At 43.8% G+C, this 266,044-nt stretch overlaps 5 protein-coding genes and 1 pseudogene across 11 annotated transcripts; 4 read left to right on the top strand and 2 right to left on the bottom strand.

Moving 5' to 3' along the window:
- Window positions 1-53,232: 53,232 nt before the first annotated feature.
- Window positions 53,233-133,329, top strand: LOC146191253 (uncharacterized). Of its 2 annotated transcripts, none has more exons than XM_084599899.1 (5): window positions 53,233-53,293; window positions 85,048-85,190; window positions 120,992-121,078; window positions 131,171-131,290; window positions 132,996-133,329. In XM_084599899.1, exons 2-5 carry the CDS (start codon window positions 85,096-85,098, stop codon window positions 133,084-133,086), a joined length of 393 nt encoding a protein of 130 aa, XP_084456025.1. In that variant the 5' UTR covers window positions 53,233-53,293; window positions 85,048-85,095; the 3' UTR covers window positions 133,087-133,329. The 2 variants fall into 2 exon arrangements, with proteins under 2 accessions (XP_084456025.1, XP_084456026.1); XM_084599900.1 differs by lacking the exons at window positions 131,171-131,290; window positions 132,996-133,329 and adding exons at window positions 124,792-124,913; window positions 127,167-127,295.
- Window positions 133,330-138,762: 5,433 nt separating this feature from the next.
- LOC146191252 (uncharacterized) lies at window positions 138,763-139,855 on the top strand (annotated as a pseudogene).
- Window positions 139,856-141,857: 2,002 nt separating this feature from the next.
- Window positions 141,858-150,138, top strand: LOC146191251 (meiotic recombination protein REC114-like). The gene is made up of 5 exons (XM_084599898.1): window positions 141,858-142,052; window positions 142,113-142,199; window positions 142,957-143,040; window positions 143,114-143,239; window positions 149,863-150,138. Exons 1-5 carry the CDS (start codon window positions 141,915-141,917, stop codon window positions 150,028-150,030), a joined length of 603 nt encoding a protein of 200 aa, XP_084456024.1. The 5' UTR covers window positions 141,858-141,914; the 3' UTR covers window positions 150,031-150,138.
- A 95-nt stretch (window positions 150,139-150,233) lies between these two features.
- LOC146191250 (uncharacterized) lies at window positions 150,234-188,753 on the bottom strand. 5 transcript variants are annotated; one of them, XM_084601740.1, is made up of 16 exons: window positions 188,506-188,748; window positions 188,327-188,413; window positions 188,086-188,163; window positions 187,902-187,981; window positions 186,414-186,570; window positions 180,884-181,331; window positions 178,946-179,930; window positions 175,281-175,769; window positions 173,727-173,889; window positions 173,054-173,163; window positions 169,687-169,791; window positions 166,443-166,621; window positions 159,049-159,236; window positions 157,003-157,262; window positions 153,747-153,867; window positions 150,234-150,346 (listed from the first exon to the last, which is right to left on the bottom strand). In XM_084601740.1, exons 2-15 carry the CDS (start codon window positions 188,400-188,402, stop codon window positions 153,763-153,765), a joined length of 3,423 nt encoding a protein of 1,140 aa, XP_084457866.1. In that variant the 5' UTR covers window positions 188,403-188,413; window positions 188,506-188,748; the 3' UTR covers window positions 150,234-150,346; window positions 153,747-153,762. The 5 variants fall into 5 exon arrangements, 1 of the variants encoding a protein (XP_084457866.1); XR_014706623.1 differs by lacking the exons at window positions 150,234-150,346; window positions 153,747-153,867; window positions 157,003-157,262 and adding exons at window positions 161,403-161,523; window positions 163,115-163,173; window positions 165,836-166,174 and having other exon boundaries at window positions 159,113-159,236; window positions 188,506-188,753; XR_014706625.1 differs by lacking the exons at window positions 150,234-150,346; window positions 153,747-153,867; window positions 157,003-157,262 and adding exons at window positions 161,403-161,523; window positions 163,119-163,173; window positions 165,836-166,174 and having other exon boundaries at window positions 159,113-159,236; window positions 188,506-188,753.
- A 3,627-nt stretch (window positions 188,754-192,380) lies between these two features.
- LOC146191249 (MFS-type transporter SLC18B1-like) lies at window positions 192,381-216,582 on the top strand. Its single transcript, XM_084601737.1, has 14 exons — window positions 192,381-192,636; window positions 204,291-205,181; window positions 208,192-208,283; window positions 208,603-208,676; window positions 209,111-209,258; window positions 209,689-209,757; window positions 209,998-210,088; window positions 211,160-211,299; window positions 211,519-211,620; window positions 213,370-213,461; window positions 214,174-214,269; window positions 214,808-214,882; window positions 215,406-215,499; window positions 216,192-216,582. The coding sequence occupies exons 2-14, from the start codon at window positions 204,326-204,328 to the stop codon at window positions 216,375-216,377; spliced, it is 2,115 nt and encodes a 704-aa protein (XP_084457863.1). The 5' UTR covers window positions 192,381-192,636; window positions 204,291-204,325; the 3' UTR covers window positions 216,378-216,582.
- Window positions 216,583-222,730: 6,148 nt separating this feature from the next.
- Snx17 (sorting nexin 17) lies at window positions 222,731-262,951 on the bottom strand. Of its 2 annotated transcripts, XM_084601738.1 has the most exons (13): window positions 262,746-262,951; window positions 261,064-261,138; window positions 253,066-253,183; window positions 251,815-251,990; window positions 249,629-249,716; window positions 246,696-246,780; window positions 245,835-245,997; window positions 243,126-243,266; window positions 240,634-240,696; window positions 239,525-239,659; window positions 236,078-236,284; window positions 232,563-232,610; window positions 222,731-231,077 (listed from the first exon to the last, which is right to left on the bottom strand). In XM_084601738.1, exons 1-13 carry the CDS (start codon window positions 262,803-262,805, stop codon window positions 230,991-230,993), a joined length of 1,446 nt encoding a protein of 481 aa, XP_084457864.1. In that variant the 5' UTR covers window positions 262,806-262,951; the 3' UTR covers window positions 222,731-230,990. The 2 variants fall into 2 exon arrangements, with proteins under 2 accessions (XP_084457864.1, XP_084457865.1); XM_084601739.1 differs by lacking the exon at window positions 232,563-232,610 and having other exon boundaries at window positions 262,746-262,949.
- Between the last annotated feature and the right edge of the window lie 3,093 nt (window positions 262,952-266,044).

Raw genomic sequence — 266,044 nt, 5'->3', positions numbered from 1 at the left:
ACGCCGCGGATAGCTTTCGCGTCAAATGAGAGGCGAACAAAGCGAGAAAGACTGAGGCGAACCAAACTAACTTTGGCGGCATATTTCTTCTTCCCTTGGTGCCTAAGCGATTCATTGAGCACGGAGCTGCGCATGCGTCAACAGCGTCTTTCCAGCCTCGTAGAGGAAAGTGGGCGTCGTTTAAATGAGCCAACGCTCAGTCCTCAAGTCCCGGCGGTACACGAACTGCCCTCGGGACGAATGAACAGAGCGGGAGAGCAGCGCGTGTTGCGTAATTCCCGCGCCCGCGGGAAACCTGGCACGAATAGAGACCTAGCGCCATCCGTTGGCCATGAAAGGTAGGGGTCCCGGACGTTGCAGTCGATCTGCTGCCCGAAAGACGGTGCGGACGCCAGGTACCGATTAGCCGAAATGAACCTGATTTCTAACAGGTGACTACAGAAAAGACTACTCTGACAATGAAATACGTCGCAAGCTTATATGTTTCTCAACAACGGAGAGTGCATTTTCCGCGATGACGTAAGGAGCTCGTTCTGTAAACAGCTGGCGCCACCGATGTTTTGCGGCGTAAGGAGAATTCCCAGAAAATTCAAATAAGCCTAAAAAATTGGACGACGGTTCAAATGAATGCAAAATTTGCAAGCAGATTGCTCTGATGAGACAATTTCAGGAAATAGAAACAATTCGAATAAACTGGTTGTCATTGGGATTTGAACCCAAGCCATCTGCATGCCAGGAGCAACGCATAGACCTCTGAAGGGTCTACGGCTAAATGTGAAAGGCCAAGTGTGTTATAGGCACATCTAGTGAACGCGTTGTGGTGTGTATGGCTTCCTAACACGTGTTTGGGATCTGTACTGATATTACAGTAATATTAATGTTAAAAATGGAAATAACTGAAATTTAACAAATAAAAAAATCAATGAATTGTTGGTGGTGTTAAAGGCGCTGTTGCGTCTACTATTGAGGCAAAGGTTAAACGTCTTCCTAAATTTTTTTCTTTGTCTACACTGAGTTCAGTCCGTGCAGCATGAGTAAACTGATGTTGGAAGTAAGCACTTGCTATGTTTATAGTTGCAAATAATATTAGTTTAATGGCACTCATACGCTCACCACCGCCAAACAAGAAACTTGTCCGATCTTGCTTTTACGTCACTCTGATAGCATAAGCTGCTTTGGGAGGCCACAACCACGTGGCGCTACCCCGGTAATTCAAACTAAGTTCGGGATAGCGGCTCCAACGGGAGAGTCTCCCCGAGGGGACCTTCAAGTACGCAAGCCAAGAGAGAGAGGAACGGAGCATGTGACTGACAAATGACTGGCCACCATGACTCATTGTAGTGTTCTTTCAGCTAAAAAACAATCGCAGCGGATTCGCGCCGGTTGGACTCGATCCGGGTACTCGGGTTCAGTAGCTGAGCGTCTTAACCACCGAGCCTCAACAGCGGGTGATTTCTCCTAAGTAAGGCAAAAGCATGGCCTCCGAGATCGCCCCCGCTCGCGCGTTTCGTGGTGGTAATCTCGGAGACCATGTCTAAAGATCCGCCGTTTAGCGCGCGGCTCCTAGATGGCGTCACATGTACAGCTAATATAAAGTTCTCTAAGCTAAAACTGCAACACATCAGGCCCTTATGCAGAGAACGTTTGTATCAGGTAAACATCGTGTAAAAAAACAGCAATTACAGATATTTAAATCAAGGAAGATAAAAAAGCTCGTTTTTCGCAATGTAACCGGTTTAACACAGATAACGCCTACGATCATTTTTAGTTCCTGCTCTATTTTACTTTTCCTTATTTTTTTTTTCTTTTGTTACGCAGACATTACCTTAAATACCTCACATTGTTTTCAGCACGCCCAAGGCGTTTCTAACTGAATCGAGTAAATGGAGTTCCCCCAGGAAATATCCTATAATAGCAACGTCAGGAACTTGCACAGCTCCTCCATGTTTCCCGTCTAATGGAGAGGCTTGTATCCACGTGCACTGCTGGGGCCACAAATATGTTGTTGTTGTTTTTTTCACTGTTATAGAGAAAAAACGCGCTGGTGTTCCGAGTGCGATGAATGATAACCAAGACGTCCGTTTTTTTTCTTCGCAGTACAGCTTTATTTATTGTCACGCGAACAGAATTCGCTATGAAAAAGCGCGAGAAGAACTGAAAACATAGCCGCAAGCCGCTGCCATGCCCTGTGGCGGAGCCCTGAAAAGCAATTCCTCGCGCGAATCGCTCCGAGCGTATGCTTTCCGAAATGGACTGGCAAAGCTGCGCATATGGCACTGAATGCAGCCTCCTCACCTCCCTAGCGTCCCGAAAAGAGAACTCCGCTACGGTGCAACTGCAGTGGCAGGCGCCACTTTCTTTCCCTGCGCTCGCCATGACAAATTGTTCTACTCTCACTTACTCGGCAAGCAATTCTTATTTGGCATGCACCCACAGCTGACAGCTGGCTCATTTCCCTCCTATGTATCCATGGTATTCTTCCGCCTTACCACTCTTCAAGCCCACTCTAAAAGGTCCTCTCAACACCCCGTCAATGTGTTCAAATTAAACTTATGGAGTATTTAGAGAACGCATTGGATTTCAGATATGTATATTTATATGCTTCATTTTCAGTATATATTTTGCACTGAAGCAGCAACTCGTCGCTTTATTTCTGCTACAAATAGGGGTGGGCAAACATTCGCAAATTCTAAATGGCAAATTGAATTTCCTTCCATTCTTCCAACGAATCAATATATGCGTGTAAAATATCTAAGACACGAATCGATTAGGGAGCCGTATTTTCAGTACCTTTCGAATAAATGACTCGAAGTTCGAATGAGCCCATATTTTTCTTCCACAACTGCTCCAAAAAAACTTCGAGACTCTAAAGGCCACCTAGTTGCGTGAAGGTGAAAGCTCGCTCGCGCTTTGACGCCCGATTAGAAAACGCGCGCTACGCTAGGTGACGTGATGCAGTGAGCTAATTAGGGCATACAGTTGGAGGCACATAAGTACCGACATTCTAGTAGAAATTAAGAAGAAGAAATGGACATGGGCAGGACATGTAGTGCGAAGAGAGGATAATCGATGGTCGCTGAGGGTAACAAACTGGATTCCAAGGGAAGGAAAGCGTAGCAGGGGGCGGCAGAAAGTTAGGTGGGCGGATGAGATTAAGAAGTTCGCAGGGGTCAAGTGGATGCAGCTAGCACAGAACCGGGTTAAGTGGAGAAATATGGGAGAGGCCTTCGCCCTGCAGTGGGTATAATCAGGCTGATGATGATGATGATGATGATGATGTGATGATGATGATGATGATGATGATGATGATGATGATGATGATGATGATGATGATGATGATGAAGTCGGTTAGAACGCCAACCGCTTAGATAGACTGGCAGGTGCATGCCAGTCAGGCGGCTAGCAGGTATTACCCTACCTGCAACGCTGCATGAAGAACGGTTGCCTAACAATTTTGATACTGAAGAGGACCCGTCTGGCGCCACAAGGAGGTCCGTTAGTGATGCCTCGAGAGCAAATGGCGCGTCAGAGACGATAAGGGGTATGTTAAGGAGTTTATGACCCGTGTTGTTAACCGTATACGTTTCCCGTTTTGTTCACTCGTCTTCACACATGTCAATGTATAATTTCTAAGTAAACATTTTTCTAAACACACGGCTCATCTACCCACCAGCATAGATATGCTGGGCGACCAGAGATCCAAAACAGCATTGCTAAATGCGCACTAGCACCTCTTCCGAAAGCAGATGGCCTCCAAGTTTCACCATCCCTTTCTCATCATTATCATCAGCCGCACTATACCCACTGCAGGACGAAGGCCTCTCCCATATTCCTCCAATAAACTCAGTCCTCTGCTAGTTGAATACACTTGACCCCTGCGGACTTCTTAACCTCATCCGCCCATCTATTTTCTGCAGCCTCCTGCTACGCTTTCCTTCTTTTGGAATCCAATTTGTTAACCTAAGCGACCATCGATTATCCCCTCTTCGCATTACATGGCCTGCATACCCCCATTTCTTCTTCTTGACTTTCCCTAGAATATCATTAACTCTATTTATTTCACTGGCCCACTCTGCACGCTTCCTACCTCTTAACTTTACACCTACCATTTTTCGTTCCATAGCCCTCTGCTTTGTCCACAACTTAAGTAGAACCTCCATGTTTCAGCCCCATAGGTGATTACCGGTATGACGTTGTTATAAACTTTCCTCTTGAACGACACCGGTAAACTGCAACTCATAATGAACGAGTACTTTCCAAGTGCACTCCATCTCAATCTTATTCTTCTAGTTATTTTCCTTTCGTGGTCCGGATCTGCGGTTACTACCTGTCCTAAAAAAACATATTCGTCTACCCCTTCCAGCACTCCGCTACCTATTATAAACTGCTGTTCCTTTGTCAGGCTGTTCGACATAACCTCATTCTTCTACATAATGATCTTTAGGCCTACTTTTCTGATTTCCTCTCTAGCTGAATATTAATTTGTTTCAGCTGTTCCCCTGAGTTACTTGGCAAGGCAATGTCATCAGTGAATCACAGGTCACTGAGATATTCTTCATCAACCATGATCCCTAAAAGCTCCCATTCCATGTCGCTGAATACATCCTCTAAGCAAGCTGTAAATAGCACTGATGAGATTGTGTATTTGATGAGATTGTGTAATGAGATTGTGTGTAACTGGAATTTTATTACTTTCTTTATGCAGAGCTCTGGTTGTTGTACAGCCACTATAGATATCTTCCAGTACTTTCCCATTTGACTCATCTACACGCTGATTTCGCAATGCCTGCATAACTGCTGAGGTTTCGACTGAGTCAAATGCTTTCTTCCGTTCCATTCCTTTCTTCATGTGTGGAAATCACCTTTTCAGCGCTGTTTTCAACTTCAAATGCTGAGGATATCAAATACCGATGTAGCACTTCATAACTCACTTAGCACAACCACATTGCTTTCTGTAGCACTGGCGAGTAGCTAATTGTAGTCGCTTCATAGCTTTTTGCCTTGATAAATTCTCTCGAAACTGTTAAGCATGCCGTTGTCCCCGGGCGCTTCAGGGGCTCGGTAATGGCTGGCGTCACAGCTGCTATGACAAGTGTGACGCGAACGATGGACTCGACCCCATGACCACCATGGGGCCCGAGCCCTCGTCGTCATGGAACAGTAATATGACACATAGTCATACACTGTTAGCCTTGGAGGTGTGTGTTTGGTTTGACTTTGACCGAGTTTGAAAGTCACGCCCCAGTCGAAAAAAACTACAGAAAATTTTCTGACGTTACGACACAATTTCTGTGCGGTTTTTGACGGGAAACCTGTTGTGACAACAGAACATTCTGTAGTAACATCAGAAATGTCTGTAGTTACAACAGAAAAGTGCTACAGAACTACAGACAACAGAAATATACTACAGAAGAACTACAGAACTACAGAAAAATCTGATGGTTACGACAGAACTACAGGATATTTTGTCGTATTTTTGACACAGTTCTGTAGTTTTTTTCGACTGGGGCGTGCAAAACGAGACAAAACTCTGAGTTGTACCTCGAGTAGTAGAGCTTTCGCTCCAAAATACAGGGAACATATCGCTGCTGCTTGCCACCTGTCTTATCTGCACTTATCTGCAATTTTATAGACAGAATAAAAGGTTCATTGCTGCGCCGCATTCCATTGGCCTACCGGCGTTCATAAGGATCATGCAGTCCCTCTGAAATTAATCGGCGCGACAGGGTCCATCTATGTTCGGCAAGCCCTGCCTTGATGGGCCCACAGTCGAAGATCATGACTCACACGTAGCCATTGTGGTGTTTCCTACACTTATAACTTGAGTGTAGAATTGGTATACTAAATCAGCGTTGCGATTCCGGAGTTAAGAAGAATTGCACTTTAACAGCCATAGTTTTAACTCTGTAAGTAACACCGTAGTACTCCAGCGCCGGCTCTAGAAATTCGCTTTGTTTTTCTTGATTGCTAGTTATGAAGGAATAACCACGTAAAAATCGAATATTCTAAGACATATATTGATTCGTATACCATTCGACATCAAAGCTACACTATTCGCCCTCTATTGGGTTTGAAAAGAAAATATTAGTTATTTATTTCTAGTATTTCTCTTGGCAACCGTACTGTGAGAACCTATCAGCACACGTTATCAGTGTTTACCTGAAGGAAACTAAGACTGCGTTTCAATTTAAGGTAAACTTCCCTTGACACATATTTATAGTCAACAGAGAACTAACGTTGGCCCATCCAACCCGTGAGGGAGACGCTAACAAAAATTATATCAATCTATCAAGTAACAATATACTCTTCAGCAATGTTTGAGACCAGTGACGCATTTTCAGCAGCAAAATACGCCTTTATTTTGGGGGGAAAAAATGCCCCTCAAAATTTTTGCCTACCCAGTGTAAAGTTCTTACGGGGAAGCAGTCTCTGATCACTGCTACCGATGTGTAGTTTCAGGAATCCGTGTGGCCAAAACGTCTTGATATACCACACTTCCCTCACGAAAACAGCTGGAGATGGTGCCATCTGTATTTGAATCACGATTCCTGGACGATGATCACTATGTTTCACGTGTTAAGTGGTTACGCTTAGTTCGTGCTGCCCAGTATAAAAGCATTATTTCAAATTGCTGATTGCCACAAGTTAAAAAAGGAATATCCCCTATGCTTTACTTACTTTCAATGACAGTTGGCTGCCTTCATATGCAAAACCTTAAAATATTTTAAATGTGTCATTAAAATTACTTACAGGACGAAATATGCGCCTCTACGTCATCTCGAGGTCTATGTTGCACGAAGGTTTTTAGATATGTGATTCTGTTAAGGTTTTTTATCCTAACTCGTAGTCTCCTACCTTAAATACTATTACCGGGCTAACGTCTCTAGCGCTCACAAAAAAAAAGTGTCTCATACCCGTGCACTGTGATGTTTTTGGAATGTAGGCTTAAATGAACGTTGCGGTGCTATTTTGCACATTCTAATTTCTCACTTTCTACCATCTACAGTTATCAGTCCGCGATGTGTGTCTCATTGTTGTTCCTGCGTCCTGCACGATAATGCGTAATCATCGTGCAGGATATTCAAGCTTGAACTGTTGCTTTTCCAATCGACGGGTGGAAATATCACAACCGTCAACTGGCTCGCCATTTTTTTATTTAGATGAATTCAACACGACATCGTCTTTTCAACACCGCTAACATTTATTTTGGCGTGTGTGAAAAAACAGCCAGTCCTACGCCGCCCTCTGTCCGATGCTTAATAAAACTGCATGTAAGCAATCGATAATCAAACTGGCCTCACTGGAGCTAGAGGCCGCCACTTGCTCGCCACTTAGGAGTGATATCGAAAGAACAAAAAATAAATACGACCAAAATTTTACCGCCACGTGATAGATTTATTCGTTTTTTTTTTTTTTTCTTTTAGTGTGTGTTGCAGTATGTATATTCCTTCCGGTAAATATGAATACGTTCCAGTTATAAGAGCGTTTTTATGCCAATTTCTTCAAAATTCATTTGCAATGCAGTAAGCAATACAAACAGTAAGAAATGTAAACTCATGGATTAAGATCACAACTTTCCGTGCCCATCCTTTCGCGGAGAAAGTTCTAGGCTACTTTTGGCGGTACAGTATGCCTAGTACAAGAAGTGTATCTGAATCCTACGCTTGTACCGTTTCGATAACAGGTTAATCTAATAACGGCATTAAAACACCTGCATTTAAGGCCGTTAGGATAATTTTGTGACTGAAAACGTTGTAGCTTCTGTTTTCCTGAATCTACTGAAAGCGTGGCGTCAGAAAAAAAAAAGAAAAAAAATCGTCTTAGTATCTGCCACACATTCCTTCCCGATGAGATAATTAGATAAACGTTTTCTATCCAAAACACAGGATGAGCATGCTCGGATAAAGGTAGCGTCGAAAGCCATTTCTATAGCTATGGAAAATTCATATATTTCATTTGCATGAAACAGGATCGGCAGGTAGGCATACTTCAAGGCCTTATTATATGATTTGTTGAGAAGAAAAATAAACAGAAGAAAGGATGAAATATTGCCACCAGCCCTGCTTAAGTGTGCGTTTTTACATAGCACAGTCTTACTCACTACGTTGGCTTCTTTAGACACTTTTGGGGGTTTCGCTTACGATTAGGCATTAAGCTATCTACAAGTAGAGTAGCCCACCTAGTTATACATTGAAGAAAGTTTGAAAAGCTCCTCTGTGCTGCGTCAATTATGCCCCAACAACGCTTCTTGAAATATCGCAGTAATATATATGCGATAGCCCTTGTGTCTTGCCTGATTGCACATTCAGCCTAAACTTTTCACGTTTTATGCTTTCCCAAGAGTGGGCTTCTTAGTTCATGCGTGAAGCACATTTTAAAATATCGTTCAGCTGCTCACATTATTTTTCAGTCTTACTATATCTTTTTTTTCTCTCGAACATGCAATAATTTGCAGCACAAGAAGTTCATAACATTGTTCAAAGTATGCATTAGGTTAAAAATAGGCAGGCAGACGCGGTATCTAATTCAGTATTCCTATTCTTAAAGGTCAATAGTACAAACGTTAATCACTGAAGCGCGGCATGTATGGGAGAATAAAAGGCCACTTCAACTACATACAATAAATATCACTAAATTCCGCACTGCTTTAACACAATTACGTGAAGATATAAGAAAATGTCTAAAATGACGTAGTACTGCAGGGTTCACCCCTAAACCTCAGCGAAACTGAATTGAGCAGATAAACTTTATTGAACACTAGTGTCGAAACAGGCGCCGCACTAACGGTGACCAACGCTTTCACTAGTCGCAAAAATGTGCTTATGAACTTCGCCTTGTGCTCGCAATGTTCAAGACCGCCATAGAAACCCACTGGGGGTGTTTTCGAAAATTAATAGCGATAAACTAGAAGCCAGCCGAGAGAGAATCTGCAGAGAGACTGGCTGTTATTGTGAAGTCATACAGTAAGTGAAAAGGTTGCGTGTAAAGCTTTCCCCAAAATATATTCCAAATTTTTGGGTATACGCACAACACGCACTTTTTATACTATCCGATCCTACTATGCTCGCAATCTGGCATAATAAATCTCTCCTTCCCTTGAACAAATGCGAGTCCACGTAGTTCGCGAGAAAATTAAATGTGAACCTGCACCAGTACAGTACTTGCTCACTTTCCATGACGCCGCATTATCCTGAAGATATTTTGGCCTGTATTTAACACAGCGCATCAGCATCGCTATCATGGGACGCTCATGACCACGGAGTTTGGGCTGACTGTTCAAAGAGAGAGAAACATAAGAACAGAAAGACTGAGGTTAACAAGGCGATTCCCATTAGGCTCTCTACAGATGAGAAGTGGAACAAATGAGAATAAAAAAATAAAAGAAAGAGCGGCAATGAAATGTGTTTTTCACGTGTCCATGGACCGCTATGACAGGAGGGCGCACACTTGAAGTTTACAGTCAGCAGCTCTACCCCGAGTCCTTTAAGAACTTCGGGAGAGCCTTCACCGCTTTCCTTTCGATGATGGTTTTGTCCTAGTCCACAGAATCTTTGCTTCTGTAAGTGGACGAGAGTACAAGCGGCGCAGTGCAGTTGCCAGGTAGGTACGTTCTCGCTCAAGCCGAGGAGTCACCAAGTATGTGCCCAGTGGTTTCATCCCGCACTCCTCCAACGTTGGTTAGTCTTCCATTGTGACTAGAAAGAAATAGGTGTTTGCAAACGCTACTCCCAACAACAGGCGACAGGACAACGTAGCATAACAGCGGGGGAGGCGAAATGGTATTTGCAGACAGAGTAAGGGGTCAAAGTGGTGCGAACGGAATGTCCAGCCTCCATGCAGTGGTAGACCACAACTACACAGTCACCTTACAGGCGAGCGATCGAAGGTAGCTTGCTATGTCGACAATGTTGGTTATATTGTGAGCCGATCGAGCATGTCAGCTAAGTCGTCGCCAACAAATCGGCTATGGCCTGGTAGTCACTGGAAGATGAATTCGTGACCCTCTTCTATTGCCTGGTGGTGCAGATTTCGTACCTCTGTTGCAAATTGCTCATGGTCGCCATGGCTCATGGTAGATTGAAGACACCGTTGGGCAGCTCTACAATCACAGAACACAACCCATTTTTTGTGGTGCTTGTTGAGAGATTCACTTTACAGCCGCATCAAGGGCATGACTGCATAAGGCTAGCCAGCCTGACTTGGGATAGAAGAGACCCAAGTTTGATAACCATTTTAACTTCTCATCTCGAATCTTCTTGAATCCGTCCAGAATAAAGCAGCAAGATTCATTGCATCATCCTACTCAAGATTTCAGAGCGTATCATCAATTAAAGAAGTTTTAAACCTAACATCGCTCGCTTTAGAAGGAAGTTTGCGCGATTATCATTTCTTCACACATTATACTATAGCAATTCGAAATTTGCTCTCTCCCATCTTCTTCCTGCTCCTCACGTCTCATCCTGGCTTGACCATGCGAACAAAATCTTCCCACTTTTCGCACGAACAAAAAAATACCAATATTCACCACTTTCTTTAGCAATAAATGAATGGAATCAGTTGGCGTCAAATATCGCTGTTTTGACTGATTTATCAGAGTTTCAAGCAGCATTGCTAGCTTCTTCAGACGCATCGTAGTCAATTTGCGCGGTTTTGTCGTTCCCTGTATAGAGCTTCCTTTCCTTGATTCTTTCGGTGTAATCTATGTTTCTGAGTCGGTGAGATCTCAAATGCTTCATTCATTATCTTTTTTCTGGTTTTAGTTTTTGTATTCATGGTCAGCTTTGTAGTGTCTGTCATGCGCGATGTGCATGTTTTTCCCTTTTGCTGAAATCGCTGCACATTTTTATCTTTCTACAGTTCTCTTATTATGTTAAAATATTGCTTGCCCGACTATGTTTCCTAGTTTTGTATAAAGATTACTATGACTAGTTATATACTTCCCTCACATACCACCATAATATCATCTGTTATCCTGTTTTTGTTCTACCCTGATTTGCTTCCACATCCCCCCCCCCCCCCCCCCCTATGTAATGCACTATTGAGTGGTCTTTTGACGTCACACAACGCGCCGATCGATCAGGACCTACCCGTCTTCCCTACCTCGTCAGTTTTTGCTCACAACACCAACACCGAAGCGCATTTTCTACAGAACTGGGCAGTTGACGTTTTCGTGTTAAAATTGGCATACATAACAGTTCTTCATCTCCAACTCGGATGCACGTCACTCATATTGCGCCTAACAAAATCATATCCTTCATCAACCTTAATGCTGTACAAAAAAGCGCTATCCATTTATAACCTCCAGATATTTAAGAAACACCAGCTTGACGGTGCTGAAACAAAGTCATTTTCTTCATGAGACACGCAAACGTGCAACGAGCGCACAAAATATTTAGTCGTTTGAACTATGGTCATGTCCTTGCGCGCATGCACAACATCACCACAGTACTAAATTCGACCTTTTTTGCGCAGACCGAAGCACTGCGGAGTCTCTTGTTAATAGTTCTTGTATAACTCTGTGACCGCAGATCGTTCCAAAACAAACCTGGACAGCCTTTCTTATTCTTTTTTGTTACGATGCTTTTCCACAATATACATCTTAAGCAATCGAACAGCCGACCTAATAACTTTTACTTTTTAATTCTGTGCCCTTCTTACCTTTTTTCGTATTGCACTGCTGCTCTATATATTGTTTTCTCGCTCTAATACTGTGTCTTTCACTTAGCTCTATTTATTTCATCCAGTATCTTGCAGATACTATGGATTGTTTTATCTGCTGCTGTAATTCACATCATGATTATGTGTCGATGTTTTATTTGGCTGTGAAATCTTGCTTTTGCCCGCCCCCCATGCAATTCTCACAGCCTTTTGGAGAAAAAACGAACAAAATTTAATTAAAAGTTGACTCATTTTTTACTAGTTGCTTACTTTGGAGATCAAAAAAAGTGCACTACAGGCTTGGTCACATGACTTAGTCCTTAGCTTTTAGTCGGGCTCTCATGACTAGGACACGCCGTATTTTCCAAACGATTGGCTACCTTTAGTTGAGGCGCCTAGTAAATTATATAAAAAGTGTTTGATATAACAAGCAAAATTTGTCTTGTAAGTGGTGAATCACAGCTGGGTGATATCATTGATATTCGTGTCCCGAAATATGGCTCACCTCACAGTATTTAGAGTACCATTTAATTTGTTCGCAAAAACCAATTATGTAAAGTCTTTTAATCGCGTTAGAATCAAGTGCACTTCGCTGACCAGTAGAAAGGGCTAATAATCAACCGATTCGATTTTTCTACCAGTGTACCTTCTACGTGGTCCCTTTCTTTAGAATTTAAGAAGAGTGATAAAATATCAAACAAGAAAGAACACTGATTACACTCCTGCGCTGCGCCCCGCCGCGGTGGTGCAGTGGTTGGTGCGCTCGACTTTCTTTTATTCCCAAGGATGCGGGATCGAATCCCAGCCTTGGCGGCCGCTTTTCGGTGGAGGCGAAAGCAAGGCGTCCGTGTGATATACGATATCAGTGCACGCTGAACAACACCAGGTAATCAAAATTTTCGAAGCCCTCCACAACGGCGTCTTTCATAGCCTGAGTTATATTTGGACGTGTAAACCCCGGCAACCAAACCAATTACCTGCACTGCAGTATTGTAGCGCCAATTGTAGCAAGCAAAGCGTGCGTCTTCATCGTTCAGAAGCGATTGGCTAACGCCAGTGTCAGCATATTTTTGAGAATGAGGCAGGACATTCGCAAGCGCTGTGTTCGGCGATAAGTGATCGAGAGGATATCGGCAGTCAAATAAGAATGAACTTTCAATGAGGGCTTGTATAGACAACACAAAAATGAAAGGAATGAAAGGAATGCAATGAAGTCATTGGGCTCAAAGAACCCGTTTACATTATTTGTATGAAATGTGCAGGCCACTCTCATGGTTACGGGCAAAGCGGTTTTTTTTTTTTTTTTTGTAATTTAAACGTTATTCGTAGCGCTGCAATATATTTTAACATCAATGGCGCAGCCATGTGGCATTTTTCTCGTATTAAATTATATTTCGTTCGGAACCTGAAAAAAAAAGATGAATGCCGGAGAAAGGCCCGTTCATTTCCTGTCCGTAGACCTATTTATGTGTATGCGCCTGCTTCTGTCGAAGTAAAATTCGCAGGCATAGAAATTCTGCTCAATACTCGTGTAAGGCTGCTAGCGTTTGCCATACCATCATTATAACCACTCCACCTCTCGCGCCGAAAGCGAATGAAAATAAATGCATCTGAAGCGACGTGTTTGTGCCAGTGCAGCCTGTCATCGCTTTTGTTTGTGCCAGTCCAGCCTGTCGTCGCTTTTGTGGTTAAATTGGGTGCTCGATACAATTTATTATAGGTAAACACCAAATTGTACCTATGGCTGAAGTTAAAACTAGTGAAACACAAAATCTTGACGAACATTTTGTTCACTTTGCCCCGGTAGAAGAAGCGCGAGCGTTGCCACTGACGTCAATGTTAAGTACTCCACATGTCTTATAATTTGCCTCTTTTTAAACCTCATTCAAAACTAATGAAATCATTGAGCTATTCATAAGTATGACATTTTGTGAATCCCGCTGTGAAAAAAAAAAAAAAAAAAAAAAAGAAACGAGACCTTGAACTATGCATTAAGAAATGGCTTAATTTTGACTGAGACAATCAAAAAGTACTAGCGTAGTCCGGCTCTTGTTAACTTTCTTCATATTTCGTCACCCAACGTTTAATAATGAAAACAGCTTTAATCTAATTATTGGCATTGGCGTCCGGCATAAAGGGCAGTTCTGCGCAATTATGATTATCTTAAACTATTTTCTTCTTGTTTATTAAATCTGTCTTGTTTCTCTTTACACAGATCTTGTTTGGCTGAAAAATAAAAGGTAAAGATGGATCTTACAGCAGGAACTGGATATGTTTCTTCAGTCTGAGAGGCTTTTCTTTCGGCTGGAGTTGTTTATGTTCAGATTTTTGTTCCCTGTTTCATTTTCAGCTTCTGTGCACGCGAAAGCCGCAGTATGTAGATCTCGCACTTGAAACCGTTGACGCAATATTTTAAACAAGTAGCCGCGCTTCGCGTGTAGGTTGACCGACGCAGCAGGCGAGTTGGTTTTCTCGGCTGCCTGACAAAACAGCTCACGCTAAAGTGGAGGTACAACTGGAAAGGGGTGAGGGGAGGGCTGGAAACAGGAATGGAGGTTGGATAGAGCAGAGAGAGCAGAGAGATGGAGCATAACGTCGTGGAGAGGGCGCGAGTGAGCCGCTGTAATCGTACCCCGAGGGCTCGCTAACGCATGAAGCCGAGACCAAACGTGGTTCGAAGTTTGCCCGCAGCTAGCTACCACGTCTCTGCGTCACAGCGTGGGCTGTGGGCGTTGGCTAAGAACTCGCAGCTCCTATGGGAGAAAAGGCAGCGGTTTTCGAACACTCCTCTGCGCTAGAGGAAGTGGGCTAAACCGCACCGCCTCTCGAATGGCGGCGGAAAGAGGGGTAGGGGTGGAGAGGGGAAAAGAACGCGACGGTAGAAGCGTGGCTGCATGTGGTTGCAATCAACCTGACTGTATGTACCTTTGCAACTACAAACTATTTCTGAGCGCTCGCATCACAGGATTACGTGGAAGCATGAATGTAGCTAGTCCGAGTCGCAGACAGGTTCCCTCTTGCCAGATTTTAAACCCTCACCATTTCTCCCCACCCCCACCAATTAAATCCTTTCTTCTCTCCTCTCGCGGTAAATAAGACTTCGGCTTAGCCGGCCAGCGCTCTGAACACATCGATTTGCGCAGGTGCCCGTCACGTATTAAAAGGAGACCGGCTTGCCGCAACAGACGCTGAATTACTCGACACCGCAGTGCTGTTAGGTCATTGCGACGCGAGCCTGGCAGCTCTGGAAGCCACAGTATGGACGTAGCATCCACCACGACACTAGGTTACTGTTACTTTATTGAAGGTTCTAGCCATTTATTTAATCTGAACGCTGAGCACGCATCTTCTAACGGCTACTGGGATACTATTCATTAAAGGCATGTTTCTTTGCCGAACGACATAAAATATCAACATTTGGGAATAGTGAAGAAGGTGTACGCTCGTGTTCGGGATTTCATCAGTAAGGGATTCCGAGAATTCCTAGCGTTACTTCAAAAATTCGAGCTTCTTCCTTACATGAGTGTATAGCTGCGCTCCGGTGTACGCGTGTTGCAAGATCAAATGGCGTCAAGCACGTAGAAGAAGTGCGAAGGCGCTACAGTACGCATTTGAATGAAACTGAAGATTTTCATTTACGCCTTTGTATTCAAAAGTTCACATAGCGTATCACCACCGTAGAATCTACTGATCTCGACGCTCATAACGAGTCTTTCTGACGTAATGGGCAATTCATACTTAATCTGAGATTGGAGTTAGTATTCCCTTAAGCCGTGAAAAGCATTGCGTTGCATTGCCCACACTTAAGCCGGCACTTTATTCACAAACTTCTTGGAGACTCTTCCGCCGCCAGCTGAAAGTGCTAATTCACCACCCTCCCTCATTATTTATTTCATTTTGACAAGGGGAAGGGATAGGGTTCCTCACAGAAAACGCTTAGTGAAGTAAACATTTCTTATCTAGACTGATTTTGCATAGATTTTAAGACAAAAAGCTTTGTTCTGTTTTTTTTTTTTGTTTGTTTGTTTGTTTTTTTTTTGTTTTTTTTTTTGTTTTTTTTGTTTTTTTGTAGTAAACGATATCACCAGGGGGGGTGTTATTGTCTAGATCTGCTGCCACTGCATTATTCAAGCATGAGAGCATGACCGCCTTCTCCGGATTTGATATCGATTTGGTAAAGTTAGTTAATTTATGGGGTTTAACGTCCCAAACCGACTCGGGCTATGAGAGATGCCGTAGTAGAGGACTCCGGAAATTGCGACCACCTGGGGTTCTTTAACGTGCACTGGCATCGCACAGCACACAGGCGCCTTGCTTTTCGCCTCTAACCAAAAGCGGCCCCCGAGGCCAGGATTCGATCCCGCATCCTTGGGAACAGAAGTCGAGCGCCGTAACCAAAGTGTTAGGCCATGTCAGGTAGGCTGCTGCAACTTGAATCAGTGGAGGCTGCGCTCAGTGCAGCTAGTTTCATGTTAGAAGCCGTTGTCATGTGGATGAGAGAACACCCCGATAGCTGTTAACTGAGAGACAACAGAAGTTTGACGTAAAGAACATGCTGAGTGAGACTTTAAGCTCAGCCAAGGCGACTGTATCAGCAGAGCCACGGCCACCAAGATGGGACTGTGCCATAGACCGCTTCTCGGCTACCTTAATAACTCCACCATGAAGAGTGCTCCGCATTCACCTTCAGTGCGACTACACCAAAAGTGAATGCGCACAGAGGTTTTCATTGACAGCCCAGTTGTAACTGGTGTAATATTCCCAGCAAGCGACCGCAGCGAAAGCTTTAATGAACATGAACTATGTCTCATTAGACTTTTCACAAATTGTGACACTGTGTCTATGGTAACTGTGGGATCACCATATCTTGTAAAGGTGTGTGCGGGCAGTGCACGATTGCTATTCGTAGCGAATATCTCGGTCAGACTATTCCAAACGCGTTAATACATGCTGTTACAATGAAATACTGAAAAATATATAATTACCGAGCTCAAAAGGAATAAGACATCAACAGCTAAAAACCTCGAAGCAAGTAGCTATACACCAATCATCGCTTCATTTCCACTTAAACTACAAAGAGGACGACCGTCATTGTTTGAGAAAATACATAGTCCCATAATGAGCAGTTATGAAAAGAATGTCTAGGAATATCATAAAGGAATATCACGAGCTGAAAACAGCAATGCATGCCTGCGCCACGACCTTACGAAGTTGCAGAGCCCTAGCATTCAGACCTGAAAAAGTTTGGTCCTGGGCTATGTTGCATGGTTAGTTACGTACCGACAACATTCCAAATTTAGTACTTCCACGAACAGATTCTAGAGGAGCCAAATTATATAGCTTACATGTAGTCCGTTTGGCTTTTTAATTTTTAACCGTTACATGAAGCAAGCGGTCGCAGCAATGCTTCCGTCTCAGGAGCAATCACGGGAGTTTGTTTCTTCTCCTCTTTCCATGTGCTACTAGTTCTCTTATATACGCTGCTCCGTCCCAAAGCAACTTGTATGGATGAGGAAAAGGTAGACAGAAGACAGGACGGATATGAAAATTAATCCACACAGCATAATTATTACTAGGCGGTCTTGGAAACAGGCAGCTCCTGGCATACGGCGAAAAAGTGCAGTTTCCCAATCTGTGGCCACGAGACAGCGGACTTGTTATCGGGGACATCCGATGACGCGGCAACGCTAATGCCTAATCTCGTAGGAGAAAGCGTTCACAGTGACCGCAGATTCTGCTCTAATTGCTTTTGCTCGGTCGCCTCATCTTCCTCCGCTATAATTGCACCTCTGCATTTCTAGGCTGCCTTACGCTTTCCTCGGTCTGGTCCCGTCCTCCGTGGGGTTCGTAAGGGTGGCATCTCGTTGAGACAACTCAATAAAGGAAGGCACTTCGAAAAACAATTTATTCGGCAATATTACATTTTTTGTTGGCGATGGCGCAGCTTAACTTTTTTTGTTGTAAAGATGGCCCTCAATGGCGCAGAGAAGCGTGAATTAAAGAAGTTGTTTTCGAGGTAATATTTATTTTTAGTTTTGGTAGATAAATGTTCAAGAAATAAAAGAGGATAGAGTGTTAAGAAGAGCATGGGCTTACGATCAAGCCGCATGGCCATCGCTTTGGGCTCGCGGCTGGTAGCTCTCGCGGATCTCGCCTGCTTGTACGCCCTTTTCAATTCCCAAGCCTTTACAAATAAACCCCGTTCTAGGTCTCGAAATATCACAAAAATTTCTAGGTGCTAACAGCGAACGAAGAATCACGAGAAGCAGGAGGCAAGAATTGTTTCAGGCGTTGCTGCATTCATAATAACCACAAAATGGGAAGAATTTTTGAGCTAGTGGCTGAGCATCCCTGCGATAGCACCTGTGTTTATTACCCAAAAGAACTGGGGAGCCTATGTATGTGCGCTAAAACAAAACAACAAGAACTTAAGGAGAATCACGAAATACAAAACAGGTGTGGAGAGGAAAAAGAAAAAACAGTCAATATAGACTGCATTGATATGTAATGCAGCTCGGATGAAATATTTCATTCCTTCATTCGAGATAGATGAATTAGCTGGAAACGGAATGTGCACACACATAATAAGCTTGCAACAAAGGTCCCCTTAGTAACCACTACGAAAAGGGTCTCATAGACGAACTCTAGGTAAAGATGGTATGAGTGCTGGTTAAGGACGGTGGTAAACAGTAAAATCTAATGTAAGGGAAACTTGTGGGTGCAGTGTAACATTGCAGGCAACGTACTGTAGAAGCAATATGTTCGAGGACGGTCAGCAATCACAAAAGAAAAATAAAGTGCGCATTTATAGTTTAGACAACAATATCAAAAAAATTCAAGGCCAAGGAAATCTCTTTATATATTATAATATGAAAGCTCAATTGAGAAACTTATGTTACTACTGGACAATGCATAAGAGACGAGGCTGAATATGTATGAAGCGTGTAACCTGATCACAGTAAAAGGAAAAGTGAAACCTTTAATACTCACTTTGGAGGGGTAGACTTAGGTATATGGCATGGGCTACTCCAGAATGTTGTAAATTTAACTAAGGATACAGGACTTAAGATGAAAAGACACAGAAGGGATAAAAACTTTTGTCAATTATATAAACAGGTTAACAGTTATGTTTGCGTACAACAACAAAAAAATGAATCCAAGACGTATACGCACAGCCTTTGATTTGACGTCATTCTAGTGACAGTCATTCATATGACCTTTTTAAAGCACTAAAAAACTACACACAAAAAGCTTCGAATGATTATCAGAGATTTAATCAACACTTAAAGGGCGTCTCTCATAGCCTGAGTTGTTTTGAGAACGTTGAACCATAAACATAAACAACACCTAAAGCTCCAGAGAAGCTGCGGCTTCAATAAGACATTTAAAAGCATTGGAGATGTACTGATTATATTTACTGGTGGAAAATAGATGTAAACAAAGCAATTTCCATGACAACAAAGTTTTTCTGGGTTCTAGAGAACTGTGTATCTTTATTTATGCAAAGCATTAAAAAACTAAACAAATAAAAAAAGCAGATCAGATGGTCGCGTTCAGGCAACACCAAAAGGACGAACAAGAGCGCAATAGAAGATGGATGAACCACAACCAGGTCGCTGCGACTTGTAAGGTGAAGCGGGGGACGCAACAAGGAGATGTTACACAAGTCAGAGCGGGAAACCGATGTCAAGATGAAGCTCGGAAGGCTTTGACTCCTGACACCGGATATTGTAGGTCTGCGCACCCCTTGACATTCACCAAAATCACATTGCAAAGCACGAGCAAGTGCGAAGCGCAACCGCCATTAGGATCATTAGCAGTGATACTGTGTTAATGTGACACCTTCAGTCACCCGGAAACAACGAATTAGCTAATTATCCCTGCGTCTTTTCCAGGAGAGGCTATGGTATCATGCCAAATGCTTATATGGCAGACCTATGGTGCACCTATCGACCTGGAACGATCACTGCACTGTGATTTATGTAAGTAGTGGAAAAATGATGCACGATGGGAGGGGGAGGGGAGGGAATTTGGGCAGCTAATCAAGTACTGATAAAAAATAATGTGGTATCTGTACAGAGGCTTGTAGCAAGGTATTGGGGCCAGAACTGCTCTTACGAGTCAAATTCACTTATGTTAGCTTCTCTAGCTGCATATTGTTCAAGTTGGGTGCCCTGCGAACCGTTGGCTGCCGGTTATTATCATTAGCAGTCGCAGCAGCAGAAGTAGTACCTGTAGAAGAAGAATATAAAGAAGTTTCGTTCATGGCAACAATGATGACATGGTACTATTGCTGAAAGTTGTAGACGCACAGGTGACATGATGTATTGAAAACAAAATTTATGATTAGAGGACAAAATATATCCTGGTACTAAAGGCAGAGAAGAGTACATATATGTTGGTATAGTAACATGAATATTTCCTTACAGTGGCAGTAAGGGTACAGGACTCATGGTTTTTGCAAGAAAATATATTTGAATCATCAAGAAGAGTCCGGGAAGAGACGACAATGGCGTCGCGTTGCGTTCAAAATTCGGCCACCAGCAGTAACAGCGTGCGGTCAAGCTATACACGGCATAAATCACGATCAATGTTATATCCAACCAACAACAATGCGCCATCCACTTACGTTAAAGTTGGTTAAACACAATTTGTTGTCCGATCCTTTAAAATACCCAGGAATGATTATCTTAGAAATTATCTTGCTTCAAGTGCTGAACATAACTTTAGCGACCACAGTGACGGCCATGAAGCCCTTACGTGCTCATTCTTGGTATGAAAACGCTTTCGAATAACAAGCGTTGCGTAGAAATGGCAGATCTATAACATTTGGTATGGGCAAGCGAAAACACACAAAATCGTCTTTTTTTTACCGCGGTTTTTACCGCAGTCGTCAGTAGTAGCGGGTGGAGAATAACGGAGTTGCGGAAAGATCTAGTGGAATCTAGAAATAGGGATTCCAATCAAACGCGCTTGAAGATAACAAGTCCTCTCTCTTTATCTATCTATCTATCTATCTATCTATCTATCTATCTATCTATCTATCTATCTATCTATCTATCTATCTATCTATCTATCTATCTATCTATCTATCTATCTATCTATCTATCTATCTATCTATCTATCTATCTATCTATCTATCTATCTATCTATCTATCTATCTATCTATCTATCTATCTATCTATCTATCTATCTATCTATCTATCTATCTATCTATCTATCTATCTATCTATCTATCTATCTATCTATCTATCTATCTATCTATCTATCTATCTATCTATCTATCTATCTATCTATCTATCTATCTATCTATCTATCTATCTATCTATCTATCTATCTATCTATCTATCTATCTATCTATCTATCATTCTCTCTCTCTCTCTCTCTCTCTCTCTCTCTCTCTCTCTCTCTCTCTCTCTCTCTCTCTCTCTCTCTATCTATCTATCTATCTATCTATCTATCTATCTATCTATCTATCTATCTCTCTCTGTCTCTCTGTCTGTCTGGCATGTCCCTTTGCCACACTTTCTTGCGGTAAATGGGTAGAGGTAGTCCACTGGCATAAAATTTAGGCGCTGCGTGTTTCCTCTCGTCTTATTTAAACGATAGATGAACGCAAAAATTTACGTACTCAGGGACATTTCCCGTCAATGCTTGTTTGATAAATTAAAGATATATGCGCTTCCACTCATCTCGTTTTTTTTTTTTCTTTTACTTTTATCTCTGCCTTTATCAGGTAGCCAATACGAATTGATGACCGTCTAGAAACGTATTTATTTTTATTGTCTTTAGTGGGCGAAATTTATTAACATCCATTCACCAATAAGGATCTAGGAGACGTTTTACTCCGCGTTTAGAGTTGTGATCAGACAGCGTTTATGGCTTTCGTGTGCGGCTTCCCTTTCGGATCCTCGTTCCATGCATGAATTTGCAACTCACCGCACCGGTACTTTCTTTGTGTCTGAGTTATCTTATGCTTCCTAATATATAGACCTAATATATAGACCTAATATAATATATAGAATATATATAGAATATATAATATATAGACTCGACATATAGACCATTTTACGACCTTTGGGGAAACCGGTTTGACTGGGCTGTTAAGGGGGGGTGTCGTCAACTCTTTCCTTTGCTACGGAAGCAGCAGCGCCCAATATGGCAACATCCTTCACCCTTCCGTAAAATCGTCTATCTTCATGCTTCGCTTTAACCCAGTCATGTAAACGCATGTAAACATTCGATTCCCCGCACGCCTCTAATCTCAAAGGAGCTTGCCGAGCTGGCCGCTCCTCCCACCTGGGCTGTCATGGGGTCTCCTGACGTCCCACAACACATCAACCAATCATCGCGCTGCTATATTACCTCGTAGCTATTACATGCCAAAAGCATGTTTGGGATTGCGTGCTCACAGCGCAGATTATTACGCCAGAATTTCTGCAGAACAAAGCATACAAAACGGCTGCGTTAAGAAGTTGGCTTCTTCAAGTACATTAGTGCTCTACAGGCAATACACGCTTTACAGGCAGAACAAGAAAAGTTTGCTTGCTTCTTTTTTGTGCCTTTTTTTCTTGTAACGCATTCAGCGCCTTTGTTTCTCTAAGGTACAGTCATACGACTTACAATAGCCACCATTACAGTGGCCACCATACCACCACTAAGGTCGCGATGATGGTGACCACCGCTGTCATCTTTGACGTCGCCACTGTCACCTGCAACCAGCTGCCTGTAGGCACCCCCAAAACTCGCCTACTATGCCCTGTGTTGCGCTTCGAGTAAGGAACGCCAGTAAAATACACCTAAGACAGCTTGGAAGTGCTAAGGACTTTCATCTGTGGGGAAAATTAGGCCTTCTATTTAGCTGCCAGAGATATCAGACCCCTTGTCAAAATCCTGCGCAAAAGGAAGCGTCAAGTGGAACAGCATCGAAAGCAGGGATTCTGTGCGCCTGCCTAGGGGTACAGTCCCTTTTCCCCCTAAACTGCATCTCTCCACCTTCGAAGCACACTCCTGACATCATTCCTATTGAAGCTGCTGCCATGATAGTCCGAGTGTTAACACGTCTCCCTTCCGGTCTTCCTAAAGACTACAAAATTGGTTATAAGATCTTAATTAGGCTTTAAAAGCAATAAAGAAAACCATATATAATTAAAATACCTGAAATGCTCACTAAGCAGGGCTGAGCATGCAAGTTTAAAGGTCTGGGAGGTCGGGTGTAGATTTGTATGCTTTAGGTGAACATACGGTCGTTACCTCCCCATATTTAAATCAAGTAACTTCAACATCCTTTAAGTCATTTCGCTATGGTCGGTGTTGATTTTCGTGGACACAAGAATTCAAGAATCAGACAACAGCATTTTTATTTCCACGCGTAAATCCGCGACCTCATTCATGCTTGCTGCATACATTCCGTTTAGACACTAGCTTAACATAAACCTACTTATGTTTAATTCGACAAGCGGACTCAGCAGTACATTCCACTTCTAGCGTTAAAGAGACTGCAGGACATGTATAGTGGCGTGTCTAGTATATGCGTTCGAAAGACCAACTTTGGGCGGTTTCTTGAAGAGTTTCGACAGCACGTCACTCTTCGAGAACTTTTCGCTGCTAAGAGCTTGACCTGGTGGATGCAGTGCTGCCCAGCATTTTTCGTTTTTAAGTGGTACAAACCCGGCTCGCGGTTGGAAAGAGAATTGATGTGCTTTGTATATTTTGATACCTCTTCTCACCACTTCATCACCCATCCTTATCCCCTTCCCATTCCTGAACGCAGAGTTCCAGGCCAGATCTCCATCTTTCCGACCGATATGTATCTGCATTTCCACTCAATAAATCCATTTATCTAGCTCGTAAACACATTGAATACTCGTATACACGCAGTGTACATACCTTTAGGAAAACATTTGCTGGGGTTTAGTATTAGTTAAACACGGTAGGTTGCGTAAGCAAAGCTGACGTAGCTTCTTCTTTTGCGGCGGTGCGGCGTAGCTACCGACCGGGTTTACCCGACGGCTTGAAAAGGGGCCTCATCTGCGGTTCCTCTTGTTGCTATGATAACGACGCGACATCTGTGGCGTGGCATGGCTGCCGACCGGGTTTGCCCGACTATACTTGAAGAGGGGCCCCTTCTGCGGTCGCTCTTGTTGCTACGGCAACGACGCGATATCTGCGGCGCGGCGTGGCTACCAACCGGGTTTACCCGACGGCTTCAAGAGCGGGCCCATCTGCGGTCACTCTGAAGGTCAAACGTGGCTACCGGCCGGGTTTACGCGACGGGCTGAAACCTGGCGTAGTATTGCTTACGCAATCAAAAATTTCGGATCTTTATACCGGTTAAGCCAAGATATATACTGGCATAAGGTCCGTTAAGCATGGCTAAACAGTCGCATTGCTGCTATAAAATCTTTATTTCTCAACCCTGTATTCGTCCGTGCCTATGCGCCGCTGAATATACTCACAGACTATTGGTTCTATATCACCAACAGGCGAACCCGTCCTCCAAGGCGAGGTCGAATCAACGGCAACATCCGCTGCTAACTGCCTAGCCTTTCTACCTCGACCATACTTGAGCGGTTTAGTCAATCGATCATCTCGCTGTTGTTCGATTTCGACTGACAATTAAGCCCACTTCCTCTTCAGCGCTTCTTAACGGCGAGCTATATTGTCTCGATTATCAGAAGCAGCTTGACGCCTACGCCAGAGAGTAGACGCACGCTGTCCGGCGCGCCTCGGGTGTGACGTGACTGACGAGAATGCGCCGGCACATAAAATGGTATGCCTCTCTCCTTGGCACGTGGTATCACGGCCAAAAAGCATGACAAGCGAAATTGGTGAGTGGCCTCTGAGTTCTCGTACACCCATAAAGCGACATAATCACCGAATCAGCTTATTTTCTATTGCGCTAGCTACGAGATGCAGAAGTCACGGGCTAAGTTTTTTCCTCTAATATATGGTTTATATCGAATATTTTCTAAAATTTGCATTTAAAAAAAAAATAGCACAGCTACCTCTCATTGTTGGCTTTTTTTCGAGAAGTGTCCAGAAATACCTGGTAGGAGCGGCTCACGATGTCGTTGGGCGCATACCTGTCAGCAATTCATGTAAAATAATCATAAAAACAAAAGTATAAACCTATATACTTCTTAAGTAATGGCGCACTGAGTTTAAGGTTGCTACTATAGACCGCTACAATCCTGTCTTCTTACCTTTTTTCTTTCTTGCCTGTCAATTGTATTCATATGCTGCCTTGTAACCAACGCGGGTGACAGCCACGTGTTCGAGAACTGTCGCAATCCAGTGTCGTGTCCATTCCACGTAACTACTGTGGGCCTTTAAGTATGCGGGACTTAAATAAATGCTCCATTCTCTTATGAAAGCAGTAAACCTAAGCAAGGTAGACCGCAGCAGCGAGGAGAGAGCATTTAAAATTGGTAAGGGCTTTCGCTTTTATAAACATATTTCTTGGCAGCTCGCCGACAGCAGTGCAGAAAAAATAACTAGACAATGTGAAGCTCCCTCGGTTAAAGCCATTAAGGCGATGTTCAATTTTTTTCGTGAAATCTCACACGATAATCATCTAATCCTCTTTGTTGCTCGTCATTGTTTAGTGCACTTTGCGATTAAAAAAGCCGAGCAGTGCATTGCCTTCAGAGGACGCGGAACGTGAGACACGTCAGACTGCAAGCTCAAGTGCCTTGTTCAGATTCTGATGATCATTCACTCGATAATACTCGAAATTTATCGTACCTAAATCCAATTGGCGCGCTCACTCCTTCTCGTATGAGGGCTGCAAGATAGAGGATTGGGAATAGCTCAGACGGCAGACTGGGATTTATCATGTCAACGCTGAGCTCGCCGCAATCAATCAAACGTTATTTACCTCAGTGAAAACATAGCGAATAAGTTCATTCATCTAAACACAAACAGCGAAATAACGCGATATCTGTTAGTGCTGTAATAGAAAAATAAATGCACAATACAATATTCATAGATTAGATCAGAATGCGAATTTCGGCACGTATGCTCGCTCAACACGCAGTTCATGTGGGAAGTAGGGTCAATTTCCAGTATAGTGGACGTTTCTTGGTGCACGTATAGTTTGTATTCGACAACAACTTTAAAGTCAGAGTTTCGTCATGCTGATGCCTCTTCTTTTCACGTCTTGTTTGTCAAAGCAGAATATGCGGCTAATAGTTCAGGGCCGATACTCTCGCTTATAAGCAGTCGGTTTACTTCGGCGTCCAATTTCGTGGATATATACTTTTTTCGGCTGCAATAAAACCCATGGAATAGACTACAACTGTAAATGTAGTAATGTTAATGAATGAAGCTTATTACAGGGTGTTGGGTAACACCTAACTTGTTTGTTTGTTGTTGTTTTTTTGTTTTTTTAATACGAAGTTTCAAAATAAATATCCTCGAAAATACGCTATGAGGCGTGGCGACGTTAACTGCCATAAAACTTTACCCTACTTATGCGTATAATTATCTAACATTCACTCATTAAATTTTTGAATAACAAAGTTTGTGCTTAGCGGAAATGGTTGTTTTGAAGCCAGGTACATTATTATGTTATATCAGTTTTTGAAACGAAGAAAAAAATCATTTTCTATAGGGATTGCCTCCAAAGACGTGGTCCTCTGACATTCAAGCGGTGCTAATACTGGCAGGCAGTCAGAGAGTATGATTACGTGAGTAATATTACAGAGAACTTTACGAATAGCCCCCCCCCCCCCCCCCCCCAGTTGCAAGCAATTCAGCGGTAAATATGAGTGCGTAATATGGGATCCCTGCAAAAAAACTCCAGTCTTGCGCAGGGTTATAAATACATGTTGCTGCTTTTTCATCGCTTTGGGAGGCATCTGTGAAAACAGCTGCGTGTCGCGGGCACCGTAACAGGTAACCTTCCATGTGGCCGTTTATTACATTGGTTGTCAGATGCTTTGCGTTATATAGTAAATAATGGTCAAAGAACAGTACAGAAGTAGCTTGAACATTACCAAAAGCACGTTGTACTAAACTAAGCGAAACTGTAATTTCGGACGGTAAGAACTGAGTAAATACAAATTGTGATTGCTTGTACTGCGGCCAAGGGAGTATCAAGAAACAGAGCTTAGTGTATCATAAAAATGAAAGACACCACTTCAGCAGAAGCTCAAGTGCTCGTAAAAATGTTCGTGCAGTGAGAAGCTCAAATCGAGAGTCTTGCCCATGGGCCTCTAAATAAGGATTACATTTGCAGCTGATTTTGGTAAACCCAGACATAGCCATAAAGGGCGCCTCTCCAAAAGCAACAAAGGTCGTAGTATGTATCTAGGACTGCCAGAGAAAAGTACCCAGCCGAAATCCAGAATTGGTCTCACATAAATTTTATAGAGAAACAAAAGAGTATCTCTGCGCATACCGAATGTTTTATGGCTAATTCTAATCAGGCGGCTAAAGGTTCACTCGCCTTTCAGGTAATTTCTTTTGATATGAGGTCGCCAGTCTAATTAGGAATGGCTTATTACACCCGGTACTTTAAGGAATCAACCTGTGGGATACGTAAACCGCAATGCATAAGGGAGGTATAAAGAGGGTATGCCGTTGGGAAAACGAGTATAAGATTTGTTCACGTTAAGAGTTCATTTTACCTTTTCCAGCCAAACATCAAGGGTATTTAGGTAGGCTTCCAATGCCGAGCATAATGAATGAAAATCTTTCGCAGATGCGAAAAAGGCAATGTCATCCGTATGCACACGCACTTTTATACCAAGATGAGCAATAATATCCCGCATTAATATATTGAAAAGTAATGGAGAAAGGACCGATTCCTCAGGCACATCTCTGATTAGATAATAAATTTCAGAAGTTAAAGAACCTCTAGTACAGAAACTTTTTTATATTCCTTCAAAATTCTTTTACCATACAAAAACAAAAAGGGGCCTAATTTAGTCTATTTTATTCAATAGCTGTGTTCTACACTGTCATATGCTTTGTCGATATCCAGAGTGGTCAATGCAGCGACATCATGCTTCTTCATTTTCACCCTAATTCTGCTCTCCAGGTCTATGTGGGTTGTAGGGGCTGCAGGTTTCAGATCAACCGCTATAAAATGTAACTCCGATGCCTCAACTGCAATGAAGTCAGCATGTGGCCTATTTCTAAGTAACAGAACCGTCGTTTTGCGCTTGAAAGCGAACAGCAAAGCCTTCCGCTATCTGATGAAATTTATTTTATTTTATTTTTTCATGGGGCGGTAACACTTCTGACTCTCTTACATGGGATGAAGATGAACTTTGCGTTCCATGAACCTATACAATGCCTTCCAATTGGAGAGATTAATGTTCATGTTAGCATTATACTCGTCTTTAGCTTTATCAACAGTTCTTTTAAATGAAGCCGCAAAAATTTGGAAATTATCCACTATCGAGGACTCTGGTTATAGGAAAGTCTCCCTTCGCTACACTTTAAATTCTTCGTTCCAACATCGGCACTACATTTTGTTACCGACCAGTGATTTCACCGTGAACACTGAACACCAAGTGCCGTCTAACAAAAAAAGAGAGTATTTGGTATTTGTTGGCACGTCGGAATTTTCAGTTGATGCTATGGAGAAGAAAGAGGAATCCACAATATTATTGAAGAGATCATGGTTGACGAATTGCTGTTCAGAAATTGTTACTCTAAGGGTAATGGACACTATACTAAACGTAACTGGGAAGTGTTCGCCAGATGTACCGCAATCCACTGTAGCCCATCATGAGACCATCACTGCCTTCGCTGCTGGCGTTAAATAAATTACTTACCAAGAAGCTGCTCGCATGGGGTTATGCCTGGCCTGTTACAGCAACGCGCATCACTTACAGATATCTAAAACCAAAAACGCTGCCCACATACATCTGAACGGTAGCCCCAAATAACACGGTGAGAATTAAAATAGCCAGCAATGATCACTCTGTTGTTAGAACTCTATAAATCACTTAAATAATATATTGTGCGGACGCCTGCAGGGAACTAGACATTTGATATAGTGAGGGGAGCACACTGCGCAGTTTCGGTATCAAGCGCAAGCAGTTTGCAGTCTGGTCGTAGAATTTTGTGTGACAGCTTCGCTGATGAAATGTTTTTGAAGAAATTAACGTTAGAAAGCTGTCAATCCCGCCGCTAACCTGCGATTGCATCTTAAAGTTTGGGAATATTTGAGACAAGATGGCCTACTTGGCGACAGAAAACTTTTTTCAAGTAAAATTATATCTGGGCTGAATTTAGAAATAAGATTCTGTAAATCGTGAAACGAAGATGGAATTGAACGGCAATTTCACTGGACCCACCAGTATCTCTCCTACGTCAGAAAAGTGAAATGATGCCCAGGCCAGCATCGTTACATTCCTCAAGCCTTTCCTGGGGAAAAGCCGATGAATCCACGCTGCGTATAATAAGCAAGCTATTCAGCAATGAAAGGCTTCACTGGTGGTGAGGCAAACGATGTGCATTGAAACACATCCGACACACAATGAAGGTCCGAGAATTTGCAGATAATTCCACTCCTGCCAAACAAAAAAAAAAAAAAAAAAACGCGCCTCAGATGTTTTAAAGCAGCAGCTCAGTAGCCTTTAACTGTTCCTGCATTATTTTTTTTTTCAAGGTTCCATCTCCAATTGATACAGGCGGCACCGGTATCATGCTTACCCCATTTCTAGCAAAAGATTTCAATACCAAGCTTGAAGCCGGCAGACTGGCGAACCAGAATGTCATACCCCCGCCTGGTGAGGCTAGAGACATAGTCCTAAACCTATAGGAACACGAACCATATTTTCTGCTTCAATAACTACTTCTGACCAATCCTCCAGCGTAGGCCTGCCTCAGCAGAGTGCACCGTCAGGCAGGCTGTCGAGACAGGCACCAGCAGTTAGGAGAGGACAGCATAACATAAAACACGAAGCTTCTACCTCTGAGTACAGTCAACTAACTTCCGCCCTGAACGCGGACTTTCTGCCAAAAGATGTGGAAACATTTTTTATTCCTTTTACGAACCGATGTGGCACGATCTGCCTGTCTTTCTTATTCTAACACTAATTATATACGAAGGGAACAAACACCTACTGACGCAAAAAACAATTGCCCAGGAAATGTTTTTAGTTTTGGTCAATGTGAAGTAATCATGTACTAATGAAGATAATTAATTATAAATTAAGAGAAAAAGGAACTACGTGAGAATGATGAGATCCGAGTCCGAGATCACCGGATTTCACGTCCGGAGCTCTACCAACTGCGCTACGGTAAAGGTTCTTCATTCTTCTACATTCTTAGGTACTTATCTTGCTCGTAACCTGCCCTAGAGAGAGTTCGGCAGCGGCACCTTCCATTATAGCGGCGGACGCAGAGCGTCTTGTGATACCGCCTTGTGATTAGTTTAAAGAGGTCTTCAAATGTGGCACTCTTGATGTCAAAAGAAGCTCAAAATGGTTATTAGAGAGCTCCCACTCTCCCCGTTAGTTCACGTTTCATGTGAAACTGTAGTATCACAGGCTCTTACGCGTCTGTCGCTATGGACGTTGTTGGTTCCTTTTATTATGTCTCTCATTACAAAGCCCCTCATTTTGCCAACATTTGTTTGCTAATTGGAAAGTAGTTAGAAAGCATTTGTAAATTTTCCAGTTAAAGGAAAATTTAACTTTAGGTTTTGACGTGTTTTGAGGGGTCGAATGTTTGTAGCTTGCATTCTCAGCATGCCAAATGTCTTGGCGAAAGCATTTGAATCAGTGGTGCAATTAGCGGTTAAAACCGCGACTGTTAGCAGGCTTCTCTGCACCACGCAGCGACTGGTGTGGGAGGGAGGGTGGGTGCATGATGCCGTTATGGACGGTACCAGTACACTTTCCGCATAGAAACGCTTGGTTTGAAGCAATAAAAACAACGCTAACGAAAGCGAAGCCTTAGAAACTTTGTTTGACGGCATCAGAAAACGCACCGCAAGAAGTGAGAGAAGGCAAGGAAATAATATAACCGTCCATGACGTCATCACTAAGCTTCTCTGCAGACCTTCAGTGCTATGAGGAGAATCTCGAGGTTTAATTGTCGATTACGTCATCAGTTTGAATGGTAGCGCAAAAACAATTTGCATGCATTTCCTAGTCTCTATAGATTTGAATCCTTAAATATTGCAAAAAACTAGAAAAGTGATGCAGCTGCCATTTAATTAGCAGATCTATTATATGCATGACATCCACTACGGCTGGCGATATGTTCCCGTGAAGATTTTGTAATTAAAACACCGCATTTTAGAACAAGCTGCTATACTCAAGCATGTGAGTATTAATAACAAAATTGAAGAATTAATTCACAAGCTTCCTTGTAAGTGGATGCAAGAAAGACCGAACAGCGTGGCATCGTATACCCAAACGCTCATCCTACGTTCTGTCGGCAGCTCCATTTTGTTTCACAATTCTTTCTCCGTTTTCCCCGAAAGCCACTGATCCAGTTGCCTAACTCTGATTTCCAGAGCGCCCACCTTTCGCGAAGCCTTCTCAAGACGTGCGCCGTACTCAGGTGCTTCACGTTTTCTTTTTTTCTTTTTTTTTTTTTTTTGTAGGTCGGGAGTTTAAGAACCTGGGGTATCGACAGGAATTAGAGTTAACTATTTTAATTTTCTTGTGAACAAAAAATTGTCATGACGACCTTAATACCTACCAAGATATCCTAAATCATTACAAATTAGGCAAATCAATATTTCCAAAAGTGCGTAAGCAACTCAACAAAAGCAAGGAGGTTATGTGGCGTAAGCTACAAACTGGAGTATTCCCGAACCCCCCGCTTTACAGCAAGTGGCACCCGGAACTTTTTAGCCCCAGGTGCAAACGTTGCGATGGCAAAGCGGACATGATCCACATGATATGGACGTATCCTAGATTTGGAGAACCTGACAGATTAGATGAGTCCTGGGAGGCACTACCTCTCAAACAGGTTGAAAAAGGGGAACGTGAAGTCATCCGTCTCGCCCTGGCCGCTGCTCAGATCCAAGAGATCCAGGTCGACGGCTGAGGGGGAGGACATGGCTGGGACAGAGCTGCGCCTCGGTTCCTCGCCAACCTTTTAACGGGTGCCAATAAATGTTATTTCTTTCCCTTTCTCCGCATTAGAGCCCTGAGGGGGCTGGTGGTAACTTCTTACGCGTACGTCGGCAGCGCGCTCTTGAGTAATGTGCCGTGAAGCTTTACTTTCTTTTTCCAAAATAAAGTCAATATAAACGCAACACCATGCGTCCTATACGGAGCAACATTTGCACCACACTACCCCATGATTTTCGGGAGAACCGTTAGAAGAATAGGATGAAATATTGCCTTCTGTGTAACCTTTACTAACGGACACTCACTATTTGACATTTCCTACGAAGCAGCAAAGCGTTCTTTTGTGTGGTCAGAAACAAGTAACAGAGAAAAAAGGAAAACAGAAAGCGTTGAGAGGCTCTAATAAAGCAGAACATGAAAGAAAGCAGTGGCCTATATGAAGAAACAACGACGTGCTGCCGCATCAGCTATATGACATCTTACAGCTCGTTCTGGAGTGGTGAGCGCGAATATATTTCAATAAGAAACCTCGCAAGAATTTCGAAGTGAAAAATTCTCTGAGCTTAACGTGATTTAAACATCTATTTACACCTCAAATAGATTTTTGTTTTGTTTGAGTAAGTGCCCCAGAGAACAAAAGGCTCCTCATTACATTAATCCAAAGTGGTTACTGATATATGAAAATTTGGATGATCAGATTTAGAGGCATACATTATAATAGCATCCGCGAAAAATAAGACGCTTATGGTTACCAAGCGCACCCTACAAACTCATTATCTGAACGACCAGAACGCGTATATATACATATTCGAGATCCTTTCGCGTGACTAATCATTACAAGCCTCGAATGGAAGCAGCCACAAGCTAAGCGGCAAACCAATAGGCCAACAAAATGAAAAATAGGTTGCCGACGCGAAATTCCGATTTCTCAACAGTAGGGCCCCACAACGTCTTCTTTCTCCTCACTGGTTTCCTGTTATCAAGTTGAACGGTCATTTCAGCTCAGAAGTGTCCTTGAACGCAAACTAAACGTAACAGGTAACGCATAACACCGGAAGGCCGCAAAACGATTTCAACGAAGGCTTTTGCATTATTTCAGCATTGCCATACCCTAAACAATGCATGGTTCACTGCTGCTTTTACGGATTTTTAGAATAAAGAACATCGCATAAAGTGACCTGAAGAAATAACGCATCCCCTGAGAATTTGTTGGCAATTTATTACATAGTTGTAAACTACAAAAAAAAAAAAAGAGTACTGAAAACGAATAGTTAGCGGACACGGACGTATGTATTCTGGCGTTAATTATGCAGTGTTTATCCATTGCACCATGGAAGCAGCAAGAACTGTGAGCTTGAAGTGCCCTCTTATTCATTTTATTAATATTTCTGCAGTTTATCGCTAGATGACGCTCATAATCATCATCATGATTGCATATCATCATCATTGGACAAATTGGACAGCAACAGATGGGCAGCTAAAGTATTTAAATGCCTATACCTAAAAAGCGTTGACTCACAATGGAGGAAAAGACCTAGGAAACTAACCAGTAAGTATGCTAGTCACAAGGACGAAGAAATAAAGAGCGTTAAGCAACAGGTGAAAAACACAGAAGGTAAAAATTGGATAAATTCGATAGAAAAAAAAAAACAGAGTGTGGAATTATACCGAAAGTGGAAAAGGCAGATCAGGAAGGAAGCTTTCTTTGATAACGCAAGAGGCAGTGCCCTACTTTTTGAAGCTAGATCAGGGTGCCTTACAACACGCAGCTACAAAAAGAAATTTAACAATGAAGAAGACGCATGTGCTGTATGTGGTAACTCCAGTGAAACAATTGACCATATTATACTCGAATGTAATGGTATCCATCAGGAAATCACTGCAGTCGCAGTCACTCTTCCTGAAACTCTGGGGTTTAGAGATATCAGTGGCCGGGTGAATAAACCGGTAGTGGAAGCTAGCAAAAAACGACTGGAATATTGGTGGCTTAAAAGCAAAAAAGTTACATAATGTTAATAATGTAGAAACAAAAATTCGATAAATAGAATGAAGGTATAGTTAACCAATCTAAAACAATAATTAAGATATAGGGAGAAAAATGAGCATGATAGCTACTGCTACCACCCCGTTTCCATTCATCCATCCATCCATCCATCCATCATCATCATACCGTTGAGAGGACGGAATCATGCGTAGCCGGTTGTGCAGAATCCAGCTCCTCATCAAAGCAGATCTAGTAAGCGTTGATTTTTTTGTTGTTGCGCTTAATGTTTTGTTCTGTTGTACTCATTCACGCTCTCTCGCTCTCACTCGGCGGGTAAGAGGACGCCCATTTCCGATGGAAATAAAAGTTGTCCAACCAACCAACCAACTAGTATTTATGACCTTACCGTTCCTTTTCGTTCTTTTTTTTTATATATAGAGCGCTTCTCTTATGCTCCCGTTTGGCGGTTGAGGCGAGTCGCCGTTGGTGCCGTTCCCTATGTAGCCGAGCGAAAGAGAGTCACGACAGAGATAGAGACACGAACAAAAGAGGATTTCTCAGAAGAAGAGAACGATGAGCTGCCCGTTGGTGGCTCTTCTTTTTCTCTCCTGAAAAATTCTTCGTTCGTGAAAACAATAAAGAATACTTTGTAACTGCATATGCATCCACGCATACATAAATACAATCACCTCTAATTATGTGCCTCAGTACATCAGAGAAACTTTTAAATAATTACGCTTCAACTTTGCATTAGGGAGTACCGTAGTGGTTCTTAGAAGTTTTTCTACCACGGCTCGGGAAGACTGAACAATCATGTTCATAATCTGCCTATAAGGCACTAGCGCTGTTAGGTTAGGTGACCCGAATTTAAGTTACGTGAGGCTAGGTTAACTGCTTAGGGCAATGTGGTTAGAAGAACATTTCTGTCGTACATTAGTTTTTATTCTTTATATAGTTCTCTAAAGTACGACTGTGTGACTTCACAATTAGGCATATATGCGCAGGCATCAGGATTCATAATGGTTCAAGAGATTCGACAACAGCCAAACAAATACTCGCGTTGCTCGACTCGGTAAAATCAGTTCGAAAAGATAAACCCCACGTGGCGGCTTACACAGTTAGAGCGAGAGCGAGAAAAATAAATATAAAGTAGGGTCCATTCCATGCCTCAGTTGCCAAGATTCTGCTTGTGTATCACAGAAAAAAAGGAGTCATTAAAACCAAGAAAGCGAAGACTGCGTGGTAACTTGCTCCGCCATACTCACTCTTTAAGCAGTGCTGCGCCATACTGCGCAGTGCTGTGCTCTTATCTCCATGCACTGTGTGTTCCATGTGCTATGTTTTTGGCGTGCTGTTTAGTCTCTATTCTGTCTTCTTTTTTTTTTCTGTTTTGACGCATGCTGTTTTTCAGTGTGATCTTCTCTCCTGACGCTGCTGGCTGCGTTCTTCACTTTATAACGATGAGTCATCTAAAGGTATTTTTGATCAGTATAAATACATGCCCTGGTATTCAGAATATACACTTCGTAGTGTACGCCCATGTGTCGTCTTTTCTAGCGATCGTTTTAGTACATTTTAATCCAGAACCGTTTAAATGCAATAAAATGAACGACTCTCACGCCACGCGAAGTTTCAAGCCTCACTGTAAGGAATAAATAAGCTATGTATGCATAAGAAAAGAATAGTGACGGCAAAACCCATTTCGCAGAGAGAAATTCGAAAACATTTCATTGAGCCTAACCTCAGTGCAGCGCGAGTTGCATTTTGCTAATTAAACTTTAAACGTGTTCGCTGTCTCATAAGGAAATAAAGTTTAAGGAGTACGAGCCAGGAGTACCAGCTAAGAGAAACAAGTAAAAAGAAAGGTATTCAGAAGGCAAAGTGCCTGTTCTCGCCTGGCCCATCCATGCTTAACAAGCCCTCAGCGTTGAAGACTGTTGGAGCCATCATACGGATGTCTCGTGAATACGTTTATTTGCTCATTTAGCTTTCTCACGATGTGACACACTGCTTAAAAATCTCGCAGTACTGACGACTACTTGAGCCGCCCTCGAAACTTTCCTGCTCCGAGTGCCGCGGCTAGCTTTTAGTGTCCGTTGTACAACTCGCCTTTATTCACAAATTGAACACGACACCCAAGCGACTCATTGCATCCATAAGCATCAAATCCGCGAAAGATAAAAACGTTCGTTGATAAAATAACCTACCAGGCTCATCTTCGTACAGCAAGCTTCCTACATTTTTTTTTCCTTGAAAGCAACGGTTCTTGCCATAACATACTTCATTCATCGATCATTTGTGCATTTTTATCATTATTTGTGATTATTTTACCCCAATTCCCTTTCTCTGGACATGCCTTTGTTTATTTGTTGTTGTTTTTTCGCGTATTACCCTCAGCATTTATCGCCAAAGAACAAAAAACTATTATGTTTCCGACTCCTGAAAACTGCACTAATAAAAATAAAAATGCTCTAGATAGCACGTCTCTCCTCACCTTAACTCAGAAAAGATCTTTAAGGAGCAATAGCACCACATACATCACAAATTCAGTTATCATCTCAAGAGAGTATAGTATCCTGAAGCAAAATATGGTTACCGTGCACGCAACGTACCCCTAGTAAAGCTAAAATTCGCCAGTTAGCACTTCGTCGACATCTTTGAAGTTTCACGTTTAGTTCCCCAAACCTAAATGCAGTTATTCGCTCCTAGTAAGCAGTTTTACACTATTTGTTTTGTTTTAGGTGGTTTGTTTGAAGAGCTCACAAAGGCACTTCAGGCTTCTTGCTTGTCTCAGTTTGGCGCCTTTACCCTGACAAGTATTCTATGAACTAAAAGCCATCAGAATGAAGCAAACAGGGAGTGCAGCATGCCTAAGAATGCACCCATAGTGAACGTGGATTCTGATGCTTGAATATGGCAACAGAACGCAAGGACTTGAGGACAGAGTTATTTGGCAAACATTTGTTAGCTTTTTGGGCAACCTTTTTCTTCCTTTTCGTCTGCTAATTTGCATCGTTCAACAAAATTTTGTATACCTATAATCCAGGGTATAATTAGAAAAATAAGATGGCTACACAGTAGCGGGGGACCCTCAGTTCGCAAGTAGAGCCAACGTTTCGACAAGTGGACTTGTCTTCGTCTTGGCAGCGCGATCATCTCTCTCAGAGGTTTAAATACGTTTTTGCTTCCGAAGAAGAAAAGCTAAGAAGGGGGGAAGGGGAAGGGTGGGGGAGAAAAAAGTAGAAGTTACTTTCCTTCCCAGACTATTTTTGAGTTCTGATTAGTTAGTGATGCCAATAACCGTTTGATGCCAAAAATTACATGTTTTTTTTTTTTTTTTAAAGCAGCCCAAAACTGAGTTGATACTTTACCACTCAGAAATAAATATATATAGCACTCTGTAAATAAGCAACCTCTTTTCAACCACGCATTTCAAGTTACAGAAAGCTTCACTTTATCTTTTGTAGAATCATTATCACAGTTTATTACTGTGCTATGCACGTGCAATATACAACTCGTTGTTCTTATCTGCAATCATTGAAATAAGATGTTTGCAGCTGTACGCTATTATGCTGTAGCGTGAGAATGCTGTACCTTCTTACCCGGTCTATTCAAGGTTTTTATTACTAGAGACAACTAAGAGCGTTCGTTCGCTTGCATGATTTCTGTCGTTCTATAAAATTACAAAGGTGCTTGTCGTGCAACATATAAGTATGGCAAAACCAAAACTTACGCGGTATGCTAGAAAATAAAAGTGATATTTAGGCAGCTGCTCCCGAGCAATGTCAGATAATAAAAGGTTAAAGAGGAGGAAGTGGCAGCTGCAGAATTGTTATTCTACATAAGACACTTTCATTGCGACAGTGAAACTACAGTAGCAAAATTAACCCGCACTTTCATCTTGTGCGAAGCGTATACAACTCGTAGGTCGAATAGCCGTCGGTGTAGTATTAGTAGCACTAGTTTTCGGCACCACCGCGTCGGAAGTATTCGTGCGGAAAAACCTGAGTAGAGAACAAGGTTATGACTTCACGACCGCATGACATCCCGCATTCAACACAAAGCTATGAAATATATTTAATGAAATAAATATGCCGCCACTGGGGTTCCAGCCCATGTCTTCGGCATGCCAAACAGGCACGCAACGCATAAACCACGAAGGGTTTTCTTTTTTCTTTTTTTACCGCCTGCTTAACCATAAATGCAGTACAGCCAGTAAATAGCACAGGGACGTGATAAACATCCGTTTGTACACAGCACTGAAGCTTCTTCAGTGCAGCTAATTTGCCGAACAGGCTTAGCCATTCGGGCTGCTCGGGCTGAACTTTCAGAAGGGTTCGCACATATATAACACTGTCAATAAATTTTTCAAGCGTTGAGTGAACGCTTTCATTGGCGTGATTGAACTGCATTCTTCTCCTCCAAAATTTGGGGAGCCTCAGAAACATTATCATATCCTTTGGCACTTCGTCTACATTTTTGACCGTTAGATAGTGTGTTCTGTTGTTTCAGGTTTATTGCAAACACTAAAACTGGTTGAGCAAGGTACAAAGATATTTTTTTTTTTTCAGAAGCGATATTTTTTTTTTTTTTTTTTTTTTTTTACTGAAAGGTGTTTGTGTACAGTTTAAAAAAAAAATACTATACGGAGGCCGAGTTTTACTGGCAGTTTCTTCACCCTTTGAAGGGCACCTTGTCTAGAGCTATGACTGTAAGCCATGCTGTTCAAAGGAACCGGCATCACGATATGAATTAGGTCAGTTTTTAATTTCTTTCGTTTCACATTGCTTAAGCACTCTGCAGAGAAAAGAAATATACCTTATACATGCGGAATAAGGTTGCAATTTCCGATAAGTGCCCTTTCAAGGCTCCGGGTGCATCAGTGCTGCAGGAAACAATGAACTCTGGCAAAGCATTTTTTTACATGCACAGGTATGACTGCGCGCAAAAAAACAAGTCTTTTGAATCGCGCAAAAAATGTGAAACGAGACACAATTTGCCAAACAAACAAATGAGATAGGCCGATCGCGACCCCCGCTGTTGACCAGCTAGAAAATGTTTGTGCGACTACAAATTTCCCAACACATCACAATAACAATACTTGTAACATATACCACACATTGCCAGTCAAAAAAATGTTGCAAACTGTCACACGGACGTACACTGAACACTGACGAGCACGGACCAACACTGCCATCCTTGCGACCTCTCCTTGGCAGCCTATATTTCTTGTTGGCGCATTAATTTGTTGTCGCAGTAACAACCAAGTAGCATACCTAGGTATGTGTCAGCGTTAGCTGTCCATACCACGTGTACAAAATAACTCGGCATGCTATGCAACTCGCCATGCCAGACTCTTGCACATTTTCCCCAATTTATTGCACTTCCAATTTTAGAGCGCAGCTCTTTGGCGTCCGTTCCTGGGTTTCGCGTCGGCGTCGGCCTCGTAACCAGCTCCGCCCCCCTTTCATCCCCCCAGCGCTAGCAGCGACCGACTGATACCGCTGGATGCCGCTGACGCCGCTAGAGAGTCAAGATAACGTGACTGCATAGAAACACCGTCGCCGCCATGCAGAAAGAAGAGGAGAGGGTCCCCCCCCTCCCCCCCCCCCCTTGTTCCTGTGTGGCGGATAGGGTGCTCTTCAGTTGCCGACGCGCCGGTTATTTCACGTAGGCCCCGGCACGTCGACGAATACGTGACCACCTTCCCACGGCTAGACCTGGTTCTTGGCGCTGCGGAAGCGAGGGTATCATATTGTTTGCGTCGGCATCGGCGGCGTTGTCCCTGAAACCAACTCAGCAGCTGGGGTTGACTCACTATCGGCGTCAGCAGCATCAGTCAGTCGCTGCTATCTCTTCCCTCCTCCCTTTATCGCGTTTTCCGCTTGCTGCGCGCGCTTCTGCCCCCATCGTTTGCCGCTGGGTGTACACGCCGCCCCCCTCCCCCCTCTTCCTGCGAGTCTCTGGTTGTCAAAGCGCCGGCTCGAACTTAATTCCTTTCTTCGCTCCTCCTCCAATGCAACCCCTTTGCGGTGGCAATCAGAGAGCCAGATCGGTGGCGGCGGATCTGTATATGTGCACCGCCCGAGCCGAAATTGCCGCTGCCGTTCGCCACTGCGAAATTATCTGCCAGTTCTTTCTGAGCCATGAGCGAGACGACCGGTGGAAGTCCTCCGTCTGCGGCTGCTGCTGCTGCTGCTGCTGCTAAACGAGCTGCCAGAGCAGAGGCCCAGCGCCGTCGCCGCCAGAATCCAGAGCAGTAAGCGAGGCTGAAACAGAAGCTCATCGCCGCCGTCGAGAAGACCCTGCCGTTCGCACCGCCGAAGCGGAGGCTCATCGCCACCGTCGAGAGCAACCAGGTGTAAGCGAGGCTGAAACAGAAGCTCATCGCCGCCGCCGAGAAGGGAGTCTTTGTTAAAGGAATGCGTGTGAAAAATAAAAAAAAAATTCTGTGATAGCACATTTATGTGTTGCTCGATTTCTTTGCCTCAATCTATCGAAAAGGTGAAACAGCTTATTTGCTGCGCTCAAATTTCGCATTAGGAAGTAACGTAATCGTCGGTAATTTTTTTTTTTTTAGTATTTCATCGCAACATTTACTACCTCTGTAAGCCTATCGCAATCTTGGCAGAAAACACACATATCATCTGCGTATGACTTCGCACGATTGAAACTGAAAACCTGCTGTTTTATTATGCAACACGAATAAACAAAAAGGTTCTAGACAGATTACAAAGCGCAATGACGACATCGGGCAACCCTGTCTCACGAGTAATATCTCAGAAATGCTATCAGTAGCGCTTTTGCTAACAAATATACGTGTCGTACAACTAGTGTAAGCCATCTTCAGCTCGTCAATAATTACGGAACCAGCGTCTGTGCATTCTAGGACGGGAAACGGATTCCATGTGAAACGTGATCAAATGCCTTTTCAGGGACTATCTGCTCAGTGTTACTAGGTTCCCCTCTAACACGCTTGGTACCAACGGCCCTTCGTGGCCTATTGGGGTGGACAGGCCACGAAGGGTCGTTGGTACTAAGCGAGTTAGAAGGGCACTGTTACGACCAAGCATCCGCATTTGCGCGCTCTATTGTTCGCCTGTGGGCATGGAAAAGTATTGTGAATATGTGGTGATGGTCCAATGGCTCTAAGTGAGCCTGTTTCCAGGAATCCTGTTTTGTAAGCCTGTTTTGCTTTGTGGACAACCTGCAAATGCCAAATTGACCCCGTCAAGAGAACCTCTGGAAAAACACAAAGAAACGTCCCCCTGCGGGAAATGCAGGAAGTGCTTTCTTTCTTTTGTTCACCCTTCCAGTCGAGAAGCCCTATCGTCCAGTGAGGAATGCCTACTTTCCAAAGGAGACGACAGAGTGACATGTCCGCTGACGTGCAGGACAAGAAAGGAGCATGACGCATACAGCCATTAAGTGATTTCCCAGGAATGCAGGAAAGATTTGCAATTGTCGAAAACGGACAATGCTGGGAGCGGATGCGGCGCCACGTGCACTCGGGTTTCTGAGAAGTAAAACCACTTGTCAGAACCAGCCTGTGGTTTCTTTGCTGAAGAATAGAAATGTACCTCCTCTCCTCGCCGTTCCCAAGCTTTTCCCGCCAACAAGTGATCACGCCCAACGAATGAATGCCGGACCAGTCAGTGCTTCAGACCATCAGTGCAGTGATGTGTTCGATTGGATGCCGATACCTGAGGGGCGTGCCCTGGATTTGGTTGGTCAGCATCTTCAGAGAGGGGCTGGACATAGGGGGTTTTAAGGACGCTGCAGAGCACGAAATGTCGCTCTGGGCCCTGGGTAAACGGCTCATCCAGTCGCTTCTCGCTATGAACTCTTAACGCTTGCCATTTTGCTGATGTACCCTTCTTTTTCGTGTAAATAATCTTGTAAATAAGTTTCTCAAAGTGCCATTAAACCTGCTTGTACATATTTCACCAACTTCGAAGATTCAATCCTACTTCAACCCCGAGTCTCTGCACGCTACCAAGTGAAGGCCGGGTCGACGTAGCCCCAGCGTCACGACAACTGGTGGCAGCGGTGGGATAAAGCCCCAACACTGGTGACCAGCGTTGGGATCTGAATCTACAAGCCACAACATCTGGTGATTGGAGGTGGATCTGAAGCTACAAGCCACAACATCTGGTGATCGGAGGTGGCATCTCAAGCAACTAGCAGGCGCAACAATCGGCCAACAAGAGAGCAGCTCGGAACATCGATCGCATGTGTGGGTGAGTGCTTGGCTTTTCTTCTGATGTGGACCAGGTTCTAGAACAGGGTTAGATTTTAGAACTGGTAAAAAGTGTTGAAACGCCTTTAGGTTTGGTAGTTTGCACTGTTGTTTTGGAAGTAGCCGACACTGGGAGCGATCATGGACCTACAAAAGCTGCAGAAACCGGAATTGTTGCTATTGTGTGAGGAATTGGGAATTGATACAAGTGGTTTGGCACGAAAACCCTTGATTTTAAAGGCAATCAATGATTTGGGAGCCGATGATGAGGAGCTCAGTGAAGCATGGAACCTCATCGGACAAAAAAAGGAGGAGCAGCTCAGACAGCAGAAAGAGCGGGAAAAAGAGGAAAAGAGGCGTGAGCGTGACATTGAGAGAGAAGCAAAAAGGCTGGAGCAAGAACTTGAGCTCCGGAAAGTAGAACTAGAGTTGAGCAAGAGGTCGGGCAATTGTCCCCAGCTAGCGGTACCTCTTCTCAACAAAGAGGCAGATTTCAAGATGTCAAAGTACATGCAGCCATATGTGATATCAGGGGATATCGGTCTGTATCTGGCTAACTTTGAGCGAACCTGCGAAAAACTGTCCTTCCAGCGAGACACTTGGTCTCAGAGATTATTGACGGTTCTGCCCTGCGAGGCAGCGGAGGTTGTCGCGCGGCTAAGCAAGGAGGACGCGGACAACTACGAGAAGGTTAAAGCTTGCCTTCTGAGAAAGTATAGGCTTAGCGCCGAGGCGTTCAGACAACGTTTTCGGAAAGCTACTAAGTCCAGGGACGAGAGTTATCCTGAATTCCTGTACAATCTAAGAATCAATTTGGGCGAGTGGCTAAAGAGCACTGATTCCTACAGTGATAGGGACGCTGTAGTCGAGCGAATTCTTTTGGAGCAGTTTTATAACTGCCTCCCAGAAAAAGAAAGAAATTGGTTACAGGACCGAGGCGACATTAAGTCGGCAACTGAAGCTGCCGAACTCATTGAGGAGTATGCTTCGCGTCGACAATTCAGCAACCCAGCAGTGGATAGGCCCCGCAATCCCAAGTTCAGTGTGAAAAACCGTCAGGAAAGGCACTTTGCTAGAGTTGGAAACGAAGAAATGAAGGTTTCTTCAGGCAAATTCCCTAGAAAGGACGGCAGTGAGAAAAGTGGGGAAGTGACCAACGTGCAGAACACAAAGAATAAGCTTGAGGCTAGGAAGCCGCTCACATGCTTTAGGTGTAATGAGCAGGGTCACATTGCCGTCAACTGCCGGAAAGAAAAGATTGCTTTCTCGTATGTCAGTGACTGCGATGAAAATATGCAGCTTTTGGAACCCTACCTGCATGACCTAGTAGTCAACGGGAAGCCTTGCAAGGTACTGCGCGATTCGGCCGCAACGATGGATGTTGTCCATCCGGCGTATGTGTCGCCTTCCGACTATACCGGGCAGTGTGCATGGATCCGCCAGGTAGTGGAGGAACAGAGTGTGTGCTTGCCAATCGCGAACGTGGTCATCGAGGGCCCTTTCGGCGAGTTAACAACCGAGGCTGCCGTTTCAGGAAAGCTTCCTAAGTGCTATCCGTATTTGTTCTCCAACAAATCGGACATGCTGCTGCGAAAGAGGGGCATCCTTTTCGGAGACAGAGTTGTGCAAGCCTTAACACGTTCAAAGGCGCAAGAACTAGCTACACTGCTCATACCAGAAAATTCCACAGCGGAGGAAACGGCAGTTAAAACAGTGGTCGAGGCGGAAGATAGCGGGTCAGAAAACTTTGAGAGCGAGGCATCTCAGATATGTCAACTTGAAAGTGAGCTTGATGAGACGCGGAATGAGGACGTTCTTGAGAGTAACCTCTTGCCGCCAGTGTCTAGTAATCTCACGAGACTTCTAAGTGGAACCCGAGAGGACTTAGCTATGGAGCAAGCCAATGATCCCAAGAATAAGCTCGAAGTACAGTGGGAAGGACCTGCTAAAGTCGTTGCAGAGCTTTCTGACACTAACTACGCAGTGAAAATCCCCGATAGGCGTAAAGCAGTGCGCATTTATCATTGCAATCTTATGAAGCCTGATGAGCAGAGGGAAACCATGGTAAATCTAACGTTAAACCTTCCCGAGGAGATGGGGGACAACTTGATTTGCCTCAGCGGAAAAGGAAGCAACGCTCAGGAGCTTCTCAAAAAGACGGAGCAGAGAGGAGAACTAAAGAAATCCCAGCTGTCCGATCTGGGCGAGATAATAACAGAGTTTGAGGCCTGCTTCGTGGACAGGCCAGGCAGAACTGATTTGACTGAGCACGATATTGAGCTGACTTCAGACGTGCCAGTGCGATCAAGGTGCTACCGATTTTCTCCAAGGCAAAGAGAAATTCTGGATAGGGAAGTAACTCGCATGCTGGAATTGGGAGTAATAAAACCCTCGGAAAGCGATTATGCTTCGCCTATGATCTTAGTAGAAGCTCCAGGTAAAGACCCTAAGCCTGTGGTAGACTACCGGAAGCTAAATTCTCTAACCAGGGATCAAGTGTATCCTATTCCGAATATTGAGGAGAGAGTAGAACAGGTCAGTAGAGCGGCATATGTGACTACGCTGGACCTTACTCGAGGATACTGGCAAGTACCGCTCACTGAACGCGCCAGCAGATACGCGGCTTTCGTCACTCCGACGGGCAGCTACCAGCCAACAATGATGAGTTTCGGGCTCAAAAATGCTCCATTTTGTTTTTCCCGACTCATGGATAGGGTTTTAAAGGGGTGTGAAACATTCGCGGTGCCTTATTTAGACGACATTGCAGTTTTTTCCGACTCATGGGCGGACCATATGGCACATCTAAGAGCTGTACTGAGCCTTTTGCGTCAAGCTGGACTAACCGTAAAGGCCGAGAAATGTTGCCTGGCAAGGGCGACCGTGGACTACTTGGGTCACAATGTAGGTCAAGGTTTCAGGAAACCCAGCGAGATTAAGATTTCTGCGGTAGCAGACTATCCGCGGCCGAGCACGAAGACGGAAATTCGAGCATTCCTAGGTCTGACTGGGTACTACAATCACTACATCCCTAACTATTCAGCTTTGGCTAGCCCTCTGACCGACGCTCTCCGCAAGACAGAACCGACAAATGTAGTCTGGGACGAACAAAAGGAAGCCTCCTTCGTAAACCTGAAGGCTGTGCTGATTAGCCGTCCGGTATTGCGAGCTCCAGACTATGACCGAGAATTCACGGTCCAGTGAGATGCCAGTGATCGAGGGTTAGGTGCTGTTCTTTGCCAGAGAGATGACGACGGTAATGAGCACCCCGTGCTCTACCTGAGCAGAAAACTGAGTTCTAGAGAGAGGGCTTATTGCGCGTCAGAGAAAGAGTGCGCTTGCATTGTATGGGCCATTCAAAAATTGCAGTGCTATCTTGGAGGGGCCAAATTCACCGTAGAGACGGACCATTGTCCCCTGGCTTGGCTGCAAACTGCGACATCGAAGAACAGTCGCCTTCTTAGGTGGAGCTTGATTTTACAGCAGTACAATTTTGAAATAAGATACAAAAAGGGGAAGTTAAATGGGAATGCGGACGCGCTTAGCCGCTCTTTCTAAGCGGTCCGAGATGTTCCTCACCATGTATCCAAATTGATAATCAGGTTTTATTTTTTTTTCTCGTGCGCTTGTATATGTGTGACTATGTAAAGCAGCACGTTTGGTTTTCTAGGAATACGTGGGTCCTGAACGTCTTGAGAGTGGGCTTTTCTCGAACAACAATGGCAGTTTTCTTTTAACCTGGTCTCTTCAGACGGGAGCCGAGTGCTTGCTTCGACATGTGGTTGAGTTTCAGACAGCTCGAGCAATTTGGCCTACAACAATCAAGACAACGCGACAAGCAACAGCGAGCTTCAAGCGTTCACGTGCAGGCCATTAAGTCGTCTCTTCATGCAGCAGCTGGGACTGCTGCCCTCCGAGACTCTTCTGGCGGGGGAGGAGGCTGTTACGACCAAGCATCCGCATTTGCGCGCTCTATTGTTCGCCTGTGGGCATGGAAAAGTATTGTGAATATGTGGTGATGGTCCAATGGCTCTAAGTGAGCCTGTTTCCAGGAATCCTGTTTTGTAAGCCTGTTTTGCTTTGTGGACACCCTGCAAATGCCAAATTGACCCTGTCAAGAGAACCTCTGGAAAAACACAAAGAAACGTCCCCCTGCGGGAAATGCAGAAAGTGCTTTCTTTCTTTTGTTCACCCTTCCAGTCGAGAAGCCCTATCGTCCAGTGAGGAATGCCTACTTTCCAAAGGAGACGACAGAGTGACATGTCCGCTGACGTGCAGGACAAGAAAGGAGCATGACGCATACAGCCATTAAGTGATTTCCCAGGAATGCAGGAAAGATTTGCAATTGTCGAAAACGGACAATGCTGGGAGCGGATGCGGCGCCACGTGCACTCGGGTTTCTGAGAAGTAAAACCACTTGTCAGAACCAGCCTGTGGTTTCTTTGCTGAAGAATAGAAATGTACCTCCTCTCCTCGCCGTTCCCAAGCTTTTCCCGCCAACAAGTGGTCACGCCCAACGAATGAATGCCGGACCAGTCAGTGCTTCAGACCATCAGTGCAGTGATGTGTTCGATTGGATGCCGATACCTGAGGGGCGTGCCCTGGATTTGGTTGGTCAGCATCTTCAGAGAGGGGCTGGACATAGGGGGTTTTAAGGACGCTGCAGAGCACGAAATGTCGCTCTGGGCCCTGGGTAAACGGCTCATCCAGTCGCTTCTCGCTATGAACTCTTAACGCTTGCCATTTTGCTGATGTACCCTTCTTTTTCGTGTAAATAATCTTGTAAATAAGTTTCTCAAAGTGCCATTAAACCTGCTTGTACATATTTCACCAACTTCGAAGATTCAATCCTACTTCAACCCCGAGTCTCTGCACGCTACCAAGTGAAGGCCGGGTCGACGTAGCCCCAGCGTCACGACAGCACCTAGTTAACGCGTTGTGGTGCACATGGCTTACCGAAGTGTGTTTTCGATCTTGACTACTTACGTTACAGTAATAATAATTTTAAAGTTGACGTGATTTAAACATGAAAATTTTAAAATTGCGCAATGAAAAGGCGGCATTAAAGACGTTTCGCTTCTACTCTAAAGGCGGTGTTTAACCGCCCCCTTAATTTTTTAAGCATCGATAATGTGGCTTTACTCTAACGCTTTACTTGAGCTCCCATGCTTTGCTGTATCCAGATTACCATAAGTTATTTACTTTAGTGGCTGATACACAGGGAGAAAGTTAACCGGTAATCACGAAATTTTTTTTATAAATATGCGTCATAGCATATGCTGATGTCGGCCTCAGATTTTCAAGCATTTCGTTTTTTAGACTGAACAAGACGTGCCACGACAACAAGCTTAAAACGAAACTTCCGCTCAACGTAATCTGTTGAAAGCAATATTTTGATAAACCGACAGATAACCGGACGATTTTATGATGGATCCAGAGTTAATGGAGTACAACATTAAAAATCTGATTAAAGATCACTGCCCCAACGGTCGTTTGCTATAATAAACCCGCTAATTGTGCGGCGCCAAATGTGAATGGGCACCTTTATCAGCATAGCCTCGAGAGGATGCAGGGTGGGTAGAGAATGCTGCGTAAACAGGAGTTAGACCACCTGAATTAAATCCAAATCGCAGGTGGCACGTTTCACAAGATAAACAATCGTCTCGCAGCTCATCTGTCAACATCCGAGCAGGTCAAAAAAATGCTTCATACGTGTGAGTGAATTCGGCTTTACGTTTCTCGAATCAAAGTTAAATGGCATGCGTGTGTCTTACCAAGGAGTAATACCAAACACCGTATACCTTCCATAGAATTCGAAATCATACACGACCAAAAATTATAGTAGAAAGTATGAAATATTATAATGCGGGTATAATGAAATCTTGATCGTTAGATATATTTACTGTCAACACGCAGCGTTATGATAACTGCTGAACAACGCTGTTAACTCCATGTTTACGAACGGAAAAAATAAGTTTATCACGTAGATCCTTGCACACTCAGCAATAGCATCATGCTTCTCTTGTTGTTGCGTTTCCTGCGTCTCCCTTAGAAGCCACTCTCGGTAAATGAGCTTGTGCGCACGGAACTCAGTCTTCTTCTTGCAGAGAGTAAGCGAATTCCTAGCCACGCGTGGGACTCGTGGAAGAGGCGAGGAGCAATTTCCAAGAGCTTCATTTCCGAGGGATGCGCAAGCCAGCTCGTTAGCAGCTTATGCCCGAACAACGAGTGCAGATTGCTGTTGGCTGCGGTGCCGCATTAACGGCTCCTGCACTCTCAGCATATGATCATGCACTTCCGAGTGTGGTTTCTTAAGCTTTCCAGCGATGTCATGCACCGTGAGGAGTTAATGGGCTCCTAAGCTTCATTATTCTCGTGGTTTACCCTTCGCACCTTCTCGAGAGCAGTGAGCCAATCACAGTAAATAAACCAAGGAGGCGAGGATAACGGCACGCGTCTCACTATCTGAAACCATTTATGTTCTGACCACCGACAGCTGTTTGTCGCTAACGTTGTCATAATAACACATACTTTCATTAACCTCCCAGTACCCACTATTTTAAGGTGCATTCGCCAGCACTGCGAACGCATCAAAAAGGCCTATTTAAACTCCGTTCCCTTAGCGAAGTTCACGTCAAAAACGATGATAGATTACATCTTTATTTAATGATAGATTTTAACTCTAGCCACAGAGCACTACTGAGCAAGATGTATTTCGCCTACTCTTGGTGGAGTCAGAGATCCATTTCCTAAGCATTACCATCCAGATAAACCATGAATCGAGTCACTAGAAAGCTTGTACAGGTTGTATCATCGGTGGAAAACTGGAGCATCAGAGAATAAAACCGCGAACCTCCAATACACGAGGTGGACCAACGAATAGACCGCCGCTGCGGCGAACTGACGTTCAGGTTTGAAACGCGTTTGCTTTTGCGGCCAACGTCGATGTAAGAGCAACTTCAATCAATCAATCAATCAATCAATCAATCAATCAATCAATCAATCAATGAGTTTATTTCCGCATACAACGTACAGCGAAAAAGCGTGACAGAAACTTACACACTACAAGCAAGAATGTTTAGTTTTTATATGTTTAATCGTAACTGCTATTGAATAATGTATGTGATGATTGCAAGAATTGTTTCTTTTGCAATAAATGTATTCACAGCTGATCAATGAAGATGCAATGTATTCCAAAATACTTGAAGTAAAGGGACGGATGACGTTATGTAGCGGAAATGTCGCGGACACGAAGTTTTCTCCGATCCCAATTCAAAACGAAAACTCAGCGACGCTGTGGGTCCTAAACACATCCCTTGCTCACTTAGGTTCCCAACAGCACGCAAAAAGCGTATATCAGCTCAAACTACTGCCACGATGCTTTGTGCGTGAAGGGTCATAAAGTTTCCCTCTCTCCTTAAAATCCACGCACTCATCAGAATACAGAAACCATTCCACACAAAGCTATTCAGGCAAAGTTCTGAATTATTACGCATACACCAAAAAAGCAAACCATTTAAACTACATTTCTATTTTCTTTTTCTTTTTTTGTCGAATAGCTGCATGACTTATAATAGTTACACCGTGGCAGTAAACGGCTTAGGCTAAAAACACTTTGCAAAGCTTTGTATCTCTGAAATTTTACTCCTGCCTAAAAAATTTTTTTCACATGTTAGCTTTTTTTTTTCCTAATTTATTGACGTATTTCAGCCTTTATTTTTTTTTTTTTTCGCCACTTTTCGGTAGCTAGGCTAAGCTCGTAAGCGCTCTCTATGGGCTTAAATCGACTCCGTCTCACGGTCTGTATTAGCCCTCACGCACGATAAAGGTGACAGAGAAAGAGAAAAGGGCAGCCTATTTGCCCTCTGCCTCCTTGCCTCTACAGCTGCACCTCGCGAGGCTGGCAAGGAGGTTAGCCACATCCGTAGGTGCTCAGGATGAGTGCACTCATCGGCCGCTGTTTGCCCACCACTCGAACTCATTCGCCGGGCCATTCATGGCCGCTCGACTGCGATACGAGTCTCGAGGGCATCCCTTGACAGCGGCACGGCGGCCGTGACGTCACGGCTCCATTCGGGTTCCCCTTTGTGTACACAGTTGGCTCGGAAGTGTGATACGCTGCAGCTAGCGTGACGCAGTTATTTCTATTAATTCGTTAATTACATTTCTGCGTAAAGATAATATCTGAGAAACCTTTACAGGATCCTTGTCACAAAAGCTGAACGACGCAAACTAGAAAAAAGTATGCTAAATACTTAAAAGCCTAAGGGTACAAATTTTGACGTGTTTCTTTTTTTTTTCTTATTATTATTATTTCTGCACCAAGAAGGGCTTATGCGTCAAAGCACTCTGGAAGGCTGTAGCACCGCGAACAAGATAATTAACTCACATTTCAGTAATGACAGGCAACTGAAAGAAGTGAAGCTCATTCCAATGGGGTTTAAAAATGAGTGCGGCCCGTTTTAGTCGGATAGTGTTCCCCTAGGGAACGCGCAAATGCTAAGTAACGGCGCTCTCTACAGCTGAACGAAGCTTCCTCGACAATATTTGGCTTTGATTTTTGTTTTTCGTAACAGTACAAAATTTTCTAGCTCAAAGTATTTCAAAGGAGCACAAAGGTACCGCGTCTGGCAAGTTCGCCCTTGTCATTGTGGAGTAAAAGCATCATCGCAGTGTACTGTATAATCACCGTTGTTTGACTAAAGTTATTCATTTATGCACACGGCTTCAGTCAGCCTTAACAGTCAATTAACTGCGCGCGTTAAGTAGTATACTTAATCCTTTAGCGCCGAGTTCAGTGAAGTCTCGACGTACAGGATAAAAGCATGCCGTCTACCCATTTAGGCATGGAGTTTGAGCGCTAATTATTTGACCTTTCTGTGTCCTTTGCTAGCAGCACTTTACTCTGAAAAATGCGTAGCACACTTATGAGGGACATCTGTGGAGAAAAAGTGTGCGCGCATGTTTGACCCTAGCTGGTTTTGACAGAAGAATAGGGAGAATTTCATAACATAAACAAACTTCTTACGCTCGATACGCCCTCGAGGGTTGCATGCACCGTTACCGAAAGCCCGTAACGCTTGTTTACTTTTTTTTTTTAATAACTCATTGACTGCTGGACTGTCATGAACTCGCCAGAATGAGGACTTGGACCTGTCATTCTTTGCGCTGGAAACTTTCATCATCTCTTCTAATAAAAAATACCTAGCACAAGCTCTGTCGATTCCAATCGGTAAGGAGGGGCGTTTTGGTAGAAACTAGGTTGGCAGCTGCTTTCCGACTGATAGCAACAAAGACGGCCAAGGAGTAGGGACGGGAACGACAGTTTTAGTTAGTTCGTTATATTACCAGGAAATAAGACGTCATATTCGTGAATGTAGACTATTACAAAAACTTCGCACTGACGAGCCACAAAAAGCAGGAGGAGGAGGAAATGCAGAGAGGTTAGCCAGTAAAAGAAACCGGTTTGCTACCCTGCACTAGGGGAAGCGGGTGAGTGGATATAAGAATCATGGGTAAAAGAGGGATGGGTGAAGTCAGTATAGTCACATCAAAGCCGCATCACATCACATTACATCATGTCACAGTCATACCACGTAACATAACAGCAAAATCACAGCCTATCGATTAGGCCCGTGCTTTTCATGAAGCAGAGCAGTGCTTGGGAAGCCTTCACCGCCACCGATCGCCGCGGCCAGGGACCTAGAATTTTGATTTCAGTCAATGGGCGTCCATTTAGACGCCCCAGCGCATGGCAGAAACACTGTCTTTCCGCCCTTAATATGGGGCACTTACAAAGAACGTGGCCAATAGTCTCGTCGTGCCCGTAGTTTGCACATGCAGGGCTATTTGCCATACCTATCACAAGGTAATAAGAGTTTGTGAATGCTACACCAACCCACAGGCGGCACAGCAAAGTTTCTTCACGTCGGGGTAGGCCAGGTGGAAGCCGGAGCTTCCGGTCAGGGTCCAAGGATTTTAAGCGGCAGTTCTCGAACTGGCCGAAATTTCACAAGGCGAGCGTGTGCTCCCGCGCAAGTGCGTGAAGCCTGCCCGCTGCGTCTGCCTTGGAGCAAGAGATTCTACTAAAATGGCCAAATAGGTTTTCATTGCGGCAAATGCATTTTTAACCAATGTCTACGCAAAGACAACATTTAATTTCGTCATTCTTATCGAAATCAAAATTCATCGAGCTGATATTAGCTAAAGCTGACGCAAATTGCGTGAAATGCACTGAATTCACACTGTGACACGTTTACCGCATACTGATTTCGCTAAGTGCAGCGGCGCTTTGCTTAGCTAATAGCTTAGTTTTCACAGTAAGAGCAATGTTCCCAATGTACTGGCTACGCCTTTTAGCACTGCGTCTTTCGTAATCTGACTTTCGTAATCTGAGTACAGGTTAACATTCCAGAGCAATGGTTGAATCAAGCATTAACTAAGCTTTCTTATTTTTCCTTCTTCGTAATTTGTCTTACAGAAAGGTTATTTTTTAAGACCTGCGTTTCTTAAAACCCTGGCTGTGCCGTGTCATGGCTGCGAGACACTTTCACTTTATTGCTAGGGCATTAAACAGAAAATATTGTTCACAGATCGAATTACAGACAGGGCCGCCTGAAATTTTCCAGCTTTTGTGACTGCGTAAAGTTGTAGAGGCGTTCTGTACCGCAGCGGAGGAGTGCATTATTTCGTTACGTTTCAACACGAGTGGCATATCCCCAAGACTTTTTGGGCCACCTCACAACGCGGCTGTTGCGTAATGACGCCAGCTGACAGGTCAGCCACAATGCGATGCCAACGGATGACAGGTTGAACGAACAGTTTTGTAACACCGCGAGGGTCAACAGAAAGCCTATAGCCCGCAATTGAGGAACGAGGTCAATCTCCAGGTTTGTCACTACTCTCCACATCGGCAGCGATCATTCTACCGCGACTGTAGCTTTCCGGGGTGATCCACTTCAGAGTTTTTAATTTTGCCGAGGGTACTCGAGCCACAGGAGCGTCCACCCACTCAGCAGCTGGTTGTAGTGGAGAAAACAGTATGCGACCGTTGCACTCGGCCAACACCTGTGCATTCTACTCGAACTACGCTACAACAGCGCCACATGACACCCTAGGCTGCTCAATACGTCCTAAAAGCCGAGAGCACTATGTGTGCGCAGAATGCGACGTATAATGACGTCAGAACAACCTCCTTTCCCTGGTTGGTCCTCAGGCATCTTTTGGCGGACGTTGTAGGAAGTCAGTCGCCTCTTATGGCGCATATAAATGGCAGCGCTCGGCATTCTTTTCTACCGGCTGTCAAGAACCCAACTCCGGCTCAGATTCCCCCATTTCTCCTACTGGTATTTGCTGCTACCACTGCAGGTAATTATTTCTTGTTTTTGTGAAATTACTACCCTGACATTTCTTACTTGATCTAAGTATGGAGTAAGTGTAGTCGCTTAAGACTGGCGTATTAGTATGCTCCTGAACGAAAACAATCAGAAAAGGAATGTGAACTTCTCCACGCGTTACTTGAGACTCCCTGAAAATGGTGCTAAATTAGCTAATGTATTTATTTGATATTTCGCACACATTTCTTGTACTCACTTACCTCTGATTCGCATGCGTTTTATGCGCCGTTTTTTTTTTTTTTTTCCTGCTAATAACGAGCCTTTGCAGTTTTCTGAAATTGGACATATGATGTCCGTACACTGACAACATAAACATTCAAGCGTATTAACTTCTAACAAGCGCAGTTTTCTTGCACCTTACTTTTATTTGTGACGAAAAATGTAAGACACTCTGAAGAAGATATTGAAATTATCAATTTTGCTATGCATAAAAAATTCTGCTTCTAAAGCATTTTCTCCGCCGGCACAGAATAGTTCAGAATTCAATAAAACCAAAGGGACCAAGTTTTTCGCAACAAGTACCAAAAGCTCACCGAGGATGATACACTGAATAACACGCGGCAACCTTTCAATATGAAAAAATTCCAGTTCAAAATTAACTCCTGTTTAAAAATTTTCATGTCTACTAATTCTGGGTATGCCTGTAAAGTAAAACAATCTACGTTTTCTGAGTAAACGTTCCAACAAACTAATGACTCCATTCGTATAGGAACCGAAAAACAGCGGTTGAAGCGTATCATTCCCCGTGGAAACTATCTCACACTGCTTGACCAGTGATGCTGCATGTGATTTTTTTTTTTTTTTTAGCTTTAAAAATTGCATTAGTAATAAATCTATTATTCGTGCATGAAAGCAATTTTTGAGCCCTGTACCCAGGCCAACATTATGATACATAGCTAACTGGTGGTAGCAATGCAACAGCATGTCATGTTCCAAATAAAAGATTTTAATCTTTCCACCTCCATATTCGCGCCTGAAAAATTTCGCATAGAGCTCGCAAACAATGGAAATCGGAGCTTTGTTTTAGCTGCTCGCGCATTTAAAACGCCAAAGGGTCTTATACTGCATCAATGACGATGCAAAACTGCAGAAGAAAAACACATTTTTTTCTCTGGAGGGCAGAATCGAGTGCGCAACAAGGGCACATCAAAAAGTCATTGACCTCGAAAACTTGCAGCTGGTCTGAGAGATGTTGGTATAACGTTTCTCAAGATTAATCATCTCCGCACATAAATCAAACTGAGACCTCTCAAGGAACGGACGCTTAGACCACACCCGTAAACTGGGACATCTGATCCTGTATTTCGGACAGGGCTCACACGGCAAAAACGCAAGCGCTGTGAGTTTATTTCTAAACTTCTACCTACGGGCTTTCCTGTGCTCCGCCAATGACGTACCCTGAAGCTTTTTTTTTTTTTATGTTAAAACGGCGGTGCTATTTTTGCTTACTCTCCGGCAACAGGACTTCCTACTATTTGTACACGATGTCTCGTGGAAAAAAAATGTTGATAAGCCAGACAAGAAGCGAAGAGGCTTCAAGTTTTGTTTTTGTTTTGTTTTTGTTTTCTAAATGTCGCTCAGCGACCTGCAAAAGAACACTGCGAGGCAGCTATATTTAGCTTGCTGGTCACTTTTGTTCGACCGAAAGCTGTAGGAAGCGTAGGCATCTCTCTGCAGCCGGCTGGGCGAGTTTGTGTTACAAGAATTTGAACGATCGTCGAAAACATATAAAACGCAACCACATAGCAAATACTTTCGATACACGCAAGTTCCCTCAGGTTCCACGAATATCTACACCAGATGAACAATGTAGTTCAAAGAAAAAAAAATACATCCGGTAGGTGTTCTCGCCCGTTTAAAGAAGAAATCGATTGGTAACAAAAAGGTTGAGGACTGCAGCCTTAAACCTAAAACATTCGCCACAACCGCCCCCGCGGAGGTCTCTTCCATCGCGCATTCATAGCATAGGTCACAATAATCGCTATTCAGGAAGCGTTTACAAAGGACAAGAACTTGGGCTGTTCCCCGAAGCTGGCTTTTGGCGTTTAAGGCGTGCCTACTCTCTTCATCGCGCAGTCGAGACGCGCGCCATTATCATAGCGCGCTTCATCTGCATAATGCTGGCTCGTTTCCTGTGGCCCAAAGCACGCGCCGGGTGCGCCATAGATCCGCCGCCTCTCCTTCGAGGAAAGCCCAAGTTCACAATCGCTCTTTCCGCGCTTACGTCGGATAAAAAACGAAACTGGGACTATCTCGCGCGACTATCGCGGCCCGTTCTGTTCTGTCAGGACTTGGTTCTGCTGCTTGCTGAAAACAAGGACGCCTTAAAAAGGAAAAATGTGCATGCAGCTCCGCAATGTAGTCTTCTTAGCGTGTTCGTTTGGGATGTAAGCCTTTCACGCGTATGAAAACAAAAAAAAAAAGAATACCATTGCTTCAAGCCTGTTACACTTCAACAGACGTCACATTCGAGAACTCCATTTTATGTGGCGACACGAAAGTCAAGCTAAGCAGCCGATCATTCTACCTCATTATTCGGACTCGCTTCAACGCAGTCTCTGTAAAAACAAATGCGATTACACTTTTTATGGCCAGTTCTTTAAAGTCAAGCATCCTGTCCTGTCACTGCACCTTGTGTGACTTCGCGCGCGTTGGGCAGTTATTAAAGTTATGACACATTTATTGGCGTTTCTTCGACAGAAGAACCCAGGATAAAGATGTAATTTTGTAACAGGCTCATGTTTTCGAAGAAATCAAGCAATCCTCAATGAATTTCTTCAATTATATTTTTCTACTTTATCTTGAATGAAAGGCAGTAGGACTGTGCGGTTATTTTTTTTTTTTCAACCAATATCCAATATTAATAGTACTCATTTTCTCTATCCCAACGTGCGTAAAATAAAGAAGTCGAGCGTGTTCCTTATTCCACGGAATTTCTGCTGGTTATTTTTACGCAATCAGCGACATATTTTGCTTCAAATTTCATGTGCCCGAAATTCGAGGTTATACATTTGTCTCCGCCGTCAATGCCGTTCACAGAGGTCGCTCGTCCTCGGCTTCCGCTTAATGTTTACATGCCACCACACTATCAGACGGCACTCAATGCGCATCGCGGTTTCGCATCAGTGACCGGGACACGTACGACGAAAATTCGTGCGGAAGAAGGGGTACTTCCTGCCGCCGTTTCGGCGTCGAGAGGGCAGCTCAGAAATTGCTCGCCTCCCGCGCCTGCCCTCATGGGGACAGAAGAACTAGCAGGATGCCGGCGAGAAAGAGAGGGAGAGGAGAGAGCAACGCACGTCGTCGCCAATCCTGCCTTAGCCGCAAAAAAAAAAAAAAAAGGGGGGGGGGGGGGGGGGGAAGGCTGAATGTTGACGCCGCGCATATAGCTCTCATTGGTGTACGGATGTCTATGTTATCTACAGGTCGGTTAGGCTTGAAATTGGATGCCATCTACCCGCAATATCGAGTACGAAAGTCCCGAAAAAGGCATCGAGCGTGCGTTTCTTCGTTGACCATCGAAGAAATGGCCATATACTCTAGAACTACAAACAACGCATGCCGCGTGCTTCTTTATTTGTCCTTGTCTCCTGGAGACTGCTCAAAATAATCTGTTTTGGACGCCAGGGTAAGATCTAAAGATACTGGTGCCTCCGGATGCCTATCCTTGTAGGAAAATCAATACACCGCCCTTCCAATTGTTGTCTACAGCTTAAGCACAACAATTAGACGCACGAGAAGTTTGTGTAAGCAGACACAAATATAGTAGGCTCGGTTCTGAGTATTTCTTTTCTGCCGTAGGTTAACACTAAGAATATGTAAGCGATGCTTTTGTAGACGAACAACAGTTAGTATTTATTTAGTCTGTTCATTCGAAGTATGAGTAAATACTATATTTCTAGTGTACTGAATATTTGGAGAGACGAAGGGGGGGGGGGGGGGTGTAAAAAGGTAACATCGAGGTTACAACCTGCATATACGCATTAAAATATTGCAAATGCATAAATCACTAAAAGAACATGACAGCAGGTTTATCACTAAAACTAAAAATAAACATCTGAAAACGGGAGTCGGCACGTGAGTAGATAAAACACCTGTTGCACCTACACATAGGGAAAAAGAAGGGATCCCACCGCTAGGATTCTAGGCCTTGTTAGACTTTATTAGAAGGGCGGCTTAGTTTTTGTTATTCGGTTGTGCCAGACTTGGTATCCATAATATATCGTAAACGGTATTACAGGCTTCGACAAAAGGCATATGCGACATGTGGTACGCTTAAGGGGTCCTGAAACGATAATAGGTGTAATATCCGAATGGAAAAACATCCGTAGAGGTAGCCTTTATGAGCACTTGAGTCAATTAAAATCTTTGCATGGAGCGTATAATATGCAAATTGTTTTTGTAATTACTTACGCACCTGGCAAATGCTCACAGTTGATTAGGGCGACACCTACTCGATTGGCTCCTTATCAATGACGTCATATGGGCTTTCTGTGCGCCCATTCACTGAACGTTGTCAAGTGACGCAGGTGGTACGGGGCGCTGAAGAGCGCAAACAGGGGCAATGTATGTTGCTGTGCGAGTTGGTAGAGCATAACGGAAAACAGCGCAGTTATATATACTTCTTTTTCTTGTCCTTCGTTCGCTGCGCTGTTTTCCGCTACGCTCAAACAGGACTTGATTTTTTTTTGTTTTGTTTTGTTTTTTTTTTTCTTGCTCGCCGGCGTGAGCTGTGCTGAGAGGGTAAAAGGGGCCTTCCATTTTCAATTGCCCATATATTCAGTGTGGTTTGGTTTGGTTTGGTTCAGTTTGGTGCGGTTTGGTTTAACTTGCCAAAGCGACTGAGGCTATGAGAGACGCTGCAGAGGAGGACTCCAGAAATTTCAAACACTCGGGGCTTTTTAAAGCGCACCAAGGTTTCACAGCACAGGGGCACCTTGTTTTTCGCCTCCATTGAAAAGCGGCCATCGCGGCCGGTATTCGATCCCGTCTTCGATGTTATTGAAGCTGGCTTATAGGTTTCAGCGTTGTGGAGAGGATGGGCGGAACGCCATTGTTTGTGCGCGTTTTCTACTTTTAGTAAACAACTTTTGATGGGCCTTTCAACTTTGTCAATTAATTAAAGTAATTTGTGAAATTGTGTGAGATATTAACGTGCAAAATATATCGTAACTGGTATGATATAACCTAATGAGGCTTACACATTAGTCGAGGCTGCAATGTAAGCATTAAAAGCAATTTTTACTTTATCGCGGCGTTCATCTTTCTCAGCACTGAAAACTCTGTACAGGCTCTACTGCCTTGAAAAAGACGAACAGCAACAAAACGATGCCGGCAACCTAAACTCTACAGTAAAAAACGACAACTAAGATCGTGCGAAATTGCACGCAACACTGCTTCGGCATAGCCTATGTCGTCCTTTTTGTTTTAGAGATATTGGCACACTGATGTGTTTGCATGTCATAACACGCCGGCTTCTCATATGAACGACAGTCGAACCCGCGATCTTCATTCCAAGAGTTGTCGGGGACAGTGACGCTTATTACCACAGTATCTTCGGACCCGAGAAAGGGCATTAAAAGGAGCCCTCTATTTTTTTTTTTTTCATTCTCATTTTATAGCTTATCGCCACATTTTAGCATGGTAAATCTATCCCTTGGTGGCATGAACTATCATATTTTAATGACAGCGTGCTGGAAACTAATTACGGTCGTTAGCATCTCATTTTTATCACTGGTCATTACGCACAACTAGGAGCTGCGGATAGAAAATCCACGAGAACGCCGCATGGGCTCACAGTATGAACACCGAAATTCCATTTACAAATCGACATTCGCGGGAGAAAAAAAAAAACAGCGCTACTACGTAAGAAAAATAAAATATAAAAGTTACTCCATAACTCAGTATTCACGCAGCGATACTGTCAAAAGCAAAAGCTTACGTAAGCATCAAGTTTACGTAAGCTCGCACTTCGCGTCCCTCTGGTAAACAGTTCTTCAATTTAAACTAGTATAAAAAAATATAAATACCATAACCTTTCTGATCTACTTAAACGTCTCGAAAACAGAAAATATTTCTAGGAAAGCCACAAAGAGGTTGTGAAGGAGAACGACGTTGGCGGTGACAGGTGATTTCAAAAACTTTTGCCGGGCAATGCCGGTGGTTACAGCGGATCACGTTTCTTGTGTGCAACAATAACTCTTCATTATTCGCGCGCATCGTGAACATCAAAGGCTCGCACGTTACATCCAAAAACAACGAAATTCATTTGATTTGTGTGTCCTTTGCTCACAGGGAAGGTTGGCGAATCATCGTCTTTTGTACAACCCCACACTTTCCGCGGGAGTGTTTTTAAGTCATTGGGACATTTTTCGGCGGTAACGTATCTTGGTTCTTAGCAAACTGTGGGCGCGTGACTTTATATTCCGATAAATTATGGTTTATTCGTTACTCCTGAGTATTTTGCATGTATAGGTGCTTTTACTGACTAATAAACTGAAGCGGCGCTTGAAAGGATTGAATTTGAGGGCGCGTTCCCGCATTTAGATCCGCCGATCTCGTATTCCTCATGATGCCAACATTTCCAAATATATTGAGAAAATTTATTTCCCATCTCATTCTCAAGCAACAGGTGGTCTTACATCATCATCACACCCATAGCGCAACGTCGACTATAAATTAGTCTTTGAGCTAAAACAGTCTCTTTTTCTTTTTTCAGCGCATATTGTACTATGCAAAGAAGTACCAGCTTTTAAGTCGTGAACATTTATTTGTGGAACATTTTGAATAATCATTTGTTGCAGTCACAAAGCCTTGAAGGTAATTATTTCATTTATTCAAATAACTTATTCATACTCGAGATTCTAATAAAGCTTCGAACACCATTTTAATATAAGCGTCCTTGTTTTGAAGCAAAAGCTTCACTATGCGTCTCGTCACTGCGCACGTCATCGGTTGCGACGCTGGGGGAATATGACAGCGGCGCGTGCCCTCCTCGTTGGCCAGACCGGCCACAGACGGCGGAATGGATGGCTAGGCGACTAGCGAGCGCACGTACTCGGTACGCCATTAGTTAGAGAAACTACGTCCATGGATCCCGAGATCGTGGCAAGGTTAAAAAGCCGGCCGAGCACGTGAATATGCCAACCAGCGAGCCAAGAGAGCGCGGCCGAAACCCCATAACAAAGGGAAGAACATCTAGCCAGACGGCGCCGCCAAGAGGCTGAAGAATGACCGCGACTAAAAGCTTAACTATGTGCAACCATATGCAATGAAGCGTTCGCGTACCACATTAGGTTTAACCAAAACAAAAACCACTACCAATTATTAGGCAGTCAAAAAAGAGCTTGAAAGCTAGAAAAAAAAATAATAAATTTTGAAGTAAGCTTCTTGAACATGATTTTAGAAAACCAGACTGCGATGGCTTAATATGCCGTGTCATGTCAAGTGCCACAAAATACATCCGTACGGGCAGAAAACACTCCGCGGGACTCTTTCTATAAAGCTGTCACCTACCCAATTGCATTTTGACATCGCTCTTTTTGTGTACAACACACAGATTTCGAACCAATTCTCTTATTCCATTTAACATGTCTTTAACCATTTTATTAGTTATTTGAACAAGTCGTTTTTACGATACTTAACAACGAACATCCCACCTTTTGTACATTATTCTTGTTCTCGCAGCATCTCGCAGCTTATTTAAATTCCTGATAAATTTCATATATGTCTATTTAAATTCGTTCTCACATCGCTGTGACTCAAGGTAAAATTTGAAGGCAGCTTTAAGCAAAGCGCTTGATTATGAAACCAGAATATAAGCAGCATTGGACAATTTTGTGGAAACAAGAGCACTTTGCAATAGGAAACAACAATATTATTTAACAGTACTGAACAGTTTACGCGAACAAAATTCTACCCATTATTCCTGCCCTTATTGACCTAAAATTATTCTAAAATAAAAACTTGCAATTGAACTTTAGCATTGTGACGTACGACAATGTTTACAGGTAATCCATCCTGTCAACAGCTGTAAATAATACAAGACCTGCGCTGAAAAAAAAAAAAAAAGATCTTCATGAACAACAGCTCATCATTTACTCCGGGGTAAGCTCATTAAATTTCGTAGCACCTTAGGGCATCAAAGATGGTCCAAGCTTAGCAAGGTATCAGATTAACTCTGCAGTGACTCACGGTCTGCTTGGAGCATGCTTGTCCAAGCGCGTAAAATTCATGTTCTCCGGCTTGAGTTCAGTTCAGTCGTTCAGTCGTGTCCGACTCTTCGTGGCCCTATGGACCATGTCACGCCACGCTTTCCGGTCTCCCACTTTCTTCCTAACATCACATAACTTCATCTGCAGTGCCTCGAGGATGCCATCTAACCATCGCGGTCGCTGCCTACCCCTTCTCCGGTGACCCTTAACCTTTCCCAACATCAAATCTCCGGCTTAGCACTCTTTAAATTTGAAATAAGCCTCGACCTCTCAAGCTGAGCGAACCAGGCAGGTAGCCTGTGTTTTCTGGATAGGAGGCATTTACATCTCAAGGGGAAAAGAAGTGGGCGTCATTTATTATTTCAACGCTATTTGTCTTAACTTAATCACGTAGTTAAAGTGATACAAAACTGAATTGATGGCATTCAACTTGAAACAGAGCAGTACTTGGTTTACGGCACACATCCAGAACTCGAAACTTTGGTTTGGAGAAAGAAAGAAAGAAAGAAAGAATACTTCTCGAGGCGAAAAAGACTGTTTTTAACGAGTCAGGGGCGAGCCGTTTACAAAACTCCCGCGTCTTCTCATTTCCGAAGCTTAAAACGCTTCGTGAGCGCCATGCGACCTTGAAGTGAGCACCACGCCGATTAATCCCACTAGTTCGAGACTCTCTGTCCGAGATACAGTCAGCAGGCGAGAAGGCTGGCCAGCGTTTTCAAGCGTTGGTAAAAATTTGCGTCAGTTCTTTCTCGGCACAAACACGCGTCGCCGCGTCACGTCACTAACCGAGCAGCAGGGCCCTCAGCGGCAACAGCGCCGCGCACGACTCGACGAAGGATGGAAGGGACAAGCAAAAAGAAAAAGGGCGCCGCCGCGGAAATCGCCGCACGCGACGTGCGTAAGGGGAGCGCATCCGCCACCCCGCCTGTGTGGCGCCACGACGACCCGCATCCGATGGAGGACAACGCAGTTAACATGCAGCACGCGTCTCGCTCACAATTCCATTTAACCGACCCAACACCAGACGCAAATTCTCTCGATGACGAACCAAAGCGTACGACTGGCGGAAGCGACCAAGGCGGGGGCGCTGTGGTCGTACCGAAGGAGCGAACGCATTTGCGCGCGTCGGTACGGCGGCCGGCCAGCAAGATCGCGCCTATGGCGAAGCCTATCGAGAGAACGAAATGCTTGCAAAACACAAGCTGACCAGTCAACAAATCACTGTAATGTCTTGAATTCATATTTTCAATTTGTCTCCTCCCCCCTACCCCCCCACGTTTAGGACACGCACGTTACTCGCAGTCACTGGAGAACAAGGTAGCATTATTACTCCGACACGCCCGAATTCGACCGCTGTAAACGCCCGTCGGCAGTACATAGCACGTCTAGCCGCGCAGCCTGCCGTCAATATAAAAAAACCTGCAACACACATTCCTCCCCACCCCGCCGGGGTGGCGCAGTGGTTACGGCACTCGACTACTGTGTCCAAGGATGTGGGATCAAATCCCGACCCCGGCGGCCGCTTTTCTATGGAGGCGAAAAGCAAGGCGCCCGTGTGCTTTGTGATGTCAATGCACGTTAAAGAATCCCAGGTGGTCGAAATTTCTAGAGCCCTCTACTACGGCTGCCCTCATAGCCTAAATCGCTTTGGGACGTTACACCCAGCAAACCATTACTCCACACTACACCTCTTTCTCCTCGTCGTATCTTTGCCACAAAAAAGACAAAACAAAAATGATAACGAAGGAAAAAAAAAAAGAACGTTGGATTGTATGTCTAGCATTTCTTCCTCTATGAGTACTTCCCATACTATCACCTCCCCTCTGTCCTTTTTTCAACCACTTACAATATATAGTTAGCTAAAGATATGCATGCGAAAGTGAGTATTCAAATCCGAATTGCAAATATCTAGTGGTAAAGCACGATAAATGTGACAATATTTCGCATGCTGTAATTCCAAATTAGATTTTCACAAAACAACAAAGATGGAAACCCGCTTCCACCATCCAAAGAGCGACTATATTCCTTGAAACTATTACTATGTGGTATTACATTGAATACTCTGTGATTCCCAAACCAACTGAGGCTGCAGAAACGCAGCGTTATTTGAGTCCCGCAAAAGATAAATGTGCATCATAAATTAAGCGGAATTGGCCTTGAGATTGCCGAAAATCGCGCAAATTAACAGTGAAATGAAGAAAGGGGACGTATTTGCAGTCTTATCGACTGCCGATCTGAAGGAGTCGAATTTGAACCCAACCTTGGTGGAAATCTTTCACTGAAGGCAAAACGCAGGGTGCGCTGTGCGATGTTAGTGTCAGTGAGAGAACCCTGGGTGGTCGACATTATGCCGGGCCGTTCACTGCGGCGCCTCTTATAGCTGACGTCGTTTTCAAGAAACCGCCGGGGTGGCGCAGTGATTACGGAGCTCGACTACTGTTCCCAAGGACGCGGGATCGAATCCCGGCCTCGGCGGCCGCTTTTCGATGCAGGTGCTGTGCGATGTCAGTGCACGTTAAAGAACCCCAGGTGGTCGAAATTTCCGGAGTCCTCCACTACGGCGTCTCTCATAACCTGAGTCGCTTTGGGACGTTAAAACCCACAAACCAACCAAACCAAACCAATCGTTTTGAAGAGTCAAACTCCATGAACCATATCATACCTTATTTCCTGTCTTAGAACTTATATACCTAACTGAAGCAGCTGATTTAGATGACCACCTATTTTTAGTATTACCTAAAATAGCCTTGCAATCACCGCAACGATAAAACGGCGCCATGATGACACCATATATAACGCCCATCATAAACATTGTGCTACTTTCCTCTACTGTGTCTCATGTCCGGAGCAACACGAGGAAAGCAACGAGGGTGAAAAGATAAAGGAAAAGGCGACAGACGAATCCAACGAAGCTAGGATGAGAAAAAAAGAAGAGTGAGAAATGGGCTTTTCCCGCAACAAAGTTATCCACCAGTCGCTCGCGTACGTCGATACGCCTAATGACGGACACGACGAGGACCCGCGAAGGCGCTTTAGGCAAGTCGAGAAACTTCCGCGCGACGGCTTGCCTCCACAGCCAATGAAGCAGTTGACGCGCTGGTATTTGCACCGTCTTACGTCATGTGCACATAAAAATAACATCCTGCCGGAATATCAGTAGAGAGTAATGGAACTGATGAGAGGCTAATTTCAACACGCATATCAAGTAAACAAGTTTTCGTTAAAACCAAGAAAGGCTCAGGGAAGTGCTACTGTAATATATTTGAATGATGGTGCTGGAGACAGGACAATCAATTGTATTCCGATAAATATGACTTTTTAACCGAGTTTACGATATAAATAATAATAATAATAATAATAATAATAATAATAATAATAATAATAATAATAATAATAATAATAATAATAATAATAATAATAATAATAATAATAATAATAATAATAATAATAATAATAATTGGTTCACATGAAGGGAAAGACACAGTATCTGTCACACTTGTTCTATGGACACCTGAAACGCGTCGTAAGAAACGGGAAGAAGGTAGGAGAGAACGCGGAAAGAGAGAAAGGGGTGCCGTAGTGGAGGTATCCGGCATAATTTCGATCACCTTGGGATCTTTAACGTGCACTGACATCGCACAGTACACGGACGCCACTCCGTTTCGCCTCCATCGAAACGCAGCCCGGGTACACCAGCACAGTAGTCGGGCGTCTTACCACTGCACCACCCCGGCGGGACAGTTTACGATACATAGATATCGTAATTTAATATTCTTCCGTAACCCGTGTCAACCAGCTAGCTGCATTATTTAACCGAGCTCTACGTATTGAAGCAGCTCTGTGGAACGTGACTGGGTACTCAGTTTTGAAACACCCGGGATAGATTTCTATCACCTGGGGTTCTTTAACACGCCCCAAAATGTCTACTAAAATCTGTTCTTGCATTCTTACTGACTCCGTTGATGAGGTTGAACTCAAGCCACGAGGCTCAGGAGCCGAATTTATAGCCATCGTTTCATTACAGCGGCTTGGAAAGGTACTAGGTGAAGCTTGGGTGGCCTATTGTCTTTTATTTTTTAAATGCACGTGGTCTATTGAATTTAACTGCGCCGAAATTAAGCGGGTTGGCCTGAAAGCAGGTTGTAGTTTTTACTCAACGTAAAGTATTCCTCGTCACAGATGTGCAAAATATTTAGAAAAATTTTCCGAATGTTTCCTCAAGTAAAAGTATTTTCAGGCTCAAACGTGGAAACATACATGTTTAAGTAGTTTCCTTTCTCTGAATAAGGTCGAAAAGCAAGCATCAGAACTCGTTGCTATTCTGCATGACCGACGAGGGCTTGAATTTAAAGAAAAGTCAATGCCAAGGTTTTAAAATTAAAGTATGCGGACTGAGAGGCAGGGTCAAAAATGTAAAATTTGGAGTAAATAAAAACAAATGACAAATCTGCTCCGCAAAGGTGCAGTACGAATTTCCTAGCAAGCAGTTAAATACTCGCAGTTCCGCTATGCCGTCCTTATTATTATATCGTTATCTTTTTTTTTATTATTTATAATTTTCATCTTATCACTTTATCAATTTCTTTGTAGTGTGAGATGCACCGAGATTAGACACGAAGGGTTGCAGGCAAGCGCAACTGCTTCCGTATTATTCAAAACTTTTCCAGTATCCCTTAGATGGTTTATCTCTATATTGCTGCGACGACTTTAAATTGAGCACTGCTGAATGCAACGGGCATTGGCAGATCGACGAACGCCAAGCACACTTGCTGCTATCACCACAGCTGATTGCTTAGTTCTTTGGCGGGTGCAAGTCAGCCCAATAAAGAGGGCATTTTAGCGCTACTGCAGTGTATTTATTTGTCGTCAAAGGCATTTTCAACACCATGTGACCTCTGGTGGAGGGGCAGAACCCCGTCAACGTGACATACCACCGATGATGGCACCCGCCATGCAGAAGCCATATATGGTTCTCCCTCAACACCGCGAGCTCCCCACCTCCCAAGGACGGCTAGGCGAACACGTGGAAGATTGGCTTTAACTTGACCTCTTCGAACGCGTGACATTATTCAATACATGGAAGAATGAAGTGAAGCTGAGGCAAGTGTACTTTGTATTCTAGGGATCTGTCCGGGCATGGTTCGAAAATCATAAAGCTTCTTTGAAGATCTGGAAAGAGTTCAAGGAGGTTATCTTGAAGGACTTGACCAGCGTCATAAGAACAGAAAAAGCTCAGTCCTTCCTTCATTCGCGGCAACATCACGTGACATCGCCTCTGTATGACTCGCTGATACACACAAACTAGATTCACATCTATCCTTCAAATAACACGATGCCGCTATGGATATGAGGTTCTGTACTGTCTTCCCGTGAGAAAATCAGCAACCCTTATCAATGTGTTGTCATAAATTAAAATTACAAGAAGGAAGGAGAGCATACTGCGTTGGAGACTGACCAGAATTAATTTTAGCAGGCTATTTGGCTGAATATTTTATTGCTCTCAGTAAGGAAACCTATATACAGTATTCATCAGCAAACCCCAGAGCCAAGTCGCAAGCATTTCCCAGCAGCACCACATGTTTTCAAACAGCTCAATGCAAGAAATAAGGCAGGCGCGTTCTTTCGTATTAGCAAAAGTTTTTCTACTGCCTAATATTTTCGCCATCTAATAGGGTGTGTTAAAAAGGTAAACATTATATGTAAGAAAATATGCAGTTCGTTTAACTTCGCTCAAACTGACTGAGACGTGTGAAAGCACTGTCTCGCATTATATTTGGTATTGTTTTGCTTGGCAGTTCAGCGTTGAGAAATTGACATGGTGTTCGGCAAATTTTTAAATTAATTTAGTTGGTTTAGTTTTGGGAGAAAGAATAAGCGCAGTACCTGTCTCACTTCTCAGTGAACATCTTCACTTATAATTAACGTCATACAGATATGGACACATACATCGTTGGCTTGGATCCATATCCAAAACGAACCTCCAACTTTATTATCAAATGGATGCTAAATGAAAGCGGGATGGTATGACACCACCCTAAATGCCGCACACAAAACGGTTGCTTCACAAGTTGATACAATATCACGTTAAATTTATGTCAGACACCCGGCATTAAAAGATTTGCGATACGCTCGGAACTTCTGTATTAGCCCTTTCTAACTAATAGCCATTGATAAAGAGCTAGTGTTCTCAGACTCGCACGAGTCATACCTAAGGCCCACCGCGGTGGCCAAGTGGTTACAGTGCTTTGCTGCTGAACCCAAGGACGTAGAATCAAATCACGGCCGCTCCGACTCCTTTTCGATGGCGATGAAAACCAAGGCGCCAGTGTGCTATGTGATGTGAGCGCAAGGGACCCCAATTATACGAAATTTTCGGAGCTCTCTTCTGCGGAGTTCCTTATAGCTGAGTCACTTTGGCACGTTAAACCAAACCAAACAGCATTACCTCGTTAAGAACTAAACTTTTCGTTCCAGGCAAGACTGTTTGCAAATCGTGTAGTCCGTAAAAAGGAAGTATGAAGAAAACGTATAAATGGGAAACACAGTCTTCAGAGAGAAAAAATGAGAGAGAGAGAGAGAGAGAGAGAGAGAGAGAGAGAGAGAGAGAGAGAGAGAGAGAGAGAGAGAGAGAGAGAGAGAGAGAGAGAGAGAGAGAGAGACGACGTCTTCTTCCATGCAGAGAGGTTGTCAGTGAAGTGGAAATTGTAAAAAATGTCAGCGGCTTAAAGTGTGCTTTTCAGCTGTCATTTATTTTGTTTAATATGGTGATGCACTTTGAACCGCCTAGTAAACTCTGAGACATATGACGGAGTCTGATGACATGATGACGTGTCACCTTTTATGAATGCTCAAACACCTCGAATCCCTAGTACGTACAGTAAGTACATATCCGTGCTAGGTCGGCTGATAGCTTCTGAAGGACGCTTTCAACTCCACAAGCTGCAAAGAAAAACCCCTTAGCAACCAGTCATGCAGTGTGATAAATAGCCATGACACTGACACTGACAAGCACCGTGACGCTGACAAGCACGAAACCAGAAAACAAGCCATCATTCGGGCATTTGCTCTTTTGCACTGATTTTCGCTGGTGTCCAGAATTCAAAATATAAGAATGAAAATATCCGTTGAAAAAGTTTATAACGCTGGTCGTGTCAACGCGACAAACTTGCAAGACCAGTATAAGCTCTATTTTTTCCCTTCCCACATTCCGTATAGCGAGTTCTGTGTCAGGAGTGGGGTGGATATAAAAATAAAGTTTGATTCGCCAGAAAAAAAAAAAGATAAAACGTTTTCGTAATTAGAGTCGTCCATATTAAAGGACCTTGTATCAGTGGTGTGTGTAGTCAAGTTTATTCAAAACGTGCTAATATATGATCATAACACAGCATGGTTCTATCCAGGTCAGCACTTTTGCAAGTTTTTGCTGTATGTTCCAAGCATCTTGCAATGGGGATGAATGAATAACTGGGTGGAAATGAATTGCTTTCGTGGCAGGCATTAACACAGCAACAATATTGACAGCTTTTTTCCCTAAATGTCAATACGATTTATATAAGAACACAAGAAAACGCTTCATAGTGCGTCTGCAAAATGAGATCTTAGATGTTTCGCTTTAACAATGCTAAATCCTAGAAACATCTTAAACTCTCCAACCTACTCCCCAGGCGGAAACCGTTGTCTTTCGACATCGATCGTTATGACCGGCAGGATAGCCTGCCTTCCAACGTCTGTCTTGTGTATAGCACGGTGTTTCCTTTTTGGAAATTTGAGAACAGCAACTAAAAAGGAAAGAGGCTCGAATTTCTTCATCGCAATTGTCTAAATGCCTTGGCCGAGAAGTCGGAGTCCCGTTTCTATTGATTGCAGCAAACCACAGACAGCTGGTTCTGCGGCGGCCGCAGCAAGATGCGCTTAGCTCATTTTATTTGTTTTTAGCTCTTTTCGCTTAAAACCATGGTCTTATAATTTTGTTATTTTTCTTCAACAGGGTGCCGACATATGCAAAGATCTAATTTAGCAGATTTCAAAAATATATCTTGCGTTCTTATCATACTCATTCGATTTTCTCTTCCCCACTCGGAAGATATGTGTGTTCTTTCTTATGTCTTCTATAATTGCAAAATTACAGTTTATTAACACAGTGTTTATTGAAACCAGCGGAAAGACGCAGACAAAGAAAGAAGCACAAAACACAATCTTTACCAATATGTACCAACTGGCCCAGCTCTCCCCTCTACTGAACAGTGTTTATTAACTCTACCTTATGAAAGTACAATACGCAAGCTCCCCACAAAATTTTCAGTTCCATCTTCGTTTGCCCGTAACATGGAAAAATATTTTGAGCTGTACTGTTGACTCATGTGTTTAAACAAAATTGTCGCCTAAGGTGCGGTGGCACGTTAATTATGTCCGAATTAATAATCAATTGGTTCAAATTCATTCAGAAAGTTAAGTTCAGTTGGTTCTTATATTTTTCTAAAACTAAACAAAGGCAGTTAAACTACACTGAAGAATCACGCAAGACAAAAAGAGCACTCTACTGTCCATGGAGACCTAGCCTGAATTAGACCTCTGCGTTTCAACTTTCGGAACCACTTAAATCTTTCTGCGCTGAACTTGTGGGAGTTCAGGACGCACTCTTCTCCATGGCTACCATAACCATGCTCCCTGCAGCCCACGTTGTCATCCGCACTGACGTACTTCAAGCAATTCGTTTGCTACGACGCGCCAGCCATTGCCCTAACTTGCGGCGCGCATCCCGTAGTCAGTACGCATTGAGTGGGTTCCACGAGACCTGGTGCCTTCCCAGAGTCAAGCAGATTTAGCGACCCGCCTCGTGAGCCAAGACGCATGAATGCCACAGCTCCTTGAAGTGGACGACGCTACCCTCCTTTTATCAAGAAAGGAACACCTCCGGCGCCGCACACGCGCACTTATCCCTTCGTGTGCGGTATTCCTTCCCCACTGTCTCAGCCGTGCAGAAGAGGTTGCGCTTAGGAGGATCCGGGTCGGTATTGCCCTCACACCAGCTGTCACTAGGACGTGATCTCACTTCCGACACTTATATCCCCGCCCAGGGTGCCCGATCTGTAAGAACGAAAATGTTGAAGCCGACACTCACCACTTGTTGTGGGACTGCCCAGCACTGACACCGAAACGAATCCGGCACCTGACGATAGCTGGCTTTTCAACAACCAATCCTGCCTGATATATCGCTTGGACGTAGGGACCACATCATTGCTCACTCCTGGACTTCATAAAATCAGCCAACCTTTTTCCATTCATTATTCATTATTCATCCTTCATCTCATACCCTACCGATGCCCTGAGGCAATAAATATCATAACAAAATCACGCAAGGCATAATCATTGTTGACTTAGACTCTTCGGTATGCCGGAAGACTTGATTATTTGATGAACATAACTAGTTTTTACGATAAGGGCGCTAATGTCATCGCTCATTTATATATGAATGCAAGCGGAGTGCCCCTATTTCTTTAACATTTAACATTTTTCGTTAGCAAAACGTCACTATATATATATATATATATATATATATATATATATATATATATATATACTGCCTCCCTGATTCAAAACAATTCAGTCGAACCAACAAATATCTTATATGTGTCGCAAAATCTTAGTTTTCGTTTACGTATAGTTCTATTTCGTTCTTTAGTCATTTCAGTGTTCTGTCCTTTGTTGTGTAAGCCACAAGGACCGGACAGACGAGACGCCCGCTTTAAGCGAGTCAGTCACAGCGGTGTGCCTCTAAGCTGATTGCGTTACGTAGCGGCAATCTCGAGGAACTGCGGGAGGCAGACAGCCTCGCGACTTCTCGGAAACGTAGAAAACGTGTCTAGGGATTGCCCGCCGCTCCCTTCCCGTCTTTATATCTGGGGTTCCCGCCTTAGCGCGACTTATACGACCCGAGACGGTCTGTCTCTAAATTTGAGAGCCTCTGTGCTCTATAAACAATAACAGCTCCCAAAAATCTTTGTTTTCACTAAGTAGAAGTACACTTTATTGTGTTATGGTCCGGTCAGGACATACTACGCGAGCTGAATGGTAAAACACTAACACTGCTCAGCTCCGACGCTAACGCCGTTATATAAATCACATGGCGTCAAACCAGAAGATCAAAATCAAGACCACGGCAAAAAGGGAAATATTTCATTTTGCAGCAATTAAACGCGAAACATACTCGTGTAGTAATTGCGGCGAATTAGAAGAGAAAGCCAAGTCAGTCTTCTGATCCTGATTTCCGCACTCTGTGTAAATCAGAAGAACTTCGTTTGTTTTTTAATCATTTAAATTGTAAATTAGATCCGCATTTGATGTTAATAGAACCGCCGGCCCAACATTAACAGTTTCGACAGCGCTAGATGAGTGCGAAAAGACCCGTAGAAGCTTTAACTAAGTACAAGTAAGGCACAAACCTTACAATAGCTCAGCAGTCCCCAAATGGGTACCGTTCGCATTCTACGTAGTATCGCTGTCCATAGTGTTGTATTTATGGCATGAAAGCCGGAATTGGTTGTACCACTATGGAACTTTTCATGCTCTTGTCCAAGTCACACTTTCCTCAATCTCTCAGCAAATGCAATTATTTGAGTTTTGTGACAAGCCTTCAATCATATTTATAAATGTTCCCTTCATCGATTTAAATTGTTCAGAAATCGGGCAAGAAATGAAGCCCCAAATGAAAATAATTGACATCCTGCACAGCAGCTTGAGAAGTTCCAAAATATTTAGGGCTACTTATAGTCGTATCATACCCTAGTCCCTAAAGCGGCGCTAAGCGGGCTATTTTTTTTTAAACAAATACAACCTAGTTATGTCTGCTGAGCTATATTTAATTATTTTCACTCATGCTCTATTCTAAGTACAGAATAAGCATGCGTCCTTGACTTTGTATATATTTTTCACCTCACTGCTTTTATTGTTTTGTCACAATAACTTTATATGCACACTCCTTGCTGCGTTTTCTTACCATAAACGCACTTCCGTGAAAGCTTTTACGGGGAAGGCGTGGTAGAATCACGTGGCCCCGAAGACCACAACTTCCGCTGCCTGACAATGTTACCCTTTCCGCTCAATGAAAGCGCTCTAGGAGCGTTTAAGTGCGCCTCCTTTTGAGCGGTGATGACGTTACATTTTGTGTGGTCGGCAAGTCAATGGGCGCTTTCAGTTGTTACAGACTACTTCGAAGATGCTTGTCACGGGGAAGTTCTACATACAATTGCATCTCCGAAATCAGAAGATCTCTGGGTCTCCTTGCTCAATTTTTAACTTCTCTAAAAGCTTTTTTAACGTATACCTGCAATCCTTCATCGCAGAGAAATATTGCGATTTATTGCTTTCCTCCCGCCCTTGCGGCGGCTGCTCCCACCTGCCTCTCCGAAGACTTCATTCTCCCAGTGGCGCCATCTACATGTGTACGCGGGCAGGACTGACCAAAATTGTGATTGATAATAGGATCAACTTGGTATTTTTTATTTGTTTGTTTTCGTTTCTCATATGCCATCCAACTGATCCCTCACGCATCTACAGTTACGATTTCGATCTGGCATACGCCTGTAAAGCGTGTTTTGCCTGTAAGACAATACTGTCATGGAACCAAGCCAACTTCAACACAACGAAAATGGACGTCGGCGGCTCAGTGGCAGCACGGTGTCACCAAATCTCGGCGGTCGAAAACATTATTCAGAGAATGGCGCTTTTGCGTTGCATAATTTAGGGTGCCGCTTCTTCTGCAAAAAATAAAAAATAACGTAAAATGTAATGATGCGCCAAGAACACCGGCGTTACCAGTCCAGCCAAGTTGACAGCATATAATTTAGTACGAACTTCGATGAACACCAATAGGAATAAACCACCAGTGTCTGGAATAAACAGATGAGCACCGGCAAGGAAACGCAGAATACTAGTCGATATTAAGCGACAAAAGTATATTATATTAGGTGTTATGCATTAGGTGGGTATTACGTACATTACGGAATTTCTATACATTCCAAGAAACCATCATTAAGGCGGTAACATTAGGTTGTGTTCGAGACACTTGCCTGTTAGCGTTGATCCGACGCTGTAAAACAGACTTCTAGAGCATTTACGCACCCTCTACAGCTCAGCCAGTCGGGTCGGGGACTTCCATTCACTGCAGCCCGAGTACTAACTCAGCTCATTGTTAATCATTACAATCGAAGCTGAGACTCTCGGGCCCACGACGCTGTATAAATGCCGCCAAGGACTTCCAAGCATGCTCCTTAGTCATGTGAACCCAAAAATCTATTCGTACAACAGCTCTGTAGAAATCAGCATTCGATTCAATATAGACTTACACGTCGCCTTCCAAGAATTACTCCTTGTTCGCACCCCCACTCTTGATCAACAAGCAGTGTTCATTAAATCATTCCAAACTGTCTATCAACCATATCAAAGTCTTGTTTGGGCCTTGTCCGTAGGCTGCTCTGCCTGTGGGCGGCAGCGAACAATGCTTTGCACGCAATGTTGGGTCCGTTAATACGCTTTCGTAGCACCACTATTAGTCATAGCCTGTGAATAGCTCTCGTAGCGAGCTTATATATCTGTATATGTACTTGTACAAGCGCCCTTGCCTCAGCTGTGCCTGATTATTTACCCCGCTATAATGTGCCGGAAAGCTAAGTCAAGCAAGCCTTAATATTTATATAATTGTATTAACTAATATTTTTTTCTTATTGGTATTGCCATTTCTGCTTACCTTTCCCTCCTTCAAGCATATGGGAATCTCGCACATATGTGTAGAATTTTTTCAAACGTAAACTGATACGCGTTCTGCCACATACGACATCAGAGCCGCGCATTGCGGAATACTTCGCTGGTTCAGTCATTTCAGCCTAAGTCACGCTTCCATGGTGGCACTCCTTTCCTTGAAAGGAAGAAATTGGCAAAGGTGCACAGCACTCCTTGCTATCTGCTTCATACGCATCGAGAGTGCTACACTATGGCCGATCACGTTCAGCTGATCGCAGTCAGTCAGTGCGCGGGATCTGTGCATTGGATCTGTGCGCTGATGTGTCACTTGCCAATAACGGAAGTATGAGAAGAGAAATTAGGAATGGAAACAATTGATAGTAATTGGTAATGAATAAAAGATATACGAGAGACATTGCTAGAGTTAATGACTAATACAGTGATCATAGAATGACTAAAAATGTCTCCAAAACGATCAATACGTCAAACGACGACTTGAAATGACCTCGACTAGAAATGAGTAAACATGCTTAGCTTCTTGACCAATGCGTCAAGTGACGATTTGTAATGGCCGTAACTAACTGGAAATAAGTATACACATTTATAGTAGGATACCGGTCAAGAAAAACGCGGCAAACAACCCTCTCCAGCCAGTGGCATCGGTCCAAATGTGTGACGACACGTCATGATCAGTCATCTTCGCACCGCGAAAGATTTGACGCGAGCGATCAGTGCGCTCGCTGATTAGACCTCTCTGACCGCCGTCACGTGCCGCTCCTGGATTGGACAATTTCAGGGCTAAAGTATTTCCCACGCTATATAAGCGAGCGTGCTTATTTCACGGAGTGCTTATTTCACGGAGCAATTTCATTGGACGCCGGGATAAAAGCTGCAATGAGCTTGACCAGCTTCTCAGCCCTGTGGGAAAACAGGCGCAATCGGAGGCATGTGAAAAATGCGAAAAGAGCAAGATTATGAGAGTACAGGCACAGAAAAAAAAAAAGAAGCGAATGGCCAAGCGACGTGGAAGATATTTAACAAATAGAATTTTATTTTTAATACTATTAAAAATATAGGGACACATTGCATATGACGAGCATTCAGTGCAATATAAATACGTGTGATGGAGGCCTCCAAAAAAAATTAGGATAACCTTAAGAAGCAAAAAGCGCAATGTCGCGCGTGCAAGATGCAGTATACATTGCGTAACAGACGGAGACAATTTATGAACACTTAGCAAATCATTAATTCAGCTTTACGACAGAGGTAAATCTCAAGGCTCTTATTAGCAACTTCAATCAGATCCATATAGGACCACAAATATATCATTGGGTAGGCAGAGTAAACAACTTAACCTAACATAGAAAACATCAGGACGTCAGTCATAGCTCCACACAATTCAGGTATAATAGAAATATTTTGTTTGCTTTTTTTTTTTTTAGCATTCAACTATACGCATGTCTCTGTTGAAAATTTTGATTTCTTGACGGAAAAGCGCCTATAAAGTTATATACTTTTCGATGAGTCAGTTTTGCGAAACGTAATGATTTTAATTATTATTAGCTGTTTTCATACCCCGTATAAAAGACAGAAATATATCAGGGCCACTACTACGCCTGTGCGATTTGTTAAGATTGGTTTTAAAGTAAGGCGGGCACCATATACTCTATATATTTTGACGATAGAATGATTAATTAGCCTACATTACCTAATCAACTCTTAAAATTTCATTTCCATGGCAAAATTATATCGCAAAATTTAAGGCCGCTAACATTAAATGAGAGCCGCGTTTTTAATTTCTTTTTTTATCTGCAGTGTGGTTCAAAATATCTGTCAAAAATACGCATTTGAAAGCTCTTCTGGGTAGCTTTCCATTGTTGTATAATTATATTGCCACCTAGCGTTGCCAGGTGGCGCATGACTGAGGTGTGAAAGGAGGACGAAGTTGAAGAGGACGAAAAAGTGTCGCTTGCACGTTTGCGTCTGTGCTGCTGTGTTCTTGTGTCTGGGCTACCCCCTGCTATCATTGGTATCCTTAGTCACCGTGTACGTGACATTCTGGTGGAGCTGCAGGGAAAAACGATCGCCTATGCAAGAATCTCCATCTACAAGACGTCGCGCCAGCCCTGTACCATTGGACACCCCCGTGCATCGCTCCAGTCGACGGCTCCAGGGACTGTCTCCGGAGTTTCAGCCAGCACCCGCCGCCATGACATCTAGTGCTCCTGCGCAGCAGGTGACGGGCCTCGCACCGGCCTGTAACTACACCTTGCAGGCCCCTCGGGTACCGAAGACTTTCCATGGGGACCTCTTTGAGGATGTGGAGGACTGGTTCCTTCAGTTTGAACGTGTCGCTGCATTCAACCAGTGGGACGATGCTGCCAAACTAAGGAACGTCTACTTCAGCCTTGAGGACGGCGCCCGTATCTGGTACGAGAACCGAGAGCAAGCTTTAACTTCGTGGCGGGAATTCCGTCGTCAACTGCTCGAGGCTTACACTAGCGCAGATCGTCGCGAGCATGCAGAACGTGCCATTCACTCTCGCATCCAAAGGCCGAATGAGAGTGTCCAAGCATACGTCGAGGACATGACGCGCCTCTTCAGGCGAGCCGATCCCGCCATGTCCGAGGACAAAAAGGTCAGGCACTTGATGCAGGGTTTGAAAGAGCAGTTGTTCGCAGGCCTTGTGCGAAACCCACCCTCGACTGTAAACGGATTCCTTGCGGAGGCCACCACAATGGAGAAGGTGCTACACCAACGTGCCGTGGCTTATGACCGACCTTTTCATACACGCACAACCGCGGAATCATTTGCATCTTCAGAGCGGCATCCCGATGCATTGCGCGAACTGATTCGCAGCGTCGTGCGCGAAGAACTAAGCAAGTTCTGGAGCCCTCTGCAGCAATCGCCATCTTCCGTTTCTGCTATAGTGCGGGAGGAGGTGCGGCAGGCACTCAAGAGCCCTCTTTCGCCTGTAGTTCCGAGCCCGCCATTGCTGTCGGGGACCGACAATCGTCCCACATATGCGGAAGTTCTGCAGAGTCAGGCTCCCCCTTCACCACCGCCCATTCTCGCGTCTCCTACAGTTCCGCTGCCCTCGGTGCAGCCAGTGCAGAACTTCGACAATCGCCCGCTGCCCCGACGCAAAGCCGACATTTGGCGCACGCCTGACCGCCGTCCGCTTTGCTTCCACTGCGGTGAACCAGGACATCTCTACCGGGATTGTCCGTATCGACGCCTCGGTCTCCACGGCTTCCGCATCGACTCGCCTCCTCCCCGGTTTGGTCAACGACCCCGAGTTATTGAGGAGTACCTGGCGGAGCAGCGTTCATCTCGTTCGCAGCGTCAGCCCCGCTCCCCTTCGCCAAGGCGCTCCTCCTCGTTCACTCACGGTTCCTCGCGAGAGGACCAAGGCCGCTCGTCTAGCCCTGGTCGGGAAAACTGAAAACAGCGACCTTCGGGGGCGAGGCCGCTGGTAGTCGCTGCGTTGAAGACCTCCCGTCGTCGCCGCTTCGATCCGACCGCGAGCTGCTGGTACCGTCACCTAGGGAAGCAAAAAGCGTTTCTCTGGACATTCCGGTTATTTTAGACGGTCGCACTACGGTCAATGCTTTAGTGGACACCGGTGCCGATTATTCAATTTTGAGTGGTCGCATGGCGACTGTTTTGAGGAAGGTGCTCACTGCTTGGCCAGGTGTGTGCCTTCGAACCGCCGGCGGTCATATAGTTACTCCAAAGGGGATGTGCACGGCTCGCATTCAGATTAACGGACGTACGTTCGTCGTTAGTTGCGTTGTTTTAAGTGACTGCTCCCGTGACCTTATCCTCGGCATTGACTTTCTGCGGGAGTACGGAGCAGTTATCGACCTGCGAAATAGACTCGTCACGTTTTCGATGGGACAATCTACCGAACAAGATAGTAGCAGTCCTTGCAATAACGCACTTCGTGTTTCCGTTGAGAGCGTCTCGCTGCCGCCGCGAAGCAGTGCTCTTGTGGAAGTTACCTGTGACGATTTCCGTACCGGTGATGCTGTAGCGGAGGCGAACCATACACTCCTGCTTGCTCATGGCATTTGCGCTCCCCGAAGTTTATTGTCGTTTCACAATGACCGGGCTGCACTCCTTGTCACAAATTTTTCTAATGAGTACCGACACTTGTTCCCGGGGACTGCTATCGCTTTTGCTGACCATGTTGCGCACGATCCGGTCTGTTTTGCATCCACGGCAGTAGAAACTAACGAGCCATCTCTTGACAACATCGACATTAACTGTCACTTGTCAAAGGAGAAACGGCGGGCTTTAGAGCAACTGCTGCTAGACTTCAAGCACTGCTTTGCTTCTTCCTCGAAGGTTCGTCAAACGCCCATCACACAACATCGCATCATTACTTATGACGACGCTCGCCCAATACGACAGCAGCCTTATCGTGTGTCTGCCAAAGAACGAGAAGTGATCCAGACGCAAGTTCAGGAGATGCTGGATGATGGTGTTGTGCAGCCTTCACAAAGTCCGTGGTCTTCACCAGTAGTCCTTGTCAAAAAGAAAGACGGCACTCTTCGATTTTGCGTCGACTATCGGAAATTGAATAATGTGACAAAGAAAGATGTATACCCGTTGCCGCGCATCGATGACTCACTGGACAGATTGCGACGTGCGAAGTATTTTTCATCTATTGATTTAAAAAGCGGCTATTGGCAAATCGAAGTAGACGAAAGAGACCGAGAAAAAACCGCATTTGTCACTCCAGATGGCCTATATGAATTCAAAGTACTCCCATTTGGATTGTGCTCTGCCCCAGCTACATTCCAAAGGATGATGGACACCGTCCTCACTGGCCTCAAGTGGCAGATCTGTCTTGTGCACTTGGACGATGTAGTTGTTTTTTCCGAAACATTTGATCAACACCTCGAACGCCTTCGAGCTGTCCTGGAAGCCCTCCGTTCTGCTGATCTCACGCTGAAGCCCCAGAAATGCCACTTCGGGAATACAGAACTGAAGTTCCTCGGCCATGTTGTAAGCGCTGATGGGGTGCGCCCGGATCCCGATAAGACTGCTGCCGTCGCACGATTTCCCGTTCCAGCTAATAAGAAGGCTGTTCAGCGCTTCCTCGGCCTGTGCGCATATTATCGGCGTTTCATTGCGGACTTTTCTCAGATCGCAGAACCTCTGACGCGCCTTACAAGGAAGGACACCTCCTTTGTGTGGAACTCTGAGCAGCAGATGGCCTTCTCTTTGCTTCGTGAGCGCCTTCAAACATCCCCTGTTCTGGCGCACTTCGATGAAGCGGCTGACACTGAGGTACACACTGACGCCAGTAGTATCGGTCTTGGCGCGGTCCTTGTTCAGCATCAAGACGGGTTTGAGCGAGTAATAGCCTATGCCAGCCGCACTCTCTCTCGTGCCGAAATGAACTATTCCACCTCAGAAAAGGAATGCCTGGCGGTCGTATGGGCTACTATGAAGTTTCGTCCCTATCTTTACGGCCGGCCATTTAAAGTCGTCACCGACCATCATTGTTTGTGCTGGCTGGCAAATCTGCGAGACCCATCTGGACGACTTGCACGCTGGAGTTTACGTCTTCAGGAGTTTGACATAACCATTGTTTACAAGTCCGGCCGCAAACACGAAGACGCCGACACGCTGTCACGAGCACCCGTTGACACTGGCGATACTACAGCCGATGACGATAGCGGTTTTCTAGGAGCCCTCAGCGCATCTGAGCTCAGGGATCGACAAAGAGCTGATCCAGACATCCTTCCACTCATCGATTATCTGGAAGGGCGTGATACGATTCTGCCTCGACACCTATCTCGGCACCTTGGTTCCTTCTGCATACGGCAAGGCGTATTGTATAAAAGAAACTCCCAGAGCCAAGACAGAACTTACCTTCTGGTAGTGCCATGCGAGCTCCGTGAGGATATTCTCCTTGCTTGCCATGATGAACCAACGTCTGGTCATTTGGGTTGCTCACGGACTCTTGCTCGAGTGCGCAACATGTATTACTGGCCAGGACTTTCCGCAGCAGTGAAACGCTATGTACGAAGCTGTCGCGAATGCCAGCGCCGTAAAACACCGCCCCAGAAGCCTGCCGGATTTCTCAAGCCCGTTAAAGTACGCCGCATTCCGTTCGACCAAATTGGAATGGATCTCCTTGGCCCTTTCCCTTTGTCGCAGGCCGGAAACAAATGGATAGTAGTCGCTACTGACTACCTGACTCGATACGCTGAGACAAAGGCAATCCCTCATGCCACAGCTTCCGAAGTAGCAGAGTTTTTCATGCACAACATAGTCTTGCGGCATGGCGCCCCTTCCTACGTCATTACCGACAGAGGGACAGCTTTCACATCACAGCTGATCGACCGCATATTTGAGCTGAGTTGCACGACCCATCGCAAAACCACAGCGTACCATCCACAAAGCAATGGCCTTACAGAAAGATTGAACAAGACGATTGCGGACATGTTGGCAATGTACGTCGATGTGCAGCACAAGACCTGGGACGAGGTGCTGCCGTACGTTACATTTGCGTATAATACAGCCTTACAAGAGACAACGCGCTTCACACCATTTCGACTTGTTTACGGACGCGAAGTTCAGAGCATGCTCGATTCCATGCTCCCGTGCCCAGATGATGACCAGCTATCCTCAGATGCCCAGCAATATGCCATCCGCGCTGAGGAAGCCCGCCAGCTCGCCCGTGTGCAGATTGCGCAGCAGCAGACCACTGACGCGCACCGTTACAACCTCCGGCACCGCCAGGTTGACTACAAGCCTGGAGATCAAGTCTGGGTATGGACACCAGTTAGCCGTCCAGGCTTGTCAGAGAAACTCCTTTCCCGCTACTTCGGGCCGTACAAAGTGTTGCGCCGTGTGAGTGACCTTAGTTATGAAGTTATCCCAGACGGTGCCACACAACCAAAACGTCGAAAGCACAGCTCGGACATTGTGCACATTGTGCGACTGAAGCCGTACTACCACCGATAGCGTATGGCCACCCGCTGTGACCACTCTCTTGCTTTTCACACCATTTTTACCGGCCCTTCTCATTTTTTTTCGGAGGGAGGGGGTAATGCCACCTAGCGTTGCCAGGTGGCGCATGACTGAGGTGTGAAAGGAGGACGAAGTTGAAGAGGACGAAAAAGTGTCGCTTGCACGTTTGCGTCTGTGCTGCTGTGTTCTTGTGTCTGGGCTACCCCCTGCTATCATTGGTATCCTTAGTCACCGTGTACGTGACAATATAACAACACTTCACGCCTGAAAATGTCATAGGATTCATGTTAACTTCTCCAAATTTGTTAAATACGTTGTTCATAACGTTGTTCATAAGAAATGCGATAGATGTCATTTCAGAAGGTGCAATACTAAGAAACCAACGCAACATGATTTCAAATGCTTGCAGATAAGAATATATGAGAACTAGGGTGACACCTTGAACTTCGCATTTTGAAACTTGGGCTACAGGAACATTGCAATAAATAGAACAGAATGCTCGGCGTATATTACCAAAGAGAGCCAGGACAAAACTTTGTCCTTGAGCGTTAGCAAAATTCAATCAAGGACTTATGTTCCGTGAAAGGCTCCTCGATTAATTCGACAAAGACTATCTTTCTATGAAAAAGCTCGACCCATCCTCCTGGACTCAATCTTTCGCCATTCACCCATTTAGGCCACTACATCAAGCGCAGAAAGGAAGGGGAGAACTATGTTTCAGCAGTTCGTCAACGTGCACATCTTAGTCAATCGTAAATCAGCAGCCACGTTAGAAAACACGCTTCCGACCTCATTCCGTGCGCGAACATGTGATTTCGTTTCTGTAACTGCGTACAAAGAAGGTTGCCACACTCGCACGTGAGAGCTACCACGTGTAGTAACCTTCCCTTAATTGTCACGAGCTGCCGTGGGCGCCGCCGTTGTGGTGACTTAAGGCAAGAAACTAGATCCCTTGCCTCCTTGTCCAGCAAGAAATTGTTCCCAGGGGCCTTACAAAACAATTCACCGCTGGCTCCCCTCATAGCATGAATGTCAACATCCTGCGTTCAATTACAATATTTTTACGGTAAAACATGTGTGCAGCCACCGTAGCTTAAGTTCAGACAGTCCATAGTCTATGATCTAAAGCCTTGAATGGGAAAAGGGCCATGGTCATATGCGAAGCGCTTAATAAGTCACGTGAAAATATTGCTCCTAAGCCACTAGCATGACTATTGTTCGTGTAACTACCAATGATGCCACTGATTATATTTCAATGATTACGACGTAATTTCTTGCTAACGACGTGGCTTCGCCACAACAACAATTTGACAGTTGGCACAATAATATCTGTGCCCCGCCGGGGTGGTGCAGTGGTAAGACGCCCGACTACTGTGCCGGAGTACCCGGGCTCGAACCCGACCTCGGCGGCTGCGTTTCGGTGGAGGCGCAACGAAGAGGCGTCCGTGTGCTGTGCGATGTCAGCGCATGTTAAAGATCCCCAGGTGGTCGAAATTACTCCGAAGCCCTCCACTACGGCTCCTCTTTCTCTCTTTCCACTTTCACTTCCACCTTCCTCCCTTCCCTTACGGCGCGATTGAGGTGTCCACAGAAAACAAGTGAGACAGTTACGGCGCCTTTCCCTTCCTATAAATCAATCAAATCAATCAATCACGCAATAATATCTTTTTAACGTGAGCTTCGCAACGCATTCCAAAGGACACCTTGAGAAAAAGAACTAGAACGCCTTGAAGTGTCTCTTGTTGAAGCTTTCCATTTTTGCAAACGGGGCAACCAAACGAGCTCGAAGCGATAGAGCGTGTCATTAAAGATACCCACGCTCCGACGTAAACACGTGTGCAATGCGCCGTTAAGCCTCAACTGGCCTGTAACGCCCTAGACTCCGACCCTCGCGATTAAGAGTTCACGAGCCTTCTCAGGCGGCGTACGCGAATGCTTCGAACTGTGCCGCAGCCTTGTGGTGATCCGCCTGTCGAGGATTGGACGCGTGGGCACCCACACTGGTCGCAGCTAATACCGTCCGTTAAACTCTGAGCCACGCTTTCCTTTAAGTGCGGACCTTGAGCGTTGCCTCCGATGTAATGAATCCAATGCGGGGCTAATGTGAGCTCGTTTCTCCATCGTTAACATCCCGACACTGTGCCGCGTTTAACAAAACACTGCAAGAATTCATTTGATGTTCCCGTGAATAAAATATCCATCAAGTCGAACGAGTGTTAAAATTAACTGCGAATAGATAAATGGAAGAGTCACTTTTTATCGATGTTTCTGAAAAACACTGGAAGCTTTTCACCATGCGACACGCTATCACAGAAGTTATTAGAGCTACACCATCACCTGGCACTGAGAGTGAATCAACGTGTAGTTCAAAATTGTTGCCGCATACAAAGTTATTACTATCCCCACTAAATGAGAGCTAAACTTAAAAAGGGCAAATAGGCCACCAGAGTTTTAATTCGTCATTATTTTTCACTTAGCGTAAGCCCGCTCATTCGCATTGGAGATACGTCCTTTATGACAGATTTATTGTCCCATGACAGCTAAATTTAAACTGATTTTCTTAAAAAATGCGTTCATTGTTATTATCGTGGTATGGCGCCAGATAAGAAGGGGGGGAATTGAAGACCTTTCTTGCTCTTCTATCTTTAGACAGTGCCAGATTTTTCTTTAGGAAATGTTTCACTGTCAAAAATTTGCGTCGTTTCAGTTGTATTTACTAATGTTGTGACCCGCAACTTTTAGTTTATCTGGGACTTTTTTAGTACAGGCATTCCTAACGCGGACACACAAAAAAAATAATTCCTCTGAAGAAAATAAATCAGTTTTTATGGCTGACTGCCTTTGGTGCATTTCACCAATCAATGTTGTACTTTCGCAGAAGGAAATGCTGTCCTAAAGATCTCAATTTTATCACAGAACATGACTCTGGCTGCTCTCAGTCTTATATCTAATCTCAGACACTGAGACCTCATCACAGAGAATACTTCCTGCTACGAAAACAAGTTTTCAAAGCGAGGCAGCATTAAATTATAACCTTACTCGTAGCTTTTACGTTGCATTTTCTTTTTTCACTTCACGGTTTTTAAAATCAACTAAACCACGTCTATTTTCTTTTTTCGCCACTTCACAACCGGCGCGTTCATGAAGACGCGACTACGGCGGAGAAGCGTTTACAACTCTCGGCGCACGTTTCGAGCCTCCAAATCAGTGTTGTCCCCAAATCACGCCGGTCGTGGGAACCGAGAACTCAAAAAAGATAGTTCAAAACAACTAAAACACGCGCTCCAAAACTACCAGAACCAGCAACCAAACACCGCTAAGCAACGGGAGGAGATGAGGGAGATAGAGAGAGCTGACGAGGGAGTGACAAGGAAGATGGAGAGGAGAATGTGGAGGGGGGGGGGGGGGGGGGAGGGGGGTCCCAGGAACATCATCCCGCTCCCCTTCGTCTCCCAACCGAGCCAGGCTAGTAACGCGAGGAAAGCCCGAGCTGAAGGGCGGGCTGTGCGCGAAGGGTAGAAGATCTCACTACGTCACGGCGTCTCCGCTTCGTCAGATTGGTCAAGCGTGAAGAGCGCGCGCGCGGATAACGAAGGTGAGAGAGGAGACGCGGCTCGCGCCCGCGCGCCGTCGTATGCGAGATGGAAAGGGTGGGTGGCGAAGAGGAGCGCGCTCGTTTATAAAGGCCGCCGATCACCGGCTTTCGGCACACACGCGGTATACACAGTCGGTTTTTTCGGGAAGGCGAAACCCCACTGCGGCCTTTCTCGATTCGTACGCGCAGGCACCACCGTCTCCCAACACCAGTACCGGCTGTACCGACGCCGCAGAGATGGTCACTGTCCAGTGCAAGCTCATGGCCGCCATGGCTCTGGTCCTGGTCTGCTGCGCCCTGGCCACCACCAGCGCTGACTACACGGTGGACGAGTAAGTGACTGATCGGCAACCTTCTCTGCAGCAAACTATTCTCAAGAGATAGCATTTGGCATCTGCATCGTTTCTTTCTTTTATGTTTGCCGGTTATACGCACATGCTCGGGAAAAGGTTTATTTGTTTTGTTGTGGCATCCTCTGCTAAGCGAAAGATGTGAAAATGATCACGGATGAAAAGCGACCTTTTTCGCTCTTTTCAAACACGCCACTTCAAAAACTGGTTATAGCCCTCCCAATGTTAAGGTGGTGAAAGTCGAAAGTGTTCATATCAACGTGCTGATGATATTTTGATATTTGGGATGCATTAGACTTCAGATGGGCCAAATTGGGTCGCAAGGACAAACACAACTTGTCTCCGACTGATTTTTGAAGTTTTTTGAAGTTCTCCAGGGCTTGATATATTGAGTCTGAGCTACGTTCAAGCAAATACTCTCAAAAATATGCACTGTTAAACAAGTTCACTACGCTGTTTTGGCAAGAGATTCCCTGAAACAACTCTGACAATTATAACTTTTAATTCCCCAAAACAATCTGTACAGCCTCCTCGTCGCATAAGAAAGCACAGTTGTCGTCTTTCTTAACTGTCTCAGGCTTCAGAACTTAGCTTATGCGTATCTCATTTGCCCGTCGGTTTCGTTCCTAAGATAACAGCCCGAAAATCAATCTTCTAATGAAAAATTACGAAAACACTTCCCTTCTCCGTCTTGGGAAAATTTAACAACTCCTCAACTAATAATGCATTCGGAATACTTTACTGTAAGCTTTTCTAGAGGAATCCAAATTGCTTACATGTTGTGATTAATCACTCTTGCAATTTATCATAGATTCGTATCTTTGTCACAAGGCTTCCTTCCATTTGATCCCAAAAGGCATTGCTTGCCAGCTCTAAGTCATACGTCAAATATGGCACATACTAATACATACGGACAAAATGGTATGTCTGTTACAAAATGCCGTCCCATTTTTGGTGGAAAAAACTTAGAAAAGAAGGTTTCAGTAAAAAGCGTGAAATCAACTTACTTATTCGTCATATGTGTCCTCGTTTAGACAACGGGCTCAGCGTCTCCTACCGTGCACTGCTTGTACCACTGGAAAGCCTTCGCCCAGATTGCTTCAGCGCGGCTACTCCTTTCAACGAAAATGGGTACCATGGCTTCCTAGGACATCCTGGGATGGTTGTAGAGTATCATAACCACTAATTAGGAGTTAGAATTCAGGCGTTGAAACACATGAACATGTAAGCGGACGAGTTCCTCGACCTGAACTAGTTGAAAAGTCGCCTATCCTTGAGCATGGTGGTGGTATGTTACTCAGACACAGAATCCAAATGATAACGCCTGAGACTTGGGAGCAAACCATCTGGCCGGAGGCCATCAGTCTTGCTTTCTTTCACTGGTCTATAGAAGCAAGCTCCTGCGTGAGCGGCTTGCATCAAACATGGCTCATGTTACGAGAACACAGCTGTGCGAGAAAAAAAAAAACAAAAGCATAAATATTTATGCAAAAGGTTTGATGTAAAACTTTAGGCTCGACTGGTATGCCTCCGCTAACCAAGCTAAAGATAACCCTGGTGGCTTCACTAGGGATCACTCTAGTGGCGTCACTACTGACCACAGTCATTGCAGCTAGATTACTCATTAAAGCGAAACTGTTACTGTGCACAATATAGATCATCACAGCCATCCGTTTGTCATCGTATTCTTTTCACTCATGAACGCTTCAAATGCTGAAGGCTTAATGCAAGTAGCGAAGATTTTGTGATCACTGTAAAGCCATTTTCTCTAGTCATTACTCAAACTCAGTTTCTTTCTCAGCAAAGCAGCTTCTCATTATTGATTTTTCACTCAATGGCGTCAGAGTGAATCAGGGCTCTGTTGGAGTTCATAAACACCATAAGGCACGACTAGTGACCGTCAAGTGCAATAAAGGCTATTTTTTTACTTCTCAACGCCGTGAGAAAGAAAACAAAAACGCATTCGCACCGTAGATGCCACTTCATGAAACGAATCGACAAAGAGATGAATATTTGTAGCCACTTGGTTACTTTTACAACCTAAAACAAAACAGACAGCAGACTGCGTCTTTGGCCTTTATATTAATTTCAAAGCGATGCATAATTTCAAAATATAGCAATAAACTGCTTTATTGTACACATGCAAAGATGTTATTATTTCCTTTAAGGCAAGCTCTCTGGCCAAAAGCAGCTGGCATTTTCAGCTCCAATATAGGCCTGTACTTTCTCCTCTATTTTCTTTTTTGCGGGCACATACGGACAAGTAAAAGAGGAACTGCGCGTGAAAGTGCGGAAAGCCCGTGCAAAGCGACTACCGTATAAATACAGAAACCCTTGTGGAAACTTCCGTAAATGACGCTTTGAACCTATTCTTTACCTCAGCTGCTCACCGTCGCGCACGTATTCGCTGTGTTCTGGAATTGATCGTGTCCTTAAAGGAATGAAAACGATCTCACAACTTCTTCAGGGAACTATATAAATACACTGTATAAACAATGACCACAGTTCGGGCACTCTGGCAAGTGCGCTCCGCTGCCAATAATAACGGCGTTAGAAGAAGAAGCCTTTGCAATGTTCCGCCCTTGACGATTGATTGCGCTGCCTTCGTAACGCAACCGCGTTTTTATCCTATCCCTTGTATCAGGAAGTGCGTCTGAAACCTACACACCGACAGCGGCACTCGCCATTTTTGTTTACTCTTTTTCCCGAGACCTTGATGTTGCTCAGCCAAGGCCACAGATCAAAGAATGCGAAACTACAAAGCCGTGGCCGCGCAGTACAGGCTTCACGCGCGGTCGGTTTATACCAGCCTGCATTTTTTGCACATTGCAAAGACATTGGATAAAATCTCCCCTCATGAATGCTGTTTCTTGAATGCGATAAAAAATAACATAGTACGTCAGCAGAAGCACAAGCTTTTCCGAATAAAAATATATCGAACAAAATATCCGTCAGTACTCGTGGAAGAAAAACTCGAATATTTCAGGCAATTCTATTAGTTTGACTGCTTTCACTCACTGCTGCCGAAACTACAGAGCAAACATGATTCGCGAGCAAACTAATGTTCAAAGTGGAATTGCGTCTCAGGTATTGGGATTCTCCTGTTCCAATTAATTCCCCCACCCCGCCGGGGTGACGCAGTGGTTACGGCGCTCGACTACTGTTCCCAAGTACGCGGGATCGAATCTCTGCCTCGGCAGCCGCTTTTCGATGGAGGCGAGAAGCAAGACGCTCATGTGCTGTGCGATGTCAGTGCACGTTAAATAACCCCAGGTAGTCGAAATTTCCTGAGTCCTCCACTACGGCGTCTCTCATAGCCTGAGTTGCTTTGGAACGTTAAACCCCACAAACCAACCAAACCAATTAATTCCCCCTTTCTTCCTTTGTTTTTTTTTTTTCTTCGCTTTAAAAATGATATCAGGCTGCCAGCATAAAACTCGAAGCGTTTTCACCATCCCGATCCAGTGACAACGCCGAGTGATAGGACTGACCAAGAACAGGAAGCCAATGTTTTAAGCTTTCCTAATACCGGATACCTACAGTTCGCTGGAGAGACTGGGGTTTCGATCGTGCAGCTTCTGCTTTTGCGGCCAGTTCGCAGAGAGAGCATCCAGCTCGACACTTGTATAACGCATTCATGTCCAGCTTACAGAGACACCTGTTGACTGAAAAGTAACTATCGGATATCGTAAAAAGCTGTTATAACCATGCTGATCGGAATGGTCTAAGCTGCCGATGCACAACACAATTTTGCTTTTCAAGTTTGTCCTGCGTTCACAACGAGCAAGTGAAATCGCCATAAAAAAAAAATGGTGTGCGTTTTGTAACTATGTAGCAAAAAAAAAAAAAATTACAACGGTTCAACGCTGCTGAACCAAATATTGAGCGAAAACATTAGCTGTCGGTGACCGAGCGTTCTCCTTCTTCTCTTTTTCTTCTTTCTCAGTCCACATATAAAGCCCCGCTTTAACCAAGCCGTATGAACGTGCCTTAGTGGCCTATAGGGGTAACGTGAATTCCAGGGTCCTAGCAAGCTGATTCTGACATAACCATTCCATGTGAAACGAGAGACCCAAGTGGGCAGCTGCTGCCAGTCCACACCCTAGTGTCACGTGGGGTGTGAAGTCACAGCGTCACGTGGGTAAGACGTGACTACCGGCCGCGCTACGCTGAAGGCGCGAAACCTAGAGTAGTATTGCTTTCGCAATAAAACTACAATCCGGCGGAGGGAATATCATCACATATGTTGATTGTTATAGAGCAGTTATAAAATATAAGAAACGATAATTCAATTAGTTTTCGTGTGTTATTCTTACTGTAGTTGTTGCATATGCATAAATTCGAAAATTACACAGAATAATATTGCTGTGTGGATAGTATACTTAAAGATATTTATGGATGAACAAAACAGAAAAGGTCTTCGTCTCTATCCGCCTTCTACTCGTGGCATAACCAGACTGTATTGTCGCCTGGTCGTTTATTAACCTCCGGGGGCCGAAGCGTCATCCTGTCGTTAAGCTCTCGATGCATGAGTGAATGGATAAGGTTGGAAGCTGCCGACGTTAATGATGTCAATGTTGTGGCTTGTGCACGATGTCTACGGAGCAAGGAGACCGCACAAGATGGCCATAGGAATAAGCTTGACGCCGACTGGTAGTGGAAAGGGCGGCCTCTTCTTTGAACGCTTGGCAGCGGAGAGCCGAACGAGAGCTTTTTGACGCGTCCGGATAAAGCTTGAGCGATGGAATCTCTTGTATAAGCCTTGATGGGGCAGAGTCCATAGGCAAGCGCGTCTACCAAAGAGAAGGCAGAAAGGAGAATAGCCCGCCTTGTCACGCCATGAAGAATTACAGGCGAAGGTCACACAAGGTCGTTGTCCGTCGGCCATATACTAGCGTCGTAAGCTGACTTTGTCGTCGTGTGCATGTTTTTGCATGAAAGCAGTTCGGTTGCCAACTTTCTGAAAACATTTTGTTTTGACCTTCACAGCAATTGGGTTTGTGTTAAGACTCCTCGCAGTAGCTCCCAAGCCTCTTCAATAAACCCTATTTCCTGCCAGTTTGTCTAGCAGATCGCCCTTCTTGACGTAGGCTTTCACGCACCATTATTTTCAATACAAGGGAACTATAACTCTTCACTGATCTCGCTTGCTACGGTTAGCAACCTGAATTCAGTAAAACAATTTACCGACTCACACAAAGAAATTGAAAGGGAATACCTGAAACGCATAGTTGCTTTTGGAAAAAGAACAACCACTGCCTATTATTCTGAGTAGGAAGAGTAGTTCACAAGAGAATTCCACAATCCAGAGCCGTCCAACTATTTTTTTTTTACTTTATGACCCTGACTCATAGTTATGCTCTTCACGTCGAGCGCTACAAGACATTTTAAGAGTAACTGATTACTGTGACATTCATGCCTTCGTCTAGGAAACTATGCTAGATATGAGGCTATGTGCCAGAGGAAATTGCGGTGAATACGCAAAGCAAGTTCACTTAGAGCGATGGGGTGTCAGGCTAATCAGCTAATTTGTTCCGTAAAGTCACGAGTTGAAAATATTTATTTAAGCACTTTGGCACTTAAGTGCTATATTTCTCAAGCGCATTACTTTGAGTCATTTCTTCACTAGACTCACCATCATCGTCTTATGTCTTTAGAGCCGTTAGATATTAGACATGATATGAGGCACTTGGTAGGGGAATGCAGTTATGAACCAGCTCTCCGAAAGATAATTGCTGCAGCAGTGGACGCTACATCAAATATATTTGATAATCGCACCACTGCACTCCGGCTACAAATCTTGCGATGCAGAAATTGCTCTTTCAGTAAAGCCCTTGCAAACGTATCTGGTTTCAAAGAGACTTCGAGAAATGCGTTGGTGTTACGCTGTTTTGCATTTCTTGGTGTGAAACCATTCGAAGTAAGCCCCTCTATTGAATCTTTCACCGACGGCTCCGCTAGCGACGGCTGTCTCCAGCAAGATTACGTCTGACGCTTAGCTCTGGGCTACTTAAAAACTCACAAGAAATATCAATATGCAATCATATGACCATCCATTTCTAGCCTTATCTGCTGGGCGTGCAGTTTTTCAGAAGCACGGGAAATTGTGAAATCCGACGCCGCCTACTAGAGGTCATAGACGTTAGTGCCTGGGTATATTTAAAGAAGAAAAGATTACATTCAAATGTAGTCGTCTGCAGTCTCTCCTGAACTTTAACTACGAAGCTGCTTTCTTTACGATTTCTCGAATTGCAAAAATTTCTTGAGATCCGCAGATTTGAAGCTCCGGGATCTCAAACTTCCGGTAGTAAAACATGAGATAAAGCACAAAAAAAAAAAGCGATTGGAAAATTTCTGTCGTAAAAACTTAATACAAAGCTGCGTCTTTTGGCAGTACTGTACAGAACTACATTCCGTGCGGCCAACGAGATTGTGTCATCGCAGAAGCCATCTCAAGGCTCTGAATCTTCTGAATTACTTCGATTGCCTGAAAAAATGTGCGTGCTTACGTCTTTCACTTGGGCTTTATCACTTGAACCAAAGCACTTCGCGTCCCCTGGGTAGATTCATTGGTCACGCGAGGAAAATGCCTGCTTTCTTCGTTCAAAGAACTTCAACGTTGCTAGTCCTGGTCTGCGTCTTCGTGGAATTGCTGAAACGCGAACCTGTTGTGCTTCACAAAATTAAGATGAAAGAAAAAGGCGCGAGATTCTCATTTCGTTATGGATTTTCTAGTTTAGTCGGGCGTGGGAATATATTCTGGTTTTTAGAATGCGTGTTCCTCTTAGGACAAGTAATCTTACTTCCGTTTCAGTCGACAACAGCAGCCTTAAGATCTTCGCCTTAAGACTCGTTGCCGCACTGCATATTGTTGTAGCTGGTGGCTTAATTTTCAAATAATTAGTGCTCTCTTGTAGGAAGGATGAGAAACGCGAATAGTCGTTCACAAATAAAAGCCATAGACAAAGTAGGTATCGTAGGCCATCTGTAAGACAACAGTGCTACTCTGCATTGCTGCATTGCTGCCGAAACTTATCTGCACCGGTGCAGCCTGTTGTTGAGAGAAGTTTGTTAATTTTTATGTGGGTGTGAAAACACGTAATGAATTTATTCTTTCAAGGGAAGCTGATTTCGCGTATCTTCAAGCTGTGGTCACGTTCAGTAAACGTACTTCAGAACATCAACGGTATTTGTCTGTACTTTCTGGTAACTGAAAGCTGCTTGCGCGCCTATGTTGATGTGGTAACGACGCCTGTTAATGACCATAAAATACAAAATCAGACGAACTCCAGTACGTCCCAGGATATGTTGTGTTTTCAGAACTTCTATATCTGTTTTCTCTCATGCTTCCGTCTCTACGCACTATTTTCTCTAGCTTGCTATTCAACAACTAGCGCCTAACCCCACACTGTTCTTTTACTAATATTTTGGTGTTCTGTAAGATTTTCCCATTGCATGCTGTTTCTATAATTGCCTAACTCCAGATTCGTCCAACCGAGAATCCACAAAACCCCTCTTCAAAAAACAAAATCTTTATTTCCCAGATTCAGCAAAGACAGACTGAACATTAAACTCCGTGGAGGTATCAAATCTCATTTAAACTAGACCCAGTAGATCTCTTTCTTTTTTTTTTTTTTATATGGCCACGTTTTATATGGCCACGCATAATCAGTGAAGGGAAGGACGCTACGGGATGAAAAGATACGAAGCGTGCGCGGTGGCGTTGATAGCGATATGCACACATAGCCGCCCATCAAACCAGTTTCGAAAGCTGGAGATGACGCCGCCCTACCCCAAAATCTGTTTGATGTTCGCTTAACAGCCAGCACTTGTTTGGAGAGCTTTTCTGTGTGCTGCACGGAGTGCTTTCCCGGGAGGCGTGCAAGATAATGGAATGTCCTCAACTTCACAGGGTGCTCAAATTCTGCTTTATCTAACACATTCTAAAAGCAGAAAAAAGGCATTAGACGAAATGAATGCTCGAAAAAATAAAGTAGAGACAAAAGCATGAGTCAGAAACAGACGCTTTAGATCAATTATAGCTTCAGATGAAATATGTTCGAACTTTGAACTGCACCGTTTTATTTCGTCTGTGGAGCAGTTGCCGCTGAAAATGCTAAAAGCAACATGCCCGTCTTCACTCCAGTTAGCATGACAAATGGCTAATTGTTGAAGTAATGAATGAAACGCTAGGGCACTGGTTTTACCTCGTATACTGGTCTTCTAAAGTGAAAACTCCGCAACTGCACCATCCTGCATACGAGTTGCAACCATCTCAATTTATAAAAAAAAAAAAAAAAAAAAGACACATTAGTTAAGTTGGGTATTTGAATTGTCCTTCAGGTTCTCGCGACCCAGCGAACCAGTGCGCTTCTCTGTAACAGCCTGAAATTCAAATAGCATCCTAACGCCGTTCATAACGCCACAGAAAATAAAAATTTCAAGCTGGTGTGCTGGATTTATATAATGACATTCAAGAACTTAATGTGGGTCTGTCTCAGTGTTAGCCGATCTTCGTTCGGTTCACTAAGGATACAGCGATGCGTAAAATTAACTTTCTTTCCAAGCAATGAGTGTCGAGTTTAGAGCGATTTGCAAAGCTTAGGTGGAGCGATTCAGTTTCGAGGTTGGACAATCCATCAGCATCGAGCACTCACATGAAGCCATGACAGCATATCTGAAATATGTTTAGAAAAATTTGCTTTAAACAGTGATACTAATCATGTGAAAGTAAAGAAGGTGCCTTATGAGTCCCGTTTGTGTCGGTAGTGTTAAATGTTTGTCTGTACATTTTCTTAAAATCTGGACGGAGAGAAATGATGAGGGGCGGCACAAGATCGTGCGCGGTCTCTGGTTCACACGCCCTTGATGAACTACAGTGGCAACATATTTTCCTAACACGTGCCCACACTGAGAAACCGTTAGGCATCTAGCTAGCAGAAACTGGCATCCGAAGATTAATCTGAGCCAAAATCACTCCTAACAGGATCTTATTAGAGTGAGACCAGGTCTCACTCCAACCATTCGTCCCGTCCTCTCTTCCAACGTTTTCATGCAGAACGCGTGTAGAAGCCAGGACGCGGGGGGCTTTCCAAAGATGAACAGCGCCCCCTAAATTACCGTCAATACGCTGACACGATACAGTCGCGGTTGTCTCCTAACGGTCACTCACACGCTGGTTCTCAATAGAAATCTGGCAACTATGGCTTCCAAGAACTTTCTGTGCTATTAAAGGAAAGTGCGGAATACCTTGCCGATTATGAGGTATGATCAGGGGTAGACGTGACCGCTGCCAAGTATGTTCATTACTGTAGCGCCCCCTCCAAGGATGTCGATTTCTGCCGTGGTGCTTTGGGACAACGCGGCTAAGTTGGATAATTGCTAGAAAATCATGATTGCGAATGGCAGTGCTTAGCCGTGAAGAGCTACGAGCGATATTTGCTCTTCCATAAGATCCAGTGATTGTTTCGGTTATTTCGACGTCACCCTAGCTCTAACCTGGTGCGAATGCCTCGTCATCATCTTGATGGTACGCTCGTAGGGCAGCTATTACGAGAGATGAGAGAACGGAAATTTTATTGAACTAACCGGGGAATGAGCTCGTGCTCAAAATACACCTCGCCTGGTAGAGTCGGCAACGGATCTTGGAGCCTTCTGCAAAGAAAAAAAAAGAGCCCATGCAGTTAAACAGACGGGCGATTGACAGAAATCCCCACCGCTGTGTTGCAGTGGTTAGGGAGCTCGACTACTGTGGCCAAATATGCGGAATCGAACGCGGCGGCAGCTTTTCAATGGAGGTGAAAAGGAAGGTTCTAGTGTGCTGTGCGATGATGGTACCTGTCAAAGAACCCCAAGTGGTCAAAATTTCCGGAACACTCCACTACGCATCTCTCGTAGCCTGAGTAGCTTTGGGACGGTAAATCCCCATAAGCCATAATACAACTGATAGAAATCCACAAAGAAAAATGGAACCCAGGATGTTGCAGAATATAAGGAGCTCCCCTGAGGACGGGAAATGCACAGTCACCTCGGATCTTTCTTTCTTCTTTTCTTCTCTGTGCGATGAAAAATTAGGCTTGCGGCTATGTCACAACTTTGATGTATTGTTAGCTTGAATACTTTCACGAGAACTAATAAAAGTCACTCTCCCAAGGCTGCGCTGAACGCATCTTTTTTAAAAATATCATTTTTGGGACATTGTAGCTATGTGACATATCCTTATTGTACTGTCGCATTCTTGCGAATACATTTATGAAAATGCGTTCTCGTCTCGCAACATAGAATGCTTGAAATGAGTTCAGTGTCCTGCCATTCAAAGAACCTCCGTCACCCTTCATTATTCACAGCTTCAGCGCCGCACATATTGCGAATCGGTCATTTAACACTAGGCCGATGATTCTTGGCTACGCGGCTTCTTTTCTATACTTGCGTAAATTTAGTTTCAAGGACCCAAGTTTCCTCAGACATGGCCACTATATGTGAGCGGCACAATTTTTCCTCGATTGTCAGCGCTAGTAACAGTACCCTCTTTATAGCCGGTGCAGCCATCATTTATTGCGTCTGTTCTACTGCTTCAAGCAGGGAACATTCCTGCCCTGCCATCTAAGTTTCTCCTTATGAATATCGCACACTACCTATCCCGAACAACGGTACCGCTCAAGAAGGCCTCACTGTACATGTGGCTTTTGTTGTTGCTATTATTATACCCTGAAGTTTTGTACAGCGAGAATAAAGGCACTACATTTCGAAACCGTCCCAAACCGCTCTTTCTTTTTTTTTTCTCTTTTTTTACATCTCCGACGTTCCTTTCAAAGCACTCCGCGGTCGAGCTTCTATAGAATATCTGTCCCCAATAATTTTCGTCCCTCTGCAAAGACGAAAGGCTAGGCCTAAGCAAATCAAAAAAAAAAAAAGATTTTTCATCCTCCTCCCAAAAAATAATTCACTAGCGCTCAGAGTTATGCGACAGCAATAATAATTTTCGATGATGAATGACGCCGCCTCGCTTGCAGCAGCGTTTAGTTCGCAATCTTTTCTTCTCTCCACGGCTGTTGTAATCAGGCCTCTCTTAAGAGCCTCGAACAAAACAGGGTGCTTTAAAATGGTCGGGATCCCGCACGCACGCCGCGCTCATGCTTCACGGCAAATACGAGCGTTTGCCTCGCTAACTGGAACTCATTTGCATGCGATTATCGTTAATCCCACCGAAATTCGCGGCGATGACGCTGATCTTTCTCCGCATAGCTTTGACAGCACAAGGCGGAGAATAGGAGGAGGGGGGGAGGGGGGGTGAGGGCGTTAAAAATTGGCGGCATTTTTTTATCACCGGTCATCGTCCCTGGTGACATCGGGTTCATGGCTAATTTTCCTAATGAATCCGCTTTGCTGACTTACGGAAGTGAACTGAAAACGGCAAACACACACTCGTGCCCAACTACAATTCCTGCTGTTAGCACGTCGTAAAGGATGACAGTTTATTTACCGTAGCCCTTTTTAACTCAACGCACTTTAATCGTTAGCATTTAGTTTCATTCCTCTTGCGGCACTTAAAACCCACTTTTTTATTACTCGCACACTTCTTTCTTCGCGTGGAAGCCGAAAATTTGCTGATCATTTTCATCGGCGACTTTCAGAAGCAATAGCATCGTACGTAACAAGCCAGCGAAGTAAAGTAAACGAATGGTAAACGACATGCCTGAATACGACGCCAAAGGGAGACAAGTTCATTCTTTTTTGCTCTACGCGTCTAAATCCAGGTTGAAGCAGAAAAGGTTGGCATGATCTATTACAAAACCTTGCACACGTTACGTGTAGTACCGGCGTTGAAAATTCAAAATTTCTGCATGCGGACCGGCAGACGCATTGTGCGGTTTCATAGCATATTATATAAATTATTTACTCACGCGCAAAACGCGTCTTTGTTCAGAAACTGGCGAGGCGACAAGAACGCACACCTGCAAGAGAGAGTCAAGTAGTTGTAGATTGCCGCTGTCAGTTTCTTATTGTGTCAAAGAGTCCTTGTAACCCACAGGTGCGACTATTCTCCCGCAGCAGTTCCACAAGTTTGAATTCAAGAATGTTTGCAGTGGAATATGCAAAAAGCGACTCTCGATAGCCGCTCAGAAAGGTGCATCTTCTCATCTCTAATCAATGGACTTGATGCTGTTTTTACATTGCTTTACTTCATTTTAATTGTTTCCTTAGAGATGAAACGTGTGTGCGCGAGGAGCGGATGCAAGTTGACATCGTTGTATCGACCCACCCCGTAATTCGAGCTCTACAATGCTGTTCTTGTATTTTTTTCTTTTCCTGATGAATTTCAATAAGTCGCGTTTTGCAAATTTTGAATTAGATTGCTAGATACCACACAGTCTTGTTTTAAACCAACGTAAACCTAGCCTTGGAAAAGAAAAGGAGCCTAATTACCATACCAGCACCGACATGGGCATAGGTCTGCTTTACTAGGGACAAATACAAAACCAAGGAAAACTTTTTACGGCACATTTGTGTCTGAAGGCTCTATAGAGAGTACAGACGTTTACTGCATTATTATAATGAAGACAAAAAAAGAAGTTAGGGCGGCTCGGAAATTTAAAATGCTTCGTTTTCAAAAGCCTAGAAGACTTGCTCGACCGAAGCCCTATTAATACCACCTTCATTACTTATCCGCATTCCTGGTCGAGATGACAAAGTTTGTGACCTGTAGAGTGCCGCTTGGTATAGAAAGCGCACGCATGCAAAATGTACGAAGACGCACGCCAGTTTTGGGTATTAGAAGTATGAGATTCATGTCTCGAGGTAAATTGGAAGCGCCCACTCAGCACAGTCTACCGCGAGGAAGCATCAATATTTATGTATTCATATCCAATGCTGAAGTACTTGCAGGCAAAAAGTTAGTCATATGGCGGCCACAGTATATAATGCATTATAGGCAAAGAGTTTCACTCATGCCAGTAAAGGTACATAAATGCTTGGCAGCATTGAAAAAAAAAAGAAAAAAGACAGATTTCCTACATGTCTATCAGAGTGAACTTCCAGCTAAAAGGGACAAAGAATGCCTAGTTGCTGACCAGTTAACTTAGAGGCTATTCCTAAAATTGCAGTGGCCATCAACCAGCGTTGGCTGGAGGCGGAGTGATTTTAAAAGTTTCTTATGATGATGCTGTTATGTATGATGTTATGTGGCTAGCTTTAGCTGTAGTACATGTTCGGAAGTTGTAGTAGCATTCCCATTCTAATTCTGACTTCGCTTCAAAAACTCTTTTAGCATTTTTACGTCCTCGCAATGTAGCAATCGCTGGTAGCAAAGAAATAGTGGATGTTTTTATTTTTATGAGGTTTTCATTTTCTGGGCATTACCGTTTTATTGGCTACATGGTGCTCTTACGTCCGCACATGGCAATGAAACGCTTCGCAATGTTGGGCTCAAAAGCTACGAAAAGCATATACAAGTCTTGAGCGAACTCCTCCGGGATGTAAAGCGGTGGTTGGGAAGATGAATAGCACTCATCCGGTATTTGTCCCCGCTGCATCGAGAGCGCCTTGGGATTCCCGTTTACAAAAGGTTGAAGAAAAATGCGATTTGCGCAGAAAAGTTTGAAGTGGAACCCATAACGGCATGCCAAGCGACGCCTGCCAAGGTGGTGGGTGGGCGAGAGTTAAAACGGCGAAGATGCTTGTTTGACCTTTCCTGGAATAGCTATGTAATAAGCTTAAAAAAAAGACTACGCATTAAGAGCAATTCTCCTCGACACAAGAAACCCACCTACTATAGAACAAAACGAAATGGTTCTAGGGCCCGTCACCGCAATGGAACGAACTACTCAGTTTCATCTGATGACGGAATGGCTGTTGTAAGCGGATATCATGGGTATCATCGCCTGCAAGATAGCTCGAAATGGCAGATGTGAAGCTGAATATCACCGCCCGCTATAAGCGCTAATACGCATTCCAGAGCAGCCAGCTAGTGCTATGAATATATGTTCGCAAAGTCTGACCACTACCTATTACGAATGCATAGCGATCCAGGCAGGCCTCTTATAGGCCGCGTCTCGAGGAGCGTGGTTAAGCGTAAATTGATACGACGCAATGTGATGCCAACTGTCTGCCCATTGATTGCTGCTACCCAGCCAGATTCTATCGCGACGTTCGACGTCTAACAAAACATCCAGCCGCACACATCAACTAAAGAAGCGGCGAAAATTTACTACAATTAACCACTAATTACGAAGAAGAATACAAAAATTAGATGACGCTCAAGCTACACCAGCCTTGGACATCGTCATTTCACTCCGCGCATACTGTTATATATTTTTTGTTTGATTTGATTGATTTATAGGAAAGGAAAGGCGGGGTAACGGTCTCACTTGTTTTTGTGGACACCTCAACCACGCCGTAAGGTAAAGGAGGCAGATGGAAGTGAAAGTGGAAAGAGAGAAAGAGGAGCTGTAGTGGAGGGCTCCGCCTTTGGGGAAAAGAAGGCGCAGTACCTCACTTCTCAGCGGACACCTACACTTATCTAAGGTACGTAAGTCGTCGGTTCTAATCCTTATCGCAAACTAGATGGATGATAAATAGGGAGGGAGATGTTATAACACCATCCTGCCTGATGCGCAAACTATTGTTGCGTCACTATTCTGATACGAAATTACGCGCGTATTTTCTCCAGTACTGTTCTTGTCAACTTGAGGTCACCTCGACGGTGACGGCTTCTCGACCGAACGACCTGTATACGCTTCGCGTAATAACGAATTTCGAAATTAGCAAGGCTCCTACAAATCGAAGAGTGACAAGGACCGAGCTAGAATACAGCCATCTATAACCTTTAAAGCTCTTTTGAAAATACTGCTGCACAGGCGGTACTGTAAAGGCATGGGAAAACGTTAAAACGGCATCGGCCAATAGTAACTACCAAGCAATGAGCATCAGCAATGAGCACCTAACGTTCATTTCTCCTTGTTGTTTGTTATCTGCCTAACATTATAGTATCTTCCTATTTTGTGGAAACTTTACATTCTGCAGAATTTTACGAGTGACAAGTATGCTTGCTGAAATGGTGTTCACCGTATGTTGTAATACGTGCTGACCATTTACACCATTTAAATTTAAATTTTATTTGCGTATATTTTGTACTGGGCTGAACCAAACATGCTTCGGTTTTTGGTTCCATGTAGCTACCAAAAGGTATTGCTTGCCGTTGGTACCAACTTATTCACATACAAAAGACACAACGAAGCAACTTTCGCCATTCAACTAAACCTTGTTTACGAACAAAATCATAGAAAGCTAGAAAGTGCCATTGCCTGAGGGCGCGCTCTAAAGAAGATTTAGGCTTAACTTTAAAAAAAAAAATTAGTAGAGCATGTTCGAAGTGAGCGATCATCACTTCTTAAAAATCTCCTATGACTCCCAGCTGTGACGCGGATTAACAAAAACATAACAATTAATCGATTACCAAAAAAAATCTTGTACGCGCAGGATTACCGAAGACTGCTCGTCAGTCACACGCCATGCGCGCAATCTACAAAACTAAACAGTAAAACACTCACGACAAAACTATGATCTATTCCTGCCACCCAATTCCTCACCCCCCCCCCTTTTTTTTTGCTTTCTTTTTTTCTTGACACCTTTGCTTTTCGCTGTTTCTGGATAAGGCCTCAGGCATCATGCGCAAGCGCTTCCAGCGTGAAACAACCTAAGGCGCAAAGTAGGCTTCGGCTCGCAATCTGCTAATCTTCTTAAACACTCAGTATAAAAGCAGAAAATCAAACAAAAGAAAGGTGTCACGATGTTATCACTAGCCGCGCTCCAGCCGAAGCGAGGACAACTCTTTTTATTTCTTCTCGCACGCGTACCAGCGGTTTAACTTTTACGACGGCGGCGGTCTGCGCAGATTTCTCTTCGCTTCTCTTTTATTCCGCCTCCTAGACTCTAAGTATCCCTACGGCGTTTCGGTCTAATCCCATTTGGAGCCGCGCTCTAGTGCGCGCCGTATACCGGTCAGCGGGCGAATTAAAGAGCCACAAAGTGGCTCTCTCGCTGAAGCCGCGAACCCACTAAGCGAGGCCCAGAGTTGTCCCAATGGGATTCGAGCACTCTCTCCATAGCCAAGGAGCTAACGCAAACGAAACGCTCCCTACCCTCTTCCCCTACTCTGGCCTTCCCTGTTTGTCGAGGGCGACCGACCCATAGCACCTAGCGCCATTAGGGCCGCCGCGCGCAATCTCGATGAAACGTTGGCCCACGCCTTTGCGTCTTTCCGACCGCTTTAATGCGTAGTGCGCTTCGTTTGAAGAAGTGTATAGATGGGTGCGAAAGCCAGATTTTCAGTTTTTTCTCTTTGAAAAGTGGTGCAAGGAAGGATAGGTGAAGCGGTAGAGGTTACAGTCCCTTTCTTCGAAGTAGTTAAAAGCCTCTTTTTTGGTTTCATACGGTAGCATGAAGATCTGATTTACCTTATGACGCATTTGAATCCTATATATAGGCCTGTGTCGACGAGACGCCTTAATTAGGACTCACCGATTACGTAATCGCGTCATTAAAATCGTTGCAAGCTATTCTGGGTGCAAAAATATTACGCTCTTTTATTCATCAGTGCGGAGTTTGAAAAAAAATGCTGGATATCTGGGACATGCTGATAAATCGGTGGCACTGTAGTTAGCATTTAAGCTCTATAGACTCTATATAGAAGCTCATTTAGTCATTATAACGAACACAAAAAAATACCCATGAATACTCCTGTATTTAGGCGCTAAAATACCTTTCAATGGTGCAATCATTTACAAAGAGTTTGCCCCGTTTGGTGGCTAGAGCAACCGGTGTCAAGCCTTGAGGCGTGACAGAGCTCGAAACTGGACGCCACACGCCTACAGTAAGCAGCTTAATGCTTTGAGTTCCGTAATTCTTTATCGGGCTTTTTGCTGTATAACATCTCCTGAGTGAATGCTCATCATTTGCAAATGACAGACATAAGCTGTGTCGGGCGTTGGACCGCCTCGATCCTCACCTTTTAACGGCGGATAAGATTCTTGGCTCGTGGCCACGACAGTCGACTGTTTTCAAGGCATACAGGGCACTCTTTAGTTACCTGCAAGCCATTGGCTTGAGTGATAAATTGTGACTGTGCTCCACGTACATTTCCTCTTCCCCTATTTAATCTACTTCTAATTTTCCCCAGTGTAGGGTAGCCAACGGAGGGCTTTCTGGTTTACATCCCTGCATTCCCTCTTTTTCTCTGTCTATCTGTCTATCTATGTATGCTATATAAAGAAATCCTCACTGCATTCCAGGACATGCACATTTTATGAAGCGCAAGGCGCTCGAAGGATGACGTAAACATTAATGAGTGGCCACTCTATGGGAAGACTGCGTACGAAGTAGTCAACGCCTATCGGATCGTCGGAAAAAGGCATCTTGAATGAGCTCCGTTAGGTCGTGTATTGTTAAAAATTAAAGTCAAATAAAAATAATAAGCATGCTCACATAATAAACGAACTACGCTACTTCCATGTTCTGCGTTGCGGCTCCGTAGATACCGCAGCGGTAGGATTGGAATTGCAAAGTTTAGTCGTCTGACAGTCGTAAGTGCGAAAAAGATGAAACTGGGAGGGAGTGACAAGCACGCGAGCGCTGACTTAAAAATGAGTTTCTATTTTACGATCGCGCGGAAGTGAGTCTTTTCTTTTTTTTAACAGCCTTGCAATTTTTCAGGGAAAAAAAGAAATTCAGTTAAGAAAAAAAGAAACATGGATAGCCTGTTACAAAATGTAGGGGAGTGCGAATATCGAAATTTTCAAAAGCGAATCAAATACGATTATGGGGGAAAATGTCTTCGAACATCGAATCGAATATCGAATCAAATATTGAATCGAACATCGAATATCTGATCATTGAAAAGAAAATTGGAAAAGTAAACGTAGCAATCTCTGTTCGCCTTGCTTATTTCAGAATTCACGTGGTATTCGCAAATAAAATTAATTTAGAACTGCACAGGAGTGTATACCCTATTGGAGAACGCAGTATATAAGTTATACAGGATTTCGTATACCAGTGTTTTGTACAGGAGGGACCTGCATGAAACCAAATGTCGCTGCTAAATTGCTGACAAACACAGTAAACACTCGTTATTTCGGCTTTCAAGAGACCAAGAAAGAATGCCCGAATTATCGAGTGGGCCTGACAAAACTGCCAAAAAGAAAAGTTTGCATCGAAGTAATTTTAGCTGATGAACATTGTTAGGATAAATGTCTGCATTTGTGATGAAGCGGAAGTAAAAACGACGCTTTTTCCGGTTTCGCCAAGTGCTTCGCTTTGCTCACACTGTCGGGAAGACTTTCTTCCCAAAATGGAAGGTCCCTCTTCACACAACAACCCCGTCGAGTTTGAAGGATGCTTCACTGCATATACCACGCAGTTAGGTATTGCAGTGAAGCGCGCAGGGCAAGGTAGATTACGGTGAACTTGAAACTTTTTGTGTATTTGGTAATTTGCGAATATTCGGAAATTTCGAATACCAGCTTTTTTATTACGGATACAAATCCAGTAACAAACATATGCGATTCGTATTCGAAATGACGAATATGCGCACACCCCTAAATTGAAATGCTTCCGGACCACTGGAATGGCCGAGCAGCGGGGTTCTTACGTACGCCACATCTTGCACTCGAATGCACAGGTTGGTTTTGAACGATAATACTTTGAGCGCATGTGGGTTCTGTATCACGCCACAGCATGTTCGAACTGTAACTCTGCTGGCCTGTGATTAGAGAGGAGGAGGGGAGTTGAGGGTCTCGTCACGATACATTTACGAAAGAAACCGGCAGTATTTGAAACCACGGCAACCGTGGAGTAATGTTAATTTTTTTTTACGTATTCGGCATTATGAAGGCCTGCAAACTTGTGACCAGGACCCCACACCACTGACTGCCTGTAAGCCTGCTCGCCAAGCCTAAAGCCCTTTGGCTCTACGTTCGCCACTTGAATGACGGCAGCGAAACGCGCATTTCACACTGGCGCGAACAGCTCCCGAGGAACCGGCGTCGTTATTTTATTTCGCGTACACTCGCCAAACAAGATCATCGCACTTCGCTCCGCACCGCCCTCTGCAGGCTCCGCATAATTCAATACAACGGCGCCGCTTCGGCCACGGCGCCATCCCTCACTGAAGGGCTCCTTCCTCCAGCCGGTCTCCTGGGTTCTCGTCCCCACAAAGCGACCGCTTCACTGCGGTGCGCCAATCAGCCGGACACAAGACGCGGTCGCCGCACTGATCTCAATAGCAACACAAATGCCAGCCCACACATCTGCTGAGACACAAACACAAAAAAGTAAGGAAGACAATAACTTGAACCCTAACTCGACACTGTGTACGCGGCGGGAACAAAGACAAGCAAATTTATGCTTCTGACCCTCCTCCCTTACTCCCCCTCTCCGAATGCGTCATATAAAGGGTGTACTGGCATGCACAAACAGGCGGCGGCCCTTTTTAGAAGCTAGCCAGGAAGCGCGTTTGCCGCCCGAAGAGCGTATAAAAATTTGCAGACGCCTGTGAGCGATGCATCGATTTCTAGTTAATATTGCCGACTGCTTAGGCGCGCTTGACAAGACCGGTTGTGGCTCCCTTAACACTGGTCTCTGTTCGCGGAGCACAGGTCTTGAATCGTTGGCATGCTTACCGCAACGTCTCTACCAGTGGGTTCCCTACCATCATCGAACAGGTGTCCATGCGGGTCCTTGGAAAGCATGCGTGTGGTTTCATTTAATGGGGCCCAGCTGAGGGAGAATAAAAAAGCTCAGCTACCTTATCAACGTGCAATAAAACACATACGCATTTATATTTAGCGGATAGATTTAGGTATCATAAGTAGTACCGGCCAGTTGAGAGCAAGTCACGTGCAGGGACGTTGCACTGAAGTTGTCTAAACAGACAACGATGAGAGTAACTACAATTTAAAAATCAATCTTGGTCAAACTTGTAAGAGCGCCAGCTGTTAACGATCGCCGTTTGGTTCCAAGTTCCTCATAAGCAAGGCTAAACAGTGCCGCAGGCAATCTTGCTCACAAGAAGCACCTGCTGGTTCGAAATGAGTAGTTTGCCAGCAACGCGATGTCAGTGTCATGGACGTGGCACAAAACCAAAAATAATCGAGCTAAGCTAAAGATTCCAATGGCGTTTGAACACGTGGTACTACCTGGAAGGTTCAAAGGAGACCATTTGGCTAATTAGCAACCATCGTTTCCCAGTTCCCAGCGTTCGATTCATGCCAAATCCTCGCATCAGAATCACAAAAAAAAAAAAAACTCATCTCCGAAAGAGGTTCTCACAGGCATCATTTTGCATACTACAAGCGTGTGAGATTAGCGGCAAGTCTCTTGAGCTACCATAGCGTCATTCTAACCCGTGTTCAAGTCGGTCCTCGTTAGTGTCAAGACACTGCTCCGAACTTCGTGTACGCAAACCGGACGGCGAGTCCTGGGCGCAGCAAATCCTTCGCTCGGTCGAGTTATTTACTGCGCTCACCGGCTTGGCTCGCGCAATCACGCCAAGTGCGTAATCCTCGACCTCCCTGCGGGGCACAAATAACCAAGACCAGAAGCGATGTGCTGTAAATATGCCGCGAGTATAGCGAGCAGTGCCGTGCCAATGCGCTCATGCACGCCTATCTGCTCTCTGAAGCGCCCAACGCTTCATCTTCTCATAGAAATAGCGAAAATGTATGCGCCTTTCTTTTCTGCGTTTTTTCTTTCAACTAACGTATTCGGCATATATAAAGGTTCCTCGAGGGTGCGATGTTTCACTTTTTTACCAGAAATCACATATTTAACATTATGCACAAAGAGTCCTTTAGAACACACTCATTCACTACACCACTGGGGGGTACCAATAATGTGCGAGATTAACGTGGGGACCAAGGATGTCAGTCGCGTACATGCGATTGTCCTTCCTAAAACCCATTGAGCAAGCACGGCTTCACCATCATCTCCTGCTTATGGAATGCACACAAGGCTGACGACTGCTGCGGCCATTGCCCGAGCCCTCCGTCAGCGGACGAGGGTCAATGTGTTCTAGAGTGCAGCAGCTAATCGAAACACAACAAAACAACAGCCGTTACAACTTTCTTTTTTTTTTTTGTTATTTAATAGCACCAGCATCTTCTGTGTTTGAGGCATAGTCCCCTGTTTTATTGACAAAGCCTGTTCTCTAGTGGCGGCGGTGATTTCACCAAATAAAACAGATAAAGCTAGCGCTTCGTGAAAATAGCAAGAAACGTCGTATATTGTAACTTCGCGGTGGTCTTTCTCAACTGAGAAGATTTTATCAGCCTTAAACGCAAGGTATTCACTAGGCCGATGTTATATTGTGCCATTGCAGCCAGAGATACTACCGCAGCACACTGTCAGCCATACCGGTGAGAAATTGGCGGTAATTTGCAAAAGTGACGCCAAGCTAAAGCAAATTACCTCCGTGTCGCAGTAGACAAAACGGAAAATACCTGTTGTCCAAGATTCCAATTATAAATTTCGAGTCAAGAAACTTGCTCGAGTGTCATAAGCCAAGCGCCAGCTCCCGCACAGTCCTGTGAAGACTTGCGCGCATTACCCGCAGCATGAATTTTCTATTAGCTGACGGTTGCATAACCGCTCTTGGGGGCAAGTAGCGAAGCTTCGTCCGTGCGGTGGTTTACTTTGACGCAATAAATAATAAAATGCCCACACAATCATTGTTATGAACACTAAAGGCGTCAATCGGGCTAGTTGGTGCACTGTAAATAGACGCGAGTAATAGACGAATGTCGCGCTTGGTGATAATGTTGTGTGCCTGTCTCCTGCAGTAATTCCTACTTGTTCACCATACCTGCTCAGCGCAGGGATCCTTTCGGCGCCACATACGGCACGGAGACAGCCCCTAGTCACCAATCATTGTCATTCTTTTCTACATATTCGAACACTCTGGCGAAATAGGTTATCTAATAACTCGACCATGCTTCCCGTAATACAAGACGTGCTTCGTGATTAACAAAACATTCTTAAGATTCCAAATCTATCGAAGGTGACGAGTACTCTACTTTCGACTCTTTCAATACTTAAACTTTTCGTGACCCAGCAGTCATTCCATTGCGCTGGAAATTTTTGTTTAAGAGACTTACCTCAGTACTTCTAATTATGACGTCCACAGCAGTAGTTGTCACAAACATAAAATTCCGAGAACACTGTTTAATCTACACTGCAGAAATGCGAAGCCGGAGCGTTGCTGCTGCATAGTGTGCGTCACGTTTGTTCTTATTATCGTTATCAACTAAATGCACTGTCATTATTACTAATTACATCGTCATTGTCATTGCTACTACCATCCTTACGGTAGACAAACAGAAACATGATATACTTTTCACGGTTTCGGGCGTGGCGTAGTTCCTAACTTCGGCTGAGGTGAAAAATTAAAATTGCAACTTTTGTTTACCGGAACGAAAGAAAAAAAAATAAAACGGGCGTGGCGTAGTTGGTTAAAGCGCTCGGCTGAAGATCCGAAGGATGGAGGTGCGATTCTCGGTATTAAAGGCTTTCGCCCTAAAAGAACAAGTGGCCGCAGTGTTTCCAGCGTGTGTGTTTGGTGTGTTTCGTGAACGCGCTGTCTCCTGGAAAACAAATCGCCGATTCATAACAGTGAAAAGAATGGGACAAAGGACAAGCTCCTGGATATACTCACCGCACTCCTCTGAAGTCGTCGCTTCGCTTCAGTGTCAGGCACACGAAGACCCGCCAGTCGTCGCATTTTGCCAGATACCAGCCAAATCACGACGGAGGAAATTGGTAGAGAAAATAATCCTTCATACTTGAAACAATTCTCACACGCAAAAACATTCAAGTTCTGCGTTACAAACAGCCCTTAATGCGGCAACCATTTATTACAAATAAACGAATAAACTATTTAAACATAATTTCAAAGTTTATATTTTTCCCTATTAAATACTCCAAAAATTGCGTACACTCGTTTCACAACATTTTGCGGTAAATATTCACAAGCTACCTCACCTTCATGGCAAAGAAATGCTCGAATTTCTTTTTGCGCGATTCAAGTTTCGGAGGCAAAAAAAAAAAAAAGAAAATTCGACATATATGTCACAAAAGCAAACGAATGTGTTTTTTTTTTTTTTTTTAACGTGATAGCGTCGAAGGCTCCGTTCACCAGGAACTTCGGCTTCGGCGTTGGTGTTGTGAGCGAAAAATGACGAGCATAGCGCTGGCACATGGTAGCTGGCAACTCACATGGCCACGCATTGACTGGACGTAGGGCTGCCAGATGTTACGTTTGGCAGGAGCTGCCAACTCAGGCCTATCTTTCCCACGGGAGAGTGATATCAGAATCAGGCTACCACGACCATTGCATTCACGTTACACGTAGGACACGCTGGCACATTCATACGGCGGGGTTAATGCAGGGGCTTTGTATGTGGGCTGATAGCCTACGCTATCGCGTCATACCCTTAAAGGCGGAGCTTAAGTGTCCTGAATAACGTTTTCTTGTTGTTTCTGTAGCTATTATGATAATAGTAGTTTTCCTAGAGAGGTACACGTTAGAACGTTACGAAACAATTATCTGTTTCCATGATTGGACCTGCCACCACTGAGCGCACTAGAAGGTTAGAACGTGCACCAGCCGTCCCTAGGAGGAATACTGAGAGATCACTAACTACATTTCACTATTTATGCAAAAATAAGTAAAACGTTGATCAAGTTTTGCTGTTCCTCTTTTGCCAATACGCTACGATGAAATGCACCGGATACTTCCAAGTGCAGGAAGGATTCAGTTGTTATCAACCTAATAACAAGTCGCTTCACACCTTTTGAATGCGAAAGCACTATTTAACATGGTCAAACCAAACTATAGACCATGTGTGAAGCCTTTGCCGAGCTAAGAGAAAAACAAACCGTCAGAGTGAAGCGAATTCGAACGCAGGAATCTCACTCCGGAAGCGAATACAGAACTTAGTAGCTCTCGCCACAGCCCATTATCACATGTGCATAACTGCAACTCGCTCTCCCGCTGTGCTCGGCTCGACGTCATTTTTATCAACTGGAGTCTTTGGGCTAAAGCTTTCGCACATCCGACTAGTTTTAACTGCGTTAAAGTTTACTTTTTGTTTTCTTTATTTGTTCCTGACACTTGGGCGAGATTTTGCTGTGCGACCGTCAGAAGCCTAGTCTCACGCGTTCATCTATATTCATGTTGTCTCTCAGAAGGTAATCTTGAAATATCAGTGTTCACGCTAGCTAAGAATTGCCTTCGATGTGAAAGAGCTATACGCCCACTCCTCATTCTCCTTCTCTAAAAACGAAATGATTGACGATGAGGCAACCGGACACGCTCCGTCTCCAGTGAACTCATCCGTTTGACATGTTCCTCTAATAAGACTATTTTTATATATGTATTTATACAACCATAGCTTGTTTTGCAGATCCAGATTTGAAAGTCTGCGAAGAATGGCGGCTGCTCTTCGCCGCGTGTATATTTATGTATTTATATGTTCATTTCGTAGTCATTCTGTGCAGTGCTCGCGCTAATTTCTTCCTCTGTCGCTCTCTTTAAGAACGCAACTTTTTTTTATAGGGTGATGTGAGAAGTATTTTTTGTTTTGGCGCGAACTACACTAGGAAAGGTTCCAGCGTAATCTATATTTGGCAGTCTAAGGGAATCAAATTCGGTCAGCTCTTTTTACTATAGCTTAAAGACCCGGTTTCCATATTATCGGAAAAGACACGAATAAATAGAAGGCAGGGAATAAATAGAAGAAGCTTCACCTTTCAAAAATACCACTGCGGCCCAATTGTTACGACACAAGCGGCATATGAAGTCTCCATTCGCAGCCTCTCCTTGTGCGTACAGAAACACGGATGAAGAAAAAAATTCCAGCGAGTGGCAAGGGTAACTGCACACAACCCTCCGAGAGATCTAACCTCTGGGCATGCTTGCATCACGTGATCACTGCCCGCCATCACATTTTCGAGAGCATCCAGATTTTTTTGGAAAATGAGGAGGAGGTATGAGGAGAGGGAGGGTACACAAATTTATTGAAGATGCAGAGGTTGATTGGAGCAGCACGTGGAGTCTTCAGCCCAAGACCCCAGTGGCTCCTGCCGACGTTGAGGAGATAGCGATGATAAGCCCCTCCTAGGCTTCCAAGGTGGCGCTCGTCATCTACAGCTCCAATTGCTATAACGCCATTGGATGGCTTTAGGTAGTGCGGAGGAGGGTGGCTGTTCCTGGCCCTACGGGGCTGGGACGGTAGGTCAACGCCGCTTGCGGCGGGGGCTAGCCAGCCACCGAATTTTTATCGGTTGTAGGCAGTCACTGCATCCGCCACCGCTTAGGTGGTGGACGACGGCTGTTGTTGCGGCGCGCGTCTTTCTCTCCTTCTTCTTTTTCTTTCTTCTCTATTTTCTCTTCTGTCCGCACGAGGCAGCGGAGGTGGCTCAGCTACAGAGCCAGTAGCAGACCCGTGCATTTTCTTGTCTTTCTTCCTACAGCCACAACAACAACTTTAGGTAGTGCCATATACGCGCATGTCCATGTGACATGAAGAAAGGTAAGGGTGTGGCCGTACCATGAGCATGCATCTATATTTGGTGTTGGTGGAGGCTACATTGATGGGGAGGGCGGGGAAAATTAGAGTTTGGATTCGGCGAAGTGAAGTGATTCGGCATCCGGGGATGAAAGGTGTTTGTGAGGAGAAAAGTAGGAGCGTCGATTGAGCCGCAAGGTCCAAAGGCGCATAGAGTAGCAGGTAGAAATGGGATGCATGTCTAGTTTGTAAGTCTCCGCTCAGTTGGTGTAATTGAAAGCTAGGGTGTCAGCCTTGACGTTTTTTTGTAGACCTTCGTAACCAGGGGCCCAGATGATAACTTGATTTGGTGCAGGGGGACATCCTTTCAGCTGCGGAACTCCCCTGGCGCATTGGAGCAAAATTAAAAGGTCGGTAACTGTCAAGCCGCCTGTGGTGTTAAAATGAACTGCTTACGCTGCCTGAATCGCCAAAGGTAAAGAGAGTCATGGTGAACGAAATAGCTTTCTTGTGCTGCGTATAGATAAGCCACCTCAACGAAAACGTGACAGTCGATTATCATAGTAAAAGATATGGTGCTAGGCGTGCGTTTTACGCCTACGCAGGTTGATGTGGTGGAAATCACAGACGTGGCGACGAGTGGAAGACACACGTCGCAATAACCCGTTCACCATTTTCCGATCCCCTAACGCAACAGTTCGTTAACCAAGATTCCCCTCTGTACAAAGAGGTAGCACGAGAACAAAATAAAAAGAATAGTTCGCAAAAAATATAAAGACAATGATGGCAATCCGTTTTTGTAATGACAAAAAAAAAGAACGGACTTACCGTTCACCTTTTTCAGGGTACACTTCTGTGCGAATGATGTGGGCTCAGAGCCTCGATGTTTTCCGAGAAAAATAACTGTATTTAATTTCTGATGATGAAGTCCAAGAGAAGTTTCCGGTAGATATATCGTTATTTTCCCAATGAATATATGTCACAACCTTCAGGGTTGCCTCTAACCCTGCGCGCCGAATCGAGTGCCTTCATTACTTCTGTCAACAACACTGAGCTCCGACACCGCGTCATTGCCTTAGCACGTATAAAGGAAAATAACGAGACGTCGATATAACCCCCAACGACCAGCGGGAACATAGAGCTTCACAGTCGGTAACGTTAGACCCCCTCATCGGAACACCATTGCATTTAGACGAACTAATTACAAGAGGAGGACAAGAATAACCCAAGAGTAATGCAGGGAAGAGACGGAACACCCGACGAACAAAAGCAAGAAGAGACAACGTAGTCTCCGAAAGCTGAACCGTCATTCCTGAGCACATTCGGACGGAAGGACAGGCGAGCACGACGAGTCATTGGAAATATAGGACGGCGAAAGGGTGTGGGCGGGGGTATTACAACGAAAGTCAAAATCATGACGCGTTCCCTTCACGCTGCCTCCGAGATTTCGCGAACGGGTTAAAATCAACGCACTCAGTCTACCCTGGACGACGTCAGAGCACATCGCGGCAAGTGGTGCAGAATTGAGAGACGGGAGGAAGAAGGGGATGGGGGAAGAGAAGAGGGAGAAATGGGGGAGGTTGTGACGGTGGTGTCGGCAGCTTCGAACGGCTCAGCAAACACACGTGAAGCCGACGAGGGTGAAGGCGGAGAGAGCGCGCTCGCATGTCGTCGAGTTTGCGCTCCGAATTTTCCCCGCTGGCTCCCAGTGACACGGCAAGAAGGGAGCGACGTTCTTCTCTGGGCAGTATGCGAGCATGCTCGGCCACCCTCTACTCCGTGAGAGCGCAATTAACAAACAGCATAGAGGAAATAAATATAAGCAATAAATATATATAAATATATATACTGCATTGCCCTACCTTTTTTATTTACGCCCTCTTTCCTTGTGTGCATCACGAATCACGTAATGGAGCGAGAGCAGTATTGTGAGGGGTCTTACGGTGAACGAACCCCGCCGAGATGGCTTTCTTGCATCACAATTCTGCCGTCTAGGAAGGTCCCGCGTGCGCTTCTCAGGAAATGTGAAAGCCGATGACTGTGGTAGGATAAAAGGAAACGGCGGCCATTACTACGCGTGACAAGCTGCGCCGCGTCGAGGTATAGCCTTTGTCAAAAATATACAGCCCAAGCGTTTTTCTTCTAAGCCCCGTAACGGGACTCGTATCACAACTCTGGCGTTAGTAAGCTCCAAGATGATAAAACTCGTCCTCATTCTGCTCTAACTTGCATTCATATTCCAGTATTGCTACCAGAAACCACGTTGAAGGGCTTAGAAGCGAAACTGTCGGAAAGTATATTTTTGACAAAGACTGTACGTTTCAATGCGTAGAAAAACTAAGCAATGAATGGAAATTCTGAAGTCCACCGGGATTTGCCAGGGTGATTCTATTCGGACTTAAACTTTTTAGCGCCCAACTCTTATTAAACGCTTTTTTTTCCCCCATTTATAGTCCGTCGACTTCATCGTAAGCAATAGCTTGTCAGAAAGTATAGCCAAAGGTCTTTTGTTTTTCGATTTTATTGTCAGGAAGCAAAGTTATAAACCTATGGCATCTATGTGACACTACACTTACCAGTAATACGGCTAGGAAATCGCGCTCATCGCACGTAAAACTCTAGAAACGTTTTCAGTGTGTGCGGTAAAAAAAAAAAAATGACAACTTGATTCGCGTTTATTGCGTTCAAGCGTCGAGTGCACAAAAATGCCCTTTTCGAAGCCACTGCCGGTAGAAAAGAAACGGGGTATATATGTGCATATGTATCTTTCAATAAACTTAGTTGGAGTCAGCGCTTGTCCCGTTCGTCTTTCTGTGTGGTTCGTCAAAAAATTCGCGCTGTATTTCCTTCGGTTAAACACAATGTCAGACCAACTAGCCCAGCAAGAGATACTGTTGACCAGCCTAACTTTCATGATGAGTCGCGAGTTAGTATGCACTGCACAAAGAATCTATGCGTGGCGTACAATGCAATTTCTTATCGTAAGAAAATTTTCTCTCTACGGCTAAGCTGGGCAGAGACGAAAGACGACGGTAAACAATACTTAAAACCAAGCACAATCCTTTCCACACAGTGATTCTCCTCGTTGATGGCAGATATAATGACTAGGTGTTGCGCCTCGTTTTGTATCACGTTTTTTTACAACTTATTCTCTGCTGCAGAATTTTTCCCAACTCTTCGTGGTCATCAACCGCTTCGACTCTTCTCCGTGTCAACGACCCTATCAGAAGAACAATGTCCTCACTTAGTTCCGCTCCATCATATCCAAGTTGTTAGAATGCGGATCACTGCTTTGATTACAAGCTTGGAAAAAAAGAGAGGCCTCCCAAAGTGAACGTTCGATACCTGAATCATTTGTGCTTCGTTGGAAAACGAAAGCATCTTCTTGACGTTTTATACGTTGGCTACAGGTACGGTAAAGAGCGCCGGCTAAGGTGGGATGGGAAAGCGAGTGGAACATTGTAGTGCCAGCCCTAAAATTTGCTACGAAAAAAATTAAAACAGGGCAACCAAGGTGTTCCTGTTCACCGCCTGCGTGAACCGTGGAAACTTTTTGCCCTGAGAAAGTGTCAACGCCACATGCTCAGTCGTATAATTCGCTTAAATCGAAATGCGGCCTCAGAGAAGCGACAATAAAGCGGCCACGCAAACTCCTGATGAGCAGCGTATGGCGTGCGGACGAGATAGGTTCTGGATGACCCGCTGTGCGCGTGACAAAAGTGCGCGGGCTGAAAAAGTTTCGAGTGCTCCAGACCATCTGAGTAAACAGGCTGTCGTGAGCAGAACCAGCGAAGAAGATACTATACGCCCACTTTTCTACGCCACGCTTTTGTTGACTGAATTTCTTTCCTTGCTCTTAAAATCAGTGCGCAAGAAAAAAAAAAGGAGAAGTAGCTAATCTTGTGCGTTGTTTTAATGCTGACGGCAGAAAAATTAGTTAGAACCTCATTATCGTATGCCGCCAAACCACGAGTAACATACGTGAAGAGTTAAGAGCAACAAATCAATTAATGAAGCCCGCAACAGTCAAATATTTTCATGCGCTGCTTATAAACCAGACGTGCAAACGAGCAAAATTATTTTCGCTTGCGCAGTGTGCCGTGAAAGGTACCGTAATCAAGCTGCTCAATCAAGAAGCTTTTTTTTCTTTATCTTACGCAAATACAGTAATTTTTGGAAACACTGATGCACACGTGGGATGCATTTTACTCCAGTTTGCTGTTTTGCGCATGCATACTTCGTGCAACATAAACTCAAAAAGGTGCATTTCTCTGTTTAGTACGAAACATTACTTTCTGTCTGTTTCTATTCATTATCATTTTGTGTGCGTGTGTGCGTGTGTGTGGGGGGGGGGGGGGGATGTAATCAATTTGTGTACCCAGTCAGAGTAACGGGAATGACAGATCGAAGTTAGTCTCTGACAGCAAATGGTGTTAATCTCAAGTACAGCTGAAGTTTGCTCTGTAGTAGCCGGAAAACGATGCTTAAAGCTTGCACTCTTGATTGTAGTATTCCTATACGCCCATGCTTTCGCAGGGAGTAGAGCTGCGCGACGGTTTTGCCTGCACCTGTGAAGTCTACTGTGCCGACTCTAAGGAGAACGTTTCACGTCATCGAGATCACGGGATCGGCATTCCGTGAATAAAGTTAAAGGCGCGCCCTTAACTTTATTCACGGAATGCCGATCCCGTGATCTCGATGACGTCAAACGTTCTCCTTAGAGTCGGCACAGTAGACTTCACAGGTGCAGCGCAGCTACTTCGAATGCACAGACCTCCCGTATGCTAACGTTGCTGGAAAGGTTTCTGCAACTATACCCCGTGCAAACACCTGGCGTCATCTGCTGTGCGTCTTGGTACTGGCGTTGTGACTGACAAAGGCATATAATGTTTTTTTACTAGAAAACTTTGGACTTTTTCATCAGCGGCTGTAGCTTTAAAGAGTACAAGAAAAATGTGTTGTTTCTGATCCACTAACTTGCGAGCAAAGGACAAGCAACCTACACTGCCAGTGGTGCCATAATGTGGCTGCTGCCACGAGAGAAATGAATTTTCTCAGAACTTGAATTTTTGCGAAAAAGACAACTTGCGTGAATGTTCGCGCCACTCTGCCACGGCGGGAGCATATTCGAGAACGCTACTCGCTCCTAATACTTTGCGCCATCTTTCGAGCTCGCTTGGAATGACTCCATATTGCAGTAAAGAGTTCAGTAATGCTGACATACCTGTTTCAAAACAAGCGAGCCCCAGCAAAAGCAAGGAATTACAAGAAAAGCGTCAGAAAGCCGATCAAAAACTGAAAACTGTCACCCGCACTGCACCGTAGTGTTTCCTAACTTCAAGATGCAAGACTCCTTGGCATAAGCTGACTAATTAGGCGATCCGGCAGCCTTCGTCGAAAAGCACTTGGTTGTTTTGCTTGCAGACAAAATTAGCGCTAATTAAAACGTTGTAGCTGTAAACTTCGCTGCTTCATTTTTGCCTATATTTAGAATGTTTGCCCCTTTCAGTAGGCATTGCAATAGCATTTCTGTACGGGTGTTCTAGAAGGCGAATGTAATAAAAAATTGCACAAAATTAGCCGGATCAGGAAGACTTAATGTCGACAAACATGTTCATACGTCCGTTTGTGGCTGAGGTCTGTTCTTGACTGGCAATTTTTTACGGCCGCTTCCCAGTCACGGCAGTCAGTGAAATGAAAGCAAGCTTACACACCGTCCCTTAATAACGCGGCCCCAGGTACGAACCATGTATGGATATGGGTTACCGCTAGGCTATAGCGTGTATTGAACAACAGGTCAATAAACGTAATAAGCACATAGTTGTTCTCGGCGGAGGCAGTACTGTGGAACTGGTAGAAAAAGTGTTACTCATTATTCACTCAGAAGATTGAAGTTAAAAGAATGCTTTTAATAAATCACTACGTTTGGTGGTAAAAATTCAAAAATGCAACCATGCGCCCAGGTGCCCCTGCGACTACTAAGACCAAAAACAAAAACAAATCTCGAATGACTCAATCTGAAGTCATTTATGCCCGTTTCTTGGCAAGCGAGATGCACTCTTCACTTTCTTCAACCTCGTAGCTTTTGGAAAGCCCACTTCCATTCCTATTTTCACAAATCAATGTCTTTTCTTTCTTCGACGGATACCTTCCGCACACTGAGCTGAAACCTTTTTTCACCGGTGAGGGCTCTCCAGCGGCTGTGGCGCGTGTGTGTACAAAGTATTTGCATTTCTTTTCGTTTCGAGCATTTCCTTCTTCGTTTTCTTCCACAATCCCTTCGTAGAAAGTGGAGCACAGGTGTCGAGGTGAATTCACTTCGCGTGTCGTTCCCAGCATTCGCGCAAAGCTTCGTTCGCACACGCGCAGCGAGAAGCAAGCGAAGTGGCGCGGCTCCTAGACACTTCTGAGACCGGATTGACGGCAAGCGGACGAACGGCGCAGTAAGGGCTCTTACGGGACGAGTGTCGAGCTACCATGCGTGTAGGTGCCAGCAGATGGAACCGTTAATGGCTGACAAAGCCACTCAGCGGCACGATAATCATAGCCACCGTCAATGCGATCGAAAGTTGACGGGCACCTCTTCTGCTCACTCGCGAGCAGCACTTCACTCGTGTTAGGGAAAGAAGCAGATTCTCTCCATTGTGACGAGTGGCACCACTGTCGCGAACCTATGGTTGTCTTTATTTATGCTTGGTTTGTTTTGTTTTATTTGTTTATAAATACTGCTACTCCAAGCTGGGATTTTAGCGGGGTGGAATATATCAATGAACACACTGCATAGTCAACACTTTTAAACGATTATTCCGTTTTCTGAACATTTATTGTTTAATTTATTTCAGCCGTAGAGTAAATCTGTGTCGGATAAATGCACAGTAACCATATCCAGAGTACAAGTATGGTAATGTGATGGTGTATTGAGGATTAACTGTTTTTATTTTATTCACATATTCCGCCGCATAAACAGTGCTGTCATTGTGTCTTGTGCTTCATAATCTTCAGTAAGCAACTTTTTCTATAATTACGCCGCATCGAACATTCCTGCGGCCAAAAAAATGATGTGCGAGATGTTTGCATTTCATTGCAGCATGTCATAGAGTATTCACTTGTTTGCATCGACTCGCGACGTGTAAATTCTCATAAAACCTTCTGAGCGTTTTTTTTTTCTTCTCTTTTTTTGGCGGTACCATGACCTTCTAAAGCTGCGCGTATAACGTTATACATAACGCTCAATAAAACGCAACCTGTTAACCATCCCTAACTCTTTTAACTGCGCGAATCACAATATCATGTGCATCTCAATAAAAATGCAGCCTCTTAACCATCAACAACTTAATACAACTGTGCGTCACAAAAAAAAATAATAACCTTCGCCACAAAAAAAAATAGGCGAGAGTTAAGCCGCATGCCTTCGGTAGCAAGAGGTGCGAGTCGAAAAATTGCAGAGCAATTTGCAACGTAAATGAATGCCAAGGAGAATTCTCGAGAGAAGTCGGACAACTTTCGTGGAGATTTTAAGGGGCACGAACCTTTGATAGGTCTGATATGCTGTGCCTTCCATGGCTTCTCACGACGTGTACTGCTTGCTAACAGCCACTTCTATACCGTAGCGCACTGCTGGGAATACTATCTTGCCGTTGATATTCACGTTCGACCGCTTAGGTTGCTTCACTCTAAAGCCTGTATACGTAGCTCAAAGTAAATAGCGTCTATAGAAAGAAAGCTGTATTCCGGCGAAAGGTCCTAGACCTCATTACATAAACACTGGAAAGTAATCGCAAAGTGAAATATCAAGTAAGCATCGTTTCTTGCAAACAGCAATCTTTAAAATCAGGAGGTGTTAAATATGCAGAACTCCATTCAAAATATTTCAAAACTGAGGTGAATATGCTGCGGTAGCGATTCGTTCTCTTTGGTTTTAGATTCGAGTAAATGCATTGACTTCTACGATGGCAAACGAAGTCAACTGAATGCGAAACACTACAAGCGTATCTCGTGTCGTGCAGAGTTTAGACTCTTCGCGTGAATAGTTATTACCTCACACATCGCTCTACGCTTCTGTGCTTCAAGACGTCCGACACGACGGGCTGCTTGCTGGTTTAAAGTGGAGCTGAGTGCATACTCCAGAATTTTACTTTCCAAAACCTCCAAGAAACAAATAATTCGAACGCAGCTTGCGTTTTACAGGACAAGCACTTCTATTGAAACATAGGTCACGTCAAGGGTTTGCAAGATGAACCACACTTGCATAACTTTTCAAGAAAACTAAATGGTAGGCAACGTTAAAATGCTTTCACAGTTAAGAGTTCTTTGTGCAAAGCATCGAAGGCAAGCTGCCCGTTGCATTAATATGTTTGGACAACTTCCATGAGACGAAGTGCGGTAATTTAAGGCTAGCATCAGTGTGGCCCCTCCTTTCATGGAAGAAAAAATAGGTATTTCAGGCTTTCTGCCCACTCAGGAGCGACGAGCTGAAAGTGATGACAGTATCTCCCTCCGAACTATCAAGTTGTTTTAAATAAACTTTCGAATCTCGCACAACATTATTTTCACCGCTACTTTAGGCACTTGCTGTGACTATCGAGCTATGCAGAGTTTTGCAATAGCCATCCCACCGAATGCTTTTATAGCAACATTCATGAAGTACACACTAAAGGAAGAGCCTTTCACCGAACCATTTCAGAGGATTCCTGTCTAACACGGGTAGGGCTGCATAGCCTGCGAGAAAAACGATGCCTATGCTCATTACTAATGAAATAGCTTTCGACAAAGCGCTTTTGTATTTTTCTTGTCTAATCGTAACCGCCTGCTCTGAGCTGCGTGTCACCGTGCCTCCGGGTAACGTAATTAGCGGTTTCTAATTTGCACCGTGCCGGCCATTTTCTCCAAAACAACGGCGGCAGCGCACCGTAAGAAATTAGCCGCCTCAACTAGGTGATAACGAGCGTCAATCTCGGCCTTGCCTGTATTTCTTTTTTTGTGTGTGTTCTTTTTAGTGCCACTATTAGAGCGATGCAATGCACGCTAGACTCACATTACAAAACAAGTGTATTGCTTATGTGCATGTGTTGAACTCTCAACAGATAAACAGATCACTCCGCACTAGCGTTTCATTTTTCCCTTTCACCCGGAACAAACGAACTCGACATGGCCTATAATTACTGAACAACGAGCCACGTAGTTCGAGCAATCCATCTGGAAATCTTTTTCAGTGCTTGGCTATGCGCATGCGCGTGTGGTGTGTCTCTTGTCCATTGGTCAAGCGCAGCATACAGATTGCGCCAGTGTTTATGCTAGAACCGTGGCACCCCAAAACCCGTCTTGCAAATGGTGCACCCACATACCTCTGGTGTTTTCTCAATCGGAACATTGTCACCACCCCACACCCTTATTACCAGCGCACCCTATTTTAGTTTCGTTTATGTTTATTTGCATTATGTTGAAGATTGCGCTGACTGCTAGTCATTTTCAAACGCCACGAAGGCCTGTACGCTACAGCGCATATTTAGGTTGGCTTTTCCGCCTTGTGCATAATAGTGCAACAAAGCACGCTTTACAGGCAACTAAAAGCATGTTAAAACCGTTTATTGTCGCTTGGGACGCTAATTGCGCTTTTTAATTATTGCGCAATCTGAGAAGCCTGTTTCCAGCTGTTCCCGCGAGTATTTTATTTTTCCTGATTTTCTAGCCATTATTTGAAAGAGTAATTCGCTTGCGCATCATAGCTCTGTCGAGGCAAAAATTCACCTATCGCTTAAACTAATCCCAGTCGTGAAGCTGTATCTAATCACTCCTTTTCTTCTTCTTAAAGCTTTCCGCGCAATATACCGGTTGCGTTTTTATTGAATTCAATGTGTATAATCACTGTTAATAAAACCAACATCAGCGTCAGTGAATTACGAAAAAGTCTGAAGCTTTAAAGACGATTTATTATTTTATTCAGTTCAAAAATTTATGCACTTACCCCTACCTCGATGAAGAAGGCCAGGGATGACAAAAAGATTGACCTAACTTAATTCTTAGCAGCATTTACACAGCACCGAGCCAGAATTCAGAGTGATAGTTATGACATTCTTGAAGTCGACTGACTCACACGCCATTTGAAGCTCTGCCAGGAACCACATCACCAATTCATTTGACCAAACAATGTTGAATTTACCAGCATATAAATTAAAGAAAGCTTTCTCACCCAAGAAATAACTATACATACTTTATTTTACCCCGCAGCATCCGGCAGATCGTGAACCGTCGCAAGGGCCTGGAGATCATCCGAGAAATTGTCGACGACCTTCATCGTCAGCTCACCACGCTTCAGTGAGTACGAGAAGACGAAAGAAACGAGAGTTTGAGAATTTTAAAACGCAAAAAAAAGAAAAAAATCTAATGTCTGATGTCCAGTTCGAGCTCACAGTCTGCTCTGTGCAAACAGCCGTAAGGTGTTTTCTTTCTTTTTTCAACAAAGTACAGCATTTGCCGGATGAACACTTACATTGAGCTAGCTTTGATGATTGGCGCCTCTTCGTTCAGAGATCGTCTTATTCATGTTTAGGTGTGAGAAGAGTGCAGGACAATGGCTGAAAGTAAAACAAAAAAGAAAGGAAGATTTTTTATGCAGCTTGTAAAATTTTTACGTCACTTCCGAACTTTTTAGTGCTCTCAATATGTAATTTTATTGTAACACTCAAAAAGTAAGAGAAAACGGTCTATTCAGATTCTGTAATTTATAATTGGAATTTATAAAAGAATTATTATAGTGTTGCACGTAATGCTGCTCGATACTCACTTTGCTTGAAATAGGCGCAAGAGAGAACGCACAACTAACGATGACAGGCATATTATCTTCAGAACCACAGAAAAAAAAATGAAGCGCAATTTACACTGTTTGTTACACTCTAATAATACCCCTCGCATCAATCTTGCAACAACTGTTCATCGCTGCAAGCTATGGCACCCTCGCTCGTGCGCAAATTTCAAGCCACGCCCAGTAAGCTCGGGTTTTTTTTTTTTTTTTTTTTTCGCCGTCGTGGCTTCAAAGTAGAGACGCGTATGCCGCGTCACGAAGCAATGAAATCTCCTCGCCTGCGATCGCACACGTCCTTGTTCACATTCCAACGGATGTTGGGAAATTAGCGCAACAAAAGCCTGCTTCCTCTTTGTCCGACGTGATAGAATCATTTCCATCTTTTTTTTTTTTTTTTACATTTACTCCTTTATTCACTTTACTCTCTGCGCGTTTAAAAGAAAGAGCCAAATCTTCCATGCGTCTTGTTATTGTTGCGCTCTTTTCCCTCCCCTCTCTCGCTTCGGCGTTGCTCGCCTGAATTTTAATACAGAGAGACAAATCAAGCCAGCCGCAGTTTAAGTCGGTCGATGTGTCTCCGCGTAACACGGCGAATATCATCGTGCCAGAAACGTGATGCTCATCTTTGATGGAGCCTCAGTCAAACAATGACATACTCATGACGTGCGAGCACCCGAGTTCTTCCATTCACACGTCTTTGAGCGGCGCAAGTGCAAGGCAACAAACTTCTGTGCGTGACGAAGTAGAGGCAATGGTTGATGCATTCTTCCTCTTGGTTTTCCTCGCACGATTTTCAGCGTACCAGAGGACGTGAGTAATACAATGGAAACTTTTAAGTGGATTTAAGAAACCGCCGAATGGCAAGCGAGTCATTGCCTCAGTCATTATACTTTTTTCTTCCACCACACTAGCGTGCTCGCCGAGGTTGCTGCGAAAGCTGTTTTCCCACTAAAAGCGCGACGCGAGTGAAGTAGCGCGAACTAAGCTTTAAGACAAATATTCTCTCAGTCATTCCACGTTTTTAAGCTGGACACACGAACATCTCAGTACTGATTCTCCCTTGGACAGTCTCTTCTTCTGTCTACTCGGTCGTTCAAAGCGATAGCCTGTTTCCTCGCCGTCAGTTCACGGTTCGTTAACTGCATTACTTCTGGCACAAAGCTTGTAAAGAAGGTGCTCAATCGTTTTTTTTTCTTCCCTATTGTTACCTATAGCACGTCCCGACATCGTTATATATCATATGCCTTCTCCCACATCGTCACTCATCATGACCTTCTTTCTCCTCTCCTTCCCCTTCCCCAGTGCAGAGTAGCAGGCCAGATTTGAATTATTCGGGCCGACCTCTCTGCCTTTTCCTATCAATAAATTCATCTATCTATCTGTCCCGACATCGAAGAAAAACGACACGCAGATATTCTGCAATATAGCACAACTGGTTCATTGCGATAGCAGACAGCACATTTCGTGCACTTATGCGGAGTGGTGTATTTCTCAATATCGTCCCTTCGCATACGCACAATGCATGCGTACCCGGACTGGAAACAGAACCTGAGAAATAGCTCTGCTCATTCGGTCAGGCGCAGTTTACTGAGAATAAAAGATGTTTTAAACGATTACAGGTTTCGTCCGTCTATAAAATTAGGTTCGATTATTCATTTTTTGGCTCGATTTTCGTGTGTGCGCACGTTACTGCTACTAAGTGGCAATTGAGCAAAAACGCTGGCCTTTGCAACTTTTTCAACTGAAACAAACCATTTCTTTGGACTGTTTTACTTTAACTTAAGCTTATCGCAGGTCTCAGACAATCAAAAGCTGCGAACATATCGCTATTTTCAGACTTTCTTGCTATTTTACATCAAAAAGTCAGCAGCTTTAAAGGACCAAGATTATCTGTCTAGTAGACACGAGATGCATCACCAAGGTGTAGCCGATGGTAAACAAAAATGACGCTTCTTACTACCCTAAAGCTGTCTAGTCGCACTGTCTTAAGCCTTGCACAAAAGTCGACCAACACAAAATGAAAAAAAAAAAAAAAGGTCCACCTTACGTTGAAGGGATAACGTCTAAACTAGTTGTTTATTCAAGCGAGAAAAACTCGAAGAAACTTTTAGGATGAACTAAGCCTACCCATGGCTTTCATCAAGCTTTCATGCCGCAGGTGGCGTTAGGTGGATCAGACGAACGAAGAGGCTTTCGCCATACATTCTTTCAGACTACCAACAAGGCGGCTAGTTTGAAGTTGGAGGCGAGATATCTATAACGCAGAAAACACACACACAAAAAAAATTAACATGCACTGCACTCATGCGCTTTTCACGAACTAAGTTCGATAAACTCGAGCAGGTTCTATTTCTCGCCTTTTTTTTTTTTTTTTTCTGAGCTTCAGAGCGCTGCAACATCCCCAGCCACTTCTTGTCCGCAATCATAGATTGTTCAGTGCTTCGACATCATCACAGGCTTCACTCTAAATTCTCCAGAAACAGTTGGGTATTTTACCGCCAAGCAAACGCGAACAGAGCCGCACCGCAGAAAAGCCGAACTAAAGTATTTTACATTGAACGATAATTTTGTTGAGTTGTCCTCAGAACCACTTTGAGAAGACACTAATTCAGCAAGTTTAAATTTTCTGTTACGACCGACGTAATGTAAAAAGTAGCAAGGCACTTATCATTACTCCTTGCCCCCTGCACTATGCACTGTCGCGTGCGATTTGAAGGCTATCACATTCATCCCGGCTTATTAACTTAGTTCGCTACAAACTCTAGGGTTCAGGGTAGAGGAATCATTTGGTTAGCTGAACTAACGCGTGCATAGCAACTTTCGTGAGAAAATAAATCGTCTTTGAGCAGTAATCCTAGAATGTTAACACTAGACTGCACTCTAAAAAAAATATTAAATACGTAAGTCGTTCAAGCAACAACAGTGCGGAAGAAGCGGCACAGGAGCGACCAACAACTTTGGCTGCCAGGTAACATGGTCCATAGGCAAAATCCATGTGCCTGCGAATGAGGCGCCAACAAAAAGATCGCCTGACATTGCGCTATGTGGCTAGGCCGGTGTTCTTACCCTAAGCTCTGCTTCAGTGGCTTCTGCTGAATCAGCCATGCAGATCCAGCATCTCTACTGCGCTCCCTCGTTACAAGCAGCCACGATCAGCAAAAAGCGTTCGGTCAAGATATGTAGAAACAAAAAAGACGGAGGCGTCAAAGGCAGTTTTTTTGCGCAGCAAACGCAACTGTGGACCCGGCCTTCTGCCCGGCCAGGACTGCTTGCCAGGCAACATAGCGGGAGGCAATCAAGATCACGACTTCATCAACGGCGATGTCTTGCCAGGACGCAGGAGAAGACGTACGTGTGTCGAAACGAATCCGGAGGCCGTGTCCATTTGCTCTGTCTGGAAAGCCTTCTAGAGCACCGTACTTGAGAACGCCTCACTTTTAGTAACACTAAAAGCGAAATTATGCACGGTGCCTTCTGATAAAGTTTTGCGGAGATGTCGGAGAAGGGGAGGGAGGGGGGGGGGGGGATTCTTATGTAGCTTCAGCACGAAATCAAGAACTTTATCGCACGGTTCAAATACTGCTATCGTAACGCTGCCCGGGAATCGTGAACTTTTATAAATGGACCATGCGACTAATTTTCACAACACTTAAGACACCGACATGTAATGTTTGAGTAGTTGCCTTCCCTGAAGGCTTTGCTTTGTGTGTTTGAAGCACCCAGCATCGGGGACGTACTTAGACGTCTTCTTATCTCAGTTTTGGTGCTCTGAAGATTATTTCCAGCGAGTGAATTTTGAAACAAGCGCTTAAGTTATCGTTAAAGCGAAATAGTGATATATGACTGCGTAAAGCTAGGATCGCATTTTTCGGCTGTTCAAAAAGAGGCTAGGAAAGAGAATAAATAAAGGTTCGCTGCAATAGTGTTGTATCTACTAAACAGTCTCGAAACAACTATATGACAGCAGAATATGCAGGAAGCTCACGAAACCTCGCGAAGCCACATATTATCGCTATCGTGTACAGACGGATGCAGCGTAGGAACGAAGAGCTAAAAAGCCCCTCAAAAGAGGTCCTCTAGCCAATAGCATCGATGCATTGCCATTTCGTTACAGTTAATCTGTTAATTCGAGCGTAATCTTTCCCATGCCTATAATCCGACTTGCTTCGCGAGGTATGTTAACAATACCATGTGCTGACAGACAGCAGTGTTCGGTGCGATACTTCATTCGTTCAAATCAAGAGATAATTATTTTCAAAACCTGTACTTTAGATTACGGGGTTATTTTAAATAATTATCACTTGTTTTAAACATGTGTCGATCACCCGTGTTTCGAAACAAAAAATATATACGCAAGCTAAAAGAATATTCTAGCAACATTATCCGCTTAGAATGACCTAGGGCTACGTTCTCGAACCTGTCTTGAAATCAAGGTGCGATACAGCTGTATAGCGACAGCGCCCGTCTTATAGCCATAGAGCCTATATATAAACAATGACATGGCGCTCCTGTTTCGACTGCGACAGCTTCTATTTTATGGTTCATAGTATGTGATGCATCTTCTGCTGTACTCTGTCGTCTGTCTCTTGTCCTGTCCTGACCATCTGTCAGTCGTCTTTCGTTGACTCGGGAAAGAAGCCAATCAAAGCATTGTCAGAGGAGGGGGGAGGGGGAGGGGGGGTCGAGAACCTCGCACAGCTGTTCTTCGTGTCAGTACTCATTGCACCCATCACCTATTCCGTTAATACACGGAAACCGATCGAAGCTGCAGGCTAAACAACCCAAGACAACTCCGTTCTATTGTTCTTTCTTTCTTCTGCGGGTAAACACCCCCGGCGCACATAGCTCCGTCCCCAGCGTTACGTAAAGAAGCGCCGAGGGCTGTCCGTGCGCAGACCCGTAATGAAGCAGGTGTTACATCCTGTATAACAGAATAGCGTTCTCGCCAGGGCTAGGGCGACATCGTTCACCTGCGGTGACCTGCCTCGCGGCGCCCCATATGGCCAGAAAAGACAAGACCGCTTTCATGACGAGATAAGGACAAAAGCAACGTAATGTCAGTGGCCCGGGACCCCCTAGGAACCCCGTGCTCGATCAGATGTTCCGTCGTGAAGGGGGGTCTGATAGCTAAAACAGTCTGCGTACTTTAGGCAACTGGGGGCGATTCCAAGCCAAGAAGCTAAGAAGAAATCCTGCGGCCCTTTGCGGCCTGCAAGAACTGCGTGCCAGAGACTAGACAGGCCCGCGAGAGTTATGTTCACATCAAGCAGAATTTTGGAGCGCGTAAATTGCAGCACTCTACCCAAAAATAATGGGGCATCCGATACTGCCCTAAAACAGGCCTTCTCGCGGTTCTTCTTAAGTTTAGTAGATATCTCACAGGAATCAAAGACGACACGACGCGCACCTAAACCACAAGGCCATCTATGTATAAGAGAACGTCCAGTCGGGCTTGTTTCTGGTCTTTTCGTTCTGGTCTCACGTTCGTCAAATGTTCGTCTCCCGTTCTGCGTGGCTTCGTCGTTGGTGGCAAATGTTTTCCTTAAGCGTTGAGACGCAAGTCTGATTTGTGGATTTTTTTTTTCCCCGATTGTTTTGCAGGCTCGACCAACGAGGACTAAGATGATCTCAACTCGCTCGAACAAAGACACATCGACTCCTTTTAATGTTTCGCGCTCGTTTCTGTCTCACGGTACCAATACCTGAAAATAAACCTACGTTCAGCAGCATTAAATACCTTTTGCCGAGACTTCATTTCCAACCAGCTGAAACGATCGCTTAGGTGTTTGTGGTATAGTCGTGCATACACCCGTCGAAACGTTTCGAAGTTATACGTTTTGTTGTTGTTGTTTTTTTGTGTGTATGAAAATCACCGCTGGCTAAGAAAACTAGACAATGAAAGAACACAAAATATGTTCTCATCTGTCTTACATGGACCTAGAGATGGACAAGATGTATATTTTTTCTTTCTTTTTGTTATTTTAGCTTAGTATATAAAACATAGAGAGAAGCAAATCAGTAACTTTATATCGTGCGGCGTTGGGTATTGCATGTTTCGGTCTGCAGTGTATTAAAAGTTTATGCAGTAAATTATGCGATGTAGGGCGTCCGATTTTATACCTCCTGTTATCAGCAAGGGTAATGCACACAAAGCTGCGGGGTTGTTACAGGGAAACAATTTATCGTAAATATTAAATTATAAATAAAATGACGAGGAAGGGTAGTAAAGTTTAATGACATTTCTTCGCTTGGTCGGCCGGGCAGAGAGGTTGTAAGTGAGCCAAGACGGCTTTGTAGAGTTTTAAACAAACTATCTTTTCTTGCTAACATTGTTGCAATATTTATAGCGACTTCCCATCGCTAGATTTTTTTTGGGGGGTTTAGTCAACTCACCATCCCAAGCAGACATTTATATGAACCAGATTTCATTGAACCGCACCGTGTTGCAGCAACATCTAGCACAATCCGTGGCAGTGCGGTCACTTAAGCGATACTCTTTTCCCCGCCAGTTCCTTGTAGGGCACCTTTTTCTTCTCATTTTTTTATTTTTGTTTGTTTACGCGAAAAACATCTTCGTACTTAACTTTTTTCGTTCCAGCGAACGGAAGCCTAAAGTAAGGACGAGATCAACCATTCACTCGAATCATAGTATTCCCACAGCTTCACCATTGCTCAAGCCCTCCATGCAAAAGCACCCCTGCGCACGTCGGTGTCGCAAGCAACACTGTCATGTTTCCTGATTACCTAGTTGAGGATAGAAATAAGCCTTGCTTGCGTACCCTTGCTGCTCGCGCGTCATTTCTCCTCTCGCAAGCGTCTGCAAACATCATATCGGGGAGTAACCATTGCTCTCTGCTCGGATACTTCAACGGCAGTACGCCGCCAGTCCGAAGGCATCCACATTCGAGAGCGTTGTAACGCCAAATCCTTACAGAAAAAAAAAAAAAAAAAAAAAAAAAAAAAAAGGCGGCCACCCGCCCTTCGTACAGCGCGACCAGCTCAGACCATTTAGTTCGTACGCACGCTTAGCTTTACTAAGTACAGCAGACGGCGCTCAACGCTGTGCTCATACTCGTCAAAACACTTTCGAAACCCCGGGCTACGAAAAGCGGACGCTCCCGACGCTGCAAAAAGAAATGAATAAAAAATCGGCATGGCCATAAAGGGTTTAATGCCGACAGGCACATTTTCAGCAGCATACAGTAATAAGAGTAACAGTGTGGCGACCACGAGAGTGGCGCTAAAGTCGACGCAACGCTGACTGCGGTGTATTTGCTGGATATCGTTGTCTATAGCACTGTTGCTTCGCAATGTCTCCTTTAATCGGGAGATATTAGCATGACGTATTTAGCACACTTTGTTGTTTTGGTTCCCGATGCCTAAAACGTGATGACGTGATGCAAATGAGACAAAACGTGTTGCGCAGCCTTTCTTGACGCCCACGACGCAGTGCCAGGGGCCTCTGTGGAGAGGAAATAATTTTACACATATTAATATTAGAATAGATTCGGGTGATCGCACGTGTGCGAGGTGGAATTGTGGCATGAGAATTATCGATTTATTCTGAAGTCGAATTTATGCGCCTTGAAAAAAGAAGGCTTTTTTTTAAATTAACTACCGTCCCGCTTTATTTCCTACTAGTGTGAAAATAATTTATTCGTCAGTCTTATTTCATTGAGCTATATTATCTCCTGTGAATCTTAATTAATCGTATATTATTTAAACAAACTATCAGTTTGCAGGTTTAGTAATCAGCACATTGAAATGTATATTGAACGCGCCTGTCTCATAATCTAGCAATGCATAATCAAAGTAAACCTGTATAGCACTACTGCTTCCCGAAGAGAAACATCGGAGGCAGTCTTGAAAAAAGAAGTTGCAGAAATCATGATGCAAGTGTAACATGGCCAGCTTTTATAAAATTTTGATTCATTCCCAGAAGTCGCGTTCGCCTTGCAGTTGACGATTTTACGACATCCTACCGAAGTTAAAGGAAATTACTACAATTTCGAAAATCAGCTCTGACAGTGGCAAACAAACATTTTGGAGGCTGAGCCCTCGGCATCTTAAAATATGACAAGAGAGCATTATTAGTTTCCGCGTGCGGCTCCCCCTAGCGGATTCTCGTTTGCGTGCGTCCAATTTTCTTCTCGCTTATGCTCTAATCACCTAAATTACCCCTCTGTTATCTCCTTTATACCCGCTAGGATACGATCGTAAGCTGCAACATTTTGTGCAAGACCACCAGACTATGGATATAAAGCCCCGTTTTAACCAAGCCGTTTGAACGTGTCTATGCGCTTAGAGGCAGAGTTCCTGACTTGAGGTCCAAGGCTCCTGAAAGACTCGGTCCTCTTCTCAAACGCTCATTTCAAAAGGGGCTGCCTTAATTCCCAGCTCCTGCCAACTCGGCCATGTCATGTGGTCTCATGACGTCACATGATCCGACGACCAGTCAGCGCCCAGGCACGTCGCCTACCAACTACTGCCTGTCAGAGGCATACTAGTTCGTGTTATTTAGCTCCAAATGCTCACGACAACACCAGCGCCAAAAATCGACGCTCGATTTTCTAGAGAACGTGGCCTTTATTGCTGTCGAGTTAAAATGCATCGAGCTGACACGTAAAGATTTGCATCGACGTGACCTTTCCTCATTGAATCACCTGATGAGCTGCAGCTGCTCCACCCACAGACTACGGCAAGTATGTTTCACCAAAATGTGCTGCAGCTAGCAGTCCCGTGCTTTCTGTGGCGTCACTTACCGTGGACAGCTCTTCCAGCAAGCTGCGTGCATGCTGTTTAAGAAGTTCGTTCGGCTGCACTTGGTGGCGGGTTGGGGCTGCACTGGTGGTGTGTCGGAGCTGCACTGGTGGTGGGTTAAAACTGCACTGCGTGACATGCAGTTTGTCCTGTGATAACTGTCCTATTTTACACTTCTTGAGCCTACACGTACACCTGCGCGCAAAGGAGATCAAAGTGAAAGCTCTAAAGAGACCCAGATAATTACTAAACCGCTGCTGTTCTCCAGGAACAAAAGCGAGAACATGGTACATGCAAGGTCAGCGAAAAGGAATACTAACAGACCGACAGCGTACACAAGATTTTCTTAGTATCAAACTAATATCTGTCACCTGTATGAGCCTTAAAGTAGAAAAATAGTAACTATCATGCTGCTTGTGGTATTGAGTAGCTAGCTTCAATAAACATCACATGTCGCTACCTAAGGTGTGCGGGTTGCGGCAGTAGTGTAAAACTAAAAATACCTCCAAGATTAAACGTACCACAGCTAGCTCCCTAACGATAACCCTTTGGGAACAAAGTTCAACGGTAGATAATATCAGCGGCATTAATCAGCGTTGTATCAAACACGGCGGTGCAAAACACAAGCAAGAAGTTATTATGTTTGATAAGAACATTTTATTTATACTTCATAAATTCTGATAAATATACTCAAGGACAGTCTCAAGGAGAATAACATCACCAAATGATCAGCTCCCTGTTTGGTCTGGAATGCTGTTTGTGAAGTGACTTACACAAGTAAGTCGCACAAGTTAATTCGGCGTATTGCTACTTGGGTAATGAAAGAGCATTGCTTCCGCACGCAGCAAGCGGTCATGCCACATCGACGCCGGCCTGAACCGCGGTTGCGACTACAAGGACATCATGGACGCCGTAGAGGAGAACAAGTTCTGGAAATCCAGGGACTCACCCGGCCGAAGGCGACGGTAGGCTGATGTCCTCGGTTTACTTCGTTTTTCTCTTTTTTTTGTTTTTTTTTACGTGCACCTGTTGCGTCGAAAACTGAAACATCCAAATTGAACCTGTCAAATCCTCGCAGCAGTTACGTCATAATTAGCGCCGCTGCAACCTGTTATTTTCTAAATAAAATAATCGTGCTATAAATGATATGAACGCGCTATCGGGCTGTGACAGATTTAATGTATATCCGCATCTAGAAGGCCTCGAACGTGGACGGCATCCTCACTTTGATATGACATAATGATTTAGGAAATGTGAACCTATAAGCTGTAAAACTAGATGCAAACTGGCACATGAGAACGAGAAGGAAAGACTGAACGTAAACAATCTAATAGGATAAATTTAATCCGGAAAAATCGGCACTGCTAGATGTCATATCGCCGAAAAGAAGTCATTATATATCATCCCTCATAGAACGAAGAACGGTTCCCGCGAAGAATATATTTCTTGCTTCAAGGAATCGTGACTGATGTTAAAGGGCAAAATGAGGCTTAGCAGAAATAAATATCCGAAAACGACACTAAGAAAATCATTTCAAAGTGTAGGGAAGAATTAGTTTAATAGTGGAAAGATTTATGGCAACGATAGATAGCTATAACTCGCTACAGTATCGCTGCCATATGGGCATCAGGAGCACGAAGTGTCGTCATAGGTGTAGAAGAAGAAGGTCGGACACCAGAACGCCTCTAACACTGCGTTTAATCCCGGCTGCCCTTACGTTTGTCAATCTGCCAACATGGCGCTCAATATCTCTCTCTCCCAACTCCATAAATTGTAGAAGAAGCAGGGCGGACACTAAGGCCGCCTCTGAATACGTTTAATACCCGACTGTTCCCTGGCTGTCAATGTGCCAACATGGCGCTCAGTCTCTATCTCCGCGCGCACTCGCAAACCTCGTCTTCGTCCTCTTCGTTCTGTTTGCAGATTTCTGCACGAATCTGCAGCAATAGGTTCCTGATACAGTAATACCAGTGCAAATTTAAGCAGTGAGAAAAACACTGGACGCTGCTTTCAGGGGTGTGGTGTAGTAATTATCTCCCGTTTACTGGCGAGCTCTTGTTGATCCAAATAAAAGTTACTCGGGTCGAGCTTCAAAGCAAAAAGTTTTTTTAATAGAATGTGCATATGTGTATGCTAATCTTCTCGTGCTTGCCAATTTATAGTTCTAATCTACTTCCTTTAGCGTCAAGATTCTTTTTACGTGCAGTACGTATATAGAACGATCATCTCACCTAATCCGCCTCCTGTATCATTTCTGCGGACATGAAAATTTAACTCAGCCGCACATTCTACAAAACGTGTGTAATGCATTGTTTTATGCACCATGAAGATTGTTTAGAACCCTTTTGGGTGCACTTTTTGTGTCTATGAAGGAATATGGATGGATATCCCTCAAAAATGCACAAATCTTCATCCTAGAGTAATCCCATAAGGAACGCCCCTAAGACATACGCCAAGTCTCTGATGTGGACGTCAAGAACAGGGCGTCGTCGAGATGTCCTACAACTGCTCTAGGCGTTGACGATTTGTGTCTTACTCGTATGTCCCACGGATATTCGCTGTAATTTTGCCACAACTATGAAACAGGTTTATGAATCATGCTCGTCCGAAGCGTAAAACATCCCCTTCCACGTGTCTTTCTTCTTCCCTCCCTCGGCCCCGTATATGCAGGTCCATTGAAGAGAAGTCCTCCAAGCCTGCGGCCGCCAGCCACGGAACGCAGGACCCTGTCGTCAGGAGCGTCCAACAAGCAGCGAATTAGACGTCGAAGCCCCCGCCGCCTTTTTGCCTCCCCGTGTCTCTCTGCACGTTTTCTCGCTCGCCAGCCTGCCATCCCCATTGCTATTCTATTACGGCCCCCTCCCGACAACCCCGCCCTCCAGGGAGCGCCACTCACGTATTCTCATCCTGACCGCCGTCACCTTCGTCTCTTGTTTTCCTCGTCATCGCCAGCAGCTGGTTTTTTTGTACAAAGTACTCCACCTGCAGCTCTGCTCCACGTAGCCGCATGGTAAGGGACAAAAAGCAAGTGCTATCGCGAGAGCTGAAAGCGGTTTTGTCTAGTCCTAGTCGTTCGCTTTAGAGTGATGAGATGTGACAATATGAATTGCTTGCTAAGCTCAAGTTCTTACTAAGGCACCCAGCTTAATACTGACGAACTTTCATTCATGCAAGGTGAAAATTAATGTGCACAGTGAAATTTCTGAGAAAGCAGAGGTTGACAGTCTACTAAAAGGCACCAGGGGACGTGCTCAGCAGTGTTACCTCTACGCAGTCTACCGTGGCCTTTCCTTCAGGCAAATATCATTTATCCCATCGGAGCATAACATGAATGGCACTTGCAATTTCCGATGCCGTTTAGCTCCAGCAGAGAGCGAGGAAAGTCAACTTTAAAGTAGTTTCCAAGAAACTGAGCTGCTTTGTTTGCACGTTAGAAGATTAAAAAATGGTTGTCTCCGCACACTGTGCCCTTTGCCAGCGCTGTGTCGGGCATGTACAGCTCTGAATAAATAAAATATAAAATAATTATGGCTTCATTCGCGTCACTAAATTTCAAATATAAAACATCTGTCTTGCGTTAAGCCAGGATAAAATAATCTAAACAAAAGTGTAACTACAACAGCCATGACTATCTCTGTCGCCATTCTTCACTTCCGTAATGGACGAGAATACACCGTCCACAACATTAAGCTTTTGCTAGCGGGCGTACGAACTCATGGATGAATCTAGGAGCACTTATATATTCGTGCACTATGGCCTCCTGAGTTCATTTAGAAAAGAGTGCTGTGCGCACCGATTGCGAAGACCTTAGTCAAGTGAGGTTTACTTATTCTGCGGTATGTTTAAAGAAATTCGAAACATGTCATGAAATTCGCTAGTATTGTAAGGCTTTACCATTCCAAATTAAAATATAAACGAGAATTTGCAATTTTATTCTGGCACTAAAAATTGCATGCAGAAATTGATGCGCCACTTAGCGGTGAAACTCTATATTTATCGGTATATCCCGCCACGGGGCCACATGTCCGTGATTTATCGCGGATTTGTTTTAAATGCATGGTGTTAATTTTTCTTTCCTCTGTTTTTGCCATGTTTCATTAAAAGTTATGCCCTCTCCAGCACAACTTTAGATTAAAAGCAATGCTCGAACGCTTCGCATCACCGATAGTGTTCTTTCATTAGAATCTGGCGCCACAGTGCTTTGCTTTCCATGGATGGTGCTGTAATCATGCTCAACTAAAAGTTTTGTTGACGACGCGCATGTCACTGTTCCCTAAAAGCTGAAAGTGTGCAAGTTGAATTGGACAATACTGTACTCTAAAATTACTGCATGTTGCCTTGGAACTCGGCCCAGAATGGCGTCTCTACGCACAAGTTTACACAACATTCTGTGCAGCAGGCCAGTTACGGAAACTGTGCACATTAAGCAGCCTCGAAGAGCGGATGGCGAAAAGAATGGCCATTAAAACTTACTAGCAAAGTAAACGTGAAATAACGCCTGAACGTAAACGTCGATGTCAACCTGGTGCTTCCTTTCCACGTCATTCGCAGGAGGAAGCGGTAGCCAATTTATCCGGTTTTAATATAAGGCTTTAAATAATCATTCCACATTCGCTGTATCCATCACGTTAAAAGAAATCTACGCATCGTGTTTTTTAGTGAAATGAATTCAAATACTTTCGCAAGTCATGGCCCGCCCCATCTTTCATGCTCTCGATGTATAATGTTCTGATCTACGCACTGCTGGCGAAAGCTGGCAAACGCTCCTTATTGCACGCCTGCACTTTACTTGGCAATCGGTAGATCTCCACTGCAGTAATTTTTCTAGGGGGTAGCAACCATAATCCGACCTGCAACGAGAGCTACAGACGAAGAGCGTAAGAGAGACGTATCAATGGTCGCTCACTGTCTCGTTCCAGTTCAATGTGCTCCGCGACCGCCGGCGCCGGTCGTCACGGCGTCCTCGCGTGCGCTTCCCTCAAGGCTCCGGAGCCCGCAGCGCTTCCAGAGACCACCGGCAGCGTAAACTCCTCCAGGGTGGCTCTGCACAAGCGTCCGATTCGTCCTTCGTCTATGCGTACCCACCACATACTCATATATATACTAGTTTACCGTGTAAACAATAAAGTGTCTATTTTCCCCATGGTCTTTTCTTGACTCGGAGCTGAATTTACGCTGCCCTCCTGATGCTGTCTCTGAGGAAACAGGCCGTCCAGAGGAGTGAAAGCAGCTTACGTTCCGAAATTCGGTATTGGCGTACACATAAGAGTGGAATAAAGTGTGTAAGCGCCACTGGTCGTGCTCTAGTTGTAAGCAGAGTTCAGACATACTAATTCGAGAGCAAAGGCGACGACCAGGCTCTCGTGCACATCTTTTACATGGTCTTGCTAACCGCGGTGCGGAAACTGTAGTGACGCCACTTGGCTGCCGAACTTTACCCCGTGGATCAAACACAGGGTGTATACTAACCTGACAAAGAACCTATTTTGGATCACGCGATCGTAATCAATATCATAATGGCGATTGTTACTATCGTGAAACTGAACCGCATGGACAGAATTCTTGTGTAGGTTTAAAAACTGGGATGATCAGGACGCTTAAAAGTAGCCAAAAGTATTATGCTTAAACATACTTAAACGCTTGGTTAGGCTGTGAACCGTAAAGATTGTGTCTCTCTTAGCGGTCTTCGTAGTGCCATGATGGGTGCGCACTGAGCTTTAGTACAGCTAGCGCAACTTTCTTTCAGCGCTTTACCGCTTATGTTAATGTTACAAAACAGTGCTTATGCAAGATGTCATGCCGGAAGGTGCCTCTAACGAGCGCTCCCTTCTGAACACGATGAAGTGCCATTCAAAACGCTCCGTGGTACCGAGACTGGGTTATCATATTTCATATAAGGTGCACTTGAGAGTATTCAATTCATGTTCAATTCACAAAGCGCTTCATTGAGGCCACTTAGCTCCTAATATTGCACAGAATACCTTCAATCTGAAAGTTTATTTTTATTTTTCTGTTCCTTATTTTTCGGCAAGGTTAGCATTTCTAGGGGAGTTATTTCTTGAAGAACACTGAGGATGTACCAGTAGCATCCATCGCAAAGAATACGCGGTTTACGCAAGCAAACGTAGATTGTGCGTTGTGTTGTTAGTCTAAATATTATGCTGTGAGCGAAAGTTCGAATTAAGACTTCACAGATTCGTCTTTTTGTACGAAACGGTAACACCCCTCAAGCGACAAATTCTACATGGGAACCATGACGAACCAATTTGCAACGTGAACCTACATACGTTAATGTTCAAGGGTGTCTCAAGAGATTATCGCTAAGGCAAGAAGAAATGACGACACGTCAGCGGGACGGCTAAAGCCGCTGCAGACAGGGAGTGTAAGCGTGCCAACACTCAATGCACACACAAGTGCACCTGTTTGACGCCTGACGCGGGAGAGACGTTTAAAACAAACCCTGCGGCCCTGCCGGGCAAATTTATTTATTCCTTCCCGCCAGTGACCCACCTATAAACTATGCGGCCCGCGTGCTTTGCGACTCAGAAAGGAAATGCAGTAAGGAGCGCCAAAAGCTTTGAAAACGCACTTCAGCCAGCGCGGGACCCGATCCAACTGTTCTGCCGCGTTGCGCTGCGGGCGCTTGTTGGTTTGCGCTCCAGTTGGAGAGAGAGAAAGCACAACTCGGGAAATACACGCGAGCGGGAACGAGAGGAGAGAAGAGGAGGGCAGCCTAACTATGCGAGGAAGAGAGGATGCTAGCGCCAGCCACATCCCAAAGCGAAGAAGGAGCAACTCTATTTGCACTTATTTACATTGCGGCAAGCGTTTAAACAAGGTGGTTGAATAAGACTGACAGGACAATGGGCCTCCTTTCTCTAGAGCCAACATGATTCCTTAACACGGTTCTGGCCGCGGCGTTCCTCACGCTCTCGGCCTCTCTCCTCAAAGCAGCGAGTTCTTGGAAAGTCTTCTTTGAACCGGGCAGCCAACCTAGACTGCGACTCACTCCAGTAACACTGCCTGGCAAGGCAGAAGAGCAGCCTGCAGGGATCAGCTCACGCTGATTGGCGCACTAAACCAATAAGCTAGCTTAGCTATAGCAATTTGGTTTTCTTGTCGAAAAATGTCAACGAAATTCATAATTCAAGTGTTAACCACAACTTACCAATCCGCCCTTGGTCAGCATCAAGCTCCCGCAAGAAGGCCTCAGGGGCTAATTATTGTTTTTTGTAGCAGAGCTTCGCAACTGGCATGATTGAAGAGCTGGCAACGAGCAAAGTTGATGCCACATCCCGTATTGCCGAAGCTCTTATAGGCTGCTGCTGAGTGCGGCGATTTGAGGAATATTCAACTAAGACTTTCTGCTCACTTGTGCTCAAACAACACTGTTTTGGTCACTCTCAGTACCACAGCTACCGTTTCGGCCAGACACCTTAGGGCAGATCTGTTCATTACATTCTTTTAAATTGCGAGGTAAAATAAAATGGTTAAGCTCCGCTTTCGAGGGTGTGACAAGACAGCAATAATGCTAATGTCGGCGGCTTCTTTCCAGGCTTTCGTTCGTGTACACGCACTCTGCTAATCACTGATCCCTTAATGTGCACCTTTTTTATATCACGCATGCTCTTTAGCATACACTCGTCAGGTACCACGTTTATTAAAACATCACACGACATTGATATAAAGCCCTTCTTTAACAAAATCTTATCAACGTGGCCCGTAGACATAATGTGTCTTACACGGGATCGAATAATCCCGGAGGGCTCATTTCTATATCACTTTCCCATTTCAAAGCAGGATCTGGCCACCCGAGTGGCCAGATCCTGCCAACTCGGCAATGTCATGTGGTCCATGACGTCACAAAACCCGCCAACCACTCAGCGCCCGACCATGTCAACTACCAACTACCAAATTAGGTACGTGTTGTTACGGACGAGGAAGAAGCGGGCAGTGGAGCGGACAGGAGCGTTCGCGCTAGGCCTGCCGCGATTCATTAAAATTACCTCACAGTCATCGGACATCATGTCTCTGTACTCAGTGTTCATCGGCTTGCCGCCCCGTAACAATATTGTAGCTGAAGAAGAGGAAGTGCGAGTGTTAAGTGAAGAAAGAAGACGCTGATGCGGGCGATCCTTTCGGTGTTCTGGGGGTATCCCCGCCGTCGTGCTGGTTCCTGCTGCCGCCCTGCTGACCTGCGGCCGCTGTCATCGTCTCGTCCTCTGGCTAGGACGTGACATTTGGTGAAGGTGCGGGGTACGAATCCCATGCAGCGTAGCTCTACACGTAATTCGAGCCCGGTCTTAAGTCCAGGCCGCCGAATTTTCTTAGAGTCTGCTACAGCACCTGAAATCCGCACCAGTCGACGTCAACAAGGCCAAGCTGCGGAATTCGGACTCTTGCCCGAGGGGAATACCGCCAGGGCTATAACGTCACCATGGCCTTCCAGCCGCAGCAAACCGACAGTGCGGCTGCTGCGCGGATCATCTACGTGCCGGTGGCCCCAAGGACTGTCACCCCATTTCGTGGCGATGGCCTGAACGATGTTGAAGATTGGGTTCAACATTACGAGCGGGTTACGCGCCACAACGGCTGGACCCCCGATCAGTGCCTTCAGAATATATACTTCTCTCTGGGGGCGACGGCACGGTACTGGTTCGAGAACCACGAGGCCTCGTTGACATCTTTGGAGCTCTGCAAGAACGAATTGGTCCGCGCGTTTGCGAACCATCACCGGCGACAGCACGCCGAAGATATCCTCCAAGCTCGAATTCAGGGCCCTGCCGAAAGTTTGAGAAGCTTTGTAGAGGACGTGCTGCGCCTAAGTGCTCGCGCGGACCCACAGGCTACGGAGGAAAAGAAAGTGCGTGCCTTGATGCGGGGCGTCCGAAACGAGATATTTGGCGGACTTATACGCGATCCGCCGATTACAGTAGCCAGTTGTGGCCGAAGCAACTAACATCAAGCGCGCATTGGCCACGCCAACAAACCACTATCAGCGACTGGGAACCTACCCCAACGTCTCGAGCCTTGCCTCGTCTGGACCTAGTGGTGCTGGCCTCACCGACATCCGCCAAATCATTCGCGAAGTAGTGCGCGAAGAGCTCAGGTTTTTACCAGCTCCTGAGCAGCCTTCCCCAGTATCCATCGCTACGGCCGTTCGTGAGGAAGTGCGACAGGCGCTCACACCAGAAGCCATCTCTACTGGGCCAATGGTTGCTGCTGCAGAACAACAGCCGGCTGAAAGTTATGCTGCCGTTGTCCGTCGGCCTCCATCCGTACCTCACCAACGGGTTACGGATCCTGGGCCTCGATGCCGTGAATTCCTGGCGCAGCAATGCACATACTCGGAGCCGCGGAGACGACGAAAAACCGACATCTGGAGAGCATTGGACAGCCGACCGTTGTGTTTCCACTGTGGTGAACCTGACCACATGTACCGCAGCTGCCCATACCGAGACCTCGGCCTGAGAGGATTCAGCCGGAGCGACCGGTTAACCGGTTACCGTTACCGGTTAACAACCGGTTAACGGTTGTTCACCGTTACCTCGTTACGGTGAACAACCCCGAGATATCCAGGAGTACCTTCGACGCACTTCATCCCCGATGCGAACCAATGACCGTGAATATCTTCCACGCTCTTCATCGCCGATGCAAACTGATGACCGTGTATCCCGCTTGCACTCGCCACGCCGCCCTCCCACGCCTCCTCACGGATCTCGCCGTGAGAGCTTGTCTCCTCTTTCCCGTCGGGAAAACTGAGTACGGCGACGCCTGGAGGTGGCGTTGCCGAATTCGGCCGAAAGAAAGAACCTCCGCGTACGTTAACATCTGACACCACGGACAACGGCACACGCGGAAACAAAAATGGTTTGGCGGCCTCTAGTAATGTAAGCGTTATTATCGACGGTCACGTGGTCACTGCACTCGTTGACAATTACTCGGTATTCAGCGGAAAATTATGTCGCCGACTTCGCAAGGTGACCACCCAGTGAGATGGGCCTCCGATACGAACCACAGGATGTCACCTCATATGCCTGTTGGAAATTAACGATGAGACATATGCCCCGCCAAATTTTTCATCTTATAGAATTGCTCCAAGGATGTTATTCTAAGAATGGGCTTTCTCCGTGAATATGGTGCAGTCATCGATGTAGGGCAGAATAAGTTGACCCTCCGAGCACGTTCTCCATCGCTGAGATTTCGTAGAGCCACCCCAGTTGCGCTTAAAATTGATGCCGAGCATGTGAACTTGCCACCGCTATCGACAGTATTTCTACCTTTTCCAGCCGAGACCTCCGCATGTGGCGAATGCCTCCGGGAAGGAAATGTACAAATGTTGCTGTCGAAGAGAATTGGTGTTGCGAGGGGAATAGCTGATGTTCGGGAAGGACGTGCCAACATCTTCGTGACGAACTTTAGAAACGAGCCGCAGCACGTGACAAAAGGGGCAGTTATAGCCCATATAGAAGAGATAAGCGACGCTCGTGAGACTGTTGTGAGCACGAATGCGGGAGCAATCGGAATGTCGCAGACGAGAGTGGCTTGCACGCATCAACAGACGTGGCATTCTCAGTGATCGAAAAGTTTAGGACTCCGACCTGCAAAATGAACACGTGAAGCTAGAATGGTGAGCTCCTGCAGCAATCCGTGCCTCAATGTACAACATTCGAGGTGCACGCATACGTCACTCTCGTGTGCGACATTCCGATCGCTGGTCTTGTCGCATTCGTGCAAGCGTACCTTTGGGATTTTGAAAAACCCGCAGTCGTCCTGTCCGGACTTGACCTTTTGCACTTTATAGTCTGCGTTCAGCTATTACAGCCCACGACCGCACAGTAGACCATCGCTTTGACACTATTTGCGCGGCGGCCTGTCCGCGGTCGAATGCTACACTGTACAGGAAAATGGCGCTCTCAGCGTTTCGTGCAAGCTCCCTATATTCCATCCATCAATCCATCCAGTTAGATGACTTTTGAGTGGCTTCAAGATGTTCTAGAACACCGTACTTCTATGACGCATTTGTAGACCCATTCGATAAAATGTTCGCAAAAATGTTCGCAGCTGCATCCTTTCGTCGGCACGCTGAAGAGCCAGCTCCCATCTTTTGAACAGTCCTCGATCCCGCGGCGCTGCAAACAGCCAAACGCCAAACTTTCGGTCCCTTTCTCATTCACTTTTAACAAGATTTGTAGAATGGTGCAAAACAAGTTGTCTTTTTTATCACCATTCGAATCACTCCTCAGAGAAATCGCGCAGCGCCTGCTTCGCTACGGCGCTTGCATCCGAATTATGACCGACGGCAAATAGACGGCAAATAGACGGCAAAAAGGGTAATTGTGTCGTCTGCTTATATTTCAATTCCAGACAGCAAAAGTGTAAGTTTCAAATGCTGTTTGGTGTGGCTATGCCTCCAAAAAGAATGTTATTAAATAAAATTAAGGTTGGCAAAACACGCGACGTTATTGTGGCTAGTAGCAGACGATTCGCCGACGAGCGCCGCGCGGAGAACGGCAGTGCCAGCTTTGTCGTCATGAAACGGAGGCACACAGAACTAGAGGCATCCTACGGCAACACTGCTCTGGAGTAATGGCGGGATCTTCGCAGCCTTGTTCGCAGACTTTTCAGTGTTCGTTGCCAATACTCCGCAAATTTCCTTTAAGGAGGTATGGCGTGTTCATTCCAGAGGAAGAGGACGATGCGGCGAACGACAAAGGAACTTGGAAGGTTCGCGTTGTACCGTTTTGTGTCGTACCGTCTGAGGCCTGCACGCTGTTCTTTCCACAGGTGCTGCGCAGTACTTCTGACGAGCCGCTGTTCATATACATTACGGATACAGACATGATGGTTGTCAACCAAGGACCGATCAGCCACGTAAGTGACTGCAGTCTCAAAACGAAGAATGTCTTTTGACAAGTGCCACACTTCTCGTGTATTAGAAATTGCGAAAATCCTGACAAAACTCGCTGCCCATTCGTAGCATGCTCGTAGTGACACTAAAGTAGTCTAATACGCCACCAAGAATATTCAGGCGACTTTAAGCACAATGTGACGTCAAATACTAACTCCATATCGGAAAATTTCCCCAAGTTTCGCGAACATCATTTCCAATTTTTTTTTTTTTTTTTTTTTTTTTTTAGCAGCAGCAAAAGGTTTACGTCGTCTGCTAGTTGCGCAGTAAAGGTGTATGCGCTTTCATGAAGCAACGATGGACATGGCTCTCTACAGTTATTGTAGAAAATAATACACACAAACGGAATGCCCCAGTACCGTGACTTACGGCTTTCAAACTAAAAATTAGTTTGTCTTCCTGTTTTCGCATCGTCAATAGGCGCGCTAACTTTGCAAATGACTTTACCTAAAATCTGCATATTCTTGGTATCATGTTTGCCCAACAATTTTTCTCTGGAGTGAAAACGTTTGCGGCAGTGAGAGATGTGCCGCGCGCCAATTGAAAGAGAAGACTCCTAGCTTGTAATGTAAAAAAATAAAACGAAGATCATGCGGTCTTGCCAGGAGCACCAGAAAGTGCAACAGTGAAAGGCTGCCTCTGTACCATGGCCTCTGTACCATCAGTGACCTTTTGCTGCGTCGCTCTGCTGTTCTCCACAGTTATTTCCTCCATTTTCAGGAGTGTGTATTCCTGCTGAATTCAAAGGACTGGGTACGAGGATTTGCAAAGGGCAACAGCATCCTCGTTCTGTCTCGGTTTAACGTAAGCTTTTTAGATATTATGATGGTTCATAGCCACTTCATAACCTCACAAAAAACGAATTCTGTTTGTACAGGACAATGCTGAACGAAGGTTCAGGGTGGAATTTGACAGGTTTGCTGACAAGACTGCTGTTGAACAGTGCCAGCAATGTACAGAACTTCTGTCACAGTACTTTCCATTCCAGGACAGAAAAGAACTCGTAAGCACTGCTGTTTTGAATTCAGTTTCTCACTTATCCTGTAAGTTGCGGGGAAACAACTATGACATGTTTTGGGGCCAGGTTCAAAACCCAACCAAAGCAAAGTTTTGGCCGCAGCTAAGAGCCATGCCAAACATATTTTGAGCGATTTACGACAGGTGTTGGTTGGTTGGTTGTTTCATAGGAAGGGAAAGGCGCAGTATCTGTCACACTTGCTCTGTGGACACCTGAACCGCGCCGTAAGGGAAGGGATGAAGGTGGGAGTAAAAGTGGATAGAGAGAAATGGGGGCCGTAGTGGAGGGCTACGGGGTAATTTCGACCACCTGGGGATCTTTAACGTGCGCTGACATCGCACAGCACACGGACGCCACTTCGTTTCGCCTCCATCGAAACGCAGCCGCCGAGGCCGGGATTCGATCCCGGGAACTCCGGCACAGTAGTCGGGCGTCTTACCACTGCACCACCCCGGCGGGGCACAGGTGTGGGCGAATATTAAGTTTCGTTCGGAACGCTTTGTGATTGGTTGGAAGCACTTCCGCTCAAAGCCTCTCAGAAAGTGCCGTAACGTAAAAGCGTTCAGCTCTGAGGCTTTGAGCGGAAGTGTTTCCAACCAATCCCAGAGCGTTCCGAAACTGAACGCAGTTCTGTAATACCGCTCCGCGGTGCATTGACGGCTAACTACAGCTGGTGGCAGGCGAGCCCCCGGAGGGGCCCCTCATTCCCAGCCCCGTAGGGCCCAAGAGCAGCCACTCATCCTCCCTCCCTACGTGTATCTGTTGTGCATGCCGCCATTGCACTCACCGCCAGTTCAGCGAGGGACAACGGCTGTTGAGACGCGCTTCTTTTTCTTTCCTTCCTGCCTTTTTTGTAGCGAAAGCTACACCAGCCGCTTCGCCTCTTCGCCGTGATCGCACATTGGCCGTGGTCGCACTGACTTTGAGCCGTTGCTAGCAACCGCCACAGCTAGCGGCGCCGCTGGGCAGGTCTCCTCATGAAAACCAACCGAGCGCTTTACCAACTGCGCCACGTCCGGGATCGTCAGTAGCGCATCTTAATTCTCCTCCTCTAACGTGAGGATGATAGTAGAACAGCTGACGGCGCCGCAATACTAACAACTAACTAGCACTAATTAGTAATGACTAAATAGCACATACATAATGACAATGACTGGCTATGACGTCTTCGGCTGTGACCTCATTACCGGAACATGAAATCACATATCCGGTCATGTCTAATGGTTTCAGCTTTATGACATAGGGGCACCACTAAAGATGAGGCGAAAAACTGATTGATTTATAGGAAGGGAAAGGCGCGGTAACTGTCTCACTGGTTTTTCTGTGGACACTGATTTTCTGTGGACACTGTGGCGTTAACGTGCGCTAACATCGCACAGCACATGGACGCCTCTTCGCTTCGCCTCCATCGCACGTGCGGACAGTAGAGAAAATAGAGAAGAAAGAAATGGAAGAGGGAGAGAAAGACGCGCGTCGCAACAGCCGTCGTCCATCACCGAAGTGGTGGCGGGTGCAGTGACGGAATTACAACAGATAAAAATTCAGTGGCAGGCTAGCCCCCGCCGCAAGCGGCGTTGACCAACCCGTCCAAGCCCCGTAGGGCCAGGAACAGCCACCCTTCACCATTTCTGTCAGTGCACGTTAAAAATCCCCAGGTGGTCGAAATTACTCCGCAGCCCTCCACTACCCCTGTACCACTGTATGTCACCAGAATGTCATCACGATTACGTTCGAACAAACGAGTTATAAAACAAGAATGTTTGCATTAGAGCATGAAAAAATCTCACTGAATAAAAAATTTGGTGTATGTGGATTAATTAGGTCCTGTTAAGTCAATCAGACATCGAAATCGCCTGGAGGGGCAATGGCGACGTCCAAATTGGGCCATGTGGTAATTACGGTGACGTAGGGCTAACTTTCGATGGCAGAAAGTTTGAAATGTTTCAAAGTGAATGAGCGGGAAAGGGCGATTTGCGTGCACGAATGGATAATGGTTAGAAAGTATGTAAAGAGAGGTAACCCACCAACTTCTTTCTGAAAAATTCCGAGAGTACTGCAGAATCTGCAATGGAGAAATGCGAAAGCCTGGGCGTTGTTGCTGCACATGGTACATCCTCATCATCAGCCGAACTATAGCCACTGCAAGGGGAAATCTTCTCCCATATTTCTCCAATTAATCCGGTCCTGTGCTAGCTGTATCATTTGACCCCTGGTTAACCTCATCCGCCCACCAATCTTTCTGCCCCCCCCCCCCCCCCCTCTTCCCACAGTACACCGCGCCCTCCTAATTGTCGAACACAACTAGCATTCCGTTAAACTTATCAAAGTGCACCAGCGTCCTATATTTGGTTTACAGAAAAGGAAAGGCGCAATATCTCACTCGCGGAATCCTGCTGACACACCTCGCGGACAACACAGCAACGCTCAGGCCAATGCGTCCTCTATTTTTACAATGACAGCCGAATACGGCCGATCCGACAGTAACCGATCCAACGCTCACAAACCTAGACTATGCAGCCATGCTCTTTTTTGGTGTTGCGACAGAGGTCGCCTATCAGCAGAATCTGCCTTTAGGCGCAGGTCAGTGGTGTGTGGGTTAGAATGCGCCATATGTAATAGGCGGAATTCTGCCGATGCCACATTGACACTGCACCTCTGAGGCTCTATACAAAATTCCTCAGGTATGCCGTCCCCCAAATACAGGATAAAAACAATGTGGCAGAGTTATGCCAATTAGCGGAGAGTGCGCCATACCAAATACTATTGCTGTGAGCGTTAATATAGTGCTCTTAGCGTTAAGTATGCAGCACGGAAGGACAAAAAAAAAAAAGAAAAAAGAAAACATGCTGTCATTGCAGTTGTTTGGAGTGGGTGGTCGGCCGTCTTGCTCTCACCAAGTGTTATATGTTGGAAAGTTCACTGGCAGAATTTACAGTATCCAAGCCCACCCGTACTCATTTATAACCAGTCCCACAGGAATGGCAAAGAAAGCAAAGGCATGCCTTAGTGCTGTTTTCCTGACAACTTGTGAAATAAGCCCAGATAATGCTGTTTTGCCACAGCTAGGTTTATAAACGTCTGCTCAGCATTCAATTGAAGCTGAATATTAAAAAAATATTAGAATATTCAAAAACTCTATACAAGCCAAGCAAAAGCAAATTCAATTCACATTAAAAACTTCAAATATTCATAAACATCTCCTTGCTATGCATGGACAAGAAAATATCAGCTGGTTAATCAGACAGACGAGCTCCGAGCTACCAACTTTGAACAGAGAAAAATTATGCTCAGATCAGACCCCATAAATGTGGCTAGTTTATGTGTCATAATAATCACTCATTCAAAAACAAAACGAATTGGGGAGCAAAGTGAAGTTGCAGCCCTATGCAGATGACAGCAGAGTTGCATAAAGTTACAAAGTATGAAAATTATATTGTGAAGTCCTGCCAGTTAGGCGTGGCATAAATATACTTTATGAAATGCTGTTCAGACAGTAGCTGTTGCAATAATTAGTGTTCCAAGGATTGAAGCATTTGTGCTCAAAATATTGACTTTGAATATGCTATAAGCAGCGATGTTCAATGCTGTAACAAGAAATTCCCTCTATTACAAACAATATTCCTCCTTTTTCCCAGCAACAGCTTGATAATTGGTAAATTTGAAAGAAAAAAGAAAGGGGGGGGGGGGGGTGATTTCTAAATTTTCGTCCCCAAATTTTATGCCTCAAGTGGGAAATTTCCCCACATGCAACATCACTGGTTACAAGCAAGCAAGTTTTATTGTGCAGTCAGCATAGATTGAACAAAAGATTCTTGTACCCTAACGTGCAGTGTAATTTTTAAAAGGCTCACTGCACTTGTGAGCAAGAGTATGCCTAGGTACTTCAAATTTTCTTGACACCATGTTACAGTGCAGTCAGATCAGCTAAGCACTTTGTTCCAGTTTACTGGGAAAGATATGCTGTCGTCAACAACAGAATAAGCAGCATATTCAAAAGGGAAAGGCACCTCTGCGCATTGCGGCACGGCCGGTCTCGAGGGAGAGGGCGCGCGCTCTTTCTTACGGCCTTCTCAATCGCCGCTTGAACAATGGGAACTTTTCTCCTTGAGTCACGCTCTCCGCCGCCGCAAGGGGCGCGACCTGCTCACTGTTCGCTCCGCATCTGCTTCGGTGGCGGCGGGTGGCTTTTCCCTGGTTTCGCGCTGCCGCCCGCGGGTTTCGTGGTGAGTACAGCCCCTAAATGAAAGATTACAGAAGGTAGATGCTGCAGCGGCATCTTGTCAGCGTGCTACGCACGTGAATGTAGTCTTTATATTAAAAAACAATGTCGCTGAGCAAACGCTCGACAAGCATATGACATGTATTGCGGCATGGTATCTACTTTTGTTCATTTTAATCTTAATTTTTTTCCCAAGCCTGTACAAGAAGATGAATAAAAAAAGTGAATGAGCAGTGATCACATCGAAGCTTCTTCAAGGCAAACATAACAGCAACAATGGCAAAACCGCCTTTCAGCGCGAGATGAGAAACCATCGAGGTAACACCGAATATGAAAATAATTTTATAAAAATGTAATGCAAGTTGCACAATGCTTACATAACATAAAGTATTAGTATAACGTCAGAGTAAACGCTTTTAAGTTTTGTTTTCAATTTTGCTATAATTTATAGACCAGCAAATGTTTTATGTTTGCAAATAAACGTTGGTTTAATGAAATGTTTACATGATATCATGATTATTTCATGAAAAAACAGGAAATCTATTTCAAGCACTAATTCCTAGCAATATTTTCTTTCTTTTTCTAGTATGTTTTTGAACCAATAGTTCCTTGTAACTATCTGTGCAGTAATGCCTGCCTTAGCGAGCAATCGCTGCCCCATTATTTTGGTAGAATGCTTTGCTCATTACACATTTGCCACTGTTACTCAAGGGACACTCCTCAATAATGAATATAAAAGCTTTTCTCTGTGCTATTTATTCAGATCGAGGTGACTATAGGAGTTGTATGTCGCGCTGTATTGTGCGCCTAGGCACCTAGTGTCGACACCGACGAAATCATTTCAGCTCTGCCGCAATCAGTAACCGAGGAACTGAAAGAAGTGATGGTATCTCCTGTCATCCCATTACCCATTGTCACTTATTCTGGTTTAGCTTACGTCGCTGGATACATTGTGAAGTTAATCAGTGACTTCGGGTGCGACGCTTGTGCTATCCTTCTTGAAAACAGCGAAAGAAGCAGCCCCATGTACACTAATCTGCGAGGACAAGATTCTAGCGGACTGCATTATCCAAAACTAGAGTTTGTAGCCCTCTTGGACAAGGTTGTGTCTCTTTTTGAAAAAGCTGTCGTACACCTACCACACACAAAAGTCCTTAAAGTCCTTCAAATCTTAATCCAGCCAGCACTTGAGAACTCACCTTTGCTGAGTTGCCCGGAAGGCATTGATAATAGCCATGCTATATAAGGTCCGCTTCTTTAAAATGCGAGAAATTTCTCAGAATCCTTCTTGTCAATTATGCTAAGAAGGTGACAGACAGGAACGAAAGGCCAGCTCATTATGTGCACAAACCTCCAGAAAGATTTTGAGACTTTAATTTTCTAGCCGCATGTGCCGTTTTAATGAATGAGTGCAATGTGTTAACTTTGAAGGACATTTTTTTTTATTGCTTGCTGCTCTTTTCAATTATGCATATCTGTTTATGCCCATTTCCTTGATTAAATGTTTTTTTTAACACTGTATTAAACTGACTACGACTGTCTACGTGTGAGTCAGTCGCGAGACTACGTATACATCTGCTGTCTTTCAACCCACTGATTTGTTTTAAACGAAGCTAGGACAGCCCACTTCACTAGACAACTACATTTTAACTGTATGCGTAAATTTTTTGTTCCTTACTCTGAATCTGAGACGTGCTATGAATTTTCATCAGTGCCTCTTTTGCTCTAAACGAAAACGGCAGTGGTTGACAGAATATTCACCGAACAGTTTGCCATGCACTAGCGTCAGGTCGCGCTATACCTGCTTACAGCTTTCAAAGGCACACTGCATAAAATGGTACATATAGTTTTGTGAAAAATTTAGGGGCAAAAAGTGTTGATGTAAGTGCACCCGAAACTTCATTCGAACGTGCGCGACAGCACTGACGAAGACGCGCGCGCTCTCGCGCGCACGCGCATTATTGACTATTTTATTGCTCATACACGATCAATCAGACGCTGATTACGGCTTCTTCCTATAAGCCATAAGGGGTGAAATATCAGGACCTGCCGGTTGCAACCGATGCGGGCGGAGTGAAGAGCGAGCGCGCGTTTCCCTTGCGCGTGAACGGCTGCAGCAGTGGGGCGGTGGCGATCCCACCGAGGCTCGGCGGGCGGTGGAAACAGACCCATTGGAGAGGCCGTAAGAGAAGAGAGAAACGCGCTCTCCCTCGAGACCGGCCGTGATTGAGGTTTCTCTTTCCTCACTTTTATGAGAACAGCACTTGAGCTACGCTTGCACCAGTCTGTGAAATCATTTAATTACGGAGAGGAGCCTAACAATTTTACAAAGATTTTTTTCAGTTAATGAATGCCAGTGCTCCATATTGCTTTCTTCTCCGATGCCCAGGCACCCGTAATGAACAGTGGCGTCGACTTCAAAGGCTTCTTCAACCAGCAGTTCGAATCACCTGAAATGCTACAAGACCTTATCAAAGCCTGCTTGCGAGACCCATCATTCCCACACTTCGTGAAACAAGTGGAAGATGCTATGAAAGGATTGCTAAGTGAGCCATAACTCACCACATGACGTACAGCAAGAAACTAGTTCACCAAGTGTACCTGCTACACAGTCACTTGTATAAGATTTCTTTTTCTTTTTTCATGTGGAATAAAAGAGGGATCACCACTCATGAGCAGGGTTCCCACTTAAAAAAAAAGAAACGGACGCTTCACACCCTGAAAAGCCATAAGCGAAACACAATGCTACATTCTGCACAGTAATGTTTCATGCATTTTATTATGCTTTTGTACAATGAGTAATCATAATTTATTAAAAATCCATGCATTCAGAATTTCGATGTCTTCTGGTCCAGCTGCCGGCCTTCACACCACTAGCATGAAATGCAAAGGAAAGAAATATATAGTTAGAATATCACGCATGACTGTTTATGAGCAAATACAATGCGTAATCATATTTACAAATCCAAGTGGACTCTACAATGGCAGGTGTGCTTGAATTCACAGTTATAGCATGCTCGCCAGGAACTAATGCCAAGGGCATGACAACTACATGATATAGTAATATATCTCACATGGCTTCACAACATGATCTAACTTGGAACTAACAATCACCTGGGCTACTAATTAATGCACTAGTCAGTGATTAAAGCTTTTCTAATAGGCTTTATTCTTTTAGTATTAATACCTTAGAGACCTGCATAAGCACCTGACTTCTAGAAAGTACACTTACTCTAATTGCCAGCGTATTACAATTAGAATGATACCAACAATACCAGAAAATTCTGTTAAAGGAACAAAGAATGGCAAAGAATGCCATTTTTCGCTTTCTACATGCAAAATTCTTTTTACTTGCAGTCAGCTTCATGTTATGGTTACCATGTTCTTTCAATGCTTTTTCTAGTCACAAAACTCCTGTGAGAATGTCATACTGTGTTAGCACCAGCTGCTAAAGGTACCACCATTTTGAACAGAGCATCAAGCCAGAATGGAACCTTCCAGCTGCTATTATATTTCAGGAATTATTGGTACCTGTACATTTGGAATTTTTCATGACTGCCTTATCAGTCTACGTAAGAATATAGTTTCCACGAATTCCATTTTGAAAGATGAGAACAATGCTAAGCGGGCATTTGTTGCAAAACTGACTGCACAACATTTTAATAACTTGAAATTGAAGGGAGTAACAATCATAATGTAACTGGGCACACTTAACATCCAGCAGAACAACATCAAAACTGTCCGTCTCCGGCCTTACATTTGGTTCTCTAAAATTTACAATAAGCAAGTGAAAACATCACCAAGGTCCATATTCAATACATGCTTTAGAAACAAGATAGGCAAAGCCACTATCCTAAAGGCACAGCCACTGTACTCTCGGCCGGCACGACCACTGGCAAAGGCATTTCACGTGTCATCTTTGCTCCAGTCAGATTACAGCGATATTGGCAGTGCACCAATGGTCAGAGTAGGGTGATGTCAGTAGCACGTCACCGATGTCAGAGTCACACGGTGGCAGTCAGCCGGCACAGCGCCTCGCCAGGGTGTCTTGCAAACCACTATCTTCAAAATCCCTGACTTTTCCAGGTTTTCCCCGATTATTTCAGTTCAAATTCTCTGACGAGTGAAGGGGCTAAAAAATGTAGCTGCTGATGATAATGAGCACAGACGAAAATTTTGCAACCAAGAGCTATTTATTAATAATATTCTGTAATTTACAATAGTCAAAAGGCTGTCATTAGTGTTAATGGCCGTTATGAACGTCAAAAGTTTACTGAAAAATGAAAAGCACACCGATGCCAGCCTCAGAACATGCGAGCCGCCCACCCCGCAAAAAGCCAAGATAATCCAATTCAATATGGCTGCACGCACGCTAGGCAGCACGGCTTACCGATCGCTTTTGCACTGGCCGCACTGCTGGTGCGGTTATTCCTGCCTTTTGTTGCATACTACTCTCACGTAGCGCTTCCGCATATTTCATTGAGTACCCCACCTCACGTGCATACTGGTTCTTGTATTGTGACAGCTCAGCCATGCGTTGGAGTCGAAGTAATATATCGTGACTCGCCTTGGCTCTGGCTGATGAATATTCATGGATATACCATCAGATGGTGCCACCAGTATCACCTAGGCGAAAGCGGCTTTTTTTTGGTCGGCGATGCTGCAGCCGATGCGGATTTCGAATTAATTTTGATCGAATCATGCAAGTGCATCATCCAAACTGGTATTGAAAGTGTAGACGGTTGAATGTTATCTGTGTGCCAAATTTCAGTGCGAATAAGCGAGCGGCGTAATTGATACAAGCATTTTACGGTTCGCATAAAGCATTGCAACATTCGTTGCATGTCCTGCGAAGTAAGCAGTCGTTGATTTCGCGTCACTGTTGCCAGAACTACATGCGATCACCAGCTGCACTTGTGAAAACTTGTGACCACACTTGCGGATCTTGTGAACTCGTTAGGTCTACTAGCCATGAAAGGCTGCTGCAGGTACTATTCTGAAGTGTGAAAACATGAAATATTTTTTCAAGCACGCACATATCTCAAGGCAAAGCTGAAATAACCAGTTTCTTGCTATGTTACTGCCTGTTTCAGTTTCCTTGGCAGCTGTGTGTCAGTGGGACAGGGAACCGACGAGACTTTCTCAGCTGCACCTCTGTAGCCACAGGTATGCACGAGCACTCAACATAATCTCAATGAAAAAATTATATTACCTGAACGCACAAAGGCATGGTAAATATCGAATGTCCCCACCAATTTAGCAGCTGAGCAGCCTCCCTGTCGGTCACGACAGCACTGAGTTCATCCGACAATGCACTTGTGCAGATGTTGGTGCCCGCAGCACTAGAATGACTAGAATATGAAGCCCTACCATCATTATGTGACCAGAATGCATTGAAAGACTCAGCTGCTATTAACAAGAAGCATTAAGAATCTATAAAGTATGATGAATATTTTTCCAGTCAATTGCAGCATACAGTTCCTTGGGCAGTTCCTGCAACTGACGACACAGTTCACATAAAATGAGCTTGATATAGACGGTAGGTCGCCGATGTTCCTGCCGATTAGCTGCTTTTGCTGCCAACACATAGCAATAAAGCAAGTCAATAAACAAAACTGAATAAAACCGCATCAAAAATAAAGGTAGAGGTCTTTTATCACTAAGGATACATGCACATTACTGAGTAGTGCTTTTCAATATGAAATACTACAATACCTCGCAGTGGCATGATAGCTTTAAAACCATGCTTGTTGCACTGACACAACTCAATCAACTAAGGCTTCTACTCAATCAATTGAGAAATAACGATCGTTGCCCTACAACTGAAACCAAATACCCAACGTACAAAGATGTCCTCTAACAGGTAGGTTAATTAATCATTAAGTTAAACAGCTGTCACTGAGTGTGTAGTTGGCCAACAGCCCTAATGAACAGCGAAGCAATTTATAAACGTTTTTACTAGGACTCGTTTTGCATGTTGTCTACTCTCAACCTACTCACTAGATTGACTAGAACAGTTGCCTGAGAAAGGGAGCACTTCCTTATTTTGCAGCCATTGAATACGGCCCAACAAAAATTTGTTTTAATGATCAGGCTTGTCTTTGCGAAGTCACGGTAAGGTTGATTCGATCGAATCAGCATTATTAGTGACTTCACAATTTCAACAAAGAGCAAGAGTAAATAAATTGTAATCCAGAGTGGCCAACTAATATACGCGCCTCCTCACAGTGCGCCAGTTTCATTCTACGTCAATAAATGACAGCAGGGGCTCACATCTGTGCTCCTCGGGTCAGCTGGGCATGCCTCGCTTCTGTTCTTCCTTAATCTTCTCCCACTTCTGAAGCAGCGAAGGGATATTTTTCTTGCGGAGAGTCAGCCCGGCAGAAACCTTTGTCTGCGCAAAAAATATTCAATCGACCATAAACTGTAAACGATAAATCCCTTCAGGGAAGCATAGCAGTTCAAGCATCAATACCACAACAAGCAATGTCTACAATCAAACCTGGCTTTAGGCCAGATTTCAGTGAAATCGATACACGCAAATTAAGTTTTTAAAATTCCACGCAGTGCTGCAAGCAGATAACAGATAATAAGCTCATTGCAAACTGAGCATATAAGGGTACAGCTGGTGATCAAAATGAAAAATGTCCAATTTTACCACAATAAGCATTGAATTTTTTGGTTCCAAATATTTAATGTTTTACAGATTCACGAAATTTATAGCTATGGTTTGACCTGAATTAATTTTTTTTTTTTCATTGTAAGCGATGAAATGAACAGAATGAGTCGAGGTATCTGTTGTTAGCAGCAGTGAGCCTACAGAAACTAAAACACACTGTAATAAAAATTCAGTAGAGGCATTCAGGACTGCCTATGCAAGTTCTTGCCTTTGCACTTCCTAGAGAAATGAAATGCCCTGGTTTAAATTGCACTTCATTCAGCCTGCAACGTTAGGGAGTGCCAATATAATAATGTAGTGTTTGACCTGAAATGAAGATTCAGATTCAAAAACACAGCTGTTACCTAATTCAGGTTAGAATATTAAAACATACCGTATTTACTCGCATAATCCTCGCACTTTTTTTCGCAGAAAATCGGTGCGAAGTTAGGGGGTGCGATAATTACGCGGGGAAAATTTTTGAACAATGCTTTGGAGTGCTGAAAGCAAATGTAAATAGGCTGTGAACCGGGGTTCTCAAGCCAGCTATTGTAAATTTAACCAAAACTTCAATTGCAAGCAGGACTTACGTTTGTAATAAAACCACAGAGACGACAAACACTAGCTGCAGAAACACTTTATTTGCGAAGGCTGGCCGCCCGCAACATCACCATCACTCAGAGTCCGCGGAGTCTGCCCGTAGAGCCTTAACGTAGTCCAGGAGTGCAGTTTCAACCCCAGGAAACTTTCCCGTCTTCGGATCACGGAAGGCACGCCGAGTCTTGCTGGTTGCCTTGAGCTTGTCGTGCTGCCGTCTCCAGTAGCGGACACAAAACTCGTTGCCTCCGAAGTGTCTGCTGGCAGCGCGGTTGCCGTGCTCCAAAGCGTACTCGACAGCTTTTAGCTTAAAGGCAGCGGTGTAGCTTGCGTATCGCCCCATGGCGAAGCGGCACCAAGAGCACGGTGACAAAAGTAGCACGCACTGAGCGAGGCCTACGAAAGTCTTCGCAAAATGGCAGAACTATGCGCGGAACTCGGGAGAACGTGCGGCGGTACCAGCGGAACAAAACTGACGAAACACCTTGACGTTTCCTTCTCGAGGCGCTCGGAGTGGTCGGAGCTGGTGATGATGATCGTCGGTTGGGTCGGGTAGCGCCTCCTGGTAGCGCACGCACCTAACGGGGCCAGCTAGTTTCAGTAGCACTAGAAAGATGGCGCTCGCTTCGTGTAGTCGACTGCCGCGGTGCAACATGTCGACTCTCGCGGCAGTGATGTTGGGGATGCGATGATTATGCGAGGAAAAAAAAAATTCCAATTTTCGATAGGCAATGTGGGGGGTGCGAGCATCATGCGAGTGCGAGCATTATGAGAGTAAATACGGTATTTAGAAAGACGAGCAGCTATGCTCTCCGCTATATGCAGATTAAATTAGCTCTCTATATAGTTCGCACATTTTCTTGGACTCCAATAACTCAGACCCGCGTGATATTTTGAATTTCAGTAAGGAACTGTCACGCGGCCCAAAGAAATGTGTACATTTTTGTGAACGATATTTCAGATTTTAGATTAGATTTTAGAGATTAGATTAGATAAATTTAGATTTTTCAGACTAAAAGTGGCACCAGCGATACTGCGGAGATCGTTATTTTTTTGGCTGAAGGCTCTTTTTTTCAGCATGACGTAGACATGTGCAAGCACCGTTGTTGCAAACATCTCGCTTTGCACGGCCGTGAAAGGAGTCGTTTTCGATTTAGGTAGGATGGACTAGCTTAACTGGCTCTTTGTTGACCGTTGCCATCTGAGGCACAGGCAATAATGGTACGCTCTTCGTTGTCATCGCGGTGTCCTACAAAGGTTGGTTTGGTTGGTTTGCGGGGTTTAACGTCCCAAAGCAACTCAGGCTATGAGAGACGCCGTAGTGAAGGACTCCGGAAATTTCGACCAATTGGATTTCTTTGACGTGCACTGACATCACACAGCACACGAGCGCCTTGCTTTTCGCCTCTATCGGGTGTCCTACAAAGAGCACACGCAAACGGACTGAAAATGGGACATGAGCACCGTCCACCCCTGTTTCAACGCCGCTGCCGCCCGCGGGAAAATGCGGCAGGAAGGGATGGAGAGGGGGGGGGGGGCCTTTCTATGGAAGCTCTTGTACTGCTCGCTTTTTTTCCCGCGCGCTACCGTCATTACCCATGAAAACTGAATGTTATTGTTTCGCATGGCACGTGCATCTAGTGCAATCCACTTCAGCAGGATACTGCTGTGCATGCAGTGACCGCGTTGAGAGAGTTGCATGCTTCCCGGCGGCGTGCATGCCTGCCGCGTCGGCACAGATAAGCGTGCGTGCATTGGCGGCCACGCCCAGTATATTGGATCGTGCTAGTTGCTGCACACAGGCGGTGTATGGAAGCAAATCACAGTTTGGGATCACGCTACACTATAACTCCCTATTATCGACATGTAAATGAAACATGAGGAGTGGCGAATTTCGTAATATTTAGAGCTGATTTTACGCAGAAAAGTGACTTTTTTTTTTCAAGTTTACAAATTTTCCAGACTGTTCGATTATTTGAACCATTTCTAGGGTCCCGCAAGTCTGAAAAATCGGTCGGCGACTGTAATCAGTATTAGGCATGTTTTTCTTCAAATTTTAAGAGAGTAGTTCTTAAGAGATTTGCTATGGAAGTAAGTTTTAGTTCTCCAATAATTCTTATAGTTCTGGAGAGATTTGCTATGGAATTAAGTTTTAATTCTCCAATAATTCTTAATTTTAGGTTGGACACAAGCTCATCAATGAACTATGTACTTTCAGTCTTTCCTCCAAGTCTGGTGACAGCTTCTACATCATTTTGGGTTGAAAAGGCGCACCTTCTTTTTCTTTGGAGCAGGCACAGCCGGCACGCTGACTTCATCCTCAGGTGCTGGACCCCTGGTTGAAGGCTGCTTGTCAACAGAGTCCTCCTGAGGAGCACTTGATGTAGGCTCTGCTGACGGTGCAAAGCTGGAGTAAAAAGCAGCTTCCGCAGCGTCCAGACTCATGCCATCTAGGTTTTCCGCCTCCTCTGCCATTTGCCTTGCTTCGTCTCCTTGATTAGCAGTGGTCTCCTCGGCCACGTCACTTCCACTGCCTGTGAAAACATAAAAAGCTGATGCCTTCAGCAAAGCAATGCTGCCAACTACCCTTTCATTTACTGTGCCCATCTGAGTCAATCATTGCTCATTAATTCCTTCGAACACAATGGTTCAAATGTTCCCAGTGCAATCTTAGACTTTTACCGCATGACCTTTACCACAGAAAAATTACCCCTAACTGCATGGTGCATCATCTGATACACGAGTAAATACCTTTATCACAATGTAGTTCTGAAGGATTATTGCACAGGTGATAGTGTAAGCAGACAAAATAAATCTCAATGATGTCCTTATAACTTTTTCGAAGTGCTGCTTCTAGTCAGAATGAAGAAAATATTTCCTCTATCAAATTTCTGCAAGAAATAAAAAGTGCTACCTCCTAGCACTTTTGCAATTAAAATCACTAAATAATTCATTCCAAAAATTAAATTATTGCGCACATGGATTGCAGACAGTACACACTATGGTACTAAATGAGAAAAAGTTTTCTTGCAGTTCAGAACAATTTAGCACCAAGGAAATTTGCTGTATCATATATGATACACTATGTGGGAACTGTTAAGTGCCAGCAGGCAGGCAGCTGAAACATTTACCTCAGTTTCTACATTAGCAAACATGCAGGAACACTACTAAGAGGAGACAGCACATGAGAACATGCCGTAATAGAATTCATCTCCCAGAAATACCACTATATTCCTAAACACTACATACTTGCATGTCTCCACCTTGGTATGCCATTAATCGTGCTGAATTTACAGCAAAACCTGTCAAAGGCCCGCTCCCAGGGTCAGCGTTGTAGTAGCAGAAGTAACTGGCGTAACCGAACGGCGGGTAACATCCCAAAGTGACTCAGGCTATGAGGGACATTGTAGTGGAAAGATCTGGATAATTTTGGCCACATGGGATTCTTTATATGCACCAATATCATGCAGCATACAGGAGAGGAGGGTACAGTGAGCAACCAGAGGTTGGCTGCCACAGAAAATCAGCTGAAGGGTGACCGCGAAAGGAAGAGGGCCACCATGGAATGAGAGTATGGCAAGAACGAAGGAAAGTGGCATGTTTCACCTGCAGTGGTCAAGAAACGCGCTAGGAGAAGAAGACTACGAAAGGGGTGCTAGTGAAATAAGTATGAGTGGTAAACTAAAGAAGAGTGCTTTATAGCTATGCGTGTAAGCTCGTCTTTTACAAATCATTTACTTCAATACATTAAGAAATAAAAATACCTCGGCTATTAATGAATCTTGCATTACGAAGCTGTAACCATTTTAAAAGGTTTCCTTCTTTTCTCAAACAAATATAAACAGGCCATCTAGCAAGCTACTCTCTTAAAGTTCCCTGACTGTTTCAGTCAAAACTCCCAGACCACTGTGGAGGCAAGAAAACATAGTACAGTCGAACCTCGCTATAACGAACACAAATATAGCGAATTATCAGATAAAACGAACTAAAATTAAGTTTGGTTGGTCTATGCTTTATTTCTATGGGGGTTCTTTCTGTATAACAAAACGGAAAATTCAAAATTTAACGCTAGAAAAGCAGTTTTTTTGCACTAAAACGGCATTATATTCGTAAAGGAGCCAGAATGTTGCACTAGAGTGAGCACATCACACACTTAGGTGGCACTGTCAAAATTCCAGGTAGACCATAGCGTTAATTTCAATCAATCCTTTTCCCTGACTTGATCACATATTTTACAGTATCTGAGTTTTTCGATTTGCACTATGTACATTGTACACGTCATCTCCAGCACAGCACAAGCCAAAGCACACTTCTTCTCACCTGTCTGTGGAGGTGGAGGGGGTGGAGCAGCAGCCAGCTGTGATGCGATGGCAGCTAACTCGTCCCGAGATGGCTCTCCGCTGACAGTCTGAGCCTTGGAGTCGGGCGTGCCACTGGCACTTGTGGCGGGAGGTGTCCACTGGGAGTGGCCAGTCTCCTCTTGCACATAAAAATACCTCGCGTGCCCACTAGAAATAGCAAGAAAGAGAGAAAAAAACAAAAGGAAGAAAGGTCACTCTATTGACACTTTGAGTGCCGCTTTTCGGTCTGCAACCTATCCTATTGGTATCATCGGGAATCTTCCAGGCAAGTTACATTTTGGATACATTCGCAGGACTTGATACAAGCCCTTTTGTATGCCTTAATAAGTCATGAAAAAAAGTTGGGGGGCACAAATGAGTCATTTTACTTACTGTACAGTTTGATCTTACCACTGGCAAATGCTCGCTAACTCTCAAACAAGGCTTTCCACCTGCCACAACCACTATGCTTCTGGCGATGACCAGGGACTCTTAAAGATGAGTAAAGCTAGAATCCATAACCGGGGACCCTATGGCAGGCAACACTAAAGCTAGAACCCATAAAGCATATCCCTGAAGCAACAGGACAAACAGTAGCTCACATACAAACTTACACACAGACGTGTGCGCAAAGCACTGTTGTCCTGGAACAATTTATAAACTTGGCGAAGAAGTCCCTGTAGACCATCATACGACAGCAGATGTAGGGATGCAAACAAGATGGCCAGCTTTACTTTTTACTTTTCTTTTTCTTCCCCGTATGACCAGCGCGCTTTTCCTCGCACTCCAAAGGCCTTCAACAGGTTGGCTTCTCGCAGCTCATGAGCCTGATGATCAAGTGACCTCAGAGAGAGCTGCGTTATCATCTTAGGTATCCGTCTGCCTCTGAATGAATGTCTGTGGCTCTAAGATGCCCTAGGCTGTACCCGTGCGATGTCGGAAGTATGTTGCCACAGACACTCTTTGCTATGATCGTTTCCTTATTAACGATGTCTTTACTATGAATTAAAAACAAAAATCCACTCATCAATGAAATGGCACTGTAGTTTTGCATTAATCTATTACACTTTACTATAGCGGGGTTCTACTCATCAGACTAAGCAGCAAAATAAAAGGGTGAAATCTAAAACTAGACCACTTTTAAGTGCTGTACCTTGCTAATTAAAACCTGCTAAGTGTCTCAGTACACTGCTATCATTGACAAGTGAATTTTTACATGAATGTCCAAAAGCATAATACAGTGCAGCCACACAAACTAGACATGTACGGGTCAAATGGCGTAAACTCATGATAATACAAGCAGCATTTTGTTACTTGAACATTAACAAAGCTTCCAATTAAAGTCAGGTTCACTTTGCTAATTTGAAATGGTGCACTAATATCCTTCAACATACACGTACAGCCCTTGAGGTAAACATTTGCGTAGCCTAAATCCTCTTCTAACAAAATGCCGCAAACAGCGCCACACAAAGAGCTGTACAAACAGATCATGCCGGTAGCATTCTTCCCATTTTACACTCCTCACAAACCCCACAAGGATAAACCAACGTCCAAGGACAACAGAGTATACTTGGGTGCGTTAATTATTTCCTTGCACAAGGTACTTAACTTGTAGGAGCGTGCTACACACACATAAACACACACAAAAAGAAGGAGTCATGAAGCTTTTAATATACCATAAGGTCACTAACACAAGGTTGAAATTTTGCATCTTAGCGCTTTCACCTGTCCATTCTAAGACAGCTACCCAAGTTCAAATGAGTACAGTGTGCCTCGGAACACTACTAATAGTTAAAGAAGCAAGAAATGAAGCTGTACTGCTGCAATCACTTACTTTTACAGCCTGCAACTGGAACCCAAAAACTAAATTTTGTGAACTTAAAAACTTGGAAGAAAAGTTGCATATAAAAAATGAGCGACTATAGGTATTTCTTGCAGATTCGCAAGGAATCAGCCTATTGAAAGGCATAACAAGCGCTGCATGGGTATTTTATCCTGCTACTCACGGCATTACTATAGAGAAGAAATTGCTCAAGATCAATAAAGACCGAGAAAGAAACACACAAGCTAACTCGCGCAAATAACACCTCAGAAAAGACCAAGGTACTATAGTACCATTTTTAAGGCATCCTTTTTTGGTAATGGCCGTGCAAGAACAACAGTACCACAGCAAAGGCGCCCAAAATAATTTCAAGTGACACAACCATAACAACAGTGTGTAACACCTGTCTTTAGAATGAAAATCAAACAAACAAAATAAAAAGAGAGTTCCCTGGAATCCTTACACGAGCAATGACACAGTAGGTCTAATGCTATTCCTTGAGAGGCACGCACCAGGCCACAAACTCAATGGATGTGGCGATCTTATTTGCAGAAGTCCAATGGTAAACAGTTGCCACTGCTCACTCGAAGCAGTTCTAGCTTGGTTGTCTGTGCTGCTGTGTCCAGGGGAAGGCTGAAACAGGACTGGCTGCAGTGAGTCATGGCTCGTACACAGAAACACACAAACACATATACACTCACAGAGCTCTGCGATCACAGGGGACAAAAAAAAAAAGTGACCCGCGATTACAGTGCAAAGCTATGCTGCCACACAGTGGTTAAGGCCTTTTAAAGATCTAGATATAGAGTTCCTTTTTGATAGAAGGTTTGTACTAGTAGTGAAGCTCACACTATAAAGTGTAGGCCAAAAGGTAATAGATAAGCTTCAAAAAAAGTAATAATAAAGAAAGATAGAAGAAAAGAAACTGCCTCGATTTTAGTAACGGCAATAAACTGAGAATGCTCCTGCACATGTGAGCTGCACTATTTCTCATTGAGCATTTAACGATGCTTCACACGATAAGACTTCTGCGTTGATGCAAAAAGTGTAACATTACTGCGTGCTTATACATGCCCTTCCCATACCCCTGTTTTAATGCCACAGCAGCTACAATTTGATACTGTAAAGACACAGGGAGAGCCTCATCTAAAAGCACCCTGCCAGGGTGGTGCAGTGGTTACGGTGCTCGACAACTGTTCTCAAGGATGCAGGACCGAATCCCGACCTCGGCGACCGCTTTTCGGTGAAGGCAAAAGGCCAGGCACCCATGTGCTGCGCGATGTCAGTGCACGTTAAAGAATCCCAGGTGGTTGAAATTTCTGGAGTCCTCCACTACGCCGTCTCTCATAGCCTGAGTCGCTTTGGGACGTTAAACCCCACAAACCAAACCATCATCTAAAAGCAAAGAATAAGAACAGCACATTTCTGACTTGAAATTGGGGTATCGCAACAAATGGAAACATCTCTCAAAAATATGTCGGGTCTTGTTTTCAAAAGATGTGGTGGTCTGGGCAAGAACCAACCAAAAATAAAAAATGAATGATAGAAACAAACAAAGATGCTCTTCCTTAACATTACACAAGCGCCTCAGCAGGGAAAGGCACGACTGTCTGGGCACAACCTGTGCACTACCTCCAGTGTACACTCCCTTCAGGTGTAACACCAAATTAAATAGAGTGCCACTACTGGCACGCAAAATCCAAGTTTACTGCTGAAAGTGTGCCGAAGATGCACACACAACAGGTGGCACACTTGTTTCCCAAGAGTGAGCTCTCACCTCGCATTTCCCTCGGATACGCTGGGCACAGGCTGCATCACATCACCAGCCAGTCACCAAGAGGAGCACAATGAAATTAGCTACAACCGTCACTTTTGGTCAAGGAGTACCTGTTGCAGTAAACGAGCTCCCATGGTGCATTGTTAGCCCTGCTAAAATTCCATGTTTTACTGATAGCTAATGTTCAGTTTGCAATGCCCCAAACAAGCTACATCAAGTCCTCGATAATAGTATCAATAAATTGCAGCGTAACCTTGCAGCTCACAGCATGCCAGCTCATTTATAAATCTCAGGTAAAGGACGAGACCAAAGAAAAAAAAAAAATCTTTCGTGGAGTACTAGCTTCATGCCAATAAATGAATTGCCCGCAGGAAATGGAAAGCAGCATAAACAAGAAGGAATAATGCTGCTGAACAGAACACAATAGAAAGCGTGTCTGCCACTTACTCACTTCAGGGCTGGACCAAGGGGGCACGCACAGCAGGGGTCAGCCATGCCGAGTAAGCCTGTTCAGAACATGCTACACAGCTGAGTTCACAGTCACAAAAACTGGCCGTTACTGTCACTGCTAACCCCAATAATAGTGCATTTTGAGTGACATCTTTAAGCCTCATCATCAGATAGATGCAAGCTCTCTTCGACCCATACATAGCTCACTGTAATGCTGACATTACTTCCCGGAGCACTACAATGTCTGTAGAAGGGCCCAACCGAAGGTTTTCTTTTCCTCTTCTTTCTTTTAAACACATTGCAAACCATTAGCCCAGGTTGTCAACCTTTTGGCATGCACAGTCCGTCTCTCCAGCCACCAGCAAGCTGGAGCAGTCAACATGAGTCGCATGCTGTGAGCTGAACTAGTGCAGATGACACAGTGGAGCATACATTTCTCAACATACTTCCACGCCCTTTTTTTATCCATGTGGGATCTTGAAAGCAATCACTGATCTACTGTTTCTGGACAAAATGAAAATAGCCAAGAGAGAATGAGATCCCAGTAGTAAAAATCATTTTGCAGAACTTTGAAAAATCCCTTCAGGTGTGCACATATAAGCATGTTTCCAAGCTCCAACGTGACAATCCAGCACACCAGCTTCACCCACAACAGTCAGGGCCCAACCACTTTTCCGGTGGAAAGCAGTGGACCATAATACAACAGGTTTGTGGAACTCGTCCCTGCAGCTTGAGAAACGGTAAGGTAGATTGACACCTCACTCTGTGCTTCAAAAATAGAGCACGTAAACAAAACAAAGGTAAGGCTAGCTAAATGCCCAACCTACCATACAAAGCTGCTTATATCTCTAAGTAGCCTCTGGCTATTTCATGTGTTAAATATTTATTTACAACGTGAGGACTCACCTCACACAGTATGGTAATATTAACAAAGACAAGATGTCTGCTGAAGGTAAACTTTAACCTAATTCTAAATAGGCACGGAAATACTAGACATGTGTACCCAGCCATCTCTCCAATGCGGTGTGCGCACGCTTAAGACAACCGGTGCAGTGATGAATCAAGGCTAACTAGTCTCTACGAGGCAAAAGAGGAAACAGCAAAACAAACAGCACCAAAGAAAAGCGACATGAATACTAAGATTAACGCATTGCCACAGCAATTCCTTAATCTCTAAACAAAGTGAAATAGCGGAAACTCATGACTGCAGCCAGTGACATGCAATAAAAGCAAGCACGCAGCACACAGGCCAGCAATGGCACATCATACAAAGAAAAGTAAACAAAAAATAATATGTTTTTATATGCAGAACAAGCTGCTTCCTTTAGGACCTGAGCCACTCACTTATTACCACTTCTCATCTTCTGGCAGGCACTCAACAGCTAGCATACCAGGGCCAACCAAATAACTGTCAAAATGGTTACGGCTAGACAGTGATGCCAGCTAGGTCAAAACATTGATAACAAAAAGAACTTCACAGATTACTGTTGTCCTTATTTACCAAAATTGACTGGCCTTCCTTACATTTAATTATACCACTGCCTATAGCAGCACTTGCAATGCCTTACTGAAACCTCTCTCTCCTCTTACTTTTACAATAGCACCTGGCAGGCTGCAGTATGTAAAAAATAAATTCTCTGGCATGCAACAGTTGATGCCAGGAAAAAAAAAAGCAATAAATGACATTATGCCAAGCACTATTCAATCAGGTACGAACATGCACAAGTAAATGTCTGGCAGGATGGACAGGCTAATTAATTTTGTTCTGTTTTTCACAGCTTTTAACTGGCTGTGTTTGTTATGCCACAGCTAAACGAATCTGTTAAGTTTCAATCTGTGCTTAAATAAAATTAATTTTAGGCACAAAACAAATGTACCCTCGTGCGTTACTACAATGGCACCTTGTTGGTACAAAATGGCGGCAGCAAAATCTACACAACACTTGTGCACAACAGAACCATTTTTTTTTTAACCTACATCCGCCACACAAGTGTAGCAAATCTCCCATACCTCCAACAGTTTTTTTGCTATACTAGTGCAGCTGGTGTAGGTTAAAAAAAAAAAAAATGGCCCCAAAGACTCAACGAGCATAACCTATGATAATGATGGAATATCCGAGTGAGCTATCGCCGCCTGGTAGCACGCACACTTAACTAGGCCAGCTAGTTTCAGTAGCGCTCCAAAGATGGTGGTTGCTACTACTAGCAGGTCAAGGTTTCTTTTTATTTTTTGATTCCCACCCGTTTTCAAGGGGCGGCCACATCATCATCATCATCAAACGACTCTCACGGCGGTAATTTTGGAGGTGCGGTGATTATGCAAGGGAAAAAAAATCTGACAGCCAATGTGGGGGGAAAAAGCATTATGCGAGTAAATATGGTATGCCTTTCACGGCAAGGGCTCCCCTGACGTTGCCACACTGCTCACTAGGCTGTTATGTGAGCTTGGCACTAGCGTGGTGAAAGCAGCAGCGGAAATGGTTTGCAACAGCCCAGAAAGGAGGATTTCCGGCACTCTTCTTGTCCAATGCAAAGCCTTTACACTACAACCGCATTCCCGGTGTAGCAACATGACAAGACACTCGGAGAATGGCACACTAATGTGACTCATGCAACACTGCCAATTGCCACACAAGTGGCCAATTGTATCCATTTAGAATAGACTGCCCAACAGAATTACAAAAGGCCCACAAGAAAAAAACAAAAGCACGTGTCTTACCTAGGACAGGTCCCAGGAGTGTCAAGGCAGGCCCTGCAGATCCAGAGAATCCGGCAGCCTTGCTCACTGGTCGCCGTTTACCAAAACGACAGGGACCGGCCAATGTCAGCAGATCAAAGAGAAGAGACAGCAGGAGGCACAGAGGGGGAGTTCAGAGCACAGACCAAGGAATGAGGAAGGCCAAGGGAAGAAGGGTGCGAAAAGGTAAACAAAGAAGAAAGGCTTCTCTAGTGCCCATGAAGGAAAAGGAAGGGGCGAGAGAAACAGCAGCTGCAGCAGTGAAGTACTTCCCCAGCCCATCTTCCAGCCCAAGCGAAGAAGACCACGCTTCTTCTGCTCCTGCTCTCAGGGGTGCGAGCAGCAGCACCAGAAAGAAAAAACAAAAACAGAGCAAGTGTGATACAGTCGCAAAAAAATGCCTGTCTTCTTGACAGGTAGAAGGAGGCAGTACTTTTTCCACCTTTCCATTTACACAATGTATCTTTTTTTTCCTTTCTTTTGTTTCTTTTCACACACGCACCATCTTGTTTCTGGTGGCACAAGTGGCGCAGTACCCACTGCAAGTAGCAGCGAATGCAAAGTAAGAAAGGGGTGGTTGACATCGTACCTGTCCCAATGCCTCTGCCAGCCAGGTGGCAAGGGTTCTTGGCAGAGTTCATCAGGCTCGGCGTCCACGGTCTTGGCCGCCGCCATCTGAAGCTCGGCGGCAGTCGCACGGGCATCATGCAACTTTTCCAGAAAGTAGCTGGCATCCAGCGCACCCGCACGCCAGTCCTCCATACGAGTCTGAACAGGGTAAAGGCACAACCACTGTGTAAGATAGGAGCTGTGGTTTGGGCATGCTGCAATGACTTTAAGAGGTGCGATAATACAGCACCAATGTCCCACTTCCAGCATTATGCTGTGCTTTCTCCTTCCACTGCTGTCTGGGGACATGGCTTTGTGCATGCTTTCCTTCCTTCACTACCCTCCTTGCATTCGATACTTCATCGACACGCCACCTGTCAGCACTGCCATGAGACAAAATGCCGGGGCCACTAGCAAAGAGGAATGACAAAAGCACCATCTTTGTTCATCATTTGCTAGCAGGTAAAAGCAAGAATAGATCGCAGGATTTTTTTTTTTTTTTTTTTTTTTTTTTTTTTTTACAGAGCCTTTTTACTTAGGTAGACGAGACGACGCATTTATTGTCAAGACCGAAGAGTGTGCGAGACATTTTGTAAAGCGCTTTGTTCCTCTTAATTCTACCCCAATCATAGCAGAAATGTAGTTGGCCCCAATTACAATGAACTTGACAGTCACAAGAATTGCATTCATTGTATCAAAGGTTTGTAGCAGTAACTCTGTCTAGGAGACACGGATATAAAAAGCAACTGGCGATACCGTATTTGCATGATTCTATCATGCCCCCAATTGTAATGTGCAGTAATATTTAACATCTGGAAACCATGAAATTACTTGGTGCCGGTTCTACTGCGCCAAAGAAATAATGCAGAGAAGAAGCGTCTGAAAATTGCTAAAACATTTTAACGGAACAAAATCGGCACATACAAACGTGATCACGAGACGCGGATGTCGTAGGCTACTCGCGGTCAGAATTGGAAGACAGCTCTTTCTAGCTGTCCATCGACCACAAAAGGTCACCTTCAGTACCATTGAAGGGGTTGGAAATAGCGGGTTTTTTAAATGCACGCAGGACTATTGCTAGCGGGAGGGCCTTTCATGCACCGTGAATCCACCTCGGAATGCCCTCGTGCGTCGTTCTCATATGAGGGCCTGCTCACAGAGCCAGTCGCTGTATTCTGCGTGCACGCGACTATTTAAGGGCTAATTTAAGCCCTGATACCACGGCGCACATCGAGCGGCTGGAAAAACACTCTAGCAAAAAAAACAGAAGCGGCGCAGCGGAAGCTCCCAGTCTAGTATATACCAATGGCAATGTGGCTGGCCGTAGTTAATTGAGCTGCTTCGTTTCAGGTTTTCAGACTTATTTTAAGAAAAAAATAAAGGTGTGCATTAGAATGACTCTGCTTCACCTAGCTTTCACGGCCACGCAAAAGTGGTTGTTTGCGAAAATGATGCCCGTTCGCATCTAAGTGATGCCAAAAAAAAAAAGCCTTCGGCCAAAAAATGATCTCCACAGTATCGTCTGGTCCGAAAAATCAAACTTTTGGATACCATAGAGTCTGAAATATTGGTCGTGAAAATGTACACGCTCCTATGGGCCATGTGGCGGTATAAGGTCCGAAATATCACGCAAGTCCGAATTATTGTAGTCCAAAAAATCGGTCGGCTACTGCACAGAATGTACATTTTTTCAGCGCAAATCACAAAGGACGAACGGTGAGTGCGCTTATTAGCTGGCATTTTCACACTAGTCTCATATACATTTGATGTTTCTGCCAATAAACCGTCAGTTGAAGTTGTGTTCATCCTGCGTCTCTCCTTCCTTTATCCTGTGTTGTTTGTGCTGCAAAAATATGCACTCCACTTACCAAGACCAACTAGCCCGTCTTTATATGTTAAATTGTTTAGCTAGGGGCGTGCGAATACTCGAAATTTCGAATATGAATCTAATATGTTTGTTATTCAGTTTGTATTCGAAAAACTAATATTCGGAATTTCTGAATATTGGAAAATTACCGAATATACCGAAAATTTTCGAATTCACTGAGGTTTCCCAACACCGCGAGCTTCGTCACAATGCTTAGCCATGTGGACTCTGCAGTGAAGCATCGTCAAAATGCGACGGGACCGTTTTGTGAAGATGGACCTCGCCTTTTATGAAGAGGGCCTTCCCGACTGCGTGTGCCAATTGTGAAATTAACAAGACAAACAGTGTTCGCTATATTTATTTTTCTATTTATCCATTTTCAATTTCTCATTGATCAGACATTCGATATTCAAAGGTCTTGTCTTCCCATATTTGTATTTGATTCATATTCAAAAGTTTCAAAATTAGCACACCCATAAATTTAACCCACCCTTGACATCCTGACTGTGGCTGGTGCTCGAGTCTGGCACCCAAAGCATAGCCTTTTCATTTGTGCATCAACATTATTTTCAAACGAAGAAGGTGGGAGTGAAAGCGGAAAGAGAGAAAGGGGGCCGCAGTGGAGGGCTCCGGAGTAATTTTGACCACTTGGGGACCTTTAAAGTGCACTGACATGGCACAGTGGCACCACCTGGGGATCTTCACAGCACACGGACGCCACTGTGTGATGTCAGTGGACGTTAAAGATCCCCAGGTAGTCAAAATTACTCCAGAACCCTCCACTATGGCCCCCTTTCTCTCTTTCCACTTTTATTCCCCTTAAGGCCTGGTTCAGGTGTCCGCAGAAAACACTGCACCTTTCCTTTTCTTTGAACCAATTATTATTCACCCTATTGCATTTATGCATCCCAAAGAAGTCGCACAGGTAGATGACTGCCACACAGGCCACCAAGTAAGGGCTATGACCTTTGGCATGGCCGTTCCGAGAAAAGGCAGAAAAATGTCCAGTGAAATTTCTTCTCTCTCTCTCTCTGGCTTAATCTGCAAGTATGTTAGACATCCTCAATTGTTCGCTGAACATACAACATGACAAATTTAACATGATTATGAACATAATTCCTAGAAAATTGTATATCTGGAAACTTACAGAATAAGAATCAACTAAACTATGTGACAACATTTACTGCTATTAATTGGCTGTATGAACCAGGAACATGAACATATCTACAATGCTTTACTGTATGCACACGTCGTAGAACAGAACAAAAACTTACGCATCCATAAGCAGTCTACAGCCTGCCTTAAAAACCACACAATAATGGAAGATGCCATCATGATGTGATATAAATTCACTCACCATGGTCTTCACAACAAGCTCAAAGTAGCTGTTTCTGCAGGCTATGACATCTCGCAGGGGGTTCAACTGGTCCATAAGCAGCTTGTAAGCCTGGGCAATTTCCAACTGTTGAGAAAGAGAAATGTTCCAACGGGCGAGCAATGACCACCTTTCTCTAAGAACACACAGCATGACCAACAAGAATGCACATTCTGCTAAACTTCACTAATATTAACCAACAGCTGAATGCTTTAGAGAAAGCACATTACTGTTAATGTGGCTTACCTCTAATCAAATGGTGGGAAGTGTCTCTTCACCAAAATGCAGTACTCAGTAGAGCTCGTGAAGCAGCTAACATTGGCACTTAGCTGCCAAGTTCCGACTCTAATACAAAAAGCACCTAAGAATGGTTTTAAGACATTAGCAGGTTTTAAGGCCTAAAGCAGCGCCCGCATGCAGCCATATTGAAGCCACCACTCGGTTTCGTTTTCCACGGTTTTACGATGTTTATGTTGGCAATATGGGTACCAGAAAAGCTAAATCAGCCAAACCCCAATCCATCCAATGTCAAAACGTTGCGCTTTTTGCTCGTGGGCTCAATCACGTTGTCCCCCTGATCACGCACTTGTTGCATTTTTCGCAGTGGATTAGTGGGTTACTTCTGTTATCACATTTCGTACGATGGCAACGCGCCGTGCACGGTACGAAGCTCGACTCAAAAAAGCTGTTGTGATAGCAGAAGAAATCGGAAATTCTGTGGCAGCTCAACGACTAAACATTGCTAATTTACCTCACGAGGGTGGCGGTTGCCGCAGGAGGTGATTTTTAAATATAGGCCTGACCGCAAAGGCTTCCGAATCGTCTGGGAGGACGAGAGTGAAAGGAAAGACTCGGTTTCCGATAGCTTTGCCTCCGATGATGACGACGAACGAGTGTTTTTGATTAGACTGCAATGGCCATATTAAAGGTACTTTATCAAGCGCTTATCTCACATTACATTCGTGGTTTTATTTTTTTCCATTGAGAAGTGTATGGAAAGTCACCCCTCGCGTTACATTCGAGTAAATACAGCCAAACTAAGCAAAAATAATTAGTGACAAAGAGTAAGAGATGCATATACTACAGTCAAACCTCGATATAATGAACACACATAAAACGAATTATTGAATATATCGAACTCGTTCGAAGTATTTTTGTCAAACACATGTATTGTTAACTTCCTATAGCGAACGCGGTTCGGTATGAAACGGATAAAACGAACTTCGGGACGCCAAGCACTACCTCACTTTAATAGCAGGAGACAGACTTTGTTACACTACAGGTGTGTTATGCGGCGCAGCAAACGTTTCGGACTACCTTGCAGGCGCTGACAGCGCCACAGATGCCACGTCGGCATTGAGAGTAGACGGCCAAAGAAATCGTTCGCATATCACAATCGCTGACAGCGCCGCTTCAGCAGCGGCAGCAGCGGCACAATCGAATATTGTTACTTTTGCCCTTTTGCGTCTTTTGCGTTTCAGTGTTAGCAGCGCTGTGGCTGTCGTAGCGTTCTGTGGAGGTTGCGTCGGTGGTTGGGTCAAGTGTGGTGCACGGGTGTGCGTAGTGCTGTGATGGCGGTGAACGTGAAAAAAAGAGCAGCACTGACGTTAAAGACCAAGCTCGAGATAGTTCAGCGTGTGGAGAACGGCGAAAAGAAGTGGTTTTTGCGGACTTATTTGGCATCCCAAGGAGCACTTTGAGTACCATTCTCAAAAACAAAGCTGTCATCAAGGCACAAGCACAAGAGACCACACGGACAAGTGCACAGCGTCTTCGGCCCCTTGCGTTCGGCGACGTGGACAAGGCGCTCTACAAATGGTTTTTGGACGTCAGAGCTCAAAACATACCGGTGTCGGGACTGATGCTTCAACCAAAAGCAAAAGACTTTGCCTGTATCCTCGATGCCAAAAATTTCGTTGCCAGCTCCAGATGGCTGCAAAGGTTCAAGGCACGCTACGACATAGTAGGCAAAACGATCTCTGGCCAAAGTGAGACGGTTAAATGCGAGAGCATCAAAAAGTGGTTGGAAGAAGAGTGGCCGCAAATCCTTGCAAAATATCAGCCCATGGACATCTTTAATGCAGACGAAACGGGCCTATTTTGGCAGATGCTACCCAGGCATACCCTTAACGCGCGTGGAGAGCCGTGCTATGGCGAGAAGCAAGGAAAGGCCCAGATCACTGTTTTGCTTGCCGCCAACATGGACGGCGCCGTGAAGCTGAGACCCTTCGTCATCGGGAAATTTAAAACCCCGAGATGCATGAAAGGGGGCCGCATACTCCCCGTAGGGTATGCTTCCAACAAGAAATGTTGGATGACGCGTGAACTTTTTGCAAAGTGGCTGCATGCTGTGCGCGAGGGTCGCAAAATGTGTGTCCTCGTTGATAACTGTACCGCACACAACACAGATGTCGCACTCAATAACATTGAAGTTCGCTTTCTTCTGCCTAACACTACAGCCAAGCTGCAGCCTTTAGATCAGGACGTCATCAGGGCCTTCAAGGCAACTTACAAGAGGAGACTGATTGACACTCTTCTCGTGAAGCTTCGCATGAAGCAGGACTTGAAGATTGACTTGCTGAGAGCAATCCAGATGCTTAAAGCGGCATAGAACAACGTGAAAGGCGAAACGATTGCCAACTGCTTTCGGCGCGCTGGTTTTGTTCCAGCAGAGGCACGTGCAGCAAGTGAGACGGTGTTGACGATGCCGACGAAGTAGAAGCAGAGCTCCGCGAGCTCGATGAGGCCTGGAACGATTTTTCCCGTCCCGTTGATGACATGCCCGCAACAATGACTGTAGAAGACTTTGTAGGTAGCGACGACATCGCACCGACGACGGCTGTACTGACAGACGTCAAAATCGCTGCGGAAGTCTCTGATCATCCCGACAAAGCTCAGGCTGACCCTGCAGACTATGGGAACATTCCTACTTCACAAGAAGCGCTTGCTGCATTGGATTTACTGCGCCGCCACTGCAGTGCTATTGAGGGCAGTGGGTTTGCCCATGTTGAATGTTTGCAAACTGTGGAACAAGGCGTGATACGGAACGCGATCAACGCAAAAAAGCAGGCCGCGATAATGCAGTTCTTTGCGTCTAAATAAATAGACGTGGCCCAAGTAAGCACCTTCCGAGTAGCTGTGTCTTCTCTGATTGAATTATGCTGCTCTTGCATGTATTTTCTACGGAATTTTATATTACGAATTATAGATATAGCGAACTATTTTCCAATTTTTTAACTATTCGTTATAACGAGGTTTCACTGTAGTACTTATCGTCGGTGAAAAACAATTGCACAGGTAAGAAGTTTGTAAACCCAGTCCCCTCACTTTCATAATTAGAGGCACTTACCATAATTGCAGACTTGCTGTCAGGCTTTGGTGATGTGACTTTTCTACTCGGTGTTGCATCCTTCTCAGATCCAGCACTGGCCTTAACTTCTTCCAGCTCCTCTTCAGAATCTGAAAAAAATTTCACTGCCAAGTTTAGACCGGCACACTATTCTGGCTTTGCGGCCAGCAGCCACAAAAAGGTGCTTATCAACACCCGACATCATATATACACAGATGTGTACAAAGCCAACTCGTAACCCAAAACATCAGGAGCTCGTTCATTTAGACGCCCCGAGGATGGCATTAGCTGATTTGGACAGGCTCGTGAAGTAGAGGAAATATGGCCTGATTGACAAACATTCATTCAAATATATGTCCTCAGGCTTGGACTGAATATTATATCGTTTCCCGTGACCCTCTTATGTGAGCACAAGAGCGGCAGCATGCCAAATCGGGAGCTCCAATCAAGAGGCCTATAAAAAGTCCAGTCATAGTTTGCACTTTTTTTTTCCCACGGCTTTACCACCAGTCTGCAGCAACAGTGGAGGGCAGTAGCCATTAGCAACTTCATAAAAATTCATTCCTCAAAATTTTTAGCTTTTCATCTAAAAGATAATGCACTGAAATAAATCGGGCACTTGAGCGCTCACATGAAGTGGACATTTACTTATACATATGTGACACATGCCCACCTGATTCTCTCAAATTCAAGGGTGTCATGCCAGCTTCACTGGATGCTTCTGATGACTTTATTTCCCCTTCCTCTTCACTGGTGTCACAAGGTGACTCTCTTTTTTCGTCTTGCAACAGGGCTTCATGCTTTGCGCCTCCATCTTCTTGAGTCTTCTTCTTTTGCTGCAAAAAGTAAGAAATGGTATAAATAATTAAGGATGAGCATATCAGATGATGCTAACGTACATCAATATATGTAGAGGCTCTAGGAAGCTCGATAAATTGGACAGTGTTCTGACAACATTTAACTACAGAGAAAAAAAGTGTTTGCTAGTGATATGCCATCACTGACCCCCCCCCCCCCTTCCCAAAACTCTTAAAAAAAAAATGGGGGAGGGTGGGGGGTCAAAAAATATGCACAGAATAAAACGGCACTAGCGCAGTGAATCCCAACAACTTCTTGTAGGAGGTACGACAGTTACTGCGAATGCAGGAAGCCTTGAAGTGCAATTCTAAGCAACATCTCGCTACTGCTTTAGCACATTTACTCAGGCAGTAATTTTCCCAACCCTGATCCGCGTGCGTCCTGGCCCACTAGTGGGTCACCCTAAAATTTTCTCGGACATCAATCAGTCAGCAACTAGCCAAACCAGCTGGCACCAGTGACCTTATATATGCAATTTTAGCAGCCTGTTTGAAAAGTTTAGCTGTCCCAAGGCTTAAATGTGCGACTGAGTTTGTGATCGCACCGCGTGAGTGTATGACATGACCCACCTGTAACCCACGCTGCAGTGAAAGCGTTCATTAATTAAGCCACTTCAGAGCAAAAACACTCATCCACTCATCAGTACCGACCAAGAACAATGTCTGATCTTGATTGTGCCGTCTCTCTGATTAACTAAGCTGTTTCACGAGGTCACAGCCACATGGTCTCGCGTAGGTAATTCAAACTTAGTCCGGTGCAGCGGCTCTAATGCACGAGTCTTTCAAGTCCGCCAGCTAACAGGGAGAGTGATGAAGCCTATTAATTAACACTGATTGGCTATGACCTCTTGTAATGCTTTCACATTAAAGAAAGAAAGAACACAAGCAGATTGTAACTGGTCAGGTTCGAACACATGAACTTGGGTTCAGTAGCCAAGCGTCTTAACCACCGAGTCACAGTAGTAGGTGGTCCTTGGCGATGCCACTAATAATAGTGTTTAACTCGTGGCCTCCACAAGCCACACGTGTAGCTGAAACTACAGCTTCCCCTGCTTTTGCAGTATGATCAGTTTAACAGAAATAACTCCTGGCAGCTTCTATTAATTTTTTTTTCACTACACTTAAAACTCTGCAAATACAGGAAGGCAACGAAAGATATTTAAAGATTTGCCTAAACTATGGGATATCCTGTATCAAACTGCAACAATGTTGTCATATATTGAATCTGTATGGCACCCAAGACAGCAGAAAACTTGCAATATACATCCAAATCTAGTCACACTCTTCACAGTGACACATTAGCATTTCAAGGGCATGCTGCTAAATAAAGAGTCCATAGAGAGTACACTCAAGCCAGCCTTTGAGCTCACCGATTCCAACAAGGCCATGTCCAGGGCCCGAACCACGTCGTCGAAGTCGTCCACATCAGAGTCTTCCGACAGCTTGCATTCTGGTGGGGAGACCAGCTTTTCACTGTCAGCTGTCCTGTCTGAACTCGAAGACAGGCCATTCTCAGCCTCCTGCACTTCCACCTCTTCTGTCACAACCTCCTGGCCTGTGTCCATGCATTTGCCTAAAACAAGCACCTCGTCCGAGCGCACAAAGTTCACTTTCACAAACGATTTCGTCACAGAGGGCTTATTATTCTCCTCGGCGTCGAGCACTTCTCCGGCGCTACTCCTGGGGCACCCAAGGCCTAAATGTCTCTCGTCGTCCTCAGTCTCCTCAGTCCTGACTGCAACAGGAGCAAGCCGAGCAGTGGCGGCCACTGGAGACCCCACAGCTGTCACATCCACATCCCCACTGTCATCATCGCTGCTCTCGGAATCCCCATATGAAACAAGGTGCTGCGACTTTTTCTGTAAATGAGTCACACACAGGCAGGCAGGTAAGAGCAAGGAAAACAAGTTGTCACAGCATCTTAAGTGACTGCATTCTGTGCAACAGTCACAGTGAATGACAATGTGCAAGAGTGCGTGGTTTAGTTCAAGCACTATAACGAAAAAGAAAAGCTGACAAAAGTTTTCAACACGCAATGCCTTCAAAAAAAAAGTCTTAGGTACTATCACAATGACAAAACCTCAACTCTTGATGAAAGGCACCGACAAAAGTGGAATTGCCTAGAGACATGCTACTCCAAACAGTGCACTGGAACTACCGACAGCAAAGTAGGAAGCAGATACATGCAGGAAATAGTGAAAGAATAGGATTGGGGCATAGCCATTTGGAATGGCAATGCCAAAACAGTTTAGCTCAGCTCATCGCAAGAACACAGGAAATTTCAGCGCAGTGCGCGTAAAGGATTTACGCACCTAAAAAAATACATTTTCTTTTGCCGATTGCAACATATTACAGCATAGCTAACAGAACTTTCTTTTAATGAAATAAAGGAAACACATTGATATGTATTGGTTATGAAGAAAAAATATTTGCAAAATATGTGACTAAAACATTCACAGATATTAAATATATTCAGCCGGAAAAAAGAAGTCTAAAAAATCTAAAATTATGTTTTATGTGCTACTATACCTGGATACAGTGTGAAAATTACAGAACTCATACTGCTAACTTTGCATGGTAAAACTATGGGCGAGCGACACATAAGCTCCGCCTTTAAGGGTATGACGAGACAGCGTTAGGCTACCAGCCCACATACAAAGCCCCACTTTAATCAAGCCATATGAACATGCCTGTGTGGCCTAATATCACCCTCCCATATAAAAGGAGAGGCCCGAGTTGGCAGCTCTTGCCAAACGTAATGTCAGCCAACTCTACGGCCAGTCAGTGCGCAGCCATGTCAGCTGCCTCCTGCCAGCACACACCATGCTCGTGATTTTTCACTCACAATGTCAACTCTAATGTCAACAATGACGCTGACACCAGATTTCTGGTGAAAGGGGCCTTAAATGCTGTCGCGTTAAAACTGCTCAGGCTTTCTGTTCCGAGCAACCTCTAAGACTTGCAACTAAATGCTCGTTACTTTAAACTTTAACCACCTTTAATTCAGACATACAGATGTCTTACTGATGGCATGGCCACAGCCAACGCCCCTGTAAGGCCATGTCGTCGAATGGGTGCTACAGGTCTCGCACCAATTAGGCCACATCCAAGTACGATTGACATTAAAAGCAATAGACAAAATAGCGCTCCTCAAACCTGAACTGCCTGTTGTGGAGTTGCCGCGCACCTCTGATGTGCACGTAACGGCAAGTGTGACGAAACAAGAACGGCCTCGTCTCACATAACAGGCAGACTACTTAGCTTCGGTTTCAGTTGTGACAGCTTGCGCTGTTTGCACTGCCTACGACGACGGTGGTGGTGGAGGTGAAAAACGTTTATTATCAATGTCTCCGGTCTGAGGCAGTAAACTGCGGCTATCGGCCGTGGCTCAGCCAGCTAACTGATTACAGTTGTGCGGTGTTTCAGACCCTCATTCATGGTACTGGATGTTCTCCACGTTTCCATCTGCATGGCTGCTGCACTGCTCCGAAAATGTGCGCTCGTCAAGTGCCAATTAGCATGTCATACTGTGAAGCTTCACTCAGGACACAGTGTGCTTGTGAGGCATTCATCGCATTATGAAAAATACCAGGGAGGCTTTTACCATTTTCGAGTATTTATGCTTTGGTGCTCCCCACAACATGTACACAATAGAGCAATAAATCAATGCGAAAAATAATCAATCACGCTATGCCTAAAGAGCAGGCGACCATTGCCTAATTTTTCACCATACAAGTTTACAGCAGTGCAAGAGGTTCTTGTCAGTTGTTTCTAGGCCACTCAATAATTCAAACTTTTATTGCGAAAGCAATACTACTCTAGGTTTCGAGCCTTCAGCATAGCACGACCGCACCCATGTGACGCTGTGACGTCACACCCCACGTGACACAAAAGCAGTCGGCGTGGCGCGCTAGAGACGCAGCTGGTGCTCACTGGATACGTGACGTCAGGCAAGTTCATACGGCTTGGCTGATTTTTATTGCGAAAGCAATATTACTCTAAGTTTCGAGCCTTCAGCGTAGTGCGGCCGGTAGCCACGTCTTACTCACGTGACGCTGTGACGTCACACCCCACGTGACACTAGGCGATGTGGGCTGGCAGGAGCTGCCAACTTGGGTCTCTCGTTTCACCTGGGACGGTTATGTCAGAATCAGCCTGCTAGGACCCTGGCATTCACGTTACCTACCCCTATAGGCCACACGTTCATACGGCTTGGTTAAAGCGGAGCTTTCTATATAGGCTGAGGAAGAAGAAAAACGCTCGGTCAGCCGCAGCTAATACTTTCGCTCAATATTTGGTTAAGCAGCGCTGAACCCTTGTAATTTTTTTCCGATTCCATGAACTTCAAATTAACTAGCTTTTACTGTAACAGAGTGGGAGGCTAGCTTGCGAGCGAGATTCCAACTGCTGACGTTATGCTCACGAAGAGACATCCATGCCTTTCCCTAGCATTCCCCTTCACAGCCCGTATAAAGTGCCCTCCGTAAATATTTTGCTGCACTTTAAGTGAAACTGCAAAATTAGGTATAGGTTAGGTGAGGGCTAACCCTACCCTTTACCACAGGACTTGACAGCTGACAATCGCAAAAGAACTCCTCGAGCTTTAACTACACTGCGTTTTACTACACTGCATTAGCAGTGTAGTAGTCTTCGTTTGGCAAAATGCCACAGTTTGTATGTCCAAAGCCTCCCCCCCCTCACTCACCCAATTACCCCAGGCCTCTAGAAGCCACCATCCACTAAAAGCCCACGATACACCATAACAAACTAATGAATGCAAAATCAAATTCAAAGGCACAATTGAAAAGCAATTAATGTAACTATTAAGCAAAGTTATAAACCAATACTTATAGTATAGACATCTCATCCCATTGCATTACTGCTCATCAGTATTTTTTTATGCCAGAAGCTCCTCTCCTCCTTTTTAGGTATTGTCACTCACGAGCGACACAAACAGCATGGGCAAAACATGAGAAGATAAATAACCAGCTGTAGAAAAAGTGCAAAAAAAGGAAGCAAGTGCTACACTTATCACCTTTCCATCAGTGCTCCGCTTTGACTTTGCTGGTCCAGACATGACTGGAGAGCCAATTGGCGACTTTGACACATCACGCACACCAGAACTGCTCTGAATGTCACCCTTTGAGAGTGTTCTGTCACTATGCACAGCTTCGGCAACATTGCCAAACTGAAGCCTCCCACCAGTCATAACTGGGTAGTCGATGGAAGTTCCCATCGGATCAGCACGTGGAGATGCTGTTGACACTGGTTTGTCGTCCAAATCCATTTCCTCGGCCTCACTATCGGCAACAGGAGAGCCAGGATAATCCACAAGACCGCCAAGAGCAGACACAGCAGCTTCTGAAGCTACATGAGTCTCTTCAGGAGCCAGAAGTGGAACTTCACTTTCGTGTGCCGTTTCTCCACCTACCTTGAACCCTGGTGCATTTTGTCGCTCTAACGACTGCTCGGGTTTGTCCATCTCCATGCACGTCAGGGAAGGATCTGAAGTTTCAGAGCCAGTACAAGGTCCATGAACTGCCGGCTTCTCCTCATGACTCGGCTTCACTCGCTTCTCATAGAAATCATCAGGAAGCTGCGGGCCAATGAACACACCCATGCTGACCTTTTCTGGAGTCTCTTGAAACTGTGGAAGCTGGGGCTCAATAGTCACGGGTCCAGCAACAAGATCTCCAGAGTCTGGCAAGTGCGGCCCGTACACATCCACCTTCTCTTCAGGCAAATGGGGGCCGTAAACCATTGCCTGAGTGGAATCCGGTGTGTCTGGTAGACATGGCCCAAACACAGGCTTTTCTTCTTGAAAAAGCAATGAATCTGGTAGCTGTGGTCCATAGACGACCGGTGACTGTGTCTCCCTCTGTGGATGCTTAGCTGTAACCTTTGGACGCTTCGCAGCGTGCTTCTTTAGTCGTGCCTTTTGAACCACATATCGCTCCTGGTCGCTGTCTTCAGAGGAGCTGCTGTCTGATGCACCGTATGAAGTGATTGGAATGATTGCCCTGTGTGGTGGAAGAGAAAAGAAAGTTGCCCTCAAGTTTAACATAGGTTTATGTCGGACAGCCCAGTATTAGCTAGACAAGTAATGAAGGTCTGAGTAGTTAGCACTGAAAGCTCAGTTCTCAAAGAACCATTCAGTAGGTGAAGGTAGTGCCACTGCTCGAAAACCCAAATGCTTGAAAACCCAACAGCACAAGAAAAAACGAAACAAAAAGAATTGTCCACGGCCACCTTTGCAAGGCAAAAAGGAACAAGAGTCATGAACAACTATTCTGCAATACCTGACAACTTTCTCTTCAGCCAACCAACCCCACATGACTGAAGAGGGCACATTTTAGTTAGCGTCAATGCCCTATCCCAACCTAGAAAACACCTTGATATGCCATAGGCAAATGGGAAAGCATTCGGCTAAAATGAACTATGAGACCAATGCCATTTAACCACGAATAAAACCCCTCCTACAATTAACAGTAAAAACAGCATATAAAATCAGCAAGTTGTACAGCTCCTCCAGCCTCCAGAATGAAAAAAGTGACAGTAAAACCCCAATTGGAATGAACTTGTCGGCTTCACCAATACATTGTCATGGCAACACAACCATGTTTTGATACGCAAGTATGAAATCACCATTTCATGGCATAAGCCTAATGCTTTTCACAAAGAGCATGAAAACTGCAATCAAACCACTTGCAGTGCCATAAAGAATACAAAAAGCACAGTATGAAGCCTTAAGCTAGAGCCTTCAAAGCAGCACTTTCAGCATGCTGCGGCATGGGCCAATTAAATAAAAAGAGAATTAAATTTTAGAGGCCTAAACTTTGCCTAGATGATGGGGTACCCTTAATGGAGGGCTTTGGACTGCCTTCCAATACCTTGAGATTTTGCATCAGGATGAGGGCAGAGCTACGCGAGACATGTCGGTTCAATGGTGACATGAAAATGTGCACTGGTATACCCAATGACAGATGACTGCTTGCGCTTCTTCCCGGCTGTCACTGTAGCGGTGCTGTTTTGCCCAAGTGCACAAGGTATGACCCTCTCGTCTTCCGTTGCGTTCGCCGTGGCAGGTTCGGTGTTTGCCGACGAAGACATCTGACTGCTAAGCATGGCTGCACCGGCTGAGGAAGTGGCACCACTTGGTGCAGCAACTGCAGGGACTGGCATGGTACTACTGGGTGTGTCTGGAGCCACCACAGGGGCGACCGAAGCTGCATCATGTCCCTCGGTACCAGCAGGTTCTCCATAATGGGTCCAGTAGGCCTCATACTCTCGGGGACACTCCCACGTCACCTCATTGGTCAATTGGTGCCAGAAGTATGTATAGCCAGTCGCTTCATCCATGCACTCCACCCAGGGGCACGCAGGCACCTCAGCTTCAGTTGATGCAGGTACATTTACGCTTCCTAAGAAAAGAAACAATACCAAAAAAGTATGCTTTTACACTTGTTTCCTTGATAGCACGAAGACACGTGGTGAACAAAGAATAAATTCATGCATGTTCGACGTAAACAAACAGACACGTCCACACGTGCTAAGCGGAAAGGCCGCACTTGTGACAACACAGTTTTGGGTATTACCCGTAAGGGGTGGGGGGGAAGCTGGTCTCAGAAAAAGAATTTATAATAAATTCACAATTCTGAAATCTTCCGGGTACATTTTTTTTGTGCCAATACTAAATGTCACTTAATTTCATTTAAAACAAGACATCATGAGAGTATGTAATATGATATCCTAGTCTTTCAGAGAGAGCATACCAGAAATTTTTCCAGAGGAAGCTTGCCTAAATGCATGCTAGTGGTTTGCCTTGAGGCTAAAATTATACAGGATTTTGTATACTAGTTTTTAATAGAGGAAAGACCTGCATGAAATCAAATGAAGCTATCATACAGGTGCTGATCATACCGGTGCTAATCGGCCTACAAGGAACTTAAAAATGTCAACCAAATCGACCAAAATCTCGAATTATCAAATAGGCCTGAAAAAAACTGCTGAAAACTGTTTGCATCACAGTGATTTTATATGATAAACACCTGTACAAAGGATGTCTGCATTTGAGATGCAACCAGTGTAAGAACGACATTTTTTTTCTTGCTTTCATCAAATGCTTCACTTTGCACGAACTGTCGAGAAAGCCCCCTTCGCAAAAGGGAATCTCCCAGTTCACAAAACAGCCCCGTCGCATTTTGAGGATCCTTCAGTGCACAGTCCAAACAGTCAAGTATTGCAGTGTCTGTGTTCTATATATCTGTCCGTGTTCTAGCGCTGTTAAAAACTAGCAGCGCCGCGCAGCGAGCGGCGCATGAACTGAGGCATAGTTAAATAAAGGAGGCGCTGCCCAAGTCACACACTCTACTCCAAGGCCACGCAGGCCTTATCATGCGGCTTGTTTAAAGTGAGTCTTTATGTCTACGTCGATAGGTCTCGCGCATGATGCCGTACCATGAGATGATATAGGCTGAAATTAAAGAATAAGTTAAGTGAGCAAAAATGTATGTATTCTGAGAAATAAACGGGAACCAAAATGCTGTCAGGCCACACAATTAAAGGCTGAGCTTATGTCTATCCTAAATTTTTGTTCAGCTTGTGTATAGCGTGCACTGTATCCTAGCCATCGTAAGTATAGGAGGAGGTGTTATTCATAACTAGTTAAGCAGGAAGAAGCTCATGAAAATGGAGCAATAACAAACGAATGAGGCAACCTCGATAGAACATGTAGGTTTCCTAGCGTTCCACAAGTGTAACCAATTTTGTTGCGAAAGCAACACTCCGGCAGCCAAAGCGAGACCTCGGGTGGCCGTAGCTACGCCATGAAGAGCAATAGCTACGGTCTCCTTATAAAAAAAATCAGCCTGCCATGACATTTGAATTCACGTTACCCCTATGCCACGGGCAGAAGCTGCCAACTCGAGTCGCTCCTTTGATATGGGAGGGTGACATCAGAGTCAGCCTGCCAGAACCGTTTGCATTCTTGGTTGAAGCGCGACTTTAAATGTGGACTGGTAGCTTACGCTCTCGCATCATACCCTTTTAAGTGTCCCCAATAATGTAGTACCTTACACTGATAGAGCGTGATAGGGGAATAACGTAACAGGCAAAAGAAGCTTCCGCCATTGCTTTCGCAATTCAACTAGGGTTAACCAGAGCAAAACCACAAATAATTTTTTTCAAATTCTGAAGAACCTGCAGTTGGCCTGTCCTAAGTTTATGCACTTTGCTTTGGGTTCGGGTGTTACTCTGTTACTGCCTGCCCAACACAGCAGAGCTAACCATCGCACCCGCACCGTCTATACACAATATACTACAACCATGTAAACATTGCTGAGTTAATGTGCGGTGGCTGAATTGTCTGCCGCCAAGGACGGCAGGATGGTGGATTACCCAGAATGCAATGCTTCATGCAAGCCCCCAGTAGCCTAGAGGCACCATGTATACAGCATACAGCCAGTCGTGCAGTTATGCTAACTCTTTGTCATCCTTTCCTTTAACAACACACTCGCTTATGCTCTGCTCTTGTAGGCCAACAAGTAGGGTTGCAGGTTTGGCGATTTCTCGTAAAATTGGCAACATTTACAGGAGTCCTGTGACAAAAATTTGATGCTGGAGACTTGCCTACGTTTTCGTAATAATTCATATACTATCTGGTTTTCTCTACCCATAATTTACACTTTAGAAATGTAATTTGTTACTATAAGGAGATAAATAGTGACACTGACAAAGATTGTCACAGAGACTGTGGAGACAAGGGGTAATTTATGGAACGTAATGTTCAACAAACTGCTTGTTGCTATCCTCAAGATAAATTTCAGATGGTGCCTGATGTACCGCCAGCTCTATCTCTGAAGTGAAATGGTGCAAAAAGTTAACAGCAATAGCTAAGTCTAAGTTAAGGATTCTGATGCATGTGTTGCTCATTTCAGTTCACCTGTTTGTCGTATAATGTAGTTTGTGATAGTCTATCTGGTCAAGGCTTCTTTTTTCTAGCCATTCCACGTAAAGGAACAGGTAATCATTTTATTAAATATTTGTACTAAGTTAGGATTTGTGACTTTTTTTTTTATTCCTCATTTGTCTACAGTACATAGGACTGTTCATTTCTTCACAAAAAAACTCAGACGTCTCGCCTTTCCGGGGGCGAAGAAACGAAAGTGATAACTGTGCTGCTCTGCACGTCTCTCCCGCCACATCCGCCCTTCGTGCTGTCTGAACCTTTCCATGCCCCCGGCGCCTCTTCATTGCCAAAATGGCTGGTCATTTGGTGACGCGTAAATGCAGGAGTTTTTCCGTAGCCTAGCCCGAGTCAAGCATGACTCAATTCCTGGACCGCCTTGGTGACAGCGGACACTTAAAGGGACACTAAAGAGAGAAAGGAAGTGGATTTGCATCGATAGAATGCCAGTTCCCGATTACAAAAAGACCACTCTTACTGAAAACAGAGCTGTTATAAGGTAGTAAAGAAGAATAACAGAAATACAGGTATCGCCACCACAGCCAAACGGCCTAGGCTCGCAACTACAAATCACGTGACGCGCTAGGGATCCCGGAGGCTGACAAATGCGAATTATGTTGCAGGTTTGAATGCGGTAGTACGTTTTTTCTCAAAGATGATAACACGCTTTTATCATACGTAAACAACGGCGAAAAGACAACGTAAACGTTGCAAGGAAAATACAAAAATATACTTGGAGGCGCCACAGGCGCCCTCTTCAGTTTTGGTTATGTTTCGGCTCAGGCATTTCGTGCGCACTCGGATAGTTTGTTTAAACCTGCAGCGCCTGAATTACGAGCTTGGAGCAGCAGATGTGCCTTGATGGTTCCCATTTGAGCATTCGGAGGCACGAGCGAGCGAAATCCGCTACCGCCGACACACTCCTTCGTTCACACTTCTGCGCCAACATATCGCCGCCACTGCCGCTTCAACTGCGACCTGACCGCTTGACTGCAGTTACGTACGCCACGAAAAGCATACATATGCTAAGTACCGAAGGAAAAACGCATTATAATTCAATTGTTCACTAAATCATGGCACATCTGACCAACATATACTGCGTCAACAAGACCTTCAACGTGCAATTTGCAGGCGTCGTAAACAAAAGGGGCATACTTGCCGCTCATACCAAGGAGAGCGTCGATATATTGCGCTCGTCGCCCGGCGAAAAAAAGGGCCTCGGGTAAAAAGTAAAAACTAAAAATAACGAAGCACCAGAAATAAATTACAAAAGGTTAAAAAAAAAAATCGATTTGTAAAAAAAAAAAAAAAAGAAAAACCGCCAGAAGCGGTAAGACTCGAACCCGCTACTGCTTGCTCCGTACCGTTCGGCGCTAACCGCTCGGCTACGCCGCGCCACAGAAACCGTGGAAATATTTCTAGTTTTTATGTCATGACCCCATTTACAATAAAGTGTTTCTGCTGCCGGTCTAAAAATTACAACTTCTTGATCATCGACGCATGCTGCCTGCTCTCACGTCTTGCAACTAATGTTCTGGATGCCTATGCGCACTATATTGTGCACTGGATCCATTTTAACATGTGGAATTTCACAGCGCTGGCAAATGTAGTGGCGCTGGCACTTCAGTCATGTTCTGCTACCGTGGACGTAATTTTCACTGAACACGGAGCTGTAGCCCAAACCTTGAAGGAAAAAAGTGCGACGAAGCTTCAAAACTGACAAGCGCAGCAGCGAGGACACTATTTTGCTGGTAACTAAATCTTATTTGTATGTAAACATGTCAGGAAGCGTTGCGATGACCGAGGGCTCGGTTTGTTTATACACAGTGCAAGAAGGAGCGCAAAAGCTTGAGAAACATGTAAAGTATTGTGCATTACAAGCGCTCTATGTTTTTTTTTTTCTTCTTTTATGGGCCCATCGCTCGGTAAATTACTCTCTTCATCGTTTTATTTATTTCGGCTGAGGCCGTCATTGCGAGTACGCTGTTGCCAAGTTGGCCCTTGAGGGATGCGACGCCGCGGGCCGCGCCGGCTCGCTAGCTATCACGGAGTCTCCGCTTACGTCATAGTGTGCGTCACTCAACTCCAACTACGTAGTTGGAGGCCACAGTTTGAATTCGACCGGCGGGAACAAGAAAAAAACCTCAACTTCTTATCGCAATATCTCAGCAATTATTCGATTTTTTGCTGCCGGATATGCGGCGACAGTGTCACCAAATGTAGTTTATTAGATTTTCATACCATCTTTGGCTGTCTTTAGTGTCCCTTTAAAGGACGGTGCCTACATCATGAGCACACAGGATGAGGGTGTTCACAGTTTTGGCATAGCACGGCACTGTTTACCCTGGACAAAGTTATTAAATGTAGCTAAGAAGAATAAAGTTGAAAATTGTCACTTTCTCATACCACGACGACATTTGTAGACTCTAAATTAAATGTTTCTTCCAGTTGGCAACTTTTCTGGCAATTTTCAGATATTTTTTTGCCGCTTTCCTTTCAAGAATACCTAGCAACCCTGCCAACAAGAAGCTTCCTTCACCTGGTGGAGATGGTTCTTTGGTGTTCACTTCCTGAACCGGTATCCCTGAAGCTGGCACAGACTCAGGAGTGGTCGTAGCAGTCTGTTCGTTTTGCAGCTCGTTCTTTTCTTCTCCACTTTGTGCATCTGTCCCTGGCACCGATATGGCATCGATTTCCTTTGAAAGAGTAAACAGACAAGTGTGCAAAACATCCATTTGAAACAAATAAAATAATGCACAATGGACCTTTTTCAAGTAGCGCTACTGCGCATGCACGAAGCCTCCTCGGCCACAATTTTTCCCGGGATGCCCCATGAAAATGGAACGAGGAGTTCACTGCACGTGAAGACATCCCTCGCTTCATCGATGCAACGAACTGCTGCACAATAATTGCGTGCAGTACTAGCATCTTCTAGGCCTTCAGAATGCATGCACTGCATTGTCCTCATCTCTCGCAGCTCACCTCAAGCGAGACAGGGCCAGGTTCGCCAGCACCCTATTGTTATGGATTAGCAGGGGGTGGGGGGCTAAGCGACACCAGCCCTGCTCAACTACTGCTTGGAAAATAAACATTTCTCGATAGCCCGTCCCGTCAAACGCATTTCGCCTGGCGGCAGCAAGAGGGGTGCGCCACTGGAAAAAGGTCCAGTTAGGCCACTGCAACTACATGCATTGGAAGTATTTTATTGCATTATAAATATATGCATTAAAAAGGTTTGCTAGGCATAGCAACTTTCTCTCCCATAGGCCTTGCAACTAGGAACTTTAAAAATGCCTTTGCACAATTATGATGCCTGAAACAATAAAGCAACCTAAATAAAATCCCACAGGTTATGAGTATGGCATTTAAGAATGCTTAATTTTTGTATGTTATGTGTTTGTAGAATTCAAATGATGGAGTGTCTTGCTGTGGGAGTGACAGAACACATGATGTCAAAGACTATACAGGGTTTTGAATATTTGGGGGCTGGCATTTAAAACATTCCTATGCAAAATCTACTACACCATTCGAGCTGAAATAACGTCCACAAAGTAGCAAAATATCGTCTACGTTATCTGATAAGTGATTCAACATCGGTACTTGCCTAGATTTTTTGAAATCGAGAAAAAACTGCTCTCGGCGGCGTGCGCAATTTTCGCAGAAGAGAGTCGAAAAGCTATTTTAACATGGTGCGTCATCTGTCGGGCAGCGAGGCAAGCGCGCCAATGGCCGGGATGAAGCTTGTCTCGCTGCCCGACAGATGACGCACCATGTTAAAATAGCTTTTCGACTCTCTTCTGCGAAAAGTGTGCACGCCGCCGAGAGCAGTTTTTTCTCGATTTCGAGAAATCTAGGCAAGTACCGATGTTGAATCACTTATCAGATAACGTAGACTATATTTTGCTACTTTGTGAACGTTATTTCAGCTTGAATGGGTTAGTAGATTTTGCATAGGAATTTTTTAAATCCCTGCCCCCAAATATTCAAGTCCCTGTAGTAAAGCTCTGAGTTATCGCTAAGTTCCTACCTTCATAAAGTCCTCAAGCTGGTCGTCGATGGCATCTCTTTGAGCACCGTTTTTTGCAGCTGGCTCGCTTTTGCTCCCTTCTGTAAAATAAGCATGAAGACGAGTGCTTATTCCCACAAAACCGAAATGAGCTGAAAAAAAAAAAAAAAAAAACGCATGTCCGAAGAAGCGTTGTTCTACGTACCATTAACCCCACAACCATCGTCACCAACTCCTTGACTCGGCGATGGCTCAGGTACGCTGGGGATATTGTTACCTGGCTCTGCAAAGCAATCAGCCAACAATTAAAAACGCTGAAATTTAATCTCTGCGGTCATCTGAACAGAACCACCTTTAAGAAATGCTGTTATAAAAATAAACAAGGCATGCAAACAACGCATTCCGCCACAGCGAGGTATCTTTCGCATGCGTACTGAAGCACTCACGCAAATACGTCCGGCATTTTTCCTCTTTCAGCTGCAATATCTGCCTCCGTGCCGTCCTGTCTTTGCGCTTCACCATCTTTGGAAATACTAAGTAAATCAGAAAGAATAAATGTGAAGCCTGGGTTATCGTCAGGCGCAATCATAGGGCTACAGCGACAGCAACAACGACCGGTACTTACCGAAAAAGGAGCAAGCATGGAGAACAAGCCGGCATCAAAATCTATGCGCTTCAATACGAGGACAGCCAATATGCTGACACGACCACCCAACTGCTCAAATTAACAAACCGATCACGTAAATAATGCGCAGAGACGCAACGCGCTCAATATCGACGCACAACTAGAGCACTGTAGCAGAGCCAGCAGAGCAGGAAGAGAGAAAGAAGAGGATACAAGGAGGATATCGTGGATAAATGAAAGCGTTGCAATATAGACTGCTGCAAGGCTGCGTTCGCTATGTTAGCGTATGGTGTACTAGAATATTTTAGTACGTGTACCTAAGGGTAACTTTTCATTGAATTCATCTTGGTTCTACCTTTCACGTTTTGTTTTTTATCTGTAAGTAAAACACTTTACTTGCAGTTTAATGCTATTTATTTTTCAGTTCTGGTTTCCTGAGCACAGACAGAGAGAAGCACGCAACACAATGCTGGACTGACAACTGAGTTTATTTTGACTGGCTAGTCTTTCCCCGCCCCTGTGAGTCAACGTTCTTTCTGCAAAAAAAAAAAAAAAACTGCCCGTCTATTATCGTCACTTCATAATATTACCCCCACCCCATGCCCCACCCTGAGGTATCCCGAGCTACCTAATTGATGATGATGATAGAGGCGTGCACATCGATGGGGTTATAGTGCTCTAGAATATTGGGCAGTGTGACGACCGGCGCCGGAGAGCGGGCCGCTTTTGCGATGACAAGAACCGACTCCCGCGAGGGGGCGCGACGTGCAACAGGGGTGCCGCTCGGCGAGTAGCGGCCGCGGGATAGCAAGGGTACAGAGGAGGGTTGCGGTTCTCTTTGGAGCGATTTTCAGACGCTACGCAATTAGTGTGATAAATAATAAAGAGGCTACTTATTCCAGGTGCTTAAACTGATCCCTGCCATTATTTTACGTCTATCGGGAGACATCGTGACATCGTGCACTCTTGGGTAGTCCTTCGGAGCAGCGCGCGATGTTTGAATCGCTATCTGAAACTCTCAACATTTCTTCCTGCAGACAGTTACATATCGTCCAGATGAGCAATTTGTACTTAATGTTTGCAATGAAGCGTGGTGTTTTGCATTTGTTCTTCCCGTAAGGGAATAAAGGCTGCTGCCCAGGAGTGGTATTAACACGCGGAGAAAAACAGTGTACATGCGAATCAAAGCTTGTGCTTCGTAAGGCCTCTTTAGGAACACCTATTTTTTACAAACCTTATTTACGAACACCTGCTTACATTTTGCAGCTTGCGCTTATTAATACATAACAACGTTTATCTTAAATCGCCAGTAATAATATATCTCTTTAATAGGTGCTCTTTATGTGCCCTAATCACCGCTTATAGAAATTACAAATACAGAGTGCGAGCAAAACACATTTATTCACTACCGTACTAATTTAGAGCACTGCGGTATTTACCGGCAAAAAAAAAATAATAATAATAATAATAAACAAGGTATACGCGACTCAAGCATTTATTTTTTGTTCGTGATTAACAATTACGTTATATCGCGGACATTTGTTTGCGTGCCACTAACCAAAGGGTGAACCAGCTGCTTAGATGAAGAAAAAAAAAAAAAGTCAAGTACAGCTAGGGCATTACTTCAACTAAAATATGAAAAATTAAACCCGTCACATACGTAATACGTTCATAGTGGGCACTTGAGTGCGGACGCTTTACTGGCATCAAATGGTACAGGGCAAACAAACAAAAATAAAAGCACTGATAATTGCGCGTCGAATTGGCAGGTATGTTGCAGTTCTTGGCGCGCACCGAGAGAAAGCGGAAAAATGCGAAAAAGATGACGAGCACCTAATGAGTACCTAATATGAGTAATCGACTGGATATACTTGCAACTATATACTGCTTACCAGACTATATATTATAATCGGGCTACTTGCCGCGGATGCTCTTTGCAGTACTAACCAGACTATAATTGTTAACAAGGTTGATATTACACGTGAAATACTTCCAAGGGAATTTAATTATTTTCCCTTTGGGAACTCTTGTCGTGATTCGCTTACTTCGCAAAGAGCGAAGCCGCAAAAACACATTACATTTCATGGCTTCAAGTGGGAGCTTTTCTGGAGCTCCAAGTAGGTAAACGTTTTGAACCTTCACATTTTACAGGAAGTTTGCAAAATCTGAAGTGCAAAGCAGTCGAAAAGGACCGTGCATCCGAGCCAAATGTTTGAGTAAAGTGCGACCTAGTTTCGAACCTATGGCGCTATTTTTGTTCGTGGTGAGAAACCGTGCCAGCCTCACAACCTCTCTTTCGCAGAAGGATGATCTAGCGAAAGCGAATTAAGCGTACCCTATAGCCTCTGCGTCTTCTATTTTCCGTCGTTATTTCTTTTTCAAAGCTATTCATTTTTTTTTTTAATTTTGTATATGCATAAAACAGGACTAGAGCGATCTTCTGGAGGCAATGACTTGCATATTACCGGTGGCTTGCGCACCCTAGAATGGAAACATTTTCTGGAACAATTAGGTCATTGTTAAACTATAACGCATTGAGATTAAATGTTTTAAGTATAGCGCACATCTCTGGATATTTATAAAACTACCCGTTACAACAATGTTTCAGCTTATGGAGAGAAAAGAATATGGTGTGTTCTTAGATTAGTGTACAGTTTCACGAATTGTTGTCTCTTAAATTTCGACGCTTATATCTTTATACGCGTTCGATTGCAGCCTGTTTGTGCATTGCTTTCCTCTTCCCGGGCCTTCATTTGGTCCTTATGCTGGGTTGTTTCCTCTTTGTTTTATTGTTTTTAATATCTCCATTTTTCTTCGTCTTTAGCTGCCTGCTTTCTTCGTCGTGCGTTTGCCGTGCCGCACGAATATTCTGCACCTTTATTCACATTCGCGGCCGCTCTTTTCACGGCGCTGCGTGCCTTCCACCAACCCCCTTCTCCCTCCCTGGTAGGCGACACGTTTCTTTTTATTTTCCTGTGAAACCTTTACCTCCCACTTCTTTCACCTTTCCTGACCCACCGTGTTCCGTTATTCAGTAAGTAGCCAGTTGGCGTGGTGTCGTTCGTTTTTCATGTCCTTACTTTACTGTATCTCTACCTCCATGCGGGGTAGTCCACATTTAATTCATATCCAACTGAATGCCGACTTCTCTAGTGTCTTCAGTGACGTGCTGTAGTCGGCATAGTTGGCATGAAAAACAACGGAATATACCATTTTGGACTGTTTTGATAATGGGGTTACTGTGACCAGTTTTAGACAGCGCTCAAACGCACGTGTTGTATGTTTCACTTCTTCATACATCCTGCCTCCACACAGCCCTCTTTTCAAAACGACTACATTTCTGGACGTGAATTAGGTACTTTAGGAATGCTAAAGCAAGTTGTACGGCGAGTGAAGCGTGCTGTGCGAGTCGTACGCCGGCCCTCTCCAAGCTTTTTTCTTCGGAGCCAACTCCTGTCATGTTACTTCCCCGAGGTGTTGCCGACGGCCAAAATGGAAAATAAATTAGGTGATTGCTAACAGTACTGAGCACCGGTAACCAGCATATTTGTAAAATCTTGTCGCGAACAGCTCGAGACGACGCACAAGCAAACAAGAACGTACAGTCCGCGCGGTATCCGCCCCGCCGCACAGCGCGCATACGCGGGCGCCCGGACGGCTGACACACCAGTTGCTGGTGGCGCCCTCTGCGCTGCGGCGCCTCCGTCATCGCAAAAGCGGCCCCTCGCTCCCATGCATTTCGCGGCGCGGTCGACACACTGCCCAATCTTCTAGAGCACTATAACAGGGTGGTAGTAGTTGCATCTCTACTAGTAACATTGACACTATTCTAGGTACCCTTTAAGCGAAAAAATAAAAATAGGAAAGTTTAAACAACCAATGGGACGTACAGTTTCGCTTTCACACTCATGGCGGTGGTGTAGAGCGCGAATGATGCAGACATGGCGGAAGTAGCAGACAGCATGATCAGTGCGATGCGTGCGCGCGTACCAGAAGCTCGAAAACATGCGCGGTTGCAAGCGGCAGTTTATCTCGTACCTATCAGCGTCACTGCACTCATGATCCAGCCCTGGAGGAATTTCAAACTGCTCGTCGAAAGGCCAAACAACCACAACGCCGCTGCGAATTTAGGTAACTATATATACGTCGAGCCAGCGGCTCCAACTAGAAACTTGCACCGATCGTGGACAGCACGAGTCAGCCGGCTTTTATCTTTAGAACTCAACTTGTGCGCGTAGCTAATCGCTCCCTTGAAAAGCAGTGCCTAAGACAGGATCTGTTCCGGTGAGTGCATGTCTGAAACAATTGTAGACGCGTGCACGAACGTCTCACAATACAGAAAAAAAAAAAAAAAAAAAAAAAATCACGATATTAACCAGTTCTCATTCTAGACCTTAAACTAAAGCACAGTGGTTTCAACTGGCACGAATGGGTTTTATTTTGGCGCTAACTGGAACAAACTTAATTGGCGCCATTGACGTTCCCTCTCTCGATTGGTTGGTTTAAATGACGGCCATGGTAAGAAAAGTATCTGTTATGTTGGATAAAATGGGAGGGTGGTTCTCAAAGCACGGCCGCACAATATTCTTGAAGTACTTTGGTCAGGAGCAGAGATCCGATTCACTCCACGACAGGTTTCAGAAAACAGAATTAACATGCGCATATATATATATATATATATATATATATATATATATATATATATATATATATATATAGTCTAAAAGTGTGTGCGTTTTGATCGAGTTTGACTAGGCTGTTAACTTTCCAGTAAAAGAAAAAGTTACCCATGCTTTGTTTGGTGCTTATTTTTTGTGCCGTTGCATGCTTTTTATTTATGACCTATCATACCAATTATATTTCATTTATGCCATTTAATACCGATGACCGAGTATTCCGAGGAGTCAATATTATTTAAATATTATTGATCCCTTATATTGGATACGGCTGGAAAAAGACAGTATTCACGCACAATTAATTTCCCTAGGCATGTTTAAATAGATTAAGCTCAATTTGGATTATTCTGTTCTAATTTAGTCTTTTTCCATTCTGTACAGGCAGCTTTCACAGACATCAGTCAAACTTGTTTTAACAGGAGATAACAGGCCTTGCCTTCAGTATATATGCTTGGGCATCGTGGAAAGCTGATTTCCTATCATTGGCACTTGGGTGCATGCCATCTAGCTCTTACTCATAGGAAGTTTGAACAGCACTATCTTGAGATAACTAGATAAGACGTTTACATCAACCACAGTCCAGTACACTGAGCGGTCTCACACCAGACTGGTCGGTCATACCTGTCTCCACTGCTCTTGTGCATGAGGAGGATCCCTTCCAAGGATTGGAATTCACACTTTAGAAAGCAGGCCAGTAACGACTTCTTGATATCTCATTTATTATCTGGTTGCATTTGCTAGCTTCACGGCACCCACATTCATTTCTTTCACTGTTGCGCAGTGTGTATGGCATTTCTAAACAAATATTAGATTTGAGGCTCTATGCTGATGTGAAAAGACCCCGAACTATCTTCATGTGTTCATCTGTGTGTGACACAAGTGTTCAGTAAGGTGTTGGTATCATATTAAGATGTATATGTGCACATGTTCATATATCTCACATTAAAGAATGGGAAAGTGGCAATCCAACAGCAAGTCCCAAGTTTGGCCAAAGCTGAAGCAATAGGCTACAGAAGAAGGGAAATAACTTCTATTTGTACCCGTCAAAAACGACAGGGAAGAAGGCTCTAGCCTAAACCCCATTCATTCCCTTAACCGTAGGCCGGAATCCCTTGGGACTTGGCAGCTGTCAGGGCGAGACCGATGACCTTGCGTTGCTCTTCTGCTTCATGGTTGAGTAATAGGCTATAGAAACTTTTTTATGCATAGTGTGGCACACAAACAGGCCATGTGCATATTTAGATCCAGGGGCACTACATAATGGTGGCTGAAAAACTGTGAAATATTAGTTAAAGTTTCACTAAAATTAGCTTTTTGCAAGCCATGGCAAGAGGTTCTCCCTAGCTGTCGGCTCACCTACAGCTTGTGCTGGTATGCAAGATTTCTATTTAGTACAAAAAAATTATTTTTATGAGGTCTAGTATATTTTGCAAACTCGCCTAAGCCGCAATATTTGAATATTTGTAAGTACTTGCAAAGTAGGTGTGATACGCCCCTTAATGCTGCTCTTGCCCAAATTATTTGTGGAATCAATAATTTATGAGACCTATGTAATTCGCAAAAAAAAACCAAAAATTACGTCCCTGCAAGAACTGAGCTGTGTTACAGTACTATATGCAGCAAAACACTAATTGTGGCTGCTCAGAGTAATGAATGTTTTTTTTTTTCTTTTTTTTTTTAAGGTTTCGTTTGCTTTCAGCTAATGTGTTCATTATTTTACCACTTCTTTTTTCCTCCAGTCCTGCCTTCTATTCCTGGTGTATAAGCTCCATAAATATGTAGGTTTGTGTCAGGAATGCTCTTCCAGATCAAAAGTGCGTCAGTTTTATGACCAAAGTTATATAGATGTGAAACCAAAGTAACTATCACTCAGAGAGCAACTTTTATGAATGAACGAAGTTGTTATAGTGCATGGCTGTTCTGTCAAGCCAAACTGCCAAGCCAGATGAAAATATGCCTGTGACGAAACATATTATACAACACAAAAAATTAGAGGGACATTTAAATTTCGTTGTTAAGGGTATGATGCAATTGTGTTTCACATATGTGATTTTTTTCACATTTTTATTTCAAATAGACTGATACTTAGCATCAGCAAATATTGGCTTTCCATTCTCAGCAGTTTGACACTTCTGAATGCATTTTTCATTCATTTAATTATTTCAATTAATTGATCAATTACTCTAAATTTTTTAATTAGATCATCAAGCATTGGCTTTTCATTCTGAGCATTTGGCACTTTTTAACCACTCTCTTTCTGATTTTTTTATTTTGTCCATTATTTCAAATTGATCAGTTACATTCTTAATTTTCTTAATTAGAATGATCAAACATTGGCTTCTCATTCTGGGCATTTTGACACCTCTGAACACCCCCCCCCCCCCCTTTCCATTTTTCTCCTTTCTTCAATTCATCAATTACTAAATTATTTACAACGATTTCATTAACTCGTGATGCCTATCACACGCGATTGGTGTATAGCAATCAATCATCAATCACTAGAACCATGAATTACTATGATACGATTTTTTTTACACAGCCCTCGATTATTTCTGACACGCAGTGCCGACTACTACCACTACTGCGCTGATGGCTTTTTGACCAAACCAGCTGTATAAGCTATCGCTTAAAAAATCCCCTACGAGCCACATAATGAGGCAGTAATGTAGGCTGCAGTAGCACAGATTTTGCTGCCATAATTCCTCATTGCGGAGAAGTGTAAATATGAATTTAGCGTCTGATATTAAGACTGTGAATGCATTTTATCCTCTCTGTTTAAACTAGGAATGATATCACTGCAGTGATGGCATTTTACAGTCAGTGATTCCTAACTGGCCAAAGGATGGCAAGGTTTGCAGAAGAAACAGGGAAGTGTTTTCAACCGGTTTTGGGTCCCATTTTACTAATAAGTACAGAAGCACTAGAAAAAAGTTGTTACAAAGCTAAAGCATGAAACACATACCTCTTCAGCCTCAACCAAGACTTTAACATTATTCTAACATTTATTTTACGAAAATGGAGGAGACTGACAGAGCTGGCTTTGCTCATAAAAGTGAAAAGTCCCTCAGAAATGCCATGTGTATTTCCAGTGTAAATATGTATTTGTTGTAAGCATAACATATTTCAAGTCTTCCTAAGCAGCTGATAAGTTAGACATGCTAAAGAAAGCAGTGCAAAATGTGACACGTACACACAATCACTATTATCAGTGCCCCGTGTGCCACAGTTTTTCCCTCATCTTATTTTTGGCACTGTTTTCATTCGGCATGTTTAATCACCCACTCCCCATAGCTAAGTATGTTGATGTTGACTATTTAACTAATCGCAGCTAAAATTTTAGTTTCTCTCTTGTACAAGACCTACTTAGTCTAGCTCATCTAGGATACCCTACACATTAGTGCACACAACATATGCCTTGCTTACAGACTTGCATATGTTTTCACACTACTTCCCAAGTCTGTATGCTAGTACTTTTGGCCATATTCATACTGTGGTTTTATCAGTTCGTTCTGTCACTTCATTTATGTACATATATATGTTGCACCGCTGTTATTTTAGGCACTCTTCCAGGTTAATGCAAATCTGAATTTAAATGCATAGAAAAAAAAAGATAAAACTGCCAGTGCATGGGAAACATTACTTAGTGGTGGCAGCAAGTATCGAAACAAGTGTAAAGTGAAGCATTCTCCAAAAACTAAAAATGCTATGGAGTTAAGTCATTACAAATAATGATGGGGAGCTGTGTTGTAAACAAAATAGACAAACGGTGCATTCTTTGCACTGCGGGCCCTGCTGACACACCCCTTACAATCTTGGTTTCTAGAAGCGTTAGCTCAAGGCTCACACTCTGGAGCTCCTTTCAGCCAAACTGTGTACATATACGTACAGCTAGCTCCCCAGCTTTCCGCCCACTGTTTGGCCGCTGATATTTCTGGTGGGACAGTGATAACGCACAAGTGGTGAGTTCAGCCGGCCTGATAGGAAAGTGCACAGAATCGCATTTGCTGGCAGCCTTCAAATGTCGCATGGATTGAAGCAGAGTGAGTTGCTCGGCCATTGCATTATAAGAGTAGCCTCCTTTGTTTGCCCGAGATGAAATGAAACCGAAAGGTGCTTGGGTTATTAGCGGACTGCCAGAGCAGCGATGAGAGTACAAAAGGTGCAAAATCTTAGGTGGCCTGCCTTATCTGCTTCTCTTTACTTTGTTTATTTTATGGCTTGGCTTCGACAGAGAACGTTTAGATCATATTGTGTTTAGGTGTATGTCGTAATACACAAGTTATAGATGGGACATGCACTTGCACCCCATAATTTTTAAGCGGCGATGCCAGCATGCCAGTGCAGCAAGAAATTACAATGTTCACTGAACATGAACTGGAGGTTAGCGATTGCGCTCTATGTCTTACTTAAATATATCACCTATTACTGATTTTAACACTGCCACAAATGTGTACTTATTGTTTTAACTTCATAACTGTTTGTTTATGTATCCATATTAAAAAGCTTGTCTGTATTCATAATAACAATACACATATCTGGTATCAACTGCTCACCTTCTGTTGCATTGAAGTGTTTTGTTGCGATATAAAGCCTCTAGCTGTATTATGCAAATATTTTTTTCTAATATTTTCTTTTTAAGCTGTGTTTGCTATTTCTCTTCTCTTTCCTTTTTCCTCTTCATGACTTTTTAAACATATCTCCCTTATTTTCTGTGGTCTTAAAAAGTCATTCTCGAACCAAAGAAATAAAAAAAATGTATGGTCATTAAGCTGCTGTCTTCAGTACACTGCTTTTAAATACAAATATGTATCTTGAATGTAATAATTAGTGCATGAAAAGATTGTGAAACAGTGACAGTAGGTATGCTAACAGTAATAGATGCCCTTTGTACACAGTCATGAAAAAATAAATATTCCGTAGGAATCCATCATTTTTTTTTCATAGTTCTTGCAGTTGAATAAATGCAGGTTAAATGATAATTAACTTTAATAGTATGTGGTGTAGCATAATATCCCAAAACACCTCTATAATAGCCGTGGACAAATTGACAAGAACCTTAGATGAGAAGAGAAAGGGATATAGATGCAGTTGAAAAATATGACTTGGTCAACTTGCACCATATGAAATAGATCCTAAAGGACCATCTCCCAAGCTAATGTTTGCCACGAAGGTTCCCATCTTCTCTCAACACATTGCTAGCATATAGGTGGGACAGGTATAAACATGGGTTCAGTAAAAAGCATGCAAGAGTCCCATAGCTTGGCCAATAATGCAACATCATGCTGCATCCTTCTTATACGACCTTATTCAACTACGCAATATGAATATAGTTTCCACTGGTACAATTACGCTAGCCCTTGTTGGCATGATGAATGACGAGGAATAAAAGAAACAAAAGAAAAAGAGTTCTTCAGAAGATTCGCATGCAAACAGGGCAATGAATAAATATTGCTCAATATACACGTTTTATTTATTTCTGGCCATTAATCTTGTTTACTTATAGTAATTACTGAAAGTGAATGTATCTGGGGCAGTCATTAACAAGAGTGCTGCAGGAAATTATGTGTATACGGTATTCATGCAACGTGAAATGCGGAGCGAAAAATTCTCCGACTATAGCCACTCCAGGTGCGGCTGCGGCATGTGACAAGGTGTCCAAAATTTGAGCTCTAGGGTAGAAGGCATGTAACATCAGTGATGGACAGCTAGAGTGGGGCACCGCTACTCTCCCGAACATGTCGCTTTTGTCATAAATAATTCCTTGTGTGCTGCTATTCTGCACAGTATTATCTAATCTTGTTTTTCCAGCAATTCATTTTTTTATTCTCATTTTATTTTGCGCTGAAGGCAGAGTCTTTTTTTTCTCTCTTGCTGCACAAGACGCAAACTGTTATCCAACGTCAGGCAGATATTGCACGGCACGCGGTTAGGCTGCGAAATGTCATAAGATGATGCATGTGCTAAGCGCATGCATGCCTCCATCAGTTCCATGAGTGCAGGTGCGCTGCAATGTAATTTGTTAACAAAATGTTTACGAAATAATTCACAGACAGGAAGTATGTACTGACAAGGTCACATACCTGAACTTCTGAAAGCAGAGGTATAAATCTTAGCGTACTGTCAAAACTGAGAAGCCTGCAGATACATTGCAAGTTTTTACGTTTCTCTTTCTTATGCATATATTTGTACATACTGCCGTGCATGCCACAAAAGGGCGGATGGAAGGATATGAGAGAGGCCTTTATCTTGCACTGGGCGTAGCTAGGCTGCTGGTGATGACTATGCAAATAGTATATATATGTATATGCTCTTTTGTCCTTTTTTATTTACACAATGAGCAAAGGATTGTTCATCAGAATTTCTGATCAGAGCTTTGAGGATATGATCATACAAAGCTATTCTGATTCTATTTTGCACAGCCTTCCCAACCGCTACATTACAACATATTCAACACATCCAAATGTCAAAATAAAATTAGGAGAGGCTTAACCCGGTTACACCAATGGCAGCACATTGAGAAGTACAGGTTTGGCTCACGGTTTAGGTCAAGGCCAAAGGTTAAATCAAAGGTCAAGGTCAGGTCATGGTCAGTCATAAGCTAAGCTGCTTTGAACTACCTCCTGACTAATCATTGTCAGGCCTTGTCGTCTGCCAACTACTGCCTGCTATATGCATGCTCTTGATTTTTTGAGGCTGCAAGCTTCAAATAGGCATTGCTATGGTCTTAGTGGTTGCTATGGCAACCACAGATGACTGATGCCAGGGTACAGGTTGTTACGGCAGCAGCTAATAATAAATTCGCATTAATGATATCACGAAATAGCTTGTCATTTTGGAGTGACGACACAGACAATTCCGTTGCTTGGCTTGGCTTGGCATCCTAAGAGTGTACTTCCCAGCACACTGAAATACACAGCTGGAAACCAAAAAAAAAAAAAAAATTGGGCTGCAACTAGGCTACCTACTGCAGGTTAGCCTGTGCCTCTACAAGTGAATTAACTCAACAGACCGATACCGTGTGGTTCAGCTTCCATGTGTTGTTGCACTTATGCCCTATGAAGGCTGCACTTGGCTAGCAAACACAGAAAAACTGAGTGCATGTCTAATCCAATTATCACTCGATCATTCTACCCATGCTCTTACAAAACACAATTGGTAAATGTTACGTTCGCCAACTTTGTGGGCGTGGCACGAACCTCAAAAAGTAGACCTTATAGTTAGCCCTAAAATGTTCACCATTGAAAGCAAAAATACTGAAATTTATCTTTAAACAGTCGGTACACTTCGAAATATTATTTAATGAAACTATATAAGTATCATCTAGATGCATATTCTAAGTGCCATGCAAAATTTCAGTTGCTTCACTTGATCACAAACAGAAATAATGGCAGAAATGTCTGACCATCTCCCCTTAACTTTGATAAAGAAATTACATCTCTCCTTAAGTGCGGGCCCATATTTGCTGATAACCTAGACACATAAAAGAAAAAAAAAATGTATTCTTAAAAGATAGTGCTCTGAGAGGTCATCTTAACATTGCTCTTCATCTGGTGAGCACCTCAAGCCATTGGGATCCTGGACTAAGGAAAACCGCCTACGCAATTTTATGAATGAATCTTAACCTCCTTGGGCATAATGTTTGAACAGCCACATGCTTGGACTCTGCACATAATGAAAAGCCAGCTCGGTGGGCTAGAATGTTTGGCAGTGTCGGCAATATATGTGCAGGTTGCAGCCTCACGAAAGCACCAGTAATGTAGCACGGAGGCCCTTGAAATATGGAGTAATTCTAGTGCCTATTTAGAGCAGAAACAAACATGCATTAGAAAATAGTAACTCATCATCTTCAAGCCCTGCCGCAGTAGTGCAGTAGTTAGAGTGCTTGCCAGCTGTGCCAAAGAATGCGGGATCGAATCCTGGCTGTGGCGGCCACTTTTTGATGGAGGCGAGAAGCAAGGCACCCACCCATGTGCTGTGCGATCTCAGTGCACATTAACTAAAGAACCCCAGATGGTCAAAATTTCCAGATCCCTTCACCACTGCGCTCTTGATAACCTGAGTCACTTTGGGACGAACCCCATAAACCTAAACCTAATCATCTCCAAGTATGCTGCATTATGTTCTTGCCGGCAGTTGCACCTTTTGGAATGTGGTTCGCATTTCATTTGCTTTCATGAGATAATAGTACACTGAAGGGATGAAATTTGTTTTACATGCACTGTTCAGTAAACGTTTAGCACACATCTATGCAACTTTGAGTAGGAATCAGTGTGCTTCCTGCTAGCTGCAATCGCGACATTGGTCAAAACAAAGAGGCCTGTATCTTTCCCAGTCTAGAAATTTATGTTGAAATATCTGAAGTGATAAAAAAAAAGAGAAAAGATCAAAGCTGTTGCCTCTGGCTTTTTTATTAAAGTCCACTGAACATTCTAATATAAAGGCCTGTCACCTATCCTGTCAAGGTGGTTCGGTGGATGTGGTGTTTGTTCAGCTCCGGTTGCCAGCTGCAATAGCTGCATTTACCGCAATGTAGATGGAATGCAAAAATACTCATAAGCTACACTTTCAATCCGCATAAAAGAACAGTGATGCGGTTGAAATTACTCCACAGCCCTCCACTATGGCTTGCCTTATAACTGTTCTCTGGGCTCTGGAGTGTAGTAACTCATTAATCACTAATTAAACCTTTTTTAGATATAACTGGTTTTAGTATGAGCAAAACATTTTATACCAACTGGTTTAGGAACGCCCATGTTTAATTTTTGAAATTAATTCTTTTTGGAACAAAAGACTGCAAAAGACTGAATGTAGTGCAAGACAGGTGCCTGTCCCGTTTTTTTGTGTGTTCTTGTACTTACTTTCTTGCGCTGTTGTATTCCATTTATAATGGTTATTCACCAACTAGCCCAAATTAAAGTGCTATCGTTTTTGGTGGAAAACAGAATCTAACAGGAAAGCAGCATTAATAGTAAGCTGGTTAAATAAATTCTAATAGTTACTGCAATGGGGGCTTGTGGCTAGCCACTAGTTATAGCTATATCAGTTTATAAAATTTCGAAAATGCTATTGCCTTTGCCATAGTCACTCTACAAATTTTGGAAATTTTTAGCGGGACTTGCAAGTGTGTGCACAGCAACATCTATAAAGTCATGTCGCTTCACTGCACATGTGCCACGTGATCTTCTCTGCGCTGCCCAAACTTCAGGACTGCAGTATGAGTGCAGAGACAATCACTTGACATATGTGGGATGGAGTGACATGATTTCATGAATGTTCCTGTGCACACGCCTGCAAACTCCATCAGAAATGTCCAAAATTTGTTGAGCTGAAGGTAATAGTGTTTTCGAAATTTTAGAAACTGATATGGTAATTAATAATGATTAGCTTACGACCCTTCAATTGCAACTGAAAGCTATCTTTATTAGTTACGAGCTTAACTATTAGAATTTAGTTGACCAGCTATTAGTTAACATGGTTCTCCTATTTTCTGATGTCTGCCAACACAGATAACATCACCATCATCAGTCGAATTATACCCATTGCAGGGCAAAGTTCTCACCCATATTACTCCAACTAACCCAGTCCTGTGCTAGCTGCATCCACTTGACCCCTGCGAACTTCTTAATCTGATCTGCCCACCTAATTTTCTGCTGCCCCCTGCTACGCTTTCCTTTCCTTGGAATCTGATTTGTTACTCTTTGCTACCATAGGTTATCCCCTTTACGCACTACATGATACCCATTTCTTCTTTTTGATTTCCACTAGAATGTCAACTCGAGTTATTTCTCTGACCCACTCTGCACGCTTCCTATCTCTTAACGTTACACCTACCATTTTGCGTTCATAGCTCTCTGCGCTGTCCTCAACTCAAGTAGTACCCTTTTCGTTAGCCTCGTCCATAGGTGAGCACTGGTAAGATGCAACTGTTGTATACTTTCCTCTTGAGCAATACCGGTAAGCTGCTAGTCATAATCTGCAAATACTTGCCAAATGCGCTCCATCCTAATCTTATTATTTTCGTCATTTCCCTTTCATGGTCCGGATCTGCGGTTACTGCCTGTCCTAAGTATACATATTCGCCTACCACTTCCAGTGTTTCACTACCTGTTGTACACTGCTGTTCCTTCCCTAGGCTGTTGAACATTACCTTAGTCTTCTGCATATTGATTTTCAAGCCCACTTTTCTGCTTTTCCTGTCTAGGTCATCAATCACTCTTTGCAGTTCATCCCCTAAGTTACTTTGCAAGGCAATGTCATCAGCGAATCGCAGATTACTGAGGTATTCTCCATCTACTCTTATCCCCAACTGCTCCCATTCTAAGTCCCTGAATACTTCCTCTATAAGCAAGCTGTGAATAGTACTGGAGAAATCGTGCCTCCTTGAAAGACCATTCTTTATGTGAATTTTGTCACTTTCTTTATGCAGAACTATGGTTGCTGTGCAGTACCTATAGGTATCTTTCAGTACTTACATATATATGGCTCGTCTATACCCCGATTTCGTGATTCCCGCATGACTACTGAGGTTTTTACCGAGTAAAATGCTTTTTCGTAATCAATGAATACTATGTATAGGTTTTGGTTATATTCCGAGCATTTTTCTGTCCCTTGGTTGATAGTATGGATATGATTGACAGTACGTTATCCTTTCCGAAAACCGGCTTGGTCCTTTATTTGATTGAAGTCTAAGGTTGCCCCGATTCTATTAGCAATTACCTTAGTAACGATAGCATTGCACTGAAAAAGTAATTTTTTTATTTCAAAAAGTCTGAATTTGCAAATTAGTGGAGGGCTTCTCCAAAACAGCCAGCAGAGTGATTGGGAACCATAAGATTTTGTCTCAAGTCTTCTTCACTATGAGAAACATGAATATTTCACTTTGTTATGTGACTCTTAACTTCAGGGCCAAAATGGCAAGAAGTGCCAACAATTGATGTTACTGCTTGTTTTATACAGTAATAAATTTTTCAGTACTTAGTGCACTTTGTCATAAAACCGTGCCTTAACTAAATTCAACTGTAACTAGGAGAAACTTTGCAACAGCACAGAATATTCTTGGTAGCGTTATGCTGGTGTGTGCGTAAGTGTTTTTGTCTTTCATTTTTTCAGTAACTTCTTGAACTGCCAATGGTTCTCTCTTGGACATGGATGGAGCGACGGGAGACACTGTTCAGAAAATTCAAGAGACCCAGAATGTTGAGGGTACTTCCACGCCATCAGGCACTGCTGAAGGAAACGAAAAGCAACTGACTACTACGTCCGGCAACTTGGGTAACCACCAGAGCACACCCGAAGGGACTACTATGCAGGAACCAGATGCCACAGATATTTCACCTCCAGAGTTTCATAGTGAAAGCAGGTTAAAGCCGGAGTTGACCTCTTTTCAACAGCAAGTTCAGGTTGACAGTAATGGAAGTGGCCAGGAAGATGCTTATACTGCAGTTGAAGGCAACAGACCAGTAAGTGAACCAAACACGAACCGGCAAAGTTCATCACAGACAGCAGACCAACATGAACCGCAGGATGCTTCACCATTGCAAGAGCGTGCACAAGCACAAGACATAGATGCCACACCTCCTTCAAGAGGTCAGCACCCTACAAATGAAATCGAAGTGGTAATTGAAGTGGAAGGCCACCCAGTCCCTCAGAGCGAGCCAACTGTACTAGAGCGCAGTGCATCAGATACCGAACTCTGCAACTCTTCAAATGCAGTGAAGGGTATTGATCTCGATGCTGTTTTTTCAAAATCTATGGAGTGCGTTTCGGTGCCTGCCAGACAAAGTTCTGGAGATAATGATTTTTCAAAACGGCCTCATCATCATCGTGGACCTATGATGCGGTCACGGACGCTGTCAGTCGTGTCTCTGTTGTCCACGCATGGAGCAGCAAAGTTTCGTCTATCAAAAAGCCAGAAGCTGACTCTATTCTGTCTTTGTTTAGTCAACTTTACAAGCTACATCAGCTATTCTGTAATTGCACCATTCTACCCACAAGAGGCAAGTTGCATTTTTCTCTTGCATCTTTTTTACTCCAGCTACAAGGCAGCTCACATACGTAACACACTGGAAGTCTTCCAGTTGGGTATACATTTCTTGTTGTGCCTGTTACATTATTTCTTTTTTCCTTTAAAGAAGCAGGATGGTACACTGCAATTTCAGCATCTTGTATTTTATTTGGGTGCTTAGCTGTCGGAGCCTCTCTTCTAATGCCTTCAGTTCCTGTTCGTGCCAAATTGACTAACATAACTTAAAGAGCATGGCGAATGCATGAATATGTGAAGAAGTGATACTCGCTGCTACTTCGCAATGGACAGATTTTCTTTGTATTCCCTCCTCCCAAATGAGCAAGAATATTCAAATTTAAGTTAACTTGCTGAAGAATATGAGAGATTTTTGTTGGAGGCGGAAATGTTAGTCTTGCTTCACTGGGAGAACTTAATCTTGAATTATTGGAAATTAACTTCTTTAACTCTTTCACTGATCGAATTTTTCACTGTGCTGCACACTCCCTGCTAGTTTTTTTTTTTTTTTTTCACGTTAATTTTGTGGCAATATTATGCTAATAAGGCACTTTGAAGCTGCAAGCAAATGTAAACATTTTTATTCAGTATCATTATATAGAACTAAGTTTTACCAATCACAGAGAAATTGACAACTAATTAACAAAATAATTATTTGCTAATTAGGATGTCCTTAGCGCTAAATTTTTTTTAGTGTGATATTCTTCAAAACAAAGCACCACACATTGCGGCTCCTGGTAGCTAGAACACAGATAGCTAGATTCCCTTCGCAGCTGTTTTTGTCCGTCAAAGTGCGGACGCACGTGGCGCACTGCCTTGCCATGGCTGCTGTGCAAAAATGAAAACGAAGTGATGTGAATGTAGATACATGCGCTGCTGCCGTTGCTTAAAATTTACTCTACAAGTTACATATATCAACTTATGTGGCCTCTCCATTTATGGTAACACATGATTGCATCATTTATTTTATGTCAACAGTTTTGGGAGTGGCAGGAAGAAAGCCAAAACGAATATACTTGTGATTGGCAAGGGGGATGCATATGTGGCAGCATGAGTTACCTCGGGCTTGGCAGTGAAAGGATTAAGATGCACTAAAAATTTCTGGAAAATTACTCAAACACCATTATTTTGTTCGTTGGGTTCCATAAATGAATTGCCTTAGTTGCAGACAATATAGGTAAAAATTAAACTCACAGAAATTAAAATACAAATGTACTTTTTCGCCAGACTCAAACTCATCACTTTGCGGTGGTTAATAAAAATACTCTAATCCATGAATACAACCAAAGTAATCGTTATTATTGATTTGGACACAAAGTAAATAATATTTTGATTGAACTGCTACTTCTTAGTGGCTTGGAGAATGTATCAACATAACAATAAGCCCGAAACAAGTGGACCATGTTCACACAATCACTCTGCGTATTACACCGCCAAAGGCAAAGTGGCAAATGCCCAAAAGATTGCCTGAAACACACTACGTGTGTTGAGTTACTTCTTCCTACCCTCCGTGGTGAGTTGAAAAAAAAGGCAGGAGTCGAGATGTTTTATCCGATTCGAGTAGAAAAATCAGCCACATAGGGCAGTCATTCAAAGTTTACTAAATTAATTGCTCAGAACTGGTAGCCTTGAATCCTGCGATTAAAACACAAATTCAGAATTCGCTTCAGTGCACCAATGAACGAATGATCTCTCTTCTACCAGTGTCGGGCGGCATCGGCAAAGCCTCTAGGTGTTGTCCCTTCGTATGACACTTTTATTTGATATAAACAGTGAGCACTGCCGTTAATGCTTACTGGAAAGCAGTAATATAGTTACAAAGAGAAGCTGAATATTTTTCTCGCATCTTTGCAGCTGAAGACCGAAAAAATTTACTCCCATATTCAGGGTCTACTTCTAAGAAAATACCTTAATGTTAAATAAACTTATAACTAGGCTTTCTTTATATTCTTAAGCAAAGTGCATGAAATTTTAATGAGGATGATGTGCCAGCTGCCATATAATATGCTTACTAATACTAATGTGGGAAGTGCTGTCAAAAATTTGCCACAAAACAAAAAAAGAATGAACCCACTGGAATCAAGCTGAATGCTCCATAGACATATATTGCACCTGTCACACATAAAACAGAAAAAGTAAAAATCGCTCTTTAATACATAGTGTGCAGCTCTTGAACAAGGGAAGGGAAGAAGGCTTGAGCGTGCTGACCAGTGTTACAAGAGGACTTCAGTACATCTTTTCTGGTCCTCTTGTTACTAAGGTCCTGCACATCGTTGCGAGAAAAAGGAGAAAAAAAAAATGGAGCCTGGATCTCTTTGATGAGCCTTTTTCTCCACCCATTAGCTCTGAGATTAGCAGTTGCTTACACAGCCTCATTCACAATACTACTCAGTCATTACTGAAAACATCTGCTGGGAACCTTGCTGTGCCTGTCTGACTGCTGTTCCTGAATTGAGAAATGGTGGTGATGGTGTAACTGCAAGTGTGAGAAGGAATGAGAAAGGAGGATAGAGCACTTGGGAATGGATATGTCCCTGGTGTAGGAGGACAACTGAGGCTGACAGGTGCAAAGGAATATAAGAAAGAGCAACAGTGGGTATTGCAAAAGTGCCTCACAGGAATGGCATCAAGGACAATTAAATTAGTTTGAATTCATTGAAATAAGGTCTCGTATACAGCAGTACTCTTTTCAGCTAAAAAACTTCATCACCTCTAGGCCCAAGATCTCATGGTTCAATTTAAATGCACTAGAATACTTATTGTCAGCTCAAACAAAAGTATAATTGTGGGAGAAGATTTTAATATTTTGGTGAACAGCTCCTTACTGTTTGCTGGCTACAGCTAAAGTCGTTCATCTCTGAATGACAAGTCTTATTCATAAGGTCCTTGTGTCTTCTTTAAAAATGCATTTATATGCCTAAGAATAGTGCTGTGCAAACTTGCAGTGTATCGGAAATGCTAAAAAAAAAAAATTTTTTTGCTTGCAGGCAGCATACAAGGGAATGCGTGAAGCTGTGTCTGGATTTGTTTTCAGTGTTTATGCTTTGACAATGATGGTGTTTGCACCCATCTTTGGAAAGCTGGTGAGTTGTCAGAAAAGTTTCGATTAATACCACCAGTAATGCCTAGCTGGATTTGCCAAATTTGTGTTGACATGTTGGGCTTTGAATTTCAGACCCTTATTTACTTTTAGTGGTTTACTTATTTCTTTAGCACAGATCGCTCCCTGTTTTACATGCTTTATTTCTTTTACCTTTGTGAATTGCTGGATAACGATATAATAGATCTACCACTTGATCTTTCACAGTGAAGTAGTCTGGAACTAACTTAGGCAGTCCTGCTAGTGGAAGGCATTGTTTGTATTACCACCTTGTTCAATAAGACAGAGCACTATACTTCCAGGTTCCCATTCTAGGAGCAAAGCTAATATTCTTCACTGGCATCTTGTGTGCCGGAGGAGCGAATATTTTGTTTGGGTAAGCATTTTCCTTTTCTTTTGACACTCGAAAGACTGAATGTGCAGCAAAGTTTGAAAGTTATTGGACATGCCCGACACACAATTTGACAAAGAGCAAACAATGTTTGGTCCTAGTTATGTTGTCAACATTCCCCTCCTTTTTTTTCTGCCAGCCAAAGCAAAACATACTTCAATTTTCATAAGATAAAGTTGGTGCCGCACTTTGTGTCAGAGGTACTATAAGCACAAAAATTAGAGGGACAAAGAATTAAGCGTCAAATGTTATCACAAAAGAAGACATTTCAAAGTGAATCATAAGTGCAAAGTTCTTTCTAATTCACTTTGTACTTGCAACACTTTATTGAAGTTGGCCTTCCTGTAGCTGTACACTTTGGCTTGAGCATGCTGGCTTGAAGTGGGCATTTTAGTTTGCATTGCATTGTTCTTATGCAGTCTGCTCGACATGTCCGAAGACACCATGGTCTTCACTGCGATGTCATTTCTCGTGAGGATTCTAGAAGCAATCGGAGCTGCAGGCTTTTCTACGGCATCATACTCAATAGTCCTTCACGTGTACCCAGAACACATCAGTACAGTCTTCGTAAGTGCAGAATACTGTTAGTAGTTTGCCTACTCAAGCCCCTTCAATGTGCCATAGTGTAGCTTTCCTGTGCATGCCCATTTTTCTCAGAAACAATTTTCTATTTTTGGTGCTAACAGAAAGATTTATAGTATACCGTGACACTCTACCGCGCGTGGGTGGGGTGCACAAGCTGATTGGTTCCGACGCAGCAGGTCTATGTGCCGACATCCACTATGTGGCGCCATCTATCGGCAGCAAGGGGATCTGGGCATGCATAATGGAATGTGTGGTGGCAGATCACGGTAGCGGATCACAGTAAACTAAAACTCTCTAATAGCAGGTCCAGTTATTAGCAATTACAGGATTCCAGGTAAAAATGTTTACAGGGTGGTGACGTCCTACGCTTTTTTATACCTGTTTGTCAACCATAATGAATCTATCATTTTAGGGCATCATTGAGACATCTGTTGGAGTTGGAATGAGTATTGGCCCTGCATTGGGTGGTGCTCTGTACAGCGTAAGTGATCTTCAGTTCTCTACATCAAGGCAATCTTGTATCCGTGGCATCAAAGTATGGTGCCTGAAAATTAATGATCCAATAAATACCCATAAAAATTCACTGAAAAATGTTATGATTATGTCAGACAAGCATGTAACTTTACATACGACTAGCTGAGCTCAAACATTGATGCATTTTCTGTGGAAGTCCAGGAGTTGCTTATTATAATACTCGAATTTCCTTTCATTTCTCTTTTAGGTTGGTGGATTTGGACTTCCATTTTACATACTTGGCTCATGTGTCTTGTTAACTTTTCCAGTGTGCTGGTTCATCATGAGAGATATTCAAGGTATAAAACGAAACCACTTATACAACCACTCGAGCTATTGTGCATCATGTTTGCAACTGCAGAAATTTGATAGTTTCCTTTCTTCCTTTAGTAATTTTAGTCTTCAATATTTTGAGCAAGAACACCTTTTATTATTGTCAAAGCATTATATGTCCTAATATCTCAAAAGCCAACAACAACATCCCTAGCACAAAAATCATGCCTCTGTCAGATGGCATTTGGCTGGTAACATGGATTGCAGGGCTTTCCTCACAGTGTTAGTACATCAAGCAACTCACATATATGGCCTGAGTTACAGTTTTGGTTTCAATTCTGCCTTTCACTGATTTACTAGTTTTCAACCTCCCAACTATGCATAAATGTGTTCCTTTATACCACTGAAGGCCTTTGCGAATGTAAATTCGCCACTAATCAACAACCCACGTGATGTCCATTGCCAAAATAAGCGCATTGCAGAAGCGGACAGAAACCAGTCCCCAGTAGAATTCGTGGAATTGCTGACAGGTGGTGCAGCCACTGCCATTCACACTGTGTATTGCACTAAAGTTAAAATTATTTACACTAACACTCTATTGGTTAGTATTGTAGCATAATCTTGATGAAACAATTATGCAAATAATTCCGTAATATATTATTCCGTATATTCCGTAATATATTCCGTAGTATATTATTCCAAATCATGACCCGTGCAACCTCTAGGGGCACTATATTCTGCAGCGCAGTCAGCTGGTGCATATCAGCTCTATGGCGTTGTATGCATAGCCACAAAGAGCTGCCTGCGAGAATAGCAATGGGCAGAGGGCGTGTTGCAAAATATTTCATTACAATAGCCATTACAAGTGAGAATGCAATGTTAGATCGTTTACGAGGACTGCCCAGGCACTGTATGTGCATGTTGCTTTTTTTATTTTCCGCTTGTACTTTTTGTTCGTCTTCAATTGTTACTGTGAGCACATTACTCATACCACAGCAAGAGCTTAAACACACTCAAAGAAGTTTTTTTACACCAACATTCATGTATTAAACATTAATCGGTGGATATGCTTCTTTATTTCTCACTTGCATCAACAGTGCAAGCAAAAGAAACAAGGACGGAGTCATATTTCACTCTCCTCCGAATACCACAAGTGATCATTGTCTCAATAATTCTGGTCATTGGGTCTCAATCACAGGGTTTCGTTGAGCCAACTTTGGAGCCCCATATGAGACAGGTAAAGTCAGCAGTACTCAAAGACGTGTTTATGGCAATGGTGTATGCTTTAAGCACGTGAGCAAATTCACGTGATTCTTGCTAGTCATTCCTATTTTAGCTTTGGCTTGTCATTTGTTATGCTTTGCCAGATAAATGAAACCCATTTATTAAAAACGATAAAGGGTACGTGGGTTATTTGTTGCTAACAATATTTTTTGTTTCCCTTTCTTTTTTTCAGGAGTTTGGTGTGGATACAAGCATAGTTGGCAGCTTCTTCTTAGTAATGTCTGCCATATTTTCATTATGTTCTCCACTTGTCGGCCTAATATGTATGAAAACAGTAAGTTGTACTTTAAAACCTGTTTCTTTAGAATGTAGCCCCACATTTTATTCCACCTGCTGTACCGCAGTGCCAGGAAAGGTGTTTCCGTTCTTTCCTTTTTTTTTCTTTTTTTTTTTTTTTTTTACTTACTACCTTGTGAGCTATTGCAAGGTTCCTACAGGCCAGGTGCTCCCATTCTGACAACAGAGACATAGCGGCATAAAAATATACATGCTTCTCACAAAAGTTTTCAGAGCACAGAGATCATGAAAATCGAATTTTATAGCTGCCTAGAGGCACAGCCAGGCATGTGTGCAAGTTGTTTCAAGAAGAACTACGCACATTTTCTACTTTGTGGCCCCATGGTTAAACTGGCATGCAACTAAGGTCTTTCAGATTTCTGTGCTTTGAAAACTTCTGCGAGAACTTTCAGATTTGTTTAAATTCACATGCACAGTCATCACAGCACAAAGAAGAAAAAAAAAACTAGAAATATAATATTTGCCATTTATGCAATTTATAACTGCCTTTTCGGTCACTGTACTGTGTAGCACTGTTATCGCGCAGAAATATATTGAAGGTGTTGAATGGTCATTCTGTATGCAGTATGAGAACACACTGTTCAAAGTATGTGGTTGGGAATCTTAGCAAATCAGGTTATATTTTGCACTTTGTCTAGTAAAGTTTACATGAAGTTTTGTGTTCTGAAATTTAGGAAAAATGTATAAGAACATTTTAAACCAATAGTTTTTTCTTTCTACCTGTTATGCTTTAGATTCTTCTTCACATCACGAGAGATATGTACAAAAAAAAAAAAAAAAAGAGGTACACTTGAGCTCCACCTTTGAGTGTATGACAGGACTGCGTTATGGCTCCCTTCTGCAGCACCTCTAGCAGATCCTCAATCATGTACATCATATTCATCCACTCTGCTACTCGCTTCATCACTAATCTCTAAATTTGTGCCTCTACTATCTCACACATACTGATTAGTGTACAGTTATAACCTATCACATTATGTGGAAGGCCACCCGGCATATCCAAGGGTCCTGGGTTCGATTCCAAACTCACCCTGCCATTTCAAAGGTGCTCCCCGAGTTGGCAGCTCGTACCAGCTCGGCCAAGTTATATGGTCTTGTGACATCACATAACTCACCGACCAATCAGTGCATCAGCCAATACCACCTGCCAGAGGCAAGCTCATGATTTTTCATGAGCTCATGATCTCACGAAGCTGACAATGCCAAACTTCCTTTATTGCTGTCACACTAAAAAGTATACCTTCCATGGCGACATCGGCCAACCCTTCCCGTACGTAGAAAGTGTTGTGGTTTCATAAGCGAACACTGCAGATGACGTCATCATGAGACTCCCCCACCAGCTACTGATGGCTGACACATGGTGCAAAGAAGCCTGAATACTTTCGAGGCTTTCATTGGCAGTTGCATCACCACTTGAAATGCCAGCAATTCCCACACTTTGCCTCCAGAGCTCACACATTCGACCCCTTCAAGCTCACGAAATTCTAAAACTTCATCAGTTGCTCTTCAAATCCACCCTCTCTATGTGCAAGGCTACGAAAATTCGGCCGTGATGATCGATTTTAACGTGATGATCGATGAATAATGCTGCAGGAGCTGTCAGACTTTGCGTGACTCTACAAGAGCAGCGGGGCTATGCTAAAGCTGTATTTGGGGCTTGTTATTCTGTCCGCAAGTACTTTATGCCCAAAGAAAGATGTGAGCTAAAATGCTTCTACACGTGCAGGAGCAACGCATCCCAATAATGATTATCGGCTTAATCATCATGGCGGCAGCCCAGATGATGATGGGGCCAGCACCATTCTTGGGTATTCCAAGGTGAGTAGCGTTGCGATTGTGAACATGGAACTGAACATACACATTTTCCTCAAGAGTGAGCTTGTCAGTGTTTTGTTTTTTTTCTCACACTTGCAACATGGCACGCTGCCTTGCGCCCGACCCAGTGTCACAAAGAAGGCATTTAAAACAAGGTTGTTTCAATGAACTAATTATGTATCTGAATAGCAGTTGTCAGTCTTCGAGAGTTGCTTTCACAAACTTCCTTATGTGCACGTTTCCTGCTTCTCGTGATCAAAGTTTCTTTAATTTACAACTAACTAAATGAATATAAAAATTAAGGCCGACATTGATTTCAGGGTAGTAATTTCAAATTTATATCGCCACTCAAAGAATGTTTTAAATAGACTAGAATTATTTTCATTAAACAGCCCCCCCCCCCCCCCCCCCTCCTCCTCCTCTCAATGAGCTTAGACATAAACAGTGTTCTGGGTGAGGAGAATATGGTAACACTTGGCGTTTGAGCATCAAGAGCATTGACAGAAATCGCAGCAACTTCTTCTGTACTGCCACAAGTCATGCAATTTCTGATAATTACATGGTAGTCATTAAGTGATAAAATCCAGCAGAGATTGCTTTGAAAGAAGAAAAGCAGAATTAGAAGGAGGGCGTCTATTTTCCTGTACATCTACCCACCACATAGTATGCTGCCTATGTCTTCAACATTGCTATTCTGCATGCACTTTTATTTCAGTAACCTTTGGGCCACCCTGGCCACGGTGGCTGTTCTGGGGGCCTCCTTTGCCTTTGCCTATGTGCCCACAATGGAGAGCATGATTCGAGCTGCCACGTGAGTACTGCCTCCAGATTGGCAGGAACCACTTCAAGTCCGTGGCTTTTTTTTTTTTTTTTTCCTTGCCTGTGAAGCTTCATTTTGTGTATGGCCAAAGAAGCAGTCTAAACATGAGACAATCATGTTTTGCCCAAAGAAAATGATCAACACACACACACACACACACAGGCACGCACACACACATACACACACACACACACGCATATATATATATATATATATATATATATATATATATATATATATATATATATATATATATATATATATAAATAAAATGTTTAGAGCATTGTGTACACTTTCTGTGCATCGTTATTTCTTTGTGGAGCCACAAGTTGTAATTTGGCTTGCATGCCAAGTGAACATAATGGGCAGTAGTGTTTGCCCATTAAAGTCAGCATAAACTATGTGCCCCTAAGTTGCAAAGACTACACAGTGCCATGTCTTGCTATTATTTATTATAACCTTGAGTTCAGATCAGATGTTTTCAGAGCCCAGCTTAACTTTTTGCTGTCTTTGTTTTCTTTTTTTGCAGTTCTGGTGGCATGGAGGAGGACATTGGCACATATGCACTTGTGTCTGGCTGGTGGAATTCCATGTACTCCTTGGGGTATGTTAGGTAGCCACTTTAGGCTTAGGTAGCCATCCCTGCATACTTGTGCTCGCACAAGAATATTCTCCCTTAAGTGTTTAAATGCATAAGACCAAAGCATATAGTTTCCGCAGCTCATTCCTAAATCTTGTATACATCAACTCCTACTTTTCTTTACTACCAGGTACCAGTTCGTGCCCACGAGCTAAAACTTTTTACAGTAAGCATGAGCAGCTTAACGATTGTGCATTTGGAGCATCGCAACTCTTAACAAGTTTCCGAGCTTGCCTTGCAGCATTTTCCAAGGAGTTGTCCACTATTGCACAAGTGGTGCACACAATGATCAAAATTCACATAAATTTTATGCATAAACTGAGACGAGTGAAGTGGTTCTGTGAAATGACTGTTCATCCTTTCTCGTACACAATATGAATGCTTGTTTTGTTCGCAGTTATACCTTTCGCACAATGTCTTCCAAATAGCATTTCCAAACAGAGAGAAGTGCTACCTGCTCACATTCCTGTGGCGTACTTCATTGCAGCGAAGTCATCGGTCCATCGGTGGGAGGCGTCCTGCTGGATGTGATTGGGTTTCCATGGGCCAGCACAGTTGTAGCAGGAGGGTCTCTGTTAACGGTATAGTTATAAACAATCTACTTCATTACACCCAGTGGTCTATCGGCAACAAATGAAATGCAAGACCTGAAACGAGATTGACAAATGAAAAGAGCTGGAAAAGGCTAAATACTAAAGCAGGTTGGCTTCATTTTCAAGGGGCAAACAGTGCCCTTTAGAAGAGTTAATAGAATGCTAATAAAACTCGCATTTCTTCTCCAAGAACTAATATTTTTGTTTTGTGCTACCACTCCAGTTCTGTAGTTCGCATTTCATTTCTTGCTGACAGCGCGAGTGATAAAGGCAAGAGCACCTAATTGCCCCAGAGAAAGAACTAACCGGTGCAAGAATGACAGTTTGTATACATCATCACGTTCCTCCAGCACTGTATAGAGAAGCCTGCTCTCAACTTGTGTAGAGCACAGAGCAGTTAAGTTAGTGTACAGTGCAGAACAAATCCTTGCAGCCTTGAACATCTGTCACGCACTTGGTATCGTAACAAGTTGAAACAGAAATTTTGCACCTTGGCAATAAGTAGGCAGTGCTATCTTAAATTTTTAAAGTACTTGTATACAACACTTTTACCACTATGTAATATTTACTCACAACGCAACCTATGCAAGGTAGTCGTATTTTTTCCTATCGTACTGGAGAGTTGGTTTGGACGATGGACAAAATAAAGCTGTGATAAGAATTTTTTTATGTGCTTCCAGGCCTTCATAGCAACCCTCTACTGGTGCTGTGCATCGCGAACTGAACCAGAGTCCTTCTGGCACAAGGGTCCACCCTCTTCATGCAGCAGTGTCGAGGAAAGCGACAGCGTTGTCTCTGAACCACTTGGCGAGACAACGGCACTTCTTGGGAAAAAGAAGAAGGATGTGCATTATAGCTCTCTCTAGCTTGTCTTTATGCCACAGGGCATGTTTCAGAAAAGGAGCATATCATTTGAAAGCAACAATTTTGTGGTCCTTGCTGTAGGAGGAGGTAGCTGGTCTTGGCCCTAGACAAGGGCGTGAAAAAAAAAAAAAAAAAAAGGAAATGATTTGAAACAATGTTTTAAGAAGACTCATTAAATCAATAGCTGAATTGCAGAATATTGCAGAAGCCATGAAAACTCTTCGATATATATGCGTGACCTGCTGTTAAAAAGTGCACTGTAGCCGTGCAGACTTAGTTTCAGGCCTCTATCTACGGGCTGCGGTAACTGATGGTTATCATGCTAACCAGGCCACTGCCTCCAGTTGATGCAGTGCATATTGCTGTATTTGCCGTGATATTGTAAAAGTAGTTTCTGTCAAGAAGAAAACCATTTAATATTCATGTCAAGGCTACTTGTAAGTGCCTTTGCATAAGTGCATAGACAATGCTATCATTATTAACATTAGCACGTCATCAGAAGCTGTGTTTAGCCCAGTGCATCACTTCACATAACGCGAAGTGAAGCTTCACGCAATCACTGCGCCGCTTGGTACTAATTGTTTGTTACTCCACTATGGGCACCAGTGGCTTATTTTATTGGAAGTTTTGAGAGAAAGCCAAAATTGCTTTGTCACTAACTGGCACCAAGTCTGTTGCACCAGTGTTTCTAATTATTTTTATGCTCAGCTGAATGCTTATGTGAATTCATTAGATGAAGACATCTTATATGTACCTGCTTATGAGGTAGTGTTGCATCCCCTGTATAATGAATGCTTAGAACATTTTATCTTTTGCATTTACTTTTTGCCTATGCAAAGAAAGTGCAGATTATATTACTCCTTAAAATTTGGTATGATCAAATGCTTTAAAACCATGTTTTCTCAAAGGCCTTTAGCAAAGTAAATGCTTAGCACACACCTGACAATCCTTGCTTTCTCAAGATAAGAAGACAATCGTCTTGCTTACACCAATTGGGCACCAAAAGTTACACTAGCCCAACAGAATAAATTTTGAGGAGCTCTTGCTTTTTCCAACAGATGACCTTTTAAGATATGATCACTTGTTAAACCATAAGCTTTTAGGAAGGGTACTGGCATATATTTTTATCCTCTTCAAACCCAAGCAAAGATTAATGTTTCAGTGGAAACTTTCGACACCGTGTGTGGATGCCGTACATAATAATAGCCCAAATTTATTAGTTTTTAAATCTACAAATTTTAGGAAAATTGTCAGCCATAGTTCAAGAACTGTAATGGTGGAGACCAATGAATTTACAGAATGCAGCTTCAGTTGCGAGATGCTGCTGCTCCACTTCAGCTCGTAGCTCAATCCTTAGCTTTCGTGATTAAGGGCAGCTACTTTATGGTAACTACAGTTTTTACTTGTATTTCATGCGGTTTACTAATGCCAGAACGGTGACATTTATTACTACATAAGTCTCTAAGGGTGGAAGTTTTAAGATGTTTCCTTTGTAGCAAAAAATGCAAAAAAGAAAAGAAAAAGTGGCTATTAAACACAGCAAAGCAACACAGGTCAAACACTACATAGTTCGGCAACATCCAATCCTACCAAAGTTTTCCCAGACTTTCGTTTGCATTCGCTCTTGTACACACACCATGTGCAACTGCAGCAGTGCTAATGTAGTTGTGCAGAATACCTCCATCCTTTTAATGAGGTTTGGAGAAGAAAGAGCAGCAAACTTCACTCCGATTATGCATTGCAAGGCTATGCGGAATTATAGACTTGCGCATACAGGAGCATTACAGCAACTTTTTTTCTCCTTTGTTGTCCTTTAAAAAAGCTACTCCACAGTTGTTTATACCGTATAATGATATCTTTTTGTTTTTGCACGCCTCTTTTTGTTTTGGCAACCGGAAAAGTACTACAGAACAGAGAAATAAATTGAAATAAATGTGACTGCAGTTAAGTTCATTGGATGACAGAAGCAGAACACATATATGCCGAGTAAAATGGACCATGGTAGGGTCAGTTGGAGTCTTACGCTGAGAGAACAAAGCACACCGATATATAAAATTTTCGCGACAAATCCTAGATTACCTAGCCTGTATTGAATCACAGCATGTGGTACCATCAGCTTATTTACTAGAAGTTCGTCCTATGCATACAGGATGTTGGTCGAGGAAATAGAGTTCAAGATAAGCCTCATTTCAGGCTGCAGTAATTTAAAACATAGCAGCTCAGTTTTCCATCTATCTTCAAGTAGCTTTTCACTGCGATGAAGACATGAGCTCATATACTATAGCAGTATAGTAATAAGAGAGTAATGGCTCAATAGCATCTACTCAGGCACGGCCCTAAAGTTATGAAGAAAGCGATACAACCTCCCCAGAAATGTTGTTAACAAAACTTTGTTCTCGTTCGCAAAACGAACCTGGGGCAGTCACTCTACCAACCAAGCGAATCTGGATGAGTAGCAGATGCCTGCCTGCCACTTAGCAATATTGCATGACCATGTTCTAGCTAAAAGTGGACGACCCTGTACTTGCTGTGTTTAAGGTAATCCCCCCCAAGTAGGAGCAAGTTAACAATAGGACAGTAAATGCTCATTAGGCTTAAAGTGCAGCCATTTCGCTACAAAGAAAAGCTGTAAAGTTTTATGAGGCTTATATAGCTATTTAGAAACACCTAAATTATACAAAAGCTGAACATATAAAAAGTAAATACAAAGTTAAAAGCCTGCATAGCTTTTTATTGAAGCCGTTAAATAAATGGATGATAATAAGAAATCACTCTTATATACAAATTTATTCTGCCTTGGGGAATTACCCTAAACACTGTACGAGTACTTCCACCATTATTACATCGTCATTATCAATTCGCCCTTACCCTGCCACCTGCTAGCCATCCCTGTGACACAGTGGTCGTGGATTCACCTCGCAGAACAGAATAATCTTCTGTGCAAGCTGTGCATCTTTCCATTAGAACTGTGTGGATGCAGTCAGGTGGGGAGAATGCTAATGGGCATTGCTGTGTACAAATTTGCCCGTTTTACAAAGCTGAACATCCAAAGGAGGTTGTCATATATATACGTGGAGCTGACATGTTTGTTTCGGACAAGAAGCTACTATAGTATTCTACCCATGGCCATACCTGTTACCATTCCCGGCAGGGCGCATGATGTTTAGAAGGAGTTTGGGCTAGTTGATGCGAATCTAGCCTAATGGACCAGCGAAAGACACAGAAACACAAGAAAAGAAGCAAACGGAACAGCACTGGACTAAGAACAAAGGTTTACTCGAAGAAACGGCCGGTCAAGGAACCAAATGACACATGCGTATCAAACGCTCTCAAGAGGACTATGTCAGTGTCAACACAGTATTGTGAAGATGCTGAAAATCGTAAGCACGCAAAACTTCACTTATGTCGCTTACTAACTGAATGCGCACACTGTCGCTTAACAATCTAACCTCATTATTGGTAAGTAATAGTGACGGTGCACTAATGCACTTGTCACTGCCTTGCATCCTAATGATACCATCTTCCACAAGCTCCCTTTCCTGCCTGCTCTTTCCTTTTCCGATTACTGAAATAATCTCAAAGGCAGGAACACAGTTTTCATTCTCTGCAGTGACGAGGGAGCTCATTTTGGTCCGACACATGAAGTCACTCTCTTTTGGTAGGGTACATACGGGTCAAACTGGAAGATGCATGAAAAACCGTGCACGAGAACATGTGAACTCACTGAAAAATGTGTCGGACGAAAATAAGCTTCCTCGTCACTGCAGAGAATGTGAAAACTGTGTTCCTGCCTTTGAGATTATTTCAGCAATCAGAAAATGAAAGAGCAGGCAGCAAAGGGAGCTTGTGGAGGCCTATCATGTTAGGATGCAAGGCAGTGACAAGTGCATTAGTGCACAGTCACTACTACTCACCAATAAAGAGGTTAGATTGTTACGCAACAGTGCGTGCATGTAGTTAGTAAGTGGCACAAGTCAAGTTTTGTGTGCCTATGATTGTTAGCGTCCTTGCGATACTGTGCTGACTCAACTCTTACCGGTCCTCTTGAGAGCATTTGATATGCATGTGTCATTTGGTTCCTTGGCCGGCCGTTTCTTTGAGTAAACCTCAGTTCTTAGTCCAGCGCTGTCCCGTGTACTTTTTTCTTGTGTTTCTGTGTTTCGCTGGTGCAATGTGTTAAAAAAAATTGTCAGTATGCAAATAGAAAGTAAAATATTGAGAGGCAGGCTAGTTGATGATTAGTATAAAAATGCATCTTGAAACCGCGCGAAAAGGCAAGGGACGACAAGAAAAAATGGGCAGACTGGACGCTGTATAAACGTCAGACTTCAGGAGCACCACGCAGGAGTAGGCGCATTGGTGGAGGGAGGGCATGTGGCCGACAACTGTCACCACTGCCGTGGTTGCACGCCTTGGTTCCGTGAGACAATCGTAATAAAGTTTGTGTCTAAACTAAGCAGAGAAGTGTACGAGGCCTACTGTATTAGAAAGGAATCCGGCTCGTGTCAGCAAAACCTCAGTCAACTAGTCTGATAAAGAGTTTGCATATCTGGACAGCACGATGTCCCACGCCTGCGCACCAGTGTTACGTGATGATCGTTTGTTAAGTTTTAGTGCGACTGTGATTAATGTATAAAATATGACGCACCGTTGTAATAAACCTGTTGCAGTTCTGCGCTTTGTCCTGTTGGTTTCTTTCTCATCCTTTGTCTTTTTGCACGGTTTCAAAATGCATTCTAATGCAAATAGATTCTGCTTAAAGAAGATTCCAACTGCCTGCCATTCATTTGGCTCATTCATGCTGTTGGTCGCTTTGTCGTACATGAAGGTAGCACAAGGACAAACTTCTAATATCTTTTGGGTGTGCATTACATCAGCATCCAAAACTACAGGATCGCAGGCAGTTCAGTTTGCCACCACTCAGTCAGGCCAGGCCGCACACAAGCGTGAACAGCAGGATGAAGTGCCCTTTTCTGCTTTTTATCTGTTTGCTTTCTACTGCTGGTGTTATGACCACACTGTTATGCTCTTTCTTTTTTTACTTTTTAGTAGGCTTTATCGATCGAGAGATAAAAGAAGGCCCAAGTTAACTTTTCCTTTCTTTTGTGCCGTGCGGGCTGCAACTTGGTAAATCGACTGAAGCGGCAATATATATTAAAAGTTTACTTCACCTAGGACACTCCGTAAAACAGTGGACTTTCACTGTGCCTGTTTCGAGCTGACCAATTTGAATTGAAGTGCCATTGGCTAGCTGTCTTGGCTTACATAAGTAGAGTGGCAGCCCCAGAAAAATGGTGTAGAAAGTTTGTGTAGGCAGCGTAGCTTTCCTTTACAGCTGTGCTTGAATGGATGCTAATGAGTAGCTACTTTCATTACAAATTTATTCCACCTTAAGGCACCTTCCTACATCAGACTTGTGGCAACTGGCATATCGGAGCCACAGCCAGTTTGCACTTCATGCAGGAAGGCAACCAGTAGCACTACCTGCCATAAACTATTACAAGTAATCATGAATACGAGGCAAGCTTTTTAATATAATACCCTTGTTACCTGACGGTGCAATATAAATGTTGAACATATAGAAAAAAATTTGATAGGGACACGACTCCTTACGTGTGGGAACGCAAAAGCATTATTTTCGGCTAGAGTAGCTTTCTTCGAAGGATGAGCTTCACTCTTGCATTTGTGTGCCTCGCCCGCTTCTGCATGCTTGCAAGGATGGCCATGTGCAGTCGCAGTAGATGAGGACACTTCATCTTCAACAAAAAGTGAACCTCTAAACCCACTTTGGTTGAGCCCTCATTGCTTCAATGGCAACATGTTGCACGATCCTCCTGTAGCTTGCCTTGCCTCGACATAATATGTGTGTCTCGCTTATCCGCATGCCTCACTTTACTAGCTGCGCAGCAGATTTATGTGCTGTGTCCAATGATGATGTGTTGCGTCAACCTTTTGGGACATCAACAATAATGGTTACCTAGGTAATTTTATGTACTAGTAATGTGCTAGTAATGCCTTCGCATTAAAAGGATGAACTGCACGACCTAGTGCTTGGTGCAAGATAGCCTTAACTGCTTCAGAACCAAGAACCACAACATGATCAACTTGTAACCTAAAAGTAACACATTAGATTTATCTCTGCACATCTATGCTCAAACAGCTACTAGTGTGGGTCTCACAGCTTTGTGTGAGCGCTTGCTCCCTACTCTTTTATTCATATAGTGTTGTTCTGTATACTTCATTCCTACAGTAGTATGGTTTCACACGTGGTTTAAACAGTGCAGTTATTTCCATATGTACCAATATGATGGCCACACCTTGTGCAGGCTATCAACAACAACATCAGGAGACATCCACTGCCTGGGTTAATTTATTACCCACTTAATGAGAATATAAACTGCCAGCAAAATGCTTGACAAAGCTGTGAAGAAAATACAAGATCATAGTTGTTATCACATACCATTGCAGTTATAAACATGTATATTAAAGAAGACTACAGTCCAAAGGAAAAAAAAATGATGCATCCACAATAGAAAAGTATTAAAAACATGGGTCACACACACAAATTTCACTCTAAATTGTAAGAAAAGCAGCAGTGAACTAATAGGATTGGACTCCACATTTCGTCTCCACTCAAAAAAAAAAAAAATATAGCAGGAAAGAAGACACTTTCAATACCTTCAAGACTGATGTTGTCTGGCTTTGAAATGATACTGATGACCGAAGCTGTGTAGCCCAATTTAATACCTTCTTTGAGATTAGAATGCTGACATACAGATGCTGACATTAGGTAGCAGCCATTATTACAACACCCCTTTTTGGAGGTGCCACTTCCATATCATGCAAATTTTAAGCCACAAACTTCTAAACAGTCAGCTTGCCCAGCTGTGAGCCATAGCTACTCCCAAGATGTCCACCTTAAAAACAAAGCTGCTGTCACTCTTGAAGCATACCTAGAAAGGCATTTTGATAACACTTTTCTGGCTGAATATAGACTTAGCACACACAACTAAATGATCTCGACGCACCTGACGAAATGCGCAAGCGAAAATGTGGCGAAGCAATGAATATATTCGTAAAAAGTCAAAAAAACCAGCTATTCCAGAATGTCACTTCCGGTAATTGACAGAAGAGCATTGATTTAAGCAGTTCTGGAACAAGGTAACAAGCGCATGCCATCAGGGTGATGAAAAAGAGGGCAGCTCGGTCTGCGCTAACTTGGTTGCAGTATGGAAACCTGCTTCGCTTCATCAACAACAACAATGCAAGTGAGCATGCCACAATGAACATTGGCATAGAGAAGCATGTGCAAACAAAATGCATGTCAAAAAGACATTCTTCAGAAATTGGCACCAAAAGGTTGTGGCGGGAAAAGTGGAAACAAAAGTCAGCAGTGACCTATGGCGACACCTACAGGCATCAGTTCCACCGAAAAAAAAAAAAAAATAATAATGCGCCAATAACAAACACTACTGCAACATCACTCACACTGCTCAATTTGAGTGGAATTTTTAAGTCCCCTCTCACATACAAAAAATATGCACCATATTTATTTATACATATGTATATATATATATATATATAGATTTGTATAGATGTAACTTTTCTCATTATTTCGTTCCCTTATACGAGCCTATGTACAATCAGTATACAAAGCACATGCTAATATCTTTGCCATGTGATGCAAACCACATCTAAGAAATGACCAGCTCTTGCGTCTACAACACTTAAAGACTACTTTTACAACCGTGGACCTACTAATCTAACTAAAAGATATAAAAATATGAGCTTAACCAGCAAGGCCTTTTCTAATTACTTGCGCCATGTAGACAATTTCTACATGGTATTAATAAGGAAAAGAACAATAAAATTATTGTTTTTCACTCTCACTATCATAGTAAAAGCAGCAATCCACTGCAGAAAACAGCATTGTGAAAAGTGAAATCATTATAAGAAAAACAGTTCGCTGATGGAACGAGCATTTTTAGTTTCCTATGTGTAATTCACTTTTTCTTAAGTATTATTTGGTACCCATTCAACCTTTCTTTCTTTTTTTTTTTTTTGCTTCCGGGCAGAAGAAATAGCCTAGACGTTTTTTCTTTCTATGCAACACAGTCCTCGTTAAGCTCTTACTGCCAATGACAGCTTTTCCGACACAACAGACCCAAGAGTCCCAGTTCAGAATTTGAAAGCAATCATTGCAGTATGCAGTTTCCCGCTGATGCAGTGAGCCACTTAATCCCTATCACACAATCAGACAGACAATAAAAATCCATAACCTATGAGACCAGCATAATATGTTCGGCACTACGTCATTGAGAAAATATTGCCCAGAAACTGCATGTGCACCACATTTTGTTACAAGCCTTTCTAACACCTAGCTGGCAGTGATGTTTTTGGAGTCAGAAATTGCATTACAGCATGAAGAACGCCATACCGCACTCGCCAGAAAGTAATCATGGTCACAGGAATCAGCTGTTGCATTAATTGCAATGAACTGCTTTGGCACCACCTCCAGGTGTCGTAAACGGTCATACATGCCTTTTCACTCCATTTTGTCACACATTGTCACATGAAATATAGTTGTGACAGCATGTGACAAATGAGTCGATTCATCTCATTTTCGACGCCAAGATTTCATGGCCAATTCGGCAACTTAGATAATTGCAGCCATACCATATTAACAAAGGTAAGCTCTTTAAGTGTTAAAAGCAATGAAAGGTACAATGGCATTAATAAAAGACCATTTGCCAAAACGAAGACAACAGAACAGCTCAGGACCAATACGACCAAAATAAACTGCACTACAGAGGCAGCGCGGATCTTGTACAACAGAGGAAAGCAAAATCAGGCAAAGAAAATAGGTATGCCGTAGACAAAACAAACATGCACTAAAGGTTACAAAAAGTATCTACGTAGACTAATCTCGGCACTCAAAAACCATGTGACCTTGCCATAAGCAAAAAAACTGCACGTGCCAAAAGCAGGTAATAAATCTCACCACAGGAGAGCATCACGGGCTTATTACACAGCTCATTTCATCAAAGCTGCCACGACATTGAACAGAGCATGGAACAGATGCAACAGAGGAAAAAAAAGCACGCAAAAAGAGACATTTGCAGGCAACAGTAACAAGCCCAGACTGCAGCATGTAAAACTGCTTCAAGACAGAGATGCTCAGGCTATATCGAGAAGGACAAAAGAAAAAAAAAAAAAAAAAAAAGCACATCTACAGCTGAAACTGACTCTCCAGAGCGTCAAAATAGAAGTGGGAAAAGTACTCCCCCCCCCCCCCCCCCCCCCCGACACCTGCCCGACCATACAAACAGAATGTTGACACTTTACATCTCTAGATTCGTTGTCATATGTACACTTCAAGTGCACATAAAGCTTGAGACTTGAGAGACATTATTAACAGCCAGAGTAAGAACAATATCAGGTCACATTTCGGGCATACCATGTACGAATTTCAGCTACGAGAGAGCACAATCCACCAACCATGCCCACAGTTGAAACTCTGCATTCAAAAACTCAAACTGGCATCCCTCTTTCAGCGTCAGATATGTACACAATGTCGTGAACAGGCCACAAGCCCACATATCAGGCTTTATAAAGGAGATGATGCTTTCACGTGGAATGTTGGAACAGGTGTGAACCGTGAGCCAAGTTGCAAGCTGCCAAAGAATGCAGATCATGCCAGAGGAAGACACGCACACACCAGTCACCCTCTCACTGATCAAAGCTCTAAGCACAGAAGACAGTGAGAACAGCACATCAGAAGTCGCGGGCAAGCTCGCACTACAAGAAACGAGCACCAAAGGACCACATCCAAGACGCATGCCCCAGCTGAAGGTTTTCATTAAAATGGACACATGTCAATACAAATACGGAAAAACAGCGCCACCAAAGACCATTCAAGTGTACACAGCAAAGAACCACTATGCGAGACCCTACAAGGCAACAAATTTCTTTGTGATATCTAATACTGTATCCTTTTTGGATAAAGCTGAAGGTTTATTTCGCGGCATCACCATGATTTAAGCTAGGTTTCATGACCAAGCACACCAAATTTCATGTCAGTCAACTGTGTAGGTTTGTCTGAAGCTGACATCCAAGCTTTTCTAAGACGCTTAACATGTCAGTGGTGGCCAATTGCTGTGTGCATTTTTGTGCTCATTGGTAGCTTTAGTTTCATGTCCACTTTGTTATTCTTAGATTCGTTCCTTTCCAAAGTAAGTTCATTTTAAATAACTCAATTCAGCTAGCATACCATGCATATCTTTTCGCATCCCTTGTTGTCTCAGTATAAACTTTACTATGCATCTGTTTATGACCAACACGAAAGTTCAGTACCAAAAGCAATATATTTCACTGATTACAAAATACTCCCGCCAAAAGCCCCAGGCAGCAAACTTTTGGAATCTGGACAGAATCGCTTTTGATGCAACACGTTTTCATGCATGCCTGACACAATACAGTCAAACCTCGATATAACGAACACGCATATAACGAATGATTGAATATAGCGAACTTTTCCGAAATATTTTTGTCAAACACATGTATTTTTAACTTCCCATAGCGAACGCGGTTCGGCATAAAACGGATATTACGAACTTCGCGACGCCAAGCACTACCTCACTTTAATAGCAGGAGGCAGGCTTCGTTGCACTACATGTGTGTTATGTGGTGCAGCAAACGTTCAGGATTACCTCGCAAGCGCTGACAGCGCCACAGATGCCACGACAGCATTGGGAGTTGACAGCCGAAGAAATTTATGGCCTCCGAGATTACCTCCGCGTGCCTGTTTGTGCGCACGGAGGTGATCTCGGAGGCCATAAGAAATCGTTTGCATCTCACAATCGCCGACAGCGCGGCAGCGGCACGATCGAATGTTGTTTTTTGCCTTTTTGCATGGAGGAAGGAAACAACTTGCTCTTTTGGGTTTTTGCGCCATTCGCATTTTTTGGTTTTAGTGTTAGCAGCGGCGTGGCCGTCGCAGCGTTCGGTGGAGGCTGCGTCGGTCGTCGTGTCGAGTGTGGTGCGCGGGTGTGCGTAGTGCTGTGATGGCGATGAACGTGAAAAAAAGAGCAGAACTGACGTTAAAGACCAAGCTCAAGATAAAGACAGTTTACAAGAGGAGACTGATTGACACTCTTCTCGTGAAGCTTGAAGATCGACTTGCTGGGAGCATTAAAGCGGCATGGGACAGCGTGAAAGGCGAAACGATTGCCAACTGCTTTCGGCACGCAGCTTTTGTTCCAGCAGAGGCCCGCGCATCAAGTGACGATGGGGACGAAGCAGAAGCAGAGCTCTGCGAGCTCGATGAGGTGACACGCCCGCAACAATGACTGTTGAGGATTTTGTAGGCGGCGACGACATCGCGGCGACCACGGCTGTACTGACGGACGCCGAAATCGCTGTGGAAGTTTCTGAACATCCCGCAGACGAAGCTCAGGCTGACCGTGCAAACGATGAGAACATTCCGACTTCACAAGAAGCGCTTGCTGCATTGGATTTACTGCGCCGCCACTACAGTGCTATTGAGAGCAGTGGGTTTGCCCTTGTTGAGCGTTTGCAAACTGTGGAACAGGGCGTGATACGGAACGCGATCAACACAAAAAAAAACAGGCCGTGATAACGCAGTTCTTTGTGCGTAAATAAACGGACGTGACTCAAGAAGGCACCCTCCTAGTTGCTGTGCCTTCTCTGAATGAATTTTGCTGCTCTTGCAAGGATTTTCTGTGAAATTACGAATTATGGACAGAGCGAACTATTTTCAGATTTTTTAACTGTTCGTTATAACGAGGTTTCACTGTAGAAGACTGCCAATTTCACTTGTCAGCAATGTACATAATCATAAACAATATCTTGCACCTCAAAACAATGTTAAAGTGAATGATTTTGGCTATGACAGGTCTGAAAGGTTTTAATTAAAAGGGGGGGGGGGGGGATTAACCATTTCTTAATGATTATGGTTAATCAGAGCAATTGTTAGCAAAAGGAATGTGTAGATTCTGCAGCAGAGCAGAAGTGCCATAAACTGTGCAAGTGCCTCGTGTAAGGTGTCCTTTTGAATAGCTCTAATGTCATCTTATTTGCAGTGTGCAAGTACTTGTCATGAGTGCACTAAAGTGGAATCCCTCTAATAGTAAACAGTTACGGGAAATTTTTTTACCATATTAGTGTCTCACTGTATAAGCTGATAGTGATGACATGGCCCTGAAAATGCCATCTCATAATTAAATGGCTACTTACTAGATATATCTTAGTGGTTTATAAAAGAAACGCTCAGGAAAACCTTCTGTCCTCATAACTATATATGTTTTCTTGCTATGCTTTTTTTTTCTTTTATCAAGTTTTCAATTTCATTTACATTTTGTGGAAGTGCCTATTTAGCCCCATGTGAAAGACGGAGCGTCAGCGCTTTGTCACCGATTTTAGACAACAAGATGTGGCGTTGCTGCGTCACCTGTGCACCCCTTATCTCTACCTTTCTTTGCTTTTTAGGCCGGTATAATGCACAAATCTAAATTTTCTGCGTTTACACTGTGGTGGCGACGATGAAACGTCGCTAAACCAGCTAGGCCTAACTGCGCAGCCTTTTCAAAGTTGTGCCAGACTGCAAGCAGTCGATGCCGGCAGCCTACCAAAAGTGGCCAGTTTGGTCACATACTTCGGAGCCCAATAGCAGCGCATTTCGCGCAATTTTCTCCCTTCGTTACGGATGCCGATCGAGATACAGGAATATCTCGAATCACTATCTTTCGAACGAGACTAAAATGATGCCGGTGGAGCGCATATTTCTTGAACAGCGGTTGATCTTTGACCTGAATTTAAAAGGCCAAGCGTACCGATTCGCAACTTTGGAATGCCGTAACATGCGAAATAGGTGGTATTTATCAACCAAAATTTGCAGATAGCTGCAGAAACATCTCAGGACCGTAAAAATGAAGAAATCAAAAATGTGATTTTTAGACCAATTTTCGGCACCAAAGAGAAATGCGTGTGATACAGTCAAGCGCAGCATAACCGCGGCATCTCCAGTTCTTGCCTCTGCTGCTTCATGCTACGCAGTGCCATGAATGTTTGCCCCTTTCTTGGCTTACCATCTTCTCACTGCATTTTTACTGTTTTACTTTTTCAACGAGCCACGTCACCTTTTTTTAAAGTCCATAGCCAGCTTTGTTCTCTCTTTTCTTTTTCCAGGTTTTCCCTGATTATTTCACTTCAAATTCCCTGACGGGTTAAAAGGCTAAACAATGTTGCTACTGATGATAATCAGCATAGATGGATAATTCCTAACAAAAAGCTATTTATCAATCATATTTTGCAATTTACAATAGTGAAAGGCTGTTATTAGTGTTAATGGCCGTTAAGAACGCCAGAAGTTTACTGAAAATTAAAAGCGTACAGATTCTAACCTCAGAGCATGCGAGCCGCACACCCCACAAAAAGCCGAGCCAGTCCAATCAAACATGATTGCGCACGCACCAATCGCTTTCGTGCTGGCCACTGCCAGAGCAGTTATCCCTGCTTTTTGTCGCGTACTACTCCCACGCAGCGCTTCCTCATATTTTATTGAGTACCTACCTCAAGTGAGTATTGGTTCTACTGTGGCAGCTCAGCCATGCGTTGGCATTAAAGTAATATGTTGCGCCTCAACTTGCGGCGCGGCTGCCGTACTGGCGAGACAGCACAAGAAAGAAAAAAACGAAAAAAAAAAAATACTGCATGGATAGCATACTTGCTCTACGCAAGCCTAAAATGAATATGCACTGCAGAATATATCGCGCAATTTTTTCTGACTTGGCAAAATTTTTGATGGTTTCCCTGACATTTCACTGATTTTTCCCAGTGCATAAAATTTCCCTGACAATACTCGGTTTTCCTGGTTGCTAAACCTGCATGTTTCTGTACCAACTCGGCCAACTTTCTACCTTACCAAGGTAGACTATAGAACACCCACGAGCAGTGTGCTTCTGTGCCGGCCGCCAGAACGTCGCGACAGAAACTGCACCACATGTGTGCATGCGCAGAGTTCATGCTGCTAGGTTACAGATTGCTTATTTATTTTCATGTTTTGTAGACCAAATTACTTCTATGTTAAAAAAAAAGAATAATTTGCACCCCCCTTTGAGTTCAATATATCTCGAACTGACTGCATAGAATCTGCATAGAATCATAATGAAGGGATAACTGAGCATTGCTTTCATTAAGCCACATGGATGACCATTAGAAGAGCCTTACTTCTAAGGTGCAGTAACACTGTGAGCCACAGGTATGGAAAGACAGCGTAAACGCTCTGTCCACACCACTCTCAATGTTCCTTTTTACAACCCGCAAGACGAGAAGGACCTAACTTGCCCAGCATGCATTTCTTTCGTGGTGACTGATGTTGGCAAGCATTGAAATATCGTCAACTTGGCTATAAAAGGTTTTAAAACGAACAGTTTCAGCACTTGATGCGAGCCCAAACTCCAAAAGTATTGCAGCATGGGGCACGGATGAGTTCCAAAAACGCTACGTTTTAGGCTCTCCCCCCAACCCATCCGTATAAAAACAAGCGCACCATTCACACTAGTCACTTCCTTCTGGAAAATTGTAGAAAGCAATACTCAGAGGTCATCATCCCCAATGCCTTCAAATGCATCATTCTCCATGGTTGCCTTTGGAGATGTGACACCGCTGTTCCTCTTGGAGTCCTGGAAAGGGTGCAGAGAAAACTGCGTTAGCACATGCATAGCAACAGCACCTCCCCACGCGAAACTGTGGACTCTGTTAGTACTCTACTCGCAGCCACAGAAAGTCCAGGAAATCAGTACCCACACCAAGCAGGCACCAAGCAAAGTGTTAGAGCACATGCTGTCAGCATGCCTGTATCCAAAGGATTTCAAGCCTTCTCTCTTTTTCACATGCAAGCACACCCTAATATCAAATTCTGCAAGTAGAACGCAGGAGCAGTGAATCAAGAATCCCGGGCAGCTACTACACACACTGAAATTAAGACGATTATGACGTTTATGAGGTTTAAGGTCCTAAGGCTATGAACGAGACTAAAGCGAAGGGCTTCAAATAGCTTGGACCATTTGGGCTTCTTTCGCGCAGTACAACGGCGTCTTGCGTTTTGTCTCCGTCGAAACGCGGCCACCGTGGCACAGATCGAACCAATTATACTTTGCAAAAGCACTGTCGTCATGTAAGGTTCAAAACTGCAACAACAAGAACAGATGCTTTACATAAAGTTTTTACTCTACAAATACGCTGTAAGATTGAAGAGAACCAGAAACTGGCACAAGTTCGAGAATGGATCATTACCACAAAACACCAGCTGATGTTCTGAAAAGTCACTTGTACCTGCTAAAACCGCTGAATTTTTCACACGGAAGCGGCACACGTGATCACCAGCGTGAAGAACACCTACCATCATGAATTCGCCGTTGGAGCAATGTGATGAGAACCCTACGTATGCAAACTTCAAATGCTTTGAAGTTCCGTTTTATACCAATTCTGAATGACGGGGAGTGAACAACAATGCTAACTTGAGTACAATGTAAATAAACTAAGTTGCAACTCTAGGCCCAGACGAAGACAGGTCCACTTGTTAAAACTATGGTTAGCAGACAGAGGCTTCCCTTCGACCCTTGTTTTGATTCCTTTCACCCTCTGCATTCACCTTCGGCACCTCATTCTACCACGAGTCTTCATAATATGGATGCGCTAATATTGATGCATTCTCTTCTAGAGACAGGAATTACCTTTCCATGCCCTAGAGAACGTTTTGCATATTATAACTGCTTTTTTAGCAACCGTTACGAAGTATAAAAGCTCGCTTAATGGAGATCCTGTGTAGCACCACGCAAAAAGGCAGCGCTAACGTGCAAAACCAAACCTGTAGCGCAGCTCCTTCGGAAGTGTGTTCGAACTACAGACATAAAAAAAGAAAAGTCAACAGCTACCAAAGCAAGCATTTCTAACCAAACAGCGCTTGCCCATTTGTGCTTTTCTAATATTTTGAGCAAGGCAATTTAAGTCACTGCTTCCGAGTTCTCTGCAGCTACGACACTGCCCGATAGGCAGAACAAAATATCTACGAATATTTTCCTCTTCTCTGTCATGCTAGAAGGATGCAAACATTCCGCTCCACAAAAGTCTGCTGCATAACATGCCACAAATCAAGGCAAACTCACACTGAGCTTTCGTGTGTGCTCTCTCGTCCTAGACTTGCCGTCCTCCCGCTAAAAACATGGGAGACAGCAGATGAAACCGCAGCACTAAAACAAGGCTCGTTATGAGCAATAGTGTTGCACAGCTACACACTCCAGTGACAGATGTTAATGTACCATGCCAGCACACTTCCCGGTAGAGAGCCTGTCAACACTGCAAGAGGGCACTGACAAGTAAGAGGCTAAAAAATGTAGCTGCTGAAGATAATGAGCACAGATGAATAATTCGCAACAAAAAGCTGTTTATTAATCATATTCTGCAATTTACAATAGTAAAAAGGCTGTCATCAGAGTTGATGCCATTAAGAATGTCGAAAGTTAACTGAAAATTAAAAGCGCACTGATGCCAGCCTCGGAGCATGCGAGCCGCCCACCCTGCTAACAGCCGAGCCAATCCTATCTAATATATGGCTGCACGCGCGCATGCTTGGCAGCACAGCTCGTCAATCGCTTTCGTGCTGGCTGCTGCCGGCACGGTTATCCCTGCTTTTTGTCGAGTACTACTTTCATGCAGCGCTTCCGCATATTTTATTGAGTATCCAAACTTCACGTGCGTATTGGTTCTTCTATTGTGGCAGCTTAGCCATGCGCTGGCAAGACAGCACAATGAAAAAATCTGCATGAATAACACACTTGCAGTGCGCCAGCTTAAAATAAAAATGCACTGCAGAATATATTGTGCCGATTTCCATGATGTGGCGAAATTTTTGATGGTTTCCCTGACATTTTACTTATTTTTCCCGGTGCATAAAATTTCCTTGGCAATTCCCGGTTTTCCTGGTTTCTAGACACCCTGCTTGTGCGCAGTGCACTAAGCGGATACAAGGTCAATTCTCACTGCCACAATGTAACCATACCGAAACAGCTGCTTATTGACCAAGAACTTACTACAATAAGCTTAATACTGTAGAATGGCCAGGTTGTCCGCGCCTCCCTTGTGCACCTTTCGACACAAAGAGGCTAAAGTCTAGCGTGTGGACTTTCCTTTCTACGATCAAGACAGGTGAGGTGATGCACCCGCCATTACTACACTTTCGAAATTTATCAGCACGAAAACGTGTCAGCGTAAACTCACGCTTAGAACTGAATTCTTTTTTTTTAGCTCAAGCATTATTACTGTCACACAATCCTTTAGCAAGATTTTTCCAGACATTAAAAGTCGCTTAACAGTACCACACTTCATGTAAGCTGCTACTGTGGTTACTGCAACTTCCACCCAAAGACACAAGACAGTCACCACACAAAGTTTCTTATGCGTTAATGAAGCTAAACTCCTCTCTTAACGCTGGAGGAAGCCACAAAAGGCCTCCTTTTTGCTCTGTGAATGTTTGCAACTGCGACAGCAAAGCCGGAGGACTGACAAGGTTCCAAACTGTAAGCACTTGGCCGTCGGTAATTATTGGTGCCACAGAACATGTTCACACAAAATGGGCAAATGCAACATGTACGAAAAGGCATAATTTGTGCGCAACAAAGGAGAGCATCAGAACATTGATAACTGGAGCGCAAGGCAGTTATCAGTTACAATGCCACATTATATTTAACATGGCATTGTAGCATACCAATTAGGTGCAAAATATTCGGACTTATTATGCAGAGTAAGTGTCAGATATACGGTGCGCGCAAGGGTGATAACAGCAGAATGGCGGATCACTAACAAAGAGATCTCTACTTTCTAGTTCTAGGTTGTGATAATTTTACACTTACGCCCACTACTAGGGCTCGAGCTCTCCTCACCAATGCAAGACAGAGATCACCATGTGTTTCTCGAACAGCCACGGGATATGAAGCAAATACATTAAAAAGACCACATTTGCACAACTCTCTACAATTATATGACCAAGCACCCCAGATGAAAGTTAATCTAGAATGGGTACACAGACACCGGGACGTAATGGAGAATGAGAGAGCTGATAACTACCCCATTAAAGCATCCCAACAGGCATTCCCGTTACCCTGACCAGAGATCGAACCAAAAAATGTGCTTCAACCCCCCCGTGTTTCATGATTAGTGGAGAGAAGAATCTACCCTATTCAAACAAACTCAAGCACTCTTTTCTGCTTTGAGAGCATTTCACACATCATTAGGAATGTGCAAATAGTGAATTTTCTGCTCGAAGTGAATATGAAGAGAGTATTTATTTTGTTTCAACAGCTTTGAAGTGATGCGAATGGTTTGCGATAAGAAATGAAGCAGTAAAAAAACAAAAAAGAATTGTATCATTAGCCGTTAGGTGTTTGCAGAATTCATTAAAGAAATTTAATAAAATTATATTTTGAAACTTGCGTAAGGTAATATTCAAACAGCAGCGAACCGAAAACAACTATACACCATAGGCTCAAACCTCTCCTGTGACATTCTTTATGCTGCTGATTTCAAATATAAAAGGCACAGACATAATTTTCGGATTTGATTTATCATCAACACTTGCGTTCCACTCAGTCATGTACCCCACAGATTTGGGTGTACAAGCGTGGCTGAAATTACGGCTATGTCGCATTTTATGCCGCAATTCCTTCCTACAACCTAATTTTCGTCGCATACAGTAAGTGATCACCTGTGTGCGTGTTCGAGTCTTCGTACCCTGGATTGAAATGTCTGTTACACGAAAGTCGAAAGTATGCTAGCATGGTACGCTGGCATATCACAGAGTGGTGTTTGCACTGGCAGTTCTAGAGCTGAGGCGGTACAGCATATCAATCGTGTGTCGGCATCGCTTTGTGGCACAGCTTTGCAGCCCTGAGAGGCGGTAGCTTTATGGGGGGTGAGCTGGTTTCGGACATTTCCGCATAAGCACCCCAAATGTTTGAATTAACCAGGCTGGCGCAGGTCGTGAAACTTACATTAGGAATCACGGAACCAAAGAACTTCTTCGAAATATCCAGAATATTGACTTTACCGAGTTTGAATTATCAGGATTTTACTACACAGGCGAAAGGAAAAATGATGACAAAAATGCAAACCATACTGCATAATACTGCATAATACTGCATAATACTGCATAATCCTGGTTGCATAATCTTGCGCTGTTTTATTTCATTATGCAGTACCAACTAGCCCGGCATCTTGCACTCCTGGTTGCATATCAGTTGCACACCAGATTGAAGGCTGACAAGGTACGACTAAAACGACATAGCACAACTTCTGCTTTATCAACATTGCTTGTCATGAATTCGCCGCGCCTATTGCGCGATTATGTATGGAAGCATCGTTTACGAGATTTTTCAACGCAATTAACATAAAGCAACAATCCAAACATCTTGCTTTCTAACTGAACTGCATTGTTTATTTTTTGGGGGGAGGGGAGGAAAAATTGTATTATACACGATTCAGAAAGAAAGATGTAGCGCTTTTGATTTACGCAGGACAGAAGACACTGGTGGTGTCTGGCAGCACAGTAGATAACCGTTTTCATGCCCTTGTGCAGCCTTTCTATATTATGAGGGGAGGGAGCCAGGACTGCGAAGGCAGCACTTACAGTCTCATGAACGATGCCGTCACTGGACGCGGACCGGCTGACGGAGATCTGGTAACTGGAGCCATCACGCTTGAGGAAGCTCCACGAGCCTCGGCGACCGGTGCCTGACCTCTGGCGAGGGTTGATGCCCTGAGGCCGGTCAGCTCCCTGCTTCTTGAGCAGCAGCTCACCCACCATGCCCTGAAGGCATACGCTCAGCAGGATCGCCTGCAGGAGACACAACCAGGCAATGCTCATTCTCTCAAAGGCTACCTCGCGCATCGAAATCAGACAGTCGCGTGGTACTTTGACATACCAATAAGATTTGCGAAATCATGGTGACGCTTCAATCTCGTGCAACAATGCTGTTGCATTTTTCAATCGCTGAAGCCAAACGTTGCTCATAGCTGTGCGGCAGCAGATACTCCTTCAATGGCAACATACTTCCTTGGCCTTCCTTAATCGTATGGGTGGAGCAGCTGCTGCTGCAGAAGTACTTGGGAGCAAATCTGTACTATCCACTGTCGTAGAGACTTATGGCATGTTGTGGATCCGGCCCAGTGACTTCGGGTTTCTTTTCTGTTTTGAATTCTTGTTCCGCGGTCGCGTGACATGAGTTGCGCTGCTACATGTTTCTATCATGACATCTCGACGTGCTCATTGTTGGTTTTTTATTTTTTTTTTTTGGCCCTTATAGTAGGTTGTGGATCCAACTCAGTGACTTTTGGTTGTTTTTCCACTACCGTAAACACAGACTGTGTTGATTCTTGCTCTATTACAACACGCTACATGGAGCTGTCTAGACACGTCTGCACACAATCAAGCGCAGCTGCCAACTGCCATTTCTCGGCCATGCCACGCAAGCAGCCGGCCTACCAAATGCCAACTGTCAGTGCCCCTGCTTTGTCATGTCACATGGTCTTATGTGAAACATTAGATTCACATGTCCCACAACGCACTCGGTGACCAATCGATGCTTGCCATGTCGCCTGCCAACTGCTACCTGCCAACGGAGCCACCAACCTGGCAGTGTCATGTGACTGTGAAATCATCATCATCCACAGCAGCAGCCGGACTATACCCAATGCAGGGCAAAGGCCTCTCCCATATTCCTCCAATTAAACCAGTCCTGTGCTAGCTGCATCCACATGACCCCTGTGAACTTCTTAAAAAACAGCCCACCTAACTTTCTGCTGCCCACTGTTACACTTTCCTTCCCTTGGAATCCAGTTTGTTACTCTAAGCGACTATCGGTTATCCTCTCTTCATACTACCTGTCCTGCCCAAGCCCATTTCTCCTTCTTGATTTCCACTCGAATGTCAGTAACTTGAGTTATTTCTCTGACCCACTGTGCACGTTTCCTATCTCTTAACGTTACCCCTACCATTTCTCATTCCGTAGCCCTCTGCGTTGTCTTCAACCTAAATAAAACCCTTTTCGTTACCCTCTATGTTTCAACCCCATAGGTGAGCACAGGTAAGATGCAACTGTTGTATACTTTCCTCTTGAGCAATACCGGTAAGCTGCCAGTCATAATCTGCAAGTGCTTGCCAAATGCACTTTATCCCAATCTTATTCTTCTTGTTATTTCCTTTTCATGGTCCGGATCTGCGGTTACTACCTGTCCAAAGTAGACGTATTCGCCTACTACTTCCAGTGTTTCGCTACCAATCAAAAACTGAGGCTGTTGAACATTACCTGAGTCTTCTGCATATTGATTTTCAAGCCTACATTTCTACTTTTCCTGTCTAGGTCACCAGTCATTCTTTGCAGTTCATCTCCTGAGTTACTTAGAAAGGCAATGTCATCAGAGAATCGCAGATTACTGAGGTATTCTCCATCTACTGTTATCCTCAACTGCTCCCATTCCAAGTGACTGAGTACTTCCTCTAAGCAAGCTGTGAATAGTACTGGGGAGATCGTGTCTCCTTGCCTAACACCTTTCTTTATAGAAATTTTGTTACTTTCCTTATGCAGAATTATGGCTGCTGTGCAGCCACAATATATATCTTCCAGTACTCTCATGTACGGCTCGTCTACACCCTAATTTCGCAATGTCTGCATGACCGCCAAGGTTTCTACTGAGTCAAATACTTCTTCGCAATCAATGACATCACACATTTCATTGACCAATTAGTGCTCAACCATATCACATGGCCCATTGATGTCAACATCCTTTCGACCAATCAGCAATTTTTGTGACTAATGCTGGCCACAACATCATGCCTAATGCAATCGCATAAGAACAAAACATTCCCTCAGGCCAGCAAGACCAGTGAACGTTTTAGCTCTGACAAGCTGTGCTAGCACCCTCTCCCTATGAGAAAATCTCCGTGTTAGTGCAAGATGCGACCTATATCACTGCACATCTAGCAATATCTGGAGATCACAAAAAAAAAATAAAAATAAAAGCTGGCTAGCTGTTATGACAATGAACTTATGGAGGATAAATGCTCTTCAGGCAGGGGCTTAAACCCATTGGCATCTAAAACCATCAAATCAATGGCCACGGAAAACACCACTATATTACAAAAGCAATTAAAATGACAGCCTGTTATCAGTTTTTCTAGCCAGCCAACGATGGCACACAATGACACTGGATGGATTTTGAATAGTTTGCTACAGATGACAACACTGGTTCTATATTTAGAACGAGAGCTCTACTTGCCAAACCTTCGAACCAAACCATGGTGAAACATGTGTTACCTATAACGCTGCGTAGCTTATGTCTAGTATAACTGACCTTTACTGATTATGTTATAATTACAGATAATTGTGTGACTCAAAATCGAACTTTAAGCTACAACATCGTCATATACAGCTGCACAGCTTATAAGTCAAGTAGAATTGCACTGGAATAATTGTGGTTTTTAATTACCGTTAAACAGTTAACTATGATTAAAACAGAACTCTGCACTATAGCCTCAAGTCGCATACTGCTAGGTAGCTTACACTGAGTATAATTGCACTGGCCTAATTTAGTTAACTGTGGTTAAATATTGAACTTTATGCTACGACATCAAGTCATATATCATGTTAGATAGCTTATATTGAGTTTAACTGCACTGCATTAATTGCAATTCCTAACTAATTACTGTTTATTAGGTAAATACGCATCCAAAGTAAGCTTTGTTGGCTGCTCTTTCTGAGCATGCTCTTGGTGCAACCAATTCTCGCCTTGTGTTGGTGGCAGCGCTTTGCAAAGGGGCAAGGCCACACGCTTCCGTGTTTCCTTTCATACCGTTTCTAGCTGTACCTGACACAGTGCCAAAAATTGCATCCGTATGCAAGGCCAAAGGGCAAAAATTGGGCGAATCACGGCAGCCGTATTTTTTAAACAAAAGAATGCCAGATTTTCTAACACTACCAAAGCCAAGCAGATGTCAGAGACCACTTCAACCTAGCTCACTGTGCTACCATGCTCCTTCTTTTAAAGCAGTTGAATTGTGACTACTGCTACCACGTACCTGGCTGCTGACCACTGTGATCCACTGGAGCTTGTTCTTGCTCATCAGGTATTCAAATGATAGCTCCAGTCTGTGGCGCTTCCCATCCGAGCTTTGCGAATCTCCGGAGCACTCTCCATTCACACTGTCTATCACCTATTTAAGTGAGGAGAAATTTGTGTGGTCCATACCAACACAGGCATCAAAATATTTGATCGATGGTCCAGATATGCACAACACTGATAACAGAAACTTTTAAGCTCCATGAAAGAACAAAAACTACCTTCACACTACGAAACTGTGTAAGCTAACTTTCTGTGACAAGGAAACTAAAATAATTTCTTGTTTTCACAGTGTGTTGGCAGCCTCCCCAGAATATTGTTCGCCCATAACAAATACAACTTCAATTTCCTTCCATGAGCGTAAGGCTAATGGCACGTTCCATTGGGCAAATGGGAGCAGAGACCCCAAGCAGGGAGGAGCAATGCAGTAGCACACCAAGTGAGGGTGTGTATGCTCTACCATCGGAACGATCACTGTGCTCCAAGAGCAGTATGCCAAAAGACATGCTCGCTTTCCCATGATTCTCTGCATGCTGGCATGTCACAGCGTGACTGACGTGACTAACGAGACTAAAACCTCCATTCCCTCAGCTTCTGGCTGAGAAGATGAAGATGAGCCCATGTCCTTGGTGGTACCCGAGGCACCAGCATCAACTAGGCAGATAAGATTACGCGGAGCAAGCCAAGCATACGGGCTTTCTGGCAGTAGTTTTTTTTTTGCAGTTACTGGCAGAAAAACAAAGACAGCAAAAATATGACTTTTCCATACCACGTGACTTCCTTCACACGCGTGTTTGACGAGAGGGCTGCCATGACTGCTCTCAATACAATAGAACCATGCCTATTCTACCACTGGATGAAAATGCTCCAAATCTAGTTCTCCTGGTGGAAGACATCCACTCTTGTGACACCACTTTTGGGAGTGCTTTTGAGTGCTCCTACTAGACCAATGGAATGTGCCATAAGCTGTGGACCGCTGCTGGCTACAAGTCAATCAAGGTGCTTCAACCTTGCTTTAATGAGCAGCAAATTGTGTGTTGTTTATACGGATGACATGCTTGAACTCACAGCAGTTGTGATCCTCCAGCATCGTATCCTCGTGACTCGAAAGCTGATTTCTTTGTACTGGTCCTGCAGAAAACCAACGCAGTGCGTCAGAAGGTGCAGAGAAGATGCATAGGTACATAGATCTGCCTTTTCAACCTTTTCAAACACCTTTCTTTGGTAATTCTTCACTATTTGTAAAAAATTGCTAGACCCTAATACTTCTGCAGTGCTAGAAAATGACTGGTAAACAATGCCTGTGCTATACAGAAAGGGGGGTTAATGCACTTGGCTAACTTACAGAGTGTACTACAAAAGCTGACACTTAGCACCGCAATTTATTTCCGAGGACCCCTAAACCTGATTGCCCTGAACAAACGTTTACAATCAAAGCGTCACAAGAAGTCCATAAAAATCAAAATCAAAGACTACCGTTACACTATAGCAGCAGCTCTAATCTCTCCGGTCCCTCCCTACTTGCAACACCACAAGTAAAACTGAGGTGCTGTACTGGCCACAAGGAAATTAGTCACAGCAGTTAATCCTGGGTGTAATGAACCTCCGTGTAGCAAACTCCTTGATACTACAAAGTTCATCAATTTTCTAACCCCACGACCACTTAGGCACATCTATTCATGAACTACACACAACGATAGTGTTGCTGCAGTTGAGTTTACACACGATGAATTTACTTTGCAAGGAATTCAGTCTATGCAATCTATTAGCTAGTGCCGCATTAACCAAAATTTGGCCAAACCACTCATGTTTCACAAAAATAAAAAAAGCCACCATGAGAGAAACGTCTAGGATCAAAACGGCCAAATGCAATTGACACGTGCCATGCTGTAGCACAGTCGGTACTTCCCTGCAGCTTTTGCTGTTGCGTTGTCACAAGAAACAGTAGAATGTGGCAAACACGATGGGAGGATGAGCAATGTGCCCGCGCTCTTGGTGGCTTCATGATTTCGAAGCCAAAAGTAGACATGCAGCAGGAGTGAGCATGGCAGAAAGTACCAGGCATATGAGGCAAAGGTGGGAGTCAAGGGGCAACAAAGCCCAGGAGGACGAAGAGAGGGTACACACGACCCTACCTAATTGGCGCTGTGTGCAAGCCAAGGCGGAGAGAGGGGCGACTCAATGAAATCTTGATAGCTAAAAAAAATGCGATCATGACAAGTTTATCCGCGTTTATGACTTAAGTAGTGGTAGTTCATTCTGTGAACTGTGGCTTTACCGCACGAGGCAGATTCAGGGTGTTTGATGGGGGAATGACTCACTGAGTAATAGCAAGCCAATTTTATCAGTATTCATTAATTCTTTGTTTTCATTACCATTATCCTTTCCCCTTTCCCACTGGCTGGATTGATCCTCAGTGCCACCAGGTACCCACTGACTTTGTAATGGATACAAGGAATCCCCAGACCTGATGCTCTGCTCTTCTGAGATGAGATACTTCGGAAAAGAGTCTTGGACCAAAACTGTTGCGCCGACGAGCCAGTGAGTCATTCCGCCATCAAACACCCTGAATCTGCCTCGTGCGGTAAAGCCGATTTAAGCACCAGCTAGGTACACTGAAGGAAAAGTAAGCTTTGCCACACTATGCCCAGAGTTCAGTTACTTCAAATGCTAGCAACAACTCAAAAGGCATAACTCCACCTACTTCACCATGTGAGAATACACATGAATCCCCTGTCCCATTATAACACCTGCGCGTAACTATCACGCAAGTTTACGCGCGCTGTTAGGGAGGATGGCGAGAGGAAGGATCACCAGCCATCGCCCGCCGGCTCCCCCAGTCTCCCGTAACGCCACCGCCGCGACTTTCCCTCACTCCTCCCGGACTAGAGAGACCTCCGCGTCTCTCGCGATTCTCTCGGGTCTTTCGGCGGGTGAACGTGCACATGTGCGGTGCCGGGGAGACCCCCCTGTCATCTGAATTATTCGATCATCGTACGCACTTACCGCTACGGGGCAGAAGCGTGAAGCCGCACCATGCGAGTAGAACGCTCCTCTCACTCTTTTCGCGTGTGCTTCCCCCTTTTGATGGTTTTATTTCACCCTGGTATACGAGCGGGATGTTCGCTTGCTACAGCGGTTGTATTTGAAGTCTGCGTTCTGCTATGTACTCTGTTAGAATAAAGCCTGCTTGAGAACGCAACTCGGTGTTTGTCCCCACTGGCCTGAACCCGGCACAGTGGCGTCTTCTTGCACCGTGGGTTGGAGGTCATGGCTCTGACTGTTAGGGCTGGCATGCTGGGGCTAGAAGGCGACACGTCCGCTTCTAGGCCCCCTTTGGAGCGTTATCACAGGAATAACCCCCATAACCAGAAGCAATAGTCTCACAGCACCATTGCCTGCACAGCTATCAAAAACATTTCGGAAACAATTAATTTTGATGGCTCTGTAAAGACATCAGGCGTAACGCCTGATTCAACCACTCGCGACTCTGTGTTGTGATGACAGGATTAAGAAAGCTAATTAAGAAAAGTAAACTACTAGAATTAACGTCAATTTACCTGTGCTAAGGCAAGCCTAAAGTTGAGCTCTCTACCTCCAGCGCTGATGAGAACTCGAGTGTCAGGCTGTGGATAGTCGCAGAAGCAGGGCGCGAACTGGAGGTAGCCATAATACTTCAGTGTGCGCGCCAGTTGTAGGTACTGCAAAGTTGGAGGGTTAAAAAATGCTTCAAAATACAGTAAAAGATGCTGTAGTACCACATTTTGCACACAAAATTAAGAGCCGAAAACAAACACAGGCATGATAAACTTGTGTTTCTAGAAAGCAACTAAGTACTCTGCAGGCACGCCCCTTTAAAGGGTCAATAAAAAGGAAAATACAATATTTTCGTGAATATAAGCAACCCCCTAGTCTCACAGAAAGAAATTTTTGAAGAAAACATGGCATGTGAATCTAAGCACCCTCTTTTTTTTCAAGGTAGAGCACGCATCGAAGGTTGCTAAGCTCCCTTCACTCTCACTCTGTCAGAGAGCCAGATCTGTCAGAGTCTTGAGGTGGCACAGCATCCATGGCGTGAATAAAGTCACTTTAGGTGCGACCTCTGCCTTCGTGTATTGATGCGTTCCAACATCACATAGCTGGCAACACCGCAGAAAGCTGAAAACCGACCAAAAGCGGCACAGATAGCTCTATCAGCATGTTTTTATGTGGGCCTGAAAATCGACATGCCAGGCAAATTTCACGCACATACCGAGACCACGTTTTTTGGATTGGTGCCAGTTGCTAGAGAAACGTAACAGAGGTTGGAACGTGTTTGTAAGGAGTTGAATACAACTTGAAGTTTCGGTGAACTGTAATCATGTTTGCTGTTTGCCAAGTTTTCTAGCCAAATAAATTGTTATTTCTCAAGCCCGTCTAGCCGAGACATTGCCGCGACGAAGAGGAGGAAGGGGGTGGAGAGAGGGATAACTTTAGATTTTTCGAATTTCAGCACCCTCTATAACTTTGGGCATCTCAATCATGAAAAAAAGGCGGTACTTAGAATCGAGTAAATATAGTAAGTTGACTTGTAATGCTAGGATACCAGCTCCTAATCACAAAAACATCACTCTTACTGAAAACAAAATGTAGACTACAGTGGGAACAAAAACAGAGGTACCGCCCATAGCCCATTCTCAAGTACAAGCCTCATGACACACAAGAAATCCTGCGGGCTATAAAAATGCACATTACGGTTACATATCTCAATTCTGAAGTTCTGTGAGAACCTGAATACAGTACAGGCCTGCATATAATGTGAGGTGCAATTTCGGGACATCAAAAATTGAAAAACAATTTTCATTTGCATAGAATGCGATTGAGGAAAGCTCAGCGAAATGTTTTTATTGCACTGGGTTTTGGTAGCACCACGATAAGTACGCCCTCTGCGTACACATCGTGCCAGGAGTCGAAAAGGGGCATGCACCTCCACGTGCCTGCCTCATGCTGGTTCACACTCCTCATCTAGATGGCAGTGCCGTCAAGCATATGTCGCACTTGCAGCTGTTCACGTCTCGCACCACGCGCAAGCGCACAGCATGTGCACCCAGAAAGTGTTCTTGGATTTGGGGCCTTTTGCAATAGTCTTAACCGGTGTATCATCAAGAGAGTGTGCCTTGCTAAATACAGCTTTCCGTAGAAACTGTTCTCCGGTACCTCTCATCGCGTTCAGCATCCCGCAATCCTCGGAAGAGCGACTTTGCTATTCACATGCCCGTGATCAAAATGTAGGGCGTGGCCAGCGCGGCTGGAGATAACCGTTTCCGTCGTCCAGTAGCAGCAGCTGCAAGCTCTCCCTGCCTCATATATTTCAGCAGTGCTCTACGAGGTGCCGGTGCTTTTGGCAGCTATGATTACTTTCCTTTTAAATATGCAGATAACGGTCCCAGCATTGCGCGAGGTATGCTCGTCCTACTTGTTTCTGATCACGTCTGCATCGGAACGCCAGAGTGGCGAAATTGCATCGTTACCGAAACATTCGAAACTGTCAACTGACGCCGCCGCTCGCTGGAAACTTGATGATGATAGCACTGAATAATAACGCAACCAAAAACTGCGAATTTGGCTTGAAAATTGTTCAGATCCCCAAATATGACACAAAACGGAAATCTGACATGCTAAAATCGAAATCGGGAGGAAAAAAACTTCATATTATATGCAGGTTGTTACGGTAAGCTTTGTACCGAAACTGCTTGCGTGCTTTCATCACACCAAGGGGACAGCTGAGAGCCTAAATGTTGGAAGGTAAAGAAAATCTCCGCTTGGCAGAGCCACAGGCAGGCGATTTTGGTTAGGTAGGTTTTAGGTTAGCTGCTTCACAATCACAGCTATGCACTTAGCATGTCCAAGCGTTCTCGATGTGCCTTGGTTTACAAATGTGAAGCAGCAAGGGAAATTCAAGTTCTCCTCCAACAAAGCTCGCGCCTCGACAAGCTCTACCCCATTAAAAAATCTGGTATGAAATTTAGAAAAGACTGGGTAAATCAGTTTACTGTGAAGACTAAAGAAGAAGGCTGAAAAAAAAAAAGCTGTAAGCTTTGCGACAGCATGCACGTGTAATCTGCTGTTGCAGCTAAGTATACAACTTCCCTTACTCCAGCACACTGCTCAGACACTCTAGACGACCTAGTCTGGTGCACCTGTACAGTGAGCACACAAAAGAAACCCACTGTTACCAGACAATAGAAGAACTGGAAGCAATGGAGTCAGAACGGAATGAGGTTGCAAACCTCCTTTTTGGAGCCCTTGGCTTGCAGAGTAGCCAGCTGTCGTTGTGTGTCTTTTGGCACAACAACCCAGCCGCGTTCAACATCACTTAAAGTCTGCACATACACCAGGTTCAGGGCTACGCGGTCGTCCATCAAGGCATCATCCCAGCTGCTGTCCCAATAGCTGTTGCAAGAGACATGACAAAGACGCTTTTAGCATTACATCGAGATAACAAAGACATATTGCCCTACATTTTTATGACGGCACCATGTGGCCACTATTAAACTGGGCAAATAAGTGTTTCATTATCAGACAAGACAGGTAAGTGGGGAAATGTGTGCACATATACATAAAGCACATGGCTGTGCAAATGCTGCCTACCACCTGTCACATTTTTGTTCACTCTGTGGGCATGCATCCAAGAATTGACTTAAAAAGGAAGAGCCCATACACTAAGGGATATTCTTGAGCACTTTGTGTAATTATGCTGTTCTCAACAAGAAAAGTTACTACACAGTAACACCATGACTTTGAAATGGACCAGACATAGTTCAACAAAAACAGTATCAGGGTGCTGTCTCATGAGTGTTTGTAACAAGCTGTCAAAGAAAAACTGCCACCTTAACTGTAAAAGCGGGCTAGCTTTTACGGAATTGGCCATCTCAGCTTAATATAAAGCATTATTCTCAAAAGATCTGGCAAAAAAGCCAAGCATACCAACTAAACATTAGAGCACTATAAACACACAAAATGTCCTCGTGCATCCTTGTCTCGTAAATATTTTGAAGTAGATGGCCAGTCAGCTCTTAGTTGTGTACTATAATCATACCATCATGCAGACTACAGTATAAGAATGAAAACATACACATGCATCACTTTACCTTTTTCTAATGACTACACAATGGCCTGGCCCAGCCGACGTTTGAGAGAGATAGGGTGCCTCGAAGTTTTCTAGCCGTTTTTTGACTGAAAGAGAGAAATGAGACACATCAGGAAATAGAGGGCGCCAACATTGATCAAAAAACGTCATAAAATTAGGGTCGTAATGGAAAGGTCTTGCCTTCGAGTATATAGAATGAGCACTCCAATTTCTAAGACACAAGTATCTACAATATTAATTTGGTACTGAAAACGATACAAAAGAAACTGAAGAAGTTGCCCCTCCGGGGTGGTGCAGTGGTAAGACGCCCAACTACTGTGCCGGAGTACCCGGGTTCAAACCCGACCGCGGCGGCTGCGCTTCGATGGAGGCGAAACGAAAAGGCGTCCGTGTGCTGTGCAATGTCAGCGCACGTTAAAGATCCCCAGATGGTCAAAATTACTCTGTAGCCCTCCACTACCATGCTCCTCTTTCACTCTTTCCACTTTAACTCCCACCTTCCGGCGCGGTTCAGGTGTCCACCGAAACAAGTGCGACAGATACTGCGCCTTTCCCTTCCTGTGAACCAATTATTATTATTATTATTATTATTATTATTATTATTATTATTATTATTATTATTATTAAGAAACTGAAGTTGCTTCTTGCAGACAAACACTGTCATTAACAGTGTATGTAGTGCTGAATGTGACCACATCTCAGGAAAATATCATTGACTTTTCACTGTCTAATTACTGTCTGGCAGGCCAGGACTTCACTTTTGGTGACATCCAATTCGCCATTGCGGTCACTGCTCATGGTTTCCAGCATCGGCCTTTATATATGCCGATGCTGGACTGCCCTATTGCAAAAACCAGCGTCTCCCAGAGTCTTCCAGTGCGAAACCAGTAAGATTTTCGCGCGGTTTTGCACTGGATCTGCTGGGCATGCTGGAGGTCTGCGATATTCACTGGAGCAGTAACAGGAAGACACTGGTTGCACTGGTACGATGGGAGAAAAACGCTGGGATTAGCTTTTTGACGCTGGGTGTGTCGCTAGCATCCGCGATGCACTGGGAGAAGCGCTTTATGTGCGCTGGGGCCGCACTGGTCCCAGTGCCCCAGTATAGCCGGTGCGGCCTGCGGCGTCAGCCGTAGTAGCATCCCTCAGGGGCCAACATGGCAACAGCATACTCGCAATCGACCATCGAGGCGCATATGAAAAATATGGTTCAAGCAAGCGCTTTTTGCTGCAAAGTCTTTGTGCACTTGTAAGAAAACAAAGGCAGTACCTTTTTTCTAGAGTTTCCATGTTTCTATAGGTCATTTCGAGCGTTTCGAGAGAGACCACGAAGGCTGCGCCTCTGATATCTCACGATACACTGACGATTAACGCACAACTAAAACTGGAATTGAATAATGTGGGCTACCATGCATAACAAACTTCACAGCTGATCTTAATGGCACTCTAACACAATTATTACTGCCAAAATGTTCAATGCGGGCTCAATCACAGGCGAGCGTAGTCTGCACCATGGCCCAGCATAAACAGCAGAAAGAAAAAATAAAACGAGGAAGAGTGTAGTTTACCGCGTGATGGGCCCATCAGAGAAAAAACAACATACAGCGCTTGTAATGCATAATATTTAGCGTGTTTCTCAAGCTTTTGCGCTCCTTCTTACTCTGCGTATAAAGCAGCCGAGCCCTCGGTCATCGCAACGCTTCCCGAAATGTTTACATATACAAATAAGGTTTAGTTACACGCAAAATAGTGTCGTCGCTGCTGCGCTTGCCGGTATTGAAGCTTGGTCGCAACTTTTGCCTCGAAGGTTTGTACTAAAGCTCCGTGTTCAGCGAAAATTACGCCCACAGTAGCAAAGCAACACCGAAGAGCCGGCGTTGGTAAATTTGCCAGCGATGTCAAAACTCCACATGTTAAAATGATTCCAGTGTACAAAATAGCGCGCTTAAGCACCCAGAACATTAGTTGCAAGTCATGAGAGCAGGCAGCAAGCTCCAATGATCAAAAAGTTATAATTGTTATAGCGGCAGCAATGGCTTGTAGACTGCAAAATAAGAAGTCCCAACTTTATATATGCGGCTCTATGATGTATAGGAGAATTCCAGTTCTTGGCGTGGCCGAGTGGTTAGCACGGTGAGCTAGTATTGGAATAGGTGCCTAGAAAGCGAGCTCGAAGCACGCTTGGTACACTATTTTTTTTTTCTTTTTGCTTGTTTTAGGGTTTTTTTATGTACCTAACTTGTTTCGTTACTTTTTTCTTTTTAATTTTTATCCCACGCCTTTTTTTCTCCGGGCGAACAGTGGCGCCAGTGCGGAGCGTGCCAGTATGGCGCGTCCCAGTGCGCCCAGTTTCCAGCGTCATACTGGGGCCATAATCAGGTATGGCGCTGGGGCGCTGAAACCCAGTGGCACTGGTTTTTGCAATAGGATGCTCAAAAAATTTTCATCCTAATTTTTCTACAGAGTTTCTAACAAATCCGTTACGAAAATGATCGCCTTAGACAGGAAGCATTTCATTTCACCTAAACTACTGCACGTTTAAAATCCAGTATTCTGTCCATTTGAAGAAATTCATGGCTAGCCTACCAGTTTTCACTGAGATTAAAAGGTTCATGATTCTCTAAAATCTAAAAAGCACTTTCAAGAGCTTTTTTTTTTTTTTTTTTTTTCAATTTAAAGTGATATCGCATAGGGAAAAGTTTCCCATTTCAAACAAAAGTTTTTTTTTTCAAAAAGAAATCACTACATTGATGAGCTTAATTATCAGAAGATAAAGCACTAGCAGGGTGTTCCTTTGTGTTGAATACAAAATGTTTCATGTTTTCTTGTTTTCTAAGATCTTTCTCTGTGCAAAGATTTTGGACAAGAAAGAGACAGCTCAATCAGCCACGGTCTGGAATTCAGTACATGCATATAGGTAAAGATGACACTCACTGGTCATATCCACATCCGACCTTTTTACTAAAAACAAAGCAAAATAGCAAGCGAGGTCCGAGGGTAATCCAATCTCTCTTGCTACTGCCTGCATAGAAGACACAATTTGAAATGGCAATGAATGGGGACGACTGTGACAGCAGATACAAAAAAAAAAAAAAAAAAAAAAAAGAAGAGGACAAACTAAAGTGCAGTGACTAAACATCTCCAAAATTCATTTTTGTTACAAACACTGCCAAGACTTTACCTTATAACCTGCAGGAACCATCAATAACTTACCAACTTGAAAAGAAGCATTTTGGGCACAAAATCAAGTCTGTTCCTAACAAAGCCCAATATATCAAGTCACAATATCACAAACTTCCCATTTAAACAAAGTAAAGAAATAAGGTTCATAGCTGGAAATATGACCAGAATAGCTCTTGGTTTAGCTACATTTGCAGTAATGGCAAACGATCTGCACCCTCTTGTGAAAGCTGTTACACCACAGGGCTCAGTGCCAATAAAACCCCAACCGCATTATCTAAACCAGAACGCCCTCAATTAAAGGAACAGAACACTGGCCAAAATATGCCATGAAATTATGGTGGAGATGAAAAGGCCTTGCATCATATAGCACAGATCGAGTGCTACAATATCAAAGAAAAGAGGCCTTACAATTTACAATTTGCCATTGAAAGTCGCATAAAAACAACTGAGGCGCTATCTAGCAGAGAAACCTTATTACTTTCACTGCAGTACCCCACATGACTACATCTCGGCAAAATATCGCTGATTTCCGTAAGTGCACACTGTTCTTTTTTCTTCTAGGAGTGCTTGTCATAATTTATTATATTTTGCGCTCTCTACACTGCATCTTTAAATAAAAACCACCCCTCATTTTGCACCGCGAAAGGCATGTTTTCAGGTTTTGCCACTAGATGGTGCCACAGTGTTTGGAATTCCATGAATGAAGCGATGATAGTGACCACTAAAACTTTCGTTGACGAGGCGTGCATTATTGTATTGTAACAGCCTTGAGTGTGAACCTGAAAAGGACATAACTCTAAGGAAAAAATGTCTAATTACTGTCTGGTGAGTGAAATGTGCATTTGTTTTCAGTACATCTTTTTTGTTGACCAGCAGTCATCATCGCGGTCGCTGCTCATGGTTTCAGTACATCTTTTTTGTTGACCAGCAGTCATCATCGCGGTCGCTGCTCATGGTTTCCAGCATCAGACCCCATAAAAACGAGCGCATGCACTGATCAAAAAACCCTTGGTAAACATTTTATACAGCGTTTCTACCAAAACCGCTACAGAACCGAACATTTTAGGCAGCAATCTTTCCATTGTGGCGAAAAAAAGTTGACACCTAAATTCCAGTGTTCGGTCAATTTAATACTTCCAATTAATACACAACCCTGGCAGCCAGCTTAAGAAGTAAAGCAACAGATATGTAATAGAAGCCAGTTTCCAAGAAATGAAGACACTGTGGTTGCTATGAATGAAGGCACTCATAAAAAATGCAGGCAGCAACCAATTTGCACAGTTGTGTCTGTGCTTCTAGGCTGCATATGTAGTCATTAGATTTGTGTCAACGAATAATCACCCACGATACTGTCTGTTCATGTCACACTACCAGTTAAACCTCATTTATTTAATGCGGCAGTAGCCAAAGAACAAGAAAACAACACTTTTAAATAAAGGCTGCTTTCAAGCCACAGGTATATTATTTTTCATTTTTGACCGTGCACGTAATTCACACTATTATCAAATTCCTGCCCAGTTTCACAAGCAAGCTCTACCAAGCTTCTGCCAAATTTGACTGTGGTACATGCCGGACACAAAATGACCATATTTCTGCTCATATTCGATAGAGCGTTGCATCTGATGAACAGTTTGTCCTTCAAGCTAGTCTTGCCATCATTTTATAATCGTATCCTCTGCACGTATTGTGACTGGCCATAGGGTTAGGCAGCGAACGCGATGGTTAGATGGCATCCTCGAGGCACTGCAGATGAAGTTATGTGATGTTAAGAAGATAGTGAGAGACCGGAAAGCGTGGCGTGACATGGTCCATAGGGTCACGAAGAGTCGGACACGACTGAACGCCTGAACTGACCTCTGCACGTGACAGTGAAAACTCACACCAGATTGTAAACAGAGGCCGGCACCCCCATTTCTGCCCTAAAAACAACAGCTCACCTCCATAACCACATCAGTGGGATCTGTCGACAGCACAGAGACTGTGATCTTTTGCCAGTTCATGAGAAACACATCAAAGTCGACGTCCTTGGGAGGCGCACCCATGGTTTCCTGCTGGGCAGACAGCAGGAAGCCCGTGAAAGCCTCGTCCGAAGACACACGGGCATCTTGGCTGGCTGTGAAACAGGACACAAAGCATAAGCAGCTGCCCGCAGTAACTAAGTGGCTATCCATCACAGTTTCAACCAGTTGTCTCGACTGAGTGACCCACAAACAACTAATATTGGCTGGCAGCCAGCAAGTGCTGAGCGCCGCATCCTTCAGCTCACCATTATATTCTTCAATCAACAAGTAGACAAGTAAAAACGTCTAGAGTAGCACTAACCAAGGCCATTTAACATGTTTACTCTAAAAAGACCTAATTCCTACATGCACAAAGCAAAATAAGGTGACACAGCCTATATGAAACGTAAATCTCGTTTTCCGTGATGTCTATGAGTATGGCTTATTATCTGTGTAGCTGTAAATAAATATATCCCACAGGCTACAAAAGTTACATTCGGCAAAACTGCTAGAACTGCTCCTCGAGTGCTTTCAAATATTTACCACAACAGCAATGCAATAATGTTATGTTGTACATTTTTTGGTCGCCGTTCGACATACAAACACACACACACAAAAGGGGGAGGGGGTTCATTAAAGATGTAAATACTTCTGTTTCGATCTTCCACAGGGCTGATTTAAGAGCCCACTGACAAACACAATTCTATTCTTAATATACAGTCACTGTATAGTAAGCCAGCTGAACTAACTGGGCAGCTGAAATGATGAAACAGTCATGCAGTTAGATACAACTCAAGGGAAAAGTGGCCCTTAAAGGAGGCACAGCCAATGGCATCAAGCGATTTTCATGACATCGCATTTAATCCGATTAAGCTGTGTTGAGCCCCCTTCACCTGCCACACTGTGCGTGCAAGTCTAAAGCAACCACCTTTAACACCATAAAAATTAAGTGACACCCCTGGGTGCAAGAGAGCCCTTTGAGGGGCAAAAATTACTTGGGTTGTACTCGACCATAGCGACCAAAATAATTGAAATAAGTGGCACCGTCCTGCTGAAATTATAATGCAAATGACAAGATGAATCAGGTTCCTTTGTTGCACCGCTATACACATGAGCAGTCACAGGTTCTCACAACTAACAAGGCGTATGTGCCATACTTTGGGCTTGTGCTATACACTGTGCACCTACCAAGTTGGATGTACTTCTCGAGGCAACTGCGCCGTTCCTCAGTTTGCGAAGGCGTTAATGGAAGCAGCTTTTTTGGTGGGAAATGAGGCAGCGCTGCTTGTCCAAACACCTTCTTCAGCTGAAAAGAATAAAAGAAGGAATTATGCACATAAGTGCACATTTCGCAACGCTGCCGGCATGGAAGTTGAGCTGGATGATGCAAGCAGCATACTACCAAAAATATTAAAGAGCACTGCAAAATCTGCATTGGAGTAATGCAAAAGCATGGATGCTGCTGTTGGTTGCTTCTGGTTGCTTCTAGTTGCTTAATTCACTTCTTGTTTGCCCATTTAGTCTTTGGTACTTTCAAATTGCATGCCAATCCCTTCCTATGTCCTTTTTTCGACTCTACTTCTGGTTGCGTGATGTCCACTACTACCGGCACCCCTTTCTCTCTTTCCGCTCTCACTCCCACCTTCCTTCCTTCCCTTACAGCGTGGTTCAGATGTCCACAGAACAAGTGTGGCAGATACTGCGCCTTTCCTTTCCTGTGAACCAGTTATTCTAATTAATTACCTAATTAACTTATTAGCCTAATTATTTTTCCTACAGCAACATTATGTCACCCTCTATCGATTGACACAACTCATTAACCTCTACTACTTCTCAATTACTCACAACTGCTGTGGACACGATTTTGCGGACATGGTCTGCGGACACGGTCTGCGGACAGAAATCTGTGCACATAGCAAAGTAATGCTTTCGCATTAATAATACTAGTGGTCACAGCTAGCGTTTCATACTCTGGCAGAAGTAAAGCATGAACAAATAAAATGAAAACTCATTTGAAGATCATTTTTCACCGGCACCCTTTGTTAGTGCTTAAAAGCTAGGGGTGTGTGAATACTCGAATATGAATAGAATATGTTTGCTATTCAATTCCTATTCGAAAAACTGATATTTGGAATTTTCCCAACATTCAAAAGTTAACAAAAACACTGAAAATTTTCTAATTTACCCTAGTTTCACCCTACAATGTGCTTCGTCGTAACGTTTGACTGCTTGAATGTGTAGTGAAGCATCCTCAAAACACGACAGGGCTGTCGCATTTTTGAAGATCCAGGAGGAGAGGAACCTGCCCTTTCGTGCGGAGGGCCTTGCCGACAGTGTGCACAAAGTGAAGCACTTGACAAAGCGAGGGAAACAAAAGTCATTATCCCTTCGGTTTCATTTCGAATACTATCATGTAAGTGCTCATCAGATAAAATTACTGCGATACAAATAAATGGTTTTCGACAGTTTTTCAGACCCATTCGGTAATTCGAGCTCTCAGTTAATTCAAACATTTTTTTCTGGTCCCTTGAACCCTGAATCAATGAGTTTACTGCATTCGGCAGCAATATGACAGTTTCACCTGGTTTCAAGCAGGCTCTTCCTTTAAAAAAAGAAAAAAAAACGTATATGAATGCCTGTATAAAATTAATACTAGACTTTTTCAGTAAGGCATAGACCTTATGCAAAAACTGGCCCGAGCGTGTTTCTGCCATGTTGGGGGATTCTGAATACAGCAGCAGTACTATGGTAGTGCAGCAACATGCAAGTTGGCATTTATCGTCGTCTAAGGTACCCAAACATTGTTCGGCACCTTATGTACACAAAAGCGAGCTACAGGTAATCATGGAAACAAAGTGAGCGTGCCAATTTTGTAGTTTTTCATTAAGGCTCAGAAGTACTTGGCTCGTGTGTGCTATGTATGGAACTATAAATGCCCTTTACTAACTTTAGGTCTCAATTAACTGCCGTTAATTAGTTAAGTGTGTTTAAGTTGAACTTCATGCTACACCATTATGTCGTATATCACTGGATAGTTTATGGCGAGTAAACTGCAATAAAATAATAGTATGCTTAATTTTTACCGTTAATTAACTAATTATAACTAAACTGAACTTTATGCTACAATAGCAAGTCATATATCACTGGATAGCTTGTATCTAGTATGACTACACTGTACTTATTGTACTTTAGTTAATAACCGTTAACAAGTGAAATTTAACAATATCTGTGATTAACTTCAGGCTAGTACATGGAGTTATATATCATTGAAAAGGCCTCAACAAGTAAAATCCCAAATTGAATGTTAAACCATGGGGAAAAAATCATGTGAAACCGATAATACCGTGCACTAACCGAGCTAGCGGTTATCTACCTCGGTTAAAAAACTCTCTATGGATGCAAAACACTAGAACTTAATAATACTCATTAGCAGCACGTATGGAGGCCCCAGTAGTTTTTTCTTCCTGGGATAACAATAAGAGGCCGGCGGGAAGCCGCTACTAGATGTTGAGTTCTCGAGAGGTAATGATTGAATCCCAGAAGTTTGATCGCAGAAAAAGGCCCAAAAGTGAGCAGTTTGCTTACATTGTAATTTGCCAAGGAGCACTCCGTGGTCTTTCAGCAGTTACGGTGCAGTGCGTCAGTCTGCTAGTAATTGCTCACGCGAGACTACTTCTGCACCTGGCGCTTTGGCTTTGTGTGCGTGTTTTCTATCCTTAAAGCTCAGTTTGCTTTCAAAAAAGTCTTACACATTTTTCTGTTTGCGAAATTTCACAGGTGAACCGATATGGAGAAGACGTTCAGCAGCCCGGCACACACAGGCACGTAAATCCGTCATACATTGCTTGTGGTCGGCTGTTCGGTCTAAGCTATTTTGCGAAGATTGAATCTTCAAAGCAGAATTGTCCAAGCGATGGTGTGCACCCACATAGCGGCATCGGCAGTCATGGATAGGCTGCCACTCTGCCAATCACCTGCTATCGTGGCACCAAAATGCAAGCAGCAGTGCAATTTTTATTTTTTTCCCTTCCATAAGAAAAATGACAGTCTTTGGTTCAGCAGCATGTCTCTGGTGAGCCTTAAACGCTCTAGCGATCAGTAAGTTTCACCAAGGTGTACTCGTAATCAAGTGTGTGATAGTGATATAACGTCGTCCGTGCAGTGCAGGTGCGGAGCTTACCTTAATCCTTAACCTCAAAGGCATGATCGTCGACGCAAAAAGAAAACGATTGAAGAACAATGTCTCTGACACTTCAATACAAAAAGAAGAGTTATTCTTGCCCCAGTGCACTTCCTTGTGTTCAACGTAAGACACCACTGTGAATTCCTGCACTGCCGCGGTACCTCTCCGATTGTGTTTTTGACGCATAGCAGGTGTCTGCAAAGCCGCTCGGAAAGGTGGACAGCACAGAAAGTTCCACGGATTATTTGTTGGTCACAATTTCTCTCTTCAACATTAAAATAAAAGGATCGCCAAACCGAGAAAGCCGTTCGTACGTTCTGCGCCTGGCCATCCCACGACCGCAATCCCCCATCATGGCGACGATTACTCATTTTGGTTTCCCTGTGGTAGATGGCAGCATTTTTGCAGAAGGTCTATACACTTCTGTGCAATTCTAGAAAGTACCACGTGAATTCTAAATCAAACAAGACGTACAATGTTAGCTATATTTTATTTTTCCATTTTTATTTTTTTCACTGACCAGATGTTCAATATTAGAAGCAATATCCGAAAACAACTTTCTTTTTTCACATTTATATTTGATTCATATTCCAAAATTTTGATACTCACACACCCCTACCTAAAGGGACAGAACGCTGGCCAAAGTCTGTCACGAGATTATGTTGGAGATTAAAAGACCTTGTCTCATATAATACAGATCGAGCACTACAATATCAAAGAAAAAAGGCTTTACAATTTTAATTTGCCATTGAAAATCGCATAAAAACAACTGAGGTGACTACATGTTAGCAAAATATACTTGATTTTCGTAAGAGCACACTGTTCTTTTTTCTTGTAGGAGTGCTTGTCATAATTTATTATATTTGCACTCTCTACACTGCGTCCTTAAATAAAAACCACCCCTCCTTTCGCACAGCGAGAGAGGCATGCTTTCAGGTTTTGCCACTAGATGGTGCCACAGTGTTTTGAATTCTGTGAATGAAGCGATGATAGTGCCTACAAAAACTTTCGTCGACGAGGCGTGCATTATAGTGCCGTAACAGCCCTGAGTGTGAAACTGAAAAGGACATTACTCTAAGCAAAAAATGTCTAATTATTGTCTTGCGAGTGAAATTTATATTTGTTTTTGGTACGCCTTTTTTGTCGACCATCAGTCGTCACCGCGGTCGCTGCTCATGGTTTCCAACATTGGACTACATAAAAACGGGCACATGCACTGATGGAAAAATTCTGAATAAAAATTTTCTAGTGTTTCTACCAAAACCGCTATGGAATCGAACATTTTAGACATCAATCTTTCCACTGCACAAAAAAAAAAAAAAAAAAAAAAAAAAAGACCTAAATTCCAGTGTTCTGTCCCTTTAAAACCAATTTATCCTTTATTTTTTCGTACTGGAAATGCCCTTAAAAATCTACTTTCTCACTGTCATAATCATTTGGTGGAAGAATCAATTAAAATTATGGAAATCACCAGCCACCTTAACCCTATTCACTAAACATTTTCTGATCCGTTTTACGATAATAAACCTCTATTTAACCTGTGTAGCACCAAACAAAGAACATGCCTGTTATAAATGAACTTTAGAATACAAATACAGGCACTGTGATTTATTAACATGACTCCATATATATCTCCAGCTAACAAATGGTGCTGCCAAGAGTCAAACACCACATTTTTTTATCTTCCATGGGGCAACTGCAATGCTGAAGCAACATTCTTCTAATAGAGATGTCTAAATATTCTGGGAACATGAATTTTAATCCACCTTACATGAACAAAAATGATGCAAAACAAAAATAGACTTGTCAGTTGGCGAGAAATTTCCAAAAGCAGCCCACATTTGATACATTTAGGTGGAAAAAATTCGTTCTGTGACTGGCAAAAGGTGGGTGCTATCCATGTTCAATATCTTTAATTAGTAGGAAAAAAGAATTTAAAAAAATCATGAATTCTGGGATGTTTTACACACAACACCTGATTTCTCACAGCCATCAGGTCAAAGAATAGCTGTCAGCTTTTGCTCCTACACCTTGGCTTTCCTAAACATCGAGAACCCAAATAATAAGGCTCATTAATGCAGTATTAGTGGAATCTCTGCTGGGGCAATGATGTGTAACAAGGTGCTTAATGTATATCAAAATACAAACCTCGATAGATGGTTGACAAGCAAACACACTAAAATGTGGCCTTATGAGGATGAGTGCAATGCTTTAGCTTACAAGAACTAGACACAACTGTTTGACCTAAGAGCCTACTGTGTAATGCATTCCTTAAAAAAAAAAATGCCTTAAAAGAAGGTCAGCTCAGTGAAGTTTCGGCAGACCAATATAGTAAACAGCTTTCGCTATGTTACCTTAGCTGCCAACAGGTATTTGTAAAACATGCTCAATTACTTATTTGCAGATACAACCATCTTATGCCTGACATTTTGGCGTAGTTAACACAGTGAAGTAAAGAAAAAGTAAAACCAATTTTTGTTCACATTAAAAAAATATCAAAACTTACCTCTAGTACTATAAATAGCACAATGACACTCATTACTGCCACTTAGCAATATGCAGCACTGAGAATGATTTATGTTCTTATCTGTTAGAATTCCATAATATCAAGGTTTTTTTTTTTTTTTTTTTTTTTTTTTTTTTTTTTTCAGTTCTGTGGCGAACTACGAAAATTATTGCATTTCATGTCATTTAACAAGAAAAGCCTTTCTACACACACTACACTTCCACCATACATTACTTTTATAACATTTGTAGTGATTTATTATGGTAATCACTACCCCCCTCCCCCCTATAAAAATAAAAGTTTTCACCAAATTGGCTTTGTGACTGCACTATTTTATTCAAAGATAGTTTTTTTTTTTTGCAGCGTTAGTGCTCAGGCTATATTTTTCCTCCCAGGAACTTGGTATTATTTTCCACTTTTACTGAATTGCTTTTCTCAACAGCATTGTGAATATTCTGCTCTTCATTATTCTACCCCATATCATGTAATGCCCTTCAGGGTGTTTAAATAAAAAAAATTAACACCTGTTTCAAACACAGAATATATAATTTGGAAGTCAACAGTGCAGGATGACAGTACAAGGACAGGAGCCAAGCACTAACATTCAACACTGTTCATTGGGAATATACAAAATCTTCTACAATCAGGAAGATCACATTCTTTTGTGATGCCATGTATGAGCGTACTGACAAGCTGATCATGCAGCCTGGCTAGCCAGCTGCCTCAATGATCTCCCAGACCAACAGCTGCGTGTTTGCGAAGCAATTTGCATCTTGTTAGTTTAGGTGCAAAACTTTTCGAGGGGCAATCCCCGCAACACTTTCCCAGATTTTTGCAAGCTTGCTTATAGTTACTTTTACGTCCCAACAATTAGTGCACTAACTTGTCTGACCTACAAATTCTTTTCCAAGTCAGTAGCAAAATATATACAACAGCTGCATGCATTCCAGAGGGAATTTTGTGTTTTATTATGCTCTCCCTTCTCTCCATCTTTCGCACGTAGACAGAAAGTAGGCAGGGACTTCAGAGTTTGTTTGGGCATGTTCACACCATTTTTCTGATCAATCTTCCTTAGGCGATGGGAAATATTACGCACACGCAGTAATACCACTACCCTTCTTTTTTCTTTACTTTTCCTAGTGTAACAAGGTGTCTTCTAAACAAAGAGCATTGACTCTAACAACAAAAGTCAATTCCATGTCACTACATTTCATTCAACAGTAAGTCAAAAAAGGACTATTTGGACCTGCAAATGCTACATAGAGTTATACTGTGAATATTACCCTTACCGTGCAAAGAAAAACAACTTATATTTTTCTTTTTCACACCCCACATGTATTAATGTCTTCTCATTACATGCCTCCAAAGTAAAACAGTTATGATCTCAGCTTTAGGCATCAATATTTGGTCCAGATATAAAGCGCCTTCTTGTTCATACTGGAGAACAGCGCAACAATGGCAGGACAAGGACGAAACTGTTCCCCAGTATGAATGCATACCAACTTGCCCAGATCTCAGTTTTACTAAACACCTTCTTGTTGCTTCTTGTCATCAGGCTTTCTAATGGCACATGGGAGGGGTGAGCACATGAGACTATGAAAGTCATGCAATGTGACGGAAATGATCAGCCACTATTTCAACTCAAACTATCCTGATGTCTTGTACTCAATACAGCCCATCAGCACTGAACCTGATGAGTACACACAAAAAAGATATATTTCTGCACAAAAATATCAACAGTCTTACTGCCTTCTTCCATGAGAACAGTAAGTAGTTGCTACATAAAAAAAAAAAATGCATTTTTAGGCGTGTGGCTTCTAAAAGGATAGCACCTGTTCTATCAGAATTTTTTTGTCACCATGAAATTTCTTCAATCAAAATCAAACATCTTGCATAGCATTGTGTTTTACTAATCAGGCTGGCCCCCGAAAGAAACAGCAGGACATATGGCATAAGTAGTTTACAAACAACTGTAATATGTATGATAGCAAAAGAAAGAAATTTTTAACTGTATAAGAGTGGGAAGAGGTTTTCGATCAATTTCCGTCCTATAAAAAAAATGCTTCTATGCAACATTATGCTGATACCTTTTTTTTTTATTGAGTTAATTTCAGAGTCCAAAAGTTAGTGCTCCACATGCATCCAGTTTTAAAACTAGAATAAGCAGATTTCAAGTAGACCGTAAATTTTCACTGACCATGTGAAAATAAATTCTAAATTTAACTTTCACAACATTATTCACCAGAAACATCACTAATGACAAATTTCACTCCACAGATGCGCTCAATGACAACAATATCTTGGAACTTCTTTTGCTCTCATGAGTACAAGGCCAGGCAAATAGTTCCTTCTGTATGAAGTAATTAATTAGCACAGCAACTCATGCCCCAAACCCCGTGAGCAGGTTTCTTGAAAACGGCTAAACCAATGGCGGTTCTGATCTCTGCCAGGCACACACTTGACAAGACTGCCACTTTAGGCTTTTCAAGTAATTCACCTGATCATGCAGGCTGTGTAACTGCTTGTAGCGAACAGCACAGTGGAAGGCTCCGTTCACATGTATGTTGTATGCCTGGAGAGGGAACAGACGAGACAAACTTGTCACAAAATGAAACAAGTGCTGCCAAATGTACTGAAGAAATGACAGTAGATTCAGTTAGTTTTCAAAATAATTTGACATCTTACTTCTCAAAAGCAGCTCAATCCATGAACAAACCCTAACCAAGGAATGCAAGATAAGCTTCAATTATTTATTTCAGAAGGACTGCTCCTCAGTGCACAAAAATAAACAGACTGCTTAAATAAATCAGGTAATGAGCAAAGATGAAGATTAAAGAATGAAAGCACAAGAAGTGAAAAAATCAGTTTCTCATTTTTCAGGTTACACTTTCATTTTACAGGAAACTGCATAACAAGCAGACTTTCCATGCTGTCATGGTTGAAAAAAAACAACTAAAATGAAGTCTGAAACCTGTACAGACATAGGCCATATAACTGGTCATCAATAAGCCATTTAGACTGAATATCCCTCTTCAGTTCACCGGCAAGAAAAGATAAAGCATTGAAATTTGGCAGTAATGCTGAAGTTACACAGAGAGCGGGTGTTAATATTCGCGGCTTTTCGTTCCACTATGCTGTAGATCACCAACATTTCACCAGGGAGTCAGCTGTTCACTACCACCATTCTTTCGCAACTTATCAACACAATCATCGTGCTCTTAATTATCATAGAAAAACGGAAGCCTCACCATTACTCCAAATTTTGTTGAGCCACACAGAAGCAAATTAAAAATTAAACACTTAATTAAGAACCATATTAAAGCAAACCGCGACTAGATGTGCACCAGATTGCGCATTTCTGCAAGTTAAGGTGCCTTAATGAATACGCTTCGTTACTCGAATCTGATGTCAAGCGCTTTCGTTTAATTAGTTCAATCACTTGGTCTCACCAAGACTGCGCACAAATTCACTCTGTACTCAATCTTCACACATGCACAGACGATCACATAAAATTTTATCCGATATCACGCCTTCAGAGTAATTTCAGTAACAAGGCGTGCCTAGATCAAAGCACGGAACAAATCAGGTGGTGGGATCTTTCGGTGCCCCATACTTTATAACGACTTTAACGCTTTCCAAAATCGAGACGAATTGCCGCTCTTGCGCAACCACAGGCCACGTATAACCGTTGACCACTGTTTCTGATCAGGACACTTCGTCTACTGTCATTCTTGTACTGAACTCAAGTCATTAATGAGGGACGGGAACAGCGCCCTACTTAAAAAGCTATCGTTCGGCATACACGCCCGTTCATCATTGCAGCGCCGCATTACGCTTTCACATTGATCGCATATCTAAGGCTCTAGCCAGCACTACGATTAGATTTCAGTGCTGAAGTACGCACAGCTGTTGAGACAATACTTACGATTGATGCTGCTCCATAATTTAAAAACACGCAAATGCATGCTACAACACATGCGGGTTGACCGAACTTTCGATACCCTCCGAAAAAGGTATTTGGGCTTGCGAGCTATTTAGTGCGACTGTAAGCGCTCAAAGTAACGGTCTTACTGCAACACATTTACGGCAAGCAGCAACCCACGCCAACCAAAAAGTGTGAATCTCAGTCGCAGCGGGGTTCCCTCCACGACCCTGCTCAAATCGTAAGCATTTACTCACAACATAGGAAGAACCGCTTTCGTCTTTAAGTTCTTGCGTATCCGGTATTGAAAAATGCATTGTTACGCAGGCAGATGGACTTCACCAAAACACATGGGGAATAGGAGAAATGACAATAGCGATGTTTTTGCTACATATGCTCCGGCTGGCCATTCCCCCCTGGACCGAACAACAAGTATCGTTGTCTTCCGCCGCTGTAGTGTTCGTGCGCGTTTTAATTAAAATAGTTCCCTACGCGAAGAAAGAGAAGACATAGAACTCATTCTCTTTTGTTTCAAGCATGCAATTTAACATGAAAGTTGTTAGTAGAAGCTTGCAAATATTAAGCACACCAAACTAGGACGGCATGAAATGTATACACATTGTCAGCGGCGCGGCGATCGCCCAACCAGGCTTTTTAACTTTTTTTTTTTTTTTTTTTTTTTTTTAACTATAACCAATGCCTCTGGCCTCCCATCAGCTGACTTTATCTCTGATACCATGCCGCGTGCCATCCGCGGAGTTGGACTTTATGTACACCAATCATTAGTCGCATTCGGCGGTGGTTTCCCAAATTAGGGCGAACTCCCCAGGCTGAATTTACGGACTAAATATATAATTGGTTCACGGAAAAGTAAAGGCGCAGTATCTGTCACACTTGTTCTCTGGACACCTGAACCGCGCCGCAAGGGAAGGGAGGAAGGTGGGAGTGAAAGTGGAGAGAGAGAAAGAGGAGCCATAGTAGAGGGCTACGGGTTAATTTCTACCACCTGCGTATTTAACGTGTGTTTACTTTCTCTCCTTTCTTCCAAAGGCCCAGTGGAACCTGTGAAATATGCAAGGCTGTTTCCCTGCAAAAAAAAAATTCAAATACTAAAGCTAAAAACAGAACAGTTCCTCACGTGCAAAAAACAGTTATCCAACACAGAAGCTATAATTGGTAGTAGGTGGCACTCAAAACTATTTCTGCAGCTTTGTTGTTTTTTTTTTTTTTTTTTTTTTTTTTGTCTGGAATAAACAATAAGTACACACGCATCACTTGCTGTCATACTAAAGATAGCAATTGCAACCAATTCTAGCACTTCTCCCGATGAGGACCTTTGGTCTCAAATCATTGGAGACCTTTATTTTTGACAGAGGAAAAATGATCAAACATCCAAATGCAATATTCTACCAACCAATGTTATCGCTTTTGCAATTAGTGGAAACAAGCGGTCTAGCCAGAGGAGGCATTTATACACTAGCTTATAGTTAGGGGTTCGACTTCTCGGTTTAAACCGAAAAACACCGATAAAGGTACGTCGAAAGCATTTTAAAAAGTTCGGTTTAAACCGAAAAAGGTTAGTACCTTTTCGTGCACACGGCGAACTCTCGATCACGGGAGAAAATTACAACTGTTTTCAATCCAGAGGCATTATGTGAGACAGTGGGATCATTGGTTAAGTACAGCGGTTGAGGGTTTTGAGGCATTGTTCATGGTCTCACGAATGAGGAAAGAATGACAGCTGTGCCTCCCGACTCTCATAGACATGTCAAGCGTTTGAGAAGGGGCGCCTGCAGAAAGGCAGGCACTTCGAGGGGCGGACAGACCAGAGAATTTGCAGTGCAAGGGTATCCAGAAAATCGCGGAGACCAAAGCCCACCAAAGATCCCCAGGTGGTCGAAATTACTCCGTAGCCCTCCACTACGGCTCCCCTTTCTCTCTTTCCACTTTCACACCCACCTTCATCCCTTCCCTTACCACGCGGTTCAGGTGTCCACAGAGCAAGTGTGACAGATACTGTGCCTTTCCTTTCCTGTGAACCACTTATTATTATTAAGCCTGCCAGTTTCATGCTGCGTGACACTAGACACTTCTCAGACACAAGCCGAGAGAAGCGCGTTTGTTTTTTTAAGTGATTTGGTTTATGGAAAAATTTGATCGTAACAATAAAATTTCAGTTACTCCTTTGTTAAATGTGTGAATTTATCGTTTATATGTGCGTTTTGTCTTAACGATAATTTTCATCATGGCAATAGCATTTTCTTCCAGGTTCTTAGCTGTATATATGAGAAACTGTAGATTAAATAAAAATGCATAAAACAACATGCAAGAAAAGAAAAGCCAAAATGTAAACTCCAGCACTTTTATCTGTACACGGATGCATTTATCTCACCGAAAAAAAGCTATTTATCCAGCAGAAAATAATATTAACCGGGGAAAAAAAAAAAAAAAAAAAAAAAAAAAAAAAAAAAAAAAAAAAAACGGAAGTTGAATTTGCAAATAAACACCGAAAAAGTCGGCCGAATTCTCAGAAAATAAAAACCGAAAACTCCAACCCCTACTTATAGTGTTTTGCTCGAGTGATTGAGCATTTAATATAAATTTCACCAAATGTGTGTACAGCCATACAATGTTGCGTTCAATTCATTAGAACATGCAATACACAACACATTAGCTGGTAACCTGCATCGCCTTCATTTCTTCTAAGTGGTCAGCATTGCTTCAATAAACCCACCAGCAGCAGGAACTAATGCTAAACATGGTAGATATTAAATCTCCAGCAGCTAAAATTCCTTCTTCAGCACAACTCTTTCTGTAACCTCATGATCTGAAGGCACAGCTTAGAAACCTGTAGTAGTGACGAACACAAACGACACACTCAAAATTTGGAATGCAGGTTTATTGTAGAAAAATGCGTAAGCAAACTGGACGTACAGATCTTCGTAACATTCCTCCTCCCACTGTTTGGCATTTTTCTGCACCAAAACACAAGTCAATGTGCAAAAGTTTATAAATAAGTGCTGTGGAGACACTATAGGAACCAGTTTGGCAAAGAGTGCTAGGCATCAACATCTCACACAGAAAAGAGTATCAAAGCAGCAATACCTGTTCTAATTTCAGCTAATTGGCTATTGTTGTGCGGTGCCTTAACGATGGGGGCAAGATGTTGATGCTAAGCACTCAAGAGTAGCAAAAGGTTGAGTTTACATACACTTCATGAAGCATAGGGTTTGTGGTAAGTGACTTAGGAACACACTTGCTACAGTTAAACAAAGCACCACGTTATGAACAAGCTATTGCTCTGCCATCAAGAATTGGTACCAAAAAGCTAATTTTCTAAAACAAAAGATACAAACTTATCCTCAGTCTTGCACTTTAATTTGTACCACTACTACTACAATAGATTGCAGTTTCAATAAAGTTTTGTAGTTGAATATGAACCTGTAATAAGTATGCTGCAAAAGTTGCAAACAGCATAAACAATATTGAATATTCAACAAGACATAGTCTTTACTCTGTCCCAGAGGAAGACAAAAACATTTATTTATAACCAGTT

This window comes from Amblyomma maculatum, chromosome 4 (assembly GCF_055883805.1).
Source record: "Amblyomma maculatum isolate TAMU_Amacu chromosome 4, ASM5588380v1, whole genome shotgun sequence".
In the NCBI taxonomy this organism is placed as follows: domain Eukaryota; kingdom Metazoa; phylum Arthropoda; class Arachnida; order Ixodida; family Ixodidae; genus Amblyomma; species Amblyomma maculatum.
This window is presented reverse-complemented; position numbering and strand designations above follow the sequence as displayed.

Bases quoted from the DNA above. Each gene is read 5' to 3' on its own strand.
- LOC146191251 (XM_084599898.1), top strand. From the start codon at position 141,915: ATGGCGGGATCTTCGCAGCCTTGTTCGCAGACTTTTCAGTGTTCGTTG. The intron at 142,200-142,956 runs GTAAGTGACTGC...CTCCATTTTCAG, and splicing joins ACCAAGGACCGATCAGCCAC to GAGTGTGTATTCCTGCTGAA. The intron at 143,240-149,862 runs GTAAGCACTGCT...TCCGATGCCCAG, and splicing joins TCCAGGACAGAAAAGAACTC to GCACCCGTAATGAACAGTGG.
- LOC146191253 (XM_084599899.1), top strand. From the start codon at position 85,096: ATGGTCACTGTCCAGTGCAAGCTCATGGCCGCCATGGCTCTGGTCCTG. The intron at 121,079-131,170 runs GTGAGTACGAGA...TTCCGCACGCAG, and splicing joins CGTCAGCTCACCACGCTTCA to CAAGCGGTCATGCCACATCG. The intron at 131,291-132,995 runs GTAGGCTGATGT...CCGTATATGCAG, and splicing joins TCACCCGGCCGAAGGCGACG to GTCCATTGAAGAGAAGTCCT.
- Snx17 (XM_084601738.1), bottom strand. From the start codon at position 262,805: ATGCATTTTTCAATACCGGATACGCAAGAACTTAAAGACGAAAGCGGT. The intron at 253,184-261,063 runs GTGAATTACTTG...TATTCTTTTCAG, and splicing joins TACACAGCCTGCATGATCAG to CTGAAGAAGGTGTTTGGACA. The intron at 243,267-245,834 runs GTTTGCAACCTC...CCAACTTTGCAG, and splicing joins CCAAGGGCTCCAAAAAGGAG to TACCTACAACTGGCGCGCAC.
- LOC146191249 (XM_084601737.1), top strand. From the start codon at position 204,326: ATGGATGGAGCGACGGGAGACACTGTTCAGAAAATTCAAGAGACCCAG. The intron at 208,284-208,602 runs GTGAGTTGTCAG...CTATACTTCCAG, and splicing joins CACCCATCTTTGGAAAGCTG to GTTCCCATTCTAGGAGCAAA. The intron at 211,300-211,518 runs GTAAAGTCAGCA...TCTTTTTTTCAG, and splicing joins TGGAGCCCCATATGAGACAG to GAGTTTGGTGTGGATACAAG.
- LOC146191250 (XM_084601740.1), bottom strand. From the start codon at position 188,402: ATGGTGAAGCGCAAAGACAGGACGGCACGGAGGCAGATATTGCAGCTG. The intron at 187,982-188,085 runs GTACGTAGAACA...CTTATTTTACAG, and splicing joins CGATGGTTGTGGGGTTAATG to AAGGGAGCAAAAGCGAGCCA. The intron at 166,622-169,686 runs GTGAGTGAATTT...TACCCTGTTCAG, and splicing joins AGCTTGTTGTGAAGACCATG to ACTCGTATGGAGGACTGGCG.